The 288,358-nt window shown below is 41.7% G+C and overlaps 5 protein-coding genes across 10 annotated transcripts in view; 3 read left to right on the forward strand and 2 right to left on the reverse strand.

Moving 5' to 3' along the window:
- The first annotated feature begins 1,725 nt into the window (after nt 1-1,725).
- On the forward strand, nt 1,726-77,635 carry dpysl3 (dihydropyrimidinase like 3). Of its 3 annotated transcripts, none has more exons than XM_061739417.1 (14): nt 1,726-2,147; nt 31,400-31,488; nt 34,522-34,706; nt 36,688-36,852; nt 38,097-38,158; nt 40,474-40,554; nt 49,342-49,410; nt 51,686-51,806; nt 56,339-56,495; nt 57,970-58,111; nt 62,040-62,210; nt 67,921-68,100; nt 71,947-72,117; nt 75,841-77,635. In XM_061739417.1, exons 1-14 carry the CDS (start codon nt 1,743-1,745, stop codon nt 75,892-75,894), a joined length of 2,052 nt encoding a protein of 683 aa, XP_061595401.1. In that variant the 5' UTR covers nt 1,726-1,742; the 3' UTR covers nt 75,895-77,635. The 3 variants fall into 3 exon arrangements, with proteins under 3 accessions (XP_061595401.1, XP_061595400.1, XP_061595402.1); XM_061739416.1 differs by having other exon boundaries at nt 71,947-72,100; XM_061739418.1 differs by lacking the exon at nt 1,726-2,147 and adding an exon at nt 16,167-16,398 and having other exon boundaries at nt 71,947-72,100.
- Nucleotides 77,636-82,840: 5,205 nt separating this feature from the next.
- On the reverse strand, nt 82,841-195,931 carry stk32a (serine/threonine kinase 32A). Of its 2 annotated transcripts, XM_061739422.1 has the most exons (14): nt 195,620-195,931; nt 193,574-193,730; nt 193,226-193,466; nt 181,333-181,388; nt 179,546-179,697; nt 158,687-158,860; nt 128,962-128,999; nt 115,937-116,026; nt 112,749-112,852; nt 109,116-109,232; nt 102,973-103,098; nt 100,286-100,414; nt 87,518-87,582; nt 82,841-85,925 (listed from the first exon to the last, which is right to left on the reverse strand). In XM_061739422.1, the coding sequence occupies exons 3-14, from the start codon at nt 193,275-193,277 to the stop codon at nt 85,814-85,816; spliced, it is 1,215 nt and encodes a 404-aa protein (XP_061595406.1). In that variant the 5' UTR covers nt 193,278-193,466; nt 193,574-193,730; nt 195,620-195,931; the 3' UTR covers nt 82,841-85,813. The 2 variants fall into 2 exon arrangements, with proteins under 2 accessions (XP_061595406.1, XP_061595404.1); XM_061739420.1 differs by having other exon boundaries at nt 193,226-193,730.
- A 6,211-nt stretch (nt 195,932-202,142) lies between these two features.
- On the forward strand, nt 202,143-207,836 carry zmp:0000001268 (CYTL1 domain-containing protein). The gene is made up of 4 exons (XM_061740780.1): nt 202,143-202,295; nt 202,773-202,817; nt 203,075-203,221; nt 207,288-207,836. The coding sequence occupies exons 1-4, from the start codon at nt 202,143-202,145 to the stop codon at nt 207,330-207,332; spliced, it is 390 nt and encodes a 129-aa protein (XP_061596764.1). The 3' UTR covers nt 207,333-207,836.
- Nucleotides 207,837-214,655: 6,819 nt separating this feature from the next.
- Nucleotides 214,656-276,580, forward strand: stk10 (serine/threonine kinase 10). Its single transcript, XM_061739419.1, has 19 exons — nt 214,656-215,148; nt 235,449-235,613; nt 242,678-242,726; nt 246,584-246,733; nt 249,113-249,185; nt 250,603-250,797; nt 251,401-251,482; nt 257,918-258,052; nt 260,390-261,091; nt 266,333-266,463; nt 268,867-268,990; nt 269,155-269,334; nt 269,837-269,929; nt 270,343-270,472; nt 271,311-271,435; nt 272,245-272,433; nt 273,479-273,604; nt 273,696-273,809; nt 274,863-276,580. The coding sequence occupies exons 1-19, from the start codon at nt 214,990-214,992 to the stop codon at nt 275,001-275,003; spliced, it is 3,063 nt and encodes a 1,020-aa protein (XP_061595403.1). The 5' UTR covers nt 214,656-214,989; the 3' UTR covers nt 275,004-276,580.
- An 842-nt stretch (nt 276,581-277,422) lies between these two features.
- The window catches only part of sh3pxd2b (SH3 and PX domains 2B), a 62,996-nt gene continuing 52,060 nt past the window's right edge, over nt 277,423-288,358 (reverse strand). For 2 of the 3 annotated variants that reach the window (XM_061739424.1, XM_061739423.1), the window contains 7 exons: nt 287,054-287,155; nt 285,026-285,109; nt 283,668-283,785; nt 282,659-282,834; nt 282,521-282,567; nt 282,302-282,427; nt 277,423-280,689 (listed from right to left, as the gene is read on the reverse strand). In XM_061739424.1, coding sequence (XP_061595408.1) covers nt 279,172-280,689; nt 282,302-282,427; nt 282,521-282,567; nt 282,659-282,834; nt 283,668-283,785; nt 285,026-285,109; nt 287,054-287,155 — 2,171 coding nt within the window. In that variant the 3' untranslated portion in view covers nt 277,423-279,171. The remainder of the gene's footprint in view (nt 280,690-282,301; nt 282,428-282,520; nt 282,568-282,658; nt 282,835-283,667; nt 283,786-285,025; nt 285,110-287,053; nt 287,156-288,358) is intronic. The other variant, XM_061739425.1, reaches the window with a different exon arrangement.

The raw sequence follows: 288,358 nt of genomic DNA on the forward strand, positions 1-288,358 counted from the left end.
CTTTTGCAACACAATTCATTATTGTTTTAAGACAAAATATTGTCACATCTTCAAATAACACAAAATCTAACAGACTTTGAGGAAAAATGCAGTGCTATTTAATTCAATTCAATTCAATTTTATTTATATAGCGTCTAATACAACAAAGGTTGTCTCTAGACGCTTTCCAGAGACCCAGAACATGAACATAAAGCCCCGAGCAATTATTACATAAACAATGGCAGGTAAAAATAGTGGGAGAAAAACCTTAAGCCAAACAGGTGCAAGAAAAACTCCCTCCCTTTAGGAGGGAAGAAACCTTGAGCAGGACCAGGATCATAAGGGGGGATCCTCCTGCCGAGGGCCAGATTGGGGGTCAGGGACGTCAACAGCACATAGCAGGCAGGTGGAAGCAGCAACGGGATGACCGGGGGTGGGGTCCGCAGGCAGGTGGAAGCAGCAACCGCAGACCAGCACGCGGCTCCCGAAGCTCCAGCCCAATCAGCAAGTCCCAGGTTGGGGTGCAGGGTCAGGGAAAGGTTGAGAAGGGGCAGGGCCAGGGAGAGGAGTCTTGACGGACAAACCTCTCCCCCGCCTGCCCGGGCCGTTACCCTGCCCCTCTCACTCCCACGCTGCAGGTTCCGGTGTTGTGCATTCAGAGATGCTCTTCGCCACCAGCAGAGGATGCTGCACCATGTACAAAAGAGAAAAAAGAGAAGAAAAGGGGGGGCCAGCACAAGAAACTACAGGAGCGACTCTAACACACTACAGTTTACATTTCCTAGAGATTTACCAACACCAGCTAGAGGTTTACTAAACACTAACTATAGGCTTTACTAAACAGAAAGGTTTTAAGTTTAGTTTTAAAGGTGGAGGTGGTGTCAGCCTCCTTAACCCAGATTGGAAGTTGGTTCCATAGTAATGGTGCCTGATAGAAGAACGCCCGCCCTCCAAATCTACACTCTTGGAACTACGAGTAAACCTGCACTCCGAGAACGGAGAGCTCTGCCAGGAACATAAGGCACTATCAGGTCTTGCAAATAATGCAGAGCTAAGCCGTTTTGGGCTTTATACGCAAATAATAAAATTTTAAATTGGATTCTGAATTTTACGGGTAACCAAAGGAGTGACGCTAACACTGGAGAGACGTGGTCTCTCCTGCTGTGGAAGCTCGAGTACGAGTTCCGCAAACCACTAGGCCTAAGGTCATCATGCAGCACTAACCTGCTGGAAGTCACGCAAAAGTTCCAATCCCCTCACCTTTTTTATCTTCATGCAGCTTCTGCAACATGTCTTTACCTCTGCTCTGATTTTAACTAGTGCCGAGCCTTGCCCTCCCTGACCGGGTGTGTGCGGGACTGTTCACACCACACGAGTTATTGCGGGTTATTACCCAGTTTAAGAAGGCATCATTTGGATTTACATGAGTAGTCTACAGTCACTATAAGCGATGGTTCATCATCTGTAGTGTCCCTGTTTTAAATACCACATATAAATACAAACAGAGTCAAACCAACAGCAGAGGGCCACATCTTGAGTTCAAATTTGTGTTAAAATCTGCAAATACCAGGAGGGATTGCAGTGCCACCTCTCCTCTGGCTTCAGTTCCACCACTGCCTGCTGGTTCCCTTTGCTTTCTCTCACGCACAGGATTACACACACACACACACACACACGCTCACACACACACACACACACACACGCACACACACGCAGCACTTCAGCACTAGTTCTGTCTCAGTCTTTAGTGCAGGGGCTTGGGGATGGCTGAGCGCAGAGCGCAGGACGACCTGCCGGTTTATCTGGCCCGGCCCGGCTCGGCCGACCCGGTCCCCCGGCAGAAATACGGCGGCGTCTTCTGCAGCGTCCAGGACGCGTTTGACAGCAAGACCCTGGACTTTGAGGCCCTGAGCGTCGGCCAGAGGAGCTCTAGGGGCTCCCGCACCTCGAGCCCCAGCGTCGGCCAGCGGGGCTCCCGCACCCCGAGCCTGCAGGGCTCCCGCACCCCGGGGACCGGCCGGCGGGAGCGCGCCCAGGACGCGCGGAGCCCGGGGAGTCGCAGCCGGAGCTCGGGTGGTGTGGACAGGCAGGGAGGGAGAGAGTCGCCACTAGTTGAAATCAGAGCCATCGGAGGTGAAAACATGTTGCAGACGCTGGGAGATGAAAAGGTGAGGGGATTGGAACTTTTAAGGTACTTTGGTGCAGCATGATGACAGTAGGCCTAGTGGTTTACACACAACTGCATGTTCCCTCAAAGTCTGTTAGATTTTGTGGTATTTCAAGATGTGACAATCCTTTGTCTTAAAGCAATAATGAATTATGTTGCAAAAGTTTGTGAATTCTGAACCCTTGTGCTGTCTTTGGGTCAAGGGAGGGTGAAGGGAGAAAATGAAGGAAGAGAGAAAAGATGGAAGGAAGGAAAGAAGTAGGGAAGGGAGCAAGGAAGGGAGAAAAGATAGAAGGAAGGAAGAGAAAACTGATGGAAGGAAGGAAAGAAAGACGTAAGGAAGAAAGGAGAAAAGAAGGAAAGAAGGAAGAAAGAAAGTAGAGAAGGGAGCAAGGAAGGGAGAAAAGATGGAAGGGAGGAAAGAAGGAAAGAAGGAAGAAAGGAGAAAAGAAGGAAAGAAGGAAGGAAGTAGGGACGGGAGCAAGGAAGGGAGAAAAGATGGAAGGAAGGGAGAAAAGGAAAGAAGGGAGGGAGGGAGGAAGGAATGGAGGAAAGGAAAGAAAGAAGGGAGGGAGGGAAGAAGGAAGGAATGGAGAAAATAAGGAAAGAAGGAAGGAAAAGCAAAGAAGGTAATAAAGGAATGAATGACGAAAGGGTGGTAGGAAGAACAAGGAGTAAAGGAGGTTAAAAAAGGAGGAAAAGAGGAAAGGAAGAAGGAAGGAGAGAGCATGGCAGGAGGAAAGAAGGATAGAAGGATTGGGTCATTTTGACCCAAAGACAGCACAAGGGTTAAAGATGCTGAGAAATCCTCACAGATCATTTACAGTCTGTCCATCTACAGTATATAGGTATAGACTGTTGAGTCTAATGAGGTTATTACATGTGCATTCAACAGCTCAATTATAGATGAGACTCCTAATTATTAATTGGATATTCCATTCTGCCACATGACCAGGCTATATCATATAACAGACTTCCTACACAGCAATTATAACATTTCAAAATGCAATACAAAAGGAAGCAGGTTTCCTGTCTGTGCAGACGTGACCAGACAATGAACTCACTCATGAACAGTTTCATGCAAAAAAAAGAAAAAGACAGGGAAACAATATTTTGATGGTGTAGAAAGAACTTACAACACATTACTCTGATGCATACTGACCATTTTTAAAGGAGACAGATTATGAAATTGTTTCAAAAGTTGATAGAAATTCACGAGGTTTCAATAAACTTAATTCAATAAACTATACTGTGTAAAAAACACTCTTAATCCATTTTTCAAAGCAGCTAGATTTGTGCTCTGGAGTCAGCCATTTCAGTCCCACTCCTCTGCTTCTCTTCTCTGAGGTGTGGCTGTTTTGGTGTGAAAGCCCAGGACTAGCCACTCTTAATGTATAACAAATGCATCATGATGGGGAATTGGGTGGAGATAAGTATAAGGAGGATGACGCATTCAGCTCTGATCTCAGTCTAGGATGTCTCAGCACTGTGCACATTTAACCTGCTTAGTGAATAAGACATTTTCATAGAGTTTCAACAAAAGTAAAATGATAATATTGGGTTCTGTTGAAGGTTTTCAACACTGGTATTGATTTCAAACACGCACATGTTGATCCCAAGCACAGAAAAATTATCTACAAAATATCTGCAATTGAAAAAAAAACAACTAAACTAAACTAAATAGCCATGAACAAAATAAGGTACAGAAAGACCTGTTAAGAAATACTACAGAGCAGGACTGAAGCACTCATGGCTTGGATAAATTATGGGGTAACTAGAAATTATATATGGATGATTTAATACACTCTATAGTTAAATTAGGTGAGAGATGTGTATAGTTAAAATACATTAAAGGAAATTTCTACAACTTGTTTTTATTCATGTATACTTAGATGTTGCACTTTTCTTGTTACACCAATTGCAGCTTATAGTGGGGGCTGAAATAATTTTCCGCAAGGAACCGGTGAGTGTTCTCTGTAATCTTGGAGTTGTGCAATGTTTTTGTGTATAAATCTGTAATTTAAAAGTTGATTTAATGCTCAGGGTGTATACTGTGCTCTCAGATGGTTATTATTTAGTGGTTGTTGTTGAGCTGCTTGTGCTGGTGTGGCATAAAGTGGATCTCCTTTGAGACTCTGTTTGGGTTTTATAGACAGCACACCAACGTTATTGGTCTGCACATATACTGTACAGTAATGGATGATTGCCATATTTTTGCTCATATATTTAAAGTCGTTAGGAGATTAAACATAAACTACACTGCATTTCAACTAATGTGAAGCAAAAATGTTGTTTTATAGTCTGTGTCTGCCACTTTTGAAAATCAAGAAAATTAAAATAGAGTTTTCAAGTTTCAGCACCACGGAGAGAGACCAAAACAGAGACAACTGATATGAAACATTTTCTTTTACGATACAAAGACACTGGTGTAAACAAAACATCATTACACTCTGCCTATTACATTTGTTAATTAAAAGTTTTGTATTATTTTTATTTGCTTAATGCTGTTTTTTAATGTTCTATGCAATGCTTTAATTAATGAAAATAAGGCTAAAAACATTTTGAATAATAAATGAGTACATTTCAACAAGTACAACCTCTTTTTAACAGTGTGGCAACCTCTAAGTACTGCAGTCTGGCAAAGAGGACAAAACAAACTAAGAGAAAATAAAAAAAAAATAAGTGGAAGAATATGATAAACAATGTATGTATGATCAAATACTACACCAGACACACTAATCACTGTATAGTATTGGGAACTAAATTAAAATATGAAATCACTCTGGGTATCAAAGCTGATGACTCATCTCTCTCTCTGGCATAGACTCTTTCTCACACACATATTTGTACACACACATATAAAAATAAGGCTGTGAGGGGGAAAGATGCTATTAGACAAAGTGAAGACCAGCCAAAGTCTTTTAGTCACTGCGGAGTTGGCCACAAATACTCATCTAATGTACTGTATGCCCAGAGCGCAATATCTTTAAGAAGGAGAGAAGAGATTGGCTTCATGAAAAGAGCTCATGTCAGAGAAAATATGGTTGATTACAGTTGAATCTGAAGAAATTCACAAACCTTAAATCTGATCTGAGATTTGTCCTGGTGAACTTTCTGAATGACCCCTAACTAGTGCATCTGGGGTTTTTTTGTAAACTTTCAGGTTTTTATGAGCAGGTAGGGAGGGTCTTAAAGATTCTAGATTCTTTTTGGTTTTGGCTGCTATTATGTAAAACAAATCTGAAACCCATTGTAGAAACCCTTTCTAATATGAACCTTGTGTCTGCTGCTCTTTCTGCTATGACGGCAGACCCTTATCTTCCTGTTATGTCTTCAAACTTTGACTCATCACATCATCAGTAACAAAACCTGTTCCCAGACTAATGTCTGATACAAGGCAAAAGCCACAGAGAGTCTATTTATGGACAAAACTTTCATTTAGTGTTCCCACATTTTTTTTATTCATATTTGGTTACAGGACTGTCTCAGAAAATTAGAATAGTGTGATTTTCTGTAATGCAATTAAAAAAACAAAAATGTCATACATTCTGGATTCATTACAAATCAACTGAAATATTGCAAGCCTTTTATTATTTTAATATTGCTGATCATGGTTTACAGTTTAAGAAAACTCAAATATCCTATCTCAAAAAATTAGAATAATCTGGGAATCTTAATCTTAAACTGTAAGCCATAATCAGCAATATTAAAATAATAAAAGGCTTGCTATATTTCAGTTGATTTGTAATGAATCCAGAATGTATGACATTTTTTTTTTTAATTGCATTACAGAAAATAAAGAACTTTATCACAATATTCTAATTTTCTGAGACAGTCCTGTAAATGGTTTATACTTTTGTTGTTTTCCTTCTGATTTGATGCTGTTATTGATACTTTTGACAGTTTAGGACAAGATTTCTGCATAAATCCCATCCATCTGTTTCTGCCTTTAAATGTTCATATTGGCACACGTTTCACTTTCACCTCCCAAATTCTAAATGTACCTCGTGTCCTGACTGTAACAGACTAATCCGTCCTGTGCTGTGTTAAATAAAGTGTTTGGGAAGTGTGGTCATCTTCCGTGTGGCAGACAGCCATGTGGCCTAAAACCTGAACTGCACTTGTGCAGCTCCTGAAGGATCCGATGATTCAGCAGAAACCAAGACACGTAGAATTAGTCTGCATGGGTAGTTTGTGCTTAGTTTGAAGACTCTGTGAGGACATCAAACTCAAACAGACATTTTAGGAAGGTTGCACTCATGTGACATTGTCCAGTACATTCAGGCTGAACATAAACTGTGTCTTATAAACTGCATGTATGTGAGAATGTGTGTGTGAAATTGCCCTTGTTGGGGATTCAATGTGTTTTCTTAGCATTTCATCTTGTGTTACTGGTACTGTATATTGTTGTAATAAATAATGCCAGTAATGATGATGATAGATGTATTGTTTCCTCCTGCCTGAGCTGATTTGTGCTCTAAGCTGCAGCGGTGGAGTCACTGATGGGCAGTGGAGACAGATGTCCAGGGAATCTGGTTTCAGGAGGAAACCCCCTCCCCCTCCGTCATTTTTTTACTATAGTGACTGTTGTGTGCCTATCTTAATACTTAATTAGATAGTGCATCCTGAATATAATCATGACATAAAGCTTCTTATTTCACTTGCTTTATTATCCGACCGTCAGTACAATTCAACATTGCCCGCCTCCGGGCTGCGGTCTCCAAATTAACATACTTCCTGTTTACCCTCGTCATGTGACCTACGTAAACCAATACATGACATCCCTCCTTTTCTTGGAAATAAACTTATCTTAAACCAACTCCACACTGTATCAAACCGCAGTGTCATTTGAACATATGATTTAACTTAATCTATTATCTCTTTTCCTTAAGTTAAACCAAAACCTTAAGTTGAACACTTTTTTCTTTTCTTTTCCATCAATAACATTTTAGCAAACCCTCACAATATATCAACACTCCGCATACTATTCACTTCAGCACAAAATCACAAAATCTGTCAGGTGCTTTTTTAACCCTTTGAGGTCTGGCTCGGTTCATGTCTGATATTTGAGTGTCCTGACGTGGTGTTTCGGTGATGTTGGTCTCTGCTGGTGTGTCTGCGTCGAGTACACTATCCTCTCCTGGTGTTTCCTCCTGTGTACTGCGTGTTTCTTTAGGCCTGGTTGCCTCATATCTTTTCACATGTGTGGTGTTTCTCCGATAGCGTGCTCCTGTTGGAGATTCAACCACAACTTGGTTTCCTGTTTTACTCACAACTCTGTGTGGTGTTGCGTTGAACGGTGTGGTGAACTTGTCCACTTTGTCCTGGTGTATGAGTACTGTGTCTCCAATGTCCACTTTGGAGTATTGAGCCCCTCTTCTTTCATCCGCATATAATTTTGCTTTCCCCTTTTGTTCTGCATCTCTATCACGTACTTCCAGTGCTGTTGTGCGTGATTCACAGATGTCTGGTAACTTTCCCCTTATTTTTCGGTTAAAGAGAAGTTCAGCAGGGCTTTTTCCTGTAGTGGCATGCTCTATGCTTCGGTACACAGTCACATATTTTCTCAGTTCATGTTTCCAATCTAGTCCTTCTGCTTGAGCAATTTTAATCCTTTTCATCAGCGATGAGTTTTGGCGCTCCACTTCTCCATTTGCTTGAGCCCATTTTGGTGTTGTCCTCACGTGTTTGACTCCATTAGTTTCGCAGTATTCTCTGAATAACTCAGATTTGAACTGTGGTCCATTATCTGATTTACAGGTGACAGGTAATCCATGTCTGCTGAAGATTGCCTCCAGACTGTCGATGACTTTTTCTGTCGTCGTAGAGGTCAGAACATCATACTCATAATAGCGACTATAATAATCTACTACCACAAGTATGGAATGATTCGTCGGCAGTGGTCCTAGCAGATCTATGGCTACATCCTGCCAGGGACCATCTGGTAGTGGTGTGTTTCTCAGTGGTTCTGGTGGATCAGGTCTGGCTACAATTTGACATCCATGGCATGCTTTGCAATATTTTTCCGCTGCTTTATCCATGCCCGGCCACCACACCTTGGTTCTGAGATGCTGTTTGGTTCCCACAATACCTAAGTGTCCCTCATGAGCCAGCATCAGTGCTCTAGCTTGTAGACTTTGTGGCAGCACTATGCGATTTCCCCTGAGGACTAAAAATCCAATTACACATAACTCATTTGCAATTGGTGCATACAGTTTACAGTTCTCATAGTGTCCCTTTTCAATCGCCTTGCGTACTTCTACTAATTCTGGATCAGTAGCAGAGGCTTCCTCCACCTCTCTGGTAGTTAGCGCTTTGGGTGTAGCACTCATAGCAATGAATCGCACATACTCCTCTGACTCATGCTTGTGCATCTCCTTCATAGCTGTCTCACCGAGCAGCCGTGACAGTGGGTCTGCTATGTTCTGTTTCCCTGGTATGTGTACCACTTTAAAATCATATGGCTGCAATCGGAGGACCCAGCGCTCTATACGTGCGCATGGTTTAGATCTCTGACTGTATATGACTTCTAATGGCTTGTGATCTGTGACAAGGTCAAACTTTCTGCCGTATATATACGGATGTAGTCTCTCGCAAGCCCCTACTAGAGCTAATGCTTCACGCTCTGTTTGAGAGTACCTTCTCTCACAATCTGTCAGGCTGCGGCTTACGTAGCACACAGGTACCGTCTCTCCTTGCTGGTCCTGTACTAACACCGCTCCTAATTCTACAGGACTTGCATCTGCTATCACCTTTGTAGGTGCTTCTTTATCAAAATAAGCTAGGGTACCAGCTTTGGCTAGCTCACTCTTTAAAGCTTCAAATGCTCTTTTCTGTTCTGGTCCAAAGTTAAATGTTGTGTCTTTTCTAGTCAGACGTCGCAGCGGTTCAGATAGTGTTGCAAACTGTGATATGAACCTGCTGCTGTAACCTACCATTCCCAGGAAACTTCTCACCTCTGTGGCATTCTCTGGTTCTCTGGCTTCCACTACTGCTCTCACTCTTTCTTCTGTTGGCCCTATGCCTTTCTGTGACAGAAGTATCCCCATGAATATCAGTCTGTCCATACCAAACTGGCACTTTTGTGGGTTTAGTGTCAGTCCACATTCTGAGAGTCTCCTCATGACAGCATGTAAGCGTTCGTCATGTGTTATCTGGTCTGGTGCATGCACAATCACATCATCTGATATGTTCTCTACACCTTCAATGCCAGCCAATGCAGCGGCTATCTCGTGCTGGTATTGCTCACTGGCTGAGGATACACCGAATATCAGTCTCTTGTATCTGTATACTCCGTTGTGCACTGCAAATGTCGTTATCTCTCGCGACTCTGGTGTTAATTCCAGCTGATGATAACCCCATTTCAGGTCTAATTTGCTAAATATAGCAGAGCCATTCATGCTTTGGAGTATTTCATCCACCGTAGGAATAGGGTACCGTTCCCTCACGATTGCCTCATTAGCCCTTCTCATATCTAAGCACATCCTGATGTCCTTATCAGGTTTTGGAAGCACGACCACTGGGTTTACCCACGGGGTCGGGCCTTCGACTCGTTCAATAATGTCCATGTTCATCAGTTCCTTTATTTTTTTCTCCACAGGCTCCCTGAGGTTGTAGGGTATGCGTCGGAGTGGCTGAGCTACAGGTTTCACTTTTGGGTCTATGTACAGGCTAATCTGCTTGGTGTTCAATTTTCCCACTCCCTTGAATACACCTGGGTATTGCTGCTGGAGAGTGTCTTTTATATCTGTAACAGCAGAAATATTTTCACCTATTTTCAACACCCCTAACTTCATGGCTGTCTTTTTCCCAATGAGTGGTTCACCGTTGCCTTCAATCACAATGAATTCTGCCTGTTCAGTTTTGTTACCAATTTTGATTTCACACTGAAATGCCCCTTTAACTGGCAGTGCTTGACTGGATGAGTAAGGATACAGGTTTCTTTTTTCTTTTGGAACATATGAATGACACTTTATCTTTTCTGCCTTCAATCTGCTCCACACATTTTCTCCCATAACATTACTTGTAGCACCTGAATCTACTAACATTTTCAAGTTTACACCCCCCACACAAAAGGTAAGTCTCTCTGACATTTCATCCTCTTTTACAACAAATGCAAACTCTTTTTGTTCTTCCCCAACATTGTTCACATTTTGTTTCTTTGATCCTTTTGAGCGACATACTTTTGAGAAATGGTCTTTTCCATTACACTTGTGACATGTCTGTCCACGTGCAGGGCATTTGGGATCTTTTCCCATATGATCAGTGAAACCACATCTGTAACATTTTCTTTCAGTTTTCCTGTCTTCTTTATCCATTGCCTTTCCTCTCATTTTTGTGTATTTACCTCCTTTTTGTGTGACACGATGAACAGTTTCTGTCTCTCCTCTTTCATCCTTCAGAGACATGGCCGCCATCTGTTCCTCTATTCTTTCACACTGAGAGGCCACTATCAACGTGCGGGCTAATGTCAGCTCACGTCCCTCCTCCAGTAGTTTTCTGCGCACATAATCTGATGTACATTTACTCAGAATTGCATCTCTTATCTGGTTATCCGTCTCAGCTCGAAAATCACAGTCTCTTGCCGTCTGTCTCAAACGTGTGGAAAATTGTTGCACAGTCTCACCTTGTTTCTGGTACAACTTGTGAAACGTCTGAAGGGCAAAAGCAGTATTAACTTGGGGGACGAAGTAAGTATTCAGCGCGCCAACCGCGGCATCATAGTCCGTCGCTGTTCCGGTGTTCGGCAGAGTCAAAAATATATCCTGAACATCGGGTCCCGCAAGGTGCAAAAGTAGAGCTCTTCTCCTCTGAATTGTAGTGTCTGATGCATCATCATTAATTATCAGTCCTTTCCCATCTGCATACAACTCGAACGATGTCAGCCACCGTGTCCATCTCGGTCCTAACGTAGCTGGTTCGGCATAACATGCAAACGTTTGAAGTCCCGACTTTTCCATGCTAATTGTAAGTCAAACTCACGTGGCACTTGTCTTCAAAGGTCTGACATCCTCGTCGCCATTGTTGTGTGCCTATCTTAATACTTAATTAGATAGTGCATCCTGAATATAATCATGACATAAAGCTTCTTATTTCACTTGCTTTATTATCCGACCGTCAGTACAATTCAACATTGCCCGCCTCCGGGCTGCGGTCTCCAAATTAACATACTTCCTGTTTACCCTCGTCATGTGACCTACGTAAACCAATACATGACAGTGACCAAATAACAACATGCATAATAACTTACATGATATTCAGATCACAAGAGAAGTTCCAGTTTTTATCACAAAAAGTTCATTTTTAGTTTTTTTCTCAGGCATGAAAAAAACAGACACATAAACTCAGAGACTGCCTCCCTCTAGCAAAAGAAAAGACCAAGACTTTGTTTGGCTTAAGGCTTTTCTCCCACTATGGGAGTTTTTACCTGCCATTGTTTATATAATAATTGCTCGGGGTTTATGTTTATGTTTATGTTCATGTTCTGGATCTCTGGAAAGCGTCTAGAGACAACATCTGTTGTATTAGATGCTATATAAATAAAATTGAATTGAAATTGAATTGAATTGAATTCAAGAGAGTCTGTCAGGTGAGCCACCCTCTTAAATAGCCCAAACCAAATTGGTCCAATTGGACAGCTCCATCTGCAGGGGTTTACTCCCCCCCACAAACATAACCTTTTCAAATACCAAGGTAACAAAAAGACAAGACCACAAAACCTTAATCATTTAACAATAATCTCACTCACTCACTCATCGTCCGCCGCTTGTCCGTTTCCGGGTCGCGGGGGCAGCAGCCTCAGCAGGGATGCCCAGACTTCCTTCACCCCAGACACTTCCTCCAGCTCTTCCTCCAGCTCTTCCGGGGGGAGTCCGAGGCGTTCCCAGGCCAGCCGAGAGACATAGTCTCTCCAGCGTGTCCTGGGTCTTCCCCGGGGTCTCCTCCCGGTGGGACATGCCTGGAACACCTCCCTAGGGAGGCGTCCAGGAGGATCCGGTACAGATGCCCAAGCCACCTCAGCTGACTCCTCTCAATGTGAAGGAGCAGTGGCTCGACTCCGAGCTCCTCCCGGTAGACCGAACTCCTCACCCTATCTCTAAGGGAGCGTCCAGCCACCCTGCGGAGGAAACTCATCTCGGCCGCTTGTATCCGCGATCTCGTCCTTTCGGTCACTACCCAAAGTTCATGACCATAGGTGAGGGTAGGTGCGTAGATTGACCGGTAAATCGAGAGCTTCACCTTTCGACTCAGCTCCTTCTTCACCACGACGGTCCGGTACATCGACCGTATAACTGCGGACGCTGCACCGATCCTTCTGTCAATCTCCCGCTCCATCGTTCCCTCACTCGTGAACAAGATCCCGAGATACTTGAACTCCTCCACCTGAGGCAGGACTTCTCCACCCACCCGGAGAAGGCACGCCACCCTTTCCCGATGGAGAACCATGGCCTCGGTTTCGGAGGTGCTGATTCTGATCCCTGCCGCGTCACACTCGGCCTCAAACCGCCCCAGCACATGCTGAAGGTCCCGGTCCGATGAAGCCAACAGGACAACATCATCTGCAAAAAGCAGAGATGAAATCCTGAGGTTCCCAAACCGGATCCCCTCCGGCCCCTGGCTGCGCCTAGAAATCCTGTCCATAAAAATTATGAACAGGACCGGTGACAAAGGGCAGCCCTGCCGGAGTCCAACATGCACCGGGAACAAGTCTGACTTACTGCCGGCAATGGGAACCAGACTCCTACTCAGATCATACAGCGACCGGACAGCCCTTAATAGAGGGCCCCGGACTCCATACTCACTGACCCCCCACAGAATGGCACGAGGGACACGGTCAAATGCCTTCTCCAGATCCACAAAACACATGTAGACTGGTTGAGCAAATTCCCATGAAGCCTCGAGCACCCTGCGGAGGGTATAGAGCTGTTCCAGTGTTCCACGCCCGGGACGAAAACCGCATTGTTCCTCCTGAATCCGAGGTTCAACTATCGGCCGTAATCTCCTCTCCAGTACCCTGGAGTAGACTTTCCCGGGGAGGCTGAGAAGTGTGATCCCCCTGTAGTTGGAACACACTCTCCGGTCTCCCTTTTTAAAACATTTAACAATAATCATAACACTTAAACATAATCCCACATAAATCCCAAACTGAAAAATGACAATAAATTGGTACATTTTACAAATCCAATCACCCCTCACCTGTCTGACACATTCACACCTGTCAGCACTCAGCATGAATAAAGGCGTGGTCCCACTGCGGTGCCTCCGCGATGGGACCACGCTGCCTGACAGCTGTGAAGCATGCAGGTCAGCAAATGCACACCAGTTTTATTGAACAACAAAAAGAAAATGAATTGTGACTAGTCAGTACCACACTACATTGACTGTAACTCAAAACATTACAATAAACCCTCACTTGCAAACCTTGGTCCCTAAGCTCATGAGGGTAAGAAATGTGTATGTTCACTTTCTCACAATAGGCTCCACTCATTTTTGGGAATTTGATCAAAGACTTCTGGATGGTGGGATTACAAAAATGCCAGAGTTGTCCTGTATTTCCAGACTTGTCTGGTAACATAAATGCATTTATGCATTCTTATGTGCAGATTTTTTATGTTTGAGATGTTCTCACGATGCTCTGGTGTCTTAAATAAAAGACCTCACAAATTAGTTTGGTTGGTAAACATAGCAGTGGGGCGTAAACATCATTTCTTAGCGTAGAGGAAGATGCTTCTTGCACCATTTGGGGCTGCTAAGGAGGGGACTTTCTGGCTCCAGACGTGATGACCTGCCAGTTCTTTCTGCTTGATCTGCCTTTCCTCCTGCCTGCCAGTCAGTGTCAGGTGGTTAATGTGTCTGCAGAGGCAGCAGCCCTGACACATATGACTGTGTTGTTCATGCATTCTCCAAGTCCTGCAAGTGCTGAGGTAAAGCCCTACTCTACTGTGTTGCTGCAGGCGCCATGTCAAACTGGAACCAAAACAAGAAGAGAATTCATTTGCAATAAATACATTAATTAAATATTAAAGTGTTTTTCTTGCTACTACTATTTGTGATGGCAATAAGATTCCCTTCGCTGATGCTTGTTCACACACACATACAGGACTATCTCAGAAAATTAGAATATTGTGATTTTCTGTAATGCAACTACAAAAACAAAAATGTCATACATTCTGGATTCATTACAAATCAACTGAAATATTGCAAGCCTTTTATTATTTTAATATTGCTGATCATGGTTTACAGCTTAAGAAAACTCAAATATCCTATCTCAAAAAATTTGAATATTCTGGGAATCTTAATCTTAAACTGTAAGCCATAATCAGCAATATTAAAATAATAAAAGGCTTGTAATATTTCAGTTGATTTGTAATGAATCCAGAATGTATGACATTTTTGTTTTTTTAAATTTATTACAGAAAATAAAGAACTTTATCACAATATTCTAATTTTCTGAGACAGTCCTGTATGTACAAGCACAAACTGGCAGATTCTCCTTCTACGTGCCTGCTTTCATGCATAAGACCTGGAACCTTATTATGGCAGCATTAGTACTGAGGGGAGTGGTGAGAGAGCAGGGGGGGGGGTCACTTTAGGCTCAAACAAAAGAGACACATGGCTGGGTGGGGACATTCGGGGAGGGGTGTCTGTGTGTGTTTGTGTGTATAATGTGGATGACAGCTGCTTCGTCATTTTGAACCACAAAACAACATGCCAAAAATCTGTACTGGTTACAGTTAGCGAAGATTAATGTGGATAAACATTATATTTGAATGAGTGCTGGATCACCTTTTCACACATTTAATCGTTAAAGGTATTTTATTTTGCAAATATATTAATTGCCACCTTTTTTTTCAGTATGCCCCTTACAACAAAAGTGATAACAAAGACAATATGATAACAGGGGAAAAAAAGGAGAATGAAGCCATAAAGGGATTAAAAAAGACACTGAGACAGTCAGACATGTTTTTATATCTAGATATAAAAACTATCTATCCGTATCTTTTTATATAAGCGATAACTGGCACAAGGAAAGGGAGACACAAAGGCATATTTAACAGATACTGTTACTTTTTACACGACTGTGCACTCTCACTCTTAATATAACCAGTACTCGAGTTGAGAGGGGATGAGGGGGGGTGGCATCCTCCCTGAAATAAAAACGGCCAAAATCATCCCCCTTTTCCATCCCTTATGTAATTTCATCAATGAATGTGGTTTTACTGCTATTTCAACATTTAGAGTCATCACCAGAAAAATAACTTATTTGACAATTTTCACCTGTTTCAAGTAAATTTTCACTTGAACTAAGTAGGAAAATCTGCCATTGGGACAAGATTTATCTTCTCATTACAAGCAAAAAAACCTTGTTCCACTGGCAGATTTTTCTACTTATTTTAAGTGAAAATCTACTTGAAACAGGTGAAAATTGTTGTGTTTTGATGTATTTGATGTAAGCCCAGTGGATATTTAAAGCTTACAGAAGGCTGCATTTAACTGCTGCTATGTCATTCCTGCAGTATTCCTGCTGGTGTTTTGGTCAGTGCTATTATTTGTAATATATTATATTATTTGTATTCAGCACAAATGATCTGTCCCCATATGATAAAATCCACCATCCCCCCTGATTTTGTTTTACAACTCGAGTACTGAATATAACTACTATATGTTAAGAAATGTGTAGTAGTCTGGCTTATATATTCAGTGTACAGACAGGAAACCATTTCATTCATGTCATCTTTTAAAACGGATTATTTCTTATGATGGCCCTGCGTCCGGCAGCAGCTGGATGCTGGTCGGTGATGCTGAAGGCTGATTTATGGTTCCGCGTTACACCAACGCAGAGCCTACGGCGTAGGGTATGTATGCTATGCCGTAGGCTCTGCGTTGATTTAACGCAGAACCATAAATCAGGCTCGACAGGTCGCGGCTGCGCGCTCTCTCGGCTGCTCCAGCGCGCCCTCTGGTGGAAAGATCGCGTTACTGCCGGGTCTCCAGAGGGAGGGGCCGGCGACGGGAGCGCAGACGCTCCTACAAACCCAGCCAGCAGCGAACACCGCACTGACAAGAGGGGCGACCATTCCTTGAAGCTCCATCCAGGCGAGGGCCGCTGCAGCATCCGCACAGAGGGAATACCGTTGAGAGGAAAGAGAAAAGAGAAGGGAGAAAAAAAAAAGCTCGGCTTCAAAGGTGGACTTGAACGGAACATCAAAGCCATGTATAATCAAGGAAAAAAGAACATCCCAAAGATCACAGTGAGTAAAAGTGTTATTTGTGCTTCACTGGCTGCAGGAACTTTGATGCGCGCTTCTTCTTTTTTTTTTTTTTTTTTTTTTTTTGCAAATCGCTGCTTTTGGTTCAAATGTTTAATCCAAGCTATGAGATAAAATTGAGATTAAACATCAAGCAGCGATTAAAAAAAAAAAAAAAAAATCCAAATACTCTTTCTGGCGTTGGGCGTGAGTGCGGGGAGCTGCAGGAAAAAGGAAAATATGCGCACAATGAAATGGCATGACTGGCTGCCATAGTGACAGGCAAGGCTGGGAGATAAGGCGTTTTCTTAAAGGTGTCCCGCATCTTCTTTGTTGAGGGGACACGTGCAGTCTCGTGAGAAAATCACTGGGAATAATCTGCTTGTGACTTCACCGAATAAGATTAGACATTTTTAAAACTGTGATTCTGTAGGCTACAACCTTATGCAAGAGGATTAATGCAGTTTTCATACCATTTTTTTTCAATGTTTCAATTGAAATTGTATTTAAAAAAAAAAAAGTCAAATTAAACAAAAAGATAAACCCACTAAGGTTTTTTAACCTTATCGGAATAATTCTGGCCTATGTGTATTGATCCCTAAACCGTATGGGAGGATATAAGCCAGGGATGTTCGTCCCAATGACATTTTGATGCACTCTTGCTTATTATAATTTAACTGCCAGCTGCATGCAGCACATTAACAAATTCTTCTGTAAATTCCACATGCATCATGCGTTCATTGCTTTGACCAAAATGTCTAGCTTTAGCTTAATGTGAAGAATGAAATAGCCGCCCCTACTCCTGCAGATTACACAGACAGGGCTTGTGTTGGGAGGCTGGTGCGAGGGAGAGAAGGAAAGCAGAGGAGGGGGAGGAGGATACACACCCATTTGTGATGAGCTGTGATTACAGGGCCTTGCAGTGTGACACTTGTGCTTCTGCATCCCGAGAAGGAGAAGGATTCAGCCTCCTGTCAGGGGATAGAGGGGTGGGGGTTGAATCCAGGGCAGGCCGCTGTTACACAGCATGGCAGCTGGGTGCTGTTGGGTGTTGCAACTGCAGAGAAGCCCCTACCACTCCCTCTCCTTCTGTGTGTGTGTGGGTGTGTGTGTGAGGGAGAGGGAGAGTCTAAAATGCCTGCCTTCCGGTTTTCATTGTTGCGGCTCGGGCTGCAGTCAGGGGTGTGTTGCTCAGCCGTGGGAGAGACCGCCTTTGTCTCATCTCCTCAGCTGATTCCTCACCGCAGGGGTCGTATGTGTGTGAAGATGATGTTTCCATCCATATTCAGTTGAAGTAATCACTCTTCATGTCAGGCATATCTCTCATATTTGCCAAGAAAGAGGCATTTAAGGGAGCAGACATTGAAATTGACCGGTCCCTGCAGAGGAGATGGGTGTAGCCTTCTTCAGAAATCCTTAGATCTCAAGATACTGATGAAGTCCAAGTGAACATTTTAACATTTTAACAGTGACAATCTAGAAGGAGAATTTGACCCACTGAGATAAGCTCTGTCTCCTCTCTTTTAAGAGAGACAATAAATCATGTATTTAAAGGATTTGGTAGCACAACTAATAGATGTGTGAAATCAATTTACGTAACTTAAATTTTGGACCCCAATGTAACGAGGTGTTAATGTGCAGTAACAGCTGCTGCCCCTTCTGCAAAATATCTGAATTATGATCTTAGCGGATTGAAGTCGGCTTCATATTCCTGCTATATAATCAAGCGCTGTCTACTCTCAGTGTATGACTGAGCATATTAAGTAACAGCTACCGGTAATAGCAGCAAGTGCACTTTAAATTTGAAGGAATTTACACATCTACAATTCCCAAAATCTGTTAGTGTCCAAGTGATGAAGCTCTGTATGGGCGGTGAACAAAAAAGAGACAGGGGAGGCATTTTTAATGGCAGAGTCTGTCTAAAGCGGTGACGGGTGATGTGTCGACAAGAAAAACAAATGTGCATTATGTTGAATGTTTGTACGTCTCAGTCATTTCCATCCAATAATCTTTTCTCTTTCTCTCTCTCTCTTTTTTTTGACCTGCCCACAATTGTTTTCCAGCCTTAACCACATGGCTGTTGCTGTAATCATAGTGACGGAGGAAACGCTTTAAAGAAGAGAAAGAAGTTTGAATATAAAAACGTGACCTTTCCCTTTATTCCGTTTGTTTTGTGTTTTAGTGTTACCGAACCTCCCGATGACACTTTTTGTTGTTCTTGTTAGGAACATTAGGAGCTAAGTCCAACCATAAAGCTCTAGCCTGTCCGTTTGGAGAGCATTGTGAGTATTCAGTAAATCACAGGGAAACCACCACCACAGGTTTGTTGGGACTGAGCTCACTTAGAGTTTGGCCCTGTCCCAATTCCCCCCCTAGTCCTACTTTTCAGCACTACCCCTAAATTTGGCACGTTCCCGTGAGGGTAGTGGTGTCCCAATTCCTCTTTCCACCTAGGGGGAGTGGAGAAAACTAGTGTAGTGGCTATGAATCTGTCCCTATGGAGCGAGTTTTTTCCGATCCTCACTAGTTTTCTAGGGACAGAAAAATTTCCCAGAATGCTTTTCGTCGTCATTTGCGGACTGAATCAAAAAAAAAAAACATGGCGGACATTTCTTATTTTTTAGTGAATAAAATCAATATTTTGAGTTAGTTTCTGCATAAAAATGCGTTTTGATTACATTTCTAGCGAGAAATATATATTTTACTTTCATAATATTCACTCAGTGAATGTACATAATCACTCGTTTGCCCGTTGTTGCGAAGTCTTTTTCAGATCTCACCAGAATAAAGGCTGATTTATGGTTCCGTGTTACACCAATGCAGAGCCTACGGCGTAGGTTACGTACCCTACGCCGTAGGCTCTGCGTTGATTTAACGCGGAACCATAAATCAGCTCCGGAGCCGGCAGGCAGAAATCTCAAAATTTTCGGAGCAAATTTCTTAACAGGCGTAGCTACAACTGTTAGATTTCATCTATTAAACCAACATTTATCTTCCTAAATGATTTATTTCAGCCAGAGGTAATTCTCCACAGAGCTGCAGGTTTCTCCCAGGGACGACGGCGCAGGTTGACCCGGCGATCACGTCTGTACTCCGGCTGCTGCTGCTCCGAGCCGGCGGCTCTTCTCATCTCCGAAAACATCGGGTCAAATTTCTTAACAGGCGTTATTTGGATAAACTGAGGGGGATTGGGCCTAAATCACGTTAAGATGAAAAAATAAAAAGACTTGTTTAGCAAAGATTTAAAATGTTAACCTCCTTTTGAAATTGCGGAGGAATTAAGGAACTACACTCCACCTGTGTCGTTCCCAATGCACACAATTAAAACTCAGAATGACTCACTCCATTAATGAAAACCCTTCAGAGAAGTTACGTAGGACCTCATGATAAAGAATGTTGTGCATTTATTGGCTCTAGCCAGACCCCCACCCAGACCATCCCTCCTTATTTTCTGATCTCGTCCTCTTCCAGCTGTTTTCATGCGTCTGCTCTCTGCCAGAGTGGCTGGCAGATTTCTAGGTGTGGTTCTTCCCTTCCCTCAGACCGGCTCACAGTAGTCCCAGTGTTGCTCCGGGGGCCGGTCCATGTCATCAGTAATCCCCTCCAGCTGGAAAGAGCATCTGTGGGCATGAAACGGACCGGGCCGACACGCCGCCGCTGCCCCCCGAGAGTGGAGCTCGCTCCCCCTGTCGACGCATCGCCGCAAAACAGCCCCGGTGTTCTGCCAATCCTTGCTCCCCGCCGAGAAATGCTACTTTGTGGTTCTGCGCTCGCGCACAGTCGATTTTCAAAGTTTGATTGCCACGCCCATCATTTCTTGCACGATGTAACATGGATAATATGGGATGTTGAGTATTTGATCCTTCAAAATACACTACCCATGACATGAATTGCATTACACTTTGTGAACATTATTCGATAAAGAGGAAAAAAAAACAAATTCTAGCGCTTTATTTGATATTCATTCAGTCATTGGCCTTTATTTAACCAGGCAGGTCATTAAGAACATTCTTATTTACAATGACGGCCTGGTAAGAGACAAGGACCACTTGGGGGGAAAGGAAGTGGGCTAGGGAGTAAAACACAGTACAATTGTAGCTCTGCAAAAGTAGAAAACCATTAGGGAGCATTTTTTGGCAAAGCAGCAGAAGATGGCAGAACACCGGCTCTCAGCGGCACAGGTTGCAGAGGGAGGTGGAGGCCGAGCTGAGCGAAACAACCCCGTGGCCACCCAGATGCTGCAGTGTGATTCACCATGGCAACCGACACACAGTTGTGACAGCAGGAAAGCTGATCCCCCCGTGGCCCGTCGTTTGATTCCAAACACACGTAGATTTGATCTTTTTGCATAAACAGAAATCTCTCAGACTCTTCGTGGTTGAGTTCATAATTTAACCTTGTCTGGCAGATTTTCCCATCGCCATGGTTACACGACACCAGCCTATCACAAGATCAACATTCCAGACAAGTGGGATCTCTCCATGGCCATGACTGGCTGGGGCCTCTGCAAGCTAATTTAGACGGAAAAGTCTCCTTGTTTTTACTTTTCCAGGATGTTGAAAAAAAAAAAAGGGCAACGTAACTTGGGATAAAGCATAAATATTTTTTAAATGCTAGGCAACAGGGTTGTCATAGAGGCAGTGGTGCTCGTTCAACATGACCTCCCTGTTCCACTGGTCCCTGCCTGCTCACCAGAGCTGCCTCCACCCACGCAGAGGTCTCTCCGTCACAGCTAATGGAGGTCTCCTTTAATATCCTCCCGGCCCCACTGACCTGTTTTGTGGTCGCGGCGTTTTCCAGGAACATTCCTGCTAATTAACCACCACGGAGTGGCCATTTAGTAATTTGCATGCCAGTTTATGAGCACTTCCTGCTCCAGTCTGGGTGAAAGTGGAAAAAAAAAAATCTGTCAGTGTGCATCAGCGTAGTAATACAAAGAACAACATCCTGCCGTCTATTTTTGATTACCGCTGGCCTGTGTGAGGGAAAAATGACAGTTTCCTGTAGCAGCGGGAGGCATTTTATTTTAAGCGCTTTGTTTTTGTTAGGGGGTTGAAAGACAAGATATTTTCAAGTTTACTACAACTTTTCCAGATGAGCTTGTCAGCACTTGTGTGAAACGACAGGAGGGTCTGAACATTACTACAAACCTTCAAGATGCATAAAAAGAGAAAAGGAGCTGGAAGAAGATAGTCCCTAAATTATGGCTAATTCTTTAATAGGAGGCATTTGTGGGCCAGGCATTTTTTGGATCCTATAATCTTGTGAGGAGTTCAGACAGTACTAATGGTCCCTTGATGTTTATGTTAAAAATAGTCCTTTCTTGCTGTCCTATTTGGAAAAAGACAGCTGAATCGTCTTGTGTTTGAGGGTTGGGAACAGGCCACATTTTCACATACAAGCACACAAACACAAGAGCGTCTGCAGTTATTATATAAATATTTGACATCAGACAAACACATACAAACATAGGTGTTTTCTGTCCAAAAATCCTTCCAAGCATAAAATCTGTCCCTTTAAGCTTGCTCCTTCCATTAGTATTGATTTGATCATTTATAACTATTATGCTGACTCACTATCACTTTTACGTACTAGTTTGATGAGCAATTTATTAAAAACAGGAACTCTTGTGTGCTGATATTAGTAAGTTTGTATTTTTCCATGTTTTAATTCAATGAAATCATCCCATTTGTGCGTCATTGGCCTTTCATCTGAGTGAAGAAAGCGTGGGGAGTTAAGGGGGTTTTGTCAATGGAAAGACGTGAGGGAGCTCATTTAGACGTGCTCTCTCCGGTGCTGCAAAATGATGTGATTTTAATGCTTTTCATCTTGTGCTTAAACTTTGCCAGCATCCACAGCTCTTGTAGGGAAATATCTTTTCTCGTGCAAAGAAGCAGGGGCCGTGATGGCTGCGTGATTGACAAATGGGGGCATTGTCAGCGACCCTGGAATGTCTGACCTTATTTGGCTCAACATCATCATTGAGGTCTCCATTTCACTCAAGATGAAATCTAACTGGAAACAAGAACACCATTGTGCATTTGTTAAGATTTATTGCAGGTTGATAACTCGCTGACTTAATAAGGGTGTTGTATTTAGGAGAGAGATGGTAGATTAAATAAAATCACAACAATATATGGGGTAAGATATTAGTGATTCTTCAGTGGGAAATCTCAGATCCATCTGGCGAACTGGTGTTTTTCTCAGTCATGCCGCAGGGTTGGGCAGGAGGTGTCAAAAAAGCTAGTAAAATCTTTTGAAAATATACAATTGAAAGTGCAACTTCCGTTCTTCACACTTATCCAAAGCACACAAGCATTAAATATATTTTTAGTGGAGAAAAGGAGTTTTTAGAGCTCCGTCGCTTCTACAGCTGATTCATAATTATCATGTTGACCTGCGCACATTCATTTAATTGTTTGCTGTCACTGTGTAAAGATAATTACGGACAAATATCAATAAATGGTGCACCAAAAGATATTTTTAGTAAAAACTTAACTTAAACTTAAACTTAACTTTAGCGCGTTAATTTCGATTAATTAATTACGGAAAAAATAGCGCGCTAGAAAAAATAGCGCATTTTAATCGCATTCGTTTTTTCCCCTCGGAACGTTTCTCACGGGACGACTTTCACACGGACGGCGCACCAACCAACCAGGCCCGAGAGAGAGAGGCTGTGTCCGAAATCGCATACTTCCACCCTAATGATATTTACTCAAAAGTGTGCCGAACTTAAGTATACTTTTTAGTATACATTTTAGTATGGCATTTCGGACGCACCGAGAGAGTTATGACACTTACGTGGACTCCCATTGTAAGCTCCGCGGCGAAATCAAAGCGTTTTACACATCTCTCTCTCAAGGTTCTGCAACCAACGTGCATTAGTGTTACAGCGAAGTGCGGCTGCGTCATAACAACCAACGTGCATTAGTGTTACAGTGAAGTGCGGCCGTCGTCATAACAACCAACGTGCATTAGTGTTACAGGGAAGTGCGGCCGTCGTCATAACACAAGCTAAGTTGTTACCACCTACGTTAAAGATGAATGAAGTCGCAGACGAAAAGGGTCTTGTTGGTCCCGTGGATGGAAATTTTGTTTTAAAAAGCGGATGGATGGAAGCGTACTCTGCTGTCTAAGGTGTTTCCATGTTCTGGAATGAACTTGAAACAGTTGAAAGTATTTTGTTATAGTTAAGTGTTGTTTACAGAAGGTCCTTGACTATAGGCTACCTGTCTCATTCAATGTGCATACTGCATATATTTAATTTACTGCACTTTATAGCAAATTGCACTGATTTGTTCTTGTTGAAACGCCACATTGATAAAAATAAACTGTTTCATGAATTGAACATATGTTTTCACTAGTCAATCATTCACTCGTATACAAAAATCCATTTGAAACAAACAAAAAAAGGAAATCTCATTGTTCTCAGGTCTAAAATTGATATGCGATCAAATTTTGATTAATTGCGATTAATTAATTACAAAGCCTTTAATTAATTTGATTAATCTTTTTAATCGAGTCCCAGCCCTAATTTTTACCCAAAACTTTTAAGATGCACAGGTTTCCACATTTTCATGAGTTGGTGGCAGAGAGTATATTTACACCTCAGACAGTAGGCAGACATTGCAATTTCAAAATAAGAGACTGAGATTGTGTGACCCCGGCATCTTTAAGTGACAACCATGGGTCTCATTCAAACCAGTGACCAGGGCCTTGTTTATGCTTTAGGGATGGTAGCCAAGACGAATGAAACATTTGATTTGTTCTCAGACTCGGGTGAAAATATGACAATTCAGGGGCTGCTGAGGATTAGGAGGATTAGGAACAGCTGTGTGACACTTTGGTACAGTATTTACTCATGTTTTGCATCAACGCTTAATTCAGTCAAAGTGCATCGGTAGTTTAGATGTTGCACGAAACTAAATATACCTTCCTGCGACAGCTGTGGCCCTCTGGTTCGGCCCGAGACTCGGGATTTGCTGTCAGAGCCGCCAGCGCGCCAGCCTGTTAAAGGCATTGAATGTCAAAGCTGGGGCTGCAGCTATGAAAGGAAAATCCAGACAGCATTATGACTGTGACATTTGTTCATTATATGGATAGTACTGCCTTGTTAATGTTGTAACAAATGGCCGGGGTTATTCCCATGACCGCATACTTGTGCGGATTGTTTAACTCCCGTAGTGTGACTGTTACGAGCCACCAGACTGACGTGTCAAAGGGACGGGGAAACATTTTTATGAAAGATTGACACAAGGGTGGAACGACAACAGTGCATGTGGGCACACCCCTGACTGCATTGCCTGTCCACTTATAGAGGGAAAAAAATAGTAATTAGGACCCGAGCACTTACAGTGCGAAGGCCCTATTGTATCCGTAGGAATTCTTTATTCTTTCTTCTGACGAAAGGAGGGCCTTTTTTCCCCCTAAACGTGCCCCAAAAGTCACCAAATTTTGCACCAAGCCAGGCCTGGCAAAAAATGTGATATTTAATGGTTTGCATTAATGGGCGTGGCCTAATGGCTCAACAGCGCCCCCGAGAAAACTTTGTGCCTCAAGCCCCACAATACGGTTTGACGTACATGCACAAAAATCGCTACACACCTGTATCATGGCGCAACTTAAAGAAAAGTCTCTTGGCGCCATGACCGAAACCGAACCGAACCTTTTGAACATTTTGAATTAATCGCGGAATTTTGGCGCAATTTATGCCATTCCTTTGGCAGTTAATACGGAGCGAACCGTAACGTGCACCCAGGTGTGTTATACATCAAAATGTGCGTCTCCATCCTGCGACTACGCGCATTACTTTTCTCTTTCAAGTGTTACCGTGGCGACGCTAGACGCCAAAAAGCGCGCCCACCTTTCATCTGATTGGTCCATATTTGATAGTTCTCCAAAAGTCACCAAATTTTGCATGCAAGCCAGGCCTGGTGATAAATTTGATATTTCATGGTTTGCATTAATGGGCGTGGCCTAACGGCTCAACAGCGCCCCCTAGAAAACTTTTCTCTGCCATAACTTTTGAATGGTTTGATATAAAGAGTCGTGGGTGGTGTCATGGGACTCGGTATTGAGTCCTTGACCATAATTGGTGAAAATTAGCCCCGCCCCTTCTTCTGATTGGTCGATATTTCATAGTTCCTATTTTCTGCTATAACTTGTGAATGGTTTGACATAGAAAGTCGTGGGTGGTGTCATTTCTGATATGCTTATGGGGGGCGGTGGCCATGAGTGCGAGGGCCCGTTCATCGCTGCTTCCAGCTTTAATTTATCTTTCTTTTTCATCTTTAATTGTTAAAGAAATAGAATCCGTGTATAATCCAGGAGAAATAATTACATGATGAACAACCTTCTGGCGCACACCGGCCTTATAAAAGTGGTGGCATCTGAAAACAGCACAGTTGCCCTGCTTCTTTTTACCACATGCACATAAATATAACTTAGTGCAGCATATTGCTGTTTGGGGTTGAACGAAATGAGCTCCGGAGAGGCTGTTCTTAGCAAATTGTATGAAAAAGACACAAGAAAAACGTTCAGATTTATGACGTGTGGTTGAGAAATGTCAGTGAAAAAGTGTCACAGATGAAGTGTCTCTGAAATGGCGTGACGGTTTGGTCGAGCACTTTTTTGCATCACGGCCACTTCTGCAGTGTTGAGTCTGCAACTGCAGCTGCATCCAACCCGGCGGTGCTGGACCGCTGGTAAATGGAAAGCTATTGATTGTTAAATGACTGTGGTTTCTTGCATGTTGTCATCAACCGTCGGGGCTGCAAATTAAAAAGTGAATATGCATGTGTGTGTGTGTTTGAAAAGGGGGATATTGAACGAGCAGTTGGGTTAGCCAGACATGCACGTGGGCACACCACTGACTGCAGTGCTATAAATCAGATACGATCTCTTTACTGATGCAGTTGATGAAGGAAGGCCTCTTTTACAGGGTTGTGCACTTCCATTCTCCTTTCCATTTGTCAGCAAATTATTTGAATGCCAGCAAGATGGAGGAAAAAAAAAACAGCTTGTTTTGTCTGAGCAACTACCCAGAACCAAAAATAAATTGAGTTCACAATGACACAATACACATGAAACCACAAAAACTTACATTCCTTTCTTGTTTTTTTGCCTATTAAATGAATTACTTGATTCTTTAGGTTGTTATTTTTCCGCACACATATCTTGTTTCAAATGGACTCTTTGGAACAGGATTGGATGAGGTTCTTACCGGTAACATGTAGATGGTGTTTGGTATTTTATACTGCCGTGTACGCAGCCGTCAACGGGGCATATTCAAGCCAGCGGAAAAGAAAAGTCTGTTTTATTGTACACTATATTTAGAATACTTTCCTGGTTCACTTTGTCCTCAGAAAGTCTTTTCTGACAGGGAACCCACGCCACTATAATTGCTCTCTTCAAAGACACCAGACTCCTTTGAGACAACTGTGCAGAACAAAGGAGTCCAATCTATGTTTTTTACATCATATAGAAGCAAAAAGAATGTCGTAAAAGTCCCACGCTAACGTGAAGAAATGTGTATTCAAAGCAAGCCTGCATGCCTGCAGTTCCCTGTCAAGTGACTCTGGTTGACTACGACATACACTCGCTAATACACCGTGAATGAGTGTGAAGAACATTATCCAAACACACACGCACAAAATGATATTTACCAGTTTTTTTTCCCTTTTATAACCACATTGGGGAAAAAATAGATGAGAAAAATCCAAGAAAAGTGGTATGGATTTGCCTACTTATGTGTTTCTAATCAAAAGTGGAAAAGTGGAAAACAAGAAAATGTCGCCATTGAAACTGGTAAGACAGCGACAAAACGCTGCATTTAAAAAAAAAAAAAAAAAAAAAAAAAAAATATATATATATATATATTTTTTTATTATATATATATATATATATATATTAATAAATATATATATATATATATATATTAATAAATAAATAAATAAATAAAACTGTAAATGGCATCATTTCTGCTACAAAGCTGGATAGTTTTATCTTCCCAACTTGCCATAAGTGATACAGTGAAATCAACAAAGAAATCAAATAACCTTTTCTTCAGTTTTCCCTTTTTTTAACAGAAAAAAGTAGTAAAAGTAGTCGTCTTTGCACTTCTGCTCTCCTGCTTTGGTCCTAGAACTGGGAAAACAAAAAAAACCTACAGTTTTTAATTTAGTTTTTCCAATTTGATTCTGAAACTGGAAAAAACAAAGAGTGAAGGATGCATGTATCCTTAAAAGAGGCTGGAAACAATCGTTAATGTTTTAGTGATTTTGTCTTTCGAATGAACTGTTGTCAAGCGCCTTTTTTTAACCTTTACAAGAGTCGACATGAAGTAAAGTGCACTATGGGGATCCAGAAATAGGAAGCAGCTTTGGAGCGTTCTGCGTTCTGCTCTGGAACGAACCGTCTGTGAGCTAATGGGTGACGGTTCCAGGGCAGTCCGATCTGCACCGGGGCCCAGTTCCAGCCCCTGATGACTGAGGACTGTTATGTTCTGTTTTCAGGGTGTGGTTGCTCCCCGGCCCTGGGCTCGGTTTCACACCACTCCATCACCGCATACGTTACAGTCCACCATCACCACTGGATACGCACAAACACAAGGACAACGTGTAGCGTCTGAGCTCACCTGATGATACGCTTGTGTCCTTTTGAGCTACATTAAAAAAGCACATGATATGTTATGCTTTTTCTCTTCTCCTTGATGTGCAAAAAGGAACGGCTGCAGTTTAGTGCACTGATGAAACTCCGGGTCCGGAGCCAGGAGTGTAAATCATTGCACACATGTGCTGATGGGAAAATATGGAAGTCTCTCCCTCCCTCCCTCCCTCCCTCCCTCTCAGCGAGGCTGAGGGCTGAGTCCTGCTGCTCTGCACCGAGCAGATGCGTAATTGAGGCCTAACCTGTTTGGTGAAGTCAGAATGATCCAATATTTGTTGTTCTGTATCCACACAGGCCTTAGATACCATGATTCATCCAACCGTTCTCCGGTGACTTAATGATTTATCTGCTAAGTGGATTGATTTCATTCATTTGCCGTATAAACGGCTGCAGAAAACGCATGTCTCCAGTTTCTAGAACCAAAAAAAGATATTAGAAACACAAAAATCTTAGTTGCAGCATGTTCTTTTCACTTTAACACCTCATTTCTGTGGGTCATTGCAATTTATAAATAATATAAATAACCAAAAGCTAAATTGTTCCAAGTTGTTGAATAAGAATAACTTGACTCATTTTAATTGAACCCCATTTAGGGCATTTAACATTTTTTTGTTGATAAACTGGACAGACATGTAGCAGGAACAAGTACCGTATTTTCCGCACTTTAAGGCGCACCTAAAAGCCTTTAATTTTCTCAAAAACCGGCAGTGCGCCTTATATATGATCATTACGGTAATTTCTGTTACTGTAGTCAGGGGGATTGTGGGTAATGTAGTTGGTGTCACCGAAGTAACGGCGCTAAAAACGTCAGGAGACGTTCAAGACAACAGCAGCGACGCTGACTCGCATAATGGAGACTTTGACGAGACGAAGCAAAACTGGTTTTTATTTTGTTAATAAAGTTTGACATACAGTACTTTTCTTCTTGTTTTTTTTTTTTTTTGCATTTGCTGTAGGATTTTGTAGCATTTCCTGTAGCGCAGCTCCATCAGGTAGATACGTAACTCAACCCCAGCCACTATAGTACGCTATTTTACCATATATTTAGTGCGCCTTATAATGCAGTGCACCTTATATATGGAAAAAGTTTTAAAATACGTCATTCATTGAAGGTGCACCTTATAATGCAGAAAATACGGTAATCTGCTGGGACAAAACTTACATTTGGGATATCAGCTCTGCTGGCTGTGACATTTTTCAAAGGTTCAAAGACGATGCATCTAGCCCACAGTGGACAAACCAAAACCAATTTACGTAGGTCTTAAAATGTCACTTGAGATGGATTTACCTGATTTGTGAAGCTATAAGGAAGAGCTGAAACCTCCTGGAAAGTGTTTCATGCCGGCAGCTTCAGACACATGAGCGGCGTCTCCTAAAGAGGTCAACACGGATGCCGCGGCGCATCAGTTACATCAGAATTGCACAGCATTTTTTCACACGACAGAGCAGAGGATGACACTGGATGCTCCTGTGGTTTGAGACAGAGGGCTCATTCAGTCACATGCCAAATATTTGTTGAAGTGCCTGTTCCTTCCCAAACACTTTCCACAGATGACCTTCTGGAAAAAATGTCATCTTTGGGGCTGAAAAATTTCAAGCAACCATCAAAAAAAGCTTGAAGAATACTTGAAGGAAGCCAACGTTGATATGTCTGACTTTGCAGCAAAAAATAGCCAAAGATTACAGCCCGGGAGAGAAATGAAGAAGAAAGAACATTTTCTTCGATCAAACACAACCGTTGCTAGTTTCTTTAAGTTAAACTCATTATTACAAACTACATCAAAAACCGAAGATGGCAAAACCCAAATGTTAAATGCGAGGTTTTGATTTAATTTGGCTAAAAAGTTGGTTAATAGAGTTAAATTTGTGGAAATTAGAGAAAAAATAGACCCTCACTTGAGTTGCCCTGCACTGTCTTCATACAGATTCATGCAAACTGCAAACTATGTTTTTATAAGATACTATATCACTAAATTCTTTCTTTAATGTTGGATTGTGTTTTGCCTTTTTTGTTTTTTTGTTGCTTTAACATCACCAAAGTGTGATTTTCCAGCAAGCACGTCCATCTTTTATAAGCATGCTCTTCTCAGATGTTTCTCTGCAACAAACTGTGTGATGAAAAATAATCTGATCTGCAAATCCATGATCAAAATCACTGTTAGTTTGGATTAGCCTTTCACTTTTCTCGACTGGCATATTGTGTCAAAATATTTCCTGTGTCCAGCAGATTAAGCATCAGATTAAATGTACAGTTTGCCCAGAAACAGCCCCACCAACCAGCTGTTCTGCCCACGTATTATCTCCATCTCCCCCTGCAGCCCCCACCATGCTCCTCAGCCAGCTTTACATTCAACCAAATATGCTACAAAACGGCCCAAAAACCCGGCACTCGGTCTCCCTCCTGTGCGGTCCACTTCCCTGTGGCGAGTTGTTGCCATGACAACAGCCTGCCAGACTCGATTCTGTAGCACAAAAGAAGCAAAAAACTGTGATGTGAGACGGCGTGGTGTCGTGGCAACGCCCCGGACCAAAGCACCACTTTAGAGCAGATTATCACTTCTTTTCTCTTTCACTACGGTGAGAGTATGATATCAACAGCTGGTTCTGTTGCGTAACAAAATCGGGGAAGAATGTCGGCAACATTTGAATCCATGATTAGTGGTTGAAAATGATTCCACTCAGCATGTTGAATATTGATTTATAATCCGCTGTGTGATTTCTCTGAGGGCCCTCGGCTGCACTCGGGTCAGTTAAACGCGGCCAGAAAGAATCCTGAACTACTTACAAAACAGTCTGACTCAATTGCACGGTTTTGTTTAGATACGTATAACTCAGAAGACTATTTATTAATAAATGCCTGCAGTATTTTTGTTACATGGCCCAGATGTCAGTACAGTATGAGGTGAACTTTATTGTATAAAGTATTTAAACAGGAGTGCAAACAGCCGAACCTCTGGATGTTTATCAGAAATGTCCCTACAAATAGGAGTTGTTTCGCAACCCTGGCAGCATTCCAGGCCGCTCCGTAGCAAATCTCCGTGTGATGTTTTAGCATGGGAAGAGAGTTAAAAACATACCAGTCTCTTCACAGCCTCACATGAGTGAATGACACTTTGTTCACCTCCTCTAGGCGGAATAACGGTGACATAATCAAACTTCAGACAGATAGAAGAAGCCGCCTTAAGCACCTGACATGGTACAGACATGTTCTGGCACAGTGAATCCTGCTCTCTGGGATATTTGACATATTTGGCCTTTCTTGAAATAGAATTTTACATGTTTTTCCTATTCTAACCCCTTCTATCCCTCTCTCTTCCTCCCATCTTTGTCCCTACAGAGCGACAGGCTTCTGATCAAAGGCGGGAGGATTGTGAACGATGACCAGTCCTTCCATGCTGACATCTACATGGAGGATGGCGTCATTAAGTAAGACCCACTCTACAACTCTTTATGTGTTTTTCTGTTTTATTTGTTGTTCATTTTCCGTTTAGATTTCTTTAAATGCCACCTGATCGTATCTAAACACCATCCATCCATCCATCGTCTGCCGCTTATCCGTTCCCGGGTCGCGGGGGCAGCAGTCTCAGAAGAGATGCCCAGACTTCCTTCAACCCAGACACTTCCTCCAGCTCTTCCGAGGGGAGTCCGAGGCGTTCCCAGGCCAGCCGAGAGACACAGTCTCTCCAGCGTGTCCTGGGTCTTCCCCGGAGTCTCCTCCCGGTGGGACATGCCTGGAACACCTCCGGCCCCTGGCTGCGCCTAGAAATCCTGTCCATAAAAATTATGAACAGGACCGGTGACAAAGGGCAGCCCTGCCGGAGTCCAACATGCACCGGGAACAAGTCTGATCTACTGCCGGCAATGCAAACCAGACTCCTGCTTCGATCATACAGAGACCGGACAGCCCTCAATAGAGGGCCCCGGACTCCATACTCACTGACCCCCCACAGAATGGCACGAGGGACAGGGTCATATCCCTTCTCCAGATCCACAAAACACATGTAGACTGGTTGGGCAAATTCCCATGAACCCTCGAGCACCCTGCGGAGGGTATAGAGCTGGTCCAGTGTTCCACGACCGGGACGAAAACCGCATTGTTCCTCCTGAATCCGAGGTTCAACTATCGGCCGTAATCTCCTCTCCAGTACGCTGGCGTAGACTTTCCCGGGGAGGCTGAGAAGTGTGATCCCCCTGTAGTTGGAACACACTCTCCGGTCCCCCTTTTTAAACAGAGGGACCACCACCCCGGTTTGCCACCCCAGCGGTACTGTCCCCTTCCTCCATCCAATGTCGCAGAGGCGTGTCAACCAAGACAGCCCTACGACATCCAGAGACTTGAGGTACTTGAGGTATCTAAACACTTCTGGCAAAATGTCATCTTTGGGGCTGAAAAATTTCAAGCAACCATCAAAAAAAGCACAAATACTTGAAGGAAGCCGACGTTGATATGTCTGACATTGCAGCAAAAAATAGCCAAAGATTACAGCCCGGGAGAGAAATTAAGAAGAAAGAACATTTTCTTCGATCAAACACACCGTTGCTAGTTTCTTAAAGTTAAATTACTACAAACTCCATCAAAAACCGAAGATGGTAAAACCCAAATGTTAAATGCAAAGTTTTGGTTTAGTTTGGCTAAAAAGTTGGTTAATAGAGTTACATTTGTGGAAATTTGAGAGAAAATAGACCCTCACTTGAGTTGCCCTGCTGGATTACAGATTCATGCAAACTGCAAACTATATTTTTATAAGATACTATATCACTAAATTATTTCTTTGTTTGTTGTTCATTTTCTGTTTAGATTTCTTTAAATGCCACCTGATCGTATCTAAACACTTCCTTCACGCAAAGCCGCCATTGGCTGGATTTAATTTAGGCATAGGACCGTTGCATTGTCAAAACGGACACAAACCTTTTCCTTTTCTTCAGCCCAATGAGGTGATGGATTCAGATTGATAGCTGGTCTTGTCCCCATTTGGGTTGCTGGAACAGGACCGCTGGTTTTTGTTTTATCTTTCCATTGGTAAACTCTTTGTCCCCATTGCACCTTGGTGTGGCAGCTCAGAGAGAAACCCACAGAGCGTGGCGTTGCATAATAAACACCCGTCGCCTGCAGCAAACACAGAGACCTTGGCTTCTGCTCGCCTGTCTGTCTGGCTCGCCTCCGCTATAAACTCTGAACAACACCACTTTTTTTCTTTACATGTTTCAGAAATGTTGTCGTACTGTCATGGTAACAGTGTGCTGATTCAAACTTGACTTAACTTGCCGTCTCTTAAAGAAGGCATATTATGACCTTTTTTTTTTTTTTTTCAAATGTTGAAACTATTTCCTGAGGTCTCAATAAAATCTACCACATAAATACAGCACAAAAGCAACCATGTTTTTCCAATTCTGCTCGCGTTGTTCATCTCTATCTTATTTTGGTGGGCTGTGTTTGGAATAAGGTGTGAAAGCGTTCTGGAGTTAAAGATAGGGTCGCTCGCTGCTCCACAGGCCCCAAATAAAGTGTCAGCGCTGGGTTATATCAGGGTTTTTGAGTTGATACTGATTCCAACCACTGAAATAAATGCTCTGAAGCAGGAAAAAGTCATTTTTGACCATATTTCCCATTTAACCCTTTTACTGTCTTTAGGTCAAAGTGACCTAATTCTCCTTCCGTCTTCACTTCCTCTTTCCTTCCTTCCTTCCTTCCTTCCTTCCTTCCTTCCTTCCTTCCTTCCTTCCTTCCTTCCTTCCTTCCTTCCTTCCTTCCTTCCTTCCTTCCTTCCTTCCTTCCTTCCTTCCTTCCTTCCTTCCTTCCTTCCTTCCTTCCTGCCTTCCTTCCTTCCTTCCTTCCTTCCTTCCTTCCTTCCTTCCTTCCTTCCTTCCTTCCTTGCTTTCTTCTTTCTTCCCTTCCTTCCTTCTTTCCTCCGGCTCTGTCCTTCCTTCTTCCCTTCCTCTTTTCTCCCTTCCTTCCTCCTTTCCTTGTTTTCTCCCTTCCTTCTCCCTCTCTCCTTCCTTCTTCCCTTCCTCTTTCCTTCCTTCCTTCCTTCCTTCCTTCCTTCCTTCCTTCCTTCCTTCCTTCCTTCCTTCCTTCCTTCCTTCCTTCCTTCCTTCCTTCCTTCCTTCCTTCCTTCCTTCCTTCCTTCCTTCCTTCCTTCCTTCCTTCCTTCCTTCCTTCCTTCCTTCCTCCCTCCCTCCCTCCCTTCCTTCCTCCCTCCCTTCCTTCCTCCCTCCCTTCCTTCCTTCCTCCCTTCCTTCCTTCCTTCTTTCTTTCCTTCTTTTCATTCTTCCTTCCTTCCTTCTTTCCTCCCTTCTTGTCTTCCTCCTTCCTTGACCCAAAGACAGCACAAGGGTTAAACAACTTAAAAAAAGATATTTTGAGGTAAATATTGAGGCAGAAAAAAGAAGAAATAAAGGTTTTCCTCCACACCCGGGTCATCTCCATACCTTTCTGACAACGTCGTATCCACTTTACAGGCAGATTGGCGACAACCTGATCGTGCCCGGCGGCGTGAAGACCATCGAGGCCAACGGGAAGATGGTGATCCCCGGCGGCATCGACATCCACACCCACTTCCAGATGCCGTTCCGAGGAACCACCACCGTGGACGACTTCGCCCAGGGGTCCAAGGCCGCGCTGGCCGGGGGCACGACCATGATCGGTAAAGAGCTGCAGGAAAACCCGCTCCCGCATGTCACATTGACTACGTTTACATGCAGTCAAAATTCGGGTTATTGCTAATATTCCGGTTACTGAAACATTCGGAATATTCCGTTTACATGGTAATTAATCATTCGGGATATCTGGATCAAACCAGCGACGCACGGAGAACGTGATGACGCAATTACCGTCATTTCTGCTTCTTCTTCCTGGATCCAAATTCAAAACAACTTTTCTCTCACCTTCTTGTAAATCTTCTATCCCGGTACTTTCTACCGTCTACAAATGCAGAAATGTTCATATCCTTCATTACATTTATGAAGTGATTAGTCTCCTCCTGGTCTTGTGTTTCTCCGTGTTTATAAGAACTTCCTGGACTCAAAAGACCAGGATTCCTTGTGAACAGAGCATGTGCAGAAAACACATTCATGTTCCGTTTGATGGGGATATTCCGTTTGGTGTTTACATGACCCAATATTCAGGTTTTAAAAGGAGTAACCCAGGGCTCATATTTGGGTTTTTAAAAACCCGAAAATGAGCAAATTCGGGTTATTCAAAGGGGTTATTGGTGTTTACATGGCCGTGCAAATCCGGGTTATTGCCAATATTCGGGTTTTAAAAGGGTTATTGATGCATGGAAACACAGTCATAGATTTCAGGCGAAGCCCCCACTCCACATTTGCATAGAGACCGAAGCCAAAAGAAAAAAGAAGTTGCAGTGAGGATGAGGCCGGGCTGGAACCCGCCCAGAGGACGGGAGGACGGGGGAGGGTCGGGGAGAGGTTTTGGGCGGCTGTGGGCAACTTTCCAAAATAGAGCGACTCACAAAAGACAGAACGTTGGGGGCAGGACCGGTGGGCAGATCATGGTGAAACACTGCTCCCATGGAAATAGGGCACCACAGAGTGACTGCATCCTTTTGTGTTTAGCTCCAGCGCCGCATGTAGGTTAGACAGCTAATAGATACAGTAGATAGATAGATAAATACCACATAGACACCTCTTTTGGGCCGGCTGCAGCTCTGCTGCCTGTTTGCCAGAGAGTCTGTGTTTCCAGGCACCAACAGCCCTCCCACTGTAGTAAAATCCATTTATAGGCTCCATTCACAAGGGGATTATATTCCAGGGGATGAAAAAGTGTACACGCACGGTTACTTGTGTTCATAGCATACCGTTTATTTTCCCTTCAGATGAAACTGTGTTTGGAACAAACAGGTGTTTCATATCGTTAGGCAACCACAATGCTACATTTATGTCATCACCGTCAATTTGTTGCAAATCACTCATATTGCCGTCCGTGTCTCTGCATGTGTGACTGCAGTTTAGGGCTTCATCTTATTAACATAAGCAGATTGGGTTTTCTTTAATGAGATAAAGAAGCCAGGCAGGTGGCAGGCCAGCAGGAAGTCTTATTTTACAATAGCTGAGTAAGATGGAGCGAGACAGTTCATGCACAGCGATAGTGGCGTGCAGTGAGGATTTACCATCCACGAATCAGACACAAAAGACTTTCCAGGAGGATTCACTTTACAAACATATACCAAGTTAAAAATGTACCGTCTGCTTTTGAAACCATTGTACAGTATATTCGAATCGTGCAAAAATATGTTCTTTACGCTTATGCACTTGTAAAATGTGCAAAATGAGCCATTCCCCCTCCTAAAGCATGTCTGTAAAATATTGATCCTGATGACATAATCCATTCAAAGTACAGTTGAGCAGCTCTCGGTTTTTACAAGGACATCTGGACTCGGAGAGACAAAACTAAATGTGATGTGACATCTGACGAGGTTTGACTTGACTGAGCACAGCGGGAATTCAAACAGCTGATTATGCAAGACAGACACCGCACGGAGAGAAGGTTGAAACACGGACGCTTCGTGTCCCCACGTCATCTTTCCTCTCTGTCTCCGTGACCCACTTCCTGTTTGATAACCCCTTTTTTCCCCATCATTCTCTGTCTGTCCTCTGCATGGACACCAGTGGACCACGTGATCCCAGAGCCGGGCACCAGCCTCATGGAGTCCTACGACCAGTGGAGGCAGTGGGCCGACGAGAAGTCCTGCTGCGACTACTCCCTGCATGTGGATATCACCCACTGGAACGACAGCGTGAAGCAGGAGGTGGATAATCTCATCAAGGAGAAAGGTCAGCACTGATGATATAACACGATAATTACCACAGAACAGGCTGGAGACTTTCACAGTTGGACTTCCTAATGAATTATAGCCAGAAAACACAGTTAAACATTAAGTTTGTGCACTTTTGATTCTTAAAAGTTCTATGTATTTTGAAATGTGGTTACGACTAACCAAAATGACCCTCATTGCCTTTCCATATGTGCGGCCTGTCCCTTAATGTTGTTCAGCTGCTTAATCTGTGGATTTCTTGTGCAGCAAACACATTTCCCCTCCGTCCTCTTAGATTGCAGCATGCATTGGTGCAACAAGGATCATCCCATAATAGCTGCAGTCCAAGATGTTAGAGATGGAGTCATTTAGCGTGATTTACAGACCTACAGACAATACTGGAGTTGAGGGGGGATGAGGGGGGATGGCATCCCGCCCTGAAATAAAAACGGTCCAAATCATCCCCCCTGTAAAACTGCCATCCCCCCTTTCCATCCCTTATGTCATTTCATCAATGAATGTGGTTTACTGCTATTTCAACATTTAGAGTCATCACCAGAAAAATAACACCAGAAAAATAACTTATTTGACAATTTTCACCTGTTTCAACTAAATTTTAACTTGAAATAAGTAGAAAAATCTGCCAGTGGGACAAGATTTATCTTCTCATTACAAGCAAAAAAATCTTGTTCCACATGCAGATTTTTCTACTTATTTCAAGTGAAAATCTACTTGAAACAGGTGAAAATTGTTGTCTTGTCTCGTTTTAAGTGTAATGAGATTTTTTTACTAAAATGAGACATTTTAACTAGAAGTAAGACAAATATTCTTGTTAAGATTGTGAGTTTTTGCAGTGATCCATTTTACTTATCCTGTGAAGGACAGAGTCATATTGATAAGTTCAGAAAAGTGTTTTTTATTGTTGTGTTTTGATGTATTTGATGTAAGCCCAGTGGATATTTAAAGCTTACAGAAGGCTGCATTTAACTGCTGCTATGTCATTCCTGCAGTATTTCTGCAGGTGTTTTGGTCAGTGCTATTGTTTGTAATATATTATATTATTTGTAATCAGCACAAATTATCTGTCCCCAAATGATAAAATCCACCATCCCCCCTGATTTTGTTTTACAACTCGAGTACTGCCTACAGACATAGCATAGACTTTTAAGGGACTAGAGATGGGGTAGATTTAGGATTTAAGAGGCTGAGTGGGTTTAAATAACAATCTTTTTTTCATTATCATCATGTACTCATTTTTTACAGGCGTGAACTCATTCCAGGTCTACATGGCCTACAAGGATTACTACCAGATGAGCAACAGTGAGGTACGGCAACTTCCAAATACGTCACACCTCATAGGTTAAAAAAAAAAAAAAAAAAAACCCAATTAACTTATTAAAACTTTTATTTTGCAACGTCTTCACTGCAAATGTAACTATCAAGGCCAACCCGCTTTAAAGGCTACACTACTAGAGAGCTATGTTCATGAATGCACACACATTGATTGTCTTTCATTCAATTTCAGTTTTTGAAGTTTCTCTGTGCAATATTAAACATCTGGATGCTGTGAAGAACGGTACATAAATGTTTAAATGTCATCCCCAATTTGTCACCGTCCCATAACTAAATGAGGATTTCTTTGTTGCCACCGTGGAAATAAACAAGAAAATAACTAAACTTAAAATATGTTGTACATACGAGCTTTTTTATTCTTATCAACACAGACACACCTTGAGAAATGTCTTGTGGAAATCCAAACATTTAGTTCACACTGTCTTGTGTTTATACTGTTATATAAGAGCAGTAGACTTGTTAGTAAACTGAAATGTCAAGAACCACAAAAACAGCAAAGTTAAGTGTAAGGCTGGAGCAGTCTAAAAGGTCAGCAAAATATATTTAATTGTCATTCACAATAATTAATTATAATTTACGACTGAGTATTAGTGCCAAACTAAGACCAAAACAAATTGGAAATTATGAGAATAAAGTCGTAAAATTACGAGAATAAAGTCGTAATTTATAAGAATAAAGTTGTAATATTACGAGAATAAAGTCGTAATTTATAATAATAAAGTTGTAATTTATAAGAATAAAGTCATAATATTACGAGAATAAAGTCGTAATTTATAAGAATAAAGTTGTAATTTATAAGAATAAAGTCATAATATTACGAGAATAAAGTCGTAATTTATAAGAATAAAGTCGTAATATTACGAGAATAAAGTCGTAATATTACAAGAATAAAGTCGTAATATTATGAGAATAAAGTCATCATTTATAAGAATAAAGTCGTAAAATTACGAGAATGTCATAGCCTAATGTTGCGAGAATAAAGTCGTAATACTCTTATTCACCCTTATTTTTATTGAATCTTACTGCTCTGTTTTATATTTAGTTTATCCTTTCTTATCGTATTTTATTTTTGTTTAATCTCAATGTTTTATCTAAATATTTTAGTTGTTATTTATGGTCTATTTTATACATTTTACTGTTTTATTATTTTAGTTTTTAATGTCTTACTTTCTAGACATACTTTTAGGATTTTATGTTTGTATGTTTTATGTTTTTTATAAACTCCTTTAGTGTATTTTATCCTGTTTTCTTGTAGCTTTTATCTCCAGTGTTTCCTCATGGGGAGCCTCCATGCTGGGAGTGACTCTGGCCTGCAGGGGGTCGTCCTGGGGGTGGTTCTGGCCTGGATGGTTGTGGAGCTCTGCACCACGGCTTCACCGCTGTGGTGTGGACTCCTCTTTCCGTCCGGGCCGGGATGGTCTCTGTGGGCCCCCCCCCTTGTAGCTGCGGGCTATGAGACCTCCTGGCGTGGACGGCTCCCTGTTACCGTTTCCTCACCTGGATCCTCTGTGCCTAGCCATGTCTACACCATGTGTCTGCGTGCGTGTCTGTGTGTGTAATTTAGGAATTTAGGTGAATTGTAGTGTGCTTTTGTCTGCGGGGAGGGGGGGGGGGGGCATTAATAAGTTTTATGTTTATTTGTTTTTTATTGTTTTTTTTTCTGTTAAGCACTTTGTGTTTCATTATTTGTAGGAAAAGTGCTATATAAATAAAGTTTGATTTGATTTGAAGTTTGAATATTACGACTTTATTCTCATAATATTACGACTTTATTCTCGTAATTTCCCATTTTTTTTGTCTTAGCTTAGCCCCAATACTCCGTCGTAATAATTATTGTAATAGTATTGATTTTTTTTCTTTTACTTTTTGAAAATACTGTGTACTAATGTAGACTGCAGCCTGTGAGTTTATAAGTTTATAAGTGTAAGACAAGGCTGGGTGTCTCTCATGCGGCCGTAGCTAATTTGGCTTTGAGAAGAGCACATGAGACAACCGAAACCTGAAAACCTGATGTCATGCGCCTCGCTGAGGGAGCGTGGCACAGCAGGACACAAAGTACAACAACCGCCCATCCCACGTGAGTCTCAGCCGTCCTGGAGACCACACACGGTAATTGCAGTGTGTCATGGTCGGCATCGTGTCATTTGTGGGCCTCTTTTAAACCGTGACTCATACGTGACCCAGGAGTTTTCAAAAAACAGTGTTATGTTCTTACCTAAACAGTTTGGGCTGTATTTCAAAAGCAAAAACAGAATCACTGTCATTTATCTGTCTCTTTCTCCTGCAGCTCTATGAGGTGTTCACCTTCTTGGCAGAGAGGGGAGGCGTCGCTCAGGTCCATGCTGAAAATGGAGAGATCATCGCTGAGGTAACAAGGAAAAACAGAAGAAAACATGTATTTTTTATTGTACTCTCTTTAATTACTTTCCCATTATGTCCATATCTGTTCTGTTTATATTAGTCATAGTTTATTTAACTTTTCTACTTAGATTTGCTTACATAGTCCAACCTTATCACAGTGCATTTCCACTACCTGCAGACTAAACACGGATCAGTGATGATAGTGATGTGTTTCCTGCAGGACAGCGAGGAGGAGTGGGTGTATTTTATACAGGGCCGTTCCATATGTGGACAAATGAAAGTGAATCAAGCGTAATACTTGGTGGATTTAAACAGTTGCTATTACTCAGAAGTCCAGGCCAGGCCTGGATTCTATCAGCCATGTGCGTGTTGGATCTGATTCACTCTAAATCTCTACTTCCCTATCCAGGCCGAAAGCAAAGCAGGACTTTTAAAGGAGTCAGACTTTCAGGAGTTAGAAAACCAAATATGTTTGAAGGCGCAGATATCGCAGAGCTCTTACTTTGGTCCCCTTGAGACTGTTCGGCCCTGCGTGTGATCCAAACATAAAAGGAAAGAAGATAGAAGTAACATGAGGTCACAGCCACTGTGGATGAGGAGCTTAAAGTTCTAGTTCCTTCTATAGTATTCAAAGCTCATTTCGCCTCAACTCTGCTCAGTGTTTCACTCCACATGCAAATGTCAACATCCAGTCAAAGAAAAAATTGAATGATTGTGTTTGTGTTGGCAATAAATCTTATTACATCTTATTTTTTCAGGGTTATGTGAAGGCCAAATTCCAGTATTTATCCAGTCCCCGTTCCTGAAATGCCATTCTTATCATGAATCTTGATAAATGTATAATCCCAACCGTTAAGGTACAGAAATCCTGTGCAAGTGGGCAAACAGTTCAACATTTAAGAGCTTACTTTTAAAAAAATAAAATAAAAACAATAGCACATATCAGGCATATACTCTGCCAATGTTTAATCTAGTCAGTTTTGGTACCGTTTTTTGACTACATGCTAAGACTCATGCATTCTTCTGTCTGCAATGCTCCGTCTCAAGAATACGTTTGACAAAAGGTGCATTGTTTGTGCAAAATCACTGCCAGGCAACCTGTTGTTGAGTTATCAACAACAGATGTTGTCTAGAGACAACATCTGTTGTATTAGACGCTATACAAATACAATTGAATTGAATTGAAAGTTAGGACTCAAGGAGCAGCCTCAAGAATTGATCAGAGCTGCGTATTTACTTTTTTGCCCAGACGACTCTTATATGGAGCATCTTGGTGGTTAGCACTGTTACCTTTCATCAAGAAGGTCCCTGGTTTGAATCCTGGCAGGGGCCTCTCTGTGTTGGGTTTGCATTTTCTCTAGGTACCGTATTTTCGCGACCATTCGGCGTGCCGTGTGGAAAGGCGCACCCTCAGTTTTGTGTGTCATTTCTGTATTTAAAACACACATACGGCGCACCGACCGAAAAGGCGCCTTCTACACACACGGAGCGCCGCCTTACAACACACACACACGCGCGCACAACACACACAAATAGAGCGGAAAAAAAACTTAGTTTGATTGTACTTTATTTAAGTTATTACTGTCGTGTTGGGTTCCTTAGATAAGATCAATGGAGGACCAGACAGGTTTTCTATGGCTTCCCCTTTATTCCAGCACACCAAACATTTACATTACCCAGAATGCATTGCAACATATAGTGTAGGAAGTCCCCGCCTAGACAGCCCCCTACTGTCCTGGCATATCATTGCACATAACTTACACCACATCTCCCCTTCTGAGAACTGTTTTACCATAACATTAAACTTAGTTATTCTAACAGTTATACTTGAGTTTGCTGCTACCAAAATTCACCAAACAAGAATATTTCACCATATTAGTCACACATAAATTTGGTCCTGCTTAACCCATAACTGCAAGCTTCTGAAAATCAACATAATAACAACATACAGCATTTCCCTTTTTTTCACATAACTTTGTTTCTTCAACATAACATAGTACATCTCTTTTTTTTTGTTTTTTTTTGTTTTTTTTCACATGTTTCACAAGTTCAGTCTCTCTGGCTTAATGACAGGTCTTCCTGACCTGGTTCGAATAATTCGAGGGGAGCCTTGTGACCCCTCTGTGGACACAGCAACAGTGTCATGGGCAGTGTCCTGCAGGTCTTCCTCAGCTGCTTGCCCCTGTGTCGTGCTGCTGTTGTCTTTGGCCATAGGCACAAGGTGGCGACGATTCCTCCTGATACTGCCCTGAGGCCCGCTGACCAGGTAGGATCTGGGTGTCTCGTGCGTGGATGTTACAGTACCTGGTGTTTTGGTGTCAGTGACCCACACGCGATCTCCCGGGGACAGTTGAGGGAGATTTCTCACCCTGTGTCTGTGATTGTAGTTGTTTGCGTCCATCCGCCTCCTCTCCTCCTCCCTGCTCTGTACTGCTCGAAGATCTGGGATGGCTGGCTCGAGCACTGCAGGAAACGAAGGTACCGTGGTGCGCAGCCTCCGGCCCATAAGCAGCTGGGCTGGACTGAAGCCGTTACTCAGGGGAGTGCTCCTGTAGGCCAGCAGTGCACGGTATGGATCGGACGCCTTCTTCAGCAGGTTTTTGATGGTTTGGACGGCACGCTCGGCCTCGCCGTTGCTTTGAGGATATCTCGGCTGCTCGTCACATGCTCGAACTCGTACTCCGCTGCAAATGCTGACATCTGGGCACCTGAAAACTGTGGCCCATTGTCTGTGATGAAAGTCTCTGGTATGCCATGCCTGGCAAACATGGACTTGAGGTGCACGATGACATCAGCACACCTAGTCGGGCTCAGCTGGGCAATCTCAATGTACCTGGAGAAATAATCCACAACCATTAAATACTTAGTGTTCTTTAATGTAAACAGGTCGGCCCCTACCTTCTGCCATGGTCTGTCCGGCAGCCTGGTAGGCATGAGAGGCTCGGCTGCGTTGTTCCGTTCCTTGACACACGCAACACATTTCAGCACCAGCTCTCCGATCTGGCTACTGAGGCCTGGCCACCACACTGATTGTTTGGCCCGCTCACGACACTTGACTATTCCCTGGTGCCCGTCGTGTAACTTCTCTAGCACACTGTTCCTCATCACTGAGGGGATTACTAGTCTAGTCCCCCGCAATAACAGTCCATTGTGTGTGCTGAGTACGGCTCTTTCAGCCCAGTAGGGCCTCACCAGAGTGTCCAGTCTGCTGCGATCTGGCCAGCCCTCTGCGCAGTGTCTCATCACCTCCGAACAGATGCTGTCTGCGCTCAGCTGTTTGCGCAGCTCTGACAGGTAGGCCTCGCTCGCTGGCACGTTTGACAGCACGTAGTCCACATAAATGTTTGTCTCTTCCATCAGGCCATCGCCGTCTGTGACTCCACCTGATTTCAGCGGAGCACGGGAGAGTGTGTCTGCAGCCGTGAGGCTCTTCCCTGGAACGTGTGTGATGGTGTACCTGTATCGCATGAGTCTCATCCTGAATCTTTGTATTCTAGGTGGGAGTGTGTCCAGTGCCTGTCCACCTAGCAGGCTCACGAGGGGTTTGTGGTCGGTCTCCAGCTCAAAGTGAAGGCCGATGATGAAGTTGCTGAACCTTTCACATGCCCAGGTCAGGGCCAGCGCTTCCTTCTCCACCTGAGCGTACCTCTGCTCCGTGCTCGTGAGTGCTCTGGATGCGTATGCCACCGGCGCCCAGGTGCCCTGATACTCCTGAAGAAGAACCCCACCTAGACCGTATGATGAGGCGTCGGCAGAGATTTTCAGGTTCTTGTTCGGGTCGTACAGCTGCAGCACCGGGGTGGACGACAGCTCTTTTTTGAGACCGTTGAATGCTTGGCTTTGCTCTGAGCCCCAGTACCACTGGTTCTTTTTTGATAGCAAGTCCCTTAGCGCTTTGTCTTTTTCAGCTAGGTTTGGCAAGAATTTACCTAGCTGGTTTACCATGCCCAGGAAGCTCCTGAGCTCGCTGATGTTCTGTGGCGGATCCATCTCTTGCATGGCGCATGTCTTATCTGGGTCCGGCCGGACTCCCTCTGGCGATATGATGTAGCCGAGGAACTTCACCGTTGTCTGGTTGAATACACACTTGGCTGTGTTCAGAGTGATGCCTGCCTCTTGTGCCTTTTCCAGAACTGCATGCACACGGGTGTCATGCTCAGCCTGCGTGGACCCCCATATGAGCACATCATCCATGTGGCAGACGACTCCTTCCAGCCCCTCTGTCACCTTCACCATCCGGTTCTGGAAGTGTTCTGGCGCTGACGAGATGCCAAATGGAAGGCGGTTGTAAAAGTAGCGTCCGAATGGGGTGATAAATGTTGTATAGTGGGCACAGTCTTTAGTCAGTGGGATTTGCCAGAACCCCATGTTGGCATCTATCTTTGAGAAGAACTTTGCCCCTGAGAGCATGCCTAGAGTCTGGTCCACTGACGGGAGGATGAACTTTTCCCGCCGTACAGCTTCATTCAGTGGAGAGAGGTCGACGCAGATCCTGACCTCGTCTTTAGCCTTCTTTGGTGCCACCACCATGCCGGAACACCACTCGGTTGGTTCCTCAATCCGGCTGATGACTCCGAGCTGCTCCATGCGCTGGAGCTCCCGCTTTACTTTTCCCATCAGAGGTAGTGGGACACGTCGTGGCACTTTCAGAGACACAGGCTTGGCGTCAGGTTTGAGCTTAATGGTGTATGGCTGTTGAACTAGTCCCAGCCCATCACACAGCTTCGGATAAGTCTGCTTTACTGAGTCCATGTCAATACTGTCTATCCTTGCTACCAGCCTGAGGTTGACTGATGCAAGACGGCTCAGCAGAGCTGTGGTCAGGTTTTTAATCACGTACATGTCCTCTGTGGTGTGCTTGTCACCGCAGTACAGCACTTCTCTGGCCACCCCAAGTACAGACAATGGCTTATGCCCGGGCCCAAACAGTGCTTTGTTGCCCGGTGCTAGGCTGCTGGATGCCCCCCCACATATCTGTTTGTACACCCGCTCGGGTATGACCGTGACATCAGCCCCAGTGTCTATTTTAAAATGCACTTGAGTGTCTCTGATCTTCACGTCTACTGTCCATGCCTGTTTGCCTGCGTCTACTATGCCAAGGAAAATGTCCTCCTCTGTGTCCTCAGCCACCGCACTCACACACTTGTTAGACCTACACACTTTACTGTAATGTCCACGTTTCCCGCATTTATGACACTCTGCATTCTTTGCGGGGCAGTTGAAACTGGCATGAGCTGGTGTCTTACCACATCTCTGGCATGACTGCCCTGCTGCCGGTGTGTAACGCCTGTCCTTGGTCTGCTTAGCTGGGTGTTTGCTTTTCCAAGCTGGCATTTTTTTCTCTTTGTCTTTGTTGCTGCGGACTGCGTCCACTGTCGCTCTGTCCCCTCGAATATCCGTCTGTTGCCTTTTAATGTCCTCTGCTTGCCTGACCATGTTGATGGCTTTTGCCAAGTCCAGTCTACTCTCCATCTGCATTCTCTGCGAGAGTGCGCTGTCTCTGATGCCCACCACGATCCGGTCCCGCAGCAGTTCCTCGCGAAGTGCACCATATCCGCAGTCTTCAGCGAGTGCATACAGAGCGGTAATGAATGAGTCTGCAGATTCTGTCGGCCCTTGTGCTCGCATGTTGAACTTGGCTCGCTGATATATTACATTCTTTTTAGGCACAAAAAAGTTTGTAAAACCTTCTTTCACGGAGTGATATTCCAGTACTTGTTCCTCCGTTAAGCGTAGCCCTCTCAACACGTCGTCTGCTTCGTCTCCCATGCAATAAATCAGCGTGTTCACCTGATTTGCTTGCGAAGACTTGTGCAAGTCGCTGGCCACTCGGAAGCGTTCAAAGCGCCTAATCCACTTTTCCCAGTCCTGTGGCTTCGAAAAGTCGAAGGATTCGGGAGGGTTTATCGAGAACATAGCTGAAGCCGTAGCACGTGCTTGAGCCTGTGGAACGGCTTGCTGCACATGCGCTGCCGCTGGTTCCTGCTCCTCTTCCAACATGCTTTCTGGCTGAGTAAACTTTCTTTTTTTTCTCGTATAACACACTCCTTTCCTACCCTTCACTGATGAACCACTTCTGACACCATGTCGTGTTGGGTTCCTTAGATAAGATCAATGGAGGACCAGACAGGTTTTCTATGGCTTCCCCTTTATTCCAGCACACCAAACATTTACATTACCCAGAATGCATTGCAACATATAGTGTAGGAAGTCCCCGCCTAGACAGCCCCCTACTGTCCTGGCATATCATTGCACATAACTTACACCACAATTACATTAATCAAACCCATCGAAATCTTCATCCTCCGTTTCTGCATTCATCCGAGCCTGATCAGCTGAGACCGGGAGAACTGATCAGCTGCGACGGGCAGAGCCCGCAGCTCTCTGGTGGCCGCTGAGCAGCCGAGTCATTTTCCGTGCCGTGCGGCCCCTCGGAAATGATGCCGGCTTTTGCAAAAGCCCGAACAACAGTCCAACCCAGCAGACACGTCAGCCCACGCATCTACAATCCATCAACAGTAAACGACGGAGCCCGCCGACCGAGCGGCAGCCGACGTGTCGGCTCGGCGGTTCCTCCGGCCTTCCGCGCCTCTGCGGCGCAGCTCCCCCGGGAGCCGCGTCTCCTTCTCGGTAGCGAGCCCGAGTCTCCCCGACCGCCCCAGGAGCCCCGCCACGGAGCCGCCGCCGGGCAATCACGGGCAATTCACGCGCCCCCCTTCCGCCTTTAACTTCTCATGGTGGCCGCAATTACGTCCGCCTTATGGATCCGCTTTAAGTCGACGCAGCCCTACGGCGTAGGGTCTGCGTCGGTGTAATGTGGAACCATAAATCAGCCTTTATAATAATACAATGGGCGCATTGCGTCATTGGGCGCGCGGCACATTTAAAAAAAAAAAAAAGACGTTTATATGCGCCTAATGGTCGCAAAATACGGTACTCTAACATCCTACCACAGTCCAGAAACATGCAGGCCAGGTTACATTTTGATTATGATTATGTGTATGTGTGTGTGTCTGGTCGGTGTAGCAGATCCCAGTGACCCTAAAAAGGAATAAGCAGGCATAAGTAACGGATGAATGGACACTTTTATGGGGGATATCCAAGTTTTGTCAAACATAGATCATGAGAAAGACATGAGCTCATGAGAAAGTTTCCGAACTAATGGTTCCATCAGTTAGCATGTCCAAGCTACGCAGTACAAAGCTTCCAAATGTGCTTTGAAGTTTTGTGCCTGACCCGAATTCTGGTTGAAAAATCTCAGGAAGGAAAGCAGAAACATTGTAAAACATCTTTTTGTAATTTCACAAAGACTTCAACCGTTTTCCAGACATGGGATAGCTAACACTTGGCTCCAAAGGCACTCTGTCATTTAGACGTTACGTTTCCATCAGTGCACCCCACGGCTTCATTCAGTTATCCAGATAAGCTATACGCTCTCACAACATTGGACTCTACATCAAACGAGACATAATGAACTGTAGGAGGTCAACAGTTCTGTTTTACGACAGTATGTCTTGTTGCTATGGCAGCTCATGTTGAACGTTCACCAGGGTTAGGGATGGTAGAAGTTGAAATGATTGCCTTTCTTTATGTTTCAGTAAAACAGCGAGCAAGTGGCGTTGTTATTGGATCTAGATTAAAGTCTACGGATGTTGTGGGTTACAGTTAATGGGATCTTTCTTCAGATGGGTGCACTAGTTAAACGGCCGTGTCTTTGTTCTCTAATGAGTAGATGGCAGACAGAGAGGAGAGTCAAATGTGGCAAAAGCTTTTCTTTTTTTTTTTTTTGCATTGTTAACGAGGTTGCAGAACGATCTCCTGTACGGATCTGCAGCAAAGCAACACTGAAGAAGTCTCTGACAGAAGACGCTCTTCTAATAAACACTAATGCGTAGAAGATGTGCGGCGTTGAGCATTATGGTTAACAACTTTACCCAATCAACTCCAGGGAGACCAGCAGAGCAAGTCTCTGCTTCTTTGAGGCGCTGACTCTAATACAGTCTCATCAAATGACTGTCAAAAAAAAATGCTACTATTCCCCACAGACGCACAGATATACATCTCTCAAACATTAAAAGACCAAAGCAGTGTTAAATAGAAAATGATACATCCATAAGTCTTCTGAAGCGCAGACCACACACCAAATTAAGATCCACCCTTGTTAGTGTACACCGTTAACGGAACCGCACGCAGTTTGGACTCATGCTTTACTTAATGTGCTGCAGAAATGTAGGTTTACTTTGCAAAACTGTGTTGTGGTTTGCTTTTTTTCAGATGTGAGGATATTCAGTGTCTGTCGAATAACTGAAAAGGAGGGTTTTTGCCTGAAATAAGGATCACTTATCCATTTACTGCATCATAAAATGTCTATAAGCAGTGAAGAAAGGAAAAAAAGAGGATCGTTTCAATCATAAACGTCACAACATTAGTAAACTCGATAACTCGCTTACAGAGTCCCACCTGTGCGTGCATGTGTGTGTGTGTGTGTGTGTGTGTGTGTGTGTGTGTGTGTGTGTGTGCGCGCGTGTGCGTGCGTGCGTGCGTGTGTGTGTGTGTGTGTGTGTGTGTGTGTGTGTGTGTGTGTGTGTGTGGGCTGATCAACATGACCAAACTGCTGCTCATGTTCCTCACACAGATAGACCAAACAGAAGAAAAAAAGGCTTTTATCCTGAAGCGTGACCAACCCATTGCATCTGCTTGAGAGATCAAACTTTTTAAGAACAAAAATGGTCCTAACCACATTGCAGTAAATCTCAGCTAACAGACCCGTTTTTTTCCTTCCCTTCCCCTGCAGGAGCAGGCCCGGATGCTGCAGATGGGTATCACCGGACCGGAGGGACACGTGCTCAGCAGGCCAGAGGAGGTACAACATTCACAGACTTTACACTGTTACTTTATCTGTCATTTATAGTAAACGTAAGTAGGTGCGAACCACGTTGGCTTGGAACAAACTGAGATTCCAATGTCTTTGTTTTTTTTCCGTGTGTGCAGACAGTCTGTTAACCCTTGTGCTGTCTTTGGGTCAAAATGACCCAATTCTTCTATCCTTCTTTCTCTCCTTCCTTCTTCATTTCCTCTTTTCCTCCTTTTTTACCCTCCTTTACTCCCTTTTCTTCCTACCTCCCTTTCGTCATTTGTTCCCTTATTACCTTCTTTGCTTTTCCTTCCTTCTTTCCTTATTTTCTCCATTCCTTCCTTCTTCCCTCCCTTCTTTCTTTCCTTTTCTCCATTCCTTCCTCCCTCCCTTCTTTCCTTTTCTCCCTTCTTTCCTTCCTTACTCCCTTCCTTCCATCTTTTTTCCCTTCTTTCCTCCCTTCCATCTTTTCTCCCTTCCTTACTCCCTTTCCTACTTCCTTCCTTCTTTCCTTCTTTTCTCCTTTCTTCCTTACTTCCTTCTTTCCTTCCTTCTATCTTTTCTCCCTTCCTTCTTTCCTTCTTTATCTTTTCTTCCTTACTTCCTTCTTTCCTTCCTTCCATCTTTTCTCCTTTCTTCCTTCCTTCCTTCCTTCCTTCCTTCCTTCCTTCCTTCCTTCCTTCCTTCCTTCCTTCCTTCCTTCCTTCCATCTTTTCTCCCTTCCTTCTTTCCTTCTTTTCTCCTTTCTTCCTTACTTCCTTCTTTCCTTCCTTCCATCTTTTCTCCCTTCACCCTCCCTTGACCCAAAGACAGCACAAGGGTTAAAGTGCAAATATGGGAATACAGATACACATTTCTTTTGGACTGGTCATCACACACACATTGCTCTTGTTCTGGTTTCGGACACATTAGATAGACTGTGTGAAAACTCCCAGAGTCCCTCAATTGTTGCCGCTGATGTTTCTTCAGAAAACAGCTCAAATCAAATCCATGCTTTCAGCTCGGCAACTTTTCTGGCATGAACTGGTCTGGGATTTTCCATTGTGTGGTGCAGCGCAGAGACGTTGTCCCGCCACTACCACAATGTCATGCAGTTAGAGGGAGCCTCTCCAACCCAAAGCTCGCTAAACTTGATTTAACCGAGCAAGAGGCCAAGCCGGGTCGTCATCATTATTATTATAATTTAGTATTTTTTCTACCAGTGTCTGGTGTCGTGCATGGTTCTAATTTAGTGTCTATGGGACCCAGATTGAGCCTGCTGAGTGGAGCGCAATAATCAGCTGCAGCGTTTGCATCAGATTTCAAAGTGCAAAACACATGTAGGATCTTTTTTCCACATCTGGAGGGGATTTTATTTATGATTATATGCAAACATTCATTTTTAGGCCTTACTACTTCACTTTAACGAACATGGGCTTTTAGCAGTGGACCATTCATATATTTATTAATGGTAATAAAATACCATGTGCTCTGCTTTACAGTGAGAACGGGTCCGAAATGTGTCCAATATGTGTCTGATATGTTTGCTTTCAAGGTCTTTGACTTGGTAAAAGATGGAAACACGTGGTGCTCATTGGGTCTGGTTTTAGGTCATTTTAGCATCTACTCGCTGTTGTGATCAAATTTCCTTTTAGCCAATTTACCGTATTTTCTGGACTATAAGCCTGTATATATAATATACCTGCATATAAGCCGCACCTGCATATAAGCCGCATCCGCTCTATTTAAAAAAAAAATAATTAAAGAAAAGATATACATATACACTATTTAAAAAAAAAAGATATGCAAGCTGCAGATATTTATGTTAGATTAAATATTTACTACATGTACAGAAGGATTTTGAACTGCAAATGATGTACATGTTTGTACCTAAATAGATCCTTTCCTAACAGTGTCTTTTAACACGGCAGCAACTTTGCTGATTAAAACGGGACAGAACCAAGAGAAAATAAATGGTATTTATTTATCTGTTTGAAATCTGCTTCTACCTACTTCTATCTGCTAAAGAAGAAGTAGCGTATTCTTCTTTGCATTTATTTTGTCTTAGTTTTGATTCTAATTCCGGTTAGAGCGCCCCGAGCGGTGGAAGACAAATCCACAGAATAGCTGCATCTTTGTATAAGCTGCATGGTTGAAAACCTATGAAAAAGTAGCGGCTTATAGTCCAGAAAATACGGTAGGTTATAATTTGCAATGTTTTTGGCTGGTAATGTTAAATGATGTGACAGTGCTGTCATTTTGAGCCAAACATCCCCCCGTCAGTCAGACTGTTGTTGTTCTGCAGCTGGAGGCCGAGGCCGTGTTCCGCGCCGTCACCATCGCCAGCCAGACCAACTGTCCTCTCTACGTGACCCGGGTCATGAGCAAGAGTGCTGCTGATATCATCTCCCAGGCCCGGAAAAAAGGTAACGAGAAGCATTTGGACTACTCATTTACATCAAACGAACGCCAAAGACAAATTAAAACCAACTAATAAAGTTATTGCATGCACAGCTGAAGGCAAGGTTAATGATACGGAATAACTATTTACTTCTGCTGGACTATTTCACCTTGCAAAATGTTGGAAGAGTACTTGTCTCAGACTGAAACTATTTAGTTCAGTAAGAGAGCAAATCTGAATCCATTACATTGAACACGGATTCCTCTTATTGCATCAATTCAATGCCAAATGTGTTGCAAATAGAAACCCCAAATCTTAGAATTAAAACAAAATCTGTAACCTAGAAATCAAAATCTCTAACCGAGAGTGCAGTCACTTTTTTTCCATTTTTAACACTTTTCTTTTTTCTCTGCTTCTGAGACGTCTGTCTAAGTTGCGCTGTTTCTTTTTTTGCGGTTGCATTTGCAAAATGAGTCAAGTCAGTGGAGATCAGTAAATCTAATAAATGTCATAGAACCTTGACCTACTCTACCATCAGACCTGTTGCTTACCAGTTTGAAGTAAACGTGGCAAGAACCAGCATTGCAAGACCGGATGGATCAAAGCTGGTTATTTAGCAGGATATAACCCCATCCATGTCTCAGCAGCCAAATGCAAAGTTTGATGAAGTAGTTTATTTGGTCGATCAGTTTCCATTGATAAATACATTGCATTTCCTTTCCTTTTGTAGGAAAGAAATAATACAAAAAAGAAGTAAGGAATAAACCGACCAAAAGGTGTAGGCTGAAGCCTGAGCTTATTGTGCCTTCCCTTTTTAACTTTGTTTACTTCATAGTACTACTAATGTACTAATACAACAAGGACAAACAATCTACAATAACAAAAAAAACCAGTAAAGTAAATATGACAGAAAAATCTAGTAAAAAAACTAACAGAAGACGGATCTCAGAAAAACAACTAACAGAGAAAGTAAATAATCAATGCTTAGAGGAAACAGAAACAATCTCTAGAAGAGTGAGAACTAAAGGAAACCAAAGACCAATCATTACATTTTTTGGTATATAAATATTATTATTACATCAACAATGTATGTATGTATATATATATATATATATATGTATATATATATATATATATATATATATATATATATATAGTTTTGTATCACACTAATGTTCTGTATCTTTCGATTATATTGGATTTATACGTCGTTTTAAACTTATTTATTGAACTACAGTTTTTTAATTCATTATTTAGGCTGTTCCATATTTTAACTCCTGTAACCGATATGACAGATATGACAGTCGTGTCATTTTCGTGACACGACTGCACTTATTTCTCCTCATTCTCTTGTTCTTTCTAGGTTATTTTCGAGTATTTTAACCTACAATCGTACACATTGCTCCTTTAAAATGATAAGCAGGCGTCATCAGTAACTGGTATTGGAGAAAAACGCTAGTGAGAATCACTAGATTAATAATTAATGGCAGTCTTTAGATAGTTTTAGATCCATTTGTTGCTTGTCAAAAATATCCTTTTATTTCTCTCTAAAAGAAATGATGATCTTTTGTTTCTCTTATACTTTATACAGTATTTTGTAATGCATCTCAGCATCACTGATTATACTTTATAAGATCACTTTTGCAGAGGCTGCAGGTGTGCACTGACCTTTTGTCTTTTCTGTAGTACAGCTGTTATTTCTCACAGGAAAGAACAGATGTGAACCCCTGGGGGTTTGAAAGATTGTGAAATGGATGCTTTTTGAAAAATTGAAGAAAAACTGAGAGGCCAGAAAAGAGGAATGTGTTTTTGGATGTTTTTGGGGAAAGGCCACGTAAAGGTTGAGCGGGCCGAGCTCTGACCCCAGAGGCCCCTCGGTCCCGGCGTTATCCTGGCGTTATCCTGGCGTTATCCTGGCGTTATCCTGCGTTATCATGCGTTATCCTGGCGTTATCCTGGCGTTATCCTGGCGTTATCCTGGCGTTATCCTGGCGTTATCCTGGCGTTATCCTGGCGTTATCCTGGCGTTATCCTGGCGCTATCATGCAACCCGGCCGCTCCGGTCCTAAGTGAGCGCTCAAACCCTGGCAGAACAACGAGTCCTCACATGCATCTTGATCAAACGCCTGTGATCAGATCTCAGTTATCTGTCTGAAAATAAGCATGTGTCTGCCGTCAAACAGCTGAGTAACAAAGATCACATCTGTAAGTCTGCTGATGCTTCAGTAAAATCTCATCTACATCCTGGAGAATATCACGCATTCAAATAATTCAGATTCATTTTAGTCACAATTATTTTATGATTTCTTTTTTCAGTTAATGTTATCTAAATAACTTGTGTTGTCAAGGTGTGTGTCAGCACACTTCTCCTCACTAGACCCTCAAACCGAAGCTTTTTAACTATCTTTAGTTTCAGTCTTAACCACTCTGAGAAGAAAAAGCCTGAAAAACATCTGCTCACAATAAAAAGTCATTTTATTGCCTTGAATAGATCTGTGAGTTACATCTCACCCTATCCCTGCTCGTGCTCATGTTCCATGTAAATGATGTTAGATTAAAACAGCCCTATCAAAAAGGAGATAGAAGCTCAGTTTACTAAACATTTGGACCATTAAAGGTCGACTCTGGGAACCGTCAGGACAGATTCAGAGCTCTGGCGTTTCTCCTCAGCTGCTTTGTTCACTGTCCAGGCAGAAATGAAGATTCTGCAATAGATAAGTATTTGTGCATGTGATACATGCTGCCCTTTTTCCATGAATGTAGTCTTTTTCTTCCAAAACTGGAAGAATGAACAAAAACCATGGTCAGATGTTCATTCAACGTGGTCTAGGACTCATTTGATTTCACATCCTTGCACGAATGCAACCCCGGGTGTCTCAGGCCTCACGAGGACACGTGTTGAAGGTGATCCCGAGCGTGTTCGCACCTCGTTTTTACTGATTAGGTCACTGTCCGTGTGTGAACAGCGTCTCCCATGCCCTTCTTTGTTCATTCATGTACAGTAACTCCATTACAAGCCCTGGTGGGGTTGACGCACTTTTGCCTGGACCCGTTCCCAGCCTTTGACATCCAAACCAGGAAGGATATGAATCACTGACATGCAAAAACAAAGGACCGTAAAGAAACAAGAGCAGACACTTGTTCGTGACAAAGCTCAGATGTTGGATGACCATGCAGGGAAGTACGAGCTGAACTGAGCCAAAGTGAAAACAGTAACTTGTTCAGCAGCAGTGGCACGATTCTCTCCCTTCAAACACTCGTCGCCAAAGCTTTTAGTCAAATGAAAAAGCTGAGAAATCAATCACGGCTTAACTGAAGCACATCACGATCTCCAAAAAGGAGACGACGACCTTGATTTTCATGCTTTAATACACTGTATATGTATAATCAGGGTGCCCCCCCCCCTCTGGTTTACACGTCCTACCCTCTACTGAATTATTTGTATCCTCGGTGGGGACAAAATGTATCCCGCCCCACCCAAAGTATTTTCACCATTACATCGTAATTGTTAACAAGTAATAACAACCAAAATACACAAAGTCCGTGGTCATTATGCTTGTGTGTGATTTTGATACCGGGAGCGAGTCGCGCCCACAGAAAGCAGTTTTATTTTGAAAACCAACCAGATTTTCTTGCATTCCAAAAGTCCGGTTTCCGGCCCGCCAAAATAAAAGATCAGTCAGTCAAATTAATGAAAAAATGAAAAGAATCCAGAGCATATTAGGAGAAAATATTTCTGCAAATGCAGTGGTTCAGTTCATGTTCAAAATAGGCCTATCGCCTAGGCCTATTTTGAATAGTCCTATTGAGATCTGTATTTTATTTAGTTTTTTTTTGTGTCATACAAAAATATTATGTATGGAAAAAGACTATTATGGTTATGGGTTTTCAACTACATCATCTTTTATTTTCTAGTGGTCTGTCTAAATGACTTGGTAGTAACTGCCATCTCTTATGTAAATTTGCTTTTCTTGAGAATTTGCACCCAAAACTAACCAGAGGAACTTAGACTATAACATTTATGGGTTCATATTCCCAGGAATCATAGGTTATTTTGGGAGATGTTGCATATAAAATAATGTCATACATAATTTGAATGTGATTAAGGTTCATTAGGTATCGCTTTACTGATGTGAAACATTCATGTTATCCAGTTATGCTTAAAATGTATAACTAAAATCCCCCTTTTACCTCAATAAGCAAAAATTAAAACTGCTTAATGGGGTTTGTTCAATAGGATCCAGAGGGTGGATCAGTGTTTTTTTTTTGTTTTTTTTTTTGTTAAAATATCATATACATGCCCCATGTTGTTTTTTCAGAAAATGGAAAAAATAAATAAAAATTTGATCACAAAAAAAAAAAATAGGCCTACTGCCTACGTTATGTAGCTTAAGTGTAAGGTTTACACAAGAAACAAGTTTTCATATACCTATACTGTTGGCCCGCTGTTGTGTGGTAATTTTTCTGAATAAAAATATTTCTCAAAATTACCCCCCCCTCTGGTTTTTTCACAAACCGCACCCTGTGTATAATCTACTGTTTTTTTTTCTTTCTCAGGAAATGTGGTGTTTGGGGAGCCAATCACAGCCAGTTTGGGAACCGATGGGACGCATTACTGGAGCAAGAACTGGGCCAAAGCAGCTTCTTTCGTTACATCCCCTCCTCTCAGCCCTGATCCCACCACCCCAGACTATCTGAGCACGCTGCTGGCCAGGTACAAGCCACGGCACCCCCCCCCCCCGGATTGGATGTTGACCTAATTAATCTCTTTGTGCTGTGGTGATACATGGTGAAATGGATTTTAATTGTGCAGCTCATGTTGTATCATCAGGAAAAGTAACCATAGCAACATGCAAACTAGGATATGTTACAATGCACCTACTGTGCTTTGCCAAGTACGGTGTGTTTTATATATAGATAATGCAGCTTCTGCAGACACACAAAGGCAAAGCTCTGCACCCACATGCAGTGAATATGCAAATTACAGCTCTGGGATTGGTATAGCCTCTTATAAATGCACAGTTAATTCTGAATTTTCTTAGTTTAGTCCACTAGATACTTGCAGCCAGTACTCGAGTTGTAAAAAAAAACCAGGGGGGGATGGTGGATTTTATCATATTGGGACAGATAATTTGTGCTGATTACAAATAATATAATATATTACAAATAATAGCACTGACCAAAACACCTGCAGAAATACTGCAGGAATGACATAGCAGCAGTTAAATGCAGCCTTCTGTAAGCTTTAAATATCCACTGGACTTACATCAAATACATCAAAACACAACAATAAAAAACACTTTTCTGAACTTATCAATATGACTCTGTCCTTCACAGGATAAGTAAAATGGATCACTGCAAAAACTCACAATCTTAACAAGAATATTTGTCTTATTTCTAGTTAAAATGTCTCATTTTAGTAAAAGAAATCTCATTACACTTAAAACAAGACTCGTCACTGGAAAAAACAACAATTTTCACCTGTTTCAAGTAGATTTTCACTTGAAATAAGTAGAAAAATCTGCCAGTGGAACAAGATTTTTTTGCTTGTAATGAGAAGATAAATCTTGTCCCACTGGCAGATTTTCCTACTTATTTCAAGTGAAAATGTACTTGAAACAGGTGAAAATTGTCAAATAAGTTATTTTTCTGGTGTTATTTTTCTGGTGACTCTAAATGTTGAAATAGCAGTAAAACCACATTCATTGATGAAATGACATAAGGGATGGAAAGGGGATGGCAGTTTTACAGGGGGGAAGATTTGGACCGTTTTTATTTCAGGGGGGGATGATTTGGACCGTTTTTATTCCAGGGGGGATCTCATCCCCCCTCAACTCCAGTACTGCTTGCAGCCACATATGCAAAGAACAATTTAAAGTCCTAATGTGGTGTTTTGAGTAAAACCTATATTAATAAGCTCTGACTCCTTGACTTGTTTTTGATTATTACTCAGCTAACTTCATCTAGTAAGAGACTTAAGAAGCCATATGAACACAGAAAAACATCAATGATTAGTTTAGTCCTGGAGGAACGAACCCTGGCCTGCATCTTACTGCAGCTTCACTTCTCCTGCTAAAATAAATTAGCACATTTCCCGGTGTTTACAAAGCTCCGCTCATGTACACAAACTTTGCCGTGTTTATAAATCTGTCTTCATGCATCCTTTTCTCTCGTTCCCCCCCCCCCAGTGGTGACCTGAGCGTGACCGGCAGCGCTCACTGCACCTTCAGCGTGGCCCAGAAAGCCATCGGCAAGGACGACTTCACCCAGATCCCCGAGGGCGTGAACGGCGTGGAGGAACGGATGACGCTCATCTGGGACAAAGCTGTGGTGAGGATCGTTGGATGGCTCCACGTTTAAAAAACGAGGGATGAAAAACAAGCTATTTATTGTTATTATTCATTTTTTCCCTTGTTCTCTCCTCCACAATCATCAGTTTTTACGACGTGTTTGTTCTGCCCCCCCCGGGCTCCTCAGAGCTGTTTTCCGATGTCAAGTTCACATATCTGTCATCTTTGTGCTCTCTATTTTAAGAGCGCTTATTCTCCCTGTTTCTTATCTCACTTTTCTTTTATTGTTTTCCTTAAATCTCTGCTCTCGAAATCAATCTATTTCACTGTCAGGTTGTCACTTTTTTCAGCCTCCTTTTATTCTACTTCTGCGTTTATCCTGGTGTGCATGCAGCTAAAACGCCCTTGATCTTGCTTTGTGCTCTCTTTTTTATCACTGCATCAGTATTTGGCTTGCGTGCAGTCCTGTGGAGTCCTGGCGGTGGAGTGCAGTGCAAGCTATAAAATATACATGTGCATTTCTGGGGACAGAGAGAACCCAAACTCCAAACTTGGGCTGAGTGCTGCAGGGTGGATTTTGTAGATCTTGACTGACCCAGACCTGCTGTTTCCCACTGCTTCCTGTTCTCTTTTGACGACAGGGAAATAGTCCCAGAATATTTCGATCTCAATGTCCAACTTAAAGCCGCTAAAAAAAAAAAAGTAAAACTACAAGGCAGCAAAACAAATCATTACATGTAGGCAGGTTGCCTCATCCAATGCTGTCTTAGTTTTTAAGAGCACCCCTGTGGACATTTGTACAAACAACGGAAAGTTATATTTGCACATCCTTGAAATTTAACAACTTCCTCCCAGCTTTTAATGGTGCTTTGTTGTGTATCAAAACCGTACGATCCATAACACTGCTCTGGTGGAACGGAGGACTGGGATTGGGAGAACTCTGCGTCAGCCGCAACCAGTACTGGAGTTGTAAAAAAAAATCAGGGGGGATGGTGGATTTTATCATATGGGGACAGATAATTTTTGCTGATTACAAATAATATAATGTATTACAAATAATAGCAGTGATCAAAACAGCTGCAGAAATACTGCAGGAATGACATAGCAGCAGTTAAATGCAGCCTTCTGTAAGCTTTAAATATCCACTGGGCTTACATCAAATACATCAAAACACAACAATAAAAAACACTTTTCTGAACTTATCAATATGACTCTGTCCTTCACAGGATAAGTGAAATGGATCACTGCAAAAACTCACAATCTTAACAAGAATATTTGTCTTATTTCTAGTTAAAATGTCTCATTTTAGTAAAATAAATCTCATTACACTTAAAACAAGACTCATCACTGGAGAAAACAACAATTTTGTTTCAAGTAGATTTTCACTTAAAATAAGTAGAAAAATCTCCCAGTGGAACAAGATTTTTTTGCTTGTAATAAGAAGATAAATCTTGTCCAACTGGCAGATTTTTCTACTTATTTTAAGTGAAAATTTACTTGAAACAGGTAAAAATTGTCAAATAAGTTATTTTTCTGGTGATGACTCTAAATGTTGAAATAGCAGTAAAACCACATTCATTGATGAAATGACATAAGGGATGGAAAGGGGGGATGGCAGTTTTACAGGGGGGATGATTTGGACCGTTTTTATTTCAGGGGGGGGGGGGTCATCCCCCCTCATCCCCCCTCAACTCCAGTACTGGCTGCAACCACACTCGTACGTGTCATTATTGGTGGACGAGTCCATGGGAGGAACAACATTTCAAACGGCTCCACACGACCCGTCGGCACAAGTAACACCAACCACATGGCTAATTAGCATAATGTCTGATTCACTTTAGCCGTTTCTCCGTTGGTTTATTTACCGCCTACCGTGCGTGCCAACATAAAACATGCCGTTGCTGTTAAAACATAAGCAGACTCTGGTTAGTCTGCAGAGTAACATAAAGAAAGTCCTGTGCAGAGTTGGAGGTGACGACAGCTCATCAGTCTACAGACGCAGATAGGATGATGTCACTAACGCTTTGAGAAAGGCAAAAATGTTATTTTATTATAGACACAGGCTGCTAAAATGATCCTTTGTTCTAGTCCAATGCACTTTAGCCTGTTTTTGCAGCAATGTTGCTGCCTATTCTACCGATGACGTGTCTTTCCAGTGGGTGTGAAAAGGTTCTAGTGGAGCCCAAAACAAAAATTGGGGATTTGGTCACGAAGCATAGAACAAGAAAAACCTTTTAACAAAAAATCTCTGCAGGATGCACTTTGATTTTGAACTTTCTGAACTTTTTTCATTTATGTATTCATCCATCCATTATCTGAGGCCAGATGAGGACAGAGTTCCACCAGCGAGTCCTGGGTTTTCCCCAAGGTTTCCTTCCAGATAAGACCTAAACATAGCAACCACCATGGCCTTTACACTCATACTTTATATACTCTTGCTTTTTTTAATTATTTTATTCTATGTTTATTTTATATGGACATAGCAATTACATTGGACAAACCAGATGCATTGTTTAAGTGTTTTAGCACAAGTGCTAAAGGCAGCTTTTGAAAAGAATAGAGAGCAATAAAATATTAAGATAACAAGAATGGGAAAAAAAGAGATAATGAAAGAAATAAAAGAAAAAAAAACAAACAACAAAACAATTGGAAAGGAAATCAAAGAAATACAATCAATTTTCAATTAGAATCATAAAAAGACAACAAAGCAAGCAGTCAACAAGTTAAGAACTATTCACACTGCTGATAGATTTTAACCACTGTTTGAGTCCTTTGTTAAAAGCTTTTGTATTGGTCTCTAATTTGAACTCAGTGGGTAGAGAGCATGGATCTATAATATTAACTGGATACAGTGCCCAAAATGGCCGCCCATTCATTTCAATGCATTCTGCTCAGCCAGCGCATGTGCCGAAAAAATCTCGGACTTCCTGGTTTACTTCCGCATACACTGGCCCATAGAGCATGCGCAGTTGAGTCACCTCCCATGATGCTCTGGGGCCTCCCATCATGCCCCGGGGCAACATCAATGGCACCGACACGGCCGTGACGTCACGCCCAGAACGAGACTTTTCTTTGACTTTTCTGGCCGTTATAAAACATGTTTGACGGATATAAAGTCCATGACTTAAAAATATAGAATACAAAGATTAGTAATTGCCGGTGATTACAGCTGGAGGTGTCCTGTGAACAGTTTTAGAGGCTTCTCTTTTACTATTGCGGTCTATGGGAAAAAAGCTTTCTGGGTCCCATGGGATTTTTTGTTGCAGTACCGCGACTGGCCACTGGAAAAAATCGGCACACATTCTGAGCGCGAGACTGGGGGGCTGGTAGAGAGTTCCAAAGTTGTTCCCCCTTTACAGAGAGAGCAGACTGGCAGAGAGAAGTGTTGCATTGTGGGATGAGACAGTCACCACTAGTGGATGCTCGTGTGGTCACTCTGTGAGAGCTGTGATGCCTAATGACCACATCAGAGAACAGTGTTGACACATGATTATTTAAACATTTAAAGAAAAATTTTAAAATACTGAGGTTAATAACATTTTCAAAAGTGAGGAGGTTGTGTTTCCTTAAGATGCGGCAGTGACGGTAAAGTAAAACCAAAGGGGGCAGAAATACATCGTGAGTTTGTGGTATTCAACAAACTGTGTTTGTAGCAAGGCTAGTGCTACGGGGGTCACCCGACAGGACAGAGGACACAGGGTTTCGTGCAGGAAACGGTTTATTTACTCCTCTTTCACCCAGACACACGTGTCAGCAGCTTCAGCATCTTCCTCCCAGCAGAACTCTTGCTGGTGTGCAGCTGCTCTTTATGAAGGCAGGCAGGGTGGAGAGGCTGATTGGGCACAGGTGTGCTGATTGGGCACAGGTGTGCCCAATCAGCTGAGTGGCTGCTCCTCCACCCTGCCACAGTGTTGCTCCTTTTTTTCCTTTTCAATGAAACCGTTCCAACTGATTCTCTCCTCCCTCAGACCACGGGTAAGATGGACGAGAACATGTTCGTGTCCGTCACCAGCACCAACGCTGCCAAGATCCTGAACCTGTACCCGCGGAAGGGCCGGATCGCCGTGGGCTCCGACGCCGACCTGGTCATCTGGGACACGGACTCTGTTCGCACCATCACCGCCAAGACGCACAACTCGGTACGTACATGTACAGTACACACGTCACAGAAAGTATCTGTATCTGATTCAGGTTTCACTTAAATGAAGTTCTTCTCAGCTCATGCAACACTTCTCCCTCCCTCTGCCTTTTACCTCAACCCACTTTAAAGCTGCAAACCTGGGGCCGGATTCACCAATATGTTCTTAAGAACGATCTTAATAAATGTCTTAAGATCTAAAATTAAGAAGTTCATAAGAAAGTTCTTAAGTGCAATTCCTCAATATTTTCTTAAGAACCGTCTTAAGAACTGTCATTTCTTATGGATTTCTTATTTTTCCTCCTTAAGAACTTCTTAAAATATGTCATTGCATTGCACGTGCCAACAAACAACATTTATATATTATATATACAGGTAGTTTGGTCTTAACCGTCAGTCACTCACTAAACATGGAGAAGCAGAAAAAGAGATGCAGGAACTTTTCAAGGTTATGGTGGATGAGATTAATGTGTGAAAAAAATTACTATTGGGGAAAATTAATAATAATTAACTACCACGCTAACTAACATGCTAACAAACAGTTAACAGGCTTTTTGTGTAATTAATTACAAAATATATCCTCAAACTATGACCTACTAGTGTAAACGTGTCTAAAATGTGTTGAAAAAGGTGATTATTAGAGTCTTACCTTTTCACAGAAGAAATTTTAAGACAGGTCAAGTTTGTCTTAAAGTTAAGAAAAAAGTCAAGAACAAATTTGAGAACTTTTATTTTAAGAATATAATTTATTCTTAAGTTTTTTCTTAAGAAGAAAGTTGAGAAAATACTTAAGAACTTTTATGGAGAATATGACTTCTTCTCTTTTTTCTTCTTAAGACTGAACTTAAGAAAAAAATGACACTTAAGAAGATTTTTTTTCTTAAGAATGTTTTGTGAATCCGGCCCCTGGATTGAAACTGGGAAAAAAATTTAACTTGTGAAACTATAGAAGCTAAATTCAACTTTTAAGTCAAGTTCATACTGTGTTTGCTCCACTTCATTAATGGCAACAGACGGACTATGTAAGTATCATCTAGAGCACGAGCATGAAAATGCTGTGATGAAGTGTTATTCTTTTTCAGGATAATGGTCAACTAGACTATAGGATTTAAGTGTCTACATCTGTGAGCAGAACAGAGATGGATAGAGAATGAGCACATGTTTGACCAGCTTCCAGATAACACTCAGTTCCTCTGAGCGGAAACAGCGTCTCAGTGGATGTTCACTTCTAATTCCACTCATACTCCTCTCGTCACATGACAAGGCTCTTGATGTTCAGCCTCATAAAACCCCCCTACCCCTCGCCAATGATGGTAATAATGCAGAAAAGTGTGGATTATCAACATTCGTGGGTTTATCCATATATGAAAAACTGCTGGCATGGATGCAAACATTTTCCTGAGCAGCCTGTCCAGCCCTGACTGTGCAGTCTCCGGGTATTTCCCTCTTCTTGATTATACACTACATCACTTTCAGTCATCCACGTCATGCAAAAACACACTAATGATTGGAAAATTTGGTTTGAAGAATGCCACTTATGACACGAGGTTCTACAGTAGACGCAAGCGTTCATATAAATCACAGGAGACACTCGGTATTAACTCGCTGTTTGTTGGAAAACAACTTATCTCCCGATTATAAAGCATCCCTCACTGAGAACTCCGGCGTGACCTCCATGTATTCCATCCTCTCCGATTTGCTTTTTCTTTCTCTCATTTACTAGTTTTGACTTGGGCCAGATTGTCTCTTTGTAAAGGCCACTCTGCGCGAGGGAACCGTAAATCAGAGCTCGTTTTTCATCAATATTTGGGAAACTTTATGGACCTGGCAACAGTCTTCCTGTTAGAAAAATTAAAAAAAGAATTGCTCGAAAGTAAATAATTGTAAAAAGCAACAAGTGCATGTTGCTCTTGTAAATGTCTGTTTAGCTACACGCAACAAGAGGGATCTTTCTATAAATTTAAAGTGCAGATTATCGCCTTTCTTTTTTTTTGTCATTTACTTTTTATTGGTTTGGATTTTACATCTAAACAAACAAACAGTCAAACAATCAACATGAAACTTATAAATCCGAGCACAAGTATCAAGGGGAAAGCAAAGGCGTACATAAGGGGACTGGTAAACTCCTCCAGAAAAAGGAAAAAAGTACATACGTAAAAAATATTCTGATATTCCAGTCTGAAATGACCTGAAGTCCGGTTTTGTAGAGACATATGTAATCCACTCTTGCCAATTATCAATAAATGCCTCTTTTTGTGTTCTTAAATTAAAAGTAATTCTTTCCATTACATAGATGCTGTAACAATATCCATCCATTCATCTACACTAGACCTCCCTCTTCAGCCATTTCTTTGTTATTGATTTCTTACAAGCCACCAGTAATATTCTCAGTAAATATTTATTCAATTCAATTCAATTTTATTTATATAGCGTCTAATACAACAAAAGTTGTCTCTAGACGCTTTCCAGAGACCCAGAACATAAACCCCTGAGCAGTTATTACATAAACAATGGCAGGTAAAAACTCCCATAGTGGGAGAAAAGCCTTAAGCCAAACAATGGCAAGAAAAACTCCCCTTTAGGAGGAAGAAACCTGGACCAGGACCTGGATCATAAGGGGGGACCCTCCTGCCGAAGGCCAGACTGGGGGGTCAGGGACGTCAACAGCACAGCAGGCAGGTGGAAGCAGCAGCGGGATGACCGGGGGTGGGGACCGCAGGCCAGCATGCAGCTCCCGAAGCTCCGGCCCAATCAGCAAGCCCCAGGTTAGGTTCAGGGTCGGGGAAAGGTTGAGAAGGGGCAGGGCCAGGTAGAGGAGTCTTGACGGACAAATCTCTCCCCCCCCTGACCGGGCCGTTACCCTGCCCCTCTCACTCCCACGCTGCAGGATCCGGTGTTTTGCATTCAGAGATGCTCTTCGCCACCGGCAGAGGATGCTGCACCATGTACAAAAGAGAAGAGATCTTTATTCCTCCATTCCAGTTCCTCTATATCCATCAAATATAACAAATTAAAGCAAAAGGTTATTTTTGTGATTATCGCCTTTCTTAATGAAAGGAGTATAAAACTTTCAGTTGTTTTTGTACAATGTCATGTATTCAGAGTTAAGTAATATATCCATTACAGATGGTTTTTTTGGCCTCTCTCTCATTGTGTAAAGACATGGCCCTCACGGACACTCGTGAACATTTCTTCTTGTGCACGTGCACTGTGAGTCCACCTGGCAGACGGGACAAACGAGCTTTCTAACGCCACCCAGATGCGAGTGGATTAGGATCGCGGGCCGCTCGGCAGCAGAGGAAGTGTCCGTGCAAGAAATGAAGGATTACCAGACCGGGACAAAAACCCTGTTCCACAAAAGTACACGAGTGAGGGCACGGATCGCTGCGAATGACTTGTAGTTTTAGTTCAAAAAAGGATGCAACTCCTTTCTTAACGGTTGTTACTGTATCTTTTAGGAGGGAAAGCGCTGAGAGCACACTGCACTGGAGCGGAGCTGCACTAATAAAACTGTATGCCTCCTTTAAATGTGGACTACATCCACTGAGAAAAGCGTAGCTTCTTACATAATGATGTCACCTTTTCATTTCCTCTCGTTCGTCCTTCCAGATAAAATAACATAGGGGAGTGGAGGCCAAGAGCACAGCAGCTCCTATTGCTAATAAATCTACCTTAATGGATACTGAGACGCCAGACCAAACATAACTGGTCCTGTTTATTAGCCTGCTGCGCTGGCAGCGTGCTTTCACAAGACCGCTCCGTCTCACAGTTTATCAGTGAACCCACATCTGTTCTGGATTCAATGTTGTTGTAAACACACAAAAATGCATAGATGCACGAAAAGGATCCTTGGACGAGTGGACGAGAGCAAGGCAGCGACGCAGGCACGCACTGAAACACACGCTCGGCTCATGACATCATAGCTGGCACGCTGCACGTTTCAGTTATGTCCTGTTCTGGCCTGAATTTGGACGGCGGCAGAAACCAGGGCCGTGTGCAGAGGAAATAAGCAACAATGGAATGAGGGGAGGGGGCCGCGAGAGATCGTAAACATGTAGGGAGGAGAAAGTTTTTACTGGGGGAAAATTAAGAGTTTGCAATACATGGATCAAGAGAGAAAGGTGGAAGAAGAGTGGGACTGCTTTAAAACGGGAAAAAAAGGCCACACATATATTCTGGTCCTGTCAAATGTTAAAAGGATACTGGGACAAAATAGCGAGGGGTTTACAAAAGATAATAGGGTATGAGATACCAAAAACATGTAAGTTACTTTACTTGGGGAACTTAACACAAGATACAATACAGAAGGAAGATGAGTACCTTGTCAAAGTATTGCTGTCAACCAGTAAAAAAACAATTACCAGAATGTGGTACAAAGTCGACCCTCCGACTGAGGAGACGTGGATGTGACTGTGGAAGAGATTTTTGTAATGGAGAAAATTACACATAAACTGAGGCCCCATCTCCACGTAGTAAAAACGGTGGTGTTTTCATGCGTTTTTGGCCGTTACACGAAAACGAATCTCAAAGTCTCCAAAAAAGATAATTTCTGAAAACTCCGGCCAAAGTGGAGATTTTCAAAAACTCTGTTTTCACGTTTGCTTGTAATCGGAGGGAAACGGAGATTTAGGCTTCAGAACGTCACATTATGCAACAGAAACGTCACCAGCGTCATGTGTGCGACCTGTGTTTAAAATTTGTTTGGCCACGTCAATATTTTCTTGTATTTTACCTGTTTTACATTCTAAAGTCACACTTAAAATACTCCACTTCTCTGTCACTCCAAACGAAACACTCGTTCCGTCTTGGAAGTAACTGCAGTCAAGGCTGATTTATGGTTCCGCGTTACACCAACGCAGAGCCTACGGCGTAGGGTACGCGGCGACGCACACCATACGTAGGCTACGCCGTCGATTTAACGCGGAACCATATTATTCAGGTTTCACACGTGTCATTTGTTGATTTGTTGTTGTTTTTTCCAGGATTCTGATTAGCTAGCATGACTTTATCTTCTCGTTACACTGCCCCCTGTAGGTTTGGCTGCTCATAGCACCTTAACAGCGTATTTATGCGGGTTCGTGTAAATGAAGAGATTTTGAAAACGATCTTGTGTAAATGATGGAATTTTTCAAAACGTAGATGGGGAAATATCCGTTTTTGTAAATATGGATACGGCTATGTGTAAACGTGGCCTAAGACAACAAGAGACACAATTCGAGGATAAATGTGAAAAATGGACTGATTACAGAAGACAAGAGGACACCACCATTTCTACTGAACAACAAGGACATTGATATAAGGATGAGGGCTTAACTGTGCATGTCTGATTTACCCTGACACTAATTGTTGAAAGAAAATCTGAATAAAAAATAAGTTCCAAAAAAAACGGAAAAAAAGGCAAAAGAGAAAAAAAGGGAGTTGGAGGTTTATGATATATAGCCAATAGAGGAAGTGAAGCAATGTGGAGGTCTGCAGTACGAAGGCAGCGTGGGCCAGCTGGGCGAGGGCAGCTGTTTGTGCATGCCAAACAGACAAGTGGAAGAAATCATGTGATGAATGACAAAGATTGCGAGAATCCGGCATTAGGAAAGTAAAGAGGAGAAAGAAAACCTCATCGCAAAGGCATCGTAATTGGGATATGTATTTAGCGCTGGCAGCATGACCTAAGTGCTGCACAAACATCTCCTCTCATTTTCCCTGTGTTCCTGCAGGCGGCCGAGTACAACATCTTCGAGGGCATGGAGCTGCACGGCGCCCCGCTGGTGGTGATCTGTCAGGGGAAGATCGTCCTGGAGGACGGGAACCTGCACGTCAACGCCGGCGTGGGACGCTTCATCCCCTGCACCCCCTTCCCTGACTTTGCCTACAAGCGGGTTAAAGCCAGGAAGCAGGTAAATGCATTTTATTGAATGAATGAATGAATGAATGAATCTTTATTTCGGCTTGTACACACTTTTTTACAAAACAAGATGAAAAGGTTAAATAAACATTTCTTTTGCTGAAAAGGTTTAGGCCAGGGGTCGGCAACCCAAAATGTAGAAAGAGCCGTATTGGACCAAAAACACAAAAAACAAATATGTCTGGAGCCGCAAAAAATGAAAAGTCTTGTATAAGCCTTAGAATGAAGGCAAATGGGGAGAAAAGTTGAAATTTAGAGAAAAAAGTCAAAATATTGAGAAAAAAGCTGAAATGTCGAGGAAATAATCAAAATTTAGAGAAAAAAGTTGAAATGTGGAGATTAATGTTGTACAATCTCGAGAAAAAAGTTGAAATGTTGAGAAAAAAGTGGAAATGTCGAGAAAAAAGTCGAAATGTCGAGATTAAAAAAGAAAGGGAAAAAGGAAGGAAAAAAGAAGAAAAAAGAAAAGAAAAAAAAGAGGAAAAAAAAGAAGAAAAAAAAAAAGGTCAAACATCTTTGAAAAAGCTCCAGCAGCCACCAGGGCGGCGCTAAAGAGCTGCATGCGGCTCTAGAGCCGCGGGTTGCCGACCCCTGGTTTAGGCTGAAGCCGTAGCTTATAGTGCCGACCCTTTTTATCTTAAAATCAGCTTAAATATGAGACATTATCATTACTCTATGGAAACAAACAATGCATAAAGAAGACAAAAATAAATAAGACAAAATATAAAAATGACGTTTCACATTCTAGAATGTTTTTGATAATATACTTTATAATTATAGTGTTTTATATTTATTTACAATATTTTCTTTAAACATTTCCTTAAACTTGAAGATAGAACTGCACATTTTTTAGGTCGTTGTCACAACTATTCCATATTTCTCTAGCCTTAATTGATGTACATCTCTTTTTAAGGCTAGAGAAATATGGAATAGTTGTGACAACGACCTAAAAATGTGCAGTTATTGTCATTGTAACACAGGTTTTTCATTACTAAAAGCAGTTTTGTTGGGACAAAAAACAAGTTCTAGTGCACAGATTTGCACAAAGCGTGCATGAACAGCATTCCCAGAAGATTAGAAAATATGGTATGCTAAAGATAAGGACTTCTAAATAGTTGAAATGTGAGACTTTTGGGATACAATACATGTTTGGAATGTTAGACAGTGAAGAGGGTTATAATCTGATAATCAGGGTTAAAGGAACATTTCTCAAATGTACTGTCTGCCTGCAAGATACCGAGTTCCTGGAGTCATTTAGGAACATTGCCTGTCTCACAGAAGAGCCACGAGGAAGCTGAAGTAATTATCCGCTTATCTGGACAGTCGTTTGCTGGTTGCTAGGCAACCAGAGGTTGACAGCAGGACTCCAGGAAGGTGTTGGAGGAAACTTCCTGTTTAGCCAACAGAAACCAGACCGTTATCAGTCTTCTATTGTTGCTCCTCGCAGTGAGCTGAACTATGTCCTTTTTTTTAAATGTCAGCATTTCAGTAACTAAAAACAAAGGCATGATGTAGAGAATTATTTTTTTTTTGAAAGTGAACAATGTTTTAAACTATCTGACACTCTGAAATGTGTTATACAGGGCTGTCTCAGAAAATTAGAATATTGTGATAAAGTCCTTTATTTTCTGTAATGCAATTAAAAAAACAAAAATGTCATACATTCTGGATTCATTACAAATTAACTGAAATATTGCAAGCCTTTTATTATTTTAATATTGCTGATTATGGTTTACAGTTTAAGATTAAGATTCCCAGAATAATCTAATTTTTTGAGATAGGATATTTGAGTTTTCTTAAGCTGTAAGCCATGATCAGCAATATTAAAATAATAAAAGGCTTGCAATATTTCAGTAGATTTGTAATGAATCCAGAATGTATGACATTTTTACATTACAGAAAATAAAGGACTTTATCACAATATTCTAATTTTCTGAGACAGTCCTGTATACTCATTATACAACAGAGGTCCAAACTCAGAGCTACAACATCTCACAAAGTCAAGTTACAGAGACAAATCAGGAAAAAAGAAAAAGAAAAAACATGTTGCTTATTAACACTAAATTTAAATATTTTTCCAATTGATATGTTTCCATCCTCTTACACTGAGCTTCTGTCTCTTTTCTCTTCTGCCTCCATAATTCTCATTTCCCAGCATTTTCTTTAATTTGCAGCTGCTGCTGATGAGAAAATGGAGCTGCAGAAACAGAGCTGTTTATGTTGGGAGCAGTTAGTGTTGTGCTTCCTCGGTTCACAGATGTCTCTTTTTAACTCTTGACGGCAGATTCCCAGATTCCACCATGTCAGGACACTGACAGAACTGCAGACGATGACATGTTCGCCAAGAGCGCGACATTTCAGCGCTCAGATACTGCACTCTGTGATGTGCAAATCTGGAACGGCTTCTTTAAAAGAAGAAGGCTCTCCGGATAATGCATTTGTAAATAAGAAACAGACAGTTGTATAATGGAGTGTAATACTAAACATGTTCGGTTAAAGGGGACCTATTATGAAAAACTCAGAGAAGGAGGAAAGCAACCAAATTCTGCAGTGTCTGTACAGCCGCCCGGATGAGCCGTCCAGTGTCATGTGACTTCTACGAGCCGTTCAGATTCGGCACATTTTCGTTATGTAACCAAAATGCAAACCACGCCCACAACTATAAAACCGTGTAACTGCATGAGTGTCCGACTATCGTAGCACTGCGTGACATCAGACGCTCTCTGTCCATCTCCCTCCAGCAGCTGCCACTTCATTGAGGTTTTTGTAGTGAAATGAGGAGGAATCATAGAGATAACTTCTCATTTCAACTAACTGGATCAGCCGTTCCTCATCATGACCGTTTCCTACAGCGCTTTCCACCGGCTTTCAACGCGAGCGACAGGAAGGAAATAGAAGCAGGACGTCTGACAAATGTTCAGCTCAAAACGCGGCGCTGCGTCGCTGCGGCCAGTTTGGACAGTCCAATAGAAAATAAAGCAATGGAATTGAATTTGTCGCTGACGCTCGCATCGCATCGCATGAAGCCTGATTTATGGTTCCGCGTTACACCAACGCAGAGTCTACGCCGTAGGCTACGCCGTAGGGTACGACGTAGGGTACGGTGCGCGTCGCCGCGTACCCTATGCCGTAGGGTCTGCGTGGTGTAACGCGGAACCATAAATCAGCCTTAACTCCGCCGGCTGGAGCTTCCACCATTTTTTCATAGCGGTGTATCACGTCATCGCGTCAGGCAGCCAATCAGCACAGAGGCTCATTATCATAGCCCCGCCCACTCAGAATCCTGCATAGATAATGAGGTTAGAAACGGTAAAAATAAAGACATGGCTTAGAGACTGAATTTCTGATTTATGTAGAGAAAACAATCAAAAGCTTGTTTTTAAGACATTCAAGGTTTAAAATATACATGAAATGCCATAATAAGTCACCTTTAAATCATTTCTTCTGAAACTCCACAATGTCTCTGGGGCGGCAGTAGCTCAGGTGGTAGAGCGGATCGTCCAATGATCGGAAGGTCGGTGGTTCGAATCCCGCTCTGTCGTAGTCTTTGCTGTCGTAGTGTCCTTGAAGACACCTTACCCACCTTGCCCCGTGTGAATGTGTATGAATGTTGGTGGTGGTCGGTGGTTGGTGGCGCAATGTGGCAGCCAGGCTTCTGTCAGTCTGCAGGGCAGCTATGGCTACAAAACATAGCTACCACCACCAGTGAGGATGTGTATGAATGAATAATGATCTCTGTAAAGCGCTCTGGGTGCCTAGAAGGCAGAAGGGCGCTATATAAGTCAAGTCAAGTCTCTTCCTGTTCTGTCTTGTCTGATGTGACCTTTTTTCCTAACAGCTGGCCGTGCTGAGGGCAGTCCCGCGGGGCATGTACGACGGCCCGGTGTCTGAGTTCTCCATGTCGCGTGGCGGAACCCCGTCCGCCTCTGCACGCACCTCTCCCACCAAACAGCCCGTCAGAAACCTGCACCAGTCTGGATTTAGTCTAGCAGGTAACTCTACACATAGGGTGAGCCCAGCTTCTTAAAACAACAACCGTTCCCGTGTTCCCCAGTCTCCTCTCTGTCCTCTAACGGCTCTCTTTCATTTACCCAGTGTTTGTACGCATCCAAAGAAGGATGCATGCATGTCTGCTGCTCCGGCATCTCCCTCCTCTTTAGTCTCACTCTAACAGCTGCTAAGTTGGTTATTGCTTATGGTTTTATTTGTGTGTGTGTTTTTTCTCTTTTCATTAATTATTAATAACCACTTTCAAGCTTCAACACCGTAGGCTAACAGTCAGTTATCAAGGTACTTCATATTTGGTCATGTACACTGCAGGAAGTGCAGTATTGTCTGCAGTATATCACACTTATGTGAAAAATAATTCATATAGCATTTATATGACACTGTGTCTGTTGTGCCTTTTTTATTCCTGAACTGTTCCCCCAGGATCCGGTCAGTGTTATAAACCATAGGGGACATTTTACTGGCCTCTCTTCAGTCCACTTGTCCCCATGAAAGGGAGTTGTTTTGAGTGATCATAAGGTTAAGCCTGTCTGTCCTGATGTCCCTCCCAGGAGGACAATGTCTCCATCCGCCGCTCACCGTGTGGTTTGATGTGGAAAAAAAATATGTAAATCCCATTCAATGACCCTGGCAGTTACTAAATCACAACTTACAGTATTTTCCGCACTATAAGGCGCACCACATCATAAGGCGCACCTTCAATGAATGACGTATTTTAAAACGGTTTCCATATATAAGGCGCACCGCATTATAAGGCGCTACAGTAGAGGCTGGAGTTACGTTATCATCCATTAGACCAAGGGTCTCAACCCGCGGCCCTGGAGCCGCATGCAGCTCTTTCATCCTTATACTGCGGCTCCGAGTGGCTTGGGAAAATAAATTACAAAAAAAAAAAAAACTATTTAATTGAAGTGTATTTTATTTGTGTTAGTTCTTTAATATTTTAGTTCTAAATTCGAAGATTATTGTGATCTTGAATAAATATATTTTATTGTTTTTCGTCGTTCATACTCGCGAGAGCCGGTATACCCGCCAAAACGCCATCCATTCATCGCGACTTTCAACCCCAGCAAGGCCAAGTATGGAGAAATGTAAGAAAAGAAAAATGGAACATTCAATGATGCCTGGGCAGATTAATTTGCATTTACTCTGATGAGAGTGGCCTACCAGTGTGCCTAATTTGTGGAGAAAAACTGTCAACAATCGAGGCGTCTACGTATTTATGTCTATGGTTGCCAGATCTGTTGCGGCTCAATATTGATCCATATATAAGGCCCACCGGATTATAGGGCGCATGGTCAGCTTTTGAAAAAATGTAAGGCCTTTAGGTGCGCCTTATAGTGCAGAAAATACGTAATTGAATATCTTGATTACAATAAATGCCAGAATACCTCATCCACTGTTAAGTGTTTGGGTAGATTTGGTGGTTCAACAGATTATTAACCGACTTTGTGTTGGTTTTTCTTTTACTGGGCTACTTTACTGGCAGCACTTTAATTCTGAATAACATTCAATACGCCACCAGTCAAAAGTCTGCGCTCACTTCTATGAGGATAAGTGTCCCAAAACTTTTGTCAGGTGTTTTTTGTACACGTTGCACACTCAGTGGCTTGGGAAAGTGTTTTGAACTCTTACTTAAAAGTCGTTGCAGTTGTTGAATAATCGTTACTCATCCTGCTAATGATTCACCTCCAAAAAATGTCCATTAAATCACGACGGCCTCCCGTATAGAGCCTTAGAACTCCGAAGTAAAATCCCTTTGAGGCTCTTTTGGACATCTTGACCTCTAATTACGACATCTTTAATGGATTAAGTGGCAATAAAAGCCTAAATATTCCTGAGAGTTACACTCATTTGAAGTCGCCCCGACTAGATTTTGGCTTAAGGCTTGAAACGTACAACGTTTTCAGTCCAGGCATCTGGACACGGTCTGTTTGGAAGGCCTGTCTAATGTGAGAGCACAATAGTATTTCTGTTAGACATCTGTTCCATTATGCAGAGCTGCAGAGTGACAGTGTGATTGTGCCCATGTGTCAGGTCGCTGCAGGATTATCTTAAATTTACAAAATTAAGGGGGGAATTTTTTGTTCTTTATGTGACGCTATGAAATACTTTGTGATAAAATCACACTGTTTTACTGTATTTTACGCAGCAACCGTCGCTGGTTCTGCGCTCACTGACGAACTAAACAAACCCATGTGTTTCCTTAAATTACTCACATCAGCCTTGTTTAATTGAACGAGACCGCTCTGGTTTTTGCTGTGGTGCTGGCGGTCTTTGCAAAAACACATATAAGAAATTCTGTGACTCGCTTGAGAAAAAAAAAAGAAGAAAAAAGAATAGTTTGGGGCCTTTTGGCAGAATTGAACTACCTGTCTTTACAAGCGTCATTGTTTGTGAAGCATCATTGGGGGAAAAAACAAAAAACAAAAAAAAAACGAGGTGACTTTTGCTGGAAAGAATTTCCAAATGTGAGTAAATGTATCTTAAAAGGAGTGAGGCTACGCCTGGTTTCCCAGGCTTTGTAATAGTTGTGTGTTTGTGTATTGTGGTGCGTGAACATATGGCTGCATACTCTCAGAATGAGTCTGCCTCGTGTCTGTTTCAGTTTTTCTCGGGCTGCCACCTGCAGAGCTGATTTACTTCTCTGGAAAGGGGAGCGGAGTGATTGTTTAATACAACAAATTGTTTCATAGTCCTGACATCATTCCTTTTTCCATTTAGAGGATTAGTGATCAGTCTTAGCTGACGCTCTGACTCATCATTTGGAAAGATCGTTCTGTTTGCCAAACTTCACTGCCTTTTGTTAACATACTAATGCCATTGTATATAGCACAAAATGTGCTTCAAACTGCATTATCCTGTCACTTCAGCGGCACATACCACAACGCATAGATAACTGTTTTTAAGAATCTCCATTGCTCTGGAAAGTAATACAGTGATTGTGTCATACAAGCAATTATGTGGAGCTCAAATCTGAAAGGAATGATAAATACCACCACGGGCGTTCCGGAGGAGCTGCAGAAGCGTGCTCACTTTGTGCAGCAGTTTGCTCCTGTCTGACTGCAGCTCTGCATAAATCCCAGCAGCGCTGCAGTTCTGCTGCAGCACGGGCTCTGCCACGCTGGTGCACGTCGGAATATCTCAGGCGAAAGACGTATCAAACTCAAGCTTGGTTAATTTAATGGAGAGTTTATTGACTACCCCGTGATGTGTATTTATTCTAGCATGGCATCATTGTGTAGTTTTCAAGAGAACTTAAGTTTTAAAGAGGTTATTTGAACCAGATCGAGACTGCGCTCACACTTGGAGTGCTCTGCATTTCACCATTAACTAAGTGGAAGAGATCTTGGAGAGCACAAACTTTCCAGCCTGATTAGTTCCAGCCCTGTGATCGTCCCACATGTGAGAAATGGTTTTCTTTAAAACAGAAACAGCAGACATAATGCAGTTTTGGTTATCGAAGGGGCTCACAAGTACTCAAATTTTGCACAATTGTTTGTTGCCAAGTTAAAATGGGATCCTGAGTCCGTGTGTTAACTTTGGTTTTGGTTGTTGAACGTGTTGCTGTGATACAAACTAAACCGGACAAGTTAATTCTTCTCTGACAAACTCAATTTTTTTTTTCTAATGTGAATGCTCTCCTTTTCCTGCTTTCTTTCTTTCTTTGTGTTCTGTCTTCACGTTCTTTTCTTTATCGTTCTCTCTTTGTCTCTCCCTCCAGGTCCCCCCACCCCTGATGAAGTCCCCATTCGGCCTGCAGGCCGGCGTATTGTAGTGCCCCCCGGTGGCCGCTCCAACATCACGTCTCTCAGTTAAACGGCAGCAGGAACGACAAGATGCTCCCGGATAGAAACAGCCAGGGTGCAAAACGGAGGGTGGAAAGGGTGGAGGGGAGGGAGGGAGGGATAGAAGAAGGGAGGAGAGAGAAATGCAGAGGACCACGATTAGTTTAAAAGTTTAAAAAAGCAAAACACTGAATCCTCATGCCTTACCTGTCACAATGCTACTATGCTCAGATGAGAATCGGATCCCTTTTCCTGGAGAGTATCGAAGCGGGTTAAGGATTGTCACTTAAGATCTTATATCATTCTTAGCCTCACTTCTTCTCACTGCAGAATATACTACACTCACAGGGGAAACATGTTTTCTTTTGGAAAATACATCAGTACCGTAGAACGTTGCACCATCACATCAAACCACGCAGACACAAGCTGTATTCTCAAAGGAAAACGGATGCAGATTTTTCTCAGAATGATGCCGTTTGTTCTTTCATCCTGTTTGGCTTTTCAATGTCAGCCCCTCTTCAGTAGCCTGCTTTCTCAATAGTCAGTACAAACCTAACACTAGATCCCACATTAGCCATGTATTATCATGCAGTACCATTGATTAGCTCTAGGTGGCATTGTATATAATGATAGATGTAACGTTGCTTTGTGAATGATGATGTTGTTGCAGCCTGTTTGGATTTACTGGACCAAGCAAACATGTATTGATCAGACGTGAGAGCGGGAGTGCTGCTGGACATGGACCTGCATGGGCCACATTAACACTAGGTGACGTGATCCGTGATCCTTATTCAGCTCTCCCTCCCACGTGTGATGAATACCATTCCCATGATATACACTAGTTATTATTGATGTTAACAAAAAAAGATAAGATGCATCTGCTGGAGGAAAGACTTACAAAGAAAGGATAGAAAGAAAGAAAGAAAATTAGAAATGATTTAAATTTTTTCTTTTTCCCCAAAAGTTTAAAGTCAGCTTTTATTTTCTACCTTCTTTTTTCAACTCATTGCTGTGTAAAAGGAACATTGCAATAAACCATTCGTTGCATTTGCTTCTTGTATAACGGCTGCGTCTGTAATCCTGAAATCATCTTGACGAACAAAGTGATTAGAAGAAAACGATGAGAACTTGATCACAAGAAATAAGGAATAACCGTCTCTTGTAGCTTAACTTGTAATAGAAAGCTTTACAGCTGAGCGCGTCTGCAAAACATAGATGCGCTAATTAAAGTACAGAGACTTGCTTTCAAATAAAAGCGCTTCAGCTCCTGCTTTAGTCTTTCATTCTTGACCAACTGGGCTCACATTTGAGGAAGTGGAAGATCATCATTCCCTTGCAATCCAATCCCAAGCATTCGGCATGAGCCTGGAAATAAATGAGCCCAAATCACTGGTTCTGATTGTGTTTAGGGGGGCATTAAAGTGTTTTTATTTCTCTTTAATTCGTCTCTGCCCGTCCCTGATGATAAGGCAGAGGATTGTAGTGCAGTAAGGGAGGCTTTTGTCTGGTTGTTGCCCGGTAGATGGGGGGGAGGGTTGGAAGGAGAGGCTGTTTTAATTAGGCACAAGCGGTGGTTTGTTGTATTTATGTTAGTTTGACAACCTTTGTTACTGTTTTTAAAGTTTGTTTGATTTTTTTTTTACTGTTGTATCAAAAACCCAGAGATGGCAGGTCAAAATTAAAGGCGTGGAAGTATGATTTGTTTCCTGAATAAACATGAGTTGCAACTGAGATCTTTTGTTTCATGTGATTGTTTCTCAAGACACACACATGACAGTTCAGTATTCATCTTTCTGCATTAACAGTATTTCCCAAACTCACAGATTTTACAATTCTACAATTCTTTTTTTTTAATTATTTATCATTTTTATTTTTCTAAATGAAGACAGGGACAATAAATAAACAAAAAGGTTAACAACACCACTTTTCACATAATCAAAAAAAAAAAAAAGAAACTACAAAAAAAAAAGACAAGGAGGTGGGGGGAAGGGTTGGTACAGATAAACTTTAAGAATGATGGTGCCTCTAGCGTCAGTTCATGTCCAGCTCTAAAAGGAGAATAAGTAAAATAAAATAAGCATGTGACCAACACAACAGGTCATATTATTATTACATTATCCTCAACTGTTGTCTAATGACAGTCCTAGGGGCAAATTCATCATTTTCTTTATCTTTGAGGATTGTGGTTGCCTTTTCCATTGATAATAAATCCAAAAAGTCCTTCAGCCAATTGTATTTGTGAAAGCAGTTTGGTTTGCGAATCTTCCAGTTCATGAGTATTGACCTCTTTACAGACAGGAAGGGCAATGATACGTTGCATAATCTTCCCATGCACATTCTCCACTGCACTCCCCAATAAACACAACAGGACATTGAGGAACACGAATATTCAAAATAGCTTCCAAAATGTCAATGACCTCAGAATTTTACAATTCAATAACGAGTGAAAGCACTTTTAATGAGACAATTTAATGGAATGATAAAAACTGGACAGTCCAAAATGTTCGTAGCCATTACCTGTTTATGATCATGCCTTTCATTAAAATTTTAAAAGGTGCTGGTTCGATTTCGTACCTATTTACAACACTGTACACTAAAAGACAAACAAAACATAGTATCTGCTCTTGTACTTCAGCTAAAATTCATGATTGGAACCCAAACATATCTGTCCAACAGATATTTTTTTTTTTAGTATTTTAGTTCAACTTTTGAAATGCATACATGTTCACATAAATTGATTCTCACATGCACAAACCTTTGCAAAACAAAATTGGGGTTCATATCTAAAAAAATATTTCAGCAATGAGACATATTGAAGAACTGTGTCTTATTGTAACAAATATTCTGTGTGATTTTATCGCTAAAAAGTAACTTCACACAATGGATGTGTTACATTTTCGTCATATTTCATTGCATTACCATATTTTGGCCAAAATGTATAAGTACCAAGCTTGTGTTGTTTCCTTTTATGAGTATAGCCTACTAATGTGAGGCTAGGTATTGTTTTGTAATTAATTCAAACTACAACTGGAAACATGTGTGCAACAATATTAGTACATGACTGCCTCTGAATATTACAGAAAGGGGTAATAGTAGCCCAGTTTTTGTTCATATCTTCACTTTTATAGTTTGTCGTTTATAGCCACAAGCATAAACTTTAACGACGGGGCCAGGGTTGCCAGCTCTCCCTTGAAAAACGGAATCGTCCCGTATTCATAAACTAAAGTACGCGTCCCTTATTACTGTGAGAGTCAGAAAATAGTCATAAAATGCTATTGAAAAATGGCATTGAGCTGTTGAGTTCATAAGTTATTTTTCCTGTTTTACTACAACTGTAGCTACAGTCATGGCCTTGGAGGCACAAATATGTTTACAAGTTTTCTACAGACTTTCTGTTTGCACATTTGTTATTGCACTAAAAATGTGCACTATTACAGAATGGATGTTCTGCTTTTTTTATTGTTTTATATTAATTTATAAAATTTCAAGTTAAGCAGGAAAAGTTTTCTGTTTAAAAAAGATACTTATTTTATTCAGTTCATTTTGTTATTTTGTATTAAAGTGAATTGCTGGATAATAATTAGTTTTCCATGTGTTCATGGCATTCAAAAATATGCATCTAATTCAATTCAGGTTCGAGTCAAATAGTTAAAAAATCGTTTCACTCACAAAAAAGGGGCTACAAAAATTCACCACGCCAGGAAAGGTGAAGGCAATCGGGTCGGGCGGCCCTGCAGATGAGGGGTCCCTTATTTACTTTTCAGGGAGTTGGCAACCCTAGACGGGGCCAACCCCTGATACACTTGGCTGTCATGACGAGTATTGTTCTCGGCTCCTCTAGACAACTTTTGTTGGCATTTAGCTTATGCTCAAATCCTAAAAATCTCAGCTCATTCCCATCCTCTTACGCCTCCATGCCGGGCTACAGTCAGCCTGTTTGTTAAATGTAGGTTAGCATTTATATTCTTTTTAAAATAGGTCTTTTTTCACAGCTCTGCTCAGAAGTCAATACAATGCTACTTATTAACAGAAAAGAAACAGAAAGCTACTGAGTGTGTTGGCTGTTAAACCAAAAGTCTACATCCATTATTATATACATATTTATTTCTTTATACTGTTTGAGTTTTTTTTTTTTTTTATGTGGTAGGAAAAAATATCCACCTGGACAGTTGCCATAGATGTGAAACCAAGTTATGGAGCGTTTTTTTTTTGTTTTTTTTTGCTGTTCTTTTTTTTTACCAAGTTGTAGATTTGGAGTGCACCAATTAGTCAAAGATGTCAACAAAAATCGATAGTAAGAACAGTCGCAGACAAATGTAATTGTCGACTATTGTAGGCAAAAAAATAATAATTACAGAGTGAGGCATTTTCTTATTTCCTTCTTATCTCTGCTGAGAATTGCACATGCGTAATAGCGTTAACCTCCTTACTACTGTAATTAGCCTACATTCAGGCCGCGCGGATTTATTTTGATTTTATGGCTGTAGAATTGTCAAATGTGCAAAGAATCAGTGCTCCTGTCCATGTTTTTTCCCAATATAACTTCAACTTTCAATATCTGGCAGTTATTCAATATTACTGTGTGTTCTGACTGTGTAATAACTGTTTAAGCCGCTACTGTCACCGCACGTGTTTATCAACAGAGTGAGGCATCAACCTTCCATCCTATCTGTGCTGAGAGGTGCGCATGCTCAGTGCCAGGTAAACAGACAGCGGCCGATGCAGCACTATGGCGACTGGCCGTAAAGTTCATCAAAAGATGCAACATTAGGTATCCATCTTTCTTGTCTTTTATTGTGAATTAACACATCATTTAACAACCCCATGCAAAATGTTAAAGCTGAGCGCTAAATAAGAGCTATTTAATAATTATATGATTTATAATCAACAGTTTCAATAGCTCTATTGTAGATAATTCATTATGGGGCTTCAATCAACTGCAACTTTTTTTTACAACCAGGGAGGTTTCAGCCAGAAGTCTACATTTTTCTGTGTTGTCCCTCCGCAATAGCCGTAAATAGGAATGTTTTCAAAAACAGGGTTTATTGATCGCAGAGCTGAAATCTACTCTGCAATCTTTTGAAATGACCAAATGTGAGGTACAATCTACTGCTTATGTAGCATAACTATCCATTTTGTAAGTGAATGAATTTTATAAATTAACCTGTACAAGAGGAGCATTAGAGTTCAGCAATACGAACGGTGTTGTAAACCTTTGACCTTTCTTTTCTAATGTGATCCTCACTACTACTGGGATAATCAGCAGGACTGCTCCTGTGCAAAGATGTGGTGCACCTTACAATAACACAATAACCCTTGAAGAATATGAGATTCATCAAAGGGAAGGTCTGGCAGACACATTTGTTTCTGAAGTTGTTTATCAAGGCACACTGATTTTACTCACCCTTGCTGTAATATCACTATTAAAACCAATTTACGGTGCCCCATGGATTCTTAAGTTGTTACTAAATCAGAATCAGCTTGTTTAGTTTGGCCGTGTTTGCGTACACAAACAAGGAATTTGACTCTGGTTAAACTTTCATCGCAAGTACAACAGTCACTTACAGTAATATATAAGGATACAAAATAAACAGAAAGGAGTAAAGAGAATAAAAACAAAACAGTAAGACTAGAATGAAGCCAGTAACATGTGTCTGTGTATGAGAATAAATATAGTAGCCTATGTACATTTGCAATAAAAAAATAGACACTATGGGTGGAATAGGGTACCTTTTAAAAATAAATACAGGACTGTCTCAGAAAATTAGAATATTGTGATAAAGTCCTTTATTTTCTGCAATGCAAAAATGTCATACATTCTGGATTCATTACAAATCAACTGAAATATTGCAAGCCTTTTATTTAATATTGCTGATTATGGTTTACAGTTTAAGATTAAGATTCCCAGAATATTCAAATTTTTTGAGATATGATATTTGAGTTTTCTTAAGCTGTAAACCATGATCAGCAATATTAAAATAATAAAAGGCTTGCAATATTTCAGTTGATTTGTAATGAATCCAGAATGTATGATATTTTTGTTTTTTTAATTGCATTACAGAAAATAAAGAACTTTATCACAATATTCTAATTTTCTGAGACAGTCCTGTATGGTGCAAGGTAGATCAGTGCAATGATAATGTATTAAAAACAATATTGTAAGTGTAAAGTTGAAGTACACATGAGGTAGATGAGCAGAACGAGCAGAGTTATCGTGGAAAAATCAACTGTCATTAAATGCAGGCGCAGTATGAATCCTTTACCTACCAACCTCGATGTGAACATGATTACATGACTATCTGCACACAAGCTGCATTCATCAGTTTCCTATCTCCTTATTGATCGTTGTGAATCTTTTGGATCACTGTAGACGTTTTGTTATTACTTGTCCTATATGCTGAGGTTTGCTGCTTATCTGTGGTGATGTGGAAGCATTTATCAACTGCTTATCCATCCCCCAGTTCCACCGTTTATGTAGAAAAGTGCTGTCTCAGCTCAGTCTGCCGTGGGAAGGGCCCGTGCCCTCTAGATGACTTTGGGGAAACAGTGGTGTAAAATGTGTAAACCATGGATCAGTGTGCGGAGGAAAAAGGGAATAGGAAAAGCTAGAACTGCCTGTCAGTTTCAGCAACAGCAATTACCAATTTGGCTTTTCTGCCTCTCCATGCATCATACGTAAAATATGTTAAATGTTTGCCCTCTTGTTTCAGTTATATTTTGCTTATATTATGAATGAATCAATGTTGAGACAATCCATCTTTCTGCTTACACTTGTACTATTAATCTTTCACCGCTTGGGGGCAGTATTGCATTTTTTTTCTTGTGGATAGCAGCAAAGCATTTTCAAATTTGTCCCACTTCACTTTTAATCAAAATCAATAACGGTATGACAATTCAATAATGAATAAAGTGAAATAAAACAAGACGTAGCCGTGATGCTTCTGAAAAAGAAAGTTATTATTTAAGGCACACCTCAATAGTCTCAACTCCATCACATTTGATTACAGTAAATACACAGTGACAAGTGAAGGACAACAGAATCTTAACACAGGTGAAATTCACAAGATGTGAAACAATTTTCTTTCCGACTTAATTACTTTTTAAATAAACATTTTTACGTAATGGTGTTACCAGGTTTAGAGAATCTTTGACGGTTACTTTCATTTAGCGTCACATGTTTACTGATCATTAATTTGATGCATTAAACGCGCCTCATTTTGGTAAATATTCCCAAATATTATCCGCACCAGGTATTAAAGCAGGTAAACCAAAAGATGAGTCCATCCATTTATCTATCCCACGATGTTTCACAACCTATAAAGGAGGCCACCTTTGGATCTGAAAAACTACATCAATGACGGCAAGAACGACAACAACAGCAACATAAAGGTAAGTCCAAACATTTTATCAATGTTCAGTAAAAAAGTGTCAACACTAATGACTTTAAAGAATCAGGTATATTTTAAATGCAAGTACAAGTCTTCATAGGCTTTGAAGAGTTGATTCTTCTTAGAACTGGATAGGACAAAGGTCAGTGGAACAATGAGGTATCAGTAGAAATCTTGTTTTTTTACGTACTGATGGTGAGAAAAAGCTCAGGTTTTCATTTCATGCACATACAGGAATCAGCTGCGCGTCACGTCTGTGGAGTAAGGCGTCCCTCAGTCCTCAGAGGAAGGTGTTGCTTTTTGACTTTGTTTTTTTTTTGTGCAAGTCTAATCTCAAAGCATGAGTGATGGGTGTTTCTTCACCTTGTACTTATTTTATATGGAGCAGGTCCAGGACTTTCCTTAATCCACATCTATAAAACCCGTGCAAAGGGAAGAATAGTTTTACTCACAGCTTTAGAGTTTCTGTCTCTCAGTGCATACATGTAAATGCTACGGTTAATGAATAAAGCATGTGCAAAGCTACAGTAGGTTCAGTGCAGAACTAACATCTACAATATACCTTTTCTATTTGAAGCCAGTTAGTCATTTGCAGGTTGAAGAAAAAATTTGAGGTCAAAGTGCCAGTGTCCTAAAAGGAGTATGATAAAAACTCAGCATACTTCCCAAAGATTTCAAATGCATCTGGGAGGCTTAATTAAAAAGCTCCGTATAAACTTCCAAAGTCATTAACGGACCTTGAACTATATTTCAAATCCAGTGTTTCTTAGCTGCATCTTATTATTTCCTATTTTTGGCAAGTTTTGCCACTGACTAACCGGGCGTATTACAGCAAAGCAACAGGCCAGCCTTCAACTAGCCAGCAAAGCTACGTACCGTATTTTTGCGACCATTAGGCGCATATAAATGTCTTCTTTTTTTTTAAAATGTGCCGCGCCCCCAATGATGCAATGCTCCCATTGTATTATTGTAAAGGCTGATTTATGGTTCTGCGTTACACCGATGCAGAGCCTACGGTGTAGGGCTGCGTCGACTTAACGCGGAACCATAAGGCGGACATAATTGAGGCCACCATGAGAACGTTAAAGGGGGAAGGGGGGGGGCGTGAATTGCTCGGCGGCGGCTCCGTGGCGGGACACCTGGGGCGGACGGGGAGATTCGGCCTCCCTACCGAGAAGGAGGCGCGGCTCCCGGGGGGAAGCTGCGCTGCAGAGGCGGGCCGGAAGGCCGGAGGAACCACCGAGGTCGGCGGGCTCCGTCATTTACTGTTGATGGATTGTAGTTGCGTGTGCTGACGTGTCTGCTGGGTTGGACTATTGTTGGGGCTTTTGCAAAAGCCGGCATCATTTCCGAGGGGCCGCACGGCACGGAAAGTGACTCGGCTGCTCAGCGGCCAGAGAGCTGCGGGCTCGTGCCCGTCGCAGCTGATCAGTTCTCCCGGTCTCAAGTTCGGATGAATGCAGAAACGGAGGATGAAGATTTTCGATGGGTTTGATTAATGTAATAACTTAAGTACAATCAAACTAAGTTTTGCTCCCGCTTTATTTTTAATTTACTTTTTTTTCGCTCTATTTGTGTGTGTTGTGCGCGCGCATGTGTGTAGACGGCGCCTTTTCGGTCGGTGCGCCGTATGTGTGTTTTAAATCCAAAAATGACACACAAAACTGGGGGTGCGCCTTTCCACACGGCGCGCCGAATGGTCGCGAAAATACGGTATAATGATCGTCTAATGCAGCCATGTATCTGTCATGATAAAGTGAGCCATTCATGCTCAAGCCCACAGTTCAGCTCTTTTTATTCAATATTAGATGAATATGGGATTTCTCTCCTTATTTAACTGAATTAAAATCAGCTTTTATTATAGTTTTCCTATCATGCTCGTATACTATGTCATGTGGATCACATGGAAAACAGGCATCTACCCAAGTGTTCACCAGCATGATGCTACTAGCCTACCGCCCTAATGTTTAAATGTTTAGTAGAACTGCAGAATTAAGTTAGATTTAAATAACCACGATCAACCAGAAAATTCACCCAGTTAAAAATCAGCGTCTTGCTTCAAAAGCAGCAGCGCATTTCGTTCTCAGGTGCAGTTAACCCAGCGAGCAGATTCCTTATCGTCTTCTGTTGTTTTTTTGGCAACAAACTGGCTTTCTTCTCATTTAGGCATTCAGTGGAGCACACCTAAGAGCACCAAAGAGATATAAGGGAGCATGAAATGAGCAACTCTCCGCTGAGAGTTGATCCTTTTGGTGACAGCGAAGGGAAGGAGTGTGACACGGCTGCTGCTCAAGAATCAGTCCATGTCGCTCCAGCAGCTCAGGATTTTCGTGACGTGACTTTTTGCAAGTGAAACTGTGATGCACAAGCGCATACAGTATTGTTTTTGTACCGCCTTTTCAGGACTGCAGGGACATAGAATTCAGTTCTGAGTGCATGTACAATTAGAGCAAAAGGGTGTGTAAGTTGCTGATGGACAAGCAGGTGCAGGTGATGACGTGGGGATCTGGGATCGTGTGGTCTATCCTGATGAATAAGCAGCCGGCTCAACGTTGTTGTTCTGTCCGTCTTCTATCGCCTTGTTCTTCTCACTCACAGACAGCTCAGAAGAGTCCACCACTGCCTTCCTTGACCTGTGGAATGAGGAACATACACATTTTGAACATGAGAAAGGGCCAATCCCAATACACGCCCTACTTTCTTCCACTAGCCCTCCCTCACTACCACTACCCCTAAAAAAGAAGCCACAGATTTTAGGGCACTTGAAATCTTCCCAGGGCCCAGTCCCAATACTCCCACTACCCCTACTTTTCAGCACCACTCCTAAATTTTGCTTGCTACGTCACTGCGTGGTTTACGTTCGGGTACGTAAGCGACTGCGTAGTCACGTTTGCACATACGTCACACCATATCAGGAAGCCCAGAGCTAAAAGCTGTTTTAATTTCAGCTGTAGCGCTGTTAATATGCCACTTTATTAAGTTTTAATATTTTTTCAGGCGTAAAAGTAACCGTTAAGATCCCCAACCTGGGCTCAGTTTATCCAAATAACGCCTGTTAAGAAATTTGCTCCGATGTTTTGGGAGAAGAACTGCCGGCTCGGAGCAGCAGCAGCTCACGGCCGGTTCAACCTGCACCGTCGTCCCGGGGAGAAACCTGCAGCTCTGTGGAGAATTACAGCTGGCTGAAATAAATAATTTAGGAAAATAAATGTTGGTTTAATAGATGAAATCTAACAGTTGTAGCTACGCCTGTTAAGAAATTTGCTCCAGAAATTTCGGGATCAAAACTGCCTGCCGGCTCGGGAGCTGATTTATGATTCCGCGTTACACCAACGCAGAGCCTCCGGCGTAGGGTACGGCGTATGGAGCGCGTCGCCGCGTAACCTACGCCCGTAGGCTCTGCGTTGGTGTAACGCGGAACCATAAATCAGCCTTTATTCTGGCGAGGTCTGAAAAAGACTTCGCAACAACAGGCAAGCGAGTGATTATGTACATTCACTGAGTGAATATTATGAAAGTAAAATATATATTTCTCACTAGAAATGTAATCAAAACGCATTTTTATGCAGAAACTAACTCAAAATATTGATTTCATTCACTAAAAAATAAAAAATGTTTTTTTTTTTATTCAATCCGCAAATGACGACGAAAAGCATTCTGGGAAATTTTTCTAGCCCTCGGTCGGCGAGTCAGAATCTGAAATCCCTCACTGTGAAGGGCTAGATTCATATCCAGTAGCCCTCGTTATGGCCACTCCACCTAGGTGAAAAGAGGAATTGGGACACCACTACCCTCACGGGAACGTGCAAAATTTAGGGGTAGGACTGAAAAGTAGGGGTAGGGGGGGATTGGGGCTGGGCCAAAGGATAGCGTTTTGTTTATATGTGTATGTAATATATTTATATTCCAACATCAATTTCTGCATTTGCCTAAATATAATAATCATATTGCCCATATTAGCCTTATAATGTATTATTTAGTTCTGAACTTAACTAATATCTTATTATCAATGATCAATTATCTTAACTTCACATTACAAAAAATACAGTGATAATAATAATAGAGGTAGACATTATATGCAAGGCTCATATTGCTAAATAACTATGAAGTAGTTTATTGTTAGTTTTATAAAATCTCATTATTTTCACTATAAGAGTTAATGCCATGATTCCAATTATTTCTGTATTGTTTGGAGGTTGCGGGACGCGTCATGGAGCTTACTTACTTTTCTCTGTTGAAGACAATAAAGTCTCTCTGGACATTATCCAAACGCTGCTGCAGCTGCCCGTTCTGAGGAAGAAATAAAAGAAAAAAAACGGCAATTCAACAAATCAGATTTGGCAGTTGTGTAAGATGGCCCGACATGAATCGTTTTTATTATCAGTTTTAAAAACGATTTCACTGTTATGGTACCACTCCTCCACTAAAAAACAAGAACTTATTCAATTCAATTCATTTTTATTTATATAGCGGCTATTCCAATACAAGTTGTCTATAGGATCTTTCCAGAGACCCAGAACATGAACATAAACCCACGAGCAATTATTACATAAAAATAACATGAAGAGTGGCAGGTAAAAACTCCTCTAGTGGGAAAAAACCTAAATCCAAACAGTTGCAAGGAAAACTCCCCTTTAGGAGGAAGAAACCTGGACCAGGACCTGGATCATAAGGGGGTAGAAACCTGGACCAGGACCTGGATCATAAGGGGGGAAGAAACCTGGACCAGGACCTGGATCATAAGGGGGGGTAGAAACCTGGACCAGGACCTGGATCATAAGGGTGGGGGGGGGGGCTCCTGCTGGAGACCAGCTGCACAGAGCAGGGAAAGGTAGAGAGGAAAGAATGGATAAAGAATAGAGAGAGGGGCACAGATATATTGTCAAGGTACAAAAGACAAGATATATTAGTAGTAATAATCCATGAGCAGTGATCCATCACTCTGCTAGAGGATGTTCCTAATCTTTGCGATATTACGGAGATGGGAAAACGCTGGTTTACAAACATGATTACGACAAATTCTGATCAAAAATAACACCAAGGCTTCTCACAGTTGTACTGGAGGCCATCGCAACACCATCTAATCCCTTCCTAAGGTGTTTGGGACCAAAAACAATAACTTTGATTTTATTGGAATTTAAAATAAAAAAAAAATAGTGGACATCCAGTCCTTGACGTCCCTCAGATATGCCTGAAGTTTGGCTAATGGTTCTGTTTCATCTGGGTTCATAGACAAATAGAGCTGCATAGCAATGACGATTACACTGGATTATACTTCCCAACGGCTGCATGTATAACCTGAACTAGATCGGCCCTAGCACTGAACCCTGCGGAACACCATAGCAGACGCTTGTCTTTATAGAAGAAACCTCATGAACATGAACAAACTGGAATCTGTCGGATAGATATGATTTAAACCAATGTAGAGCTGTCCCTTTAATCCCAACAACATGCTCTAACCTGTGCAGTAAAATGCTGTTATCTACAGTGTCAAAAGCAGCACCGAGGTCCAGTAGCACCAGTATGGACACTAATCCCTCATGCACAGTAGTGTCTATAAAATGCAAAATGCTCACAATTCCTGAATTTTTCATCTTCTGATTCTTTATTATGATATCAATTGTTGAAAATGGCCTAACTGAGTATGCTCTGATTGTAGGCACACAGGGTTTTCTCACTCTTTCAAGGAGGTAATGAGGAGAGAGTTCTTACAGATACGTCGTCATTATCACCCTGCCCTCTGAGGGAATAAGAGAGAAAAGTAAGATGTTCATTTAAATACATAAAAAAACTAAATTACATTATTTTCCCAAACAAATATCAAAACAGCCCTCTTTGGATCTTCAAAACTTCCTAACTTCACAGATTTACCAAACAGTTTCAATATTTGTGCATCTAGGGGCATATAGCCTTCATCTTTAATAAAGGCATCAAACACGTTGTCTCACACACGATGTCCACCTTTCCTCAAAACTCTGTTGGACTGACCCTAAAAACCAGGAACTGGCTGAGTTCCAGCCAGAGCTGTCAGTCTCACGCACACCAGAGAAGTTCTGCACAGGTGCTGTCGCAGCAGGGAACACGCCATGGCATCTCAAAACTGTCAAGTCATTTTAAGGCAGGAAGACGAGAAAGAGTTGGGCAAAACCGGAGGAAAGAGTTTTATAAAAGGAGATTTATATACATTTCACGTATGAGTGATGGTTAGAAAGTTTACGTGAATACATCTTTGCTCGGCATACATCTTGATAGCAAGAAATCCCATTTTGGAAACGATATTACTGCAGTATCACCAAAGAAAACAGAAAGACTGAAAAGAAACATCCTGCAGAAGATTGGAAAGCAGGGTGTACTTGTGATGTACAGTTGACAAAAGAAAGGACAGTGGAAAAAAAGCAAGGATACAGAGAGGACAGATACAGAATTACAGAAAGTTTTGAACACAACCTGCAGTGGACCTTTTTTTAGGTTTAGCTGAGATTTAAACCTGATATATTGGCTTTTGATATTTGTATCCAGTACCCTCTGGATGATTTTGATTGATGGCCATGATATCACAATATTGTGTTCGTTGATATTTTCTAAATTGGTGCTCCTGCTTCTGAAGCTTGTTAACTGACTAAAGTTTTTGAGTTAAGTCTCCAACAATGTCAGCTGACTTACATCAATTGTTTACTATACATTTTTTGTAAGTACAGATCCTCATAAAAAAGAGTAACCTATAGTTTTCTTAACCTTAAATTAATTTCTATGTTTGAAACGTTACAGTCTAGTTTCAGATCATAACAGCACAGAATAGCACAAAAAGTAGATTGCAATATTTTTCTCTTGTATATTGATTTTGGCTTCAAGGTTCTATATTGGGCCCCTTTTTCTTGCTTTCCCTAAAAGCAAGAAAGTGGGGGTGGGCATGCATCGTTATCGAGGTAAAACTGCCAGATTTATCGTGGTATTGATTTGAGGCCATATCGCCCAGCCCTAATACAGTTTAATATACTGTATGTGGAGACATTTAATACATTTGAACCAAAAGAAAACAGAGGTTATCTGGAGAACCCAGTGCAAACAGCTCTTTAGATTCTGGCTATCAGCGACTTACAAGGAACCTTTGTTTATTTTGACTCCACCTTTAAATTTGACAAAGACGTTAACTCTACAGACTAGACACTCCTTCTCTAAGGATCTCCGGCAAAGTGATCCTCTATCTCCCTGTAAAAGACTCTGCCAGCGTAATTTACTTTCTCATCTAGGTTAGTAGAGTTTTTTGTGTGCTGGTCATCACTTATACCTGACTGCAGGCTCTATCCCCCTCACGACAGGGAGGAAACAGTGAGATCACATCACACCTCTTCTACTGTGACTCAGTAACACGTTATCCTTTTAAATCACTGCAAAACCTTCTTCTTTTTGTCCCCCTCTCATATTTTGGCTTTAATTCTTCAAACATATTTATTTAATACATGTTGTGTTTTTTAATGGGATGAATTAATATATATATGTGTGTGTATATATATATATATATATATATATATATATATATATATATATATATATATATATATATATATATATATATATATATATATATATATATATATATATATATATATATATATATATTAGGGGTGTCACGGTACACACAAGTCACGGTTCGGTACGTACCTCGGTACAGGGGTCACGGTTCGGTACGGGTTCGGTACGGGTTCGGTACAACGGGAAAAAAAATACAAAAAGTCCCAAATGTATAAGACGAGTTTTTTCTTCCTTTATTTTGATCATAGCATTTGAAAGTTAAAGTTTGTTCAATTGGCTACAAAACTAAAAAGCATCTCTTATTAAAATGTAAAATAAATAGAATAAAACATTTAACTTGTGCATTAGTGTTTTTAATTTTACCACGGACTGGTTTATGTGAGCGCGGGATGGTATTGTAACGAGCTCGTGCACTTGTAATAAATACTTGAACCCGGGCTCCTCTACTGCTGCATATGGGCAGAGCCGTCTGGGGGCGGAGCATTCTCCATGGGCCTTATGATAGTCATTTTAACGTTCAACAACATCATCCTACCCATCAAACTACATTTATTCTCACTTTTATTGAGCAGAGTAGAGTAAGAAAGCAGAGTAAAGTCACACACACACACACACACACACACACACACACACACACACACACACACACACACACACAAGCCTGTCAGCTGTCAATCACACGGCGCTGAAAACTCTGATAGTCGCAGACCGACTCAGTTCCATCTTTGATTCAGCTTAAATACAAAAAAAACATAACTGGTCTAAAATGACACCATCTATCTAGATAGATAGACACAGCGGTCTATAACATAATTTCTGAGCTCTATAACAGAGAATAGACTCGGCGGTCTAGTTGACAACAACACAAGCACATTACAGGCAGCTGGTCAAGACACATTCTGATAAAGACATTATTTAAGAAGGTAACACTGACTCACCAATGGCAGTCGCCTCTTCCATAACCCAAAATAATCCAGGTAACGTGGAAAACAGGGTAACATTCAAAACTTTGTACAAATTTAGTCCTCTTTTAAACTTTAGCGCTAATTTCCTTCACGGCAAATTTGCTGACTGTTAAGGCTGATTTATGGTACCGCGTTACACCAAAGCAGCGCCTACGGCGAAGGTTGCGCGTCGCCGCATAACCTCGCCGTAGACTGCGCCGTACCCTACGGCGTATGCTCTGCGTCGATTTAACGCAGAACCATAAATCAGTCTTTACACCCAACCCGCTTTGGCTGGCGGCCCCGGTGCGTTCAGGACAGTTGTAAATTAAGAATTACAACATTTTATCGTTATTATAGCCTACAATTTATGATGATATATGAATTGCACATATATTTATTGATATGCACAGACTAGCACACATTTAGGTCTGTAATGGAACGTGACTGTTGATATTTATAAGGGGGAAAAAAAACGATGATTGATTTATTTATTTATTTATTTTTTTTTTTTTAACTCAGTCAGACGTATTCGCCGTATGACTGCGTGAACCGAACCGTGACCCCCGTACCGTGACGGGACGGGACGAATACAAATACCGTTACACCCCTAATATATATATATATAATATATATATATATATATATATATATATATATATATATATATATATATATATATATATATATATATATATATATATATATATGTGTATATATATATATATATATATATATATATATATATATATATATATATATATATATATATATATATATGTGTATATATATATATATATATAGATATATATATATATATATATATATATATATATATATATATATATATATATATATATATATATATATATATATATATATATATATATATATGAATTGAATCTGTTAATGTTCTATTTCTTACAGTAATTATATTTATTGCTGATTGATGAATGATGAATGACTTAACAGCACTTTTGTTAACTGAAGTTATTTAAATGTGCTGCAGAAAAAAACTTTCCAATATCTATTTTAAGACCTAGGCTTTGGGTATCAGCCGATACCGAGTACTGGTCTGATACCGAATTAACTTTTAATTAATATAATCATTTTTCAATTGAAAATTAAACTTTTCTTTTCACATTGAATAAAGAAAGCCTATTAAATGAAGAAAACTGTGAATTAAACTTATTGTTCAGCTACAAATACATAAAACAAAAAGGTAATTCATACTTTGACATTTGAATAAATGTTCATGGTGAAGTTGACTGTTTGCACTTCTTTTAGATGACATGAGTTATGATCAGTTTATTACCAGTAGAGTTTGGAAAGAACAGTTGCAGAAAGGCATTTCTGACCTTGAAAACTGTTCCTAAGCTCCAGATGTTCATGTAGGCAGTAATCCAGACCTAGCTGGTTGTCCGGAATAAGTAATTCCAAAGTTTTGTCCATCATTGCTCTGATTTCTGGATTTTTTTGAGGAATGTCTCCCATTTTTGAAAATCTAGTTTGCCGATCTGGTTCATCCATCTTTTCCTCTGACTTGACGGCTCCTGATGGCTCCTTAATAAGGTTGCTGATGTTATTTTTACAACACTCGTTCCATCTCTGCAAACCGAAGCCTTGGACAAGGAGCATGATAGTTTCCCCTGGTGGGTTCCAACCTACAATAATGCCATATTGCCAACATAATACTAATGTTGGAATAGCTTAGTCCAACAACTGGTGTCCCACTGCTCCTCCACCTGGTGTCTTAAAACAGGAAGTTGTAAGGCAGTATTACATAACTTCCTATGCTAGCTTTTAGAACAACAAAGAAGAATTTAGATTGAGTTGGACTTTTTTTTTTGGTGCACGGGGCAAATACTTACCAATATCCTCATTTTCAGCAGCAAACCTGCTTTAAATCCTGGCAATTCTCTGTTTGTTTTCACTCTCTGTTCTCTCTTTTTTGTCATTATTGGATGTGTTTTAAAAAGACTGTTCAGAGGCTAATTGCTCTGAATGCTGGATTACTGTAAACTTTGCATTTAAAGAGACAAACCAAAAAGGGCTGATCTGCTGGCCGCAAACTCAACAGGAATACATATCACATCTGGTAGTGAACACGTCAGGTTAGAATCCTAGATAGTGAAAAATCTTCATGTTTTTACCCCGTCACTAAGCACATGATGATGATGATGATGATTTGTAGATTTTTTCACGGACTACAGAACAGCAAAGGACGCAAATTGTGAAACTTGTATGATGAGAATACCTCGAGAAGGAACAACAACCAAAATGTTTGGGACAACAAATTTGGTAAACCAATGAAAGGAGTCCCATCCTGCTGAAGCTGAGCCTGCAGGGCTGTGGGGCCAGTAAAGCACACAGCCTGCAGCTTCTGCTATGTTTCATAGCTGCACTGCAAAAACTCAAAATCTTACCAGGAATATTTGTCTTATTTCTAGTTAAAATGTCTCATTTTTAGTCAAACAATCTCATTACACTTAAAAAAACAAGAGTCATTAACAGAAAAATAACTTGTTATTTGACAATTTTCACCTGTTTCGAGTACATTTTTACTTGAAATAAGTAGAAAAGATTTATCTTCTCATTACAAACAAAATAATCTTGTTCCACTGGCAGATTTTTTCTACTTATTTTAAGTGAAAATCTACTTGAAACAGGGTGAAAATTGTTGTTTTTTCCAGTGATGAATCTTGTTTTAAGTGTAATGAGATTTTTTTGACTAAAAATGAGACATTTTAACTAGAAATAAGACAAATATTCTTGTTAAGATTTTGAGTTTTTTGTAGTGTGATTAAGCTATTTCATGCAGGTGGTTGTAGTTCCAAGAAAGAAAATTGTAAACAGCTAACATTGGTTGTTGGCAGGTCTGACCTTTAAAAACATTTAGAAATAGCAAGGCAAATTGCAATCAGTGCAGAGAAAAATTGCAGAGGACCCAAGCTGCCACCTCTTCAGCTGTTTCAAGTGATATTCTGATGATGTTCCTGCATCAGGAAGAATCTCTGACTCTGTAATCTTTAAGCTGTGGCTCAAATGGAGCTCGATACCCAGACGCTGCACACGTGCAGCCCTGCCCCGTTTGCAGCGGCTCATCACTTTACCTGACTCTAATGCTAATTAAGCCGTTCAGTTACGTCTCTCCAGCTTTTGTTTACTTTGCACTAACCTCACATTCATTATCAGAAGATCAATATCTTGCGTTAGAGGACAATACTAGAATAGGACCTGCGAGACGGCTAAAAATATAATATAAAAGGTTTACAACTTTGCCGTACACCTAATTAGAATTTTGATGTTTTACTTCACTTTGTGCATTATGGCTTCATTTAGGTTCAAATAAAGGAAAATGTTTTGCTTTTTAATTTATCATATGTGGATAATTGATACCACCTCCGCTGAAAAAGCAATGAGCTTAATTAGCTTTAACCTCATGTTTCATTGGTATCTTGACTCTGATATCTGACTGCATTATGGTCAAGTGAAATGACCTAACTACAACTTTTTATCATCAGAGAGGTTGACCTAAACACCCAAGCAAATGCATTAAAACATTGGATATTCATGTGGGTTTACTGTAACCAGCTGATATCCCTTAAAACCTGGATAATGTAAATGTTGCTACTAATACACCAAAGGTTGCAATAGCAAGATATCAAAAGAGAACTGTCACTTTTTATCTACTGTAAATTATTAGTCTTTCAACCGCTTGGAATAATTCATATAATTTCAGAGTAATTACATGGTAAATTGACTGGTAGTTACCAATATTAACCTAGTAAATACCTGTAATTTCCCTCATAGTTCCATCTAATGTCTTTGTAATTACCTAGTAATGTTTAGTTTAAACAACCAGGTATTTACCATGTAATTACATGGTAAATACACATAATTACATGGTACAAGAAAATAGGTAATAATTACCTAGTACTTACTTGGTAAATTACCCGGTATTTACCATGTAATTACCTTGTAAATACAAGGTACTACTAGGTAATTACAGTGTTATTACCATTGTATTACCTGGTTATTACTGTACTGTAAAAGAAAGGGTTACCTAATAATCTACCATTTATCGTGATATTTTTTGTTATCGCAATTTTGATATTACGGATGCTGATGTTTTAACGACGATACACTTTCCAGATGTTTTGCAGCTCTATGGAGAAGCTAATGTAATGAACAAAAGAAAAGCCATGTAGTGTCCTTGTAAAAAGATGTCTAAGTTCAAGACAAAAGAACGGTGGGGTCACCTGATACCCCGTTGCCTAGGCGATGGGGGGGCATCACAGACAAGCAAAGTTTAGTCAGATGTGCAACATCTTTGGATTGCACATTATTTCACACATTCAGCTTCAGCAAGCCCCCCTGCCAGACGCTCATAAAATCCATGTTGTCCATAATAGATCAAGATATATATGAAAAGATATATAGACTGTTGAGGTCCAATAACAAAAAAAAAACATCATATCAAAGTAGTTTCATGACTGTACTGAAATACACAGACACAAAGTTATGCACTTAAACCCATATTCACTTTGTTCCTCCTTTTCCACTGATATAGTTCTACAAACAACACTATTTCAAAAGTAATATTTGCTGAATACCCCTTACATACAGAAAATAATATAGAATAAAACTTTAGATTGGAAAAACTTGTATTTCTGTGTATTTTGCACTTGTGAAAGAAGAAGACCAATTAACTTTGTTCTGGCAGTCCAAGTCCAATTTTCTGCTGTTATTTGACTGAGCTAATTTGGTGCTTCTTTATGAGTGTTGTAGCAGAAGGGAGGGAAAGGCAGGGAGATAAAAGACCAGCTAGGAAAAGTAGATGAGGAGAGGGACATTTACTGTAATGGGGGAAAGTGAGGTTGACATGTCAGCAGCGCTGTCAAGGGAGTCGAAGGAAAACGTAGAAGAGCAAAGGTTGGAGAGGAGAAGATGAAAATGAAAAGAGAAGAAGAGGAGTGTGCCGAAAGAATTCAGAGCAGTGGCGGCGTAATGAGTAAAAAGCAGACTGGGGCAGGCATGAGGGCGACTTTCTTCATTTAATATTGATCTTCTATGCTATACGCATATCCCTCTCATTCGTCTCACACACAAGCACTCACTCTCGTTCTATTTCTTTTGAATGCGTCCATCACAAGTGGCCCCACAGGCCCTCGGTAAGTGGATATGTTAAAGTCTGGCACAAACACAAACCGATATTTATAGGCAGTAAAGCCAGTATTGTCCCTGACTGACAGAAGCAAAGATCAGCACACGCTGCAAAATACGACGACAGGCAATGCTGTTTGGTGACCTCTGAAAATATGAGTTCCATTTTAGGGTGAAATGCACAGCCGCCTGGGAGATTTGCGAGGCCCTGTGCGAAATGGCCGGGGGGGGCCCTCACGCGCATGCGACGCTCACGCGCGCACATTTTTTGGGGTTTTTCGGATCGGGTGTCTATATGCGCAATTTTAACTCTCCAATTAGCAAAATACTGGATACCTTCCCCTGCCTCGTCATCATTTCTTGCCTCGACGCGGGGCCCCACGGCTGCTTAAGACCCGGTCGGATCTGTGATTTTTGTAACAAATGTATCAAACGAGCCTTTCAGAGAGGCATTAAACTCTTCCATTTTCTATAGTTTTTTTTCTTTTTTCATCCCCTGATGGAAATTTCCTGATTCTGTCTCGTTCTCTTGACATTGTGTGACAGTTTGTTCCAACTCCACCCGTCTGGATCAGAGCAGCTTGTGTCTGCGCTTGGTCTGATCAGTTGTATTGAACAACAGACACGCGCATCATTTCACATATATTTATTGATATGCACAGACTAGTACACATTTAGGTCTGTAATGGAACATGACTGTTGATATTTATAAAGGGAAAAAACGAAAAAAAAAATAAAAATAAAAAAAAATAAAAAATTTAATTTTTTTAATTTTTTTTTTCAAAAACGGCCCATAGCGCGAGGCCCCTTGGGGCGCGAGGCCCTGTGCGGTCGCACGGTTCGCACACCCCTTGCGGCGGCCCTGGTGAAATGTTATATACTAGTCTAAAACAAGGCTAAAAAGGACTCTTTATTGGTTTCTGGTGGTCTGTGTCTGTGTGCTGTCGCTTCATCTGGCGCAATTAACATAAAAACATTCTCCGGAAAAAGGCAGCTATCATTATTTCATTAGAGTAGCAGGTCTCTCTCTGCCTGAATGGAGGAAAAAAAGGATGACAAATGTTGTCTAAATGCACTCTGATATGTCTCCTCGTGCAGCTGTCGGCTTTCATAAAACATGGCGCACTTCAGGCCAGCTCTGACTCCTCGCTGTAACTGGGAGGGCGTACGCTCTCGCGTCCAGACCGCCAAACGGCTCCATTTCTACCAAAAAGGGCTTCCAGTGTTTCATCGTGCCAAATTACAGAGAGTGGATAAAATTGACTGACATCGTATAATCATGGTGTACATCAGTGTGTATTCGATTGTAGTTCTGGATCTCACTATCTGATTTCTCTGAGATTTTGCACTCTCATTGGAAAGATTAGACAAGTCATTTCTGGACACGAGCCGAGAAGTTATTGTGGCAGCTCCCCGTACAATTCATTCAGCTCTTGCTCTGTAAATACAATTTACCCCTGACAGAAAAGACTACTAGGATACTAGATGTTCTGTGTAACTCTTAAAAGAATCCCATAAAACCATATTAAATTACCATTTTTTGTCCTCACAGGCACGTTTTCAGTGATTTTTCTTGATTTCCATTATGCAGATCCTCTATGATGCCAGTAAACACACAATGAAACGTATCTGAAGTAACATTTAGCTTTCAAAATAAAATAGCTTTGCTGTACAAAAGCACAAACAAAACAATTGCCTTGCCTACCTTTATGAGTTTGCGATGTGGATTTTCCTCATATCTCTCCTGTCACCGAGGGGATCAAATTAACCTTTCAATGCTTAAGTGTTTGTTTGTTTTTTTGTAAATGTCCAGAAGACAGCAGCTAATTCATGTACGAAGGTTGGATTAAATAAAACAGTGGGCAGATTGCATTATTTCTCTGTCCTGTACATACAGCACTCAGGGATATTGCTGCTGCTACATAATTTGATAAAGGTGAGGAACAATACAGCCGTACAATATGTCCTAGTCTTGGTGACTCCAGACACAACACAATTAAGATCAACTTATCACATGTAACGTGGTTAAATGGAGCCAGCAGACAGCTCTGCCTGCAACTCCAGGCTCCCCCAGATGGGGAACCTACAGCAGAGAAGCAGACGGGCCTTTAAAATAGGCTGGAGCTTCAATTGTTAATAAATAATGAACACTGTGGGGGGAAGAGACTTAACCCTGGTACTGTGTTTGGGTCAGAATGACCTCATTCTACTGTCCTTCTTTCCTCCTGCTCTCTCCTTCCTTCTCCCTTCCTTCTTTCCTCCCCTCCTTCCTTCCTTCCTTCCTTCCTTCCTTCCTTCCTTCCTTCCTTCCTTCCTTCCTTCCTTCCTTCCTTCCTTCCTTCCTTCCTTCCTTCCTTCCTTCCTTCCTTCCTTCCTTCTTTCCTCCCCTCCTTCTTTCCTTCCTTCCTTCCTTCCTTCCTTCCTTCCTTCTTTCCTCCCCTCCTTCTTTCCTTCCTTCCTTATTTTCTTTCTTCCTTCTTTTCTTCCTTCCTTCTTTCCTCCCTTCCTTCTTTTCTCCCTTCCTTCCTTCTTTCCTCCCTTCTTTCCTTCCTTCCTTCTTTTCTTTCTTCCTTCCTTCCTTCCTTCTTTCCTCCCTTCCTTCTTTTCTCCCTTCCTTTCTTCTTTCCTCCCTTCTTTCCTTCCTTCCTTTCTTTCTTCCTTCCTTCCTTCCTTCTTTTCTTCCTTCCTTCCTTCCCCCCTTCCTTCATTTTTCCCTTATTTCTTCCCTTCCTTCCTTCTTTTCCCCTTTTTCCTTCCTTCCTTTCTTTCTTCCTTCTTTCCTTCCTTCTTTCCTCCCTTCTTTCCTTCCTTCCCTTCTTTCTTCCTTCCTTCCTTCCTTCTTTTCTTCCTTCCTTCTTTCCTCCCTTCCTTCTTTCCTCCCTTCTTTTCTTCCTTCCTTCCTTCCCCCGTTCCTTCATTTTTCCCTTATTTCCTCCCTTCCTTCCTTCTTTTTCCCTTCTTTCCTTCCTTCTTTTTTCCCTTATTTTTTCCCTTCCTTCCTTCTTTCCTCCCTTCCTTCTTTCCTTCCTTCTTTTTTCCCTTCCGTCCTTCTTTCCTCCCTTCCTTCCTTCTTTTCTTCCTTCCTTCTTTCCTCCCTTCTTCCCTTCGTCCTTCCTTGACCCGAACACAGCACAAGGCTTAAAAGATCTCCTCCAGTCAGTCTTCAGGGAATAAACATGCTCCGAAAATTGGGCAAAATTATGTTTAGATGAGCATTTTCTAAAATGCATTCAAAAACTATGAGTCATTGACCCTTTCAAATGCTTTTTTCCTGCAGATTTTCAGTAGTTAATGTAGTAGTTTCAGTGCGTCACTTTGAAGCAGTTAAGACGTCTGACTGAGATGCTCACCTGGGGAGACCCGTCGGATCCCTGATCTCGGGTCTTTCTAGCGAGCCGTTTCTTCTTCTTGTGGAGAGGTTTGGACTCCAGGATCATTTCCTCCAGCTCAAATGTGGGATCACAGTTTAGCCTTCGCCTCTACAGAAGTCAGAACAGATGCACATCTCAGCAAAAGGGAGGAGGCTGTTTCATACAAGTTAAAATGGGAGGACAACCGCTCAAACTACACAGTATCTTTTTAGTTAAATGATTCTACACTGATATAATGTAACATGTCTGACTGCATCAGCTGCTCTTGCATGTAAATAACCATCTCATCGTCATGGCTACTCTAGAGAAGCCGGTTGCAAGCGTAACATGTACTGTATTTTCCGCACTATAAGGCGCACCGCATTATAAGGCGCACCTTCAATGAATGACGTATTTTAAAACTTTTTCCATATATAAGGTGCACCGCATTATAAGGCGCTACAGTAGAGGCTGGGGTTACGTTATGCATCCATTAGAGTCTAATGGATGCATAACATATGATACATGTAGTATAGAATACTTCTATAGTAGAATACTATAGTATAGTACTATTACTATAGTATAGTAAACGTATAGAATACTCCCGATTCTCCCTATGGCCAGTCCGGGCCTGGCGGCTGCTTACTGTAGTTGCGAGACCTGTTGCGGCTCAATATTGATCCACATATAAGGCGCATGGCCAGCTTTTGAAAAAATTGAAGGCTTTTAGGTGCGCCTTATAGTGCGGAAAATATGGTAATTCAGCATTGAAAGATCTCTGAAAAGTAATTTTTTTCTCAGTAGAAAATCTCTATAAGACGTAAGGCGAGAAAAGGAAATGAATACGATTATAGTTATATCTAAAAACAGGAGATTGACTTTTAATTAGACTGAGACACTATTCAGGTTTCCATCATGTCCTCTTCCGCGGTGCCAACGCAGCTCTCCATAAACGTACACAAACGCTAAACAATAATAACGTTAGTTAAATTGCATTTTCCAAAACAATACAGGTGAGCTTTGAGTTGTTGGAGCGTTGCGTTGTGTGGTTATAGTCTTTTTTCCGAAGATGAAAGCGTAATGAAACAGTGAGATGGACTGATGGCTGTCGTCTGGCTGTCATCACAGGTTCCAGGTACCAGTGCTGCTGAATTAGAGATGCAAGGTAAGGGGCCTGTCACAGCTGGACATGCACATCAGCTCCCAGCCAAGCAGCTTGACTTCCTGTCTCATGTTATCCTTACATAAAGCTGCTGTCTCCACTCAGCCTGTCAGGAGGACAGGGAGACCGCCTGCAGAACCGCTGATTGACACGTGCTCGCTTTCTCTGCATTTGGCATACACCGATATACAGGACTGTCTCAGAAAATTAGAATATTGTGATAAAGTCCTTTATTTTCTGTAATGCAAAAATGTCATACATTCTGGATTCATTACAAATCAACTGAAATATTGCAAGCCTTTTTATTTTTTTAATATTGCTGATCATGGTTTACAGCTTAAGAAAACTCAAATCTCAAAATCTCAAAAATCTCTCAAAAAATGTAAATATTTTGGGAATCTTAACCTTAAACTGTAAACAATAATCAGCAATATTAAAATAATAAAACGCTTGCAATATTTCAGTTGATTTGTAATGAATCCAGAATGTATGACATTTTAGTTTTTTTAATTGCATTACAGAAAATAAAGAACTTTATCACAATATTCAGATTTTCTGAGACAGTCCTGTACATACAGGTGGTAAATCAGCAAAAAACCAACAAATGTAGTCTGCACATAGATTACAGGCCCATTTTGATGTCTAGGTGTTTCTGGAATAAAGAAGATTTATCTCCTTTGTCATTGCTGCATAATTCATGCTGCACTTAAGCCAAATCAGGGGGATTGACCGGCGCAGCCGGCGGTTTTCCTTCGAATCTTTGCACTCAGTAGGTGTGCAAAGATTCAACCCAGCAGGGGGGGGGGGGGTGTTTACTCCATGACCGGAAACGATTGGATGAGGACGGGCTACTTGTGGCTATAATTCTCTGTGTCCACATCTTTGTCCTCTTGAGGCTAAAAGTGTTACAGAGGTGAGTTTGAGGGAACAATTGAAGCATTCTGTCCCTTTTTTTCTGCTCTTAGATTTAAAAGTCCAAACTCCAACAGTACAAGGCTTTTTAATTAATTTCTCTACGGATGACTTATTGCCTAGCCAAATATTATGGGTTTTTGCTCATTTTTGGAGGGAAATCAAAGATAATGAATCTGCATAAACATATTTCAGTTTAAAAAGAAATTTAAAGAGAAAAAAATAGCAATGCATGGATGAAATAGTTATAATATTTATAATATATGCGTATGGAGACAGACAATCTATCTTTGATTTTTTTGGTTTTTCTTTCTTTGTGATGTTAACTAAGTAATTGTGCAAACCATCTGTTATTATTGTTCAATTTTGTTTTGAAGGAGGGGCAGCTAGAATAAGATTTTCTTCTTCCTGCTCCTTTCTGGTTATGGAATATGCTTTTGATTGTGTTGTCATTTTACTTGTTTGTTTTTTTTGTTTGCATATTTCCATTATCGGAATAAATAAAAATGAAATGAAATAATATAAAAAGATATCGAACAGAGGAAACATTAAATTCTATGCACATGTTGTTGTATAGCACAAAGGCAGTGCCCAGTTTATTTCTGATACTCACGTTGGGAATAAAGCCTGGAGGAAGCTGCTTGCTAAGCACAGCGTCCCAGTTGACGTCTGACATGAAGTCCAGATCCTGTAGCTCGGCTAGACAGGAAATGCGCTTCTGGACATCTATGCACAGCAACTGAAGGAGAGAAAAAGGATTGGACTGAAGACGATCGTCCACGGGGTGGCGAGGCTAAAAACATCCGAGGCCAACACAACATGTGTTAGCCTTTAAGGATGGGTCTGGGAATGAGGATGTTAGGAGCCGGGGTGCACGATGCAGGGGAAAGGACACAAGAGACTGGAGGGAGTAGAGATATAAAAGTTTAACAGGGAGGAGACGGGGGAGGGAGGGAAATTGAAATGCATATGGAAAGCACACAGTGGTGATGAGGTGAATTCAGGAGGTTGTGAGGCATGAAAGATGAAGGACAAATATATTGGGCATGGAGTTCTCCCTTTCATTCTCACTTTCTTTTCATCTTTCCTTTTCACACACACACACACACACACACACACACACACACACACACACACACACACACACACACACACACACACACACACACACACACACACTCTCCTGTTCACTGGAATGCCAATGAGCTGCGAACAGTCTGAGCACGAAGCAATGCAACAGTTTGACTGCAGTGGATTGTTGCCAGGAAAACGAGAAAAGGGGGAAGAAAAAGAAACACATAAATGCTACAACTACAGTACACGTTAACTTTTTAACTGGCTTCACTGTGATGGGCACAATAGATTCCTGACAGCTGAGATTTAAGAAGAGACTGTAAACGCACCAGTTTAGATTTTCCAAACTGATAGTGATTCGTAAATGTATCCATTGCAATAGTGTCCTTTTTCTGCAACTTGACATGTTTTAGAGGGCAAATTTATGAACTAATCACCATGAAGTACAAAGTCAAAGATGAAAGATTATACTCAGCAGTTCACACCCTTGTGTATTTATTTGTTTGACAATTCCAGTGTAAAAAAGTTCATCTCAATGCAAATATGAAGTCTCCGATGACTCATACGTAGGTGTCATACTAGACCTAAACTCACATTTAGACTGTGCTTTCCACACTTAGTTGCAAAAGGCACAGTGATGCAAATGTCAAAGCTCCTCCGGGAAAATGTCCAACACTGAAAATCCAATTGTTTCAACAAAACAATAAAACCTTAGGAAGATGGAGAATGTCTGTTGGCAGGAAGCTATCTATGCAGCTTGTCGTCCAATCAAGAAATACCAGCTCGTAGAAGTGGTGAAGTTGGGGTCTGGAGGGCCAAGAACACCTGTCAGCATGCTGATAGGATTTCTTGAAAGTCATATCAAAGGCCATGTTTCACTGCAATGGATATTTGGGAATATTAAGCAGATGCGGGCGAGCGGTGCTGCATTGCTAAACTGTGCACCCAATCCTGGACCAATGTGACCTCCAGAGAAGAGTTATCAGTGGCACAACTTTGCTGTATCCTCACCTCCAACCTCAGCGTTGTAAGTTTTTAAAGCATTTAAACAACACTTGTGCATTTTTTTTAATATGACGGGGTTGTTGTAGAAATAAAAGACCCATAATTTTATGTTAGAGTAGCCTTCAGGCTGCTGATGCGGAGCCAGTGGCACAAGGGAGATGTCACTGGCAGCAACAAGAATAACCTGCACGTTTCACAGGCAAATATGAAGAAAAAAAAAAGAAGAAGCCAATAGAAGCAGATTGAACATTTTTCTAAGGTCTAACACTGTGTCCTAACTGCATGCGACGCGAGCGAGCGTCAGCGTCAAAAACAATTCCATTGCTTTATTAGGGCCTGAGCACCTTCAGTGCGAAGGCCCTATTGTATCTGTAGGAATTTTTTTTCTTTTTCTTTTTCTTTTTCTTTTTCTTTTTCTTTTTCTTCTGACGAAAGGAGGGCCTTTTTGCCCCCCTAAACGTGCCCAAAAAGTCACCAAATTTTGCATGCAAGTCAGGCCTGGCGAAAAATTTGATATTTAATGGTTTACATTAATGGGCGTGGCAAAATGGCTCAACAGCGCCCCCCGGAAAACTTTGTGCCTCAAGCCCCACAATACGGTTTGACGTACATGCACGAAAATCGCTACACACCTGTATCAGTACACAACTTAAAGAAAAGTCTCTTGGCGACATGGCCGAAACCGAACAGGAAGTCAGCCATTTTGAATTAATCGTGTCACTTTGGCGCAATTTATGCCATTCCTTCGGCAGTTAATACGGCCCGAACCGTAACGTGCCCCCAAGTGTGTTATACATCAAAACGTGCGTCTCCATCCTGCGACAACACGCATTACTTTTCTCTTTCAAAAGCGTTACCGTGGCGACGCTAGACGCCAAAAAGCGTGCCCACCCTTCATCTGGTTGGTTCAGACAGAAAAAACTTTGCGCCTCAAGCCCCATAATACGGTTTGACGTACATGAACGAAAATCGGTACACACCTGTATCATGTCGCAACTTAAAGAAAAGTCTCTTGGCGCCATGGCCGAAACCGAACAGGAAGTCGGCCATTTTGAACATTCTGAATTAATCGCATAATTTTGGAGCAATATGAGCCATTCCTTCGAGAATTAATACGGCCCGAACCGTAACGTGCACCCAGATGTGTTATACATCAAAATGTGCGTCTCCATCCTGCGACTACACGCATTACTTTTCTCTTTCAAAAGTGTTACCGTGGCGACGCTAGACGCCAACAAGCGCACCCCCCCTTCATCTGATTGGTCCATATTTGATAGTTCCCCAAAAGGCACCAAATTTGGCATGCAAGCCAGGCCTGGCGATACATTTGATATTTCATGGTTTGCATTAATGGGCGTGGCAAAATGGCTTAACAGCGCCCCCCGGAAAACTTTGTGCCTCAAGCCCCACAATACGGTTTGACGTACATGCACGAAAATCGCTACACACCTGTATCATGGCACAACTTAAAGAAAAGTCTCTTGGAGCCATGGCCGAAACCGAACAGGACGTCGGCCATTTTGAATAAATTGTGTCATTTTGGCGAAATGTATGCCATTCCTTCGGCAGTTAATTCAGCCCGAACCGTAACGTGTCCCCAAGTGTGTTATACATCAAAATGTGCGTCTCCATCCTGCGACTATGCGCATTACTTTTCTCTTTCAAAAGTGTTACCGTGGCGACGCTAGATGCCAAAAGGCGCGCCCACCCGTCATCTGGTTGGTTCAGACAGAAAAAACTTTGCGCCTCAAGCCCCATAATACGGTTTGACGTACATGAACGAAAATCGGTACACACCTGTATCATGTCGCAACTTAAAGAAAAGTCTCTTGGCGCCATGGCCGAAACCGAACAGGAAGTCGGCCATTTTGAACATTCTGAATTAATTGCGTAATTTTGGAGCAATATGAGCCATTCCTTCGAGAATTAATACGGCCCGAACCGTAACATGCACCCAGGTGTGTTATACATCAAAATGTGCGTCTTCATCTTGCGACTACGCCTATTACTTTTCTCTTTCAAAAGTGTTACCGTGGCGACGCTAGACGCCAAAAAGCGTGCCCCCCTTCATCTGATTGGTCCATATTTGATAGTTCTCCAAAAGGCACCAAATTTGGCATGCAAGCCAGGCATGGCGATAAATTTGATATTTCATGGTTTACATTAATGGGCGTGGCAAAATGGCTCAACAGCGCCCCCTAGAAAACTTTGTGCCTCAAGCCCCACAATACGGTTTGACGTACATGCACGAAAATCGCTACACACCTGTATCATGTCACAACTAAAAGAAAAGTCTCTTGGCGCCATGGCCGAAACCGAACAGGAAGTCGGCCATTTTGAATAAATTGTGTCATTTTGGCGAAATTTATGCCATTCCTTCGGCAGTTAATTCAGCCCGAACCGTAACGTGCACCCAAGTGTGTTATACATCAAAATGTGCGTCTACATCCTGCGACACCACGCATTACTTTTCTCTTTCAAAAGTGTTACCGTGGCGACGCTAGACGCCAAAAGGCGTGTCCCCCCTTCATGTGATTGGTCCATATTTGATAGTTCTCCAAAAGTCACCAAATTTTGCATGCAAGCCAGACTTGGCGATAAATTTGATATTTCATGGTTTGTATTAATGGGCGTGGCCTAACGGCTCAACAGCGCCCCCTAGAATACTTTTATCTGCCATAACTTTTGAATGGTTTGACATAGGAAGTCGTTGGTGGTGTCATGGGACTCTGTAATGAGTCCTTAAGCTTCGTTGGCCTTAATTAGCCCCGCCCCTTCTTCTGATTGGTTGTCCCGATTTTCTGCTATAACATTGGAATGGTTTGACATAGGGAGTCCTGGGTGGGGTCATCAGATTCTTTATGGAGTCCTTGACCTTCATTGGCCTTAATTAGCCCCGCCCCTTCTTCTGATTGGTTGTCCCTTTTTCTGCTATAACTTTTAAATGGTTTGACATAGGAAGTCGTGGGTGGTGTCATGGGACTCTGTAATGAGTCCTTAAGCTTCGTTGGCCTTAATTAGCCCCGCCCCTTCTTCTGATTGGTTGTCCCTTTTTTCTGCTATAACTTTTGAATGGTTTGACATAGGAAGTCGTGGGTGGTCTCGTTTCTGATATGCTTATGGGGGGCGGTGGCCGTGAGTGCGAGGGCCCGTTCATCGCTGCTTGCAGCTTTAATTTTCTATTGGACTGTCCAAACTGGCTGCGAGCGACGCAGCGCGACGCGATGCGGCGCGCCGTTTTGAGCTGATCATTTGTCGGACGCCCTGGTTCTATTTTCTTCCTGTCGCTCGCGTTGAAAGCGCTGTAGGAAACAGTCATTTCAATACAAGAACCTCAATAAAGTGGCAGCTGCTGGAGGGAGATCACCAGGGAGCTGGAAGTTTTTGATAAGATAATAAGATAATATATAATAATAAGATAATAATAGGATAATATTTCTTTCTGCCACTTTATTGAGGTTTTTGTAGTGAAATGAGGAGGAATCAGAGATAACTTCTAATTTCAACTAACTGGATCAGCCGTTCCTCATCATGACTGTTTCCTACAGCGCTTTCAACCGGCTTTCAATGTGAGCGACAGGAAGAGAATAGAAGAACATTTAAATATCACAATATCAAGCTTGTTTTCTGTTTAGAAACTACAAACGTAGGAAGATTACAAGTAATCACCCATCTTTTACTTGTCTCTTTACTCTTTTAGGAGTTATTTTAGGAGTTTCTTTCAGGAGCGCACAGGCGGGTAGTGCGGTGAATAAAGGCTGATTTATGGTTCCGCGTAAAATTGGCGGCGTAGCCTACGGCGTCGGGTACGCGTTGGTGTAATGCAGAACCATAAATCAGCCTTTTAAAAAGCGAGTTTCAGCTGTCAATTAAAATAACGTGGGGGCCCATAACACGTTCAGTGTGGACAGAGAGCGTCCAATGCCACGCAGTGCGACGCGATAGTCGGACGCTCGCGTGCAGTTAGGACAGGCTGTAAGGTTCTTGCAAACCCTCAAGCTAAAATGTGTTAAAAAAATCAGCGAATATAGTTCAAACTGCAAGATATTAAAGGTCTCTCAGAACAAGAAGAATGATCAAAAATCCTTGAAATCAGAAGCCTTGACTGAAACATTAACAAGCTAAAAGGAGCCGTTACTAAGCACGACACTGCAGAGTGTCCCAACCCTTTTCCTTTGTTAGTCTAAGACTGACACAGAGTGAGAGAGGGAGAGCAAACAAAGCCCTGCCTCACATTCTACAAGAGGTTTTCATTTTTAACTTTGCGCATTTTGGAAATCAGGTTGCGTTTTACTTGCTTAGCAGTTTGAAGAAACACATATCTTGAAAAGGCGTTTCAAAGCATGTGAATCAGACTTTGTCTCTCTCTGTTAAAGTTACGCTGTGACTCACCAGCAACCCTGAATACTGAATACTTCTGCTCCGTGATTATAATTCCAAAGACACACTGCATGTGAAGAGAGCTTGGGATAATGAAGTGACCTCCAATTAAGGTTCTGTGGCTACAAATGAAAAAAAAGTGCTGTAATGTATGTATAGTTACCTCCCCACGGGAACTAAAGATGTCAAAGGGTGGAGAACATCTAATTTGTGGTTAGAATAACATTGGAAAGAAAATATCAACGCATAGTCTTTAAACCTCTGTGCGGTGTTGCCCAAGACGTGGAGGTCATTTACCTTTCTGAGGAGAGACTTCATTTCCAGAGACCAGGCCACCGGGTAAGTGGGATGGACCTTGTGGAACGTTTGAAGGATCTCATTAGTCGGTGTACTGGATCTCATCACATATGGTCTCTGAAATGAAGGGAGAAGAAGAGAAGGGCGGAGACGCCATGTTACAGACAACTTCCAATCATTCCTAAAGATTGCTTAGGTATATTTAGGAGGTACTATGATGTACCAGAACACATAAAGCTGTCTCCTTGTTTAGGCAGACTTTGGGTCAGTCCCAATCCCCCCCTACTCCTACTTTTCTACCCCTAAATTTTGCACGTTCCCGTGAGGGTAGTGGTGTCCAAATTCCTCTTTGCATGTAGGGCTTCACGGTGAGGGATTTCAGATGCTGACTTTGCGGCCGAGGGGCAGAAAAATTTCCCAGAATGCTTTACGTCATCATTTGCCGACTGAATCAAACAAAAAAACATGGCAAATTTTTAGTGAATAAAATCAATATTTTGAGTTAGTTTCTGCATAAAAATGCGTTTTGATTACATTTCTAGTGAGAAATATATATTTTACTTTCATAATATTCACTCAGTGAATGTACAGACTCGCTTTCACGTTTTTTCAGATCTCGCCAGAATAAAGGCTGATTTATGGTTCCGCGTTACACCAACGCAGAGCCTACGGCGTAGGTTACGCGGCGATGCGTGCTGTACGGTGCGCATCGCCACGTAACCTACGCCGTAGGCTCTGCGTCGATTTAACGAGGAACCATAATTCAGCTCCCGAGCCGGCTGCTCTTCTCATCCCCCGAAAACATTGGGGCAAATTTCTTAACAGGCGTTATTTGGATAAACTGAGCCCAGGTTGGGGATCTTAACGGTTACTTTTACGCCTGAAAAAATATTAAAACTTAATAAAGTGGCATATTAACAGCGCTACAGCGGAAATTAAAACAGCTTTTATCTCTCAGCTTCCTGATATGGTGTGACGTTTGTGCAAACGTAACTACGCAGTCGCTTATGTACCCAAACATAAACCACGCAGTGACGTAATAAGTGGTGTCCCAATCCATAGGGAACATTACAAGGGCCCTACCGCTGTGGCTTCATTTTTAGGGCTAGTGGTAGAAAGTAGGGGGTGTTTTGGGATTGGCCCTAATAGCCTGAAAATATGCGATTCAGTAAGATGCTCTGAGAATCTCTATTAGGACCTTCAGAAATCGTGTCAGAAAAGGGCACGGTGTGTTTTCTCCACACTCGTCCTCCTCCGTTCTTTCTTGATCTCACTTTTGTCTTTGTTCTAACCTTCTTCAGACCTATTTTACTCGCTGACGGGGACAAACGTTGGAGAACACGAGCAACAAGGGGTGTCCTGTTAACGCCAAACTCTCAAATACAGTCTCTCTGCTTGTCCTTGGATAAGACGGGGCGATCTCAATGTGGAGATGCAAACCAGGACTTTTCTTTGTTTCAGATTTTAGGTTGTCATTTTCCATTTATTTTTTATTTTTTAATTCCATGCATGACAGCACTTACTTTCCAATTCAGCAGAGGCTCAAATAACCAATGAAATATTCATTGTACCTAAATGCATTGCCATTGTCTTGTTTATTCACCATACAGTTTATTTGTCCGTCCGCAGTCCCAAGGGTTTACTCTAATGGAGGAAAAACGGCAGAGGCTGAAAGAGGTGAAATCAAGTGACAAAGACCCATTTGCAGGTTTGGAGAGAGTCCACCTCCTATAGCTGCAGTTAATGGTCTGACCGGGCAGGAAATTACAGTCAGAAAAGGGAGTATAATGTGTAAATGAAAGAGAAGCAATAAAGCTGTGAAAGGTGTCCAGCGCTTCAAAAGAAATAGCTGAAGTTGAGAAGAGATTGGAAGATAGCTAGAGGTGGATAATAGTAAGCTGGATTTCAGTTTCCAGATATTCCTGTGCATCCACCGGATCGGTTTTTAACACCCTGGATCTGACCTTTGCTTTATGGGCTGCACTGAAACCTGACAGGCAGAGAACAAGGTGAGGGGAAACCCCCACAAAGGAGCGGATGAAATGAAAATGAATGGTCTGGCAGAAGTGGAGAGTAGTAAAAGGCTAGCAGAACTTCAGAAAGAGCAGAGTATGTGGAAGGAAAGAGGAAGCTGAGGTTGAGACAGCTGACATATGAGAATACTGAAGCTGCAGGTCTGACTGACGTTCACCCCCAAGACTGTGGCAGGGTGGAGGTGCAGCCACTCAGGTGATCGGGCACAGGTGGGCCCCATCAACCTCTCCACCCTGCCTGCTTTCATAAGGAGTGGCTGCACAGCAGCAAGGGGTCTCTGCTGAAGGTGCTGGTGCACGTGTGTCTGGGTGAGGAAATAAAGATTGAGTATATTTCTGCACAAAATCCTGTGTCATCTGTCCTTACGGTCGACCCCAGTAGCACTAGCCCTGCTACAAGACTAACCCTGCATTCACACTGAAAGCGTCAAAAATCTCCTGACGGCTGCATCTCGCTGCTTGGTGAGTTCACACTGAAATCTACATGCACTGTCGACACCTGCAGTGGGCGGGGCCTGCAGTGGGCGGGGCCGCCCCGTACCCTACGGCGTAGGCTCTGCGTTGGTGTAACGCGGAACCATAAATCAGCCTTAACACACCGGGTCCCAGCGGATTTGTTCATGATGTTTAAACTGTGTTTTGTGATTAAAAAGCATGGTTTTTAATTATTTTGCGTTGGATCAATGTGGCAAATAAAATCGTTGGGACCATACAGCTCCTCAACCATCAGATACGTGTTTCACATGAGCAGTTCAGGTAAAAACGGCAGTCAAATCAGCAAAAATGTCAGTTTGCTGGATGAAATATATTAATTCCTGATAAAATAAGTTTGTTAGTGCACAGCTCTGCTCCTGTACGCATGTGAATGAGTGTACGTTTGTGTGTACATGACAGTACAATGTGAATTGAGGCTTCTCGCTTTGGGAATCCCAGTCTGTGATTGGACGCCGCTGCTCATTTGCATAAAGTTCAGATTTTTCAACTTCAAATTGACGGGCTGCTCCCGCTGCTCCCGATGCCTCTCGACGCGCGTTTTTCATAGAAAATGAATGGCAGCCGGCCAAAAAACCGTGACGCTTTCAGTGTGAATGCAGGGTGACACAGCAGGAAGACTTGATGATGATCTTTATTACCATGACATCATAATTAAACCCCGGCAGATGGGATTGCCGTGAAAAAAATCATCTCAAAAGATTAAATTATATGGCTCTTGAGTTCAATTTCCTCATTTTTCCACAGCAATTAGTCTCAACCCATTGATTCAACTTTTAAACATATCTCTTTTTAAACATATAGGTACAATTATTAAACAGTTTAACCTATATTTGTTTTGTGTGTGTGTGTGTGTGTGTGTGTGTGTGTGTGTGTGTGTGTGTGTGTGTGTGTGTGCGTGTGTGCGTGTGTGCGTGCGTGCGTGCGTGCGTGCGTGCGTGCGTGCGTGCGTGCGTGCGTGCGTGCGTGTGTGTGTGCTGATTTACTCCTCTACTTCTTATTCAGCCTTCTGGTGGGTTTCATGTGCACTATTGACTGCAGTTCCCGGGCGACTCTGAGGTTAAATGATGAGGACTATCTGACGGTACAGTGAGAGTGTTTCAGTCACCTGTCCTCTTAGCAGTTCGTAGGCCGTAATCCCCAGAGACCACCAGTCCACGCAGAAGCTGTAGCCGGGGTGGGACCCTTCAAAGCTCTGGAAAAGCTCCGGAGCTTTTTCATGGTACCAGGGGCAAAGAAAAGGAACATAATTAAATTCTGTCAATCAAGGGCACCAGAGGTGTCAAAAGTATTCACATTCATTAAGTATAGATACTAGAGTTTAAAAATACTCCTGAAGAAGTTGAAGTATCAACTCAAGTTTTTTACTCAAAGTAAAAGTATAAAAGTACTGGTTTCAAAACTACTTAAAGTATAAAAGTAAAAGTAATGTAAGGGGGAAAAAAGCCATTAAGGACAAAAGCCATTGAAAATGAATGTATCTTAGTATAATGTAAATATATTAAAGAAGCATATATGTGTACTATTGAGCATTAACGTGTTTCAGAGAGCAGGAGATATGATGACTAGTTGCCTATAAGTATTGTAATGGTGCAAAAAGTCAAACTTCAGAGGCATGTTATCATTTATCCTAACCTTTATTGGAATGTACATCCAAGTTTAGTTGCAGGAATCTGAGGGAACGGATGTAAGAACAAAACTGGACAAGAACATCTGAAACAACCACAACCAAATTCACTGTATCCAGATGGAGCAATTTAACTGGATAGTTTTTATTAAAGGCCGAAATGAAATATGGAGGTTTATGAATAACGAGGCTGTTTTTAACATTTTAAAATGTAAGGAGTAAAAAGTACAGATAATTGCGTGAAAATATAAGGAGTAAAAGTAAAAAGTCGTCTGAAAAATAATTACTCCAGTGAAGTATAGATAACCAAAATTTGTAAACTAAAGTATTTGTACTTCGTTACTTGACACCTCTGAAGGGCACTATGATGATCCACCTTTTCTATGATTCAGAGGGATTTTATTTGCCATTAGCCACGTATTCTATAATGTTTTTATTCAGACACAACATCAAAGTTGCAGAAAGATATTGATCAATACAGTTATTGTATCAGAATAAAAACACAGCTCATTTCAGTTATTTTTTGTCTAAGATTTTAATTACATGAAAATCTTTTCATTAACAGTTTCCTTCCAATTAGGAAAATATTATTTATTGCACGAACACAAATATTTTAGATACAGAAAGCGTGTTTGAAAGACTAAACACACCTTTACTGTCTCTACAGGAAAACATTGGAAGCAGCAACGCAGCCGGAGATAATTAAAAGCTCTTGATTAATTGATAATCAGCAAGCGTGACCACCTCAGTAAAAGCAGACGTTTTAGCAATTTGCTGACCTGGAGCACACCAGTGTGCGTTAACACACTGCCGAGGAGGATGGACATCAGCTCTGATCTTAGACGATCAATTACTGCTGCCCATCAGTCCGTAAAGGGTCATAAATATACCCAGGAATAATTTAAAGTCCATTAAGGGTTATAAATATACCCAGGAATGATTTAAAGTGCATTAAGATTGATTTATAAAGAGGAAAACAATCATCTACATTTTCTTAGTTTTTAATGTTCTTCAAGTTTTTGCTTACATTTTTACATTTTTATATATATATATATATATATATATATATATATATATATATATATATATATATATAGTAAGACTATATGTACCTAACATGTGTCTAACATGTATTATTGCCCATATATTTCTGTAAGATGCCAGAAAAGTGGTTGGTGGACTAGGATGACAAACTCTGTATCAGAGTTTGAGCTCAAACCGCTTAAGTTGGTACAGTAACTTCTGTTTTCAATCGTACGGACATCCGTCATCTGGTCTCCAGAAAAAAAACGCTGTATACACACAGATCCTCCCCTACTTTTCTAAGCTGGAGGAGAAAAAAACCCCACCCCTCCCTAGATGCATGTATTGATCTGAATGAGAGTTTTTTTTGTTTTTTTATTTCTTCCGGTGTGCACATGAATGAGCTTTTAGTGTTCACCTGAAACTTGTCAGACATGGTTAGATCAGTCTCCATCATGATCACACAAAGGTAAATCCTTTACTCTTGTACACACCCACCAGAAACACGCAAAAGCAACCACATACACACACACACACACACACAAACCAACTCATGTAGACCAATACACCTGCCGCCTCGCTATTTATATCCTGTCTGATCTCTCAGGGGCTGAATTCACATCAGCGTGATCTCAACTGTGTTTAGGACTTATTGGGAGTAACACTGCAAAATATTACTTTATAAAGCATCGATTTTAGGAGCCAGTGAATGGGAGGCAAAACAGTGATGAATGGGAAACATTTAAAATATTCCGACAGCTGAGGCAGATCATATGCATTAAAGCATTATTTTTCTCTTTTCTTTTTGTGTGCCAAAGTTGAATTGCCACAAATCTCTTTGGACTTCTATACTTATACTTCTATATTACTTATACTTCTATACTTCAGGGTTTGGGTGCAATCTGGAGTGTTTTGGGGAAAAACTGGTGAAGAAGGCATTTGATCTGCCAAGTTTGAGAATTGAAAGCCAAGAATGTGGGGAATGCCACGGCTCAGATCATCCGCCATTAGCCAGAGGTTTAACATCCAATGTCCAATGACAAGGACAAACTGTGGAATAATAGCAAAAGTCCCTGCAAATTCTGGATTGGCAGAAAAGAAATTGCCATCGATTATCTTCACCTTGGTACTTACACCCTTGCACCAGAGTTGAGGATAAATGCTTAGATTTGTGATGCGTGTGTCATACTATATCATTGTTTAAAAAGAAAACTTTGCTTCTGCTGCTCCAAGATAAAAAAGAGATGGTGAAGGGCTCTGCTTTTGAAAACGCTCCCGGGGAGACCTGAGGACGGAGCAAAACCCAAATACAACGTGGCTGCAAGGATTTAAAGCCATTTTCAAGCTAACAAATGGTGGCCTTGAATAGATGGTGAAACTGTTATTCTTTTGTAGAGTAGCGAGACTAATCTTCGGTTCAGAATTCAATTTGAACTGAATGATGACCTCAACAATCCAAGCCAAACCAAATCATGCGATAATTCAAATTCACCACCTTAGACGGGATAGTCATCATTTTGCCAATATTATGAAGGTTAAACAAACCCACCCAGAAATCTTGTTCAATGTACGATTCATTTCACATAAAGCGGTCAAATGTAACATCATCCAAGGTAAAGATGTTGTTTGACACTATTTTTCCTTACCCATATATGGTTTGGTTCCAGCGATGGACGTGGCTTTTAGGTCTTCCTTTACAATGGCTGCGATGTTGAAGTCTGTTAGATGGACGTGTCCTAGAGACGAAAACACATCATGTTACTATTGTTAGAGCATAATAAGCCTTAACATCCTAGTATTGTTCCTCTGGAAATCAATTCAACCAAAGCTCACACATTTCAGGTCTTTCGTGCTGCTTATGTGCCGTATGGTTAAAAATGAGGATCAGCATCATTTTTATGTACAGCTCAGTTTAATGTAAATTAAAGGAGGATTTATTGATATATGCACGGTACCCTAAGGGAGGTGGGGGAGCAACATCGCTGATATCCAAAGTCAAACCAGTGACCTGTGTCTCACCATGCTGTGGGACGGCTGAGAGTCTTCACCTGATCCTTGACCAAACATGACTGGGCTTGATGTAGTATATGTGTCCATACTCATGTGAGTGTGTGTGCGTCCACATCATACTGAGTGAGACGGCAGGAGTGCATTTGATGCATAATAATCCTTCGGATGGATGAGTGTCCCTGTTAACCTTAACACCAACAACATCAGTCCCTAACTATAGAAAAGGAGGTGGAACAATTTGCTCTTTCTGTATTAACCCTCCCCTTCCCTGTCTTGCTTATATTACTACAGCACGGTAACAGTGACAAAGGCACACGCTAACACTTATTTTGGTAATTAGGGCACTTATAGTGTGAAGGCCCTATTGCAGGGGTGTCCAAAGTCGGTCCTCGATGGCCGGTGTCCTGCATGTTTTACATGTGTCCCTTTTGGAGCTTGGTCATCAACAGAACTATCCAGACTTTGATGACAAGGTGGTGACGACCGTTAATTGGAATCAGGTGTGTTGATGCAGGGAAACATCTAAAACATGCAGGATTGCGGCCCTCGAGGACCAACTTTGGACACCCCTGCCCTATTGTATCTGTAGGAATTTTTGTTTTTCTCGTTTTTCTCGCTTTTCTTCTGACGAAATGAGGGCCTTTTTGCCCCCCTAAACGTGCCCCAAAATTTGATATTTAATGGTTTGCATTAATGGGCGTGGCCTAATGGCTCAACAGCGCCCCCTAGAAAACTTTGTGCCTCAAGCCCCACAATACGGTTTGACGTACATGCACGAAATCGGTACACACATGTATCATGTCGCAACTTAAAGAAAAGTCTCTTGGCGCCATGGCCGAAACTGAACAGGAAGTCGGCCATTTTGAATTAATCGTGTAATTTTGGCGCAATTTATGCCATTTCTTCGGCCGCTTCTTCGCCCGAACCGTAAGGGGTACCCAGGTGTGTTATACTGTACATCAAAATGTGCGTCTCCATCCTGCGACGATGCGCATTACTTTTCTCAGTCAAAAGCGTTACCGTGGCGACGATAGACGCCAAAAAGCGCGCCCACCCTTCATCTGATTGGTCCATATTTGATAGTTCCTACTTTCTGCCATCACTTTTGAATGGTTTGACATAAAGACTCGTGGGTGGTGTCATCGGACATGGTTTTGAGTACTTGACTTTTATTGGTGAAAAGTGCACGCGCGAGGGCCCGTTCATCGCTGCTTGCAGCTTTATGGTATTGTGGTTACACACAGATGAGCAAACGTTTGAGCATTTTTACTCTAAACCTCTGTTTCAGTACATGGATAAGTGAGAAGTGCACTAAATTATATCCAAAAGGCGTGAAATTGAAGACCAAAAGTTCTCATGAACCTCTAAAGTTTTAGCACTTTGAGCTGTCAGACAATTAGCTGTTGTGGTTTCAGTTAAAAATCTAAAAAATCCTTCAAGAAAATGTTGTTAATATATAATAGTAGAATGTTACACTCATTTGATTAGTGAAAGCATGATTTCTGACTGCTGGGGTCCACTGTAATTTAGGCAACTATGGATTTGTGATGTTCCTTCAGTTAGGGTTTAAAAGTTTGGCACCTGAACGATGTCTCAGCGACTCTTCGGGACTTAGTTATCAAACTTTTTTTTTTTTGGGGGGGGGGGGGGGTTATTTCAACAGCTGGTGAGGCTTCATCTCAAAGTTATGCGACACTACTGCTTATATCTTGTGTTTTTAATTTGTACTTTGCTTGCCAGTTCCTTGGTGCACCCGTCCCCCTCCCTTCTGACATCTGCACACATCCTGCATACACACAAGTTAGTATCACTTCTATCACTGTGAATTCCTGTGGGCTGTTTTATGTATCCAGAGTCAGACTTTTAAACACTAATACATGATCTTGCAGTCATGTAACACGACTCAAATCGATTTGGCTTCATTCATGAAGCAGGTTAAAAGCGGCCAATGCAGCCATTACGTGAAATATATCTTCGTATTATTTGACAAATAAACTCTCCACATAATTTATTCAATTTACATGTAATTCCTTGTTTATTTTACAGCGCTTTTAAGTGTTGCTTCCAACCTGACATGGTCATGTTGCTTTGTCGACACACTAAGATGGAAAGTGCATCGTCAGTTGGCAAAAATCGTTAACTTAATTTCTTCTGTCAGGCCGTATTGAATTACACTCCAGAGAGTTGTGAATTTGGCAATGAAATACAAAGCTTTATTCCCCCAGCATGCTATGTTCAGCTGGAATGCCAAATGGAGCTGCATTTAGACACAAGATGCAGCATTTTAGTCTTATTCTGAATATTTTAATTGGATCTTTTTTCCTCCAGTATATAAAAAAATTCTCCTTTGTCCCCCCCTGGCACTACCGGTATGGAAAGAATTGGTACCCATCAAGGCTATGAGTTGGATGGAAATGGCACGCTATTTTAGGTTTTTTGGCGTCTTGGCATTTATGGGGACATTACTTTGGCATGAACGATGCAATGATGTATTTTTCACCCATACTATTGCTTGTATGGATCGGGTCTGTTTGTATAGGTAGCTTAGAGTGAGTGTAACCGAGTGATATTGCTTGTGCATGACTAAATGGTTTTTCTCAGTTTGAAGCAGCTCCCAGAGGAATACAACCTTTTAACCTGTTTTTTAATAGGTTTGATAACGCAGGATCTGCACACCTTCCTCTCCACTTCTGTGTATTTCCTACCAACCCCCAACTTTAACCATACTGTGCACCCCCCCAGCCCTCCCCCAGGTCCCTCATGCAAACTGCTGAATGTGACTGTTGTGCCTCTTTCCGGTCACTGCAGAGGACGTGGGACGAGAGTTCAGCCGTCTGGGACCCAGTAAAGCTTCTGGACCTGAGAGACTTCACCCAAGAGTGCTTCAGGAATGTGCCAGACAGCTATGTGTACTTTTCCAACTCCAACCTTTCCTATGCTATCCTTTAACTGTCTGAGCCTAATGACTCTTGTACCAAAAACCAAAGTGCCAACTCCACTGTGACTACAGAGCCGTGGCTTTAACTTCACACGTAATGAAGTCACGTGAAAGGCTGGCCATTACTTGACCCCCTGCAGTTTGCCGACCAGCCCCAAGTTGCAGTAGTGGATGCCACGATTGTCCTGCTGAACGGAGCCCACACCTACCGGGATGAGGCTGTCAGTCATGTGTTTTACTTCTATGGTGCTTTTAACACCATGCAACCTGCTACTGGACATGCAGGTGGATGCGGCATTACTGACCTGGATTGTTTCTGACATTACCCCTAGATTAATGCAAAACCCAAATATGGCAAACTTGTGATGGAAATACCTCTAATTCAAAAAAACCCTTTTACGCTTTGACAAAGTGGTTTTTCACAGTCACAGGACGAGATACGGAGAGTTACAGAGATACGGAGACAGAACCACATACATACGGTACAAGGAAAAGCACTGTGCAATGGAAACACCGACCCCCTACAGTTTTCCTTTTCTTTTACAAAAAGTGTAGTGGAAACACAACTATTGACCACCTCACAGGTCAGTTGCAATATGTGAGGCTGAGCAACTGCGCCTCAGACACAGTAGTGAGCAGCAGAGGTGTCCCTCAGGGGATGGTCCTGTCTCTATTCCTGTATTCACAGTATTTAAATCAGACTTCAGACACTGCTCACAGCGTGCCACCTGCAGAAGTCCTCAGATGATTCTGTTACTGCGGCCTGTACCAGCAATGGTGGTGAGGCTGAGTATAGAAGGGGGTGGACAACTTTGTCGAGTACTGTGGACTAAGGGCCAGTCCCAATCCCCCACTACTCCTTCTTTTCAGCACTACCCCTAAGTTTTGCACGTTCCCGTGAGGGTAGTGGTGTCCCAATTCCTCTTTGCATGTAGGGCTAGTGGACATAATGAGGGCTAGTGTGTATCCATCTAGCCCTTCAGAGCGAGGGATTTCAGATACTGACTTCGCGACTTAGGACTTTGCAGACTGAATCAAACAAAAAAACATGGCGGACATTTCTCATTTTTAGTGAATAAAATCAATATTTTGAGTTAGTTTCTGCATAAAAATGCATTTTGATTACATTTCTAGCGATAAATATATATTTTACTTTCATAATATTCACTCATTGAATGTACATAATCACTCGCTTGCTCGTTGTTGTGTTGTATCTTCAGATCTCGCCAGAATAAAGGCTGATTTATGGTTCCGCATTACACCAACACAGAGGCTACGGCGTAGCTTACGTGGCGCCCCGTACCCTACGCCGTAGGCTCTGCGTCAATTTAACGCGGAACCATAAATCGCCGGCGGCTCTTCTCATCCCGAAAACGTCAAAGCAAATTTCTTAACAGGCGTTATTTGGATAAACTGAGTCCAGGTTGGGGATCTTAACGGTTACTTTTACGCCTGAAAAAATATTAAAACTTTATAAAGTGGCATATTAACAGCGCTACAGCTGAAATTAAAACAGCTTTTAGCTCTGGGCTTCCTGATATGGTGTGACGTATGTGCAAACGTAACTACGCAGTCTTCTTACGTACCCGAAAACCACGCAGTGACGTAGCAAGTGGTGTCCCAATCCCTAGGGAAGATTACAAAGCCCTACCGCTTGTGGCTTCATTTTTAGGGTGAAGTGGTAAGTAGGGTGAACATTGGGATTGGCCCTAAACCGCCTACGGCTGAACACCAGAAGACAAAAGAGCTTGTGGTGATCTTTAGGAAGCAGAGAAGCACCCCAATCCAATCAAGGCACTGAGGTGGTCACTGTGACCCCCTACAGGCACCTGGGCGTCCACACTGTCCATAAACTGGATTGGTCCAAAGACACAGCTGCTCTGTTTGAGAAAAGAGAGAGGCGACTGCTTTTCGAAAAGACTCCTTTAACGTCTGCTGAACCGTGCTGCAGATGTTTGACAGATCTGTGATAGCGAGAGCCATCTTTTACAGTGTAGTGTGCCGGGGCAGTGGGATTATGATGACTGACACTAACCGGCTCAATGAGCCTATCAGCAGAGCTAATTCTGTTCTAGGACAATGTGATGGAGACGCTGCAAAGACGTCTCAGTATTCGCATAAACCATGTCACCCGCTCCGTGCCACTCTGGTGTCTTCTGACGCACATTCAGCTGGAGACTGAGACTACCAAGGAGCAGAACTGAACACCACAGGAAGTCCTTCCTACCTATGGCTATCAGACTGAATCACTCTTCCCCCTTCAGCAAGGGACGTTTGTGAACATGGACTACGTTTCCAAGCAGTCAATAACCCTTTTAAAACCCGAATATTGGCAATAACCCGAATGTGCACGGCCATGTAAACACCAATAACCCCTTTGAATAACCCGAATTTGCTCATATTCAGGTTTTTAAAAACCTGAATATGACCCCTGGGTTACTCCTTTTAAAGCTGAATATTGGGTCATGTAAACGCAAAACAGAATATCCCCATCAAACGGAACAGGAATTTGTTTTCTGCGCATGCTCTGTTCACAAGGAATCCTGGACTTTTGAGTCCAGGAAGTTCTTATAAACACGGAGAAACACAAGACCAGGAGGAGACTAATCACTTCATAAATGTAATGAAGGATATGAACATTTTGGCATTTCTAGTCGGAAGAAAGTACGGGGATAGCGAGATTTAAAGGAGCATGAGGCTCCTTTTAAGAAATGAGACTCTCTAGCGCCACCCTTCGCCACGACGGCCGTTGGGGGTACTGCAGCCAACAGTGAAGCCGGCACGGGAGAACGGGGAGAACGTGCATGCAGCGTCATATGACGTCACATCCGCTGGACACCGCGGGAAATTCGGGCCCAGAATTGCAGCACATTTTGCAGCGCACAGCCTGTTCAAGGAAACGGAGAGATACACTAGAGGGCTCATTCTTTTGGGTTTGGAACGCTTCATCTGACATTACTAGAAAACTTAAAACGTATACGCATTTGTTTCATAAATCCTGCCTCAATCCTGCCTCATGCTCCTTTAAAAGAAGGTGAGTGAAAAGTTGCGCATTTGTTTTGAATTTGGATACAGGAAGAAGAAGCAGAAATGAAGGTAATTGCGTCATGACGTTCTCCGTACGTTGCTGGTTTGATCCAGATATCTCAAATGATTAATTATCATGTAAATGGAATATTCCAAATGTTTCAGTAACCGGAATATTAGCAATAACCCGGATTTTGACTGCATGTAAATGTAGTCATGGACTATTTACATCAATGTGCAGTAATAATCACTCTAACCTTTCTATACATACCTGGCACCTATTCCATAAGTAATTGTACTAGCAGTGGGTTTTTACACATGGATAACACCACAATTCTACTCATTTCTCTAATTTAAATTACTAATGATTATTTGATTTCTTATCCTATGACGTGCTAATTTCTTATGTTTGTATTTCTAATAATATATTTTTAAATGACATGTGTTTACTCTTATTTTTGGTATTGTCATTTCTGTGCATTCTCTGGCACCAGAAATTCCCTGGAAATCAATAAAGTTTTATCTTATATTACACAATCACGAGTCAGTTTTCAGATGTGAATAAGCAGACGGATCACTTCGCTCTGTGATACCTCCTCTTGTTTTTTGAGTTCAGGGAGGAGGCAAACTACAGATCTGTGTAGACAAAAAAAAGTATAAGAGAGTGCATGAAGGGGTGAAAAGTGGTTGCTGAAAAAGAAAGGATGCAGAAAGAGAAGAGGAGAGAAAGAGAAAAAAAACTGATGAACATCTGTTCTGTTGGAATTCAGGTCGAAGCTGATGAAGCTGCCATTCTGTCTTTCCCATTTCTCTCTATCTATCTATCCTTCCCTTCTCTCTCTCTCTCTCTGTCACACACACACACACGCACGCACGCACGCACGCACGCACGCACGCACGCACGCACGCACGCACGCACGCACGCACGCACACACACATTCACTCATGTCATATCTTCTGACAGATCTTTGCAAAAATGATTGCTCATCACTTTCTTCATTCTTGTCTACTCCTTCTATTTGCCCTCTTAGCTCTGTTTTTTTCTTGCATCCTCTCTGTCTGTAGCGACAGCCGGACTGTCATCCCACATATCCCCTCAGCTCCCCAGAGCAGATGCCGGTGCCCTCAGAGATCGCAGGAATCTGTCCCTGTGTGCCCGTGTCTCTGAGTTTGTGCACACTGCACTGCACTACAGTCCTACATGATACGGGCAGAACTAAGACAAGTTCTCATGCATAGACCAAACGATGCTTTCAGCTTAAATATAGAGATCTGATGAAGTAGAATGAGATTTACATTTTATATACAGAGTTAGTGAATTAATACTGTATATACAGGACTGTCTCAGAGAATTAGAATATTGTGATAAAGTCTTTTATTTTCTGTAATGCAAAAATGTCATACATTCTGGATTCATTACAAATCAACTGAAATATTGCCTTTTATTATTTTAATATTGCTGATTATGGCTTACAGTTTAAGATTAAGAAAAGATTATTCCCAGAATATTCAAATTTTTTGAGATAGAGGGTCCATTACAATAACAATTGTACTTGTGTGATCAAATATCAATAAGTAACTCAAATATCCTATCTCAAAAAATTAGAATATTGTGGGAATCTTAATCTTAATCTTGTTTGTGTTCTACGAGTCTTAAAATTTAGAGTACCCCTTAAATTATACCCCCCCTCTCTGTCATAAAACATTTCCTGTAGTGAGATGGTAATAAGTTGTTCCTAGCTTTATACGTGTATTGTGCAGTTTGGAATTCTACTATGTCAAAAAATTTGATTATTTTAGAATTGAAGAATAAGGAATTGGTGTGTTCACGAAAACCAGCCTTATGAATTATCCTTATGGCTCTTTTCTGCAGTATGAATAGTGTTTGAAGTGAACTTTTATATGTATTTCCCCAAACCTCTAAACAGTAACTTAGATAAGGCAAAACCAGGGAACAGAACAGAATGCGGAGTGATTTGTTATCCAGGAATTGCTTTGCTCTGGCCAGAACTGAGATGCGTTTTGATGCTGAGATGTGTTTAATATGAGAAAAGCTCAACAGTTTTAACATTTTATTAAAAAAAACAATAGTAAAACAATGTGATGTTAGGAGTTGTATTACACCCATCTGTATTTCTTGATAAGAGCCAATAATTGTCATGATTGCAAGGTTGTGAAGTAGCACACAACCAGCTCCTTTTAACTAACGGGTCAAACTGTCTGTGAAGCTCCACACTCCACGCAACGCCGTGCAGAGACCGTCCACATCGGTGAAACGTTGCCCTGTTCAGTAATACAAAATGCCTGAACCAACAGCCAAGCCCCAGACACACTTTGGTTCATCAGTTTGGTTTGGCAGGACTTGTATAGTCCTGACCTCATCAAAGTCCAGCTTCATCTTCTCACTGACTTCTCTAAAGCTCTTATCTTTGTATGCTAAGATGGCTCCGGAAAATTAATGGTTGTACTTGTTCAGGTTTTGGCTTTACCTTCTCATTTTTCACAAGATTTTTCTTAGTCCTGCTGTTTTCATTTTGTTTTCTGGCATCCCTTCACCTCCTGTTTTATTCTTGCTGAATGCTTCACTTCCTGCTTTAGTTTAAAACTTTAGCCATCCTACAGTACTTTCAAGTACTTGTGCACTTGGTAGGCATAAAAAAACAATATTATTGCATTAAAATGTCTTAAAAAGTCCATTACAATAACAATTGTACTTGTGTGATTGACTTCCCTTGTCCTCATCTGCCTTGATTGTTCACACCTGTGTCTTGTACTTAGTATTAGGGCCATGCAGGAGAAAAAATATTTGAGAGGGGAAGATTTTTTTTTATTGTGCACTTTGAAAAAAAAGTCGAAATGTTGAGAAAAAAGTCCAAATGTCGAGATTAATGTTGAGAATAATGTCAAAATTTCGTCTATAAAGTCGAAATTTCGTGAATAAAGTCAGAATTGAATACATTTCAACTTTTTCTCGAAATTGTATTTCAACATTATTCTCGACATTTTAACTTTTTTCTCAACGTTTCAAATTTTTTCTCAACATTTCAACTTTTTTCTCGAAATTGTACTTTGACATTAATCCCAACATTTCGACTTTTTTCTCAACATTTCGACTTTTTTCTCGACATTTCGATTTTTTGTCGGCATTTCGACTTTTTTCTCGACATCTTGACTTTTTTCTCGAAGTGCATAATGAAAAACAAAACCTTCCTCTTCTAAAATATTATTTTTATTTTTCTCCTGCCTGGCCCTAATACTCTTCCTTAGTCTTGTTACCCTTTAAGCAGGTGATCTTTTTTCCGCACGTCCCAGACAGTCGTCTGCGCGTCATCGTTGTGTCAGTCTTTATCAAACCTCCTCTGTTCTTCCTTCTGTTTGTCCTGCCACCAGCCCTCGTCCCATTGATACGTCTTGTGTTTATCCTTGTGGTGCCGGCCAGTTTTGTATTTTTTTTGTTTCTGAATATCCTGTCCAGTGCTTTTCTGTTGCAATTAAAGAACTTTGTTTGTTTTCTGTTGTCTTCTCCATTTAGGTCCTCCACACCTCCTTCATAACTGTTTCATTTTGTTTTAAAATAGTAGAAGGCCTAATGTTGCAGTGTCCACTTTAAGTGTTAGCATATACTGCACGTCACCTTAGGATGTTTGTAATGTAATATTCATGCTATTAATAATATTATAGTCATGCCAATATTCATGTGTTCCTTTTCAACAACGTACTTATGAAACATCTGACCGCCCGTATGTATCATATCTTGTGTTGTTCCCTTCATCTTACGTGGCAAACACAGACATCCGCACCAAAGATACTTTGTTGTCTCCACATGTATGTTTGCGTGAATTTAAAGCTGACTCTAAAATCTGTGGTATTCCTTCAGTAGGTATTTGTTGCACGGAGGTCACTCCTTACCGATGTCCTCTTTAAGCTGTCATGTTCACACAAACCAAACAGATGCACCTCAGAGTTCTCAAGATTTCAACGTTGTTATTTCTAATGCTGGCAGGCTCAGAACGATCTGTTTGTTTGCAGCGCATATGGACCAGTAAAGCAAATGTATTTTTTTTTCTTCTCTTAAAAGGAACCCTGGCTATTAAGACATGTAGGTCTTAAAAGATAAATGTTGGTATCAATTATAACAATGTGAATCCTGGCGGCGCCACTGTCCTAATGATTTATAAAGCATAGGACAGCGATGGATGCTAATAATCTCCAAAATTATTGATATTGGAATACGTTTTATCACACAATAGCTTAAAGTGAACAGCTGCTGACAAAAACACGAGCTCTTGACAGCAAACGCTCTCCTCCTCTGTTTGCAATGAGACGCAGTTGCTGGGATTTTGTCCCACTCTCGCCTCATCCCGTCTTTTTTGGTCTTCATTTGGCTCGTTTTGAGATATGTTTTCAGTGTTGTCTTCCTCCTTGACCTTGTGCTCGGGTTCAAATTGAAACGGCTGAACAGATGACATGTTTATCCTCTGGATTATCTCGTTGAACAGTCAAAACAGTGTACGGGGGCCAGCAGGTGCAACCGTGTGACGTCACTACCCAGAATGCATTGCGGTGTGAACAACAATGGCGACCTACGAGTTAAATTATATTTTCAAATTTTATAAAAACAAAGACATCAAAAAAGTTTTTTATATCACATTGTTATAATTGATACCAACATTTATCTTTTAAGACCTACATGTCTTAATAGCCAGGGTTCCCTTTAAAAATAAAAATGGTCCCCTAAATCAGTAGTCCCCAAACTTTTCTGTACCGCGGACCGGTTTAATGTCTGACAGTATTTTCATGGCCCAATCTAAAGGTGTAGTTGATAAAAACTAAATAAAATGGCATGATCACAAATTCGTCTGTTTGGAGTCGCCATTGATGGACCAGAGACTAAAGGCAGATGGAAAATTACTGAGTCTGTCTGTTTGCAATATAATTGTTGATTCTATAATCTGGCCTTGACAGGGCGGTTTGGCTGATCACTCTAGTCACAATCTCCCTGGTGGAATGTAAACAAGGTGACTCTGCCCCACTAACCCTCCCCTCTCCAGGAACATCTGTGGACCTGTTTCAGAACTGACCGAGACGACTGATAACATCAAGGACATTGGCTGAAGAGCAGCTCTGAGCGAAGTTCACAGACTTACCGCTTACACACACACTTGCTGATAACCACACCTCCCTCATTCTCAACGCCTTCCTCGGCCACCCCTCTTATCAGCTCCCCCCAACGCAGTCTCTGGGTTTCGAGCGCCACGAAGACGCAGCGATCACCTGGATGTGCTGTGCCGGGACCCGGCAGTAGAAAGTGTGTCTGAAAGACTAAACGAGTGTCGGGAATGCTAAAGTGGTGCCTAACTGACACAAAAAGCACCTGGCTGATAAGGATTTGTTTTCTTTGCAAATGTTATGCCGTATTTATGTCCAGCTTGAGTTTGGTTGCCATGGTTATTCATGTATTGTGGTTAACGGTAGCTGTTATTACAGAGCGAGCAGCTGCGTCGGTCTGTATTTAAGTTAAATGAAACTTATATGAATGTAGAAAGACTTACTCTATTTTATTTTATTCCTTTATAGCTCTTATGGTGTGTTTGCAGTGTATTTACTGTACATCCAAGGAATAAAAACATTGTCAACCCTCAGTTTGAGAGTCAACCATCATCAGTCGGGGATTGTACAGAAATTATTTTTTCTTTCTGTGCAGCCCGGTACCAAATGACCCACGGCCCGGTACCGGGCCACGGCCCAGGGGTTGGGGACCACTGCCCTAAATAGAAGAAAAAGTCAAACCAAGAATGCACAGCAAGGACGTTCGGTGCAGGAATAGCCTCAAAGTTGTGTCATGCAGTTCAGGGATTCACATGCAACATTCATGCCCTTGGACCCCCCACTCTGCCCCGGTAGGACACCAGTGTGAAATGAAGGGACGTCAGCGCTGCCCCCGATAAGCTTTGTGAAAAGGGCTAATCACTGAGAGCAGGATTTTCCCTTTCAGCTCAGATTAGATATGATGAATAACACCAAGCTCCCACGTTCCTATTACATCACTCAGTCATAATTCATATGATCGTCTGGGGCAGAAAAAAGGGGCTTCACTCAACTCAAATTTAGTTAAGAGGAAAAGTAAGAATTCTACGCAAGAGTATTACGGCCAGGCAGGTGAAAAATACAAATTATATTTTAGAGGAGGAAGATTTTTTTTTCATTATGCACTTCGAGAAAAAAGTCGAAATGTTGGGAGAAAAGTCGAAATGTCGAGAAAAAAGTCGAAATGTCGAGATTAATGTTGAAGTAGAATTTCGAGAAAAAAGTCGAAATGTTGAGAAAAAAGTCGAAATTTCGTGAATAAAGTTGAAATGTTGAGAAAAAAGGCGAAATTTCGACTTTATTCACGAAATTTCGACTTTTTTCTCGAAATTGCATTTCAACATTAATCACGACATTTTGATTTTTTCTCGAAGTGCACAATAAAAAAAAATCTTCCACTCTCAAATTTTTTTTCTCTTGCATGGCCCTAATACTCTTCCGTAGAATTCACTTAGCACATACCTTGTGCGAGTTGTATTTTTCCATAAAAAATGAGACCTTGAGTTATTTTAGTCTTAATATACCGTTTGTGAAGGTGAACCCCACCCCTCCAACCTCCAGACTTTCACATGAATGTATCAATATTATGACGAGAAAAAGGCGTCTTACCGTGCTCGTCCAGTAGGATGTTATCAGGCTTTATGTCTCTGAAAAGAAAAGAACAGAACATTGACAAATTAGTATACATATGTTAAAAGGTTTCATTTGTAAGTAAATTAAGAGTTAATAACAGAAAATGAAACTATTTAGTTAGTTTGTACCTGGAATCGCACGTTTAGCTTGAATATTTTGCTTTTTAATTCCTGATGTTTACGTGGCCCAGTGCCACAGTGACAGTTAATGTAACTTATCTGATTTTATTTTAGGAGGCTTTTTATGGTTTTGTCAGAATCAAACCACATCTAATTATGGGTAAAGCAATCAACCTACTTTACAACATGACTTGAGTTGGTTGGGTTTCATTGTTTAACGTAAGTATGATTGATCATGAAACATTCAGTGTTTGTGTTTAATGCTGATAAAAGAGAAGAACACGTTACATTTAGGGAATTGGACGTCATACAATTTAGACAAGAATGTTACTGTAAATTTAATATCTTTCTGTTACCATGTCAATATCAACTGCAGTTGGATCAAAATGTCAGAATGATTGAATTTCTTTTCTTTTCAGTGAATGAAAGAAGCTGCATAGAAAAGCACGACCAATGTTCCCTGGAAACAAACCAAAAAAAAATCACCATGGCCCTGAAAGAAAAGGATGAGTGCATTCTTTTTTAAGCTTATTCTTTTCCGACAGTACACATTTTCATTTCTCTTTTAAATCAGTTTTAATGCCATCGTTCTAGTATAGTCTAGTGAGTCATTTTTATTCAGAAAAAGACAAAAAAAACGACCATTTTAACATTTCATTCAGCAGACGCTTTTATCCCAACAACAGATGAATACAATCAAGCCACAGTAACATAGAAAATCATAGAGTAGGTGCAGACAAGAGAGTATTTCAATAAGGGCCACAAAGATGACATTGAAGTGCCGCTCAGGAAGTTTAGAGAGGGAGTGCAGTTTCAAACAATCTTCAACAATTTAGAAGAAAAAAAGTTGATAGAAATTTAACAATTTCTATCAGATAGTTCTGAGGTGCTCGTTAAATAAGTTTTATTGGAAGATCTTCCGTGATAAGCGCTGGAAATTCTGGGTCACCTCACTCTTGTATTGGGATGGGAATTATTAAGATTTTTCCAATTCCGGTTCCATTTTCGATTCTGCTTAACGATTCGATTCTTTATCGATTCTCTTATCGATTGTCATTTGGAAAAAAGGAGAACAAACAATTTTAGTATCAACTTTGTTTTATATCTTTGAACAAAAAGATATAAGTGAGGTCTTAAGATGCCCCCAGCCTCGGGCTCCTCGATGGTGCCAGGAGGTCCCCACAAAATTATTTGTAATATAAAATATGTATTTAATATAAAATAATATAAAATAAATATTCCTCTGTAGAAATTAACTAAAAACAAATTATTTTGTGGCAATTACACAAGAATGTCCAGTAACATGTTCAACACCACAAACTTAGTCACTGCTGCTGACATTCATCTATTCTGGCCTGATTCTCTTCCCTGCCTTGATGAAAGGAGAAGCTAGCGGTAGATGCTCTTTAACTTCTCCATAGATGAGCTAACGAGCTGCAGCTGTGTCAGAAGCGGCCGGCACGTCCGCGTTGCCGAACCCGCAGCTCTTCTAAAGCATGAATTATGGTTCCGCGTTAAATCGACGCAGAGCCTACGGCGTATGATACGTGGCAACGCGCGCCGTACGGTGCGTGTCGCCGCATACCCTACGCCGTAGGCTCTGCGTTGGTGTAACGCGGAACCATAAATCAGCCTTACCACACGCCGGCTGACTCCGCGCTCCCAGTGCATCAGCCGGCCGAGCCCTAACAGTTTCCCCCCTCTGTTGAAATGTCCACATTGCAAGAATTGTCGGCCTGTTGTCATCCTTTTTGGTAAAATGTAATCAAACTTTCGAGCGTTTATGCCGCTTTGGCCCCGTGTTTTCCTGCTGGGCGCGAATGCGCACGTTGCGCAACGTGCTTGGTGACGTCATTCGCGCCCACTGGAATCGATAAGGGAATCGTTTGCGAAAAAGGCAAACGATTCCAAGGAATTGAAACACTGGGAACCGGTTCTCAACAAGAACCGGTTCTTGATTCCCATCCCTACTCTTGTAAATAACTCTAAACCTGTAAATAAGAGGTAAACCTGTGTGGGTGGTGCAGCAGGGCATATTTACCGCCGCTGACATTTATGTCTCTTCAGATAGCACTCATCCTCTTTGTCTGTGCTGCTGGGACTGACGTTAGTTTGCTCACATTCATTCCCCAGTCCCTCTCCTGCTCACTCTAAACTAACTACCTATCTGCAGGTCTCACAACACAGAGAGCGATGAATACACAAAGCTGCACCGTAGGTCTTAAAAGATAAAAGTATATACGAAATCAGAGCGACGACCGGCTGGAACCATTTCACATGACCGAATGGGGGGAAAATAATGGAAATATAATCCCTCAGAGCCAGACATTACCATGGCAGCGTGCAGCAGGTGTGTGGGGAGAAAAAACCAAATGAATATGTAATAGATCTGAGGGAGAGGAGGGAACAGCAGGTCCGGTTGTTGGTGGAGCCGAGACTCCTGAGAAAAGGAGCAGGTGCTGACCGAGACTCAAAGTCACGGCTTCAGCTCAAACAATCTCTCCAATATTTGGTACTTTAATGGCACATAGTATGAAACGCCATCCAGGAAGAGTGACATTTACTAGTTTAGATGGGCTCTCGTGAAACACTTAACTAATGAGTAGTAACTACCTTAATAAATCGTTCATTGAGTATGAATAAGTGTTTATAAAACATGTATTAACACTCTAAACATGTACAAATGTACGCATAAATATACATACAAATGGTTCGTATATAATTTACTTAGACATTCTAAATGATCTTATGAACCATTAACAGACATATAAAACCTATCATTTACAAAGTATGAGAATCCAGCTATACAAAGGAAAATTCATGATCAATTAAGCATTTTACTAATGCTTAATAGTGTATAGTTGTAAGGTTTATAACTGTGTTTATTAATGTTTAGTAATGTATGAAAAATGCTTTACTAATGATGAATTCATTCAAATTCATTCATCAATTAAGCATTTACTGATGCTTAACTAATGCTTAATAGTGTGTAGTTATTATAAAGTGCTACCACTATTTTACTTTTTCTTGCAAACTTTTTGTATGCATTGTTTTTCAGGCTAGATATAACAGAACCAGTAGAGTTTCCATGCAGATGTTTGCAATGATGGAGGGGACTCCATTCTATTTGTCACAGTTTTGGTTTTTAGTCCCTGTTTTATTTTGAAACCTGTGTTTCAGTTCTGTCATGACTTCCCTTGTTCCCGTCTGCCATGATTGACAACGTTTACGTGCAGGCAAAATTTGGGTTATTGCTAATATTCTGGATACTGAAACATTCGGAATATTCCGTTTACATGGTAATTAATCATTTGGGATATCTGGATCAAACCAGCGACGCACGGAGAACTCATAACGCAATTACCGTCATTTCCGCTTCTTCTTCCTGTATCCAAATTCAAAACAAATGCTGCTTCGCGCAACTTTTCTCTCACCTTCTTGTAAATCTTCTATCCCGGTACTTTCTACCGTCTACAAATGCAGAAATGTTCATAATCTTCATTACATTTATGAAGTGATTAGTCTCCTCCTGGTCTTGTGTTTCCCCGTGTTTATAAGAACTTCCTGGACTCAAAAGACCAGGATTCCTTGTGAACAGAGCATGTGCAGAAAACAAATTCGGGTTCCGTTTGATGGGGATATTCCGTTTGGGATTTACATGACCGAATATTCAGGTTTTAAAAGGAGTAACCCAGGAGTAAATTCGGTTTATTCAAAGGGGTTATTGGTGTTTACATGGCCGTGCAAATTCGGGTTATTGCTAATATTCGGGTTTTAAAAGGGTTATTGATGCATGTAAACGCAGTAATTGTTTGCACCTGTGTCTCGTCAAGTCTTTTGTCTATGTCTTGTCTTTCCCTTGCTCCCTTCTAGTCCGTACTGTTTCCACCCTCCGTATGTCCTGTCAGGTGTTTGGTAAGCACTGTGGGGTTTTTAAAACCCTGCTCTGCAGCGCTTCTGGTTTGATTTTGGCATAGTACATAATCTTTTTTGAAACTCCTGCCTCTGTTAGTCTCCTGCATTTAGGTCCTACATCCACCACTCTGTGACAGTATTTAGGTTAAGAGGCGGGTTCATGTATTTTCTCTTTGTGCTACAAAGAATGTAATAAAAAAATGTGATGAAACAACAAGAAGATAACGGCTGTCTGAGACTTTTGCACTACACTGTAACAAAATGCTGTAAAAAAACAGTCAAATTCTGACAGTAGCATACTGTTTCTCATTAAAACGGTAATATACTGTAGAAAACAATGCATTCTGGGTAATATCGATGGGCAGTTTGCTGTTTCCCATAAAATACTGTAATATACCGTAAATAGCGTTGCATTCTGGGAGTGATGTTTGAATCAACAGCACGCTACTGCATTTCTAGAGGAGACATGCAGAACAGTTGAAGCCATCTCTGGACTGTCTTTTTGAGGATTATCCATCTGAATCCTGCACTTTATGAGCAAATCACACGGTAAGTTGAAATATCTTTTATCTGTCTGGTGATTACTCTTGTACAATTATTTAAATATCTTTAAACCGTGTTTGATCAGTAGACCTAAGCTTGCAGGACAGTATAGCAGTGTTGTTTAGCATACAATATAATTATTGTATGTAAGTTAGTCATATTGTTTTTTTGTTTTGTTTTTTGTTCGGTTGGTTTGCAGCTAGAAGCATTATTGTGCCTCTATTTTGGGGATTTTGGAGTTTGTCCTCTGTTTCTGTGCATTTTCACATGAATTGACATGTTATTCACATGTTATTACTCTGTCTTTTTCCTCTGGAAAACGTTCTATCTTTTTGTACTGCTGTGGTGTTTTGTTGCAGCTACCACCTGCACTGTGAAACTAATTCCACCGGCCTAGCCGTGTGGCAATAAAAGGAAGTTGAGTTGAGTTTGAGTTGCATGGATATCTTTAGTGGTAACATTAACAGCTAACGTCAAAAGACTAACTTTAGCAGAGCAAGTTTAACCATAAGTTTAAGAAATATTGAAAGTATGTTATGACCGACAATTTCTCTTTCTCTTTCTTCTTTTCTTCTTGGAGACGTAAGTTTGTTTCTCTTCTTTGTTCATTTTTATTGCATTGAGTTGTTGCCATTTTAAAATTCATCTCATGGAACTAATATGCTCCGTACACTTATGTTGTCTGTGCCCTACAGATGTCTGCAACAGTGGCTGATGTAGAGAAGACCCTCACCCTACCCTCGACTCCTCGTCTAATACTGCTCGGTATGTGTTCAGTGTAGTGACATACTGTATTTTTCATATCAGATGAGCTTTTAAAGTTATCTATATCCCAGCAAAGCATGACTGTTTTTCCAAATAGAGATATTTATACATGTCAAGATGCTTTCTGAAATTACTCTTATTTCACGTTTCAGGTGGAACAGAGCGTGTGACTGCTGGACGCTGGATGATCAGCCTTGAGGGTCATATCATGCTACTCTGTTTTCAGTGTACTACATCTGCAATCTACAGTACCAAGAGGAAGCTGCCTGTACACTTGAATTCATTCAAAGGTAAGGCTTGTGTTGTCCAACAGACCTTTTTCAAAGCACTCATTTTGACATGAAAGTGTAGGCTAAACCCAAGTGTTACTAATGACACTAATGAAGGTTCCATTCCATTACACAGCCAGGGTCCTGGTATTGTTAATGTTAACTCACTGGAAAGATTCTGCTACACTTAAATGGAATGGAACCACAATATATTAGTAACACCTGTGTTTCCCTGCTATTTCATATCAAAATGGCTGCTGTGAAAAAGGTCTATTGTCCTATTTTTATCTCTTTCTCACATTCATTCATGTGCATCTTAAACCCTTAACTTAACTTAATGACCACTTGATATTAGGGTTGGGCAATATATTGATTTTATATTGATATCATGTTTTGAGACAAGATTTCGTCTGGAATTTTCGATATCATGATATTGCATGTGTTGAGACAAAAAAAAGTGTTGCACACTCTGATTCTATATGCATTTCTCTTATTTAGATCTTCAAGATCAATAATAGTGGAACACAGGCACTAGTATGTAATATACCTAATAACATATCTGATGGTGATTAGACAAAATCATGCTCAACCAATAGGGTGAAAAAAACAATCGAGAAGCTTACAGCAAATCAAAACTCTTAACAAACAGTGAGAGTAACGACAGCCAATTAGATCATTTCAAACAAAGTGACAAGAACCATAATGTCTCATATTGCATAGAGATTTGAATTGTGGTTAAGTATATCCGAAAAATGTTAAAAATATATATTTATGTAAATATAGATTTTTAATTGTTATTCAGAAAAAGTTAAACATCAGCTCTAAATTAACTTTATAAACAACATCATTTAAATATCCAATAATCCAACGTACTTAAAGGAAGACAATTCATGTCATACTCTATATTCAGTCCATGAGGTCACAGAATTTTCTATTATGCATTTGGATACACTGTCTGAAAACCCTGTGACATAGACTGAATATAGAGTATGACATGAAGTGTCTTCTAAAGTACGTCAATTTATTGAATATTTAGATTATGTGGTTTATAATCTTCATTTAGAGCTAATGTTTAACTTTTTCTGTATATCTATTAGAAATCTATTCAACGTACATGTATTTTTTTTAATCATTTTTGGATATACTTAACCACAATTTAAATCTCCATGCAATATGAGCCATTATGGTTCTTGTCACTTTGTTTGAAGTAATCTGATAGGCTGTAGTTCCTGTCACTGTTTGTTTAGAGTTTTGATTTGCTATAGGCTTCTTGATTGTTTTTCTCACCCTAATGGTAAAAAAAAGCACCAGTAGAAAGCAACAGTAGTCATCCCTACAGTATCATCACAACATCGATATTGAGGTATCCAGTCAAAAATATTTTGATATTTGATTTTGTCCATATCACCCAGCCCTATTTTATATAGCAGCAGACTATTTTTTCCAACCTCTAATCTCAGACTACTGTGTTTTTCAGGCGTTTCATTGGGATCAACCCAGAAAAAGGGACCAAGGCCAGCCGGGGCAAGATTGTCTCCAAGAACACACAGAGAGTCGTTCAGAAGAGGTCTGTCACAGTCAACCCCCGTGTGTCCTCTCTTCTGAAGAACCTCATAGACTTTGAGTGGGATTTCATGTAGGTCAGTGAGATCTCTCTACCCAGGAACTTCATATCAGTGCAGCCACGGTCATTGCCCATTTTTTGTCTTTTGTCTTTCTCCTTTCTACTGAATTTGCTATATTAAAAAATGTGGGTATTTATGCTGTAGAGCACTGCAGAAAAATTATTGTTTATGTATTTTGTATTAAAAAGGCAGCACTACTTGCAATGGCAAGATGCATAATTCCTCGAAGTTTATTAAAAAGTTGTTCATTGTGTTCACAGTTGATGAAAGAATGGGCTGCCTTGTTCTGTTATGCACATTTGAAATGTCCAACTGTAATGGGGAAAAAAACTGTTTGTTTAAGTTCATACTGCCTCTTTACAAATAAATGTTGACTTATATAATTGATCTAATATTTTCTAAGTCTCTTCTTTTCCATAGATTTTTATTGCTGCATTTAATTTAACTGAATCATTCAGTATGTTGTATAGAATACCACGTTAAATTTGCTTATTTGCTAATTGCTAGTAATATGCTCTTTACAAAAATGACTGCATGGTACTTTATTTGGGATTATGGTAAAATTCAGTTGTTAATATAAAAAACAATATTGTGGCTACCTTGCCACTAGTTTACTGTAAATCCAATAAAATACAGTAATATACTGTGTTTTACTAGATAGTATTATAACAGTAATAAACTGTAAATTAGGTTTACAGTAAGCAAACTGTAGAAAAAACGGTAATATACTGGCAACCCTGCTGCCAGTAGTCTACTGTGAAATCAAGAAAAAACAGTAATGTACTGTAAATCAGTACATGGTATTATTACAGTAATATACTGTAAACTAAATAACAGTAGGAGAACTGTAAAATTAACAGTAAAATACTGGCAACCCTGCTGCCAGTATTTTACTGTTAATTTACATGACAATCGTTTACAGTGTACTAGTGTGTATGAGTTTAAAAATCTATAAGGCCAATTCTCAAATACAGCAATAAAAAGGTGTAAAAATGTGGATTCCCATAGTGACACAAAGCCGCAGGCAACAACGCTGAGGTTGTCTGACAATCGAAGAGGTCAAAGAACCAGTTTTTATTCAAAACACCATTATTCTCCCCCTTTTCCAATTTCCACAGATCTGTATCTGCCCTTCACGCAGTCGTCCGTCTTTTGTAGCGATTTTGTAGTGATTTTGTCCGACACATGCTCTGCTCTTCACCTGACCAGCTGGAGCAGACGGTAACTGCAGCTCTTTTCTTCTTCACCTCTGAAGGAAAGAGAAGGCAGTTCTGGCAGAGCGGTGGGGAGTCAGAGTTGTTGCTGGGTCATTCATTCCAGTCACACGTGAACCCCAGGCCCGGCTGTCCCTGGCAGGCTGTTCTGTCCGGACCGTGCATTGTTTATTGTTTAAGAATAGTTGTGACACCAGAATGAAGGTTTTGCTGTAGGTGAAAGTTCGGGCGAGATCCTCTATTCAATGTCGTTTTTTCTATGAATTACTGTCCTCCAGAGTGTCATCTATGCTAGAGATTAGGGGTGTAACAATATATCGTGCTACGAAATTTTGCGATACAAAAACGTCACGATACGTGTCGTGGAGATGGAAGTGTATCGCGTAATTGGGTTATTAATATTAATATATTGTGTTGACTAGTAACGCGCCTCGACCCGTGGACCAAAATCTTCCTCCGCTCAGAAGAAACTAGTACCGTTTTGGTCCCGATCACGGGACTCTTGCAGGTTTTGAGCTCTGAACTTTTACTTATGTAAGGCTGGTGTAGAGTTAAGCCTTACCTTATTAAATTAAACCTTTTTGGGGTCGTGAGTAGGATAAACACGGGGACAACTTCTGCTGAGTTCCAGTGTACTTTAATGTCCCTCAACAGTGTAGGATTTTAGAACATCAACACAGCACCTAGTGCCGTACTGTGGCGTATCACTCCGCCCAATCTAAAACAGACTAATCACTACAGATAAACTGACTAGTGTCATTATAGTCCCTGATTTACATCAGAATATAAAGAATATATTTATAAAATAATGAACCCTGAATTACCAAAATAACCTTCTTAACAAAAATAAATCTCCTCTTACACTTATAAGGTGAGCATGAATCAATATTTTTTATGATGTAAAATTGTATGTATTTATTTACTTTTATTTATTTATAAAATTTTACTTGTTCAATTTCTGGAAAAGAAAAAAGTCAAATCATACATGAGAGAAACTATTCAGTTTGTGGTAAAATATTTGTACTTGTATGAAACTGAAGATGCATAATGCAAACCTGACATTTACTTTTAGTTCAGTTTGTGGAAAATGGTTGGCCTGGCTTTCTCTTTAAAACTTAAACAGTTATAAAGCATTACAAACTGTAACAATAGGGCAAACGCACAGCATTGTTGTGTATTTTGTGTCTTTCAAATAAAAGACAATTTTTTCCAGTCATATGTTCCTCATTCAAGGTTGTTAAAAAAATACTGCTATAATATCGTATCGTATCGTTATCGTGACCTCAATATCGTGTATCGTACTGTATCGTGAGATTAGTGTATCGTTACACCCCTACTAGAGATGCAGATGGATTTCTGAGCTTCTCCTTCCGTACATAAATGTCTGCGCACTCGTCCCAGGACTCGGTATTCTGCGGGTGTTTTTGTCCTTCAGGTCAGCCAGTTGTCTTACAGCGTTTGCTTGGTGCTTAAGAGTCTTCTTTTTTCATTTCTCCTATTTCTCTCCTCCTGTGACAGATTTATTATACCACAGTTTAAATTCTTAACCACACAGACAGGTAAGTACGCTTGAAAATTGTTTGACAAGCGCACGTTCTGGCGGGGCAGCATCCTCTGGCGACAGCGTGCTTACTGACGATCTGGTTCTGCTTAAGACTAAAGCTAGAAGAGATGAAAAAGCACCGCATGCTCTCTCCGCTTCCACTCTGTTTTCTCATCTTTCCCCGGAGCTTGAAAAATACTTCTCAAATTAGTGGGACAGAAATCAATAGCTGGAGCCCTTCTCAGATTTTCTGCAGATTGAAGGAATTGGAAAAAGCACAATGACATTCTTAAATGGTTTTAATCGTTTGTGTTTGCTGTAACTTGATTTCTGCGTGGGCTGAAAGGCATTTCAGAGTTAACCCGAGTTAACACTGTCAAAAATACCACGCGGTTATAGGACTTTTTGCAGACGATGTTATTGTGACTCTCCAAGACCCAGACGGAACCTTTCCTAAACTGATGTCGATATTAGAGGACTTCGGTAATTACTCAGTCAGTTACATAGGAGCCCCCATGTTTCTGTCTGTTGGATTGTTTGTTTGTTTGTTTGTTGTATCTTAAGCTGAAAATACTAAATAAAAAGTTAATAAAAAATAAATAAATACGACGCAGCAAACTTTGGTGAAACTTGACGTGGTGGCAGCTGTGCAGTTCAACACGCACGTGCAAGCCTCGGTGTCGGTGAGACTTTCCTCTCATTAGGTCTGCTGCCCTATGGCAACAAAGCACAATTTAGCATATCAAAGGCAACCGGCGTGTGAAGACGTGTGTTTCGGCGGCGCGCTCCGGCAGACAAGGACGAGCCGCGACCGGGAGCCCCGGCCCTCGGATGCTCCGGCAGGCCGACGGGCGCGGGCTCAGGTGGGGCTGGGAAAGGTCGACCGTGTTACCCTTAATTAGCTGACATTTGGCTCAAAGGATGGCACCGGGCGAGAGGGGAGGGGCAAGTGTCACTGCTAAAAAAGCAGGCTGCGAGTGGGAAGCCTCTTTCACAGCTAAAGGCCACGTTGTCACTGCAAAACCGCAGGAACCGAGGAGCAGCCACGACACCTGGCTCCGCGCTGCCGAGCAGCAAGACTCCTTAGGGTGGGGTTCCAATGCAAAGAGAGGGGTGACAGTCGTTGTGGATTTGTGTTAATTTTTAGTCAAAAAATCTTTTACATTTCCTAACAGCTGAATATTTTGCAAATATTCTCCAACACTGGATTTGTGGTCCTTTCTGCTTCACGCAAGCATATTTCGGGTCAGATTTTGGGGCTGCACTGCAAAAACTCAAAATCTTAACAAAAATATTTGTCTTATTTCTAGTTAAAATGTCTCATTTTTAGTCAAACAAATCTCATTACACTTAAAACAAGTGTCATTACCAGAAAAATAACGTGTTATTTGACAATTTTCACCTGTTTCAAGTAGATTTTTTCACTTGAAATAAGTAGAAAAATCTGCCAGTGGAACATAATTTTTTAGCTTGTATTGAGAAGATAAATCTTGTCCCACTGGCAGATTTTTTCTACTTATTTCAAGTGAAAATTTACTTGAAACAAGTGAAAATTGTCAAATAAGTTATTTTTCTGGTCTCTTGTTTTAAGTGTGATGAGATTTTTTGACTAAAAATGAGACATTTTAACTAGAAATAAGACAAATATTCTTGGTAAGATTTTGATTTTTTGCAGCGTGTAAAGTTATAAGGTGGAATTGCTCAAATTAAAGAAACCTACCATGGATCTTAACACTAAAGTAGGGCCCCCCTCGATATGTAAAGATAGAAATTCAGAGTATCGCAAAGTATATTAGTCACTTTCTACAGACATTGAAAAGTAGCATTCAATTAAAAAGCTTAACGGAAGGGTGAGGACGTTATACTCCAACCCTCTCTGGACTTCATAGCACTTGCATAAAAATTATTATTCTTTTTTTTTTTTTACACTTATAACAGATAAATTCAGATAAATTATTTGAAGCCAATGAAGCCTATTCCAGTGGTCCTAATTAGATCTCACACTCCCCATCAGCTTAATGATTCATGAATTAAATCTCATTTTTCTTTTGCGGGAATCAACATGAAAAGAATTAGCCAGCAATTACCAAATACAGTCTTTTTCTAGCAAGAACCGTCGGCGTGAGATGTAGGTCAGACGTCTCGGCAACGACGATGCCGTTTAGGGAAGAACAGCGATAATATTCAGCACAGTTCACTGCTGTGTTGAGTGAAGCTTCATTAGAAACGTGCTTCTTTCTTAATGGTTGAAAACATTAGAAAAGCTTTTTTAGGTTTCCCCAGATATAAATCTGTAGTAAAAGTTTATCTCAACAAGCAGTTTGTCATGTGTTTATGTGATGGGATAACGGCGACGCAGCATCTATCGGTGCTAAAAAACAGATGGGTCTGTTGCAGCACAGGTCTCAGCAGGGCTGTGTGAAGAAGAAACTGCTTGGTGAGGTGAAACCTCGGCCATCTGCAAGCATTTACAACTGAGTTAGATGACTTTAGGGGTGACGCAACAGAGGGCTACATGAGACGGAAAGTTTCACGGATATTCAAGGACATTGTTAAAAAAAAGAGAGGTTGCTGACTGTGTGGGCACTTGTTCATTTAGTAACATTTTACCCAGATGGAGTCTCAATTTCATCACTTGAAAGTGGGAATCCCTGAAATGTGAAGCCAAGCCCACGTAGCTGCACTGACCAAATAAAGCACCGCTGAGCAACGGAGGTAAACACTGAGCCTCCTCTACACGGGGATGTGACAGAGGGCATACTTGGCTGGGTGCAAGCTGATCCCTTTGGCTTCTCTTGGTCGACTGAGCCTACAAGCTATTAGCAGGATATAATGACCTCATTACAGCCTGCTATCAGAGGCAGAGGGGTAACTGAACCCCGTACCTGGCCATATGACACTGATACTGAACAGGCCAACACACCTGAGAAGTCCTGCAGCTGCAAAACCACAGACGCGGATCATTCTAAGGAAATGAAAGCATATACATATATTTATTTATATACAGTATTTTCCGCATTATAAGGCGCACCTAAAAGCCTTCAATTTTTTCAAAAGCTGGCCATGCGCCTTATAATCCGGTGCGCCTTATATATGGATCAATATTGAGCAACCATAGACATATATATGTATTTTGAGCGACGAAAAACAATAAAACATATTTATTCTAATATGTCAAGATCACAATAATCTTCCAATTTAGAACTAAAATATGAAAGAATTAACACAAATAAAATATCTATCCATCCATCCATCTTCTTCCGCTTATCCGTTCCCGGGTCGCAGGGGCAGCAGCCTCAGCAGAGATGCCCAGACTTCCTTCACCCCAGACTCTTCCTCCAGCTCTTCCTCCAGCTCTTCCTCCAGCTCTTCCTCCAGCTCTTCCTCCAGTTCTTCCTCCAGTTCTTCCTCCAGCTCTTCCTCCATCTCTTCCTCCAGCTCTTCCTCCAGCTCTTCCTCCAGCTCTTCCTCCAGCTCTTCCTCCAGCTCTTCCTCCAGCGCTTCTTCCTCCAGCTCTTCCTCCAGCTCTTCCTCCAGCTCTTCCAGGGGAGTCCGAGGTGTTCCCAGGCCAGCCGAGAGACATAGTCTCTCCAGCGTGTCCTGGGTCTTCCCCGGGGTCTCCTCCCGGAGGGACATGCCTGGAACACCTCCCTAGGGAGGAGGGACATGCCTGGAACACCTCCCTAGGGAGGAGGGACATGCCTGGAACACCTCCCTAGGGAGGAGGGACATGCCTGGAACACCTCCCTAGGGAGGAGGGACATGCCTGGAACACCTCCCTGGGGAGGAGGGACATGCCTGGAACTCCTCCCTGGGGAGGAGGGACATGCCTGTGACACCTCCCTAGGGAGGAGGGGCATGCCTGTGACACCTCCCTAGGGAGGAGGGACATGCCTGTGACACCTCCCTAGGGAGGAGGGATATGCCTGTGACACCTCCCTAGGGAGGAGGGACATGCCTGTGACACCTCCCTAGGGAGGAGGGACATGCCTGTGACACCTCCCTAGGGAGGAGAGACATGCCTGTGACACCTCCCTAGGGAGGAGGGGCATGCCTGTGACACCTCCCTAGGGAGGAGGGACATGTCTGGAACACCTCCCTAGGGAGGAGGGACATGCCTGGAACACCTCCCTAGGGAGGATCCAGGAGGATCCGGTACAGATGCCCAAGCCACCTCAGCTGACTCCTCTCAATGTGAAGGAGCAGTGGCTCGACTCCGAGCTCCTCCCGGGTGACCGAACTCCTCACCCTATCTCTAAGGGAGCGTCCAGCCACCCTGCGGAGGAAACTCATCTCTAAGGGAGCGTCCAGCCACCCTGCAGAGGAAACTCATCTCTAAGGGAAGAAACTCATCTCTAAGGGAGCGTCCAGCCACCCTGCAGAGGAAACTCATCTCTAAGGGAGCGTCCAGCCACCCTGCGGAGGAAACTCATCTCGGCCGCTTGTATCCGCGATCTTGTCCTTTCGGTCACTACCCAAAGTTCATGACCATAGGTGAGGGTAGGGGCGTAGATTGACCGGTAAATCGAGCGCTTCGCCTTTCGACTTAGCTCCTTCTTCACCACGACGGTCCGGTACATCGACCGCATAACTGTGGACGCTGCACCGATCCGTCTCTCAATCTCACGCTCCATCGTTCCCTCACTCGTGAACAAGACCCCGAGATACTTGAACTCCTCCACCTGAGGCAGGACTTCTCCACCCACCCGGAGAAGGCACGCCACCCTTTCCCGGTGGAGAACCATGGCCTCGGTTTTGGAGGTTCTGATTCTCATCCCTGCCGCGTCGCACTCGGCCTCAAACCGCCCCAGCACATGCTGACGGTCCCGGTCCGATTAAGCCAACAGGACAACATCATCCGCAAAAAGCAGAGATGAAATCCTGAGGTTCCCAAACCGGATCCCCTCCGGCCCCTGGCTGCGCCTAGAAATCATGTCCATAAAAATTATGAACAGGACCGGTGACAAAGGGCAGCCCTGCTGGCAAATAAAATACACTTCAATTAAATACTTAGTTTTGTTTTTTTTTGTAATTTATTTTCCCAAGCCACTCGGAGCCGCAGTATTAAGGATGAAAGAGCTGCATGCGGCTCCGGAGCCACGGGTTGCCGACCCTTGGTCTAATGGATGCATAACGTAACCCCAGTCTCTACTATAGCGCCTTAGAATGCGGTGCACCTTATATATGGAAAAAGTTTTAAAATATGCCATTCATTGAAGGTGCGCCTTATAGTGCAGAAAATACGGTATATATTGATGAAGATACAGTGGACATGCAAGACCCATTTAGATCAAATGGAGACCTGATAATGAAAACACAGCCTCCTTTGATTAGATCAACCACATCCTGTATGATTTGTATGAAGACATTATACTGTGAGCAGCACTTGTTTTCACAGATTTCTGGCTTTAAGGACAAGGTGTAAATTTGACGGCTGTTTTTGATGCCATATAGTAACTTCCCGAGTTCTCCTCTTAAATTGATTAAAAGGCACACAAAGAGCTATAGCCTCTGCAGTGAAAACTGGTAATCTGGACATACCCGGCTGTCAGTTTAATCACACTCTCTTTCATGACTTTGCTGCTTTCGCTGCTCTCTTCTCTTCTCTTCTCCTCTCTGGAATAAAAAGCTGAGAGCTAAGACGGAGGGAAGGAGAGTGGAGGAGCTCTGGAAGTCCCAAAAAGCCCACAGCTCAGCGACATCACACGCTCCTCCAAAACCTGGTGCGTCACGCAGACAAGCACGCAAGCACAGTGCAGCTTTCTGCACAGAAATATGCACGTTTGCACAGCGTCAGAGTCTCTCTGTTCTAAGTCCCGCCGCCCACCGGCCGCTGAAGAGCGAGTCAGACAGCAGCCGCTGCCTTTGAACGAGTTCTGAAAGCTCAGCTCGACCCACCGAGACTCACAGCCTCAATCCCATGAACTGCTGCATCTCTAACTCAGCCTTTCTTCCGTTTGCTGAGGGAAAAAAGCAGCTCCGACAAGTGTGGGGATGGCATAGGTGCATGCAAGTGTGCATGTTTACTCACATCCATGCACGATAAAACCAACCTTAGAGCGGATTCTTTATTTATTAACAGATATTGTGCCTTTGCAAAATTGGGTTGTCAAGTCGGATTATGGAACTGGAGATGGCGAGTGCCTGTAACACATTAAAAGCAAGCGAGTCTCCGCTAAAAAGCCAAGGCCAGAACTCTCATCACAATTACCAGTGATGAATAATTCACCGAGCCAGCCACATTCAGAGAATGTTAAAAAAAACCTGCCCTATCCCCACCCACTCCGCCCCGGCCTTTGAGTCTGTTTCTTCGCCTTCATCTCCTCCTCTCTGTTGCATAGTCTGTCACTGCGACTTTCTGAAAACACACCGCTTTCTGCTCAAATCACTCCACTTTTCCTATTTCTTGTACAGACAGAAACGTGAGCACGGTACATAAGCAGGCAATTAGTGGTCTTTTTTAGAGCAGGCTCGCTTGTAAACAGTCCATCATGCGCACGAGCCCGATCCTCCTCCCACCATCTAATCTGCTGCTGGGAGCTGGCCTGAGCGCGGGGAGATTTCTGACAACGATAACACTCAGCTCTCCAATCTCCGAATGGAGAGCTGGCCCCGGCCGGTACCTTCATCTGCATTAATGAAGAACCAAAAGATGATTTCTTCTTCTTTTTTTACTCTCCACTCCGGTTCTACCCTTCCCTTCTTCTTCTGCTTGAAAATAAAACATTAACACACTGTCATGAATAAAGAATATCTCTCTTCAACACATGACAAATGCCCTTTATTTTTTAACAGCTACCGCACAACTTGACCTACTGTTTTGTCTACCTGCCTTCCATCTGCAGGAATGGACATTATCTCTTCTTTTTAAGAAGAATTTGCACCAAGCCCCACGTCCCTTTACCTTCACTTCATCAGGTAAGGGTGAACTAAGAGAGTATTCCCTTTCGGCAGCTTGTGGAAAGGGTTCTTAGGGAGAAGCAGGATGAAAGAGCAGATAAATTATTTGAAGCCGAGCATCTTGTGCCAGTCTGTCGGAGAAAGAGAGTGCACAACTAAGACTAAGGAGTGACGGTGTTTGAGTGTAGACCAAGGCAATGCAATAAAAGTAAAGTAGGCATCAATAGAAGAACAAGAAGGATTTAAAAAAAGCGATAATGACATTATTAGAGAAATGTAGTATATAATGTTTTTTGAGAGGCAAGGAGAGCAAAATGTAATGTCACTGAGCGTAATTAGGCTTGATGCTGCAACAGCTGGGTCTGTGCATGTTTCACTTCATTTAAATAACAATAAATGTAAAATAATTGTCCATGGTAACACCAAGGCCAACAAACATTGAAATGCAGACCACTATCTGTGTTGTCAGGGTTCTTTGATTTGATCACATAGTTTATGTAGAGTATGGGGCGTGGAGAAATCTGGAAAACCATGCTCCTGCACAGCTGATACAAGCTTGTGTCTTAAAAACTGGTTCTGTCTATAAACAAACTGTCGATTTAATTCATGACAATTGATTTAATCTTCGATTAAATGAGTTTTGGCTGTTGATAATTTGCCTACTTTGGAATATAGCAGGATTAGCACCTGCTTATCCTGTTAAATGCCAACATTGCATTGTGTGTTTGGCTCATCCGCCTTCCTTCCTGCTACGGGAGGGCACAGGGAATATTAACTTGATCTATGACAGGATGCCAGTGTCACTGCCTCGGGGTAGGAGGAAACAGAAACTTCAGGGATCAGGTGACTCCGATTTTAGGACGAGATGTCTGGTCCTGCAAACTAGGGCAAGAAGAACTTATTTGCCACAATAAAAGCTTGAGACAATGATTTATGTTCATGTAGTAATTTAAATTCTCCCTGCAGCCAGACAATGAACAGACCCCTCAGCAGAGTACCGGCCTGGATCTCTCTCTAATGTGCTGCTAGGTTATCAAACAGTGATATGACGTGATATGATGATGTACGATCAGAGATTCTTGGGTTTTTTAATGATTAGCCATATTTCAATTTCTTTTTTCTCCGTTGTTTTTCCATTACAAAGGGACTTTTTTCCAGGTTGATTGCCCGGAAATCAATATTGTGTGTTCTGCGTATAGCTACACTTAAATTGTTCAGCATCTGGTTTTGGAGTGGTTTTGCTTTTGTTACCATGGTGACGATGCAGCTATGCAGACTGAGATTCATCAATTTCTCTGCTGCTGATCGTGATCGCGTAATTTCAGCCGACTGGATGTGATGGATAATGAGTTGTGGGCACAGATAAAAACTAATTTCCCATCTGTTAATGCATCTTATGCACAACACTGGATAATATATGGATTATATTTAATTATTTATCGAAAAGTATTAGTAAAAGCATCTGCTCACAGGAGTTAACTTTTTTTTTCTTCAGTTTTTTCCCCTGTTTGTGAACCATGATGACGCAGTAATGCCTCATTTCCAGTTGCTTCTGTGCACTAATGTGATGCGTCCGGACGTCTACTCATCCTGGGAAGCTCTGTAATCTCTGAGGTAGTTGCCAAACTCCTCCTGTCAGTGTTTTTTGGAGCATAATGTGCCTCGCATGCATTGAAATTCCAAATTGTGCAAGGAACTTCAATTATGCAAGGCGGGAAGGTTGTCCGAGCATCTGATGCCAGCGCAACGTGACTAACTAGCAGGCTTCTCAAAGCAAAACTCTTTCAGTTTTTTGGTCACGTAGTGAAATTGTACAGGTTACAAGAGTGACTGTTTCAATAAATAGTTTCTGTCCCATCGCAGCAACGAGTTGGCGATAGCAATAGTATCTTTGTTAGCAGTAGCATTGAGCCATTCGTATAAAACGGTACTTCCTTGCTTTCAACACCAGGAGCCGTAACCTGTATTTCCTGTGAGTTGAAGGAGGGCAAACGGAAACTAGGCATAAGTGGAGAGCGCGTCTTTAATGGGCATATTTTTTATTGTTAGTTAGGATAACCCAAAGAGAGCAAATAGTGCAGCCTCTGAGGGGGAAACAAACTTCATGATACCAACATGTTAGGGACAGCAAGCTAACAAGGCATCGGAACTGCTGGACATGTCCAGAGCCATGAAGCTCTGGACATGAACTGAGAATAATCTTAAACTGATAGTGATTACAGTGAAAGATCCTTGTGTTCGTTTGTCTGGTGAACCATAAGAAAACCAGTGGAATAGAATCAAAGTTAATACAAGCTTTTATTATATCAAGCACAATGTTTTCCGGCCGGAAGTACAATTCTTTCAGACCACAATGGGTAGGAGAGAAATGCAAACGTGGTCATCGATCCAGTTCAATTTATACTAAAAAGGGAGGTGTTCTTTGTACCTGAACCCCATTGGTGGAGCCAGCTGCGGGAAAGACACCCAAACATCTCACCCTCAGCCCCACATCTCCTTTGATTGTCTCCCACCTGGGGTGTACGGTGGCCGACAAGGGCCAAATGCACTGCAACGGCCTAATGCGTCTCAGTTAAGGAAAACGGCTTCAAGTACAGAAACGATTCAAATTCACAAACTCAAAACGAGGTACAAAAAGAGGAACGTGGTTCAAATGAAAAAACGTGCTGCAAAAAACAAAGACAAATGCAGCATCATTAAACGCTGCAAATAGAGAAACGATGCAAAGCACAAAACCATACAAAACAAGAAACCATCTTCAAAAGAAAAACGCTTCATAACCGGTCAATGCAACCGGAAGTGCTCCAAACCTGCAGGGGACGCACCGTAGGGGTTGTAAGATTAATCAAAACTCCTGAACTAGTTTCTGTCCTTATGAACCGTCACATGCGTTTGATATACTCAGGGGGTTGACTGGCCTGGTGACTTCTCGGTTTGTAAATGGCCCATTGTCTTTAAAAGTTAAGGGTTAGGGTTAGTTGGACCATCTGTTAAGACCCCCATGAGAGTTCCTGTTTTTAGTTCAGGAAGCCATTTGACCCCTTGACCTTTGTGTTTTTTAAAGATGTCTGTTGCTCTGACATCCCAGATTAGTTCCTCTTTAACTGAAAAGTCACATGTGTGTCTTTGTAACCCCAACGGCTGTTCATTGTCTGTCTATACACTGCTGACTATCCTTATATGGTAATTTCCTGTCACAGTTTTCTCAATAAAAGCGTGATGCAAAGGAGGAGCCAGCAAGCATTTCATCGAGAGCCATAGAGAGCCATGTTGCTCTGCAGGGCTCCGACTTTGCTTCCCTTCTGCGCAGAAGGCCTTAAAAATCATTCTACAGTCTCTGTGTCTTTCCTAAGTTATGAATTTATGTTATGTTGATTTAGGGACCTAACAGGGGTGTCAACCCAGATCACAGATAAGACCCCCCAATGCTAAAGCATCTGTTTCTCCCCATTGTATTCTCTTAACAAATGGTATGTTTTTGAACTATCTAACCCCTGCATCTAAAGAGAGCAGTCGAGCCATAAACAGAGGCTGACTCCGTGACTAGATGAAAGCAACTGACCTGCTGCTGAACTGCTGAATACGAGATTACTTTGCATATATAGAGAAAACCACCTGCAAACTTCATGAGATCCTAACAACAGCCAGGAGCCTCTGTTAGCCATCACTGGTTGTTTTCTGATTGTTGGTCTTCGGAAAAAAAATCAGACTCGGCCAAGATCAATATTGAAAAAAGACCTTTAGAAAAGTGGCAAAGAGTGGCAGAGAGAACAATAAGGTAGGAAACCTTTAAAACCAGAGTGAGATAGATGCTTGCTTCCCTATAGCAGTTTTGTTCTTACTCCAGTTAAATCTCCTTCCAGATGTAACGTCCATACTCGCAAAAATCAAAAAAATTAATGAAAGAAAAACAAAACACAGTAGACTACTGGGACACCCAGCTTCAGGTGAATGGTCAGTTACAATTAACAAATAATGTTGAGTCCTTAAAAATGTCCTTAAAAATGTTACACGTCAAAATGTAATCAATTTTACTTTTAACTTTTTGTTTCAACAGTAGTGTCCTAAGGCCCAGAGACACCACGTGTTCAATTTTCTCTTCAGCAGGACTATTAAATCCCTGAGATTCTGCGGTTATACCAAAGAGTTAGAGAAAAGCTCTGATTCTGAATGCACAGGGTTTGATTTAACTTATTGGTTCATCTACCACTGGAAGGTACACTATATGCAATGAATTTCTCTATGCATATTTAAATAAAATAAATGACTCAGAGTTGTTAGAATGCAAACTCACCTCTAAGACACAAACATAGATTTATATGCAACGTCAGGCTTGCAACCAGATTTTAAACTTGTTCGATGGACACGCCATTAATGAATTGTTGCAGCATAACTTATGCTCTTCCAGACCTGAAATCACCTGCAAACACTGTGGAAAAGACAGCTCCAAACAGCAGAAAGCTGCCGTGGTTCCATTCACTGACGTCATTTTACTGGTCAGTAAAAAGGTCACATTAGTCTCATCTGGCACACAGAAACACACATGCTGGGGCTTCAAGTTGTTTACCGACCACCTGTTGAGTGATCCTATTTCCCTCCTCTGCCAAACCTAAAACGCCCCATTATGTCCTTCATTTATGTGAAATTTTGAAAACATCAGTGCCACGTAAAAAAGGGTAAAATAAAAATGTGAGTGCTAGGTTTTTTGGAGGTCGGTGTAATTTACAACAGTTGGAATTGAATACAATTATTGATCTTTCGTTGGAATGACTGCATTGCACTGCATTCTGTACTTGTTTCACTAAGATTCCTGAAATGAACGTCCCTCATAAATGTAAAAAGAAGATATGTGGGAGAGACCGCAACCCATCACAGTCAGATGAAAGCCAAACAGTCAGTGCTGTAACAACTCTAATGGTGCACTGTGTTTCCTGAATGAACCACAGCTGCACATCGACTCCATAAAAGCATCAGCTGGTGACAACATGCAAGTGTTTCCATTACCAGCCTTGTAGGATGCACCAAAATACACTTGAGGTTTCACCCAAAGAGAATTGTTGATGTCAACGGCCGTTGTGATGTAAACTGGCGCACATCCAAAAGCATCCAATGGAGATACATGTACATGCAAACACACAGCTCTCCTGTTACACAATTTCCATTTACCTTTACGCTTGTTAAGAGACTCACAACGTCTCTGAAGATGTCATCTAATTGAGATTCAGTCTATTGTTAATAATTCAAAATCCCAACAGAGGTGTTAAAACACTAACCAATCAGGCATTACGCTGACGCAGATATATGACAGTTTATCGATACGGCAAGATGAGAGGATACCATTCATACAACCGCTGTGTAAAAAAAAAACATTTGTGCTTTCTAAACTGATTAAGTGCAGGAGCAAATATGTCAAACTTCCAGTTTCTAAATTACAGTGTGAATGTTTCCAATTCGGACAACAACTATATATAGTTTTTCCTATCTGCCTGTTCTCGTGGCTGAAACTTAAACCTGCACAGATGAGCTGCGGTATTGGTGAACCCGATGGAATCTCTCCCGTCCCGATTCCCGGGAGAAGCGCTCAATCAGGCTTTAAAAGTTACAATTTAAAACGTGATTTTCTCCTTCAACACATTCACCATATGCTGCGGCAGCGTAGTTGCTCTCCTCTTTAAGTAGCCCAGGTTGTGCTATAAAAAAAGACTCCAGTTTCTCAGACGTCAGACAACAAAAGGAGGGCAGAAAGTGGGATGTAAGGCTGCAAGTTCCAGTCTCCTCTGAAAAGCCTTTACTCATTTTCACCCCTGATAATATTCATAAGAAATGAAAAAGAGCATGCAGTAATTACCGTTAGTATTTGACCTTTTCTACCATATGTCTTCTTACCATCAGTTTTAGCTTACCATTGTTGTCACAGTTGTTTGTAGAAACTTTTAAATCGGTAAATAGTGTTTTCATTACCCATAAACATTAAGACTCGGTTTAAGTTTTTCTAATTATTTAATTCTTAAACTAAGACCACTTCCACATAACAACGTCTAGATTCAGATATTGCTGTGCTGTTCACACTACACAACTTGCTGTCTTATAATCAATTACTTTGAAGTTGTGGTATCGACACTTTGCAGTTAATTGGGGATAAGAAACTAAATGATCTAACAGTGACTTAATCATCTGACGCAAAAATACACTGCACAATCTTGGACTGCCGCAGACAAAAGATGACCATCGTGTCATGGTTTAGGGTTTTTGTGTTTGTGGTTTTTGTCATTTTGACTTGTTTTTCCTGGTTTCCTCATTTTGTACTCTAGTTCCTGTTCTTATTTGGAAAGTCAGTTTCTTGGTGTCTTGAGTTCCAGTTTGACTTCCCTGTTCCCACCTACCCTGATGTTTGCACCTGTCTCTCGTCAGCCCCGTCTACACATTGTCCCGGCTTCCCCTCCTCCCTGCTGGTCCATATGTTCGTCATACTGGTCTCTTTGGCTCTTTGGTTGTGATTTTTCTGGCTCTCTGGTTCTCGTTGTTTAGATTTTCTTTGGAGGCCTTTTGGATTACCTGTCTGTGCAGCGCTTCATGTTCATTAAAGCGCTTTGTTGTCTCGTGGCACCTCGGCCTCCTGCCTTTGGGTCCTGCGACTATATCGCAACATTGTGAATGAATTGGGACCTTCCTGTATTATACAGTGCGAGTAGTTTGAGATCCATCTCAAAACAACCTGCGAGGCTACCTGCGATAATTTCATGGCAGTGTCAGGTACTGTACCGTTCAAATGTTGTCTGCTGAGTAGTCAGTTAAACTCCAGTGTGAAATTGTGGCTCAGTTTTCTGAATTGCTTATTGTCGATTGTTTACCATGGGTGCAAGCTGATGATGCTATTAAGCTATAGCCGACAATTCAGGAGGTTTAATCATCTTAATATATGCCCATTGTTGATGTTGTACCCTTGATTATGCAAGCTTATACAATAGTACACACCGTGTACCGTATAGGATTCACCTCTAACTGGTCTTCAAACCAGTTAGGTCACCAAGTCAAATCTGTTTTGGTTCTCTGGGTCCCTCTTCAGATATAAAATGAACTACCTGCCAGATATTTATCATGACACCAAAACAGGGGGCTAAATATTATTTCTAAGCCAACAAAATAATTCTTTTTGAAGATGGTCCAAACTGTTTGGCTTCTTTTTCACTAATCATGACCAAGTCTGTGTTGCTCTTTTTGCTCTCGCCCCTCATGGAAAAGTTCATTAGATGCCTTTTGCACATTGGGGCTCACAGTGAACGTATAACTAAAATTGCACCGTGAGTAAATGCCTTTGGCCATGAAGTTATCACCATCTGGATCTTTTCAGAGATGCTCAGATTTCTACGCTTGTCTTCTTCCTGCATCTAAAAAAAACTTCCTGCTCATGTATCCCACTCCTGCACAGGTGTGCATAAATGAACTGCAGCACATTCAACTTACCTATGTTTCAGTTCTTTTTTTAAATTAGGTGACAACCATGTGTTGCCAGTCACGTGGACGGTGCCACTGCAGATTCAATGATAATAGATTTACTATCCCATCATAATGCATCTGACTGATGTAATCACCATCATTATTCCCCTCGCTATCATTAAAACCATCAAGGCCACCGGATGGGGAATCAGTACATCCTGCATTTACGCGACTACAGACGGTTGCATACTCGCATAAACAGAGTCTGATCGCTTAGTGCCAGTCGCATGGCACACCAAAGCCAACGTAGCCACACATAACGGTGGAAATGATTTATTACATTCCCAAAGAGATGAGCTGAGACCAACTGTCACTCTTCCTGTTAAAATTAATGAATGCAGATTGAAAAGATGTTGATTCCATCTAAGCCAACAACCCCAACACCTGCGCGTCAAGTGGAGAGCTGGTACTCCACAGGACTAAAATAGAAAACATCATTCTAACACTCGTATCCCTCCACAGACTGCATTAATAGGCGAATTATTAATTTGTCCCGTTTATTTCTCCCACTCTCTTTCCTGTGGAGGTTTAAGCGCGCGGTCAGGAGCAAACGGCCTGCTAAACATTAAGCGTTGCAATTTGTTATCTGTGGGTGTTTGATAAATTAGTGTTCCCTGTTGCAGTTATGTTTCCTCTTAGTCATCATCCGTGTAGACCTCCCATTCGTATGATTACCCCTCTGCTCAACAGCGTGGAGGAGGAAGGCCAAAGGCTAATACACAGAGAAAGGGCTGTCTATTTGTTTTATTTGAAATGTTTCTGTTGTCCTCCCCTCTGTCAGTTATATTGATAGAAACCCTCCATCTGTCCATTAATATGACTGCAGATATATCAGACTGGTAACAGGCTGAAATGATATATATCTGTGTGACTTGGTGCAACCTGGTCGGATTGCCATTACTACAAAAGGTACCTGGGATGTAATTAGGACGAGACAGGACCGACTTTATTGGATAACATATTAATGGAAAGCAGTGCACGTCTGAAAGAGGCTTATGTCTGGTTGCTCACCTTTCATGTCCTCTGTGATAGTTAAGACTAGGCATCTCTGGCATTACTCTAAAGTCCAAAAAGCTCTGAGAATAAGACTTAAGACGTTAACGCTGTGATTTATTTGCCAATTTCAGAGTTTCAAAATAGACGTACCGTACAGAGAAGTTGAGAACAGAAACAAAAGGAGTGACGTCAAAACAACCAGTAGGCCAGAGAACTTTCTGCTGAGCATATTCGTGTACATATGTTGACTATTTTCTTTTATCTGTCATATATGCAAACCTAGAAAGTGATGGCCCATCAATTTTCAGAGGTTTGTTAAATATTTCTTTTTAAATGTAATTAAAACTGCAACAATTACCTTTTACTAAGAAGTGAAGTGGCTGAAAACTACTAAAATAACAATAAGAGTTATTTGAAGGCCATTCATCCCCCCATCCCCTCCATACCTGCTTTATTAATCTGTTTGGGTTAAAGTCCCTCAGGTGTGAGTCCTGTAAATTCTATTTGTTTTATTTCATTGCTTTTTTTGTTTTACATTTTTAATAATGCTTTTTATGTATGTTTTAATGTATTTTTACAGCACTGTGAATTACCTTGTTGTTGAACCATGCTATAAAAATAAACTTGCCTGCCCTTGCCTTTATTCTCTTTAGGTTGCTGGAAAAAAGAAAGAAAAAAATAAAACATATCATTATCTTACTCAATTTCCTCTCTTTATAGTTGCAGAATTAAGTGGCCCCTGAACCAATACCAGGCCGAGTGTAGTCCCCAGCACGTAATCACTGCCACCGCTTTTCCTTCATCAGCTGCAAACGCTTTAGGCTTGCTCTTAAATAGCTGTCAATCAAAATCAAGGTAGCTTATTGCACTTTAAATGATCAGTCATGATGACCTGGTCAATGCACTTATTGGTCTCCACTACCAAACTGTCACAAGTAAGATTCTAGTGAGCAGAAATGGACTTTTAGAGCAGAGGTATCCGTGGGATTCAAGTGCTCTCCAAGAGAAAGCAGGATCTCCTTCTCCTGCATGCCTTTTTTGTGGTTCTGTGGTTACTTGCAAATGCTAGTGTTGAATTTGATTTTAGGAGTAATAAAACCACTCTCACCATCTGATGTAAATGTAATCCCAAAACTAGAGCCCACCCAGCTGACATTGGGAAAGGGGGGCAGGGTATGTCCTGGACAGGTGGCGACCCATCACAGGGTGAACACATATAGCCCTTTTCCACTAGTACCTACTCTGCGCGCCTCTACTCGCCACGCCCCCGTCTTGCGCTTCTCCACTATGGGCCGAGACGGGTAGAGGCGTGCAGAGTAGATACTTTTTCTGTACCTATTCTGCCGAGGTTCTGAGCATTCGGAGTCGGCCCTGGATATGGCCCAATACATGGCACCGATTGGTCGGGGGGCGGGGCCGTCAGCCGTTTGAATCATCAGGAAGCGGGATATCAGCGTGAGAACGACTCGCGGCTGTTCATTTAATCCGACAGACAATGGCAACGCAAACGTCTGTTTCTGATCCAACTCTGAGGTGCAGATGTTCATAAACCTGGTGCTGAGGAGAGAATTAAAAAGGGATCTAGACGGGCGATAAGGAACAACCAGATCTACCAGGCTCTCGGTCACTTCCCAGCCGCTCGTGGCTCCAGCTGATTTCTCATCAGCGCCACACAAAATGAAAAAAAAAAGCGTTGCCGCTTGAAGCTTCTCTCACTCTCATTTTTTAACTTGATGTCGAACACAAACCACAGATCCAGCAGCACATTTTTCATCTCCTCCAGGTTCTACATCTTTAGTGTTGTTGTCTTCGATCACACAATCAAATACGTCACAGCAGCTTCAGTCCAACCCGCCCACTTCTCATCTGGGTGTTGAAACCAAACGGGGAAGAAGCGGCTGAAGACGAGACGAGGCGGGACGAAGCGTCCCGAGTCGGGGCGCGCTGAGTAGGTACTAGTGGATAAGCGCCAATAGTCATAATTACAGCCAAATTAGACTGCAGCATGCTTTGTCTTTGTGCTGTGGAAAGAAACCTGAGCGGCCAGAGAAAACCCACGCTGGAACAGAGAGAACAGCACACGCAACACGTTTCTCACCAGCACAGACTCTAGTATTCAGGACCGCACAGCACTGCTGTACGATCGGTACTTACAAAAAGAAAAATAATAACAACAACGTAGGACATTTTGGGAGTCAAATAAAAAGTCGAAGACAAATGTGCAATAATGGCACACTGCTTTAACGTCTTTAATGGCTTCTGGTTGGATTTAATTTGGCAAAATTTAGGGCCAGTTCAAGTGGGAAGACTGGAAACGTCAGGTGAAATTATGAAGGCAATTGGTGGTAATGGTGAAGGCAATGACTTCCTCTTGAATTGTGTGAATCTGAACAACAGACTTTAAAGATGAGAGAAAATGGAAGTAAATTACCTTCAAAAAGTTGTGCACTTCCTTTTTCATCATGTTGGAATGAAGTTCAGGTATTTAGCTTTTCGCTTACTCAGAGAAGTTAATGTCTTTTGGCAGGACATAAAGGGTCAAGTCATGCTTTTTAAATCACTTAAGGAAGTTGAAATAATATCTGGCACTTCTCTGGCCGTGTGCAGCAGTGACTGTGTCACAGCAGAAGGTATACCCGCCTATATAGCACTTAATGTGCATTTTACAAAATACTTACAGTAGAGCCTCAACATAACCGGTGCATTTGAGATAATCGGGAATGGTCGCAGCCTGGGATATTCCAGAACTTGTCGCTGGATATTTTCTGTTAAAGGGGACCTATTATGAAAAACACGTTTTTTCTTGTTTTAACATATATAAAGTGGTCTCCCCTCACCCTGCCAACTCAGAAAAGATGATATCCCATGAAAATCTGCAAGGTCTGCTCCCCACCGCCCTTACAGAGTCCCCCAGTGTCATGTGGTTTCTACATGCCATTTAGATTTGTGCATTTTCTTTACGTCACCAAAATGCAAACCACGCCCTCGGTCTCCTCCGCTGCTGAAACCACGCCCACTACCAGCTCTGCCGGCCGGAGCGTCCGCCATTTTTTACAAGCGGTGACTGTTTGAACAGCGAGGGAGAGTAGAAATGAGGTTTTGCATCGACATTTACCCTCATAAAAGGTTCAGATCCCACAGCACGGACCCGGTAACTGCACACGAGTCAGCAGTATGTTCCTTCTTTTTATGTTATTTATATTTGTATGATCTTTGCATGGGCTAAGTATTTAGCTTAGCTCCGGAGCCCCGGCGCCGCATACGGACTGGACCGTCGAGGATCCCCGGGTTCGGAGCTCCGAACCCGGAGTATTGTTTCGGCCAGAATAAACGGTAAAGAGCGGAGCGGTGCTGCTACCGCTGCTGTGACAGGTTACCATGGTAACACCCCCCCCCTTCCCAACGGCAGGAAGTGCCGTGTGCGCTCTTAATAGTAAGTCCGAATTAATGACCACTACTGATATTTACTCAAAAGTGTGCCGAATTTAAGTACACTTTTTAGTATATATTTTTTAGTATGGCATTTCGGACGCAGCCATAGTCTTTTGAGTCCAGGAAGTTCTTCTAAACACGGCGAAACGCAAGACCACGCCACACTTTTGGAGTGAGGAGGAGACTAATCACTTCATAAATGTAATGAAGGATAGGAACATTTTTGCATTTGTAGACGGTAGAAAGTACCGGGATAGAAGATTTACAAGAAGGAGAGAGAAAAGTTGCGTGAAGCAGCATTAATTTTGAATTTGGATAAAGGAAGAAGAAGCGGAAATGACGGGAATTGCGTCATGACGTTCTCTACGCGTCGCTGGTTTGATCCAGATATCCCCAATGATTAATTACCATGTTAACTGAATATTCTGAATGTTTCAGTAACCGGAATATTAGCAATAACCCGAATTTTGACTGCATGTAAACGTAGTCAGTGTGAGTTTCTGTTTGTGCGTCTACTGAGAGAGTTCACATGCATTTGACGCCATCAGCTCAGTGTTAACCAGTATACTGGCACTACACCCCTTTGCGCTCATTTAGACCTCTGGAGATTTCTGTCCGGCCTATGATACACTTTTCAGTTTGTCACCTGGTAAATATATTTTTCAAGACTAACTTACACACTGCAATAATATAACTTCCTTCATTGAGATAAATCAAGTATTATCTGATTCAGTTTCATTCAGTCCAGTGACTGTTGTCTTCAGCCTGACCTTCATGTCTTGACTTTTCTCGCACGGTGGTTGAGCAGTCATATTAGATTATCCGTAATACGAGCTTAAGACCAAGGGTACAACGTATGCCATGTGGAAAAAGAAAGTCTTACCGGTGTATGATGCGCTTACTGCGGAGGTAACCCAGCGCCAGGGCCAGCTCGCTGATGTAGAGCTTCACCGTGCTCTCCGAGAAGTGGACGTTCTGCTGCAGGTGGTAGCGCAGGTCTCCCCCCAGGAGCAGGTCCACCACCATAAACATGTCCTCCTCGTCCTGGAAGGAATACCTGCACGAGAAGTACGGCAGGGGTTTGCGTTAGGCATGGACAGATGAAAAACAAATTTATGTCAGCCTTTTTTTTTATTGTATGGCAATAAATACATTTTTACTTTCAGTTCAAATAATGAATATAGTCGTAGAAAATGTCATTTTAAACATCTATTTGCCCGAACAACTTTAAAGCAGATGAGTGTTTCTGTTGTTGGAATTAAGTTATGGAATTCATTACATTATGATTTAAAGGGCTGTATAAATATATTTCAGTTTAAAAATAAATTTAAAGAGAAAAAAATAGCAATGTATGGATGAAATAGTTAAAATGTATAATATATGCGTATGGAGACAGACAATCTATCTTTGATTTTTTGGTTTTTCTTTCTTTATGATGTTAACTAAGTAATTGTGCAGACCATCTGTTATTATTGTTCAATTTTGTTTTGAGGGAGGGGCAGGTAGAATAAGATTTTCTTCTTCCTGCTCCTTTCTGGTTATGGAATATGCTTTTGATTGTGTTGTCATTTTACTTGTTTGTTTTTTTTGTTTGCATATTTCCATTTCCAATAAATAAAAATGAAATGAAATGAAATGAAATAAATTATAAAAAAAATCTGACAAAAACAAGAAAATCAGCCAGCACTGCTTCTACACAACTCTTCAAGAAAAAGAAAAAAAGCCTACCCCCAGTCTCTGGGGATGCTTCTCTATTCTGCATGGCTGAACACCGAGAAGAGGAAGAACACTCATCGTATCAGTGCAGGTGCAGCACCTTTGGTAAATACCAGCTGAGTCATGCCTGAGGCAATAATCATCACGTCTTCAAGGAAAACCGGCTACAAACACTCTTGAATATCTTATAAAATAGGAGTAGGAAAGATTATTAACTTAAACATTTTTTATGAGTGTTTCACAAAAGCCCCTTTCCTTATTTTTCTCCTAACAAATGATTTAAAGGTTTTGATTATCCATGTTTGGTGCATTTCTGTTCTGTTTTGTAATTAATATTGACCTGTCTATGTTTCTGTTAAGCAAATATTGTCTAGGAAACCATCTCGTGGCCATCAGTGCATCCATTTATTAAGTAAGTAATCACCAAGGATGTATGAGGGTGCAGCCCAACTCCAATGCCGTTTAAGAAGCTAATACGCAAACCTTTGATAACACATGCCAAACCTCCCCCAGGCTGGTTTTCTCAGCCCCTTTTAAATACATTAACTTGTTTCCCTTCCTTAATAAACTAATACATGCAAAATAGTTTTCATGAAAAGTGTGTCAACCAACATTTGCCAGCTCGCCTGAAGCGTTGCTCTCCATACAGTCTGCAACGCCGAGCTCTACATCTGCAAGTACATACAATTTGATAACTGCAAAAACTCCAAATCTTAACAAGAATATTTGTCTTATTTCTAGTTAAAATGTCTCATTTTTTAAATCAAAAACTCTCATTACACTTAAACAAGAGTCGTTACCAGAAAAATAACTTATTTGACAATTTTCAACTGTTTCAAGTAGATTTTCACTTGAAATAAGTAGAAAAATCTGCCAGTGGAACAAGATTTATCTTCTCATTACAAGCAAAAAAATCTTGTTCCATTGGCAGATTTTTTTACTTATTTTAAGTGAAAATTTACTTGAAACAGGAGAAAATTATTTTTCTGGTAATGACTCTTGTTTTAATTGTAATGAGAGTTTTTGACTAAAAATGAGACATTTTAACTAGAAACAAGAAAAATATTCTTGTTAAGATTTTGAGTTTTAGCCCTTCTCAGATTCATCAACGTGTGCACAGTATGGAATCCACAGCAGGTTTGTCTGGCAAAATGATCCTCATCTTGGATCGGACTCAAAGCTAAGTGAGCAGCAAGTATTATTGTTTTTGCCATGTTGGTAAACTGCGCTCCCCTGGAACCGTCACACATACTGTAAAGTGAAGGGTGTGCTTTTATGCACTGGAGGGATGAAGATTGATCGAGCTGACTCTGAACTGTCTACTAAGGCTCAGATAATGCTGAGACCATGTAACATTTCATTGCCAATGGCCCCAGAATGTGGAAAGACTGTCAGAGATGGCCCACCTTGCACATTTAACAGTTCAGTGGTTCCCAAACCCCCTAGGGGGCGCAACGCTATTGCAGGGGGGGCGCGGCGAGGTTGGAAGGTAGATTAATAAATTGTTGTTTTTTTTTCTTTTTTTTAAGATTTTTTATTTCTTTAAGATTTTGCCTTCAACACATATGTGCAGTGAGAGAGAGACAGGAAATAGGGGGAAGAGAGAAAGGGAATGACATGAAGTAATGGTCTGGCCAGCGGGAATCTAACCAGGACCTGCTGCTTCAGGAATCTAACCGGGGACCTGCTGCTTCAGGAATCTAACCAGGACCTGCTGCTTCAGGAATCTAACCGGGGACCTGCTGCTTCAGGAATCTAACCAGGACCTGCTGCTTCAGGAATCTAACCGGGGACCTGCTGCTTCAGGAATCTAACCGGGGACCTGCTGCTTCAGGAATCTAACCAGGACCTGCTGCTTCAGGAATCTAAACAGGACCTGCTGCTTCAGGAATCTAACCGGGGACCTGCTGCTTCAGGAATCTAACCGGGGACCTGCTGCTTCAGGAATCTAACCGGGGACCTGCTGCTTCAGGAATCTAACCGGGGACCTGCTGCTTCAGGAATCTAACCAGGACATGCTGCAATACTGTACAATACGGTAGCACTGAGTGGGAGGGACAATACTAGTAAATTACCCAGTTAAGTAGTAACTGGTAAGTTCAACAATGTTTTGGCAAAACAATGTGCTGAATGTGTACGAGGAGTTTGTGCTACTCTAAACTCGTGACCTGGGAAATGTTTATGCATTTCTACTAAAACAACACCTAATCAAGTATATACAGACTGGAATTTTTTTTAAATGAAAATAAAGAACACAACGGTAACCCTTTCTTTTACAGTACAGTAATAACCAGGTAATACCATGGTAATTACACTGTAATTACCTAGTACCTTGTATTTACAAGGTAATTACATGGTAACTACCGGGTAATTTACCCAGTAAGTACTAGGTAATTATTACCTATTTTCTTGTACCATGTAATTATGTGTATTTACCATGTAATAACATGGTAAATACCTGGTTGTTTAAACTAAACATTACTAGGTAATTACAAAGACATTAGATGGGAACTATGAGGGAAATGACAGGTATTTACTAGGTTAATATTGGTAACTACCAGTCAATTTACCATGTAATTACTCTGAAATTACATTAATTATTTCTAAGTAAGTACCAGGTAATTACTAAGTATTTTTCTGCAAACTACCAGGAAATTATAACCTATATTTGAGGTAGTTACCAGCTAATTACACTTCAATGACCATGTAGTTACCTTGTATTTACTATACATTTCATGGATAACTACCGGGTATTTACCCATTCATTATTGATTTATGTATTATCAATGGATTGGTGCATGTACCCCCGAGGGTGTAAATGACTCTATTGACCTTGTAATTAACCTGATAGTTACCATGTTTTACCTGCAATTGGCAGGTACTTACCTTGTAGTTACTTGCCCAGTAATTGTATTTCCTAAGTATTTACCCAATAAGTACAGACATTTTTTACCTGGCTTTTACTCAGTAATTAAAGTGAAACTGGACGGTAAAAGAAAGCGTGTGTTGTTTCCATAATATTACCTGGTACTTCCTCATTAAGTACAGAAATAATCACCTGATATTTACCCATTAATCAAGGTGAAACTGGACTGTAAAAGAAAGCGTGTGTTGTTTCCATAATATTACCTGGTACTTCCTCATTAAGTACAGAAATAATTACCTGGGGCCTCATTTAAAATGGACTGCGTAGGAGTCGTACTAAAAGTGCACGTAAAAGCCTCAAAAGCCGAAAATGCCGGGCACGCAATGTTCCTTTATGAATCACAGTCCAGCTGGAAAGCTGCGCAGCTGAATCCGCCTCATATCCCGCCCTCTACATGCCCACTTTTTTTACCATGAATGCATATGGATGAGCCTACTGAGAACATTTATTTAAATAACTTTATCACAATATTCTAATTTTCGGAGACAGTCCTGTATAAATCACATGTATACGTGCATCTTTTTATTTTACATTTATGTATACATATCTATCTATAATAATGTGCTAAACATGAATCATATTATACACACCACATGATATATAATATCTAAATAGATGATACACTTCAAAGCACTCAAATAGGTGTTTATACATTTGTTTGTCTTTACTGACAACTGCTCATTTGTTTACCATTAAGGTGTGTATGTATGTATATATATATATATATATATATATATATATATATATATATATATATATATATATGCACACACAGACACACAAATGAATATTTAGTTATGCAGTGTATGTACCATTGAGTGTATAGTTGACTGCATGAATATGACTTCATATTAGTATATTTACATATGTATGTGCATTTAAAGATACATGTATGTATATTTCTATACATAGTTAGTATGTATATGTTACTTTCATGTAATAAATATGTGTCTGTGAGGGTTAGGGTTGCTGACCCTGAACCGGGGGAAGTGGGAATAGGAAACGGAGAGATGGAAAGATGGATAAATGGAAAGATGGGCCTGCATGAGGGCGTTCTTCAGCACAGCAGCTGTAATGAAGACATTAATGAAGACATTACAGCTGTGACAGGCTGTCCATGGGGATGAGAAAATATTGACACTTGGAAAAAAAGACTCATCAAACCTGCATGACAACAAGCTTGATAAGTCACACTCTTAAGTTGTAAAGCCCTGCCTCACTTTGATACTTGATTTGTAGCTTAGGCCGGCTCTGCCCTCCCAACATCCCTCCCTACTATCCACAGTGCTTTTATGTGTCTCTGGAACAAGTCGCTGAAGGATTCACCCCCCTCAAAGTTGGAAATATTTGACTTTTCAATCTTGTTATTATTTGGAAGATTTGATTTAACGCTGAGTATGAAATGCTTACATGCACATTTGGGAGAATCATTTGAAAACAAGAGATAATGCACGGTTTACGAGGGAATTCATGTCGCTGGGTGGAACAGTGTGAGCGCAGGAGTGAGCCATAAGCAGTGAGCTGCAAAGAAAATACAAGACGGAAACTCATAAACCACAAGAAAGGAAAACAAGTCTGTTTGGTTTAAAGTGTAAGCTAGACGACGGTTTGTGTTTGGTGGACGGGAGCCATTTTACACTGTCTATTAATCTTTTGATTTATAGACTTATATCTCTCCGCTCTCGCCTGCTTCTCTTCCTTTCTTTCCTTCAATCTCCCAGAGTCTCATTCACACACACACACACATATATATATATATATATATATATATATATATATATATATATATATATATATATATATATATATATATATATATATATATATATATATACAGATATAGTAATGAGGCTTGAAAAGGATCCAGGGGGCTGCCGTTTCAAGTTTTTAGGAGACAAAAACTTGACGTTAATTGTTCTTTTTCTTGGCTGAGGAATAGCCACTTTCCAGGAAGACAGCAGTGTATTTAGTTAATTGACGTTTTGTGAAAAGTACGCAATTAGATATACAGTAGTTCTTGTGGGATGTGGGAGTTGTGCTTTCTCCTCTAAATCTTCATTTTCACTAGAGTGTATTTAGTTATTACCTTGTTTATCTTTCCTGTCGTGGCAATGACTAATGTCACACTGGATAAAAATAAGGTTGGGCATCACTAATTCTTTCCTCCTGTAGATCTTTGTCAGGGCGAAGTAAAGAATAATGGATCCCATAAACGTGTTTACAGACCACAAGCCCTGGTGCTTTATAGAAGTGAACATTCAAGTTTCCATTATACCTAATCGTCTGTTTTCTCGGTTTTGAATATAGATCCAAAGCTGCTCTTTGGAGACGGAGGACTGGGTTTTATCTCCTTGAAGCTGAAGCTCTCTGAACTGAAACCAAAGTCATCTCCAGGTGGAAAATCCATTGTGATTTCAGTTATCGTAAATGTTCAAGAAAACTCAGCTTTAATTCAAAAATGAGTTCAATGTCCTACAAAATATGAGAAATTCTTCTTCTTGTTCTGCTTCTGCTTCATTACAGGACTGTGTCAGAAAATTAGAATATTGTGATAAAGTTCTTTATTTTCTGTAATGCAATTAAAAAAACAAAAATGTCATACATTATGGATTCATTACAAATCAACGGAAATATTGCAAGCCTTTTATTATTTTAATATTGCTGATTATGGCTTACAGTTTAAGATTAAGATTCCCAGAATATTCTAATTTTTTGAGATAGGATATTTGAGTTTTCTTAAGCTGTAAGCCATGATCAGCAATATTAAAATAATAAAAGCCTTGCAATATTTCAGTTGATTTGTAATGAATCCAGAATGTATGACATTTTTGCATTACAGAAAATAAAGAACTTTATCACAATATTCAAATTTTCTGAGACAGTCCTGTATATTATTATTAATAATATTACTATTATTGCTCCCATAATTACAGGATGGAATCTCAGTTTTTGATGAGGAGTTTACAGTAGATCAATCAATATCACCCCCGAATCCTCAATGAAACCAGTTTAATGAAGGAGAAGACCAGCTCTCATGCTCGGCTGCAGCTTCCGTGTTTCCTGTCCCGCTGGCTTTTGCATCGGCCTGACTGAGCTCAGACGTCGCTGTTGGAAAGTTGTTCTGTCTTCCCGAGCAAACAAGACTGACTCATTCGCCGCAATCTCTCACATGGTTGCTAAGGAACAAAGCATACATGAAGAGCCCACTTTACACACCAATTGCTGTAAAGTACTTGCACCGAGGCAAACCCAGCTACCTGTTTGGGTCCAGTTTTCATGAGCTGCAATGAAAACGCCGTATACAGTACAGGACTGTCTCAGAAAATTAGAATATTGTGATAGTTCTTTATTTTCTGTAATGCAAAAATGTCATACATTCTGGATTCATTACAAATCAACTGAAATATTGCAAGCCTTTTATTATTTTAATATTGCTGATCATGGCTTACAGCTTAAGAAAACTCAAATATCCTATCTCAAAAAAATTGAATATTCTGGGAATCTTAATCTTAAACTGTAAAACATAATCAGCAATATTAAAATAATAAAAGGCTTGCAATATTTCAGTTGATTTGTAATGAATCCAGAATGTATGACATTTTTGTTTTTTTAATCGCATTACAGAAAATAAAGAACTTTATCACAATATTCTAATTTTCTGAGACAGTCCTGTATACTCCACATACTGACAGGCCTGAGTCATTAGAAAACACACGGAAACTCAGTCACACATTTAGACATAAACATTCTGCAGATGGAGGCACAATGTCAAGCACTATCTATGTATGTCAAGTTTTTATTGTTTATTTCTGGTGCTCTTCGTGCATTATATTTGGAATTGAAGCAGCTAATCAACAGCACCCTGTGGGACGGACTGATGTAGTGTCAACTGAAACTTTAATTTCATGCTTAGCATGATTTGCACTCCACTTTGAGTGCGTGAGTATTCATCTCTCTTTTAGGCACAAATCTGTGTGTGTGTGTGTGTGTGTGTGTGTGTGTGTGTGTGTAATAAACCAAACAAAGCTCCACCTGAAGTGTATCTATAGTGGGGGAGGGGGGGGAGCAACCCCGCCACCCGCGAGACCAGAGGCCGACACGGAAGAACCCGGAACCCAGGCCACCAGCGACCCCACAGAGGGGAGAAGTAGGAGGGAGGCAACCCACCGTCTGCGAACCCCCCCCTCCGGCGGCGGCCGAGGGGGCCCGCAGGCAGGGCCCCCACGGTGCGGAAAGAAGCAGCCAGGGATCCCGCGGCGGCGGACCGCGACCCAGGCAATCCCCGGCCACCCGGTCCGGGCCGGACACGTGGCCAGGAGGCCCTCACCCTCCAGGCCAACGACCCCCATCCGGCAGGGGGCCAGCCTGCCCGGAGAGACAGAGCCGCCCCGGCCGCCGACGCGGGCAGGCGTACCCGCCCCCAAGAAAGTGGCCCTCCAAGACCAGAGCCTTATTTCTGCTCCAGAGTCTGCCATTTTAACTCGGAGGTCAATAGAGATTGACTCTCTTTTGGAGCCTCTAGCAGCCAGTGGAGGAAGTGCAACAGATCTCAGCTCTGCAGGAGGATCCACCCAGACGTTGGACGGTGCTCAGACATAACAACAGCTCAAATAAAGCATATCTCATTTGTGTTGGAGCTGATGAACATTAAGAAACAGTCTTTTTTTTTAACTGACACTGCAGCGAATTATCTGTCTACTTCACTGGAAAATGTCGAAAAATAAGAAGTAGCGGGATACCCTAGTTAGATCAGACCCACATCTAGACAGATGCAGGCAGGGATCGATGTCAAATTCAAATGTGCTGGCGGTACGTCTAGATTGCTAAACTAGTAGCTGCAGATACTTAGAGGAAAATACAATACTAAGAATTAAAGGACAAATCTTGGTTAAAAATGAAACCAGGCTAATGCAATCCAACTCTCTAGTTTATAAATATGTATATCTGAGTCTTTTTCAGAGCCAAAATTAATGTTATCAGTTTTCAGAGTTCAAAATAAGACGACGATAAGATGTGTTCAAGACAAGAGTAACAGTAAGTAAGCGATACTTTCCTCAGGCTTCATACGTTCAGTCTCATAGGTATAATTATCACTTAATACATATAAATCCATCAAATTGTATGCAGACATGTTAATGAGGGGTGGAACATCATTAAACACTTGAGTTGGGATCCAAAAGAGATTATTAGTATAGTTTTCTATTGGATGCTATCAGTAATAAAGTTTATAAAACTATTGATTTACAGCACCCTGAGGGCATCGTAATCCAACCGAGACTATCATTCTTCACATCAATAGGAATATTGAAATCCCTCACTATAATGGATTTGTTAAGCACTACTTAAGATCTTTGGCAGGGCCACAAGAACAATACAGAACCACGACTCAGAAATATTGTGTGTGAAACTTTCCCAAGAATTGTAATTATTTTATATCCAAAAGAAATCTGTGGATATATTTTATGGCATGTATTAGAGTGCTTGAATCAGCTACGGCTGCACAACCCATCCTCTGCCAGAGTTCACTGCAGGTACGGATAGAGAACGTGTGCCTAGATGTTTACCTGAATGTTCTATAAGGTTTCTGAAAGAAGCCATAAATAAAGTCTTCTTCATTAGCGGCGAAACAGGAGGGACTGACAATCATCCATCAGTGTATGAAGGACAAAGAGGGTGTTGCTGAACAACAGGTGTTGGACTAAGACAGTCAGATGTCGTGTAAATATTCATTTAACCCGGAAAAAAACCCCCAGTTTTTTCATGCAAGATTTACATGATACATACACAACAGAATGAAGAGACAGTAAGGATAACATGGGAGATAATCAGCCACCCAAGCTAGTAAAAAAGCAATAATTTTTTTAATAGCAATTAATTTTTTAAATATATTTTTATCCCATTTTTTTCCCCCATTTTATTACCCAGTGCTCCTACCTAGACAGTCCTGGGCATTGCCATCCTCTACCAACCCTGGGAGTTCCTGCACTGAGCTCAGGTCTCCTCCTTAACTTGAGGAGTGAGCAGCTTCTTTTCACCAGACAGGGTGAGGATTCTCCGGCCGGACGTAGCGCGTGGAAGGATCACGTTATTCCGGCCAGATCCTCCCCACCCCATCTGGCGCCCCGGTTGGCCAGAGGAGGCAGTAGAGCCCAGGACTGTGTGCATGTTTTTGTGAGGGTAGCTCACATTAGCTACCCAAGGGAACACGGGGAGAACATGCAAACTCCACACAGAAAGGCCCTTTCGCCAACCCCACCCAGGGTGTGGGCGCTGAAGTCATGGGGGAACTAACACGCACTTCAGCGCCCACAGCGTCCCCGGCGGGAATCGAACCAAGGACCTTCTTGCTGTGAGACGGCTGCACTACCAGCTGCGCCACCGTGCCCCAGAATCTCCTACAATCCTTGAATGGATTGAAATAGTTAAAGGAGCTTGAGGCTGGATTGTGGCAAGATTTATGAAAAAAATCCGTATACATTTTAAGTTTTCTAGTAATAATGTCAGATGAAGCGTTCCAAAGTCAAAAGAATGAGCCCTCTACCGTATCTCTCTTTTGCCTTGAACAGGCTGTGTGCTGCAAAATGTGCTGCAATTCGGTCCCGAATTTCCCGCGCTGTCCTGTGGATGTGACGTCACATGACGCTGCATGCACGTTCTCCCCGTTCTCCCGTGCCGGCTTCACTGTTGGCTGCAGTACCCCCAACGGCCGTCGTGGTGAAGGGTGGCGCTAGAGAGTCTCATTTCTTAAAAGGAGCCTCAAGCTCCTTTAATGAAATCTATAATATGGAACGATTGACTTTTTCTTTGAGACATGCTACCAAGAAAGGTGAAAAATACTGGGAAAAATGGAAGTCCTATTTCAACCTGAAATGATTTTCTGTATATGTGTTTGGTAGAATAAATATGCCATTGTTCTTTGTATTTCCCCTCTGCACAAAAAGAATGGACTTTTGAGTTACGAAAGAATGGGAGACATCTTCCTTGGTACAGAACGCTTAGGATCTACATGAAACAGAGTGAAGGATCTAAAATACACTAGCACCCCAATTGGCACACATGGACACTAAGGACCCAATATATTTTGATAAAAATGTAACCCAGACCCATCCAATCTTGTTTCTACATTATGCATTTCTATACACCTGTGATCAGAGCCGCCTGGAAGATTTGCGAGGCCCTGTGCGAAATGGCTGGGGGGGGGGCCCTCGCGAAATTTTTGGGGGTTTTCGGGTCGGATCGGGTGTCTATATGCGCAATTTTAACTCTCCAATTAGCAAAATACTGGATACCTTCCCCTGCCTCATCATCATCTGGCCTGCCTCGACGCGGGGCCCCACGGCTGCTTGAGACCCGGTCGGATCGGTGATTTTTGTAACAAATTTATCAAACGAGCCTTTCAGAGAGGCATTAAACTCTTCCATTTTCTTTAGTTTTTTTCTTTTTTCATTCCCTGATGGAAATTTCCTGAATCTGTGTCGTTCTCTCGACATTGTGTGATAGTTTGTTCCAACTCCACCGTCTGGATCAGAGCAGCTTGTGTCTGCGCTTGGTCTGATCAGTTGTATTGAACAACAGACACGCACATATATGCACATATATTTATTGATATGCACAGACTAGTACACATTTAGGACTGTAATGGAACGTGACTGTTGATATTTATAAGGGAAAAAAAAAAAAAAAAAACGCCCATAGCGCGAGGCCCCTTGGGGCGCGAGGCCCTGTGCGGTCGCACGGTTCGCACACCCCTTGCGGCGGCCCTGCCTGAGATGACCCTGTCTGTCTTGTTTTGTTTTTGTTGAAAAACGAAATAAAAATAAAATATAAAAAAAAAAAATCAGCCACCCAATCCCATTCTGTGTTGTCAGATTAGACACTGCCCATAATAAAAACAGAGGGAAGACGTGTAGCATCTGTTCGCAGCTGCAGCCCGAGGTCTGGAACAGTGTGGTGAGTGCATAGCAGCAGTTAGCTTTCAGAGCCTGTACATTATGTTGAAATGGCACAGACTTTTCATTAGCCCTCCTGGCATCAGGCCTGGTCCCTCCGTCCTGTGACGGCTCCCTCCCATCCGTTCTCTCGTAGTCTCTCTGCTCCTCTCGTTGCCAGCACCCACCTCGTACAGTATCATCCTTTTTTCTTTCAGTGTGAATGTCAGCCCTGCCACCAATGCATTTCAGCGTGACCTCTCATTGGCCCCCAGGCACTCAGCCTCTTGGGACGGTTCCTGCACAGAGCTTTTAGAGGCCCCGACACCCCGGGCCACGCCGGTGATGGATGTCTAAAGACACCACGGGGGGCTAATGGTAACATGTCCTTTCTAAAGGCTTCATGTTCCCCCGTCAAAGGTTACAGCTATGACTCGCAAGGTATATGTCAAAAAGGTGTATACTAAATACAACAAAATAAACCTCCCTTTTGAATTATTTTGTATGCTTAACTCATACAATGACAAAATAAAGGGATATCTCCAATCTGAGAAGCAGTCCTAAGATTTCTGTCTTAGAGTCCATGGAACTAACACCTCTGGCAAAGTAGATAAATAAACCAACTCCAAACCCTCAACTGATTTTCTTTATACAAGACCATGTCAAGTGTGTCTCCTTCTTCCTCACAAGACATCCTCAAAACAACAAATGAGATTCATGACATTGAGACACTTCACACTTTTGAAGCCAGAGTTCAGAATATCTCAGTAATTAATAGATAAGTTAGGTTTTTCACCTTATTTGACATAGAGAGTCGTGGGTGGTGTCATCGAACTCAGTTTTGAGTACTTGACCTTCATTGGTGCAAATTAGCCCCGCCCTTTCTCCTGATTGGTCGATATTTCATAGTTCCTATTTCCGGCCATAACTTTTGAATGGTTTGTCATAAAGAATCGTGGGTGGTGTCATCGGAGTTAGTTTTGAGTCCTTGACCTTAATTGGTGCAAATTGCACTCGCGAGGGCCCGTTCATCGCTGCTTGCAGCTTTAATTTATTTATAACCACTTGGGTACGATAGATGATATTTACAGGTCTTTAGAGTCACCAATGGGTAAAACATAATTTTTTTGTATTTTGCAAAACAAAAACAAAACGATATTTGTAGAAAGTGAAATAACAAATGAATTGTTAAATGTTAGAATAACAATGTGTTTTTTAACGGTGATGACATAATACATTCAATGATATTCAATGAAGTGTTTTATTAGGTGATGAGTCTTGGGTGGCCCGTGGAATATATGAACCATAAGATGAATAAAAATGAGTACATTGTACATGATAAGGCATATTTAAAGCAGCAGAATGTAACTTTTCCACCTTAATATCATATTTCCAGAGTCATTGTGATGGTACATCAACTTCCAACAGGTTTAATGAACCTCTGTCATGGTCTGAGGGGTCTGTATCACCTTCACTGGCTCTATGTAACTTTGAGGAGCATGGTAGGAACCCTGCCACACTACTGGTAAAGCACTACCGCTTTTGTCCAAAGGATCCGCCAAACTCAACAAAAGCTGAAAGTTACATTGTGCTGCTTTAAGTAAGGGGAAAGTGAGAAAAGATTTATTTACAAACCACCCTGAAAATTCAGTAACATCACCTCAAAAAAGAAAACTAAACATGGACCAGAATTCAAACCCAATATATTAGAACAACCTAAAAAAAAATTAGAGAAGTTAAGAAATATGGAGCTAGAACAGTCTCATAATTCGCAAATGCACACACCGTTTCACTCGTTTCATTCGCACACGCAAATCCAGCGCAGCTCACAGACAAAAAGCGTCTGTAAATCAGGTTATAATTGTGTGCGCATCAAAAATACATTTGTATATCTTGTCCTACGCATGTGTGAAACGGTGTGTGCATTTGTGCATTTTGTCCTGTGCATTTGCGAATCGGTGTGTGCATTTGCGAATTTTGTCTTGTGCATTTGTGAAACAGTGTGTGCATTTGTGCATTTTGTCCTGTGCATTTGTGAAACGGTGTGTGCATTTGCGAATTTTGTCTTGTGCATTTGTGAAACGGTGTGTGCATTTGCGAATTTTGTCTTGTGCATTTGTGAAACGGTGTGTGCATTTGCGAATTTTGTCTTGTGCATTTGTGAAACGGTGTGTGCATTTGCGAATTATGAGACTGTTCTAGCTCCATAAAGAAACCCATGTTTGTTTAAAGTTTCAACAGACAGTTAGAATATCTGTTGAATACCTACAGCAAACAAAAATCACATAGGTGGATATCAGTAATAACAGGCCTCATCATGAACTGGTCATCGCAAAGTATTGATACGATAATCATTTAGACCAGCAGACACACAGTCTGAGCACATTTTGCTGAAATGGACTCAGCCAGGCAGCAACTAAGACTGTGACCTGGTGGATCGATGCCGACGGCCCTGCAATCCCCCCAACCCCCCCAGCTCTTCTCCACACACCTACCCCTGACTGACAGCTCCCATCACTCTGTGTCCCATGTACCCTGAGCACACACAAAGAGCAGCGGGCTTATGCAAAAGTCCTGCACATCCTCGTTAGAAGCTGCTCGCTGGAGTAACAAGCTCACATTTTGGCAATAGCCGTGTTTGGATTCTAATACTTTCTCATTTTCTGCCAGCCTGGAGTCAGTTTCCCCAGGTCACCTTGACATCAAGCCAAATACTTGACATGCTGACATGTTGCTCTGAAGCATCCAGCTACGTCTGCGGCTCTAATTGTAAAATGAGGCCTTATTATTACAAGCAGTACTTGCGATACTGGAGTCTGGAGTCTGAAGCTTGTTCTTACTTTAAAAAAAACACACACACAAAAAAAGAAACCTTTTGTACGGGGACTCTAAGAGGAGCTCTTTTAATGTTTCTGAGAGAAGCGCTCCCTTTGTGTCTGTTTGGGTCTCTGAGGACGAGATGTGAGTGGACAGGGAACAGGGTCTTATTGTGCCCTTAAATGTGACGCATTACTAAGATTACTTAAAGTAAAAAAGAACTCCCTGAAGCAAGAGAAGCTTTCGCTGCGTGATAGATCAGACTTTTGTCAGTGCAACTCCATCTTTTCCTTTGATGGGCACAAAATACGTCGTATGGAGGTGGAGGGTGATAATTTGGCTCTCTTTTGCAGCCCTGCAATCATTCAGTTAAGCATCAACTCCTATTTTTGAGTCAAATGAGAGGCATTCAGTCCAATTCCTTCACAGTAATGTCAGACATTGATAAACTCCTGCAGAAAACAACTTCTTCGCGTTACTGCGGCTAGGGGAGTTAACACAAGCTACTGAATCAAAAATAAACGCCCCTTAAACACAGGGTTTATGGGGCGTAACTGGCTTAGACTTTTGCTCAATAACGGGCTGTTCTGAGGTTTTGCAGTTGTCTTCGCACTTGGCAAGGACCAGGTGGATGTTTTTATGCAGAAAACCCTAGAATTAACAGAGGGTGTTCTTCTTTCTCACATGACTGGATCCGTCACGGGCCAGCAGGGGTTTCCCGCACACAAAAGGACTTGTGGGCACAATGGCTTTAAAGAGCATTAAACGGGACATTTCAAAGTCTAAACTGCTTTTAAACCATTACAAAACCAAATTCTTTGCATTAGGGTTGTCTATCGTTGCCATGGTACCATTCAAAACGCATCACAGGGAAACAATTCAATACATTTTTGAAGCCAAGGATCCAGTTCAGATTAGATCTGATGTATTCCAGCACAGTCTAATAAAGTTATTAACATTTATTCATTATAATTGATGTTTTCATTGCAAACAAAAAAGAAAACACAACAAATGTGGCTAATCTAGTAAATTGGTAGGCTACCATCAGATTTTTAACAAAAAAAAAACTTTTGGTACAATATAGAGCAGAAAAAAAATGCAATATTTATAGTTTGCAGGTAGTAGTAATTTGATTTTCAGCTATATAATCTTTAAGGTTAAGAATGCACCGTATCTTGAAGCCAAAGCTGCCACTCTGAGGCAAATTTAGCTTTAGACACCATCATTTAATGACTGCGTCTTTATCTAGTAATAGCAACCAGAAGTTCATCACAGCGTCTCATTGGGCGAGTCTTCAGATCTATACTTAATTATTGTTAAATAGGGCTTAGAGCTTCCTTTCCTATATAATCAAGATGATTTCCAAACGTCAGACCTGATTATGCGAGGTAAACCTCATCAGTGCCGGTTGTCAGATGCTGCATTTCTCTTAAAACCTGCAGTGGTGTTTTTTTTTTTTTTTCAAATTCTCTCTATTGATTTTCACTCTTATAACAAACATACAACCCCCCCCGCTCCCCCCCAGGTCCTCACAAACGTACTCAACAGAAAATATGTGAATACATAAAATAACTAGTAATAATAATCATCAGTAAAGAATAAAAGAAAACTAGAAAATTTCAGGAAATTTTGATATGGGCATGCCCTACCGCCCATTCGTCCCCTCTCGCCGCTTTGGTTTGGGGCTGTAGTGGTTGTGTTGAGGGTGGTTCTATGTCAGTTTGAGGTGTTTTTACGCTTGTATTTCATTCATTCCTGTGCTCCCAATAGTTATTAATGGGGCGCGCTTTTTGGCATCTAGCGTTGCCACGGTAACGCTTTTGACTGAGAATAGTAATGCCCATCGAGGCAAGATGGAGACGCATGTAACGATGTATGCCATGCATGGGTGCATGTTCCGGTTCAGGCTACGTTAACGGATAGGTTTTTTGTTTCACCATGGTAAAAAACCCCATCCGAATGAATGGGGCCATTTGGCATGGATTTTGACATAAAATTTCCTTAAATCCCAGCTTCATGAAATTTGAATATGTTGAAGTCCACAGCGTGCCGAGTCAGGGGACATTTGTACGATGTCTCTACGATAACCTGTTGCCTAGCAACAAGCGTCCAAATTCAAACAGAAATAAAAAAAAAATGAAAGGCCAATATCTCAAAAAACTGTAATAATTAGCATAATGAGGTTGTACGTAGCGTTAGGGACAATTGGGCCGAGTGTTTGAAAGTTTCAACGATGTCTCTACGATAAAGTTCGGCCGAGCAATAGGCGTCCGAATTTTCGCCTTTTTTTTTGCTTTTTGGCGTCTAGCATTGCCACGGTAACACTTTTTACTGAGAAAAGTAATGCCCATCGAGGAACGATGGAGACGCATCCAACGATGTATGCCATGTATGGGTGCATGTTCCGGTTCAGGCTACGTTAACGGATAGGTTTTTTTTTCACCATGGTAAAAAACTCCATCCGAATGAATGGGGCCATGTGGCCTGGATTTTGACATAAAATTTCCTTAAATCCCAGCTTCATGAAATTTGAGTATGTTGAATTCCACAGCGTGCCGAGTCGGGAAACATTTGTACGATGTCACTACGATAACCTGTTGCCTAGCAACAAGCGTCCAAAGTCAAACGGAAAAAAAATAAAAAATGGAAGGTCAATATCACAAAAACTGTAATACTTGGCATAATAAGGTTGTACGGTCGGTTAGGGACAATCGGGCCGAGTGTTTGAAAGTTTGAACGATGTCTCTACGATAAAGTTCGGCCGAGCAATAAGCGCGGGAATTTTCGCCTATTTTTTTGCTTTTTGGCAACTAGCGTTGCCACGGTAACCCCTATTACTGAGAAAAGTAATACCCATCGAATCACGATGGAGACGCATCCAACGATGTATGCCATGCATGGGTGCACGTTCCGGTTCGGGCCGCATTAACGGACGAAAAAAAGTGCGGAATAATAAGAAAAGGGAAACCTTTTCTAGATACTAATATATCGCCTTCATTTTCATGTTTTTCCTCGTCTTTCCGGCCGTGTTTTAGTTTTTGGGGATTTTTTTTTTCCACATCCGAGCGGGGTCATGCTGTACACCCGCTGGTGTGACGTGGGACTTTTGCGACTTTAGCTTGTTAGCAAAATGCTAGCAACATTGCCCTTTGGGCCATTCTGGACGATTGCAATATGGTCATGCCATTACTTGGCATGCCCATAATAAAAAGGAACAAGGGAAAAAGTGGAAAAAAAATCAAATGAATTGTCATCATTTCTTTGTCCATGAGAATCATTGGGCAGATTGTCCATAAAATGTAAAAAGGGTGACCACATGTCATTAAATTCTTCAAATTTACCTCTTAAAATGTACCGTATTTCTGCATTATAAGGCACACCTTCAATGAATAACGTATTTTAAATCTTTTTCCATATATAAGGCGCACCGGATTATAAGGCGCACTAAATATATGGTAAAATACCGTACTATAGTGGCTGGGGTTGAGTTACGTATCTACCTGATGGAGCTGCGCTACAGGAAATGCTACAAAATCCTACAGCAAATGCAAAAAAAAAACAAGAAGAAAAGTACCGTATGTCAAACTTTATTAACAAAATAAAAACCAGCTTTGCTCCGTCTCGTCAAAGTCGCCATTATGAGAGTCAGCGTCGCTGCTGTTGTCTTGAACGTCTGTGACGATTCCTGACGTTTTTAGCGCCGTTACTTCGGCGACACCAACTACATTACCCACAATCCCCCTGACTACAGTAACAGAAATTACCGTAATGATCATATATAAGGCGCACTGCATTATAAGGCGCACTGCCGGTTTTTGAGAAATTAAAGGCTTTTAGGTGCGCCTTATAGTGCGGAAAATACGATATGTTAATTTTTCTAATACTAGGTGTGAAGACATCTCTTTTAACCACTGGGTGGAATTAGGACTCTGAACATCCTTCCGCTTCAAGGCTATCACTCTTTTGACTTGTAACAAACAAACATCTATGAGCTTTCTTTTCTTCCTGCAGTGGTGTTTTACTCCGTTTCCACTGCACAGAGCAGGATCTCTGGCTGCTTAAATAGAGTATCGATGTACTCCTTGTGTGGATGGGAAAATGAGTTGTCAGAAAGGGTCATCTTTTCCCTCCTGTTTTCCAAGTCTATTTTGTCTGGCTGCATAAAGTGTTTAGAAGGACGTCCGAGGTCACGCCGGCGGAGAAGAAGTGCAGTGACAGCAGGGGGAAGGAAAAAGGAAGTGGAGCAGGTGGTGAAGAAAGGGAAATACGGTGGGAGAGGAAGAGAAAGAGTGGAAGGTGACAGAAGACAAGGTGAATGAAACCAGGACACGGACAGGGAAGATGAGAGGAATGGCCGCGGAGCACTTTTCTGCATGTAATTGGCTTTGTGAAGTTCATATTCGTGCAAGTAATCTCTCCCCATCGTTGACCTTCAGAGCTTTACCACAGGACAACGGAACGCATGCCAACTCAACACAGCCAGAGAGACAGCCAAGCGGAGAGTGGGTGAGTGGGCGCAGCGCTGACCCAAGCATCTCCAGAGAAAATCAACCCCACCCATGGGGGATCACGCTGCCAACAGCATTAACTTCTGGCCCTTTTTTTTGGCCAGCGCAGCATGCAATCAAGCAAGAAAGCAAGCACTGGCATTGTTTGTGTGATGAGTCTGTGCCCCGCGCTGCTCCGGGGTACACTCCATCTTCTCAATATTCCACTTTTTTTCTTTCTTTTTCTTTCCCTCCAGTCGCACCTCATCATTTAATGAATTTTTATTCATATCTATTATTTTTTTCCCTGACTTCAGTGTGCTTGATGGGCTCTATTAGTAATTAAACTATTCCGACCCCCTTCCCTTGGAACTGCAGTGGCCATATGTTGCATCAAATATGAATAAAAACACTGAAAAAAAACACAGTTTTTGCCAAATTACTTTTTGAAGAAAAAAAGAAAGAAAATCAAGCAAAAAGACAAAGAGATGAGGAGGATTTTATAAACACGTCCTCGGAGAAAACTGGCTTCACAAGAAGGTTTTTCATAGAAGTGCTAGAAAATGATGGCAACTGAAAGAATGTAATAAAGATTTTATATCATTCAAAAAACATAATTGTTCTCTTAGTTTATATTTTTCTGCAGAAGATTGAAGATTGAAGTCGGTGACTCACCTCCCTCTATACTTGACAAAAACGAGTGTGTCGTCCACCGGGTTGTGGAGTGCAAGTGCTTATCAAGAATTAATGATGTCTTTCAGAGGGAAACTTAACAAGCCTTGAATGTAAGGAATCTTCAAAGTATGATACCTCGAGCTCAATTAACTCTTTGACTTTCAAATGACAATGAATGAGGACCTGATGGGTGAACCTTTAACGCTGACAGAGGACTGAGCTTGTGCAACATTGAGGGAAATATTCCTTAAAGACTAAAGTCTGATGCTCATAAAAGCTGTGTTTGGATCAGTAAGCAAACTCCATTTTCCTTTTAGCAGCTCGGAGGGGTAAAGCGGACATGAACGGAGGCTTGTAGGCCTCCCCCAGTGGACAGCACCTTTCTGGGTGACTGTGCAGGCTCGATCCAAGGCTGTGTGAATGGATTCTTTAAATAGGTGATGCACTTTCTATGCGTCTCTGCATTCACTGATTCAGTTGACAGTGTCCAGTCAATTAAAGGACTGACAGAGTGCAAAGCAGAATCGATAAAATTGCTGTCATGTACTAATAGTAATACTTAAAGTGCAGCTCAACCTTTGTAAAAATGACCTTTGAGCTGGGAAGCATCCATAGTGCGTATGAGATAAGACTTCTGCAGCATTGCTTTGTTAGAATGTGCACTTGCCTGTCGGGTTTGTTCTGTCACTCTTCTAAATCTAAGGTTTGCAAAAGTCAGTGAGGCACATTAACTTTGTTAGAAAAGGGAACACGCATCAAGAATTAGTGCTACTGTAAATCAGTACTGTTCCAAGACAGGGGGGCAGTTATCGATATATTTGTAGCATAAAATTGTTATTACCGAACCCTTACAGTATGATGATGAAGCTGCCAATGTCAGACAATTATGTTTGACTAACGGGTATCTGACGTTTTGTTCTCCAGTCAGAGAAGATTTTCTCTAAAATGTGTCATTTAAAATGAAGAGCATACAGTATGAGTTCACTCTTCACTCTTTTAACGACGCAGCTCCTGCAACTAACTGTCTACAGACCATCCACCTTTCTGCTGCAGCGCTAATGAGATCCTCCAAGTACTGATACCGGTAAGAGGTATTAGTGTTCATGATGGTATAGAAAAACATCCTTATGCAGAAGTAACAGTATCAGAAAGGATATACACTTTCAAACACGCAGTAATGCATGGTGGCTTACCAGAAATTAACCAGGAAAGGATGCTCCAGGTTCTGCATGATCTGCAACTCTTTCAGGACGTTCCTCACTTCGTTCCGCTCCACGCACTTCAGCTTGTTCATGTACTTCATAGCGTACATCTTCTTAGTGTCTTTCTTCTGAACAATGCAGACCTGTTAAGATTACATGAGGAGAAATGACTTGACTTGCTGTGCAACGCCTAAATTATATCATTGCTTTTTGCAACATCACAATGCACTTTTAGAATTACAGTCTACAAGACTGTGGTCAGCCGGAACATTAGAACCACTTCTATGCAGTAATACTTCATTCATGCCTAAACAGCTACAAGAACACAGATTAACATTGCTAGCAATTGGTTTGCAAAGATAGAAAAGAAAAAAAAATAGTATTAATTCATTCATTTCGACCTGCATGTCTTAAATATACAGAGTTGTAATGCTCTATTTGCTCTTAGATGTCCTTGCCCGAGCTGCAGTTATCAATAAGACATTGATTACTTCTATCTATGAGGATGATCTGGGGACCAACTGGCATAATGAATCACCCAAGCCCTGATCACAACACTGTTAGCAGTGCGCCGCTTGCCATCTCCAGTGATTAAAATGCTCATCTGTTATTGGACAGTGTGTTAAACATGTCAATGCATGTTCATGCGACTGTCTATGTGCATCCTTAAGGACGCTAACACGTCTAAATGCAAGTTCTAATTACTATCCACTATGTATTTTTTTGTAACAACATGCACTACAATATGATGCAGGGGGCTATATGCACAAAATACTACATGCATCAAGAACCTAAGATGCATGTATGTGCACAGAAATTGTGCATTTGCATTCCTTTAAGGTAATTTTATTGTTTTTACATTGCAACTTTCAAGAAATCTAATTCTCATTCCAGTTTTACTCCACGAATGGATGCACACACTCCCTTGCCTATCAATTATTGGGCATCAAAATGGCAACGACAGCAAAGAAGAAGTGAGATTTGAACAATGATGAAGTTGAGACGTTCAGCTGACCAGTGGAGAAAGAGTGTTTTATCAGGTGGCATCAGTTCCCAAATCCCAAAAGCAACAACATTTGTTTTGTTTCTTTCTACATAACACTTTGTGTGGGAAAAGGTGGACATGTTTGCGTTGGTTTCGGTGCAGGTTCAAACGTTGTGCGACCCAGACTCACCTGTCTGCAAGGAAAATATAATAGATTTCAAAGTATTCGGACAGCGGCTACTGCAGCAGAGGAAATAAAAACTACCACCTTTTTCCTCATTTTATCTTTTACAATGTGCAGAATCGTCATGCCAAACTGCACAATGAGAAAGGAAACTGAATAAAGTTAACTTGTGAAATGCTTGTGGCAAAAGCAACTAACATGAATGATATCAGCGATGTTATAAAGGAGCAGACTGGAAGGTTTTTATGATATTACCTTGAGTTTTATGACATGGGGCATTCTTTTCTCACAGTGACAGATCTATTTAAAAAGATGCAGCTTTACCAGGAATGACACTTTCAGTGCCTACAGGACCAGGCTACAGTTACAATGTGTACTTTATAGTCACTTCATGTACAGTTTATGGCAGATATGTATTTAGTGCATTTATTCCTTTTTTTGCACGTTTAGTATCTTTTTGTTCAATATTTGTCTTTCTAATATGAATCTGTTTTGCCTCGCTTTTCTGTTGCTTTGGGGTTTATACATTCATGCTTCAGTTGTTTCAAACTGGATTAATCTCTCTGTTATTGTCTTCAATTTTCCATCCAAAAGAAAACATGAACTTACCTTTCCAAAACTCCCTTTTCCAATTGCCCTCAAGATCTGGAAGTGGTCAAAATTGACTGTGGGGAAATAAAGAGGGGCAAAATTAAATGAATATCAATGCAAAATTTCCAATCTCAAAGATAATATTATTGTTCATATACATGAATTTATTGTTAGTACTCAAACCAAACACGCTAACAGAATGGATAGTAAACCCAAACTGGACCAAACGTCAAAAGTTGTCGTTTATTTCCCAAGTGTATACATTTTTAATTGGAAAAACGCAGTCAAAGGTACACATGTGTAGAGTGACATCACTGTGTTGACAAGTACTATACTGGACCATATTTGACTGAACATAACATCATTAAAAGAAAATTCAGATACGTGAGGGCAGGGACAGGTAAAACAGTACCAAACAACTGATCAGGAAATCATTACACGTATACAAAAACATGGATGAACTCGTTCCGTCAATATAATTCTGAGAAAAACACACATAGCCACTTCAGTGAACCCGGGCTCATTAAACATTCAGTGAAAATAAACTGTTCTGTGCTCAAACTAATGATAATATTTAATTCTGCTTGACTCCCCACATCCTCTGTGCAGAAGGGGTGAAAGAAAAAAAAAGTTCTGCCGCCAGCATCCATGACGGTGTGGAGTTCTAGTTGTAGTCTACAGAGCGTCTCATTTCCATTTGCTTCCAGGGCTGCCGAGTCCACGAACTCACCATTCTCCACGCAATTCAACCCAACCTGATCTCACAAAAATCCGTGAAATGCCCACGACCTCTCACCACTATTTTCCGTGGCACCAACACGGAAATGGTATAATTCCGTGTGAGCACCACGGATATTGTACTATGTGAAGTCAATGGGATCCGTTGTCGTGATATATACACGGATTATTACATTATTATTATGTATATATTATTATTTATTATAGTGGCTAAGTTATGAGTTTTTGACGCGCAAGGTACTGTTTATTACTGTCAGTTTGTAAAAGCATGTTTTTGACGCTGTTTTAACAGTGTTTTAATGGTGTTTTGATGATTTTTAACAGTATTTTGACGGCGAGTATTTAACCGTGTTTTCTAGTATTTAACGTAAATTCGAGTATTTAACCATGTTGTTTGCTGTCGCCATGACGACGGAGGTGGCGTAAGTGATGTGAAATTATTATTTTTAGCAAAAACCACAAGCGTTTCCCACTTCTAACCAATCATAAGTGATGCCTAACCTAACCAGACCTTAACCAGAGCGTCGTCCAGCCACAAAATATCCTTTTTAATTGCTTTTGAACCAGGAAGTGGAGACAGGCGATATTTAAATTCATTGTTTTAACCATTCTCCCATTCCGTCAAACACAGGGAATTCCCTGGGAATCCCCTCTACGTCATAGAGTTAGGTTGATTCAACCAGTTCCCACAATGCACCCTCGTACCACCGATATCTTACGCTGAGAATCCCATCAACATCATTGGTCTCCGTGGCGACAGCTTGCACTTTATACTGTCTGAAAAGCACATCGGCGTGTGCAAACTCTCCTAAATATGGCAACCTAATAATGACATGAGGTTTATGCTCTTGCTTACAGGGAATGGGACTCTTTAAAACTTGGACTCTAGTCTCCGAGGGGGATTGATGGAAAATCGATATGTGTCACTTTTTGGTTCAATCATTTCATTATTATATAAGGTAATTGGAACTAAATGTTCTTTTGTTTCTTTTTCTTCCCTGACTGGCATACAGGACTGTCTCAAAAAAATTGAATATTGTGATAAAGTTCTTTATTTTCTGTAATGCAATTAAAAAAACAAAAATGTCATACATTCTGGATTCATTACAAATCAACTGAAATATAGCAAGCCTTTTATTATTTTAATATTGCTGATTATGACTTACAGTTTAAGATTAAGATTCCCAGAATATTCAAATTTTTTGAGATAGGATATTTGAGTTTTCTTAAGCTGTAAACCATGATCAGCAATATTAAAATAATAAAAGGCTTGCAATATTTCAGTTGATTTGTAATGAATCCAGAATCTATGACATTTTTGCATTACAGAAAATAAAGAACTTTATCACAATATTCTAATTTTCTGAGACAGTCCTGTATGCAGAATCAATAGATTCCCCAGACTTCCCAGCTCATGCTTGTTTTGCCACTCTTGAATGCAGGTTTACTCTGAGTGGGGGGGTTGAACGAGACCAAAACACACAACAGCCCGGCGACGGATGAAACCCCGACGTCAGTAATGAAAGTCAACATGGCCTTGAACGACGGATCTTCAGAGCTTCAAATGAGAGCATCCCAGGTGGTATAAACAATACAATAATAAGTGCTGTGTCTGATATAACCCCTTACTCACTATACTCAGTCACTGCACTATAGTGCAGTTAGGGGTGCACTACATAGTTGCAAGAATTGGTAAAACCTTTATATCATAAAACTATGGAAGTCCTAAAGGGTCGTACATACATACACTTTATTTCCTCCATTTTCTCATGATAACGAGATAATTATTTTGAGATCTCAAGATATAGAGTTTGGGACCACCAGGCGGAGGACCCATTGCAGTCCACATCAAGCTTGGCTGGTCCTTCAAGGTCCCACCATCACAAAAAACAAGCGGATGGCTAAAACAGACGAAGAAAAGAACACCATCTATCGGCAGCCACATGAAGGAAAAAGTAAACTGCCTTCACTCGACGGCGTCGGCACATAACGGTTGTGGTGCATTCAGGGACCGTTGGTTAAATCTGGTGAGTCCAGTAACGTAGGACAATTAAAACCACAATGGAAAAATGAATAATATAAAATACTATGAACTAGTAAACATAAACAGTGTGGGCTTTCTAATACAGCCGCCCCCGAGTGTCTGCATGGACAATCGAATCCAAGGTAGAAAGGCCACTAAGGTAAGTGTATCCCTGACTTCATCATCTTCAAGCTTAGGGAGCTGGACCAAGCGAGCTGCTGGTCGGATGTAGGTCTGATCGTTGACCTTAATGGCAGCAGTGTGGAGGCTTTCTAGGAGGTCTAAATGCACACATTGAGTAGTCATGCATTTGAAGACTATGCCCCAGCGATTCTCTGTCCGACGTCCAATCTTGACAGTAAAGGGGCCGAAACAATCAACACTTCTTGACTGCTTCCCTCCCCCGTAGAATCCAAAACCGGCGACACAGTTCAGCCAGCACTCTCTCTGGTCCAGGATGAAGGAGAGTCTCTTTGAAATCCTGGATGATGAGCTTAGTCGGAGGATGCTTTGGGTCTAATACGATCGGGTGGATGGCATCCGATTTGAGCTGCTCAGCTCGTCGAAGTCTCCCTCCGACTCTGAGGAGTCCTGTCTCCTTATCATACTCAGGACATAAGGATCCCAAACGACTGTAGGTTGGTAGGGGTCGGTCAGACATGAGTGCCTTCACCTCCTCCGGGAATGACTCGGACTGCGCTTAGTTTAGAAGGAGATGCTCTGCCTTGATGAAGGCTTTTCTCCCACTATGGGAGTTTTTACCTGCCATTGTTTATATAATAATTGCTCGGGGGTTTATGTTCATGTTTACGTTTATGTTTATGTTAGTGTTCTGGATCTCTGGAAAGCGTCTAGAGACAACATCTGTTGTATTAGACGCTATATAAATAAAGTTGAATTGAATTGAATTGAATTGATGTAACCAGCTGCTTCAATAAGTGAGCTAGAGCTTGGATCGGCCGCCCCATGTAGGGATCGTGCTGTTGCCTGCATGAGGTTCTTCCATGTGGAGAACGTGCTGACTTCAGGGAATTGAGGACTGGAATTGCATGTCACGTGGCCACAGAAAACTGATTTCTTCTGTTCGCTATCCTTTGGTTCTGGATAGGCTGACGGGCTAGCTGGCCAATGATCCTCGGTGTGACGCAAGAACTTCGGGCCTTGGTGCCAGCGGTGTGGTCGGGACAGCTCCTTCAAGGTCTTGCCCTGCGTGATATCATCAGCTGGATCGCTTTCCACGTACCTCCAGTTGCTCACAGCAACTGGATACTGCCGGAACCGAATGAGGACGCCTAGCAGCGATGGACCTAGGGCAGGTCCAGGGAGAAGAATGTCATTGAGGGAAGTCCCTTTGTACTGGAAAGAGCAATTAAAGACAATCCTGTCTTTGCTGTTATGCCGCACCATATGGTGAGGTATAAACCACGATTCTGGGGTTGCTTTAGCTATCTCAGATGGCACCACCGCTACATAGCTCATCTTCTCCAATTTCTGCATCTCCTGACAGTATACTTTGGCGAGTCTCCGCTCTGTACTTCGAAGGCTCAGCAACACCGCCTCCATAGGAGTCTGGAGAGTTGCGGAATTGGCTCCACGAAGCAGCAGTGTAGCGTATCTCTTTGTGCCATCAACAGTGACCCTGACAGTGGATGTCTGGAGTAGGGTTAAGGCTTGCTGATCCTGCTTCGATTGGGTTACCTGCTTCTCGCTCACGTAAGGCAGCGTATCGACCTGCCAAAGACACTCAATGTTCTTGAAGAGCTCTCTGTGAGACTGTTGAGGTGAACAGACACTGCTGCTCTGACGCAGGAACCTGGTCAGTGCTGGTGGGACCTTGAAGAGACCAGCCAAGCTTGGTGTGGACTGCAATGGGTCCTCCTGGTGGGCCCAAACGTACCGGCTCTATAGGTGTCAGGAGATGAGGCATGTCAGATCCGATAAGCAGAAGGGGTTGGACTTGGTCCACGTGAGGCAAAGGTAGGTTGCGGAGGTGTTTGTATCTCCGTTGGAGAGTTGTCACTGGATAGGAATGCTCGGAGAGACCCAGGGTATCACATGTAAATGCCTGACGTACTGTATGTGATACTTTTCACCAGGTTTAGGCAGGGGGGACACATGAAATGCAACTGAAGCACCGTGAAGCTGCACTACATCTTGGTGAACCGTCCGAAGGTTGAGCGTTTCAGGCTCTGAGGTGAGGTTGAGGTGTTGCACGGCTTGTGGCAGGATGATGCTTCGCTCCATCATCAAGTACTGCATAAGTCTCTAGTACTCAATCTCCATTATGAAGAAGGACTTTCATGACCTTCAGCATCACCTTTGGGGACCTGTTCGGTCTATCTAAGTACACACTGAGCTTAAATTATTTGCAACTCCTAACATTTTGTTGTCGCCAACAACAGCAGGAGACGTCTGAAAAGTTGTGAATTATGGCTATCAGCTGAAACCTACTTGAACTTCCTCAGGAGCAGAAAATACAGTCATGCTTCTTGAGAGATGCATTGAATGTAAAAGCTAATTTGTTATTCTTAAATGTCACATTAAATAAACATACTTCTTAAAATGAAACTAGGCCATTGAGGCCAGTTACAGACGTTTTACTGAGGTCTGCTTGTGAACAAATTCAAAACACGCTTAAACCTAACTGATGCCGCTGACCATCTCCAGGGCAAAAATAATATACATACTGTGTATGTATATATATATATATATATATATATATATATATATATATATATATATATATATATATATATATATACAGTATATATATATATATATATATATATATATATATATATATATATATATATATATATATATATATATATATATGCTGCCTGTTTTTCCTGAACAGTCATGTCAGTCTAAAAAGAGAGCTACTTAAACTTTCCTGCAGCATCCTCTCAGCACTCGCCTCATGCTGTCATGTCTGAGTCAAACACAAACACACACGACGTAAACTCCCCATATATTCACCAGCATCTATCAGCAGCGTTTATTGCCAATTGAAACCGGATGGGGCTGTTTGTTTCATGCTGTCATGACAACGACGACAGGCGGTTTTTCCCTCTCTGTTGTTTCCCTGAAGACAGAACAGCTGCTGCTGGCTCTTTCCACTCCTCTGAACACACACACACACACACACACACACACACAAACACACACACACACTCATATGTTTACATTTTCAAACATAGCTGCTGCTTTGGCAGAAATGCGCCATGCAGCGCCACACAAACACAAACACAAACACAGACATACGTAGATGAAAAAACTGGCCCTGCAGTCGCAGCATCTATTGGACGTGACAGTTAATGTTCTGCTCTGTTAGACATGTATCACCGGCACATGCACGCCTCACACTATCTGTGTTGGAGTGTTTACACAAACTGCACTGATAAGGTCCATATGAGACCAGCTTACAACACACACACAAACACACACACATACACACACATATGCACGCATTCGAGCAATGCCGCTGTATAAACAACATACACACAGAGACAGATCAGATAACTTTGGTCATTCTACTGCTGGAGCTGGAGATCCTCTCCTGATGGGGTTTCCAGAGAGACCGCTGAGCTCAGCGGTCGGCAACCCAAAATGTTGAAAGAGCCATATTGGCCCAAAAACACAAAAAACAAATATGTCTGGAGCCGCAAAAAATGAAGAGTCTTGTATAAGCCTTAGAATGAAGGCAACACACGAAATTTTGACTTTTATCTCAACATTTCGACTTTTTTCTCGAAATTGTATTTCAACAATCTCGAAATTTCAACTTTTTTCTCATCATTTCCACTTTTTTTCTCATCATTTCGACATTTCGACTTTTTTCTCGAAATTGTATTTCAACAATCTCGACATTTCAACTTTTTTCTCGTCATTTTGACTTTTTTGTCGAAATTTCGACTTTTTTCTCAACATTTAAACTTTTTTCTCGACATTTCGACTTTTTTCTCGAAGTGCTCAATAAAAGAAAATCTTCCCCTCTCAGATATTTTTTTTCCTGCATGGCCCTGATACTCTTCCGTATAAATCTCTGTTAACAGAAATGTTGAAATGTAATATTGATTCTACACATTTTTACAGCATTGGAAAATGTTAAGAATGTTTGTGTCATGTTTGTCCTCCTACAGAAACCACATTAACACAAAAAATATATTTCCCTCCCCATCTATTTCCATTTTATTTTTTTTTTTGAAAAAGCTCCAGGAGCCACTAGGGCGGCGCTAAAGAGCTGCATGCGGCTCTGGAGCCGTGGGTTGCCGACCCCTGCATTAGATGATGTGGCAGGCAGAGCAGAAGTGAGGGAGGGAAGCAGCTCGGGTCATATTTTATTTTGAATGGTTTAATGTGCTGTAATAAATGATGGACACTTGAGTAACGGCGTGTAATAATCAACATCTGCACATGAGTGGGATTGACAGCTCAGACAGCCGTCCCGCGGTTCACACCAGCTGAGGAACTCGTCTCACTCATCTGCAAGTCAATTTAAATCTGACTGACACCTGCTCATCAATTTAGACTGAAGTAATCACTTATTTGGTCCAAGTGTCGCCCTCTCTCTCCTGCACCCTGTAAAGGACTAGCATAATATAATATACAGGACTGTCTCAGAAAATTAGAATATTGTGATAAAGTTCTTTATTTTCTGTAATGCAAAAATGTCATACATTCTGGATTTATTACAAATCAACTGAAATATTGCAAGCCTTTTATTATTTTAATATTGCTGATCATGGCTTACAGCTTAAGAAAACTCAAATATCCTATCTCAAAAAATTAGAATATTCTGGGAATCTTAATCTTAAACTGTAAACCATAATCAGCAATATTAAAATAATAAAAGGCTTGCAATATTTCAGTTGATTTGTAATGAATCCAGAATGTATGACATTTTTGTTTTTTTTAATTGCATTAAAGAAAATAAAGAACTTTATCACAATATTCTATTTTTCTGAGACAGTCCTGTATATATATCCTTTTTTTACCAACTGCGGGTACATTCAAACTCTGCTTGTTGAGGTTACAACTTGCCTTTGTAAAGGAGAAACAAACAAACGGACAAACAGCACACGCTCCCTGCAGCCCCTACTAAAACAGAATGTACTATTTCAGGAAAAAAAGCTTAGATTTTTGGCCCCTAAAAGTGAACCGTTTAAAACTAAATCCACATTGTATTTTTATAAGGACACTTAGTTTTCACTAAATACATAAACCTTTAAAAGCGGACACAAATACATAGTTAGATCCTTGAAAGCAGCCTATTAGTTTCCTAAAATAGCTAAGCTCACAATACTCATATGAGACTAAATAGTGCATTTGCATCAGACTGTTGTCAGCAGTGGATTACCACAAATCTGCTGCTTCACTCAGATTTATGCCAGTAAGTATGTGAGATTTGCTCCAAATGAAATCAGATCTTTTATACAGTTTTTTTTTCCCATCATAACTACAGAGAGCATTGAACTCTGGATTAAACATGTTACATGTTGCAGTGACGATTCACTTGGACTCATTCACCGTCTGATCTGATCTAATCTACCTGAATCCATCCCCATTTATTAGGCATTCATAGAGATATTGATGATGATGGATATAACTTTCACCCTCCTCCACAAATGAAGATTCTCAAGTTCAAATATGCACGGTATTTCTTGGTGGCAAGATAAAAGGTTGAGTCCCGTGTGCTGAACCCTTCAAAACCGGAATATCTCAAACAAGAATGAGGAGCACGGATGCAGACTCACTTCAAGTATAATATTATTGTGGTTTTGTCTCCCCGGGTGCCTGATCTGCCTGATGTGATGTGTAGGGTGTGTATACGCTGTGATTTTAACTGATCTCATACTAACTTCACTCCCACCAGTTTCGTTGGAAAAACCAGAAATACAAAAACTTAAGCTTGAACTAAATCTTCTATTTTCCAAATATCTATTAAACAAATGACTATTAAAGTGATGTTTTTACATGGATTTGTGTTGTATTTTGGTTGTTTTTTGGCATGGAAAGACAAAAAAGATTTAACTTGATTAAAAAAAAATGCAACTTAAAAAAGAAAACACCAACAACAACAGATTTAACTTATACCTTTGCACCTAACATCACTGCCCTCAAGCATTATTCATCAGAATCAAACTAGGACTTTCTATATGACAGAAATGGTGGGGGAAAAAAACATAAAAATAGGCCAGATTAACTGGCAGATATTTAACAGAACGATGACAATGAGTGTGTTTCCCTCGTGCTGGTTCAAATCCATGCTCTCACGCTGAGATTTTTAAAACCAGACTATGAACAGGATGTCTCAATCAATTCCTGCCCAGCTGACGCTTCCTGTGACAATGAAGCCTGTAAATCATTGAAAGCAGCGTCTGTCAATTAACCAGCGTGCTGGTTGCACAACGTGGAAAACCAGGACACACGTGTGGGGACGTATGGCATCCTAAGTCACTTTTGCACAAACTCATATCCGTCACTTTAAAAACCTCATGTTGTACATTTTCACTCTTTTCATTATATATTTGCTCTTGTATTGTATTGCACCAATCACCACAACAACTTCCTTGTGTGTGTTTTCTTAACAAACTTGGCAATAAAACTTTTTCTGATTTCTGATTCTGATTTCTGATTTCTGATACATGCATCATCCTCAGAGCACGTCTTCACCTGCATTCACACACCTCTGTGCAGGACACAACTCAACCTTCATTCAATATATGTAATACTTCCTGCATTGCATTTGACCGCCTCTACCAATATATGATATTTTCATTTAGAGTAACTTGTGTTTATTATCTACGGTGGCCGAGACCCGCCATTGCTGAAAATAAAAGTAACGCTGCAAACAGAAACAAATGCTGTTGCAAATATAAAGAAACGCTGCAAATAAAAACAAACGCTGCTGCAAATAAAATAAACACTACAAATATAAAGCAACCCCGCTGCAAATAAAATAATAAACGCTGCTGCAAATAAAAAAAATTACGCAAATAAAAAAGCCACAACGGAAGTGAATTATCGGGGACTATTTTTGCTGATGCACCGGTGTTTTTTATGTGAGAGGAGAAGAAGAAGACGAAGAGGACGTAAGTGAAAAGGAAGAAATAAGAAGAGCGAGGAATAAGAAGAACAACGAACGAGAAAATAAGTGAAAAGGTTAGTGTTCAACGTCGCTACGTGTAATTTTTTTCGCCTTCTTCTTCTCCTCTCACGTAAAAAACCCCGGTGCATCAGCAAAAATAGTCCCCGGTAATTCACTTCCGTTGTGACTTTTTTATTTGTGTCGCTTTTTTATTTTATTTGCAGCGGCGTTTCTTTTATTTGCAGCTGGGTTTCTTTATATTTTCAGCGTTTCTTTTATTTGCAGCAGCATTTGTTTTTGTTTGCAGCGTTACTTTTATTTTCAGCAATGGCGGGTCTCGGCCACCGTAATTATCAGTCTGCAGAAACACACTTCAGATATGTCACAGACCTCCCTCACAAGAAACATCTTGCCAGTGTCACTTATCATTATTATGATTAAGGTTCATACAAAGACTCCGAGTATTCATGTGCTGAATGTTAATAATCTATTTTAGAAATGTTAGCCTGTATTCCTGCTCCTGCACCACATGGAGCCATATCCTCCAGGCAGGATTAACAAACAAGCCTTCCCTTTTGCTCGTGGCATCTTCGAGTGACGGTGAAAACTTCATTTGCATCTTAATTGCTCCTCAGAGGAGCGATTGCATGACGGGTGTTAATACGCATACTCAACATGCAGACCGCTGACACTTGTCAGGAGATTAGAAGTGGACATTATTCACATGTCAGAGCACGCACCTAAAAATGTGAGATGTGTCGCCAATCTGCTGAAAATAAAAAGGGTCTATGTTTTTTTACTGTCTAGTTGAATCTAAGTTGTTACATTGTTTTTTTTCCTTCATTTATCTTTAATGATAGCTGAAATATTCACTATCGCACCTATTTGTTTTAGGTAACCCTACCCCTAACCCTAACCCTAACCCTAACCCTAACCTTATGCAATATACCAAATGCAAGTCCTCTTCACTGCTTCATCTCTTAATTAGTGCTCTCCTCATCCTCTTCTTTTCTTCTTCTCCTCATCCTCTTCTTTTCTCAGTCCTCACGCCGTGCACTGATTCCCAGTTATCCACACTGGATGATCAAGCAACAACAACAAAGTCAAGAGATCTCAGCGCGGGGATTGCTGTGTTTCCAGTGAGTGGAGCAGGCATTTTTATTTAATGCAAATGTTGTGTTCTCCGTGTTTGTCCCTCCCCTGCCCCCGGTGCAATCGCCCGTCTCTTCTGTGCAGAGCAAAGTCAGGTGCACTGTTGCGTTAATCCCCAGTTCAGAGGAGCGACATTTTTAGAGGGGTAATGACTGCGCGGCTATGTTAACCATGAATAATGACTTCTTCTTTGATAGAAGTTGCCTCGGGGGAGGCGAGAAAGGACCATTTCTGCGTCAATGCCGAAATGTAACAGTCACGTTAAACATAAAATAGAAAAAGTTTTGCATTTTAGGCACTTAGTCGGCAAGTTTATACCAGAAAAATAAAGCGCCAGATGCTCTTTGATGCCATACATACAGAAAAGGGAAAAAAAAAAAAAAAGAGACAGCCATTTCACTCCTCCTGACTAAATCACTGACTCATCTAACGCCGACTTATTTAAATGTCCTTGGATTGCAGCCAGAGTGGTATTCATTTCAGGGGCTAACTCAGATCAATAAAATCACAATGTATTATCTACTCAAGGCGCGCAAAAGGAAAATTAATTTGAGCAAAGAGCTTTGCCAGTCAAAGTGGCTCTGGAGCCACTTTGACATCAGGATGAAAACCATGTCAAAAGTAATCGTCTGTCAAAAATCACACAATGAGTTCTGAGGAAGATATTTGAGGCTGTATTTTTGCAAACTGGTAAAATAAATAAATACAGTTCTATGGTTGCATCAAAGGCAGAACTGGGGTCTCCTCTCCTGCCCTGCTGAGGAAAGACTGAAGCTGATTACGTCTAAAACCACGGGCATTAATTGCTCTCGCGGGGAGAAATAACAAAAATAAGGCTGCAGAGAAAGGTGAGAGTATGCTAAATCCTGCTCAAACACAAAAGTATACAGAAGTGTTTTAATACTCACTCTCGTCAGTGTCGTCGGTGACCAGAGTCTTGCTGGACTGTCCCAGTCCCATGGCTGCTCCCGGCTCAGTTCTCCCTGTTCTGCTTAACTCAGCCCAGAATGGAAGGGCTCTCCTTCATAGCCCGATCAGCAGTCAAACTCTCTTCCACGCACGCGTGCATGCACGCACGGGTGTGCAGTCTCCGGGCGTCCTGGGTGCTCCTCTTGCTGGTCTGAAAAGGTCTTCCTCTTGACGCTACACCTTGACAGCAGCACACATCATTATCACCACGCAGGAAAGGACTGGGCGGGGGATTGAAGACTAAAGAGCAGCCAAGCACACACACACACACACTTACACACACTTACAGCCACTACTGTGTCTGTGTGTCCTCCCTGCCGCTCAGATGAATGCAGGCAGACTGTGGACTCTGGCCAGCCCGGAGGAGGAAGAGGAGGAGAAGGAGGAGGAGGAGAGCTGCTGATGTGCTTGTTGCCGTGACCCTCTGTTGACTGAGAGCCTAACCTGTGAGGGGAGGAAGAAAAAGCATGATACCCCCAGCACAATGAGGGAGGGAGGGCAGGGCAGAGAGAATGGGAAAACAAACAGAACTTATCAGATGTGAAGACTCAAGGCTTTAAAATACTACGAGGTCAAACCGGCGCGGCCGCACGTTTGGCGAGACGTCAGCTTGATTTGTAAACAGCTCTATAGCTTTCCTCCATCCTCTCTTCCTCCGGTCCCTTCATCTCTCTCACGTCTGCCGTCTATAAATTATTTAACTTTTATATTTTAATCAAAAGCCCATCCCACAAGAGCGCTGTCTGCGGCCCACGTGTGATGGATGGCTGTGCTGCGTTCTTCAATAACAGCACACATTTCTATTCTTTTGATTTACAGTTTGCTTGTGTTGGGTGCTGTAAATGGGAATCCTCCGGGCTGCCCTCACACCATTTCATGAGTTACTACGTTTTATTCCAGTGCCAGATGAGAACACAACTCTGCCTGTGGTAAAGCCCACAGGAGAACTTGTGCTGTTTCTGATTTTGATCAAAGATATTAAACGATCTGTCTTCCTTTGTAACCACCTACATGAGAACATTTAAGTTCTTCACTGTGAAGCAGTTTAATTACACGTCTTATATTTACAAATACAGCCTGTTTTACTGTTAAAACTGCACTGCACAAAGGAGTATTTTTATCATGTTAAAATATCAGATTTACTTTGCTGCCTTCAGGAAGATGCTACACACTCATCAGATCAAAAACTAACAGACTTAAAAACAGCTTTTTCCCCAAAGCCATAATCGCCCTGAATAATATGTGAATGTCTTGGCTACTGTTTTTACCGTGCAGTACTTCTCCCGGACTATCTGTGCAATATTCCACTACATGTGTATATACTATCATCTGTAAATAGAATCTCAGGTCTTCACTATTCAAATGCACCTTAACCTTTTTTTATATTTTTTAGATTATTTATATTTCTTATATTCTTATATTTCTTATTGTTTGCACTATTGTTTCTTATTTGTCTTGCACTGGAGAGGGGATGCTGCTTTCAATCTCACTGTACCCAGGTATATTGACAATAAAGTATTCTATTCTATTCTATTCTATTCTATTCTATTCTAATGCAATGAGCTCAGTATAAATGTTGTCATTAGATGAATAAATCTACCCCATTTTATTCTAAAAGATTAACATCTCAATGCATGTCCAGTTTGAATTGCCCCATTGCCTTGTAGTTTTATAACATAAGCCCCAGAAAAAGCTAGATGCGCTCCTGATTGAAATGCAGGTGCGTTATTGGAGTTGACTGCGTTACAATGTTTGGATGGATGCGTAAAATGGTACATTTGGTTACATATATCTACAGTATACTAGTGTTGGGTACTTTACTAATGAGTAATGTTCAGGTAAAAGCGAGGTTGTCCATGAATGTGTAAGTTGTGAGACGCACTGGGTCTGACTGTCATAACTCCTCCGTTATTCCCCCGGTCCGGACGGTTCCTCCGGTCCCGGACTGACTGCATGATGAGGTCACCGAGTCTGACTGGTGCTGCTTTGTTAGATAAAATATTCAAAAACTAGTGCGGGAAGCCGCAGTGCTGACCCCCCCCCCCCCACCCACTCCCCCACACCCGCAGAGGACACGGTGCGCCGAGCCCGTTATCTGATCCACCTGCCCAAAGGCGGATTTATGGTTCCGCGTTACACCGACGCAGAGCCTTCGGCGTAGGTTACGCGGCGACGCGCACCGTACGGAGTAAGCTCTGCGTCGCATTAACGCAGAACCATAAATCAGCCTTAACAGAGAACAGCCCCTTCCCCGGGACCCGTCACCCCCCGCGCAGGGCGGGCTGCAGGCTGCAGGGTTGCAGGTTGCAGGGTTGCAGGTTGCGGGCACCTACCTCTGGAAGCTGCCGGGGCTCTTGAGCACGGCACCATCCCCGTCCCAGCCCAGCTTGCAGCAGGAGATGTGATCAGCAGACGCGGAGCAACAGTCTCTGCTCAGAGAGCAGCACTTGTCCGGACGTTGACGCACCGGCACCGGGACACCTGCCAGTGCCACCCCCAAAATAAATACATAAAACACACACACAGGCACTGGTGGAGGCGTGGACTGGAGCACAGCAGCAGCAGAATCCCGTGCAGAGTCCCTGAAGGACAGCAGAGCCGGAGAACCGGGGGGAGAACCGGGGGGAGGACTGCGCTGCGCGGAGCTGACGCGCACCTGACCTCCACACACGCGTGCCAGGCTCCCCGGGGGATGCTGGAGCCTTCCCTCACAGGTTTCCCTCTTCCCCTGGGTGTCACAGCACAAACCCTCTCAGGTCACCTCTCACTGCAGCTGCAGGACCGTTCTTTCTAGAAATATGACAGTCTGCCAGCTCATTGTGCTGTTTTCTCTCAATTATGTCATCATTGTTTGTCCCACAAGAACACAGACACACAGACTACACTTCATTCCTTAAGGATCAAGGGTTTCCTCATAATTTGTAATGTCTTTTTTTTATATATTGATGTAAATTATAAGATGCAGAAAGTTGACTTATATCCCAAGTTACCACTGCGTGGTCTGTATTAGAGCAGCGCCCCCTGCAGCTTGTGTTGACTTTGCCACTGTGCTGTTGAGTGCTGGTGGGAGTCAGAGCCAGCTGTCCAGGGTGGTGGTGGCTCAGATCAAGGTTGTATTCTTCCTTTTCACTTGTCAGACTGAACTGAGACGATCTCTGAACGTGGTGCGTCTGTGGTGTGGTTTGTTTGATAAGCACCGTGCACGTGAAGAGCCCCGGGTTCACTTCACCTTTGTATTCTTCTGGGGCTTGGGTGGGCTCTAGGTAGAACATGGGATGTTTCTGGTTTTAAAGCAGCACAATGTAACTTTTTCACCTTAATATAATATTTCCAGAGTCATTGTGATGGTACATCAACTTAAAACAGGTTTAATGGCACCTCTGTCATGGTCTGAGGGGTCTGTATCGCCTTCACTGGCACTATGTAACTTCGAGGTGCATGGTAAGAACCCTTCCACACTACTGGTAAAGCACTACCGCTTTTGTCCAAAGGAGCTGCCAAACTCAACAAAAGCTGAAAGTTACATTGTGCTGCTTTAAATGAACCGGTGTGAGCAGAAAGAGGACGGAGGCCTCATCCGATTCAAAGTGAGCCCAACGAGAACTGCGTTCCTTTCAAATTAACTCTCAATCTGAAAGCAGAAAGAGCTAGATGCCTTTTCTGTTGGTTCACTCTTTGGTCCACTTTAAATTCACTTAAATAGAACCACATGTAAAACCAACCCATGATCAGCTGAGTCTGTTTAACAATAACCTTCCAAACTGTATTGTGTAACGTATAATTAGGCCAGAATAACAATAGACTATTGAATGTTCCGTTCTGAGTTATTTTTTAATTCTTTTTTTGAGTCATGCTGTGTATATGATACTTTACAGGCTTTTACATGTTTACCTGCATGCATCATGCAAAATTTTCATAGGTTTTTTTGTTTTTCTTCATCTTTTTATTAGCTCTAATCACACTCAGTTCAGCAAGCACATCTCTAATCTCTTGTTTGTAATTGTTAGCTGCTAAACTCAGATAAAGACTGAAGGCATTGCCTTCTGACCTGAGCACCTCAGAAACAGAATATTCAGTCATAATGGTTCTTGCCATTTCCACCGAGTCATTACCACCAAGGTATTACCACCCAGGCATTACCACCGAGGTATTACCATCGAGGTATTACCATCGAGGCATTACCACCCAGGCATTACCACTGAGACATTACCACCGAGGCATTACCATCGAGGTATTACCATGAGAAATTACCACCTAGGTATTACCACTGAGGTATTACCACCGAGGCATTACCACCGAGGCATTACCACTGAGACATTACCACCGAGGTATTACCACAGAGGTATTACCACCGAGGTATTACCACCGAGGTATTACCACCGAGGCATTACCACTGAGGTATTACCACCGAGGCATTACCACCCAGGCATTACCACGAGGAATTACCACCAAAGTATTACCACCGAGGTATTACCACCCAGGCATTACCACCAAGGTATTACCACTGAGGTATTACCACTGAGTCATTACCACTGAGGTATTACCACCGAGGTATTACCACCGAGGTATTACCACCGAGGTATTACCACTGAGTCATTACCATCCAGGCATTACCACCAAGGTATTACCACCGAGGTATTACCACCGAGGTATTACCATCGAGGTATTACCATGATAAATTACCACCTAGGTATTACCACTGAGGTATTACCACCGAGGCATTACCACCGAGACATTACCACCGAGGTATTACCACCGAGGTATTACCACCGAGGCATTACCACCGAGACATTACCACCGAGACATTACCACAGAGGCATTACCACAGAGGCATTACCACCGAGGCATTTCCACAGAGGTATTACCATAGAGGCATTACCACCTAGGTATTACCACTGAGGCATTACCACCGAGGCATTACCACCTAGGTATTACTACCGAGGCATTACCACTGAGGCATTACCACCTAGGTATTACTACCGAGGCATTACCACCAAGCCATTACCACCGAGGTATTACCACCGAGGCATTACCATAGAGGCATTACCACCGAGGCATTACCACCAAGCCATTACCACCGAGGCATTACCATAGAGGCATTACCACAGAGGTATTACCACCGAGGCATTACCATAGAGGCATTACCACAGAGGTATACCCACTGAGGTATTAGCACAGATATATTACTAGACAGCTAGAGACATCTCCTCACTCTGCTCTCACCACCTGCAACAATTTTTCAGGGGAGTCTCAGTGGTGTAATATAAAAACTGGTACATTGGATTGAACCAGACTATATTTTGCAGGACTTGAACTGGACTTGTTGTGTAAAGAGCCTTCAGATGACTTTTGTTGTCAATCTGATGATAAATGAACTGAATTGAAATGAAATGATGAATTGGGTTTTACAGACAAACTACTTAAATATTAAGTGCAATATGGTTATGGGCAGGAGCCAGCTTTTCTGTTGACAGCTACCGTACACAAATGTAAGTAATGCATTCACATTATCCGTGATGCCCCAGTCACTTCTCCACATGGCTGTAACCCAGAACATTTGTCCGCTGCATCGGACTTTGCTGCATTCTTGGGATAATTTTCTTTTTCTATTCCCTCATTATACATTAACTTCCGCAGCCATTAAGAATAAAACACATCCATCCATTCTAAGGACTGCATGGTCACTTGCATCCCCCGTTAATTGAGCAGGCCAAGGTCGAGAGGAGAACGGCTGAGTGGTGGGAGTGGGGTGTGAAAGATATGCTTACAGTGCACACTGCGTTTTTTTGTTCTTGTTCTACCCTGCTCTGTCATGCCAAGATCCACTTTGTGTTGGCTATCCATCTTCGTACGCCAAAGATCTCGGCACACTCTGAAAAGTAACATACATCACTCAAAAGCAGCCCAGTATTTTACCATCAGGAGGTTGACTTGTGTCGTAGATGAAGTGAGTGATGACTGTGTCATGTCACACCTGCACGATGGCACTTAACATGCAGGACGCTTCGGCATGTGCCACTTCTGTTTCCTTATCTAAGGTATTTCTTTGACTTGTAAAGGAAATCTGTCACAGTTGATAGTAGGATTGTATTTGGGTCCGTTTTGATTTAAGGAGCGGTGACTTTCAAAATAATGCATAAAGGAAAGTAGACTGAGGGAGGGATTGGAAGTCTTGGAAACTAGCCCCATCTGGTGGGTGAAGAAAGGAGGACAGCATGGCAGCAGAAGTTATTACTGGTTAGTTTTGGATAGGAACACTTTTTTTTCACTTTGCTGAATAAAATAAATATCCTTCCCACAAACATATGTGGGAATATGCGTTAATGCAGTTCTATTGTATTTATATGCTATTTCTTATAATACAAGCTGTCTCAAGGCGCTTTCCAGAGACTCTGAGCATGACAGTAATGAAGATTTTATCCATCCATCCATCCATCCATCCATCCATCCATCCATCCATCCATCCATCCATCCATCCAGCCACTTATGAGATATTTTACCTTTTGATTTCTAGTTTGACTTTAACTCTACTCCACAATAGTTTCAATAAAAAAGGGTAGGCTACATTTAACTCCTCTTTATTGAGTTTATATGATAATTGTGGCAGGGTGGAGGAGCAGCCACTCAGCTGATTGGGCGCAGGTGTGCCCAATCAGCCTCTCCACCCTGCCTGCCTTCAGCAGAGCCCTCTCCCAGCAGACCTCTTGCTGGTGTGCAGCTGCTCTTTATGAAGGCAGGCAGGGTGGAGAGGCAGCTGAGTGGCTGCTCTTCCACACACCCCCATCGCCCAACTCAGGCCAGGGACCATCCGGCCTAGCCAACTCCCACCAACCCCCCCCCCCCCCTCGGAGAGGGAGAGGAAGCAAGGAACCGCCATCTGAACCTCCGGGCCTTCCAGGTTCGGCCGACCACCGAGACCGGTCGGGAGGTCTCCCTCTGCGCCGGGCCGACTGCCGAGAGGGCCGCTCTCGGGACTGGGCCCAGGGCGGCCTCGGGCCAGATGGCGTCCGCGGCCCTGGCCGGGGTGCGCCCAGGACCACCCCCTCCCCGACACAGCACTGCTCCAGCAGCTGGTCCACCTCCGGAGCCGGCGTGTCCAGGACCAGGACCGACGTCTCCACCTCCGCCTCCAGGACCGCCTCCGGAACCGCAGCGTCCGGCACCGCCTCCGGAACCGCCGCGTCCAGGACCGCCTCCGGAACCGCCGCGTCCAGGACCGCCTCCGGAACCGCCGCGTCCAGGACCGCCTCAGGAACCGGCGCGTCCAGGACCGCCTCAGGAACCGGCACGTCCAGGACCGTCTCAGGAACCGGCGCGTCCAGGACCACCTCAGGAACCGGCGTCTCGGCGCCTGACGCCTTCAGGACTGCCGTGACGAACCTCCGGCGTGGCACCAGGGTGGGTCATGCTGCAGGTCCCGCCGCCGCTGGGGCCGCCTCAGGAGCCTTCGCTTGGCGGCCTGCAGCCTCTGCCTCACGGCCTGCCGGCTGCTGCGCCACCAGCGCCTCCAGCGCTGCGATCTGCTGCTCCCCCCGGCCCTGGAGCAGGGCTGCCAGGTCCGCCAGCACCTGTGCCAGCGCCTCCAGGGTCCGCTCCCCGCATTCCTCCTCCATCCTGTCGGGCCCCACGTTGGGCACCAGGGTAGCAAGGCTAGTGCTACGGGGGTCACCCGACAGGACAGAGGACACAGGGTTTAGTGCAGGAACTCCTTTATTTCACCCGACACACGTGCACCAGCAGAACCTTCAGCAGAGCCCTCTCCCAGCAGACCTCTTGCTGGAGTGCAGCTGCTCTTTATGAAGGCAGGCAGGGTGGAGAGGCTGATTGGGCACAGGTGTGCCCAATCAGCTGAGTGGCTGCTCCTCCACCCTGCCACAATAATCTTTTAGGATCTTTTTGTTGTCATTGTTGTTTTCTTTTAACATTTTCACACATAATCATGTGAAAATAATAAATGCACAGTGATTTATTGCTAGTTATTTGTTTCAGGTGAAACTACAAGCTGTCTAGCAATGAATCAATATCAAAAGCTGCAACATTAATCTTCCCCATCCATTCATGCGTCATTAAGTACTATCATACTTTACGCTGAGTTGGCTAGTTGTATGTGTCAAGATTACGTGAAGCTGCCTTTTAGTTTGCTTGTTTTTCATGGGAAGCCCTTCATGCTTCATGGTCAGTACAATGGGCAGCTGACTTCTAACGGATGCACTATTTAGATGCTGTACTTGCAAATGAGCCTCTCCAGGCACATCAGGCAGTCATTCCACATCCATTCAGTACACAGCAGTGATATGTTTGCAGTGGTATGTTTGCAGTTGAGACTCAAATCCGTGTTGAATAACTGATTTTCTTTTCTCTCATACTGTTAAAAGAAAAATTAACACACACAAGTCAAAATACAGTTTGATCTTGTATATATTACTAAAAAACTCTATCTATCTATCTATCTATCTATCTATCTATCTATCTATCTATCTATCTATCTATCTATCTATCTATCTATCTATCTATCTATCTAAAGTAAATATCTGTATCTGAAACTAAATATTTACTGCACTTTAAATGATAATAATTATTATTATTATTCATGGCAGAATCCAAAGAGATTTACTGTCCTAGGGCTGTTTACCCTCACTGAGTTATTCCTTTACTTTAGTAAACAACTCCTCCACACGAGTATCCTCATGAGCCAAGATGAATACTGTCCTATCTTCCACAAAGGATATTTGCCTGCCACACCTCCAAAGTTGCACAATTGTTTTACAGTAAACAAAGAGGGCGTGTTAAGATCTGTCCCCTTGCATACGTGGCTGTATCAGTCAGACAAACAAACAACAGCTCAGTCTCGGAGTCATGTCCATCCCAAAGCACTTGCTGCTCGTGTGTGTCTTGGTGCCGCTGGCACTGAGCTACCCGTTCTTCCCCCCAACCTGCTACACTAAGGTCCTGAACATGCAGAAGGAGCTCACCCAGATGGCAGCAGATCTGAAGAGCCACCCCGAAACCGTGAGTTATACAGGACTGTCTCAGAAAATTAGAATATTGTGATTTTCTGTAATGCAATTAAAAAAACAAAAATGTCATGCATTCTGGATTCATTACAAATCAACTGAAATATTGCAAGCCTTTTATTATTTTAATATTGCTGATCATGGCTTACAGCTTAAGAAAACTCAAATATCCTATCTCCAAAAATTATAATATTCTAGGAATCTTAATCTTAAACTGTAAGCCATAATCAGCAATATTGAAATAATAAAAGGCTTGTAATATTTCAGTTGATTTGTAATGAATCCAGAATGTATGACATTTTTGTTTTTTAATTGCATTACAGAAAATAAAGAACTTTATCACAATATTCTAATTTTCTGAGACAGTCCTGTAGCTGCTGCGCTGCTTCTTATCAAGTAGAATTAAAACTCATGTCACACTTTTTATTTATTTTCTTTTTACTTCAAAGCACCTTTTTGTCTTTTCATCTAGGGTCACTGCATGTCTCACATGCCAGATCTTTATCTTGATGTCCATGTAAGTATCAGATGCTTCTTCTTCACATTAAAGATGCCAAAAATCTCCAAATTGAGAATTACATTTACAAATCAGAAAGTCAGAACGGTTGACAAACATTGTTTTCAGAGCTCTTCTTCAGGCAGATATATATCTATTGGCCCGTTTTTTTAGGTTTGCCAGCTATTGTTCTTCGTTCCTCTGTGGTGCTTTTTGTTTTTTGCTACTGCAAACCTCAGCTGTAAATCACACAGACTCTTAATTGCTGCTCCTGACAGAACGCTTGCACGATGCACAAAATGAGGACGTACATCTCCCTGGTGGACGGCCTGAGAGAACGCCGCTGTGCTTACACCAGGGAGGTGAGGAAGCTGGGCGTCAACCTGAGGCAGCTCTTCATCATCATGTCAGAGAAGTGTCACGGGGTAAGACCGGAAAAACGTTCTCCATGAGTGGGAATGGTTCTATGGCGACGTATCACTCAGTTCTGTCTATCTGACTTTATTTCTGCATGGGAACGTAGTGGAGCTTTTATTTTGGTGATTCCGCCCGTTTACCTCCACATTGGCCAGGTCGTTATTACGGCAAAAGTTGGACCCCATTTCTACTATAGTGAACTACAGTTGGTGATGGCAGTGCTCTTTATGCTCTGTGGGAAGTCCACGAGAACATTTACCTGCAGCAGAAGTGAAGCACCGGCTCATGTGGCGAGCCGTAAAAGGCTGCAAAGCATCACCACACTGCAAAAACTCAAAATCTTACCAGGAATATTTGTCTTATTTCTAGTTAAAATGTCTCATTTTTAGTCAGAAAAAAAATTGCATTACACTTAAAACAAGAGTCATTACGAGAAAAATAACTTATTTGACAATTTTCACCTGTTTCGAGTAAATTTTCACTTTAAATAAGTAGAAAAATCTGCCAGTGGAACAAGATTTGGTAACCCTTTCTTTTACAGTACAGTAGTAACCAGGTAATACCATGGTAATTACACTGTAATTACCTAGTAGTACCTTGTATTTACAAGGTAATTACATGGTAACTACCGGGTAATTTACCCAGTAAGTACTAGGTAATTATTACGTATTTTCTTGTACCATGTAATTATGTGTATTTACCATGTAATAACATGGTAAATACCTGGTTGTTTAAACTAAACATTACTAGGTAATTACAAAGACATTAGATGGGAACTATGAGGGAAATTACAGGTATTTACTAGGTTAATATTGGTAACTACCAGTCAATTTACCATGTAATTACTCTGAAATTACATGAATTATTTCTAAGTAAGTACCAGGTAATTACTAAGTATTTTTCTGCAAACTACCAGGAAATTATAACCTATATTTGAGGTAGTTACCAGCTAATTACACTTCAATGACCATGTAGTTACCTTGTATTTACTATACATTTCATGGATAACTACCGGGTATTTACCCATTCATTATTGATTTATGTATTAAATAGTAATTCTATTTCCTAAGTATTTACCCAATAAGTACATACATTTTTACCTGGCTTTTACTCAGTAATTAAAGTGAAACTAGACTGTAAAAGAAAGCGTGTGTTGTTTCCATGATATTACCTGGTACTTCCTCATTAAGTACAGAAATAATTACCTGATATTTACCCATTAATTAAAGTGAAACTGGACTGAAAAAGAAAGCGTGTGTTGTTTCCACAATATTACCTGGTAATTGTAGATTATAATGATTTGAACAATTGACAAAACGTCTGATAATTACCTCCCCTTTACCCCGCAATTAGAAAGTTGGACGACACCCCCTTACACACCACCACCATTTTAAAGCAGCACTATGTAACTTTTCCACCTTAATATAATATTTCCAGAGTCATTGTGATGGTACATCAACTTCCAACAGGTTTAATGAACCTCTATCATGGTCTGAGGGGTCTGTATCGCCTTCACTGGCACTACAGTATGTAACTTTGAGGAGCATGGTAGGAACCCTGCTACACTAAAAAACTACACATTTTTACGGCTTTGACTGCTTTAGGGCATACGTCACTTCCACCTCCTTCCCGATTCGTAGTCGAGACGAAAATGGGCGGGGCATTGAGCGCAGAGCTTAGGAGAAGCTGGTAACCCGTTGCTGTTATCACGGCTCAGACAGGACAGAGAACCCAAATGCACAACACCAGGCAGAATCAGAGTCCAAGAGGCTTATCTTAGTCAAAGGCAGGCGGGGGTCAAACCGGGTAGTCAGGCAGATCAGGCAAACAAAACCAAAACGGGCAGGCAAAAATCCATAAACCAGGAATCAGGCAGGCAGGCAGGCAGGCAGGAACAGGACATGAAGGCTGGAAAGCGAAGCAAAAAACACACGACAATCTGGCAAACTAGAAGGTGGAAATGGGCCGGTATATGAGGGGAACTGCTGATGAGGGAAACCAGGTGTGGAGCTGGGTGGGGAAGCACAGGTGAAGGGAATGAGTGGATCTCTGGCTGATTAGGGTGGCAGGATGTGGAAAAACAGGGGAGTGAGTTAAACAGTAAAAAAAACCTATCCTACACTGTGAAACTGTGACAGCTGTGTTGTAGCTGCAGCAGTTCCACACGTAACAGACGTGGGGAAAAGATCGCTAATGGTTTAACTTTTCACCGCTTTCCTGCTCGGAGGCAAAACCACGGAGGCCAAGCATCTGAGATAACAAAGAGTCGTCGGCTCGGTTGGATCGTGGCTGTAACGACCAAACATAACCTTCCACACAGTATCCCAAACAAACACTCACACAGACCGGGGTCGGATCAAAACACGGGTTTTATTCCCCACTTCTCCAGCTAAACGCAGTTGCTGGCCAGCTCTCTGCGGTGCGATTAACCCCAATCTTCAGATAAAACTAGTTTGTTGAGGAAAAGATATTAACTATATTTGTAGCTGCAGAGGAAAAAAATAATCTCACGAGGAAAACAAAAGTATTGCTCACGCCTCTGAGCCTCTTCAACATAATATAGCAGTCAAAAAAAAAAGAAAGAGAAGTAAGAGTGATACAAAACATGTACTGTATGTTGTACTATTATACTAATTTATTGAAACACATGGCGAGTCAAACATTTACAAAGCAGCTGCCAAACACTCTTAAACAAGGTAGCCTAAGACGTCGGTTGTGCAGAACTGCGGCAGTAAGTCCTCATCGGAGCTCCACTCTTTGATAGGGATTTCCTATGAACCCAAACCGTTAATAATCATTAAAGGAGCTTGAGGCTCCTTTTAAGAAATGAGACTCTCTAGCGCCACCCTTCACCACGACGGCCGTTGGGGGTACTGCAGCCAACAGTGAAGCCGGCACGGGAGAACGGGGAGAACGCGCATGCAGCGTCATGTGACGTCACATCCGCAGGACAGCGCGGGAAATTTGGGCCCGAATTGCAGCACATTTTGCAGCACACAGCCTGTTCAAGGCAACGGAGAGATACACTAGAGGGCTCATTCTTTTGGGTTTGGAACGCTTCATCTGACATTATTACTAGAAAACTTAAAACATTTACAAATTTTTTTCATAAATTCTGCCTCAATCCGGCCTCAAGCTCCTTTAATTTCTCCATATACCGCTCCCTGGCTCCTAAGGTATCCCGGTAAATTCCAGTTCCTTTCCAGCAGTTTAACATATTTTTTTTTGCGTTCCGTCTGTTCACTTGGTGAAACAGAAAAGTAGTTTTGAAAGTCCGTCCCTTCTTCATTCGCTATCAAAACAAATGCACGCGACAGGGACAGGAGTTTTCCGGCAGTACTCGCTGTTCTTTCTGGTAAAGCACTACCGCTTTTGTCCAAAGGAGCCACCAAACTCAACAAAAGCTGAAAGTTACATTGTGCTGCTTTAACTAGAAATAAGACAAATATTCTTGTTAAGATTTTGAGTTTTTGCAGTGCAGCTGCAGCTCAAGATGGTGGAGCCGGTGTCTGATTGGACAGACAGAGGTGAAAGTAAAGTAACGCTCAAGAGAGAACGCAACAAAACCAAGTGGTAAACATTCGTGTCACATGTCGTGTCACTTAACCAACATTTTATTTGAAAGTTAACAATATCTCTTTTGAGCCAGACTGCAGTCTGACATGAATAATAATAAAAAAAGAGAAACCAGACCAGCTGCAGGATAATGGGTCAGTCAGTGAGCGCTTTGACTGGATTGAGGGTTTATAATACAGATTATGAAGACTACCCTGCTCTGCGGATGTTTAATCCCGATCACGTGATCTGAGAAGTTACATCTGCGTCTGCAGTCGGTGTGCTGTAACAGACCGACGTGACCTGTCTGTGCAGAACAGACAGTACTGGGAAAGAACGGGCTTTCATTAAGGTCAGTTTGACTCAGAATAGAATAAAATGGAAAGGAGTGTGCATCACTTTCCATCGTCTGGTGTTCTGTTTATTTAGTTTGTGCGTTCATGTCACACGGTAAATATTTCATTTGATGATGAAAAATCAAGAAATATCACACCTTCTTGAACTATCTTGTTTCGACAGGACTTGGTCTTCACCATCATGGACTGTGCTGCTCTGGAGCGCTGAAGCTGCACGGTTACTGCGTACTGAAGGAGCGCGTAGTACACGACGAACCAGCTCAAGAACTCAACCTCTGTATTCACTGTAGTCTGTTTAAACACGGGCTTTAAGTTTTACGTGAGGTGTGTTGATTAAACTGCCTGCTTGTGCTTCATTTGCATCTATAATCATTTGTGTTGTCGTCAAGTTTATCACCAGCCACAGCTAGATTGAAGTTAACTTTCAGGACACACGTTTTGCTAAAATATGTTTCATTGACATCATTTCCAAAAGGAATATGTAAAAACATGAAAACCTTCAAGAGTAACCCTGATGCATACAAATGAAAAAGCCATTTGCTCAGGTCGTTGGACATTTAATTAGTTGTCTGAGCTTCTTTGACCTGAGAAGCTTTTTTTGGGGGGAAAAGTTAGAAAAAGATTGACATTTTATAGCAGCTATCGTCTATAGGTTATTATCATACTGAGATTATCCTGTGAAACATAACATTTGAAGATGTAGAGCTCTTTTGTCTTTATAACACCCTTGTAGAAATACAAGGGTGTTTTTCTTTTCTTCTTGATAAATGCAACATTTGAGTGAAAAGTGTGCAAAAAGAAGATAATAAAATGTATGTGTTGTAAATTTCCCTTTTCTTTTTCCTCTCGTAAATGTAGAACCAAACTATGTTAAAATATACTCATATTTTCATTCATCCTGTGTTTTATTATTATTCATTATTATTTGCATCTTCCTGAACATGTGTCAGTTGCATCAATCGCTCCAGCTCGCCTTTGACGTGCATCATAATATACATTATAACCAAGTATCTATCACTTCATGTCTTTACGGTTACTTCAAAAAATCTTTGCAAAAGCTGTGTTCTCATAACGTTGTTAGTCTATATGATTCGCTAACGGCTCCTGAAACACAGTTACTTTGCAGCACATGTGAGTGATTTCGTCAAGTCATCTGTAATCGTTCAGCTGTTGCTTTGACATGTTTATGTTTCATTTTTGGAAGCCTACAACAAAAATCAAATGAAATGCTCACTTTGTCTTTTGATAGGTGTGTATGTATTAAAGCTATCTTGTTTTTTGGTAGCAATTCAATTCAATTCAATGTTATTTATATAGTGTCTAATACAACAGATGTTGTCTCTAGACGGTTTCCAGAGACCCAGAACATGAACATAAACCCCCGAGCAATTATTACATAAACAATGGCAGGTAAAAACTCCCATAGTGGGAGAAAAGCCTTAAGCCAAACAGTGGCAAGAAAAACTCCCCTTTAGGAGGGAAGAAACCTGGACCAGGACCTGGATCATAAGGGGGGACCCTCCTGCCGAAGGCCAGACTGGGGGAGTCGGGGACGTCAGCAGCACACAGCAGGCAGGTGGAAGCAGTAGCGGGATGACCAGAGGGGTGGAAGCAGCAACGGGATGACCGGGGGGGGGGGAGAGCTGGGGGGGGCGGGACCGCAGGCCAGCACGCAGCTCCCAAAGCTCCGGCCTGCAAACATGCACAAAAGAGAAAAAAGGGGGGCCAGCACAATAAACTACAGGAGCGATGGACAAAAACGATAGCTGTGAGATATTTATAATAAATAAAAATGGAAATGGAGAAGAGAGAAAGGGAAGAGGAGAGAAAAAGAAGGGTGAGAGACACTGCCCAGTGCATCATGTCGGTGCCCCCCTGCAGCATAGGCCTATAGCAGCATATCTACCACGAAGCTATATTTGAGACTAACTATTATAGTCTTGTTCTATAGCTGCAACTATGATTACTGACTCTAACACACTAGAGTTTACACTACCTAGAGATTTACCAACACCAGCTAGAGGTTTACTAAACACTAACTATAGGCTTTACTAAACAGAAATGTTTTAAGTTTAGTTTTAAAGATGGAGGTGGTGTCAGCCTCCTTAACCCAGATTGGAAGTTGGTTCCATAGTAACGGTGCCTGATAGCAGAACGCCCGCCCTCCAAATCTACATTTGGATACTCTAGGAACTACGAGTAAACCTGCACTCTGAGAGCAGAGAGCTCTGCCAGGAACATAAGGCACTATCAGGTCTTGCAAATAATGCGGAACTAAGCCCTTTTGGGCTTTATATGCAAGTAATAGAATTTTAAATTGGATTCTGAATTTTACAGGTAGCCAATGGAGCGACGCTAACACCGGAGAGACGTGGTCTCTCCTGCTGATTCCTGTCAGTACTCATGCTGCAGTAATGTGGCGTAACTTATGCCACTAATGGGAATAGAGAACCGGTTTTCATTCAAAACCGGTTCCCAGTGTTTCAATTCCTTGGAATCGTTTGCAAAAAAATGTTTATTCCAGTTGGCACAAATGACGTCATCACGCACGTTGCCTAGCCAGCAGTCAATAGGAAACATGGTTCCCAAGCGATACAAATGCTTAAAAGTCTGGTTACATTTCAGTGAAAAAGACGACAGCAGGTCAAATGTCAAGACTGCCAAATAAATATTTTGTCAAAAGGAGGAAATAATAACCAACATGCAAAAACATTTGTGTGCACAGCATGCAATAACAATCAATGAATGTTGCGTTTTTGATTGAATCTCAGTATTTCTCAACGCAGCAGCAGCAGCAGCAACAGCATGTTCTAGGCTAATAATACTGCAGGTAACTAATTAACTAACGAACACTGCCTATCATATTAGAGCTATTTGCCTCGTTGTTGTCCTTTTTTTCCAAATGAGAATCGATAAGGGAATTGATAAAGAACCGAATTGTTAAGCAGAACGGAAAATGGAATTGGAATCGTAAAAATCTTATCTCTCTTATCTTATCAATCCCTAGGCATAAGGGAGTTGACAAGCTTTAAAACTGAATAATAAGTATTGACATGGTTTACTTCAACTAATTGACAAAGTAGACTCCATGTACTCCACTACTCTATGTAGACTCTTTGTCGTGTACCAAATGTGTTTAGTATTTCTATGAATAGCTGAATAGTATCACAGGCAAACTTGCTCCTGGAATTTATATGCTAATACTATTAATAATCCTGTGCACTGCCAAGCCATAAAAAAGTCACACACTTTATTATTTTGATGGATGATCTACAGCTTTGATTACAGCATGCATTTGCCATGACGTTGTCTAGATTAGTTTATGCGATGTCATCATGATTGCCAACCTGGAGCTGCAGTAATCTGACCCCAGGATCTTGTATTAATGATAAGAGAGTCTTCTCCGGCACACCCCAATGACTTTCAATGAGGTAAACATCTGGACTCTGCCAGATCCGGTCCATGTGTGAAGGGGATATCTCTCATGCACCTCCAGCTGCTGCTTCACACTGCAAGCAGGAGCAATCCTCGCACCGTCAGCTTGGAAAATGCCACTGCCATCAGGGAAGAAAACAATGCTGGTATACCAACAAAAAATGATCAGTCAGTATAGTCAGTAGGGGAGAGATGATACGGGTAACTCACGATTCAATACTGTGGCGATATGTGGTCCACGATAACGATAATATCACGATACATGATATCTACGATATTCAATATATTGTAATAAATTTCATCGATATATGTGACTGAAAAATAAATAATACCCATAAAAAGGAAAGCGTCTGTAGTTATGCATTTATTCAATGCCAAAACTTCATACAATGTACAAAGAAAGTGCATTTGTACAAAGCCTCACTGCCTCTTAGGCTTGTAAATGTAAACACTGTTAAGCTGGACAGATTGCATGAACATTAATAACATGTTTTATATAAACCAGGACAGTGCACTGCTTTGTTTCTAATACTGAAAAGTCAGTAAGCAACTTAATTTTGCATAGTACCTCACTGTCTCCTAGTCTTGTAAATGTAAACACTGAACAGCTGGACAAATTAAAGTGCATGAACAATAGTGCGGTGACAACCGCGTAAATCCATTATGTGTTGTAATAAATGATTGATATTTGCCGTCAGTTTATCGATTATTTATTGCGACAGAGAGTGCAACAATATATTGCAATATCAATTTTTTCCCCCACCACTAATAGTCACGCAGAAAGCTAGTATTATTTGTTTTGAATATAAGGTTTCTGTGTATCACTGAAACGAGATCTAAGACCGATGCATTTTAACAGATACCTTCTTGCACTGGCTTTTCCTCCAACTTGAGCATGACAATTTGGCTTTTATTTAATTTTATTTACACACACACACACACACACACACACACACACACACACACACACACACACACACACACACACACACACACACACACACACACACACACACACACACACACACACACACCTACAGGCACCTACAACCAGTACTGGAGTTGAGGGGGGATGGCATCCCCCCCTGAAATAAAAACGGTCCAAATCATCCCCCCAGTAAAACTGCCATCCCCCCTTTCCATCCCTTGTCATTTCATCAATGAATGTGGTTTTACTGCTATTTCAACATTTAGAGTCATCACCAGAAAAATAACACCAGAAAAATAACTTATTTGACAATTTTTACCTGTTTCAAGTAAATTTTCACTTGAAATAAGTAGGAAAATCTGCCAGTGGGACAAGATTTATCTTCTCATTACAAGCAGATTTTTCTACTTATTTCAAGTGAAAATCTACTTGAAACAGGTGAAAATTGTTGTTTTTTCCAGTGATGAGCCTTGTTATAAGTGTAATAAGATTTTTACTAAAATGATACATTTTAACTAGAAAAAGGACAAATATTCTTATTTTGAGTTTTTGCAGTGATCCATTTTACTTATCCTGTGAAGGACAGAGTCATATTGATAAGTTCAGAAAAGTGTTTTTTATTGTTGTGTTTTGATGTATTTGATGTAAGCCCAGTGGATATTTAAAGCTTACAGAAGGCTGCATTTAACTGCTGCTATGTCTTTCCTGCAGTATTTCTGCAGCTGTTTTGGTCACTGCTATTATTTGTAATATATTATATTATTTGTAATCAGCACAAATTATCTGTCCCCATATGATAAAATCCACCATCCCCCCTGATTTCTTTTTACAACTCGAGTACTGTTGTATATATAAGTGTGCTGACGCCTTCAGATTTGATGTTTGCAGTAAGGTTGCTATTACAGAAGAGTTGTCACAAAGGTGACAAGCCTGAACAAGAGTGGAAAGTCAGTGGTGTGAGTAGATGAGTGGAAACCTCTGTGGGCTTGTATGAGCTTGCATGAGCTTGCCTTTGCACCGGAGGGTAAACGTCCTTGGAGAAGGAGGAGATGTGATGATAGTATTCGCAATATACAGAAGTGTAAAATGACGGATTCAGGGATGTGCTGGTGGCCGTGTGTTTCATTTGTGCAAACAAGGCGCATAAAAAGGGATAAACTGAAATGAAATCATGTCAAAGTGAAGGAAAACAGCAGAGCCGCAGCTGAAACACAATATGCCAATGATTGTTTTTCAGCTCATTTAAACAGCTTAGTGCTTCACAGATAAGAAAGCACAGCCCCCGTAACATCATCCCATTGTCACCAGCCTTTGTGTTTCATTTCCGCATTTAATTGTGAGACTAATCTTTCCGTGGAGTTCAAGGAGAAAATCAGTCATGCAGAAGAAATATGAAATGAGCATCCTTCAGTCAGTTTGGATGTTACTTATGCTCTGAAGAGAAATTAATTCACTTCACTCTTCATATTTCATTGTCAAGCTTATTGTGCTGATATCTGAGACTGACATTAATGCCAGTATAAATTAGTGACCTTTGCTTTTCTTGAATCTATTAGCATTTGATTGTGCAGGCAACTAAAACTAGGCTACAGGTGAAATAATCAAATGTTGTCCTTTGACAGTTTTTAATATCGATTAAAACAACAATGTGTGAAATTAAGAAGAAAACAAAGAAGTTAGTTATAAAAACAGCAAGCTGACACGATAACCAGCACCTCAGTATAGAAGGCTAAAGTGTAAAGTGTGAGTGCCGTTTAATAGAATAGAATAAAAATGCCCTTTATTGTCATTTACACATGTACAGTGAGCTATACATACATGGAATGAAACTGGAGCATCTAGGAAGTTGGTCCGCTCTGTTTCTAAGGATACTTGCTCTATATCTTAATATAATGTTTTAATTGTGTGACATTCAGTTACTATAAAGTCGTTTTTGAAATGTAGTTAGATCACTTTCTCCTACTCAAATTATTAAAACAACATTATTGGAACTGAAAATGTAACGTCCTAAGTTATCTTTGTTTGTTTGTTTTTTTCTTGTGTGAAACTTATACATGAATGAAACGCAAAAGTATTTTATATCTCTTAGTAATAAAATAATCAAAATATTACCTGGGATTACCTGGGATACAGAGCTAGTTTAGTTATTTGCAGTCATTATTAACCCTTGTGCTGTCTTTAGGTCAAGGGAGGGTGAAGGGAGAAAAGAAGGAATGAAGGAAGGGAGGAAAGATGGAAGGAAGGAAGAAAGGAGAAAATAAGGAAGGAAGTAGGAAAGGGAGTAAGGAAGGGAGAAAAGATGGAAGAGAGGGAGGAAGGAAGGAAAGAAGGGAGTAAAGGAAAGAAGGGAGGGAGGAAGGAAGGAATGGATAAAAGGAAAGAAAGAAGGGAGGGAAGAAGGAATGGAGAAAATAAGGAAAGAAGGAAGGAAAAGCAAAGAAGGTAATAAGGGAACGAATGACGAAAGGGTGGCAGGAAGAAAAGGGAGTAAAGGAGGGTAAAACAGGAGGAAAAGAGGAAAGGAAGAAGGAAGGAAAGACCATGGCAGGAGGAAAGAAGGATAGAAGAATTGGGTCATTTTGACCCAAAGACAGCACAAGGGTTAAGTCTCTATGGACGGTTATTAATCACTCAAGATTGGTAGGTGATTAATGACGATGTAAATCATCCATTATAAACATCCCTATAAATGTTGCAGCTGTTGTGCGCATGCCCAGCAGGTACAGGCTCTATGAGTTGGTTTCTCCACTAGATGGCGCTCTGGGTCCGATGAAGCGCAGGCTCGTTGTACAATTAAAACTACGATCAACGAGGGTACAATTTCCATCAAACTGAGCTGTTAACACCCGCTCCCGAAGGTCGCACTCATATAGCTCCGTAATGACACACATATAAAGAAAAGGGAAGCAGTATTGAGCGGAGCAGTAGAGCAGGAGCTGACAGAAGTCCGTGTGTGGACAGCTGTTGGCGCCACAGCTGATGAAAGGACGTCAGGGACCGCAGCTGTCCGGGGACACGCCCACACCAACCCGGATATGTAGTCCGCATCCTCTCCGCCGTCGCGATGACGCCGCCTTAAGGGACTACATTTCCCAGAAGGCAGCGCGAAGGCGGCTCGGTAACAAGGTGGGGCTGCCTCGCGCAGTTTGAATCAACAAGTCGCACTGGCGGACGCGGACACAAGTCCATCTGACTCCAGAGCGGCAGGTGGTTTAAACCGCGGAGTAAGACATGTTTTTGCCTTCAAACCCATAGAGCCCGGGCTTGAAATTTGAAATGGATGGAGTAGAATAACTTCTTTAAACTAGCTGATCCCTTTTCTTTTACTTATCGTTGTTATTTTCTCAAGGAGCGGAAAGAGAAGAGAAGTGAAGTGAAGGGCTGCGCGTCTTTGCTGTGCGTAATGCTTTCTGCGTAGATCTCCGAGCCCGCTCATCGTTCTTTACTCTTATTATTATCATTTTTTTTTTTTTATCACGTTCAAGTGGCCCAATTGTCCGCTATGGCTCTCGCAAGATTCAGTAAGATACTCCGTCTGCCCACTATTGAGATAAAGAAGAAAGTCAAGCAGTACGAGCACGTCCATCGGGACTTGAACCCAAACGACATATGGGAAATAATTGGCGAGCTGGGAGACGGAGCGTTCGGGAAGGTTTACAAGGTAAGTCATTAGAAGACCCGAAACACCTGCACACCTGACACAAATACATACTTCAGAATACTCTCAAACTCTCGATTTGTTATTGTTTTCTCCTAAGTTCTTGTTCTTTTACTGAAATCAAATACATCTGAATACCAGAAAGTAAAATCATTGGCTATATTTGATACCGTTCTCTTTTAATTTAGTGTCTCTGCGTTTGTTTGTTTTTTAGTTTGACTCATGCTTTGGGGTGTGGTGGTCTTCTTCCAATCACTTGTGGATGTTTCAGCCTCCCATCATCGTGGTTTATGACAGATGACTTAAGTATGTTGTTGGTCCAGAGTCCCATTGTAAAACTAAAAAAAGACCTCAGCTATTTGTAAAGAGGAAAAGCTGCCACATCCAAAACAACCCCTGCATGAAGTCTGTGTTATTATTATTATTTATTATCGAGGAAGCACTTATTTTACTTCCACCTTTTTTGTTTTAGGTTTCTGTTGGACCTTTTTGATTGGGTTTTTCTCGGATTTGTTCCCCTTTTTTTATTCTGGTAGTTTCTAGTCTTGCCATTTTAGCTAAAGTTCCTGTAAAGGAGGGTTTGTGTCTCCTTTTGTCTTGTGTTATCTGCAGGGTGGTGGGTTTAGAGAGAGCCCTTATTCCAACTGTCCCACGCCCACACTCCACAGTGCGAATCCAGTGTACAGTTCAGGCCACAGGGACCGTGAAAAGCACTTTTCATTAGTTGTCCGCCTCCCTCCCAATCCTCAGCAGCAGCAGCAGGATGGTTTTTGGCTCGGAGCAGCTATTTGATCTGGATTGGCTGGTCAGCCCTAGCTCTTCTGCGGGGCAGGGCACAGGCCGCCTGTGTGTGCACGGCCCAGCGGAGCACAGTGCATGTCTTTGACACGCTGGGGGCTGCAGTGGAAGAAGTGATGCTTCAGTGGAAATCTGCACCAACCAGAACATGCTGAAGGGGACCCACCTTGTTTGGATATGGTGTTTTTACTGGAAAGCAGTGGGGAAGGTGGGGTGAACATGAATGGTTAAGTCCCTCCCCCTGCACAGACCATCTTCATACATAGTTTCAGTTGATGATTTTTTTTTTAGAAAAAGATGATCTGACAATCTACTGTAGCCACACGTCTGTATTTAAAGCAGCACAATGTAACTTTCAGCTTTTGTTGAGTTTGGCGGCTCCTTTGGACAAAAGCGGTAGTGCTTTACCAGAAAGAACACTACGTTTCCCATGAGCACAAGCGCGTACTGCAACAATTGTATTATTATTTTATAAAGCTTCCTCATTGCCAATTACACAATTTTTATGATCACTATTATTATTCTGTGTCTGTTGTTGATATTGTCAGTCATTTTAGAATTACCAAAACCAAAGACGAATGTGAAAACATTCTAATTTTGATTCTTATTGAACATAGAACTCTACATTTACATTTGGATCATAACAATTCTGTCTCTCTTGTCGGACATCCCTCCTCGTCTTTATCTCACGCCAGCGAGTGAACGCCGGGCCAATGTTTATTCTTGTCCGGGCATTAATATTGTTACCCTCCCGTTTTCCTTTTTCGCCTTCTCCGTTAAAACTCTTATTTTCTTTGGATTTTTCGCTGCTTCGGCCATGATAACAACTCCCCGTTTAGCTCAACACCAACCTGAGCTCTGCGCTCCACACCCCGCCCAGCTTTCGTCTCCACTACGAATCGGGAAGGAGGGGGAAGTGACGTAAGCCGTAAAGCAGTCAAAGCCGTAAAAATGTGTAGTTTTTTAGTGTGGCAGGGTTCCTACCATGCTCCTCAAAGTTACATAATGCCAGTGAAGGCGATACAGACCCCTCAGACCATGACAGAGGTTCATTAAACCTGGTGGAAGTTGATGTACCATCACAATGACTCTGGAAATATGATATTAAGGTGGAAAAGTTACATAGTGCTGCTTTAAGTTACATAAGTTGTCTGACGATGACTTGAGTTGGAGGAGCATGTGGGATGAGAACAGAACAGGTTGAATAATGGCTTTCCTTTGCTGAGAGACTGAACATGGTGTTTTAGCAGTTTGTGTGTGAACACACTGCATTTCCCTGAACTTCTCATGCACACAGCTGAACTATAACATCCTTGGATAGCTGAAATGTAACGCGTCTCCACTATGTTTGCCTCGTTGTATCCAAACATGGAGCCTTTGGTTTCTTGGTCCGGCTCCACACCTGCAGCTGTCAGATGGAGGTGTGGGAGGGATCAGACGATGGCCAAGGCAGGAAGTCGTGGGATAGCCACAGCATCCCTGGGACCAGCGACTTCCTCGCAGCGGCTCCCAGATCTCCCAGTAATCAGCCCGTGTGTGGGAGGGAAAGGGCTCGGATGGCGAAAGCACACATGTTTTCTTTTGGATAAGTGTTTAAGAGAGCAGGCGTGAGTGATGGGAGGATGCTCAGTTTCCTTTTGGAGGGCGAGAGTGAGGGGGTAAAAAAATAACTGTTTGTGGCTGTGAGACAGGGGGGGATGGGAGAGCTGTGGAAACTGTCTGATTTCAGTCCTTTTAATTGTGTAAGAGTGTTGGTAGAAAGAATAAAATTCCTGTCAAACTTGTCACGACAAGAAAATATCTCCCTACTCCTGCTTTCTTCCCCCTTGTACTTGAGTTTGTCTCTGCATGTCCGCACTTGTTGGCCCGTCTGTGAGAAGGTGTGCAGCTCCTGCTCCAACAAAGCAGCTGTGCGGTTCCTTTTATTAATTGATGAGCCACGTGCCACTGCACACATGTCCCTGCTGCTGCTGCTGATACACTTCCAGAGACGGCCACGGGCCGAGGGGCTACACTCTGTCCAATTCTCTTTGTCTCTGTTGATCTGAAGTGTGAAAAGACGGGCATGCTAAACCTGAACTTTAATTGTGTCCTGTGGTTGCTTTGCACTTTTCTCCCGAGCGTTTGCATTGCAGCCTCAGGTCACTCTCTGTCGGCCGTAAACGGAAAAGTGAACTTTATTCATGCACGTGGTATAAAATGTAAACAGTGTTATCCTCATCTAGTTCAGAATAATCTCTTGAGTTGATTATCCTCTGATGAGAGCAAAATCAAAAATGCTCCCTGACTCAATACAGAGGTTCTTTTCAATTCAGGAGACTCCCTATAATCTTAGAAGCTAAAAAAGGTATGAAAAGGAGACGTGTCTCCATTACTGGAGTTAAACTCTGGAATGATGCCAACTTACATTTAAAAACATGTCATTCTCTTTTGGTTTTTAAGAAAATGGTTTGTCAAGCTATTTTTGAAGCTTATACGTGCAATTGACTATATGTTAATGTTTCTTTGCCTTTTGTTGTTTCTTTGCTTTTCTATTGTCTTTTTGGTTTTCTGGAGGTCGGTAGCCAAAAAAAGAAAGTTGGTAATAAAGGATAGGCTTTTATAAGCAGTTTGCTTCAGCCTATGCCTTTTCAGTCATTGTTCAACACATGATTATTGGTTTTGTATGAAATGTTAATGCTGTGCACAATGGGTTTTTTTGGTGTTGTGTTTTGTGTTGTCATGACTGAATAAACTTCATTCATTCATGTTAAGTGAGAGAAACACAAAAAGTGGGTGAGTGGGACGGGGGCTCAGGTTTCAACACTCTCTTCGTGCAGAAAAAGCACAATGCTTATCGGAAAAGCAACCAACTTTGTACTTAACGATATGGCATGGCAGTAATGAGTTAAGTTCACTTGGAAGGTCGTCACTGCTCCCGAAGGTCGGGCTTTCCTGGGTCTAATCTCAGGGCGCAGCTGAGCCCGCGGGGGCTGATAAGAGGCCAGCTGGGTGGGTGGGGCCCGTGACGGTGGGAGTCCCCGTCCTCTTTATCATCACGTTGTCGCTGGCACTTACAGAGAGCTGTCCGCCGCAGAAGGTGGAAGAACATCCGAATTTATGATGTTGAGTCCAGTCTCGGCCAGCTTCGGAGGAGACATACTTGTCTTTTATTACTATTATTTTTATTAGTCGACAAAATTCCTCGCGGTCTTGATGAAATGTCTGCTGCATGTCTCGGTCGAAATCGGGAGTCGGAGCAGATTTTATTTCTTGCTGGAAGTGCCACAACCGTTTGTTTTCTTCTAAAGGACGAGACGGGGAAAACGCTGACAAACGTTAATACGTACACCTCGCACCTCAACCATTAAAACATCTCATTAATACCATGTCAAGTGTTTTTCAATTTCTTTTTACGCTACTTTTCTTTTGGGGGCCCCAATCAGATCAGCCGAGTGCTTTAGCAGAAGCTAGTAAAGCTAAGGGAAACTCAAAAAGTGACACGCAAGCTGGTGCTAGCAATCTGAAAGATTTTGACACAATTCAGATTTTCTTTTAATATGGCAGGGGAATTTATATAAAGCAATAAATATAATAATAGCATGGGACATAGACTTGTGATTGACAGTCTGCTAAACCAATGGCTGGCCATTATCGTTTCCTCATTGTCATGCTACGAAGTTTAGCAGAGTAATTGGTGGTTTATACTTGTGTCGCTAAACGCAGCAGCCATTTCTGATTTCTCCACTAAAATTGCATCTGAAATGAGATATTTCACTCCAAACATCTGCCTGCAGCAGCGCAGCTCCTCCGACATGGACTGGCTGGAGGAGCCGGTGGCCACGGCTAGCTTTGATTAGCATACGCCGGGCACGTTCCAGTCCCAGGTCATCTGACCAGTAATTTTACGGCCTATTGGCGCGACTCTTTTAAAAACGGCGTGAAGTTTTACACTTTGGCTGTACAGTAAATGTTGAGTGGGGTGGAGCCATTGCAGTCTACTTTCTGTCATACAGGAGATTGAGACTATTCTTTGTCTTGATTTTTTTTAACCTTCGGTGGATCATGTTTTTGCCATCTGTGCTGAGAGCTTTACAGAATAATCTTGTTATAATTGTTCTGAGCTTGGTTTTGATTAGAGATGCACCGATCAGGATTTTGAGGGCCGATAACCGATCTCCAAAATCAGTATCTACCGATCCCGATGTTGCCGATCACCGATCACAGCGTGAAATCCATACATTCGTCAATAGTGTTATCTCGTGTACAACACTGACATTGTATTATTAGGTATAACATTTTCATCTCCTAAAAGTATCATGAAACCTTCTCTTGACCCAGACACCTTAGCTAATTATAGACCAATTTCCAACCTTCCATTTGTGTCTAAAATTCTGGAAAAGGCAGTTTCAAGCCAGTTATGTGACTATTTGTATAGAAATGATCTGTTTGAAGTCTTTCAGTCAGGGTTCAGAATGCATCATAGCACAGAGACAGCACTTGTTCGAGTCACGAATGACCTCCTTATGGCCTCAGATAAGGGATTAGTGTCCATACTGGTTCTACTGGACCTCAGTGCTGCTTTTGACACTATAGATCATGGCATTTTACTGCACAGGTTAGAGCATGTTGTTGGGATTAAAGGGACAGCTCTATGTTGGTTTAAATCATATCTATCTGACAGGTTCCAGTTTGTTCATGTACATGAGGTTTCTTCAGAACAGTCAAGGGTCTGTTATGGTGTTCCGCAGGGTTCAGTGCTAGGGCCAATCTTGTTCAGTTTATACATGCAGCCGTTGGGAAGTATAATCCAGAATCACGGCATACACTTTCATTGTTATGCTGATGATACGCAGCTCTATTTGTCTATGAAGCCGGATGAAACAGAACCGTTAGTTAAACTTCAGGCATGTCTTAGGGACATCAAGGACTGGATGTCCAGAAATTTCCTGCTTCTAAATTCAGATAAAACAGAGGTTATCATTCTTGGTCCAGAGCATCTTAGGAAGGGATTAGATGGTGTTGCGATGGCTTCCAGTGCAACTGTGAGAAATCTTGGTGTTATTTTCGATCAGGATTTGTCGTTTAAACCATATGTCAATCAGGTTTGTAAAATAGCCTTTTTCCATCTCCGTAATATTGCAAAGATTAGGAAAATCCTCTCACAGAGTGATGCAGAAAAACTAGTTCATGCGTTTGTATCTTCTAGACTAGATTACTGTAATGTGTTGTTAGCAGGATGTCCAAGTAATTTGCTGAATAGGCTCCAGCTGATCCAAAATGCAGCAGCACGAGTACTGACAGGAATTAGCAGGAGAGACCACGTCTCTCCAGTGTTAGCGTCGCTCCATTGGTTACCCGTAAAATTCAGAATCCAATTTAAAATTTTATTACTTGCGTATAAAGCCCAAAACGGCTTAGCTCCGCATTATTTGCAAGACCTGATAGTGCCTTATGTTCCTGTCAGAGCTCTCCGTTCTCAGAGTGCAGGTTTACTCGTAGTTCCTAGAGTATCTAAATGTAGATTTGGAGGGCGGGCGTTCTGCTATCAGGCACCATTACTTTGGAACCAACTTCCAATCTGGGTTAAGGAGGCTGACTCCACCTCCACCTTTAAAACTAAACTTAAAACCTTTCTGTTTAGTAAAGCCTATAGTTAGTGTTTAGTAAACCTCTAGCTGGTGTTGGTAAATCTCTAGGTAGTGTAAACTTTAGTGTGTCAGAGTCGCTCCTGTAGTTTCTTGTGCTGGCCCCCCCTTCTCCTCCCTTTTCTCTCTTTTGTCCATGTTGCAGCATCCTTTGCCGGACACCGGAACCTGCAGGTGGTCGTGGGTGGCTTGTAGCTTGCATTACGGAGCACAAGTCTTTCCCTGACCCTGCACCCCAACCTGGGACTTGCTGATTGGGCCGGAGCTTCGGGAGCTGTGTGCTGGCCTGCGGTCCCCACCCCTGGTCATCCCGTTGCTGCCCCCCCCTTCTCCTCCCTTTTCTCTCTTTTGTCCTGCAGGTGGCCATGGGTGGCTTGTAGCTTGCATTACGGAGCACAAGTCTTTTCCTGACCCTGCACCCCAACCTGGGACTTGCTGATTGGGCCGGAGCTTCGGGAGCTGTGTGCTGGCCTGCGGTCCCCACCCCCGGTCATCCCGTTGCTGCTTCCACCTGCCTGCTGTGCTGTTGCCGTCCCTGACCCACCAGTCTGGCCCTCGGCAGGAGGGTCCCCCCTGATGAGCCTGGTCCTGCTCAAGGTTTCTTCCCTCCTAAAGGGGAGTTTTTCCTTGCCACTGTTTGGCTTAAGGTTTTTCTCCCACTAGGGGAGTTTTTTACCTGCCATTGTTTATGTAATATCTGCTCGGGGGTCATGTTCTGGGTATGGGTCTCTGTAAAGCGTCTAGAGACAACTCTGTTGTATTAGACGCTATATAAATAAAATTGAATTGAATTGAATTGAATTGAATTGTCTGTTTTATTGCAGGCTGAGGCAATATGCAATATTTCACCCTCTAGAGACTCTTAGAGAAGACGAACGGTGCGTCCGAAATGCCATACTAAACAGTATATACTAAAAAGTATACTTAAGTTCGGCACACTTTTGAGTAAATATCAGTAGTATGCATTAATTTGGACGTACTATTCAGATTGCAGCTGCAGCAGTAGCAGCTGTTACCATGTAGCAGTAGCAGCACCGCTCCGCTATTTCCCGTTTATCCTGGCCGAAACAAGATGACTATATAATATTATTATATATGAATATTATAATATTAATATTATATAATAATATTATTGTACTTGATATTATACTTATGATACGTATCACTTAGCAACCAAACACCGCTGCATTGCATTGTGGGAAGTTTCTGCTTAGCTAGTGTCCATCAATCCATACTAATACATTTCTCCAGAATGAGTATGGATAGTACATACTATTGAGTATGTACTAATATTTCGGACGCACTAAAAAATCTCACATACTGTGTTTGCATACTCATTAGGGTGTAAGTATGCAATTTCGGACGCAGCCTTAGACTGAGTTTACAAAGAGTAAGTGTAGCTTACTAGCTTAAGCTTTCCTGTGGCGGTTTGTTGTTGTAAACGTCATCTGATCGGCCGGCTTTGAACTATTATTTTCCGATCTCCGATCAAAACCGATAGGGGCGTTATCGGGCCGATACCGATTGGTTGCCGATCGATCGGTGCATCTCTAGTTTTGGTGTCATGCCCCAAATATGACTGTGTGAACCCCCCCGGACGGTTGTTGCATACTCGGCGTGGGCTGTGCTCAGGAAGTGTTGTGCATCTGTCAAGAGGTTGGTGGTTTTGAAAGCCGAGCGATGTGTGCGATTGTTTAACCTGTCACATTTGGTTTCTCAAGGACCTCCTTTTGAATTTGTGACTTTTCTCTTCAAGGTTGAGTGCGGGACATTAACAATGCTGAGCACAACGTTCAGATTCTGAAGAGGCCGATTGCTTTATGTCGGGGTGTGTGTGTGTGTGTGTGTGTGTGTGTTGGGCGTTGCATTGATCTTCGCTCTGGTACTTGCTTCACACCCAGTTACTCTGTGAAAGCTTTTTTGTTTTGCAGTTAGCAGATTGTGTAAGAGAGGAAGACACTTGCTGCGGTGTTGTATTTTTGAGCTTTAATTATAGCCACTGAATTGTCCTCCCATCAGATATTATGTTTGATTTCCACTTGCATCTCTAACTTAAGCAGTGCCTGTTTTGGAGCCTTAAAGCAACATTTCATCTGTTAATTTATTTTTCTATTGGCCTCAGTAATTTCTTTTTAAAGTTGATCAAGAATAATAAAACGGATTTAAATCTGCCTTTAGGACACCATTAATGACTCTTAGATAGAAAATAATTAGATTAACAGTTTGAGGATGAGCTGAGAGATGTTAGTGGAAGTTTTCCAGTCTTGCATACTGTATATGATATCTAGAGAGTAAATACATTTGGTTTTATGCTTTTTAAAGGCTATGCTATATGGTGAATAACTCAGATGCTTTAATTATGTTGTAAACTGCAAGAATACTGTGATTTCATTATATCTAATTGCTTTCTTGTGTCTTCTTAAAACCATAATGTGTCAAAGTATCAGCTAAATTACACTTCTATGTATTCTCAATACAACTGTGACAATCGGCTAACAGGTTTACCTTTTAAAACCAGCATGTCCTAATACTCGATGAATCAATAACCCAAAATACTGCTTTTTAAAAAAAAAAAAAAAAAAAAAAAAAAAAAAGAGGAAAAAGTACAGACAGCTCATCTGAGTGAGAGGTCATCGCTTGCACGGGCGTCTGCTGTCAGAGGTCAGGAAGGTGCTGAGAGCCGCATTCCTGCTCTTGGCATGTGCGGACGGCCTGGAGAGGAGGGCTGCTTTACCGGTTTATGACGGGGCGAAGGTCTAATGTGCGAACATCGTTCCCCTTGGAGGCAGATGTGTGTAAATTACGTAGCGAACATAATGCTGCAAACAAGCCAATAATACACGTCAGCACATTTGTAGAGCCTTTCAACCTTGGAGGTGAGTGACTTCAGAGTGCCCAAAGTGCTCTGCCTTGCTGGTCACATGAACTTATCTGCTCCTTTGACACAGTAGTGCACTGATTTATTTATTTAAATCTACCAGCTAAATATAAAAGACAAGTTTAAATATGATATAAATATTTGGTAAGAGTATTATCTGGAGTTCTTGTGATCCAATAGTGTGCTTTCAAGCCCAAACCCCCTCAGTAATCATTAATAACCAACACGGGTCGGGCAGAGTGTTGGACATTATCACAGCCCTGCTTGGAGACTGTGCTTGTGACTAATGCAAGTAGCAGCTTTGGGGTGTGAGCTTTTTGTTCTGTGTGGGTTTATTAACTCGGTCAGAAATGACGGCATGTTTGTCTGCTCATATGGGCAAGCACCGTCTGCTTTTATGGCTTCTTAAAGCTTCCAGCAGCTGCTGAAGAGGGAGGCATGCATGGATTTGGTGGTGAGGAGACGTGAGCGAGGTGATGCTGTGAAGTTTACAGCCTGGCAGATGAGTGATGAAGGTGTAAACAAATACTGAGAAGCTGATGGCTACAGGTATAACCCTATTTCTTAGATCGGGGGTCGGCAACCCGCGGCTCTTTATCGCCGCCCTAGTGGCTCCCTTCTTTTTTTCTTTTCTTTTTTTTTTCTTTTTTCTCTTTTTTTCTTTTCATTTTTTTTCTTCCTTTTTTTCTTTTTAATCTCGACATTTCAACTTTTTTCTCCACATTTCAACTTTTTTCTCGGAAATTTTGACTTTTTCCTCGACATTTCAACTTTTTTCTCAACATTTCGACTTTTTTCTCGAAGTGCATAATGAAAAAAAATCTTCCCCCAGTTATAACTAATATAGATACCTTTTTTCTTTTTCTTTTTAATTTCGACATTTCAACTTTTTTCTCGACATTTCAACTTTTTTCTCGAAGTGCATAATGAAAAAAAAAATCTTCCCCCTGTTATAACTAATATAGATACCTTTTTTTTCTTTTTAATCTCGACATTTCAACTTTTTTCTCAACATTTCGACTTTTTTCTCGAAATGCATAATGAAAAAAAAATCTTCCCCCAGTTGTAACTAATATAGATACATGCAGCATGTGTTGTCTTCATTCTAAGGCTTATACAAGACTTTTCATTTTTTGCGGCTCCAGACATATTAGTTTTTTGTGTTTTTGGTCCAATACAGCTCTTTCAACATTTTGGGTTGCCGACCGCTGTCTTAGATAAACACGGGCACTGTCTAACATTTCACTAAAAACTAACTAGGTGCCAGGATGGTTTTATAAAAATTGAGCAACTAAATGACTTCAAAATAAGTTAAGTAAATTGAAAATGGATCATGTTTGGATGTAAACACAGCAACCCAGAGAACATGTCCAAAAGTTAAGATGCAGGGACATTATAAAGCTTTAAAGGGAAACTCTAAGGAATTATCGATTCAGCAAATTAAGAATATGTTTCTCAAAGGAAATTTAAATGAGTCAACATGGCATGTGAGAACTCCATATTTGATGGAATCTGTGTATTCAACGGATGAAGCGTGGGCTCAAAATTCTTGCTTGAATCAGTTGTCTGTGAGAGCAAGCTGTTGTTGATGTTGTTGTTGCTGTTGGAACCACAAGCATGTGTCTCGCCTCCACCGTGCAGAGAAACAAAACCAGACTGAGAAGCGATGCCACCTTCTCAGTGTATGTGGGAAGATGGAAAACTTTCTTGTGGTCTGGTATTGCAAAACTTGAACTCTTTATGAAATATTTCTCCCCTGCGGAAGAAAGGGGAAGCAGCCATCCGGTTGGTTGTTGGCACATAGTTTCAGCTCAAGTTTAGCCATCAAGTTCAGCTGTACATGGCAGGGTTCGGCTCCTGCAGAAACGCCCCCGCTGGCACACCGACCACCATTTATGGGGAAGGTTCTGCTTATATCAGTGAAACAAACCAGATTGTTTTACACATTACAACAACGTGACTCTGTAGTAAAAGAGTCTGGGTGTTAAACCGGTCCGCCTGCGGCCCAGACGACTGGAAACATTCGCTCTGAACTGTTTAACTGATGGAATCGGGCAAGAATGGGAGACCGTTTGGCTGCGAGAATGACGAGTGACCTTGTCTATTCTCAAATGCTTACAGTGTATTGTTAAAGACTGAACTGGCTCCGGTCCCAGCTGGAGACTTTTTTTTTTTTTTTCTTTTTTTAAACATCGTGTGAATAAAACCCACTTTGTTTACCCTCAATTTGGGAATGTCATACAAATGAAAGACAAATTAAGTTCAAAATATGGTTTTAATGCATGAAAGCAGTTAAACATGGTGTTTTGCGGCAGCTTTCTTAAGGACTTGGAGGAGAACATCTGTTCTCCTCTAAGGTCTGTCACATAAAAAAAAAAAAAAAAAAAATATGGTAAAACAGTCGCGCGAGACGAGACACAACACTTAAAAGAAAGGCCTTCTGATGGAAAGCATGGAAACCAGACCCAAATCCAAAGATTGCCGTTCTCTGGAGTAGGGCTGGGCGATATGGACCAAAAGTCATATCTCGATATTTTCTAGCTAAATGGCGATACTCGATATATATATCTCGATATTTTTTGTGTGTCTTAATTGGGGTTTCCCCCAAAGCATTATAGCATAGCATCTCTGTTAGCTTCATTTTTTTCTGAGGCAAACCCTTAAAAAAACAGTCAGTTTTAATACAAAGCCTCGTGCCAAATGTCACACAGGTTCCTTTATTAACAGAGGTCTGCACAATATCAAAATGTATAAAACAAATGAAATAAAAATAAACTGCCTGCATATATAGAATAAAAATGCTTCTTGAATAAAATAAAGCAAATATCCCTTTCCTGCATAACAATTCAATTAAAATACACTGTGCAATTAATACAATGTAGACAGTAACAGGCAGACTTTTCCACTGAGGTTGACAGTTGTGCAAATAACAAAACATTTGTGCAAATCTCAAATAAAACATTCAAGTCAAATTGTCACAAAATAAGCTATATCAAAATCATTAAAAAAAAAATATATATATATATATATTTTTTTTTTAATCGATATAAACGATATTGTCTCATACCATATCGTGTTTGAAAATATATCGATATATATTAAAATCTTGATATATCGCCCAGCCCTACTCTGGAGTAAATTTTGAGAAAGTGAAGAGTCGGTGTGTGAAACAGTGAGCTGCTTTTCTGCTGGGAGACCTGCAGGTGTTACAGCATGTAGCTAGCAGCGTTTCTACTCCGTCACGTTGAAATGTACTCACTACATAATCCTGACACGTGGAACGTCTACGCGCTTGTTTTGTAAAAAATGTTGTGAATGAACTATTTGCGTATGAGTTGCAGCAGGCAGGTTTGGAAGGCATGTTAAGATACGATATTCCTTTTATTGTTCCACTATGGGAGGACATGTTTCCCTTCCAGCTGTTGTTGCACTAACATATTTAAAGTATATGGCTTTGAATGTTTACACTCGTCTGACGATTATCAAAATGACAGTTTAAATATGTCTTCACATGTGACCAGCATATCCACATCTTCAGAATGATTTTGTGTAAATGATAAATAAATAAATAACCCCCCCCCATGAACAGTCAGGACTACGAAACAACTGCCTCTTTTAATATCACCACTGTGTCACTTTAAATTCACTTAATTTACTGCTCACTGTTTTTTTACATATATTTATAAAACTGTTTTACATACTGCACAAAAAAAAAAAAATCTTATCTGTTGTGCCTGTGCCTGCGCACTTTATATGTTTCACCGAGGGAAGTGGGAAACGTCCTCTCGATTCCTTGTATGTCTGACATGTGAAAAAACGACAATAAAGCTACTTTGACTTTGATAAAAAAGGTTAAAAGGGGGACACAGTATTGAGTATGCAGGAAGAAATGAGAGAGAAAGGGATGAGGGAGGAGAGAAGAGAGAAGAAAGGAGAGACAAAGGGAAAAACAAGCAAAAAGTGACCATGGTCTCGGGGGGCATCTCCGGCCTAAAATAACCATCATTCTAGAAAACCATCATACTCCTACACACCCACACATAAGAAGAAATCTGAGCAAAAACATTGATTTTGTTGTGATGTTTTTGTACTTCTTTGTTTGTCTGTTTGTAAAATAATGATTTTGTGTAAAAAAGAACAAACCCCATCGTGCACTAGACATGAACTCAACACTACACCGTGCCCTAGACGTGAACTGTGGAGATGGTATCACCATAGAAACCAGCGTCTGCATCCTGCTGCCAGGTGTCTGCAAACATCCGCATGTTGGGAAAAGTCTCCAACCACTCCTTCACTGACGTCAGCCATTTAGTAGGAACTCATGAAGAGTAGATGCGGAGTGGCGTTTGAGTGTCCTGTCCCCGCCATGGAGGGGGGGTGCACTTGCCGGGGTTCACATACAAAAACACATGTATTTATGTAATATACTGGAGGACTCTGATTGACGTCATGCATTCCCCACGATGCACAAGAAGCTCTGCATAAACACACCAGGCTCACGATCTTTGTTTGCTGCCCCCCCCACCTCCTCGCCCCCAATCATCAGAAGGCCAGAGGCGCATTCCTCAGCCTTGTTACCACTGAGATGTTAAGGTGTGTGTGTGTGTGTGTGTGTGTGTGTGTGTGTGTGTCTCTGAGAGAGAGGGCTCTTTATTGCAGGGTTACAGGCATGCCGTTGAGTTTGCCGTAGAAGCCTCGTTCTGAGCATGACGTCAGGCATGATGTCAACTTTAAGCAGAAGAGCAGTACTGGAGTTGAGGGGGGATGGCATCCCCCCCTGAAATAAAAACGGTCCAAATCATCCCCCCTGTAAAACTGCCATCCCCCCCTTTCCATCCCTTATGTCATTTCATCAATGAATGTGGTTTTACTGCTATTTCAACATTTAGAGTCATCACCAGAAAAAGTACTTATTTGACAATTTTCATCTGTTTCAAGTAAATTTTCACTTTTTGCCAGTGGGACAAGATTTATCTTCTTATTACAAGCAAAAAAATCTTGTTCGACTGGCAGATTTTTCTACTTTCTACTTTTCTACTTATTTCAAGTGAAAATTGTTGTTTTTTCCAGTGATGAGTCTTGTTTTAAGTGTAAAGAGATTTTTTTACTAAAATGAGACATTTTAACTAGAAACAAGACAAATATTCTTGTTAAGATTTTGAGTTTTTGCAGTGATCCATTTTCCTTATCCTGTGAAGGACAGAGTCATATTGATAAGTTCAGAAAAGTGTTTTTTATTGTTGTGTTTTGATGTATTTGATGTAAGCCCAGTGGATATTTAAAGCTTACAGAAGGCTGCATTTCTGCAGGTGTTTTGGTCAGTGCTATTATTTGTAATACATTATATTATTTGTAATCAGCACAAATGATCTGTCCCCATATGATAAAATCCACCATCCCCCCTGATTTATTTATTTTTTTTTCACAACTCGAGTATTGCAGAAGAGTGCACCTCGATGAATGTAGCTCTCTTCAGCAGTGGTTGCGGGTCGTCTTTCAGGAAATCCGGACCATGGATGCGCACTTCCCACACACAATGACAGCCCTGCAAAAAAGGCCCTAGGGAACCTTTTGCAAAGTGAAAATGATCCTGTAGTAGGAGAGGTCCTCGGATCGGCCTCGTGGAACTGAAAAATGTGCATAACTGTCATCAGTCGGTGAACAGGGATTTGTTTGGTCGGTGGTTCTTGTGTGGCGCTAACATCGTAGCGGAGACGCCGTCTGAACGGGCTGAGGAGAGGGTCGGCCCTGGTGGAGTTTACCCGCTAATGGAAACTCACCTTTTAGTTACCTGAGATATGGGAAGTCCTCCCATTCAGCTGAGACCCTTTTTGGATAGATGGATGGATGGATAGATAGATGACACAACAATAACAAACACTGTCCTTTACCATTAAGTTTGGTATTTGCACCCCTGATGGAAGCCCTCCTGCACTATTGCATGGAATTCCAGAGTACAGTTCAGTTTGAGGTAGGGGTGGGTGATATGACCTCAAATCAAAATCACCATAAATTAGGCAGTTTTACCTCAATAACGGTAAATGTATGATAACTCTTAGCCGGCAACAACAATGTCTATTTTCAGATTGGCTGATTAGTCGGTAACTCCAGACAGCTGCTGAGTTGAAAGCTCAGCGCACTGAAGTTAATTTCTTAGCATAAGAAATGTCATGTGTGGCGTGTGTGAACTTGTTGACTAGACAGCCCTGTTATGTCAGCCTCTTCCTCGTTTTGAACCATCAGCCATTTTCTTGGGTTTCCCCTCTCGTTCAGACTGGATGGGTGAAGTCACGTGATTACACACATGCCGTCTCAAAGGGGAATGAAACTAGCCTATCAACACACAGTCAAAACCGACAAAAATAAGTTTATTTTCTTTTTTATTTACCAACATGGGAAATCTGACGTCGGTCATCGCAGTGATTTTTCGGTTTATCGCCCAGGCCTAGTTTGAGATAATTCTTCACTACAGGTAGTAACACTTCAGTGTGGGTGGGATATTTTACTCACCGCCACGGCAGCAACACGCCACCTTCATGCTGCAGCAACAGAGCAGTGCAGGCTATGGGAGAAAGTTGTTATCCTTGCAGTCTTGTAGCACATCCTTGTCAGACTTCTCTTAGTGGGTCGGTGTCAATTATACGTTGCTACCTGCTGTGGTGGTCATGAGTGGAGAGACACAGTACATACTGTACCACATAAAAGAGAGGTGCCATTTGTCGAGGTTTGGAGTGTTGCTACGAAAGCCAGACATGTCAGCAGCTCGTTGTTTGCAGGTGTAAACTTAGAAATAGATTGATGGTTTGGTGGCAGGGAGAGATGTCCTGTTGACTCGCTTTGGTCGTCTCTGATGGGCCAACTTGTGTGTGTGTGTGAGAGAGGGAGAGTAAGTGTGTGTGTGTGTGTGTGTGTGTGTGTGTAACTCTGTTTACCAAACACACACTTATGCGCACACACACACGCACACACACGAGCATGCAGACCCTTGCTCCACTGCGGTGCTTGTGTGTTGCTGAGTCTGAGTTGTTTGTTCAGATGTTTTCCCAGAGCCCCAGTAAAGCATAAAGGCATCAGACCCCACCGGGCTGTTCCGTCTGTGTTTCTGCAGGTCACCGGCTGGACGTCTGCACGTCTACACAGCACGCAAAAGCAAAAGCACGCAGGGATCCACTTCTCACCAGGAAATATGACAATTTATTCCGATTTCCTCATTTCTTTAAATTAATTCCTCATGTTTTCCCATTATCTTTTTTTTATCTTGCAATCAAATGCATCCTCTGCTGTTTGCCAGATTTTTTTTTTCTAAAGGAAGAAAAAAGCATTTGAAAAACAAACACCTTTTTGTCTCATTGTCATGTTTCTGTTTGGCCTGTCGTGGTTGTATTCACCCGCTACAATCACTAAACGCACTAATAGGAACGCAGGAACTAGAGTTGTCCGGGGCCGATCACGTGATTGCAGACTCTATCCGGACTCGGACGTTATGAGCCGATCAGGAATCGGATATATATATCAGGGTTTCCGTTGTCCGGTAATTGCCGGACTTTGTCCGGTAAAATATGCCGAAGTCCGGTATTTTATAATCTCTCCGGTCAAAATGTCCGGTGAAAATACTCACTGGCGCCGACATCCACGTGTGCGTTGATTTATGGTTCCGCGTCGCACCGACGCAGAGTCTACAGCGTAGGGTTCGCGGCGACGCGCACCCGACGCCAGACCCTACGTTGAAGGCTCTGCGTTGGTGTGACGCGGGACCATAAATCAACGCACACGTGGAGTAGCGGGCTCGGAGCGGCAACCATACACCGCATGCGCGGAGAGCACCGCATGCGCGCAGAGCACGCCTGTTTGTTTTGAAGCTGAAGCAGCCCTATGCTATCATGTCTGTTGTGTGGAATTACTTCAGAGTGAACGAGGAGAACAATGCTGTCGCAAACTGTAAGATTTGTCAAATGGGGATTTCGAGGGGTGGCAAGGACAAAGCTGCTAGTTATTCTACTTCTAAATGTGAAGAAATTTTTTTTATACTGACTTAAGAATGTTCAAGCTGCCTACCTCCTATGTGCTCAGTTTACAGTACACATGTTAAAATATAATAAAAGGGTCATCCTGCATAATTTTCTTTTCTCTTCTTCATTTTTTATTGTTTTATAAAAGTATGGGATCGGGACTCTGTATCGGCAAGTCCTCAAAATCAAAGGACTCGGACTCGGGGGCAAAAAAACCTGATCGGGACATCCCTAGCAGGAACTCATTCATGTTCTCTTTTACCGCAACATCCCATCAGTCCACGTCCAGAACGCCGTGCACATCACATGAGGTCCATTTGGTCCTGCGCTTCAATTCAATTCAATTTTATTTATATAGCGTCTAATACAACAAAAGTTGTCTCTAAGCGCTTTCCAGAGACCCAGAACATGACCCCCGAGCAATTATTACATAAACAATGACCGGTAAAAACTCCCATAGTGGGAGAAAAGCCTTAAGCCAAACAGTGGCAAGAAAAACTCCCCTTTAGGAGGGAAGAAACCTTGAGCAGGACCAGGCTCATAAGGGGGGACCCTTCTGCCGAGGGCCAGACTGGGGGTCGGGGACGTCAACAGTACAGCAGGCAGGTGGACGCAGCAGCGGGATGACCGGGGGTGGGGACCGCAGGCCAGCACGCAGCTCCCGAAGCTCCGGCCCAATCAGCAAGCCCCAGGTTAGGTTCAGGGTCGGGGAAAGGTTGAGAAGGGGCAGGGCCAGGTAGAGGAGTCTTGAGGGACAAACCTCTCCCCCGCCTGAAAGGGGCCGTTACCCTGCCCCTCTCACTCCCACGCTGCAGGTTCCGGTGTTGTGCATTCAGAGATGCAGAGGATGCTGCACCATGTACAAAAGAGAAAAAAGAGAAGAAAAGGGCCTGCCAGCACAAGAAACTACAGGAGCGACTCACACTAGAGTTTACACTACCTAGAGATTTACCAACACCAGCTACCGGTTTACTAAACACTAACTATAGGCTTTACTAAACAGAAAGGTTTTAGGTTTAGTTTTAAAAGTGGAGGTGGTGTCAGCCTCCTTAACCCAGATTGGAAGTTGGTTCTATAGTAATGGTGCCTGATAGCAGAACGCCCGCCCTCCAAATCTACATTTGGATACTCTAGGAACTACGAGTAAACCTGCACTCCGAGAACAGAGAGCTCTGCCAGGAACATAAGGCAGTATCAGGTCTTGCAAATAATGCAGAGCTAAGCCGTTTTGGGCTTTATATGCAAGTAATAAAATTTTAAATTGGATTCTGAATTTTACTGGTAACCAATGGAGGGACGCTAACACTGGAGAGACGTGGTCTCTCCTGCTAATTCCTGTCAGCACTTGGGCTGCTGCATTTTGGATTAGCTGGAGCCTATTCAGCAAATTACTTGGACATCCTGCTAATAACACATTACAGTAATCGAGTCTAGAAGATACAAACGCATGAACTAGTTTTTCTGCATCACTCTGCGAAAGGATTTTCCTAATCTTTGCAATATTACGGAGATGGAAAAATGCTATTTTACAAACCTGATTAACATATGGTTTAAACGACATCAATGGTTTTTGGCATTAAGGTTCAGTTGAATCTCTTCTTGTGTTGGAAGTCTGGCACCGGGACTCGTTGGTTCCTCTGCCTCAGTGGTTTTAAAGGGTGGGGAGCTTCCTTCTCTGTTTTCTTTTAGCATTCAGTAAGCGTTTTAATCGCTGTGTTTTGACTCGTGGTGTTTGTGCTTCCCTTTGGTGCGAGAAGGACAGGAGAACAGCTCAGGGAATGCATCATTGTTATATTTTTATTTCAGTTTCAAGCGCTTTTAGCCTGCACAAAATTCTCATTCACCCTCCTTTGAAGTCACAGCCATATCCTGTACCAGCAACACATATTATTTATTCATTTATTTGTGGTCATTGAAGTGATACAAATTGCCCCGTGAAGTTATTAGTTAAAAATAATGGGATAAAGCTTTGAATGTACTCATAATTCAACAATGTTTTCTTCTTAGAAATGTGATGTTTCACAGATGTTTTCAACAAAATGTAATGTAAAACAATGTATAGAAATAAATCTATACATTTTTTTTTATTATTTTTTTTACATCATAGAGAGATTAAAATCAAAAGGGCTCGCAGCATCAGAAAAAAAAATGGACATCCAGTTTTTAATTTGGCTGTTTTTGATTATTTTATTTTTTTAATTAAAATTTAAATTGAGTGTCAACAAGTTGTAAAATAAATGCTAGAAATTTCTAGAAGATGAGATAATTATATACTGTAGCTAACTTTCCCCCGTAGCAGACTTCTATTGCATGATCCTTGGTTGGCCCTGGATTTAAAAAAAGCCTCATGTTAAGCCTGGTCCGTGCATTTTTATCAAACTGATGACAGGTCTGCTAGCGGGGAATCCTTCAGTGTAACCTCTTCTGTAGCCTGACGTGACCCTGGACGACGCATGGAGTCAGTCCTGACCCCAACAAATGCAACGGATCCACTTGGTAGCACTGCATGTCCCTCTGCATTTCCTGATTCTATCAATCAAACTTTATTTATAAAGCACTTTTCATACAAAAATGTACCAAAAAGTGCTTTACATGTTTAAAAATTGTACAATTTAAAAAGTTAAAACTCCCCCACATACACGCAACATCATAATAATTAAAAGTTCCTTATTTTACTAGTGCGTTGTTGTTAAGCCGGGTAGAAAGGGCTGCTATGTCAGTAAAAATTCCTTTTGCTCAACAGTTATCAGCTCCGACTCACATGAGATGTGCTTTATTTGCTCTTTTGCTGTGTGTGAACTTCATGAAGGAAGTAAACAACATAAAGGAAAAGAGCCACCTCATCTTTGGTTGAGTAATTGTAGTGACACAAGTATAAATACCAACCTCGACCTAGTACATGTGCTTGGTGTGTGCAGTTGCTACGTAGTAAAAATAAATCACGCGTTAGTCATGCCTGTTGAATTGAACGCTCTCTTCTCTGTCTTTCAGGCCAAAAACAAGGAGACGGGAGCTCTGGCCGCCGCCAAGGTGATCGAGACCAAATGTGAGGACGAGCTGGAGGACTACATGGTGGAGATCGAGATCCTGGCTAAATGTGACCATCACTATATCGTCAAGCTGCTCGATGCTTTTTACTATGACGAAAAACTCTGGGTGGGTAACACGATGTGTGCTTTTCAAAGCACACGTCTCTGTGTGCTCTGTTTTACCTTTCACTGAGCTCTTTCTCAGCAGGTCAGTTCAAAAATGTGTCCTACGCATTTTAGCACTTTAACAGCACCTATGCATTAAGGGGGCAAAAAAGGACAATAGAACGTCCAATCGCTCAGTATGTTCACATGCACTATCAGAAAGTCGAATGGTTGCCTTAATCCGACCGATATCGAAGTTTTTAAAAGCCATGTATAAACCTTAGCCGGGCTGTAGTCGAACCAAACTGAAGCTCTTGAGATCAAGCTTTTAGTGCCAGATAACGAGGTCCTAATCCGAGTTATTTCCGCATGTGTATGCAACCCACGCTGAACCGAGCTACTGACTGCCCCCTTCCGGAAGTGACGAGCCATGGTAGCGGGAATGATGATAGTCACGGCATCACACCAACACGGTAACAGAAGAAGAAGAAGAGGGAGACTTTGCGTGCATCTTACCTGGAACATGATCAGACGACATTTATAGAGCTGCTGCATCATTAGCGTCCATATTTTCGCATCTTGTTGTCCTCCTTCACGCTTGTTTACTAATTGTTACCGGAAGAACACCAATGCAGAAGTGCGTGTGGCGCCACCTAGCATCGCAGAGTCCAACACACCTCACTCAATAATCGATTGTCTTCTCTCGCATGAATACTTAGCTTGATTGTTGCCAATACCTTATTTTCGTGACCATTAGGCGCATATAAACGTCTTATTTCTTTTTTCAAAATGTGCCACGCGCCCAATGGCGCAGTGCGCCGAAGTGTGTTGTGGGGGGCTCTCACCACAGCTCCCTCGAGCGCTTTGAGAAACACCGTGCGTTCCGGAGGAACCGCTGCCCGGCAGCGGCTCCGTCGTTTACTGTTGTGCTTGGCTGCAAAAGCCGGCAGCATTTCCGAGGTCCCGCACATCACGGAAAGTGACTCTGACAGCGAAGAGAGTGGAACAGTTGTCAGGACTCAGAGTGGCCAGAGAGCTGCGCGCCCAGCTCGTGCCCGTCGCACCGCTGAGCAGTCCTCCTGGATTGGTGATTTCTCCCCCATTGGTGATTTAAACAATGTTAGTACTTTGTAATAAAGACTTAAATAAAGCACAATAGAACTCAGTTTTGCTCCCGCTCTATTTTTAAATACCCACAATTGTATGCTTGTGTGTGTGTTGTAAGGCGGCGCGCCATTTGTGTGTGTAGACCGCGCCTTTTCGTTGGTGTTAAATACAGAAATGACACACATAACTGAGATTGCGTCTTTCCACACGGCGCGCCGTATGGTTGCGAAAATACGGTAGCTTGATTTAGATGTGCATGTAACCGCACTGACTGTGATTAAGGATCAAAATTAGCATCTATAACAAACAAACAAACCTACTGCTTTCTTAAGTCGCTGTGATCGACATAACTGGGAACCAGTTTCTTCAAATGTGAGTTAGTCCATCTTCTCAGCGGTATCGGTATCACTCATGACCCCTGTTCAGCTGCCAATTCATGCAGTTTAAGCACGACTTAGTCATGCGAGTGAAATATTTGCTATCTGTAAATTATTCATCATGCATTTTTACAATGCCCTCAAACATCGAGCCTTTTCCCACAAGGAGGAAAAAAAAGAAGTAATATCTCAGACATTTTGCGAGAATGGTTGTTTCAGTTTGCATGATCCATCTCTAAAGCAAAACTTGAAAATGCTCATTAAAAAAGCTGATGGAAACCTCGCTAACGGCATATACGCAGATCTTTTTCACCAATTTGAAGGGGTTTTATCCAGTTTCTTCAAATCTGAAAGGTCATCAGTGGGTCCCGAGTACTTAAACAGAAAGCAGTTGGATTTCTTTTCTTGACGATAAGAGTATCACTAAAACCCATCATTCAAGCGTGCATGTGACAAGCTCTGGGGATGCTCCGTTTCACACTCGCAGCCTTGTTGTTTTTATTGCAAATATATCTCATTTCAAGTGTATTTCTTTTGAATGATAATAAGAAGATTGGATGGCTGGAATGGGAGTGACAGCAGGTCCCCCGGAGTTAAATAATGTATCACAAGCGACCCCGTCCTCACCCTGATACTACAGCAGGAACAGAGATCAATTTCACTGCAGTGTATTCACCTCTTGAGTTATATTTCCTCTTCTAAACTCGCACACTGGGTCAAGAATAAACTCTTCAACTCCGCCTGTAATCATCCTCTCTTCGGCCAAGGCAAATAAGAGTGACCTCATGCTGGGGCATGACCTTAAATATCTGAGCAATTACAAGGCAGAGAAGTCTAAAGATAGTTGTTTTTCTTTCTTCTTTTAACTTTCCGACTGATGGATAAAAAAAAATTGATAAATAAAGAAGTTAAATGTAGAAGGTGGAAACAACAGAAGAGCTGCTGGTCCATCAGGTGACATCCACTGCTAACCCAGGAAGCAAGAAGACACAGAGGCACACGTCGAGCACTGGAAATCTGCAACAAAAACCACAAACGAAACAAGAAAACCGACACGAAGCCGACCAAAACACGAGCAGCGATCGACCCAAATCTCGAGATCCAATCACAGTCTGAGCTAAGCTACCGCTAACTAACCCCAAAAACGACAGAGCAAGCGTGTGTGTGTGTGTGTGTGTGTGTGTGTGTGTGTGTGTGTGTGTGTGTGTGTGTGTGTGTGTGTGTGTGTGTGTGTGTGTGTGTGTGTGTGTGTGTGTGTGTGTGTGTGTGTGTGTGTGTGTGTGTGTGTGTGTGTGTGTGTGTGTGTGTGTGTGTGTGTGTGTGTGTGTGTGTGTGTGTGTGTGTGTGCGTGCACACACACACATTTAGGAACTGGAGTTCCTAAATGTGGCGGACTTAAATCTTATTTTATGCAGATGAGTCAAACGTACAACATCTCTATTGCATTTTTAACCGCAGGCTTCCTGTTGGTGTGTGTGTGTGTGTCAGAGTTCAGTTACAGCTTTTGCTTTCATTTTTCACCTGAGAGCTGCAGTCAGGCTTTACTATTGTCCGCAAAGTGAGCAGTGCTCGACAACGCACGGCCATAAATACGTATAAATATCCAACTTCAGGACTCGAACAATTAGCCCCAGTGGTTGAAGGTCGGGTCTCGGTAACCTCCAGTCGAGTGGACTGGCCACAATAAGTCGCCGCATTCTTCCCACCCGCTCTCCGCTTTCTGAATATGAGAGAGTTTAAAGACAGAAAAAGGGAGAGGATAGAAAAGTTGTTTGTTCTCGTTCGGGGGAACAATCTGCTCTTGAGGCAGCAGGGCTCGCAGCATGAGAAAAAGAAGGCCTTTAACGTGATGCTGACATTGGCACAGGGAGAAGAATGAACAGAGCGAGGCAGGGAAGGGGCACATGGAGGAGGGCCGGCAGACAGATGGACAATAGCGCATTAAACTCGGAGGAGATCATCATACTGTAATGTCGCGTTGCTGCACGAGCAACCCCAGACCTTTTCTGAGGATTGTTTTTATTCCAAAACACCGATGACATCTACACATGCAGTTTCTGCTAAAGAATGAGTGGCTTAATACGGAAATGATAGTTTTATCCACTAAGATATGTTGATGATTGATTTCTCTTGTAGAAGTAAAACCCTGCTCTTGCAAAGGCAGCTGAATGTTAACTGTGTACATGTCCTGGGCTGGAGACGACCTTTAAGATGCAGCTGAAAATCCGCTAAAAGAGTTAATGAGACAATGACGGACAACTAAAGTGTTTATCGGGGCACTGTCTAACCATTCACACCACTGGTTTTAGTGTTTCTGCATACAAAACAGTAGTTTGGGTGTGTCCAGGTCCTGTTAAATATCCCACAGCTTGCAAACGGTGAGAACTGATTGTCGCCTCCACCACAAGCCCATTCATACACAAGACGGATCACTGAAGAACTTTGCCAGAGTAGCGGAGCAGAACTCTGCGTCTGCAGACTCCGCTCGTACGCCCAACCGCCCGCCAGCTCTTTGGTCAATAACCTTTTTATTTTGCTTTTGACCTCCCGAGAAAGTGAAGTGGGGAAATCACTGACTCTCCAACTGGAGGAACTCTGCAGTGTCAGCAAAGGCTTGCTCCATTTATTTTGAAAAGCTTTTAGGTTTTTGAGGCTGTCATTGTGTGGGCCAACGAGAGTCAAGCTAAAAGAAGCTTTTACTAAAGGTTACAAATGGCCTTTGAGAAGCTTTGAATGACACAATCTTGGCTCAGTTTCGTAACTCCTCTCGGCTTGAGTGTTAACAGCGGCTTTAGGTAAGAACTGTTATTTCCTCTAAAAGCTGAAGAACTGGCTTGCGGCGTGTAACACGGCCTCTGTTGTTTAAGTCTTCCTGTGTGTCTTGAGATGGCGACATCTGCAGTCGTGTTCCGCCCACCGCGAGCATGCTGCACATGCGACCCGACCAGTCGGAGTACATTCTTCCACCAGTCGTCACCCAGAACTCCCCCTCGACGTTCCACCAGTTGTCTCTGACTTGGTCGTCAAGTTTAACTGCCAATCGTTTCAATTTCGCAAGGTGAAGAGAGAGAGAGAGAGAGGGGGTTTTTAAGAAAGTATTTGAGTGTCAGAATGAGGAAGTGGTTTCTGGACTCTTTCCGTTGGTGAATGCAAGTGAGAAACACAATTTCTGCTCGCCTTACACAACTCATGATTGTGTTTATTTACACGCTCATTATGACGTCTTCTCAACCGGCCCGAGGCCTCTGACAAGTGGAGACGGTGGCAGGACGCTTAGATCACATCTCGTCTAGCGACACATCGTGCTGGGAGGTTGTTGAGGGATTTCTTTAAACCCGTGCACGGAGAAATAAGTCAAGCTCCAGCCTCGTACGGCATCTGGACACGTGAACTCCATCACATGAATCTTCTCTCTCAGTTAAAAGAAATCCTTTGTTTTTCCAAACTGGGTTCTGAAGGCTGAATTTTGATGACTTTTTTGCTCATTTAGAAACTGTAGCAGGGCTAGTGCTACGGGGGCCGACCGACAGGACAGAGGACACAGGGTTAGTGCAGGAACTCTTTATTTCACCAGACACACGTGCAGTCACCCTCAGCGGCTTCCTCCAGCAGCAGCCCTCTTCTGCTGTGCAGCCACTTCTTATGAAGCCAGGCAGGGTGGAGAGGTTGATTGGGCACACCTGTGCCCAATCACCTGAGTGGCTGCTCCTCCACCCTGCCACACAAACAAAATGTTTATAAACACTTTGAACACAAGCAGTTTGGGTAGATGAGAAACCCAGGCCAGATGGTCGTCAGTCAGTCAGCGAGATATGAAACTGCCTTTTAAATAGACAATGACAAAGTGGAACATCCTTGATAAAGTGTAGCGAAACCCAAACGAAGGCCTCTTCCAATCTAACCCTCATAAACCAACATTGTTCCTCTTTAGTTGCACGCCAGGATTCACTTTCCCCACTTTCTGTGTTTGCATCCTTCTGACCACATGTGCACGGAGACATTTGTCACGTCTGTCTCTCAGCTCGGCCTCGAGTGTGTTTGGTGCGCGCGCCTTTTGTTCTGCAGTGGGCGCGACAGAGAAGCCACTCCTAGGGCGACGCCGGGATGATGGCAGGGAGAAACTGAGATTAAATAAGAATGAGATCACGCCGCAGGTATGCAGCATTGATCTCTGACCACGGAGGATCAAAGTATCACTCATTATTTGCTCTCTGCGCGCCACTCAAGTCCGCCTACATGCGCTTTATGAATACAGGACTGTCTCAGAAAATTAGAATATTGTGATAAAGTTCTTTATTTTCTGTAATGCAAAAATGTCATACATTCTGGATTCATTACAAATCTACTGAAATATTCCAAGCCTTTTATTATTTTAATATTCCTGATCATGGCTTACAGCTTAAGAAAACTCAAATATCCTATCTCAAAAAATTTGAATATTCTGGGAATCTTAAACTGTAAACCATAATCAGCAATATTAAAATAATAAAAGGCTTGCAATATTTCAGTTGATTTGTAATGAATCCATTCATTTTTGTTTTTTTAATTGCATTACAGAAAATAAAGAACTTTATCACAATATTATAATTTTCTGAGACAGTCCTGTACACCCCACGATTTTGAAAATTGTCTTTTTAATTTGTCTTCCCATTTTGTTTAGATTTAATTAGAATGTGTACTTTTTTGTTTGTTTGGTGTATGACCCCATGCGTCACCATAGGGGGTCAAAAACAATTCTTTATTTTAAGTTGACCATAAAAATTTCAGCAATTCTATGTAATAAATGCAACATGCCCTGAAAAGTCGGTGGGAAGTTATTTGAAATAATCTTTTTTTTTTTTATGCGGTTATGCTCATGATTAGGATGTTTTTATTTTTTTCTCCATAACTTAGCAGCCCGAGGATGAAGTTTTAAAGCCGATGCAGCTGCAGCGAGGGATGTGGCCCCCAGTTGAGATGATTCAGAGTCATGCAATTCCAGGATATGAATTTAATCAGAACTTGTACAACGGGTCACTTTATCACCAGCAGCAACTTTTCCACCTGCCATTCTTCAACGGAGTGTGATGCCAGTGGATAAATCCAGTATGAGGAAGTCAAAGTGTGGATTAAATCTGTGAATTTTCACTGATCATGGGTTTAAACCTGTATTCGGTTTTGACTGAACAAACCAGGCGGGTCAACGGTAGACATTCAGAGCTTTAGATGTTCAACCGCAGCATCCTCCACAAAAATTATACCTGGAGATTGGTGTATAATTCTAACTGGAAATGTTTGGCTAATTATAAGTTGTTAAAAGCGCGTTTAAACTGAGGGTGAGCTGCTTTATATCAAGGATCAACTTGAACGAGATGTTTATGGTTTGGTCCTTATAGGCATCATTGTGGCGTCACCAGACATGCAGAGTGAGCCATGACATCACCTTTTAATGTTCATCAACAGATGAGAAAACTAATCTACATGTTACTTGAAATATAGTATATATTTTTCCTTTTTTTTTCTTTCCCCCACACCTTTCTTCTGTTTCTAGTCTTGGGGATGCTGTGTGTGCTCGTATGTCTGGATCAGGTTTAATCTCACCTTCTCTCTCTTCTCTCCACAGATCATGATTGAGTTCTGCCCCGGAGGAGCCGTGGACGCCACCATGCTAGGTACAACCTCCTTTGTTTGTTTGTTTGGATCCACCATTAGATACAGCAAATATGCAGTAGCTATTCTTCCTGGGGTCCTAATATTACATTTTCAAATAATATTTTCATCTTAAAGGAGCCGTCTGTAAGAAATGTCCAAAACTGGTACTGCAGTCACTTTCAAAATATTGTTGAGCGGCGTGTACCCTCCCCCTCCTCCCCCCGACCAGAGGTTGCCAGGTAGGCTGCAGAATGCAGCAGGAATCACCAAGTCAGTATTGTTTCTGAAGCTCCACCCTCCACCTATCTCCCAATCACCAAGTCAGTATTGTTTCTGAAGCTCCACCCTCCACCTATCTCCCAATCACCAAGTCAGTATTGTTTCTGAAGCTCCACCCTCCACCTATCTCCCAATCACCAAGTCAGTATTGTTTCTGAAGCTCCACCCTCCACCTATCTCCCAATCACCAAGTCAGTATTGTTTCGGCATCCGGGTTGCCAGCTCGGCTCTAATTATCGCAGCCATGGCAGCCTACGTTCCTGCTGCATTCTGCAGCCTACCTGGCAACCTCTGGTCGGGGGGAGGAGGGGGAGGGTACACGCCGCTCAACAATATTTTGAAAGTGACTGCAGTACCAGTTTTGGACATTTCTTACAGACGGCTCCTTTAAATAAAAATACAAGAAGAAAAAGTGGAGAGACAAAACAAAACTCTCCTTACCTTTTGGGATCTCAGATAACTCAACTCAATTCACCAGAAAGAAGCACTTAACATAATTGTCTTCAAGGTATCCCATATGTAAACAAATACATTTTCAATTTCTTGTTAAAGCAACTTCTATTATTATTTGAAATTAAGAAGCTTGGTAATAAATAGTGATGCACCGAATGTTCGGTAAATGAAATTGTTCGGCCGAAAATAGCAAAAAAACACTTTCGGTGTTCGGTGGAATAAGTGGGGAAAAAACCGAACAGTTAATAACAGCATGTTTAGATGACGCAATTAAACAGCGTGGAGTGAGGGGTGAGCGGTGTTAAACAGAGCAAACATGTCAGCATGTCAGATCATTAGGATGTGAGGAAAAAGCAGAGGACATGCGAAATGATCCAGGCTGAGTTGGATTTGGAAAGCCGCTTGGTGATGGAGACGGTCACGGGGCGCACAGCGCAGGAGATCGGGGAGAGAGAGCAGAAAAAGGGCCCGAACTACCGATGCGGTAGCGAACCCTCACTGTCTGATATGTTTGACGAGATCCTCCAAGAAAATAACCCAGATGCAGACGACAAGCACAGCCGCTCAACAGATAGAAGGGTATCTGTCAGAAGTCCCCGTCCCCAGGAGGAGAACCCTCTTGCCAGTAGAACATATCAGAGCTGGGCCGGGGGGGGCGGGGCTTATGGCCGGGGGGCGGGGCATATCAGGACCGGGCCCTCTGCAGCTGGAGCCTCTCTCAGGCTGCAGAAATACCTTTTTCTCCTTAACATAGCCTACACATGTCCAACAACGGGACTTACAAGCATCACCAGATGTAAGAGCAGAACATTAGAGCCTATTAGAGATTGTGAAAGATAATTCTCAATTTTTTTTTTTTTCAAAAGTTGGCAAAATAAATGAAAAACTGCGAAGAACCATTGTTCGGTATGTTATTCAGTATTCGGCCAAGTGTTTATTATTATTTTCGGTTTCGGTTTTGGCCACAAATTTTCATTTCAGTGCATCATTAGTAATAAATTCCATGCCACCATTGCTCTGTAGTGAACTGTTTCTTGTATTACATTTGTTCTGCACGAAGGCAGCTGAAATCGAGCCGAAATCGAGCCTATTTGAAGTGTGTGAATGTAAACGCTCGTCTTCCTCACTCTCCCTCTCACCAGCGGTTTTGAAGAGCTGCATTCATGAGATAAAAGCTTCCCAGGCTGCTGAGCTACACGTCCGAAAAAAACATAATTCATGAGAAAACTAAAAGTGTCAGAGCTTTTAACGTGCTCCAACTGTGATCGTGTTGGACACATTCTCCCACCTGATGTCCAGTCCCTTCACACGGCCAGACGTGCAGGGGTCCCCGGGTGTGGGAACCCCCTCTCTCCTGCTCTGTTTTCACTGAATAATCCACATCCCCACAACGGCCCGTATCCCCCCGCAGCTAACCAAACACAGACAAAGTTGTGTAAAGTCTGCAGACCCGGGACGGCTGGGGATGTGACACTTTTCAAAATCTGGGATTACTTAGCCTGCGAGCAGAAATCCCAGCTGACATCACAGGTTTACCCCGTCCTGTTTTTGTTGCTCTCATGGTATTAGCGTCTTCAAGACTTTGTTTTGCCACGGCGGCACGTGCAAGTCCATGTGAAAATGTCTGCACGGAAGCTGCTGAGCGTGTTGTCATCTCCCCGCCTGTGCTGAATCCCTCCACCTTACGAGACGATACAAGTTTTTATTTGTCATTTTCAGGACACAAGTAACAAACAGTGCACTGGGAAATGAAATTTCGTTGCCTCTGGCTCAGAAAAGCAAATAAAATGATACAGTATAAAAACGTCCTAACTCAACTTAAAGGTATAGTCTGTAATCGTATTCAAAAACTTTATTGTTATACTGGGTGAAATGGTCCTTCCATCCTGAGAGTAGCCAGTGAATAATGTGTTCAGAAAAAAGAAAAGAAAAAAATCCGACCTCTCTGACAGCTTTAATCCTGTAAAAACTCTGACCAATCTGTTTTTTGCGGTCCGAATGGCACGGATTGGTCAGAGGACCAGAGGCTTGGCAGGGGGAAAAGAACCAATCAGATGCCTTCATTTTAAGTCTCGCCCACGTCCCCCTCTGTCCCATGTGCGCACTCGTCACGTCGAAAATCTTGCCGGAAAATTTCACACACTCAAGTCACGATTGCTGAAGAATGGCGCAGAAAACGAGAAAACGCAGCCAAAAATCCCACCTCCAGCGTTACTTGATGGCTCGCCCTGCTAAAAAGGCTAAAAAAAGAAAGCCAAAGTGCGATTCTGCGGCGCAGGTTGTCCGCTACTGGAGACACAACTTTTGCGGTATGCGTTCATTGTTGTCTAAAAATGATGCGCAGTGCCCACCCAATAAGGAACGGTACAGATATTCTGTGATATTTTTTTATATTTATAAAAAAATAAAGGATCCCCATAACTTTGATTGGGTGGGCAGGACGCACGTTTGGATGGGCACAGCCCACCCCTGCCCCCCCCCCCCCTAAAACCGGCCTCGCTTACAGGTGAATGAGACATGGGGTAGTTTTGTTGAAAATGTGCTGTCCAAAATGTCCTGGAAAACTCGACTCCTGCAAATGCGCGTTCCCAAAAGTTTGTGGGGGCGTGGCTTTGGACGGAGCGCTGACGGGAGGGGGAGGAGGGGGCGGCGCTTAGAGGAGGTGCCACTTTCAAATCTTGCTAGCTCTCCAACATTACTGACTATACCTTTAACTAAAACTAAATTTTAACTTAACTTAAAAGGTGCTTGAGTGCTTAAAAAATATGAAAATAAATAGAATATGCAGCTTTACATTTTAAAAAACAGTTTGGTCATTAGCAGCAGTTTATGTACTTTTCCATTTTGTATGTTTGTGGGTGTGGAATCCTTTCATTTAGCGTTCAACAGTCTTATGTTCTGGGGGATGAAGCTCTTGCAGAATGTGGCTGTTCTGCATCTCCCACTGCAGAAGCTCCTGCCACAGTTGAGCAGTGTGAACAGTCCATGGTGTGGATGTGTGGAGTCTCTGAGGATGCTGTTGGCTCTCGTCAGACAGCGCATGTTTCCCATGTCCAGGACGGAGGGCAGAGAGGTCCCGATGATCCTCTCTGATGATCCTCTGTGCCGTCCTCACCACTCACCTTGCTGTCCTTACTTTGATCAGAGCTGGACCGCGGGCTGACGGAGCCACAGATCAAGGTGATCTGCCGGCAGATGCTGGAGGGTTTGGTCTACCTGCACAGCATGAAGATCATTCACCGGGACCTGAAGGCCGGGAACATCCTCCTCATGCTGGACGGGGTCATCAAACTGGGTAAGGGCCATGCTGAACTCTGACCTTTCTCACTAATAATTCACTGACATCTAATCGGCCCAACTGCTCTCTTGTGGACAAAAAAAGGAGAATTAAAGCTGCAAGCAGCGATGAACGGGCCCTCGCACCCTTGTGCACATTCAGCCGTGCTGCAGTGGAAGCTTGTGTGACTTGATGTAGATTCTTCAGGCCTGGACATTTAGTGGATGAAACCAGCCACGACTCTTTATGTCAAACCATTCAAAAGTTATGGCAGAAAGTAGGAACTATCAAATATGGACCAATCAGATGGAGGGGGGCGCGCTTTTTGGCGTCTAGCGTCGCCACGGTAACGCTTTTGACTGAGAAAAGTAATGCGCGTCGTCGCAGGATGGAGACGCACATTTTGATGTATAACACACCTGAGTGCACGTTACGGTTCGGGCCGTATTAAATGACGAAGGAATGGCATAAATTGCGCCAAAATTACACGATTAATTCAAAATGGCCGACTTCCTGTTCGGTTTCGGCCATGGCTCCAAGAGACTTTTCTTTAAGTTGCAACATGATACAGGTGTGTACCGATTTTCGTGCATGTACGTCAAACCGTATCGTGGGGCTTGAGGCCCAAAGTTTTCTAGGGGGCGCTGTTGAGCCATTAGGCCACGCCCATTAATGCAAACCATTAAATATCACATTTTTCGCCAGGCCTGGCTTGTGTACAAAATTTGGTGACTTTTGGGGCACGTTTAGGGGGGAAAAAAGGCCCTAATTTCATCGGAAGAAAAATAAAAACAACATCTCCTACAGATACAATAGGGCCTTCGCACTGTAAGTGCTCGGGCCCTAAAAATATAGGTTGTATGTTTGCAGTTTAAAAAGAGTTACTGAAAAATGTTATTTGACTGGATTCAAACCATCGGCAAGTTTATTTGTATATCACGATTAAACAAGGTGATTCCAAGTGCTAATACTCAACAACCTGACGTCCACCTTGATGGAGTACGAGGAGTGTGTGTCCTCTGCCGCGCTGTAAGGTCAATATGACCGGTATTTGAGTGCAACCCAGAAGCAATAAATGTTCTGCTAAATCAAAACAGAACAGAAAGTGAAGAGAAAGCAATTTTACTCCCAAGATGATGCCATTGCAGCTTATTCCCAGATTAACCCCACATCCTCATTGCACATTAAAGGCTACACGTATCTCCAGAGCTCTGGTTAACGGTTTCTCCCGTGTGCAGCGTCTCTCACACACACACATGAACACACACACACACACACATGGATGGAGGCCCTGCGGTGCTGTCAGAGGGCTGTAACCTAGCATTGTGTGGGAAAACTCCTTTCTGAGAATGTTACATATTTCCTTTTTATTGGCTTTTTGAAGCGCTGGCCACATTCTTCACATTACACAGCTGTAGTTGTGGACCCAGCCCAGAGGCCAGTGTGTTTTGGATTAAAGTGTGGCTTTCCAGAAAAGAGACGTGTTGAGGAAGCTCTGACTTTCCTGTACACGCGAACAACATTTAATCTGTCGCATATAATAGTTAAAAGCAGAAATGTCACACGAGGGTTTGGTTTTTTTCCTCAGAGTAGATGAGGAGTAGTTATAGGATAACTTGGGGCACTGGCCATGTTCCTGTTTGGAGACTTGAAATGGCTCATTTTGTCCGACATGCTGGACTCGCTGAGATGGACTTGGAGGGAAAGATCTTTTCCGCTGCTTCACAAAACACACTACAGTTAGATATAATTACTGGGAGTTGCCCTTTTAAACTCATTATATCATGACATAGGCTCATTTACAGTCTCCAAACGCATCTAACTACATGTTAATTCAAACAAGGCAGTAATTTACTGTCTTAAATTTCAACCAATGCACCAAATCTGCCAATGAAACACAGAATTAAATGTGTGCTTCCTGCAGACGCCTTTTGGATTTTCCTTCTTTTTTTTTTTGTCACATTTGTAGCAACAAATGATCTCTTTCTGCATTCAGCAACAGTTATAGGGATGAATACATGTCTATTAAGCAGGATTCCCTTTTTAAAAAGTATTTTATGTCAAATGAAGTGAATGCAGGATGTGTATTATTCTTAACTGCAGCAGTTCAAATGATCTGTTTAACTCAGCAATATTGCTATTGCAGTCTGTAAGAAACAGGAGTCTTTTAACCTCTGCTAAATACTTTACCGTGGTTGTAAGTCTTTGAGTGACAGGGGTGTTTTTAATCATTTTGGAGTTTTGTCAGGGAATAGCTTTGCACATGATTTGTGAAAATGTACTGCTCTAAATTTTCCTGAATCTTCTTCATGTTCATCATAAAGTCACGACAGCTTTACAGGCTGTTTTTCCTGCCGTTTCACTTGTCATTAATAATAACCTCTTTTTTTCTTGCAGCTGATTTTGGCGTGTCAGCTAAAAATACCAAAACCTTACAAAGAAGAGATTCTTTCATCGGGACGCCATACTGGTAAGGAAGACATTGACTTTATATCAGTAAATGTAGGAATTTTCTTGGAAATCTACTCGTGTGTTGTAGATAAAGAAGTTGGTGAACATAAAATAGCCAAACAAAGTTTATTTTCCTTAAGCAGACAATGAAGTGCTCTTTTAATGCTTTTAATGCTTAACACAAATATGAATGTCTTGACTTAGAAGAACTGGAAAACTAGTCATCACCTCTAACTATCGGCCACGGTGGTGGACCAATCATGGTTCCTTATAGGGAGCATTTTTGTAGTAGAAACAATGATTCATTTAAATCCTTGCAAGTTCTGGAGGACTTTCAAACTGTTCAGTAAAAACAACTAATGTTGACAAGAATGACGTCTTCAAAACTGACCCTAATAATAATGATAATAAACTGCTTTGGTCACTTATTTTCTTCTTCTTCTAGCTCTTTCATTGTGAAAATCAGATGTTCTGTACTCTACATTTGCTCATCAAAAACGGAACAAATTTCAACCAGAGGTGCCTAAACTGCAGACAACCTGAGCATTTCAAAGATGATGTATCTTTGTTTCAATGCACACAGCACAATCTAATATTTCAAGAATCACTCATATGAGCCATGTAACTGGGTTATTTATTGATAAAAAGCACTCCGTTCCTTCTCACAGAAAGGTTGAAAGCATGCGGAAGGATATTTAGTATGCATAGGTAGAGCTTCCTTGTTTCTTCTCATCTTTGTATCTGTTTACAGTAAATTCCTTTCATCTGTAACTGAACAAATCAGAAAGTCTTCGGTGAACCTTGTTCTCTGTGGCGTTATCTTCCGCGTGAATACGGTTGGAGGCTGTTAACCATTTACTAAAACAGGGCCAGCATCCATCAGTGATGGCTGATATCAATCTATTCCCATTCAATCAAAACTCCACGTACGATTTGTCACGTTGCACAACCCTGAACGCTTCCGGAAAGATCAAAACCCACAGTTTGGATGTTTATTGTCGTCCTATAAATACTGTATTTTCCGCACTATAAGGCGCACCTAAAAGCCTTTAATTTTCTCAAAAACCGGCAGTGCGCCTTATATATGACCATTACGGTAATTTCTGTTACTGTAGTCAGACTTACATAATGGCGACTTTGACGAGACGGAGCAAAGCTGGTTTTTATTTTGTTAATAAAGTTTGACATACGGTACTTTTTTTTTTTTTTTGCATTTGCTGTAGGATTTTGTATCATTTCCTGTAGCGCAGCTCCATCAGGTAGATACGTAACTCAACCCCAGCCACTATAGTACGCTATTTTACCATATATTTAGTGCGCCTTATATATGATGGGTGTTTGAAAAGAGGCCATTTATTGAAGGTGCGCCTTATAATATGATGCGCCTTATAGTGTGGAAAATACGGTAATTGACCTCCATTCTGCCTCTTCCTCAGGATGGCTCCGGAGGTGGTGATGTGTGAGACGATGAAGGATGCTCCGTACGACTACAAGGCCGACATCTGGTCTCTGGGGATCACTCTGATCGAGCTGGCCCAGATCGAACCCCCGCACCACGAGCTCAACCCCATGAGGGTGTTGCTGAAGATCGCCAAGGCGGACCCTCCCTCCCTCGAGGACCCGCGCAAATGGTGCGAATGTTGCACATTTTTTGAGGACTGTCATCCCTACAAGGATGTAGAGAAAGTAGAGATATGTTTCCCTTTAGGGGGGGGTTCAGCTCCTAAAGTAAATGCATAGTATGTGCAGCCGCGCTGCACAATTGGTGATGAATCGGTTATGACAAGTGGAGTCAGCAGTGTCTCCTATCTTCCTGTTTAAATTTCACCAGAGCATTTCATTTCATTCTGTTGCCAGATTCTTTTTGTGTGCACACTTAAGAGTCCTATAAAATATTCCAGACAATCTGTGTATCGGATTGTCCTCCCTGTGTCCACTTTCCAAAAGTACAGCACAACTCAGCAGAGAGGCAGCACTTCAGCCGCTGCCAAACCATAACTCTCCCTATCGCTTTTATGAGTCTTACTGTTCCATTGCAGCGTATTTATTGAAGCAAAAGCAAAAGTTATCAGGTGCTGAAATAAGACCCGGGGGAGGGGCTGCTGAGTCATCTCTCTGAAAGCTCCAAACACCTTTGTTCATATTATTAATATGGAGAAACGGTTTCTTGACCCCACTTTGCTCTCCTTTTTACATTAGAACTGTTTTCTCATTTATTTTATTTTTTTCTCAAGGTCAAAGGATTTTAAAGAATTCTTGAAGAAGACGTTGGATAAAAATCCCGAGACTCGGCCGACTGCGGCACAACTCTTGGAGGTAAGACTGTGTTACAGTACATGTTGTGCTTCGTTGTATGATGGCGTGTCGAGTTCCTCATCTTTATCTTGCGAAGACGGAAAAAGGCAGAACAAATGAATGTTTTGCTTCAAGATTCGGTTCCCGCCAGGGCAGTGACCAGCATCCCGTGCACAGCGAGTGAGAAAGAAATGAAAACAAGCTGATGTAATCGGTGCAAACATTAAGGAACCCCTATAATAAAGCTTTTAACAGATTTCCGTACCTTATTTTTGGGAGACAAACATTGTTTTTCTCACTGACGCAGCATCTCTTTCCCACTTCTGCTTCAAAACATCAGTTTTAGGGCCAATCCCAATACACCCCCTACTTTCTACCACTAGCCCTAAAAATCAAGCCACAAATTTTTAGGGCACTTGTAATCTTCCCAGGGCCCTGTCCCAATACTCCCACTACCCCTACTTTTTAGCACCACCCCTAAATTGTGCATGCTACGTCACTGCGTGGTTTACGTTCGGGTACGTAAGCGACTGCGTAGTTACGTTTGCACATACATCACACCATATCAGGAAGCCCAGAGCTAAAAGCTGTTTTAATTTCAGCTGTAGCGCTGTTAATATGCCACTTTATTAAGTTTTAATATTTTTTCAGGCGTGAAAGTAACCGTTAAGATCCCCAACCTGGGCTCAGTTATTTCCAAATAACGCCTGTTAAGAAATTCGCTCCGAAAATTTCGAGATGAGAACAGCCGGCTGCCGGCTCGGGAGCTGATTTATGGTTCCGCGTTAAATCGACGCAGAGCCTACGGCGTAGGGTACGGCGTGCGTCGCCGCGTAACCTACGCCGTAGGCTCTGTGTTGGTGTAACGCGGAACCATAAATCAACTTTTATTCTGGCGACATATAAAAAAGACTTCGCAACAATGGGCAAGTGAATGATTATGTACATTCACTGAGTGAATATTATGAAAGTAAAATATATATTTCTTCCTAGAAATGAAATCAAAACGCATTTTTATGCAGAAACTAATTCAAAATATTGATTTTATTCACTAAAAAATAAGAAATGTCCGCCATGTTTTTTTTTTTTGATTCAGTCTGCAGATGACGACAAAAAGCATTCTGGGAAATTTCTCTAGCCCTCCTTCAGCGAGTCAGTATCTGCAATCCCTCGCTGTGAAGGGCTAGATTCATAAGCACTACCCCTAAATAAGCACAATCCCCCTAGGTGAAAGGAGGAATTGGGATACCATTACCCTCACGGGAACGTGCAAAATTTAGGGGTAGTGCTGAAAAGTAGGAGTAAGAGGGGGATTGGAACTGGGCCTTAGCTCCCGTCACTTTAAGTCCCGCCTCCCCGAAGGCCGACCTGCTGCTGTTGTCCGTGACGGCAGACTGTGAAGCAGCTGCATCATTTTTGCACTAGTGTGTCATTTGTGCAGCATACAGATGTGTGTGTTTTGGATGTTTCTCATTAACGGGTCATTCACAGACTCGAGCAGACGTTGACCCTCGGTCGGCCAGTGTTCTGGCCCGTGCTCGTGTATTTGTGGATTTATGAAACGTCACACTGGCGTATGAAGTACTGTCCCAATTTTGGGGGCGACACTGATAAGAAAGACATCTCAAAGGTTTTGATATAGGTGCACCTGGAATGCTGCCAAAAGTGAAGTTTTTCCAGGATAGAAACTTCAGTATTTGGGGAAACATTTGTCCAAAGCCTTTTTCCTGAACTCCAGAACCCCCGAGCAGAACGATGCAGACGAGCGAGAGAGAAACAGTGAGCAGGGTGTGGATTAAGGCATAAAAGTAGCATCTATTAAAATTCAAAGCCACAGTTTCCTGTCTGCATCCTACAGCTGAGGGAATGCCAGCTATTTGCATTCCTGCTCTCCGCCAATAGCGGGCCGGGACCACCCTGAGCTCGCCACCTCCGGGCCAATTAGAGACGAGGCAGAGATGAAAATCCTGGACCCCGGCCCCGCTGGGAATTCAGCTCGTGCTCTCCGGCGGGGGGGTGGAGAGGAGACGGGCGCGGCCCATTTTCTGGTTCCGTGCTGGAGGTTTCAGATGTTTATCATGCCTAAAGCCTGTCCATGCTTGTGCACAGAAAGCCCCGCGTTCTGCTGGATGTTTGGAGTTAACTGGAAGTGACTAACGGCGTGTGTTTTGCGTGTGCAACACGTCTCCGACCACATTTGGTGACGCTCTTCTTCACTTGAGTGAGCGGCTGTGGAAGCAGACAGAGCAGTGATTAAACAGGCAGATTGTGATGAATCATGGATGAGATAGTCTGGGGTGTAAGTCTCCACTAAATGAGGTGCATTGATGATGAAAGTAAGGAATAAAAGGAGGGTTTAATGAAGTCTGAAATCGAACTTTAAGAGAAATGATGCAACCACTGTGCCGAACATCCTTTAACTCCAGCCGCTGCTTCCTGTCCTTCTGTCCTTCTGTCCTTCTGTCCTTCTGCCCTTCTGTCCCACATACTTGCCTTTAAGGAATGTTTACAAAACACCATGACACAGTGTCTTCCAGTGTGGCGGCGTGGCTGGCCGCGGCCCATCTTATTACTCATTACTATGAATATACAGCTTCTCCTCCCACATAGTTTCTCATGGTCAGGAGATTTATGATGTCTTCTTCTTCTAGTGTGTCCATTGTAAGTATATCAGACTATTCCAGTGACCCAGTGGGATTATACACAGTACTTTACAGAGTTGTAAAAAGAAATCAGGGGGGTGGTGGATTTTATCATATGGGGACAGATAATTTGTGCTGATTACAAATAATAGAATATATTACAAATAATAGCAGTGACCAAAACACCTGCAGAAATACTGCAGGAATGACATAACAGCAGTTAAATGCAGCCTTCTGTAAGCTTTAAATATCCACTGGGCTTACATCAAATACATCAAAACACAACAATAAAAAACACTTTTCTGAACTTATCAATATGACTCTGTCCTTCACAGGATAAGTAACATGGATCACTGCAAAAACTCACAATCTTAACAAGAATATTTGTCTTATTTCTAGTTAAAATGTCTCATTTTAGTAAAAAAATCTCATTACACTTAAAACAAGACTCATCACTGGAAAAAACAACAATTTTCACCTGTTTCAAGTAGATTTTCACTTGAAATAAGTAGAAAAATCTGCCAGTGGAAAAAGATTTTTTTTTGCTTGTAATAAGAAGATAAATCTTGTCCCACTGGCAGATTTTTCTACTTATTTCAAGTGGAAAATTTACTTGAAACAGGTGAAAATTGTCAAATAAGTTATTTTTCTGGTGTTATTTTTCTGGTGATTACTAAATGTTGAAATAGCAGTAAAACCACATTAATTGATGAAATAACATAAGGGATGGAAAGGGGGGATGGCAGTTTTACAGGGGGGATGATTTGGGCCGTTTTTATTTCAGGGGGGATGCCATCCCCCTCATCCCCCCTCAACTCCAGTACTGATTAATGATTATACAAAGTAGTGATAAATGTGACCGCACAGTTTGGTGAGCACCTCAGCAAGGGTGAGCAAAAGTCACGTTTTATTCATGTAGACCGCAATCACAACCTACCCAATCCCAATCCTAACACCCAACTTAACCTAATTATGACCTAAAACCTAAAAAACTAGTTTTTATATCTGAAACACCCTACACAGACGTGAGGACGGAGCACTCACCGTCTGAAACACGCCCTCACTCCAGCTCTGAAACGGTCATTTATCTCGCCAAACACAGAAGCGTGTAATTGCTTCACAGGTAACTCAGCTTTTCTAACCCGCTGGGTCATATTGTTCACATTAACCTCATCACCTCCAGCCATGCATGCCAAATCCCCAGCCTCTTTGGGCCTGAAGCAACACGGACCCTAAAAGAGAGTAAGAGTAAGCCGCATTGATCCGCACCGTGATCCGTAGTGTTGGGAGAAAGAATTAGATTAGTTAGAGCTGCAGCGCTGCACAGTTACCTCTGAAACGCTGTTGAGATCCATCGTGAGGTATTTTTGATGAATTTACAGCTGTTCTCTCCTCTTTAATATATCAAAAGAACACTCAAAACTGAGCAGTTGTGAATTAATTTAAGAGGGGAAAAGTGAGGGTGAGCGTGTTTTGTCTATACAGGACTGTCTCAGAAAATTAGAATATTGTGATAAAGTTCTTTATTTTCTGTAATGCAATTTATTAAAAAAAAAAAAAAAAAAAAGCCCCAAATCAGAAGCAATTCAGAACACAGACTATTGTGAAGGTGCCAAGAAATCCATCACCACACTTCCCTCTGTTCCTCATAGAACACGTGTGAGATGGGTTACTTTTTGTTCTTTCTTTTTTTTTTTTTCTTCATTTTCCAAATATCATGTCTTTTGATGAGCATCTATAGAAAATGAAGCAAACCTAGCGGCAGCTATGTTTTCTTGAAATTAAAGGGTTAAAGACTTTAATTTCATCACTTCATCACCAGGACGTAGTGGAGGGGCTTTATTGTGAAACAAAGGAGACAAACTCTCACTAAATCAATTACGGAGGTTTCTTTTGGGTTTCGGCCTATAAAAGCTCACAAATCAAAAGTATACATCATTACACATTAAAACTGCCTCAGAGTTTAAACACAGCATTGTTGAGTTACAAAAACTCTAGGATGAGTATTAGCTGATAAGGAGTGTAAACCTTTGTTAGGGGCCAAAATACTGTGAATCAAGACAAAACAGGAAAGTGTGAAAAGCAGCGGCTATTGTTTTGGATAAATATGCCGCACAGCGTGACAAAATAATTGCTTAGAAAAGCAAAAAGGGAATGTTTGCAGATGAAGCTTTCCCTTTTTTCCAATTCGGCCCAAATATCACTTTTCGACTTGAGCTTTTTCTCATGTTTTGGTGTTTCATGGTGGAAAAGGAGATTGGCCACCTTTTTAAAGTCGTGCGCACTGTAATACCGAGTCTCTGTTTGTTCACGTAATTCATACCACCAGGGTTGCAGGTTTGTATCTCTCAGGAAATCTCTAGTTGTGTAACGTTCAGTGGAGGAGTTAAGAGCAACGGGACCACAGAACATTTCGCAATCTCACACTTGTGAATGCGAGATAGTTAAAGGGAAAAATAGTTTCACAAATTAATCTTTTATCCGATACGTTACAAAGACCTGACAGTGTGAGTGATTATACCTGTACCTTCAAGACGGAATAGAATTTCAGCCACGGTAATCTTATCTCAGCTGAGAGACTGTGAACAGTCGGGACCTGAGGCCTCTCCACATGTGGGCGCAGACACCAGGATGCAACACACACGGCATCTGCGGCGCCCACATGTGCATGTACACTGCTCATTAAGCAATAGCTGCCTGTCACTTGAGAAGGTAGAAGGTCCTGTAGGAGCGGAGGCCTAAACCTCTGCAAGGCCTAAACCTCTGAAAGGCCTAAACCTCTGCAGGGCAGGTCCCTGCACGTTAACGGCTCCGGCGATCACTCGCTCCACGGCCAAACACCCCCTGGAGCTCATTTCTGTTAGTCAATGATCACACTTTTTCTTTTGCTCGGTCTGTTTTTTTTACTTTGTTACGACGGAGTATTAGGGCCAAACTAAGAGAGAGAAAAAATTGGAAATTACGAGAATAAAGTCATAATATAATGAGAATAAAGTCGTAAAATTACGAGAATAAAGTCACAATGTTGCGAGAATAAAGTCGTAATAGAATAAAGTTGTAATATTACGAGAATAAAGTCGTAATGTTACGAGAATAAAGTCGTAATGTTATGAGAATAAAGTTGTAATATTATGAGAATATAATTTACGAGAACTCTTAACAGGAAGAACAGTCTTCTCCCTTTGTTAAAATGAGGAATATTGAACATCTTGTGAAGTTGTATTTATAATATATTTAATATTATGACTTTATTCTTGTAATATTACGACTTTATTCTCATAATTTCCATTTTTTTTTTGTCTTAGTTTGGCCCTTATACTCGTACTCGTACTTTGTCAACACATTTAAAAAAAAAAAAAAAAAGTTTCAGATGCTTTGCTTTGTTTGATTTTGGACCAAACTTTTGGACCAGAGGGAGATTGATCCTCAGCTGCGACGCTGCCGTCAGGAGGAGTTTCCCTCTGGCCTCGCTTCATGTCATCTCTTTTGCTCTTCTATTAGCAAATGTGTGTATTTGACTCCAAATGTGTACCATCTTTAGTCCATTGGTTTGCTTTCTCAGCACTTCCACCGATTAGCTTCAGGTTTCCTTTCTTTCTTCGAGCTTCACTTTGACTTTTCACTTCTAAAGTATTTGCTTAATATCCTGACGGCCTGATATTACTCATGTCTGTGATCCTCAATGGTGTTTATTTTGTGGTGACGTTCATCCCTATGTCTGAAAGTGTTTTTTTTTAAAAAAGGGAAAACAGTTTTTAAACATTTCTGTGGGACTGATCATTTGAAGACTCATCCCTCTTCCCCGTTCCCACAGCACCCTTTTGTGCGATCCGTAACGTCCAACCGTCCGCTGATGGAGCTGGTGGCCGAGGCCAAGGCTGAGGTCATGGAGGAAATTGAAGACAATAGAGAGGAAGGAGAAGACGACGACACCATGGAACTCACTGTGGTACCAAACCTGCAACTACTTTTCTTCTCTATCCTGTCATTTCTGTGTGTTCTTATTTACGCAAACAAAAAGCCTGTCCGTGCCGCTTTTACTGAAAAGTCTTTGCTCTGACGCACGCCCATGGAATCCCGTTCACCAGTAGAGCACACGTTTGTGCCCCGGCGGCCTCCCCTCAGCGTTTGAAGTCCCCGCTTGCTCGTTGACCCCGTCCAACAGGGTTTTCTTTTGGTAAACATAGCCTTCCTGCAGACGGATTGATGCTCCGCTTTGCAGGAGCCATTCACAAATCCACAGAGGACACAAGATTAGAAAGTAACAGTACAAGAGTGCGTTCTGCACAAACAAAGGAACAGAAACCGGAACGCTGGCATTCACCCACACCCAGGCACGGATAAATATAGGCGCTGGTTTCAGCCCCAGTCCTGTGCAACAACAACACTTGAGAGCTTTGCCGCTCCTGATGAAGTAAATGATTTGCTCAATACCTGCTCGGCCATTATACTGTAAATACAGACCTAGTTTTTAAGCAGTTTTATATGCATCTCAGTTTCTGGTAAACCTCTAAAGTGCTGAGTTATTATTTCTTTAAAAAAAATATATAATTCATTGTAGGTTTCATTTCTGTAAATGATGATGCTAAATTGTATCTCTGTCAGCAAGAGCAGTCAGAAAGGACCGACAGTCATCCAAATATCCCTTCTATAAGTCGGATGCAGACACAGAAATGCTTGCAAAGACATAACAGAGGCTGGACCTGACCGTAAATATGTCTGAGGGTGTCGTTTACCTCTCGAGGGCACGCCAGGACAGGAAGTAGAATCGCTCAGTTTGACAGCTTTGCATTGTCTTTAAAAAAAAAAAAAAAAAAAAACATCTTGGCAGATGTGACTGTGCAAAATATCATTAGCTTAAAAGTGCACTGAATAACTACTGTAATTCAAGACTTTCAACAAACTATTAAATGTGTATTAAGTTGCATCTTATTATATTTGAATGCCTTAAAAAGACAAATTTTACCAATTAAAATCGAAATAAATTCACTTTTAATTGACCAGTCCATAAAAAATGCATAAAAAAAAGGACTATCTTTTGTTTTATGTTGCCAAACTGATCAAGACATTCATTACTGGAAGAGGAGAGTCTTTTAAGCTCTGTTATCATGTTTGTTGCAATGCGATGGCCATCTTAGCTGCAGGTATGACTGATACCATTCAGCTGGAGGGTAAAGTTACTTCCTTGAAGTTGGAAGGCAAGACTTCCTCCATTAGTGTTTGGACGACAGCAAAGGTTGAACACATTAACATTTGGGAGTCCACCAGCCACTTAAAGGGGACCTATTATGAAAAGCAGGTTTTCTCTTGCTTTAACATATATAAAGTGGTCTCCCCTCACTCTGCCAACTCAGAGAAGGAGGAAAGCAGCCAAATTCTGCAGTGTCTGTACAGCTGCCTGGATGATCCATCCATGTGATGTGGATCTATGAGCCAATAAGATTCTGCTGATTTTCGTTACGTAACCAAAATGCAAACCACGCCCACAACTATAAAACCGTGTAACTGCATGCGAGCGTCCGACTATCGTCGCACTGCGTGACATCGGACGCTCTCTGTCCATCTCCCTCCAGCAGCTGCCACTTTATTGAGGTTTTTGTAGTGAAATGAGGAGGAATCATAGAGATAACTTCTCATTTCAACTAACTGGATCAGCCGTTCCTCATCCGTGACTGTTTCCTACAGCGCTTTCAACCGGCTTTCAACGCGAGTGACAGGAAGAAAATAGAAGCAGGGCGTCCGACAAATGTTCAGCTCAAAAAGGCGCTGCGTCGCTGCGGACAGTTAGGACAGTCCAATAGAAAATAAAGCAGCTCGCTCGCTCGCATCGCATAAAGCCTGATTTATGGTTCCGCGTTAAATCGACGCAGAGCCTACGCCGTAGGGTACGTCGTAGGGTACGCCGTAGGGTACGGTGCGCGCCGCTGAGTACCCTACGCAGTAGGGTCTGCGTGGTGTAACGCAGAACCATAAATCAGCCTTAACTCCGCCGGCCGGAACTTCCACCATTTTTTCATAGCGGTGTATCACGTCATTCGCGTCAGGCAGCCAATCAGCAAAGAGCCTCATTATCATAGCCCCGCCCACTCAGAATCCCTCATAGAAGGTTAGAAACAGTAAAAATAAAGACATGGCCCAGAGGCTGAATTTCTAATTTATGTAGAAAAAAACATCAAAAGCTTGTTTTTAAGACATTCAAGGCCTGTTTAAAATGTACATTAAATGCCATAATAGGTCAACTTTAAAGCCTGATGTGTCTCTCTCTCTCTCTCTCTCTCCCCCTCAGGCTTCAGGCAAAGAGCCCTGCCAGACGAGTCAGACTAGTTTGGAGGAAGAGCAAGCTCCAGACACCCCCAGTCCCACCACGTCCACCCCAACGCCCCCCATACCCGTGCCCAGGAGAGGGGCCCAGCCGGAGGAGCAGCCGGGCCCCATCACGGTGGTGCCCGTCCCCCTGCCTCGCCAGAATCCTCCTCCCAAGGAACCGGACGACATGGCAGACAAGCTGGCGGACGAGGGCATTCTGGACTCGGACAAATCGGAGAGCGAGGCGTCCACCAAGACCTCCAGCTCGGACTCGGGCATCGAGGATGGGAAGACGACTCCCACGCTGGAGGAAGACAAGGACAAAGTCGCCTCGGAGGGCGAGCGGCCGCCGTCTCTCCCCCGGTCCGATGCATCGGGAGAACACGCCGACGTCGTCACGGACCCGGATATTCCCCAGATCCGGGTGTCCGAGGAGAACGGCGCCGTCACCGCGGGAAACGGAGAATCACCGGCTGTGACTCCGGCGCCCACTCCCAAACCGTCCTCTGCTCCTTCCCCATCACCCGGATCCTATTCTGAGGTGAACGGCAGTATCAGCAAGGGTAGCGTCTCCTCTCATCACAATGGAGGGATCTTCGATAAGCGGTACTCGAACGCGGGCAGCCTGTCAGAGAGCATGGACCTGTCCATCCACAGAGAGAGCATCTCTGCGTCTCCAAGGGTGAGTCCCCGTGCAGCCAAACCTGCTCCGCTACAGGTCAAGAATCCATTCCATTCCAATTCTTAAGATTCAGAATCGATATCAAGATTCGATTCGATTCGGATATTGATTTGGGTTAGTGTTATTAAAACTGTTTTTTGAGCTGTTGCATGAATTATATCAGAGGTTTTCAACTGGTTTTGTCCCAACGACCACCATTATAACCAAGAAGCATCTCAGGGACCACTGCTTTTGGGGATGTTTGTTTTATTTTGCGCCTTGCTTTTAAATAAGAGTATGGGCCTATATAGGCTATTTATTTGCATCGGTGTATATTTTTATTTGCACCTTTTGCTATAACAAAAAAAAAAAAAAAAAACAGTCAATGAAAAATGAACAATAGGAAGCCAAGAGGGCTTATAATTTTACAAAATTCACTCTCACTCATTTGACATAATTTGGATGGGTAAATTATTCACAAAAAAATAATTGTAAATGGAAAATAAATTGAGTCTAAAGAATAAATATATATTTTTTAAATTATTATTGTTTTTCCATTTACAATTTCACGGACAACCTGCAATACCGCCACGGACCACCAGAGGGCCGCGGACCACCGGTTGACAACCCCTGAATTATATGTCTGCAGTTCTACAACATATTAATACTAGTATCATATTGAGATTAACAGCAAGTATTGGCAGCTAATGATGCTGTAAGGACCAATCAGCTCCCAGAATGCTGATGGAACTGAAACAGAAACATCGTGGGGCAGAATTACCAAACAGATCCAGGGAGGAAATAGTCGTAGGGTCGTAAGAAATCGCTTTTATTTATTCCCACATTTTGTTTTTATTTTTTCAATTCTCAGTCTTTTTAGGTTTTTAATTTTTGAGAATTTGGTTTTTAGCATTTTATGCAAATGTAACCCCAAGTAAGTATATAAAGTAATGAAATATAAACAATTTATGCAATTATAACTGAAAACTTTAATGTTTTCATACCTTAAAACATATTTAAAGGCAAAAACATGGCACAAGTTATTCTCATGTCCAACGAAACATTCCGTTTTTGGGCATAAACAAAAAAATATCAAAAGTTGTAATGATGAAAAAGTAATTGATCTTTAGACATACGAATCGATTTTTAGGAATTAATATGAGAATCGATTTTTTTTTTTTTTCCAACACAGGCCTTCTCCACTAGAAGGGAACTTAAACCCAAACACAACCCCTGCTGACTAAACAGTTTCCTGTGTTTTACGGTACAATCGACTAATATTCAAGTGCAGCTCGGTGCACGCGTAGGAAAACTCTTCCCTGGAAAAAAGGCAGTGTAACTAGGTTGGGTAGTGGGTGTTCACCGCGGGACACAGAGGGTTGCTTGTCTCCCAATAAAGTTTACGCCACATCCACATTAGAGTCCACAAATGCTTGGAGGAATGTTTGAGAATCCAGTGGCATGTTTGACTTTTTTGGGAGGGAAAGCTTTAAAGACTTCTCATTCTTGTGAAGTCAGAGTTCTTACTAAGGGAGGGGCGGTTTGGAAAGCCTGAAATTAGAAGAGAAGCCAAAAATGCAGCACGTTCCATTCATCAGGACCACTGGAGCTCTTTGTGGGGACACAGTCCAGCATTCACTATTGTGGACGGACGTCTCTGTGAGGCTCATTGTGTCTCGGCCGCTTCTGGAGGCTAACTGACCGTCCTATTGACTAGGCGGGGAGTGATGTGGGATGGTGGGAGGTGAAGTTCTTCCAGAACAGATTCATCGCCCGGCGAGTCTGCTCCCCCCTGTGTTTCTATCTCCGAGTGGAACGCGTGTGCCGAACAGATGATGATCCAGGGCATGGGCGCGTGCGTGGCTCCAGCCTTACCTGTGAAGCTGTGAGCTTTTGTGAATGGATGGCGGGATGGAGGGAAGTCAACAAAGTGTCAAACACAAAGGGGCGGTGGCGGGATAGAAAGCTGACGCACCGGACGATGATGGTGATGTCAGTGTTTACAGTACTGTGTGTACAGAACGGTGTTAGTATCATCCCGTGGCCTTCATTCAAGATTCAAGACAACTTTATTAAAGGGCAATTTGATTTGGCAGCTCGCGCCAAACACACACATAACAAACGCATAACACATTCAATAGAAACACAGAGCAAAAGTTGGCAGCTGTGTGCAAAAATCTGCAATTTGTTGCATTAAAAAAGTGCTGATACCAATAAATTACCGTATTTTCTGCATTATAAGGCGCACCTTCAATGAATTACGTATTTTAAAACTCTTTCCATATATAAGGCGCACCGCATTATAAGGCGCACTAAATATCTGGTAAAATACCGTACTATAGTGGCTGGGGTTGAGTTACGTATCTACCTGATGGAGCTGCGCAACAGGAAATGCTACAAAATCCTACAGTAAATGCAAAAAAAAAAAAAAAAACAAGAAGAAAAGTACCGTATGTCAAACTTTATTAACAAAATAAAAACCAGCTTTGCTCCGTCTCGTCAAAGTCGCCATTATGCGAGTCAGCGTCGCTGCTGTTGTCTTGAACGTCTGTGACGTTTTTATCGCCATTACTTTGGCGACACCAACTACATTACCCACAATCCCCCTGACTCCAGTAACAGAAATTACCGTAATGATCATATATAAGGCGCACTGCATTATAAGGCGCACTGCCGGTTTTTGAGTCTATACAAACACCGGATGATATCATTCCTAGAAGGAACACAGTACCTAAATGCACGTACCAAACAAATTCATACGGATACATTGAATAGCCGGACCGCAGAGGGGATAAAAGACTTGGAAAAGCGATTAATCTTACACACAGGTTGGGCATAATGACGTCCTGAAGGAGCACTGGAAATTATTTTCCTAAGACGTGCCCAGAAGTTCCAGAATACTCTGAGTCTTCCTCAAAACCTGCTGTTCCTATTGGGAGCCCAGGTCTCTCTGCTTGAGTCCAATAATCTTGGAACAGATTTTCACCACACTGTTATGTTTCTGTCCCTGAGTGACAGGTTGTTGAACCAACTAATAAAATAATTAGTTAAAAGGCTTTCAATGAAGGACTGATAAACATTTGTAGCAGGATCCTTTGTGGGTCCCGCTTCCTCAATTAAATTTTATTTATATAGCGTTTATTACAACAGAAATGTCTCTATACAGTTGTCTCTATAACCACAAGCCTCACTGACTACGTTTACATGCAGTCAAAATTGGGGTTATTGCTAATATTCCGGTTACTGAAACATTGGGAATATTCCGTTTACATGGTAATTAATCATTCAGGATATCTGGATCAAACCAGCGACGCACGGAGAACGTCATGACACAATTCCCGTCATTTCCGCTTCTTCTTCCTGTATCCAAATTCAAAACAAATGCTGCTTCGCGCAACTTTCCTCTCACCTTCTTGTAAATCTTCTATCCCGGTACTTTCTACCGTCTACAAATGCAGAAATGTTCATATCCTTCATTACATTTATGAAGTGATTAGTCTCCTCCTGGTCTTGGTTTTCTCTGTGTTTATAAGAACTTCCTGGACTCAAAAGACCAGGATTCCTTGTGAACAGAGCATGTGCAGAAAACAAATTCCTGTTCCGTTTGATGGGGATATTCTGTTTGGTGTTTACATGACCCAATATTCAGGTTTTAAAAGGAGTAACCCAGGGCTCATATTCAGGTTTTTAAAAACCCGAATATGAGCAAATTCAGGTTTTTCAAAGGGGTTATTGGTGTTTACATGGCCGTGCAAATTCGGGTTATTGCCAATATTCGGTTTTAAAAGGGTTATTGATGCCTGGAAAAGCAGTCACTGATGCTCAGCTCATGGGTTCTTCTCCACGTTACTCACACACAAACTATTTACAACCCCTGGAAGCGATACCATCCCAAGTCGATGTTAACCACTGTTTGCTGAGCAAACCCTGCCTGCATAATGTCATGTAAAGATTATCTGCAGAGGCTGATTTTAGATAGGGGACACTTACAATGTAAGCAGCTGACGATGTGTGTTTTGCCACGGCGAGCGTTTCTGTTCAGTCACAAGGCGAGGTCACACTGACTCACCGTTAATATAAGCTGACGGCACCAGGCGTGTGCCTCCTTTTATAACTCCCAGATCCCAGTGTTTGATCAGTGCCAGTGCCAAGAACAAGAGATCCCTCATCAGAAGTTACACACGCGTCATCTTGGAATCATTTTCTGGCAAAATCTTTGACATCAGATGCTGGCATTATCCGCTTAATTTGAATGCGTCACAGTTATTGGATGAGCTCTTTTGTCTTTCTTGTGACTTCCTGCATCGTGATGACAGATGGAGCGTCTCGGTTATTGATACCGAGAAACCCGCCTGGCGGGATTATTAATGCCTCCGTCAACAAGCAGAAACTCCCAGCCGCTTCTCCTCCAGCTACATTTGTGATCAGAAATTCAAAAAGACTTAATGAGGATGTTCTTTTAGGGGGAGGGTAGCACCCTATAATGTAATAATTTCCTGATAATGTAATAACGCCTGAAAATGGAATAAAATTTGCACTTAACTCAGTCAAAAATGTAATAAAACCCAATAATGTATTAACTTCACCAATAATGTAATAAAATATCCTAACTGATATCGTAATAACATTTTTACCGATAATGTAATACATTATTACGTTATTGGGAATTTATTACATGGAACTCAAAGTCTGCAATTTAACCCAATAGTCATTCTGGTGTTTCAAATCCAGTTTATATGACATTCTTAGATTCTTAAAACACAAAATGTAGAACTCTGGACTGAAAATGAACATATATATTACATTATTTGTCAAGTATTACATTATCAGTTTTGGAAAAAAAAAAAGACCCAACTGAAAATGTAATAAATTCCCAATAATGTAATAAGGTATTACATTATCGGTAAAAATGTTATTAGAATATCAGTCAGGATATTTTATTACATTATTGGTGAAGTTATAACATTATTGCATTTTATTACATGTTCGATTGAGTTAAGTGCAAATTTTATTACATTTTCAGGCGTTATTACATTTTCAGGAAATTATTACATTATAGGGTTCTACAGGGATCTGTGGGAAATTTGATCAACTCTGTGGACTCAAGCTTTAACTACAGACAGACAGACAGACAACAGATTTCTTTTCCTTCCCCAGTTTTACAGACGAGCAGCTCGGCTACAAACAATAAATAAGTCTGATTGATCCCCTTTTTTTTTTTTCCTTCTCTTTGTAAATTCTAACCCCGTCTATCTTTCACAGGCTTCAGCCTTTTCCAGTAAGACGTTGAAGCGAACGCGGAGGTTCGTCATCGACGGGGTGGAAGTGAGCGTGACCACCTCCAAAATCATAGGGGATGACGAGAAGAAAGATGAAGAGATGAGATTCCTGAGGTATGTGGACATGGACTGCTGAGCAGCACGTGGTCAATGACGGATGAGGATGTTCAACAGGTCATTTTTAAAATAATTAAATAAGAATATCTATTGCAGTAGTTCAAACATTAAGAATGTTGTGTACACATTCATTTATTCATATAAAAAATTTAAATTAAGTTTTTTGTCAAGATGAATTGGCACTAGCCTTAAAAAAGGTCATGTGGTGCAACCATGATTCATATTAAAATAAATTAATTTCCTTAACATCTTGACATCTTTTTTTTTACAAGTTTTCAGTATTATACAAAAATTGTTTTTTTTTAATGGTCGCACCACATGATATTTCATAAAATGGACAACTTTGTTTGTATATTATGATGGAAATATAAATACAAATGTGTATAAATCTTACACACTACAAGACACTTCAGAAATCATGCCAGATAAGGCAGAAGATTGATTTAACAACATTTAGAGTGATTTCAAAACAATAGTCATGGTCGGACGGTCGCACCACATGACATTTTGACGCTTGAAACAACAACAAAATCCCAAATAAGTAGTATTTTTTGTAAAATTCAAGTGAGTCCATATGTGGGACAGGTAGGTCATATACAGTATATATTTGTTTTATCCATTTAAACCTTTTTTGAATTGAAAAAAAATCAGTTTTTCAGAAAATATAGGCGTCACCTCATTGACCCACCATGTAACATGCACTGGACGTGCGATGTGTGCGTTTGGTATGCACCGTCTGCACAAACCCATACGAACATGTGCACATGTCCAAATGTCAAACTTGAACCATTTGTCTCATCTATGGGGCGTAAACCGTGGCATCTGTTCCCCCGTGGGCAGGGACTGCAGTCTGCAGCGTAACAAGTGGCCCTTTGGATGTTCCTTTCTATTTAAAGGACCCCGCTCTGCGGGGCTCTCGTCCCATGAGAGTTTAATATAAATACACCCAAACAGTCATGAGAAAAAGGACTAGTTTCCTCCCCCCGGTTACTTGTAGTTGAGGGTGAAGAGTATCGGTGCAGGGGAGCCACACATTCCACCTCAGGGTGTCCCTGGAAGTTTTATTGCAACTTCTGGGACAGGAAATGACTATCTGCCCCCTTTTTTTTTTTTTTTTTTTTTTTTTTTTTTATTCAGAAACAAACTGCCGTACTGCCTCCATCTAGTGTTAGGAATACAACATTGCACATGGGACTGCAGCAATTCCTGCTTTCCAGCTGTTTAAATTTAGTGGAAAACAAACACATTTTAATCTTTCTAAAAAAAAATGAATGTCTTTATATAACTAACTTTACTACCTGGACTGAATCCCGGGTTAGAAATGTGGCCACGTACAGCACAATTCACCAGATAAGCCAGATAAGACACTGAGAAACACATTTTATCCATCCTTACATTGAATGCATCATTAGCACAAAACAACAAGAGCTCCAAACATTATTATGCAAACCTAGGGACAATGTTTCTTTCTTTTCTGAAGACGATGAGATGTTGCAGATGGAGAAATGTAGATAAGAAAAGATTGATTAATTTACATGTTAAAATTAAATGACTCTGCAGGACAACTGGCGGCTTGCTTATTACCAATATATTTTTTTATTTATTTATTTGCACATGAAAAAATATACAACCGCCAAAAATTCAGACAAACAGTATGTCGAAAAAGAAATACAATGTAACAGAAAAAAAAATGTGCAGGATGAACCAAAAAAACCCATAAGGGCTTGTGGAGTGGTCCTCCTATAATGAAACGAACAATATCTACAGAGATATGTAAAACATAGGGCCACTAAGGAGAATAAGCTAAATTACTAGAAAAACAGGAATCTGATGAGGATGTGCAGAGAAGTTCTGGGAATTAGTTGTTAAGCTTTTCTAAGCTGGGTTAGCAAAAAAGTTGTGATTTGTTTTTTGAAATTATTTGTGCTCGAGCATTCTCTAATATTGAGTGGTAAGGTGTTCCAATAAAGAGGACCTCTAAATACCTCTAAATATATGAGCTGTTATCTGCTGCACGCTCAAAAGTGATTAATTATGGCAGAAAGTTGTGCAAGTATAAACATTTTAAGATGAAATCTTGTGCAAAACAGCTGAAATTGCAATCAAACAAGAACACTGTAATATGTCTACTTTAGAGAATGGCCTTCTCAAGCTGGGTTATGTTCTCTCTCACCGTACCGGGCCTCATTGCGATGAACCAACAAGCCCTTCAGAGGTTCAGAAGGAAAGAGATTGGCTCAAAAATTCACTCAAATGCCAGTTTTCCTGCACAGGACGATCATTTAAAATGTAGTTTTATTGCCTAATTCAACACCAGTGGGATATATTGATGGTAGTCCTGTAACTTCTTGATATGCATCTGTAAACATTATAAAACTCTGTGTGTGTGTGTGTGTGTAGACGGCAGGAGCTGCGGGAGCTGCGTTTGCTGCAGAAGGAGGAACAACGTGCTCAGGCTGTACTGAACGCCAAACTGGAGACACAAAAAGATCAAATGCAAAGACGCTTTGACCAAGAAATGAATGTGAGCTGGTTATTTTGTTAAGTACAACTTTCAACCTGAATTGCAATTAAACTGCTAGAGAAACATATTCTGTTTAGCTGAACCCATTTAGTGACTGTTTTGGAGCCTACAGATTGAATTAGTTTCTAATCTCCATCTCATCTCCCGGTGCTGAAATGTTCCAGACCAGGAAGAAGCACTACGACACAGAGCTGGAGAACCTGGAGAAGAACCAGAAGCAGACCATTGAGAGGATGGAGGGAGACCACAACGTCAAGCTCAAGGAGGAGACCAAGCGCATCAAGGCGGAGCAGGAACGAGAACACCGCAGGTTCCAGGATCAGTTAAAAAACAAGAAAAAAGAGGTGAGGAGGTATTTAATAGGCCCACTGAAGTCATGACAGCACTGCAAAAACTCAAAATCTTAACAAGAATATTTGTCTTATTTCTAGTTAAAATGTCTAATTTTTAGTAAAAGAAATCTCTTTACACTTAAAACAAGACTCATCACTGGAAAAAGCAACAATTTTCACCTGTTTCAAGTAGATTTTCACTTTCACAATTTCACAAATCTTGTCCCACTGGCAGATTTTTCTACTTATTTCAAGTGTAAATTTACCTTAAACAGGTGAAAATTGTCAAATAAGTTATTTTTCTGGTGATGACCCTTGTTTTAGGTGTAATGAGATTTCTTGACTAAAAATGAGACATTTTAACTAGAAATAAGACAAATATTCCTGGTAAGATTTTGAGTTTTTGCGGTGAGAATGTGGAGGAAAAAATGAGCCAAGAGAATGCACATTTGTATAGTGCATGTTCAACTTTGATTGAGTTCTCACCTGAGTTTTTTTGTTTTGTTGTTTTTAGGTCAAGCACTCTGTGGATAAGCTGCCTCGAAGTCAACGCAAAGAATCCCTGAGAGAGAGGATGAATTCCTTCCACGAGTTGAAGATAAAAGACGTATGTTTGCTCGTCTCGATTCATAAGCAAAGTAAACCCAACCCAGGGTGGCCTGACATGTGCCATTCTGCATTATGAAATATCGTTACGCGTAGACATAATTTCTGAAAAATAAATCAGATTTGTGGCAGTTTCTGCCTGAAAGTTTCTCATTTAATGAGCTATTAAGACTCCACCATTCAAACTTGGCTCCTGTGGAGTGCTTGTAAACTGAGCTTTTTGCTGTATTTCTGTGGTATTTTGACCTAAACATGTCACCAACATTTCATTAAATCCCGAGGAAAATGCGTCAACCTTTTTGACATTAAAAAAAGAAAAAGTAAGAATGTATCCCCCCTAGCGAAGCGTTTTCCCTCATCTCTAACTTCCATCCAATCCCTCCCTCTCTTTTCTTTCTCTTTGCTGTAACTTAGGAGGAGCAATTCCTGGCGGATCAGCGGAGAGATCTGGACACGACGCTGAAGACGATCATCTCCAACAACAAGAGAGAGATCGCGGAGAGGGAGAGGGAATGTCTCAACAAGAAGCAGCAGCTGATCAGAGGTGCAGCTTCTGTCAACCCTCCCTATGACCAGTACTGGAGTTGTAAAAGAAAATCAGGGGGATGGTGGATTTTATCATATGGGGACAGATAATTTGTGCTGATTACAAATAATATAATGTATTACAAATAATAGCAGTGACCAAAACACGTGCAGAAATACTGCAGGAATGACATAGCAGCAGTTAAATGCAGCCTTCTGTAAGCTTTAAATATCCACTGGGCTTACATCAAATACATCAAAACACAACAATAAAAAACACTTTTCTGAACTTATCAATATGACTCTGTCCTTCACAGGATAAGTAAAATGGATCACTGCAAAAACTCAAAATCTTAACAAGAATATTTGTCTTATTTCTAGTTAAGTCTTGTTTTAGTAAGAAAACCTCATTACACTTAAAACAAGACTCATCACTGGAAAAAACAACAATTTTCACCTGTTTCAAGTAGATTTTCACTTGGAATAAGTAGAAAAATCTGCCAGTGGAACAAGATTGTTTTGCTTGTAATAAGAAGATAAATCTTGTCCCACTGTCAGATTTTTCTACTTATTTCAAGTGAAAATTTACTTGAAACAGGTAAAAAATGTAAAATAAGGTATTTTTCTGGTGTTATTTTTCTGGTGATGACTCTAAATGTTGAAATAGCAGTAAAACCACATTCATTGATGAAATGACATAAGGGATGGAAAGGAGGGATGATTTGGACCGTTGGATCAGGGGGGGGGATGCCATCCCCCTCATCCCCCCTCAACTGCAGTACTGCCTATGACCCTCGGTTCTCTTGTCGGTAACTATATAATAATTATGGGCTTTGTGTTTCAATAACTGTGATCAGAGCGCGAGGCTACGATCTGGGACATGGAGGAGAAATACTTGTACGAGAGACACCAGATGTTGAAGCAGCAGCTGAAAGACCAGTACTTCCTGCAGAGGCATCAGCTGCTCAAGAAACACGAGAAGGCAAGTCGCCGGCAAACATGACGTTACAACAGCAAACGAGGATTCCAATCAATCAATCAATCAATCAATCAATCAATCATTTATTTTAACTTACGACCATGATCACATGGTATAGAGCACAGAACACAAACATTTGTACATTTGTAGCAAGTGGCAGGCTGTACATGTTCAACTAAAATACTCAATTTGGCAAAGAAAAAAAATAAAAATCATTTAAACAGAGGAAGGACATTCTTCAAAAAGGCGCCTAATTTATAAATAACATTTAACTTATTAGATTGAAGTAACAAAATAAATTTAAACATAGATGGTCGGTTTGTATAATATTTTTGTCAGATTAATTATATTTACATTTTTACATTCAAACAAGATATGAAACTCATCTCCAATACGGTTGCTGTTACAGAGTTACAGAATCTCTGACTTCTATCCAGACCTTTTATTATAATAATAATAACCTTTATACCTTCCAGTGACTTTTGGTATTATACTGTTATTCATCCTAAAATTACAAATGCCCTGTCTATACTTTTGATTTTGACACAATAAATACTGTTCTAGGTTAAACTCTTGCTTAATCTTTACATAAATATCACATGATGTCATCCTATAGAGTTCACTTTGCCATTTTTGCAGGAATTGATCTTTCAACCTTTGCTCAACAGTTAGTTTCAACCAGTCAATGTTATTCCATGTTTGAGATAAACCACAGTCATCCAGTATCCGCTTTACTAGCAGAATCTAGAAATAGATGAGTTGCTGGTTGTTTTGCTCCAACTGCAGCTACATGTTTCTGCTTCCGTCTCCAGGAGCTGGAGCAAATGCAGGCCTACAACCAGCGGATGACGGAGATCCTGAAAGCTCGCCAGCAGCAGGAGAAGAACCGCCTGCCCAAGATCCAGCGCAGCGAGGCCAAGACTCGCATGGCCATGTTCAAGAAGAGCCTGCGCATCAACTCCACGGGCAGCGCGTCGGAGGACCGGGAGAAGATCAAGCAGGTGGGGGGCCGGCAGGACACACCCGTACCATATCTGTAAACCATAGACATTTATACGCAGACGCCCCATCCAGCGCTGAGCCGTACGTCAACGACGCCGCCATATTGGATGTGGAAAGACTGTGCTGTAAACTAATACAAGTAAATGGAATTATTTTCATAAAGCGCCTTTCTACAAAGAAATGTACGTTTTACGTCTCATTTATTCATTCACACACGCACTAATATACTTGGGAAACAGTTAGGCACCAAATATAATATATTTAATTTTCTCAAATGGCAAAAATAAGAACTTTATTGATCCCACATAGGAGTAATTCATGTTGTATCAGCTATAGAGAACAAGGTAGTGCCCAAAAACAATATATATCCCCCTCACAAAAATAAGAAAACTAGAGAAACATATTTTCTCATCAACAAAACATATTTTTAAATTTTCAAGTAACAAAATAACATTTTAACTATTTTTCAGATTTCTTCAATTATTTCATTGTCTGAAAAATGGTTCAAATATGTTATTTTATTGTCTGAAAAATTGTTCAAATATGTTATTTTGTTATTTGAAATTTTTTTAATTTGTTTTATTGATCTATTTTTCTTATTTAAAAATATGTTTTGTTGATGAGAAAATATGTTTCTCTATTTTTCTTATTTTTGTGAGGGGGGATATATATTGTTTTTCGGCACTACCTTGTTCTCTATAGCTGATATAACATGAATTACTCCTATCAACTCCGATCAATAAAATTCTTATTTTTGGCCATCTGAGAAAATTAAATATATTATATTTGGTGCCTAACTGTTTCCCAAGTATATTAGTGCGTGTATGAATGACTAAATTTCTTTGTAGAAAGGCGCTTTATGAAAATAAGTCAATTTGTATCAGTTTACAGTGCAGTCTTGCCACATCCAATATGGCGGCGTCGTTGACGTATCGCAGCAGCAGCAAGAACACTCGATGCGGCGTCTACGTATATATGTCTATGCTGTACACCCAATCATGAGGCTGAATACTTAACAAACGCTCTCCCTGCTTGTTGGTTCAGTTTTCTCTGCAGGAGGAGAAGCGGCAGAAGGCCGAGAGGCTGCACCAGCAGCAGAAACACGAGAACCAGATGAGGTCGATGATCGGCCAGTGTGAGAGCAACATCAGGGAGCTGCAGCAGCTGCAGGTGAATCAGAGCAAAGATCTGCTGTCCAACCGTCATCCATGACGACACCACAGCTGCTAACGCCTCTTCCTTTTCTTTATTTCCCCTCCAGAATGAAAAGTGCCACCTGCTGATAGAGAATGAGACCCAGAGGCTGAAGCATCTGGATGAGCAGCACAACCAGCTGCTGAAGGACTGGAGGGACCAGCTGAAGCCCAGGAAGAAGGTGCGTCTTCCTGTCCAGATCTGACACGCAAAGTCCTTTACTGCTGTCCTGACAAACAAACAGCAGGGATATTTTCCTACGTTATATGTTCTGCAATGAGGATTGTAGCACCCTATAATCTAATCATTTCCTGAAAATGTAATAATGCCTGAAAATGTAATCAAATTTGCACTTAACTCAACTGAAAATGTAATAAAATGCAATAATGTAATAACTTCACCAATAATGTAATAAAATATCCTGACTGATATTGTAATAACATTTTTACTGATAATGTAATACCTTATCACGTTATTGAGAATTTATTACATTTTCAGGTGGGTCTTTAAGTATCTAAGAATGTTATATACACTAGATTTGAAACACCAGAATGACTATTGGGTTAAATTACAAACTTTGAGTACCATGTAATAAATTCCCAATAACGTAATAAGGTATTACATTATCGGTAAAAATGTTATTACAATATCAGTCAGGATATTTTATTACATTATTGGGGAAGTTATTAATTTATTGGGTTTTATTACATTTTCGATTGAGTTAAGTGCAAATTTTATTACATTTTCAGGTGTTATTACATTTTCAGGAAATTATTACATTATAGGAAATTATTACATTATAGGAAATTATTACATTATAGGTGCTACAAGGAGCACTGGGTGAAAAAAATGGGGAAAAAAATCAGGATAAATATTGAAAAAAAAAAGAAAAAAAACTTTCCTACCTGATCTTTTAAGGTCAGCCATCTGTAACCAGGTAAACTTAAGCTTAAACAGCCCAAATGTCTCCAGTGTCACTATCCATCATGTCATTTGATGCTTCGCCTGAAAACGTTTCTTGCCATTTAATTTTTAAAATATGGAATATCTCTGATATACATCTTTGAAATACACAATTAACAGTGTTGAATTAGACCTATTTTAGACTGTTTCTGCCATCTGTTAGGTTACACGTGGAGGATTAAATGTATTGGAATAATGCAGGACTTGTACATACTGTAGGATTTTATGCCTTTTTGCTTTTTGCAATAGTTTCTCTTTTTGTGAATTGCAGGCACTTGAAGACGACCTAAACACCAAGAAGAGAGAGCAGGAGGCGTTCTTCAGGATGAGCGACTGTGCCGACTGTCCCAACCCCAGCTCTCCCCACAAACTCTCCAAGTTCGTGCCTTACCAAGACTCTTCTACCATGTAGACGCGACGGCTGACGCTGCACGCTCCTCCGGCCCAGCGAGTCCAGTCGCTGCTGCCTCCCGTCTAACCAGCTTTCTTCAATAATGGCTATCCCTCCATTACGTTTCTTTGTTGTTTTAGTGGATATTTATGTTTTAACTCGTGTTCAGAGCCTTTTTTTTGTTTGATTTTCTTTTTTTTTCTTTTTTTAAATGTGATACAGATGATTTGAATACTTAACCTTCTCCCATTGTTTTATTTTTGCATTGAGGTCTTTTAGCACAACAGTGAAACATGAGGATAGTCTTCATGTACATGAGCTAAATCTACCAAATCATCTGGTTTTGTGGGGAAATATTACAGAAAAGACACTTTATGGCTGGAAGACTGTATCCCAGCCATTTTTTTTCCATTTTTTTAATTAAAAAAAAAACAAAAACAAAGCATTGAGTACCATTGAGCCGGTAAGCACTTTTTGATTACTCCAAATTTGACTAAGATGTGCTTGACCTTTTTGTGCTTTACAAACTCCCCCTCCTCGTTTTTCTGTTTGATCCAACCTTTTTTTTATATCCAGTAACACTGATGTTTGCCACATCGCTGCCAAAGTCTTATTTATTTTTAATCATAGATAACATGATGCAGATTTGACCCTGTGCATTTTAATTATTTTGAAGGACGGGCTTTAATATGATTATTAACGGGGAATGAGGCAACAATAATTAGAACTGAAATAGCCTTTTTTATGATTTAGGAATTGTATTTTATCAAACAAGGGAAAACTGTTTTCATATAGCGTTGCTGTGAGTTACTTTGTTGTATATTTACTGTAAGATCAGACACACTGGAAGGGAACCGACAAAGCCAAAGCAAAAAATACTGTTTGTTTGAAGGATGTTGTAAAGGGGATTCAAGTCCAAGTGAACTTTAGTTTTACTGAGTGCAGTAAACGAACTGCCCGCTAACCAATGTGCAATATTACTTGTATGTTTCTGCTAAACTTAAAGAGGATTATTTTTCTTAAACCTTACCTTCCTTTTGCACTGAGAGGGGGGATTATATGAAGAGTGGATGTAGCAACCTTTGAGAGGGAAACATCCATGTCTATGTAATGATTTTGAATATTTAGTACATAAAAAAAAGAGAGAAAAAAAAAAGCAATAAATATGTAGTTTAACAGTTGAAAGGATATCTGATTTTGGAACATTGCTCTTCAACATCACTGTTGCACCCCCTTAAGGAGATTTAAGGGGGTGCAACAGTTCAGTTTGCTGTAAAGTGCCTGCAGATGTTTAATGAGAAAAGGATTTGCATATTTACACTGAATCAGGTACAGCTTCGTGGCTCATGGCTCTCTCCCTCGCTCACACTTTTTCACAAGTATTTAAATTAATTGCGACAAAGCATTTCTGTAATTTTTAATGGCTTTATTTACGTCTTCCTCTCTGTCTCAGTTTACATAACGTGTGTGGATGGATTGTGAGTGTGAATGAAACTGTATCAGATGATCATAAGGAACCACTGATGTAAATAACTCGTAATAAATTGCAGATTTTCTAATTGTTGGAGTGTGGTCAAGAAGTTTTCTTTCTCTACCCCCCCCAGCTCCCAAAAATCTTTTAAAAAGTTCAAAAAATTATCTTTTGGCATTCACAGCCATTTCCACCGGAACCGAACCAGCTGTAATGAAGCAGGAATGGGCTCCTACATCACCAGACCTTTTATGGGTTCACTATTCCTACAATACAGGGCTGTCTCAGAAAATTTGAATATTGTGATAAAGTTCTTTATTTTCTGTAACGCAATTTAAAAAAAAAAAAAAAAAAAAAAAAAAAAAAAAATTCATACATTCTGGATTCATTACAAATCAACTGAAATATTACAAGCCTTTTATTATTTTAATATTGCTGATTATGGCTTACAGTTTAAGATTAAGATTCCCAGAATATTCAAATTTTTTGAGATAGGATATTTGAGTTTTCTTAAGCTGTAAGCCATGATCAGAAATAATAAAAGGCTTGCAATATTTCAGTTGATTTGTAATGAATCCAGAATGTATGACATTTTTGCATTACAGAAAATAAAGGATTTTATCACAGTATTCTAATTTTCTGAGACAGTCCTGTACATGCATCTTCTTTTTATTATTTTTTTCCTATCCAATGTCTTCCATAGATGGTTCTTCTGCATCTGTTGCTAAAATCCCCTGGAAATTCTTTGTATCAAAGAGGAAAACAAGACGGCCGGCCAGGCGAACACGGACAGGAAGAATATTTTAGGTAATTGAGACTTGGACCAAGAAGATGTGAGATCAGAGTGAGGCATCCACGTTTCTACTGACTACTACTACCCGGACAGGAACAACCTGCACAAAGCAAAGCCTGAAGAAGAAGAAGAAACACTGGATTGAGTAGAAGAACAGATTTAGACACGATGTGACATTTGAAGTGAAAAAAATCAATGACTTTTATTGACTCAAAGCAAAAGCAGATTCAATGTAATGAAAAAGACAAAAATAACAATACTGAAATGACACCATCCACCATGCATTAGTCTGACTGGGTCATCCTTCCCTCGTCGCATTAGTACACCTGAGGAACATCACTCGGCATATCTGGATTTTGTGTTTTTTTTTCTAATTCAAACCGTTTTGGCACGTGTGGCTTAGGAGGTGAAACATTATAGCAACTAGAAGCAGAACAGACCCTGTTGCAGCTTGTAGCCTTGTCTACATATGCACATTTATTTACCGTATATGCATTTTGGATCAGTTTTTTGGAAATTTAGTTTTTGAAAGAATGACCTTAAGTAACTTTACCTTTTCTTTCACTTGACAGAAACACAATCCTCCATATTTGCTCCAAGTGAATTGAACAAATCCCTTTTTTCCAACCTCCAACCCCCTCAAATTGTACATATAAAAAAAAAGAGCTACTAGATGGAAACACCAAACACAACAGTTAAGATATCGGCTCTCATGCTGTACAATAAAAATAATTTGTTATAATGATAATGCTTGAGACCAGTCAAGCATTCATGTAAAACCTTATTCCTACACAATTGTCATCGCTTTGTAACTGGAGCACCAGACTTCAGCAAAGAAGAGCCCGTTCAAAGTTGGAAGTCATTGCACAAACCAAATGTAAATCTTCAAATTATGACGGTCGGATAGTAAGACGGGCTCTGCATTTCACATTCTTACAAATATCACTATTAATGTGGATATTCCAGCCTCATTTTGACATTTTTTACCGTGGTGGATAGTTAGTTACCCAGCCAGCACTTATGTATGGGTCCCATTACCAGCTTAAAGCTGCTAAGATGCAAGATCCCTGCGTTTAATCAGGGACGGGGCCACGCGTGGATATTCTGGCTGGGTTGATATAGTGAAGTTCCAAATTGAAATGATGGCAAATGAATGGTTTGTAAGAAATTAAAATGCACTCCCTAAGAGTGTCCAAAACCCTTAAACTTACCTCACCTGAACTGAACTGAAAGTGCACATCTGTTATAAACCATGTCAACAACAATTAGGCATTGCAAAAGCAGAAAACTAATCTCTAGATCTCTATCGTAACAGGCCGCACACCTACTGTACTTGGCAAAGACATCTTGACGTAACTGCTAATGGCACTTGAAAGCTCGTGTGACTTCGCTGAACCTCCCCAGCGACTTCACGTGCTGCCTTTTGAAGGAATTTAAGAGTTGAGTTCTTTTGTCTTTTTCTGTGTAGAACGTGTGTCCAGATTCGGGTTTTTTTTCCGTCAACCGATTCCAATGACGAACTACTTCTACGGCTGCGTACAGTTTAATAAGCACTGAAGCACTTTGCATAAAATACCGGAGGCACGGATGTAGATACTTTCACTGCTGCTCTAGTGCGGTTTCTAGCCCGGCTGAAGACGAAAACGGACACAGGCCACGGCCGACGGACGCTAGCAGGTTTTTATATCGTATAGGTACAAACTAAAGTAAACGTCACAAAACCCAAATAAGGTTGTGTGTTATTGCTGGTTCAATTGGCTGAATATCAAGGTAAAACGAAACAAAAATGCCTAGAAGGATAAAAGAAAAAGGTACCTATAAATAAAAAAAAAAGAAGCTACGTTTAAGAAAACAATAGTGATATATATTGTTCGTTCAGATCTTCGCTCTATTATCTTTCCTTGTTCCTTGTTCCTAGACACGAGTTAAGGTTTCTTGCTCAGGTAATTCGAGGGGATCCAGCCCTCAGATTCCTCTCCTACGCTTTTACAGAACCACCAGCCGCTGCTGTTTTTCTCCATCACCTCGAACACCGTGCCCATCTTGAAGCTGAACGTTTGGTCGTCGCCCTCGAAGTCCGCCAGCGCCAGGTAGAGCTCGTCCCTGCCGGGCTCCTTGAGTAAGGGCGGGAGCTTGTCCCGGGGCGGCCCGGGCTTCTCCCCCTTGACCTGGGGCTTGGGAGGAATGGGCACTCTGTTCCCCTTCGACTCTTCCTTCTCTTTTGGCGGTGGCGGCTGGCCCAGGCCTTTGGGCTTGGGGGGAGGGGGTCTGTTGAGCGGCGGGGGGCCGGCCTTGGGGCCCTCCTGGGGTTCCTTAAAACCTGGCGACTTGTTTTCGGTGGGACTCGACGGGTCTGTTTTCTTGGGGGGCGGCGGTCTCCGAGGAGCCATGGAGGGAGGTCTCTGGGGCGGCTCCTTGTGGGGCGGCACCGCCGGCTTTGCGGGCGACGAGCTGTCCTGGCTAAAACCATTGGTGTGTTTGGAGGGAAACTTGGGCTCGTCAGAGTTTTTGTGGTTGTTGAGCGGAGGGGGGTGGGCCGGCGGGGAACTGGAGCGAGTGTTCTCTGCTGATGCTGATGCCGAGCCCGCGTCCGCAGGTTTGGACGGTCTCAGCTTGCTCCTCAGGTTGGTGATGTCCACCTTGCTCTCCGCGGGGGGGTCCGGTTTGGCGGCGGGGACGGGTTTGGGCTTGACGCCCGGCTTGGGCTTCATAAACACCGCGGGGCCGGCCGCCTCGGCTTTCTCCTCCTGCGCCTCCGCCCTGGGTTTGGGCGGCTGCTTAGGAACCGGCTTCAGATTAAACTTCTTCACCTCTTTGGCAGAAACGTTGTGGCCGCATTCAAGACCCATCTCATTTCGGAGGTAAAGTCCTTTGCTTTTATCTTCTTTCTTGGTCTCTGGTGGCTTGTCTGGTTTGAACGGTGGTGCTTTGGGTGTTACCAGGGGCATTATAACCCCGGGTGCCGGGGGCTTTGGGGGCAAAGGCTTGGAACTATCTGGTCTTGATTTCTCTGCCACCTCCAATTCAAAGCTTTTATTAATGGACTCCCTCCGAGGCGGCAGGGCCGGCTTCTCCTCGGCCGGGGGGGCCGCCGGAGCCGGGGGCAAAGGCCCGGAGAAAGCAGAGGCCGCCTTGCTGCCACTGGGCTTCCAATCTCTCATTTTGGGCCGGGTGAAGGACTCGGCGATGGCGGCGGCGGCGGCGGCAGCGGCCGGCGGCTCATCCGGGAGCGGCTTGGACCAGGTGTCGTCGGCGCCGGTGACGTTGGAGGACCCGCCGTTCTCCAGCCTCAGGTTCTCCATCTCGTTGGGCAACGGGGCGAGGAAGTTGGGCCGCACGGCGTTACTCGTCTTCTTGTACTTGTCGATAAAGGTGACGGGCGCCCAGCCTTCTTTGTCATCAATCTGGATGTACCACCAACCACTTCCATTCTTCTCAATCACCTAGAAAGTGAAAACACACTTTAATTCAAACGTTTCCCCATAAATACTTTCACCAAAACACTTTGAGCGAACTACTAGCATAAAATAATTCAAATTATTAGTAAAGAAACATCTCTTAAATAAATACATATAAAACTTATTTAATTATTATTAAATGGTTATTGGTTTACTAAAAATGGTCATCGGTTCAAGATACGATTAGTGATCATAACTTAAACGCTTTGTCGATGACTATACATTGATTGGATTGGTTGATGGTCTCTCCCGTGTTAGCGTCGCTCCATTGGCTACCCGTAAAATTCAGAATCCAATTTAAAATTGTATTACTTGCGTATAAAGCCCAAAACGGCTTAGCTCCGCATTATTTGCAAGACCTGATAGTGCCTTATGTTCCTGGCAGAGCTCTCCGTTCTCAGAGTGCAGGTTTACTCGTAGTTCCTAGAGTATCCAAATGTAGATTTGGAGGGCCGGCGTTCTGCTATCAGGCACCACTACTATGGAACCAACTTCCAATCTGGGTTAAGGAGGCTGACACCACCTCCACCTTTAAAACTAAACTTAAAACCTTTCTGTTTAGTAAAGCCTATAGTTAGTGTTTAGTAAACCTCTAGCTGGTGTTGGTGAATCTCTAGGTAGTGTAAACTCTAGTGTGTTAGAATCGCTCCTGTAGTTTCTTGTGCTGGCCCCCCCTTTTCTTCTCTTTTTTCTCTTTTGTGCATGGTGCAGCATCCTCTGCCGGTGGCGAAGAGTATCTCTGAATGCACAACACCGGAACCTGCAGCGTGGGAGTGAGAGGGGCAGGGTAACGGCCCGGTCAGGCGGGGGAGAGATTTGTCCGTCAAGACTCCTCTCCCTGGCCCTGCCCCTTCTCAACCTTTCCCCGACCCTGCACCTAACCTGGGGCTTGCTGATTGGGCCGGAGCTTCGGGAGCTGCGAGCTGGCCTGCGGTCCCCACCCCCGGTCATCCCGTTGCTGCTTCCACCTGCCTGCTGTGTGCTGCTGACGTCCCCGACCCCCCAGTCTGGCCCTCGGCAGGAGGGTCCCCCCTTATGAGCCTGGTCCTGCTCAAGGTTTCTTCCCTCCTAAAGGGGAGTTTTTCTTGCCACTGTTTGGCTTAAGGTTTTTCTCCCACTATGGGAGTTTTTACCTGCCGTTGTTTATGTAATAATTGCTCGGGGGTTTATGTTCTGGGTCTCTGGAAAGCCTCTAGAGACAACTTTTGTTGTATTAGAAGCTATATAAATAAAATTTGATTGAATTGAATTGATGTTATTTAAAGAATGCATGATTTTGTATTGTAATGCATTATATCCAAATGTTTAACGGAATGACTGTAACCTTAATGTGAGTGTCAAAAGGAGCACTGGTCTTATTTGACAGAAATCTAAAGTGTATTTTGTAGTAGAATTTCCTTTTTTTTTACTTTTTTCTTTTCTATTTTTCTTTTTTTTTCTTTACTTTACTTTACTTTAAATTTTTTGTCATGTACTGTATACTATGTGTCGGACCCCAGGAAGAATAGCTGCAGTTTAGCTGCAGCTAATGGGGATCCAAATAAAACTATAACTATAACTATAACTGTAGTACAGCCTGGGCTTGTGCCAGCCCTACCTCCACTTTGACCCCGGCCTGGAAGCTGATCCCGTCGGGGATGGTGGTCTGGAAGTCCGCGATGGTGTAGAACTCCTCCTCCACCTGAGGGGCCACTGGGGGCTTAGGTAAGTTGGAACCCCGCGGCTGCAGGAAGGGAGGAAGACGCGTGGATGTTAGGACGGGGGAACAACTTTCTTGAGAGGATTTGTTAACGAAATCAACAGCGTCACATCTTACAATGGTGAGATCTCTGCGTGGGGGGGGTCTGTGTCTTAATCCCACTTCTGTGGAAGGAAAATCAATGTTTTTTGTAAGTTCTTGATTTGTTTTTAAACTGAAAAGGGTATTAATCTACTGATAAGTAGGTTGCAGTACTTTTGTTGATATCAGAGAAAACTGAGAGCCTGTTTTCTTTCTGATTGTTTTGCTGGTTTGGTTTGGAACAGCCTTCCAGGTCGTTTGTGCTGGCGTGAGCAGCCGACTGTCTCTGGCTCTGGATGTCGGACTTCTTCAGGTAGGAGGCTGGGGCCCAGCCCTCTCGCCCCTGGTACCTGCAAGAGAGAGCCGTCACGTTTACAACTAATACAAGGAAACTGGAGAAGTATTTCTAATCGCATTATCTCAAATATGCAAAGCATTTTCACACTTAAATATACAAATTCCTTTGTTTGGATATTAAAAAAAAAATCCAAGAAATGAAGTGATAAAGGAAATTTAATATCATTTATTCTGATCCCAGCTTGCTAATGGTTTAAAGCAGGGGTCGGCAACGCAAAATGTTGAAAGAGCTACTGTATATTGGACCAAAAACACAAGAAACAAATATGTCTGGAGCCGCAAAAAATGAAAAGTCTTGTATAAGCCTTAGAATGAAGGCAAATGGCGAAAGGCAAAATGTCGAGAAAAAAGTCGAAATGTCGAGAAAAAAGTCAAAATTTCGAGAAAAAAGTCAAAATTTCGAGAAAAAAGTTGAACTGTCGAGAAAAAAGTCAAAATGTCGAGAAAAAAGTCAAAATTTCGAGAAAAAAGTCGGAATGTCGAGATTAATGTTGAAGTACAATATCGAGAAAAAAGTCGAAATGTTGATAAAAAAGTCAAAATGCTGAGGAAAGGAAAAATGAAAGAAAAAGAAAAAAAGGAAAAAAAAGAGAAAAAAGAGAAAAAAAGAGAAAAAAAGAAGAAAAAAAGGAAAAAAAAGGTCAAACATGTTTGAAAAAGCTCCATGGAGCCACTAGCGCGGCACTAAAGAGCTGCATGCAGCTCTGGAGTCGCGGGTTGCCGACCCCCGACTTAAAGAAAGAAAACAACCATCCTGCTCGACACCAGGTACACTTTTGTCATGTTTGAGACATTAACCTGCAGCATTGCAACAGTTTTGAATCACCTGATCTTCCACCAGCCTTCCAAATTCTTCTGGATGACTTCAACAATCATGCCTCTCTCGAGGTCAATTTCATCCTGATCCCTGGCGGCGTACGGATAAATCACCGAATACTTCTCTTCTGGATGTGGAAAAAGAAAGAAAAAGAAAAAAAAAAGATACACAAATGTGTTAGATATGGGAGCACGACGGTCGTTGTGGGAGTGACGGCGCGCCGGTTCACGGATAAATGCTGGAGGGTAGAAGGTAGAAGGTGGGGGAGCAAAGCACACACTCACAAAACTGAATCAGAACGGCTCGCATTGTTTAAGTGGAGGTTAGTGCCTTACATCGCCCTCAGTCTGCATCACGGACGACTGCAGGCCGTGTGGCTTTCGTAAGGATATTTCATTTAAATATTTAACCATGTCACGGAGAGAAACAACACATGTGACCGTCTCCTCTCCATTCACGATGAGATACTGAGGAGCCACAGACGTGTACTCATTGTATATTATAGGACTTATTTTATCAGGCAAGGCGTAAGCTGCATCTTGTGAAATAAGAGGAAGGAAGATGGAAGTAAACACACACATCCTCCACTTTTCAGAAGGAATTGACATGAGAAGGACTATTCAGAAGGACAAATGACATGAAACACAGGTCTTCACCTCTACTATTACTATCCTTATTATAGCCAATCCGTGATATTCTATCAGTCTTCCTACTTAATACTTGTTAATTTCTGTTTTTTTAATAGAAATACTTGGTATTTTCTGGACTATAAGCCGCTACTTTTTTCATAGGTTTTCAACCGTGCGGCTTATACAAAGGTGCAGCTATTCTGTGGATTTTTCTTTAGCAGATAGAAGTAGGTAGAAGCAGATTGCAAACAGATAAATAGATAAAAAATAAATACCGGTTATTTTCTCTTGGTTCTGTCCCGTTTTAATCAGCAAAGTTGCTGCCGTGTTAAAAGACACTGTTAGGAAAGGATCTAGTTAGGTACAAACATGTACATCATTTACAGTTCAAAATCCTTCTGTACATGTAGTAAATATCTAATCTAACAACATAAATATCTGGGGCTTGCATATCTTTTTTTTTTCTAAATAGAGCAGGTGTGGCTTGTATATCTTTTTTTTTAATTATTTAAAAAAAAATAGAGTGGATGCGGCTTATATGCAGGTGCGGCTTATAGTCCAGAAAATATCGTATATTCAATTACATACACACAATGACACACACAAATGCACAATGAGCTCTGCATGCGAGGATTTAATATGCATGCGAGGGTGGTCCGTGCAACACGCATGCATGTGCATCAACAACACAGAAGCAACACATTCAGTGCAGGGGGAAAAGAGAGGCGTGCGCTCCACCTTGCCCAAAGCCTGTGCTGAATAGATCCCCTAAAGTTCTGCGACGACCCACGTGCCTCGGCAGTGACCAGAACCTCCGCGGCACTAACGTCCCAGCACAGTAGGTGGGACAAAATAGGAAGTGAGCATTACATCGGCCACCCGGAGATGTTTTCATCCACAATGTAACAATCGACGTCAATGGACCTGGTTGGTGGGGGGGGTTGTGGGGAACCCTACTGGTAAATCAGTTATAGTGGGGAGAATAGCTGGCATTCTTTGCTACAAACAGCTTCATGTATTCAGTTGCTGATGCAAACATGTGTTTTCATCAGAGCTGGGTAGAGTAGCCAAAAATTGTACTCAAGTAAAAGTACTGTTACTTCCGAATAATATGACTCAAGTACAAGTAAAAAGTAGTCATCCAAATAATGACTTGAGTAAAAGTAAAAAAGTACTTGGTTAAAAACTACTCAAGTACTGAGTAACTGTTGAGTAACATCTGATTTATTCTTTTAACACAACCATTCAAACAGACAAAAGTACAAAATAATCATCTTCAGGCAAATTAAATCAATAAAATAAAAAAAATTATTAAAATTAATAAAAAATAGCTTAAATTAAAATAATCTTAAAATAAATTCAAGTACTTTAATAAATAATAAAATAAATAAAATAATAACAGAATAAAAAAATAAATTAAGCACAAGTAGCACAAAATTTCAATCCTTTGTACTTTTCTTTTTTAACCAGGCAGAACTAGAACAAACATGAACTCATAGAAACTCTGTGTGTGTTTGAGTCTGTGTAAATGTGACAAAACATGCAAAAACAAACATTTTTCCCAAAGAATCACTCAGTGATGTCATGAGATTGACGCGTACGCGGATAAAAGGGATAAAAGAAAAGTAACAGCTCAACGTAGCCTAATGTAGCGGAGGAAGAGGAACAGTTTCTCCTTCATAAATCTACTCAAGTAAAAGTAAAAAGTATAGTGATTCAAAACTACTCCTAAAAGTACAACATTTCCCAAAACTTACTCAAGTAAATGTAACGGAGTAAATGTAACTCGTTACTACCCACCATTGGTTTTCATCTCTGTATTCAAGCACGTTTTGCACGACTGCATAAACACAACACAGAGTAGAAAACTGATGGTTCTCCTCTTTGTATATTCAGTCAATAAAAGTTCATTTCACTCGTAAAAACTAACAGGATTTCCATGTGCTCTTTCTTGTGCACAATGGCAGATGTGAAAACATTTTTTCCCCCTCTAATATAAAAGTTTAAAAGTGAAGAGCTTTAAAGTTATTTAGTAATCTTCTTCTGACTGTTGTTCAAATGGGTCAGAAATGTAGTAACTTGCACACATGTAATTGGCTTTCAGAAGAAATTTTCGACTAAGTCTCTATCTTAAACCTCTGACCGTATTATTTAATTCATTATGTAGATTTGTGTTACGTTGTCCTTTCAGAACATCATTGTTTTATGTTTGATTGTTTTGCTTCAGCTCCTTTTTAAATGTGTTTATTTTCACTGTCCTCCATATCTAAAAGAACTCATGATTCCATAGAACTCTCCATACTCACTCAGACTTTTTTTTGTTCCTAGAATTTCAAAAGAGGTTGGTAAAAGATCATTTTATTTTAAAGCTCCATCAGATTGGAATAATCTTCCTCTCTTTTTGCGTTCTATTACCTATTTTCATTGTTTTAAGTTGTCATTATATTCTCATCTTAAAACAAATTGCCTATGTTTTAAATTTATGTATCTTTTTTGTCCTTTTTTCTATTTATTTATTTATTTTTTTTCCTCTCTGTTATGTTATATTTATCTCATCGTTCCGGTTATTTAATTAGTCTACTTGTAACTAGACTTATGTGTGTAGGGGTTGTGTGTGGGAGGGGGTTTGTTTTATGTCATGTATGTCTGTACTGTAATGTGATATATTGTAATGTTTTCTTGGGACCCCCTTAAAAATGAGATGTTACATCTCAAGGGGCTCTCCTTTAATAAATTCTAAACTCTCATGTAAAAGTCTTGCTGTACCTTCTTCTCCAGGAAGAGAGAAGTCGTCGGGGTCGTCCTGGGCCTCCAGGCAGGTGGCGGGGACCCAGCCCTGCGCGTCCTCCGAGCTCACAAACCACCAGCCTGGACCGCAACAGGACAATTCAACCATTAACCATTTATACGACACTGCTTTTCCAGAAAAGAAAGTTATAATGTAAATATCCTTAGAATAGAATAGAATAGAATACTTTATTGTGGGTACAGTGAGATTAAAAGCAGCATCACCTCTCCAGTGCAAGACAGTGCAAACAGATAAGAAATATAAGAAATATAAATAATATAAAAATATAAAAAGGTTAAGGTGCATTTTGAATAATGAAATCAAGACCTGAGATCCTATCTACAGATAATAACATAACTACACATGTGATGAAATACTGCACATACTGTATAGGACTGTCTCAAAAAATTAGAATATTGTGATAAAGTTCTTTATTTTCTGTAACGCAAAAATGTCATACATTCTGGATTCATTACAAATCAACTGAAATATTGCAAGCCTTTTATTATTTTAATATTGCTGATCATGGCTTACAGTTTAAGAAAACTCAAATATCCTATATCAAAAAATTAGAATATTCTGGGAATCTTAATCTTAAACTGTAAGCCATAATCAGCAATATTAAAATAATAAAGGGCTTGCAATATTTCAGTTGATTTGTAATGAATCCAGAATGTATGACATTTTTGTTGTAATTGCATTACAGAAAATAAAGAACTTTATCACAATATTCAAGTTTTCTGAGACAGTCCTGTATAGGCCGGGAAAAAGTATTGCAGGGTAAAAAAAAAAAACAGTAATGAAGACATTCACATGTTGTTCAGGGCGATTATGGCTTTGGGGAAAAAGCTGTTTTTCAGTCTGAATTATTATTGGATTATGGAAAAATATATGCACACTTTGACTGTAATGCCAGCATCAGGGATCCAAAACGTTGATAACAGATTTAAACAGTTGCGTAGGTGCCCAACTGTTTATGTTTTAACATAAAACTGAAAAACAATGAAGGGATTTCCTTACTTATAATACCTTTAAATGCCCTTTCCCCAAGATATAAAACTGAAAACAGATACTGAACGGCTGTGATCTTTGGGCCTGAAGGCACCACTGCTTTAAAAACAGACATGATGTCATGATGAGGCTACAGCACTGAACAAGGAACGTATCTGAAGACAAATCAGCAGTGAACACAGTTTCACGCCACGTCTACAAAAGCAAGCTGGCCCTGTTTGTACCAGTGCTCATTTAAAATGGACTGAAGTGAAATGTAATTTCACAAATCA

The sequence above is a fragment of the Cololabis saira genome, chromosome 14 (assembly GCF_033807715.1).
Source record: "Cololabis saira isolate AMF1-May2022 chromosome 14, fColSai1.1, whole genome shotgun sequence".
Classification (NCBI taxonomy): Eukaryota; Metazoa; Chordata; class Actinopteri; order Beloniformes; family Belonidae; genus Cololabis; species Cololabis saira.

Bases quoted from the DNA above. Each gene is read 5' to 3' on its own strand.
- zmp:0000001268 (XM_061740780.1), top strand. From the start codon at position 202,143: ATGTCCATCCCAAAGCACTTGCTGCTCGTGTGTGTCTTGGTGCCGCTG. The intron at 202,818-203,074 runs GTAAGTATCAGA...TGCTCCTGACAG, and splicing joins ATCTTTATCTTGATGTCCAT to AACGCTTGCACGATGCACAA. The intron at 203,222-207,287 runs GTAAGACCGGAA...TTGTTTCGACAG, and splicing joins TGTCAGAGAAGTGTCACGGG to GACTTGGTCTTCACCATCAT.
- stk10 (XM_061739419.1), top strand. From the start codon at position 214,990: ATGGCTCTCGCAAGATTCAGTAAGATACTCCGTCTGCCCACTATTGAG. The intron at 266,464-268,866 runs GTATGTGGACAT...GTGTGTGTGTAG, and splicing joins GAAGAGATGAGATTCCTGAG to ACGGCAGGAGCTGCGGGAGC. The intron at 268,991-269,154 runs GTGAGCTGGTTA...GAAATGTTCCAG, and splicing joins GCTTTGACCAAGAAATGAAT to ACCAGGAAGAAGCACTACGA.
- dpysl3 (XM_061739416.1), top strand. From the start codon at position 1,743: ATGGCTGAGCGCAGAGCGCAGGACGACCTGCCGGTTTATCTGGCCCGG. The intron at 31,489-34,521 runs GTAAGACCCACT...TCCACTTTACAG, and splicing joins ATGGAGGATGGCGTCATTAA to GCAGATTGGCGACAACCTGA. The intron at 72,101-75,840 runs GTAACTCTACAC...CTCTCCCTCCAG, and splicing joins GTCTGGATTTAGTCTAGCAG to GTCCCCCCACCCCTGATGAA.
- stk32a (XM_061739422.1), bottom strand. From the start codon at position 193,277: ATGGGACTGGGACAGTCCAGCAAGACTCTGGTCACCGACGACACTGAC. The intron at 181,389-193,225 runs GTGAGTATTAAA...ATTTCCCCACAG, and splicing joins CACCGACGACACTGACGAGA to TCAATTTTGACCACTTCCAG. The intron at 179,698-181,332 runs GTAAGTTCATGT...TAATCTTAACAG, and splicing joins GAAAAGGGAGTTTTGGAAAG to GTCTGCATTGTTCAGAAGAA.